Source organism: Columba livia, chromosome 25 (assembly GCF_036013475.1).
Source record: "Columba livia isolate bColLiv1 breed racing homer chromosome 25, bColLiv1.pat.W.v2, whole genome shotgun sequence".
Classification (NCBI taxonomy): Eukaryota; Metazoa; Chordata; class Aves; order Columbiformes; family Columbidae; genus Columba; species Columba livia.
Genome location: NC_088626.1, coordinates 1,293,842 through 1,576,692, shown reverse-complemented (window position 1 = coordinate 1,576,692; position 282,851 = coordinate 1,293,842). Strand labels below are relative to the sequence as shown.

The 282,851-nt window shown below is 49.9% G+C and overlaps 8 protein-coding genes, 2 long non-coding RNA genes and 1 other non-coding gene across 25 annotated transcripts in view; 5 read left to right on the top strand and 6 right to left on the bottom strand.

Annotated features, from left to right (window-relative positions):
• The window catches only part of GFRA2 (GDNF family receptor alpha 2), a 23,203-nt gene extending 16,248 nt beyond the window's left edge, over positions 1-6,955 (top strand). The window contains exons 5-9 of the mRNA XM_013369881.3: positions 4,926-5,035; positions 5,111-5,251; positions 5,394-5,569; positions 5,647-5,700; positions 5,889-6,955. Coding sequence (XP_013225335.3) covers positions 4,926-5,035; positions 5,111-5,251; positions 5,394-5,569; positions 5,647-5,700; positions 5,889-6,020 — 613 coding nt within the window. The 3' untranslated portion in view covers positions 6,021-6,955. The remainder of the gene's footprint in view (positions 1-4,925; positions 5,036-5,110; positions 5,252-5,393; positions 5,570-5,646; positions 5,701-5,888) is intronic.
• Positions 6,956-46,849: 39,894 nt separating this feature from the next.
• On the bottom strand, positions 46,850-173,102 carry LOC110365000 (uncharacterized). Of its 8 annotated transcripts, none has more exons than XR_010468002.1 (4): positions 172,597-173,102; positions 169,162-169,345; positions 167,279-168,049; positions 46,850-51,090 (listed from the first exon to the last, which is right to left on the bottom strand). It is a non-coding gene; the product is annotated as an uncharacterized LOC110365000 (long non-coding RNA). The 8 variants fall into 8 exon arrangements; XR_010468004.1 differs by having other exon boundaries at positions 46,853-50,660; XR_010468003.1 differs by lacking the exon at positions 46,850-51,090 and adding an exon at positions 123,414-124,491.
• LZTS1 (leucine zipper tumor suppressor 1) lies at positions 171,708-187,476 on the top strand. 4 transcript variants are annotated; one of them, XM_065040893.1, is made up of 5 exons: positions 171,714-171,852; positions 175,914-176,094; positions 182,197-182,666; positions 183,118-183,939; positions 184,895-187,476. In XM_065040893.1, exons 3-5 carry the CDS (start codon positions 182,316-182,318, stop codon positions 185,558-185,560), a joined length of 1,839 nt encoding a protein of 612 aa, XP_064896965.1. In that variant the 5' UTR covers positions 171,714-171,852; positions 175,914-176,094; positions 182,197-182,315; the 3' UTR covers positions 185,561-187,476. The 4 variants fall into 4 exon arrangements, with proteins under 4 accessions (XP_064896963.1, XP_064896965.1, XP_064896966.1 ...); XM_065040891.1 differs by lacking the exon at positions 175,914-176,094 and having other exon boundaries at positions 171,708-171,852; XM_065040894.1 differs by lacking the exons at positions 171,714-171,852; positions 175,914-176,094 and adding an exon at positions 173,244-173,435.
• A 2,990-nt stretch (positions 187,477-190,466) lies between these two features.
• ATP6V1B2 (ATPase H+ transporting V1 subunit B2) lies at positions 190,467-199,537 on the bottom strand. Its single transcript, XM_065040890.1, has 14 exons — positions 199,379-199,537; positions 196,416-196,471; positions 195,850-195,948; positions 195,491-195,584; positions 195,314-195,391; positions 194,781-194,920; positions 194,549-194,650; positions 194,047-194,144; positions 193,671-193,794; positions 193,084-193,234; positions 192,800-192,882; positions 192,603-192,707; positions 192,280-192,409; positions 190,467-192,155 (listed from the first exon to the last, which is right to left on the bottom strand). Exons 1-14 carry the CDS (start codon positions 199,476-199,478, stop codon positions 192,013-192,015), a joined length of 1,503 nt encoding a protein of 500 aa, XP_064896962.1. The 5' UTR covers positions 199,479-199,537; the 3' UTR covers positions 190,467-192,012.
• Positions 199,538-201,178: 1,641 nt separating this feature from the next.
• On the top strand, positions 201,179-209,802 carry SLC18A1 (solute carrier family 18 member A1). 2 transcript variants are annotated; one of them, XM_005510874.3, is made up of 16 exons: positions 201,179-201,741; positions 202,970-203,161; positions 203,390-203,723; positions 204,344-204,402; positions 204,622-204,705; positions 204,932-205,024; positions 205,159-205,248; positions 206,149-206,192; positions 206,345-206,405; positions 206,520-206,615; positions 208,200-208,278; positions 208,386-208,437; positions 208,613-208,676; positions 208,760-208,879; positions 209,071-209,204; positions 209,482-209,802. In XM_005510874.3, the coding sequence occupies exons 2-16, from the start codon at positions 203,038-203,040 to the stop codon at positions 209,593-209,595; spliced, it is 1,548 nt and encodes a 515-aa protein (XP_005510931.2). In that variant the 5' UTR covers positions 201,179-201,741; positions 202,970-203,037; the 3' UTR covers positions 209,596-209,802. The 2 variants fall into 2 exon arrangements, with proteins under 2 accessions (XP_005510931.2, XP_064896967.1); XM_065040895.1 differs by lacking the exon at positions 204,344-204,402 and having other exon boundaries at positions 208,200-208,437.
• Positions 207,762-211,356, bottom strand: LOC110364994 (uncharacterized). Its single transcript, XR_010468006.1, has 2 exons — positions 210,915-211,356; positions 207,762-209,187 (listed from the first exon to the last, which is right to left on the bottom strand). It is a non-coding gene; the product is annotated as an uncharacterized LOC110364994 (long non-coding RNA).
• Positions 211,357-211,495: 139 nt separating this feature from the next.
• On the top strand, positions 211,496-214,380 carry MAK16 (MAK16 homolog). The gene is made up of 10 exons (XM_013369866.3): positions 211,496-211,601; positions 211,937-211,986; positions 212,161-212,270; positions 212,391-212,455; positions 212,579-212,730; positions 212,907-212,961; positions 213,052-213,126; positions 213,270-213,383; positions 213,603-213,659; positions 213,748-214,380. The coding sequence occupies exons 1-10, from the start codon at positions 211,587-211,589 to the stop codon at positions 213,934-213,936; spliced, it is 882 nt and encodes a 293-aa protein (XP_013225320.2). The 5' UTR covers positions 211,496-211,586; the 3' UTR covers positions 213,937-214,380.
• TTI2 (TELO2 interacting protein 2) lies at positions 214,345-217,738 on the bottom strand. The gene is made up of 7 exons (XM_005510835.4): positions 216,930-217,738; positions 216,474-216,660; positions 215,875-215,967; positions 215,377-215,561; positions 215,148-215,291; positions 214,741-214,903; positions 214,345-214,489 (listed from the first exon to the last, which is right to left on the bottom strand). The coding sequence occupies exons 1-7, from the start codon at positions 217,556-217,558 to the stop codon at positions 214,409-214,411; spliced, it is 1,482 nt and encodes a 493-aa protein (XP_005510892.2). The 5' UTR covers positions 217,559-217,738; the 3' UTR covers positions 214,345-214,408.
• A 263-nt stretch (positions 217,739-218,001) lies between these two features.
• On the top strand, positions 218,002-218,097 carry LOC110365026 (small nucleolar RNA U13). The gene has a single exon (XR_002424208.2). It is a non-coding gene; the product is annotated as a small nucleolar RNA U13 (small nucleolar RNA).
• A 307-nt stretch (positions 218,098-218,404) lies between these two features.
• RNF122 (ring finger protein 122) lies at positions 218,405-225,065 on the bottom strand. 4 transcript variants are annotated; one of them, XM_065040899.1, is made up of 7 exons: positions 221,577-222,763; positions 221,189-221,259; positions 220,767-220,923; positions 219,881-219,926; positions 219,644-219,685; positions 218,986-219,068; positions 218,405-218,903 (listed from the first exon to the last, which is right to left on the bottom strand). In XM_065040899.1, exons 3-7 carry the CDS (start codon positions 220,874-220,876, stop codon positions 218,789-218,791), a joined length of 396 nt encoding a protein of 131 aa, XP_064896971.1. In that variant the 5' UTR covers positions 220,877-220,923; positions 221,189-221,259; positions 221,577-222,763; the 3' UTR covers positions 218,405-218,788. The 4 variants fall into 4 exon arrangements, with proteins under 4 accessions (XP_064896971.1, XP_064896968.1, XP_064896970.1 ...); XM_065040896.1 differs by lacking the exons at positions 221,189-221,259; positions 221,577-222,763 and adding an exon at positions 224,961-225,065; XM_065040898.1 differs by lacking the exons at positions 221,189-221,259; positions 221,577-222,763 and adding an exon at positions 224,961-225,065 and having other exon boundaries at positions 218,986-219,065.
• Positions 225,066-225,450: 385 nt separating this feature from the next.
• Positions 225,451-229,804, bottom strand: DUSP26 (dual specificity phosphatase 26). Its single transcript, XM_005510836.4, is given in 5 exon segments — positions 225,451-226,255; positions 226,489-226,697; positions 227,186-227,458; positions 229,319-229,343; positions 229,346-229,804. Coding segments are annotated over 5 exon segments (789 nt in total). The 5' UTR covers positions 229,428-229,804; the 3' UTR covers positions 225,451-226,055.
• Between the last annotated feature and the right edge of the window lie 53,047 nt (positions 229,805-282,851).

Genomic DNA, 282,851 nt, shown 5'->3' with positions numbered 1-282,851 from the left:
TGGCTGCACCAGGGCTGAGCAACTGGGGGAAGCCTCCAAATCCGACCATAAATTAGCAAATCTGTAAAGGTTTTGGCCTGGGGGTGGATTGGGGTGGCCCAGGGGACATCACCCCCCATATGTCTCCCCGGGGGACCCTCGCACCAAGGCGGCTGGAAGGGACGTCTGGTCTTGTCGTCCGCCTTGCTCAGGGCGAACGGCGCTCTTAACACAGTAATAAGTCAATTCGCGCTGAATAATTAAATAGAGAGCCTTCATAAGTATTGACTTAATGTGACAGCAAGTCTATACTGACTCAGGGTTTGCTTATGTAAACACAATCTCCTGTTCGGCTTAGTTAGCAGTTCAATGAAATAGAACAGTCCTTCAATTAAAATCAAATGATGCGTGCGTTTAATTCTTCCCTTCTCTTAGCGGGTAATGATAGGGTTTGAGCATAGGGAAGAAAAAGTCTTTCAACTGCTTTTATCTGTGATGAATCAAAATGCGATGTCCTCAACATGCATATGGGTAACTCAACTTTTTAATTAACAGCTCCTAACTTAGCAGTTGGTCTGGTTTCTGTTTGTCCTCAGTTGGTTTTTCCTTGGTGCTGGCTTAGCTTTGCTTTGTCCACTTGGGGGATTTCTGCTTTGCTTCTCGGTGGTTCGTTCTCTATTTGCCTCTTTCCTGCTGCTCCATCTCCCTGGGCACGGGGCACCTTTGGGACCGGAGTCCACCCCACATAGACACGCTACAGCAGAGAGGCGATTTTTCTCTAAAAATCATGAATAAAACCCTCCTGGCTCATAGCAGAATGGTGACTCCATTCTCCAGAGGTGGCAGATAAAACAAATATTCCCATTGAACTCTTTTTTCCCCTTGTGAACTATTTGCTAGCTTGCGTAGAAGGTCATCCAGAAAAGTGGAGTTTTGCTCTGCTTTCCCTCATTCCTTCAGCTGGTCCCCATCCCCAGGGCTCTTTGAATCACCTGGATCTTGATGTCTGAGGCTCGTTTTTTGCTTTATTCTGTTTAAATCCCAGCATCTGCCGGCTTGGGCAGCATCCATCCCCAGCAGGACGAGCAGGCAGAGCGAGGATGCCCAGCGGGCCCGTGGGCTTTTCGTGTCTTGCTGAGTTTCTACATGTTGTCACAGCTTCTCGAGCATCCCCAGCTCTGCGGGGGGGGGCAGAGATGCGTTTCCGAGCTGCCGCTCGTGTCTATTAAAGCCATTTTTCCTTGGTCCCTGTAAATTGCCTGTGAAAAAAACACGTCTCGAGTAATCTCCATCTCGGACGTTTTCTGCATGAAATATTCAAGAGCCTGATACCGTTCGCTTTGATGGTTGGTGAGTTATTACCGGCGCTGGGCTTTGGACTTCTCATAGGCATGTGGTGATGGGAACAATTAGCACCCAATTAGGCACCTTGCATCTGTTCTGGGGTTTGTGTTTTCTTTTTTTCTGCTTAAAAACTTGCAACCAACAAGCGGAAAAAATAAAACAACCATCAAGAATCCTTTGCTGTGTAGGTAAGTTCTAATGGCAGATTGAGGGTGTCTTGGCAAGTGCTCCTGAATTTCTCTGTGATAACAAGGGTGGGGGATGAGTTGGCAGCCGGGAGCGATGGGATGGTCCCCACAGCGATGCACAACGTCCCCTAAATGGGGGATATATGTATATATGCCCGCAGGGACGTGTCTGGGGGTGGGCAGGGCGACAGGGGAATATTAAAGCGCCCGGAGCTCTGGAGCTGCCTCCTCTTGGCACCGTCCTGCTCTTTTCACCCAGAAATCAAACATATTTTTCAGATGCATCAAAGAGAAGCAGCTTGTAGCCCCCTGGCTTTGAAATCCAGCACTTGGAGCTGGTTCGGGATATGATATATGTGTGTATATATAATTAATTTTTCTTAATACTTTTTCTTTCAACTTGCGCCCTGCAGCTCCCCACACCACCCTTCTCCCTCCCCATCCCAACCCAGTGCCAGCCCAGTTCTTCCCAGTCCAGCCCTGGCATTTGCTGGCAGAGACTGGCCAGCCCCACCTGCTGCCCGGAGCTGCCAGCCAGCGATTTGGCACCAATTCCTCCTGTTTCTGCTCAGATGGACTTGGCTCCCTCTCCTTTTTATTTCTCCTTCTTTTTTTTTTTTTCCGCTCGGGCACTTAAAAGCAGAAATCTGAGAAGTGATGGGCCGGCTCCAGTGAGGTTTATTCCTGGCAGTTAGAGTCTGATCCAGCGACTGCAAACTCATTGTATACAGCGGAAAGAGTGACATCTGGCTTGGATATTCTGGAAAGATTACCAGCTGGCTTGTCATGTATTATGAAAAGAATAACATTTGCCTTAGAGGATGCTACAAGCCAGGAGCAGGGCCCCGGGGAGCAGCGTGACAAATTTGCATGGCGCTCGGTGATGAACTTGCCACAGTTCTTTAAGAGAATTGACGTGCCTTCGCCTCTAATTTGGGGAGAGGGGAAATGCTGTCGGAAACTTTATTTATCTCCCGCGGAGGGGAGGAGGAGGGAGTCTAAACACCTTCCTGTGATGGGGATTGTGTGAAAGGAGTGGAGCTGGAGCTTTTCTGCTCTGCAGCATCCACCCCAATCTCTTCCTTCTGCTCCATCTTGCAAATGGGGAGCAAAACCCCTTGGCCCCAAGGTTTTGGCTGCAGGGAGGGCTGAGCTCTGCAAATGTCCCCCCGGCAAAGCTTTTGTGCCCAGTTTTAGTGAGGGAAACTGTGCTGAGAGCTGAGCATCAGCCCTGGAATGGCTGCGGGATGGGAGCCCAACCTCGCTCTCTGCACCATTTTCACGGGGAGTTTTTCTTTCCCCATGTGCTAAATCGCATGGGAGGAAAATAAATGTAGGTTTGGTGAAAATAACCTGTTCCTGGGATGGAGTTGTGTTTCCAGCAGGAAGGAGAGGGGAAAAGTTTGCTCCTTGGATCAGATGTGCCATAGGAAAACTGTGGAATCCAAACCCCTTTTATTATTTTCCCTAAAACTGGTGCTTTAGCTCAAGCTTGTCCTCTTTCCACGTCACGGAGCAGCTGCCCCACGCATCCCCTGGTTACATCTCTCCCCGAGGTGGTGCCGGTCGTGTTATTGCTGTTTATCAGCATCCGACGTGCCCGGGAGTCCTGTCTTCTTGTTGGGAGTGCTTGAATAACCCAGACGAAGAGGCCGACCTTGCCCTGGAAATTCACAGCCCGTCGGGAGCCTGTAAGTGGGTCAGGCAGCTGCTGCAAGTGGGAAAATCAAACAGTTCACACCGCCGGCAGGTGAAAACCCAGCGCGACCTGCATCCCCGGCCACGAGAAGCAGCAAAAAGAAGGTACTGAGTGGCTCTTGCCAAAGCACCTGCTCAGCTGGGGTCCCCAAAGGGCCAGGGGGTCCCCAGAAGATGCTCTGCGGTTCCACAGAAGCTGTTTGCATTGGTGGCTGTCAAACTCCATGACCTGGAAAAAAACCCAGTCACGGGTGGCTGGAAACAGCCGAAGTCTGCAGGAAAGCAGCACATTCCCGCATGGAGCATCCCGTGCTCTGGTCCAGCTGTGATTTAGTCCCATTTGGGTCCTTTTGCCAGGATGGAACCGGTGAAACTGGAGCTCAGCAGCAGCATCTCTGCTCCTCCCTGGGGTTTCAGTGGTACCTGCATCCCTCTATTCCCTCAGTGCACTCGAGATCTGGGACAATGCTGGGTGGATGTAAAGTATCACTGCGGATCCCTTCTGCTTTATTCAATCACTGCTTCATTTGTTCTTCCATTTAATTTGATAAAAAACCTTCTGAAAACAAATCATTCCTATTAAAAAAAAAAAGAAGATAACACAATTTCTACCCTTTATTTTCATCCGTTCTTATGGCTCTAGGCAGGTACCGTTGGATGATTCAGTCACTGGTTGGACAAAGATGACATTTAATTAAGAAGGAAGGAAAAGGAAGCTAAAGAAATAATGTATGCTTTCTTCTTTCTATATGAAATGTGGAAAAAAAAGGAGCCGGGGAGATTTTCTGTTGTGAAATGCAAGGTCTCATCTACAGTGTCAGCAACTTGGCGGCTTCGCAGCGATTCCTCCCTGTGATTGAGATCCAGCCTGGGCCACAATTCAGCCCCGTGTCTGTTCTTTTAATGACTGAGTCAATCTGGAAAACCGCTGCCCATCCATCTGTCCACCTGGTCCATCTGTCCATCCTCTTCTACATCCTTCTCATTTCTTTATCCTTCCACCTCGGTGATTCGATTCATCTGCAGAGCATCGTCTGCAGAGCGTGGGTTTGTGTCAGCACAGCCAAATTATCCGTACACCTGGAAATAACTGCGCTGCCATGGCTCCTCGTGCTTTGTGCATTACGCCGAGTGGTGAGAGGAGATGAGATGGGGTAACCAAGCCAGTAATGGAGTTTGATGGTATCCCTTCTTTATTCCTCCTGGTCCTGCTTGCTTCTTTTTCCCTTCTTGGCCACGAAAGAAAGGAAAATGTAAACCCCAACCTCAGGCATTTTAATTGCACTCTAAACTTTAACATTTCAGAGGGAAGATAAAAACAAGCAGTGAAATTTTACGGTCGTGTAATGATGCCGGGGAGCGGCGCGGCCAAATGAGGTTGTGAAGTTTATGGTGTGCCAGGGAGGTGAGGAATGGGAAAGGATGGAGGCAGGAGGTGGAGAATGGGAAAGGATGGAGGCACAAGGTGTGGAACATGAAAGGATGGAGGCAGGAGGTGGAAAAGGGGAAAGGATGGAGGCAGGAGGTGGAAAATGGGAACGGATGGAGGCACAGGGGTCCCATACTTGGAAGCTCATCCCCAACAGGGTGGCAAGCCCCTAGACTTCTTCTAGCTCATGTATCCTCTTTCATCTCCTTTATTTTTAAGTCACTCTTGCTGCCTTTGAGCAGCAGAGGTGCAATCCCATCCCTCTCCCTCTTGCTCTGTGCACCCAGGTCCCGACTGGCCGATTTCCATGCCAACTGCCAAACCTCCTTCCAGTCCCCGACCAGCTGCCCTGGGGGCAACTACCAGGCGTGCCTGGGCTCCTACGCGGGGCTCATCGGTGAGTGATGGGAGAATGGGATGGGGAAGGGTCTCTCCCACCATGGCCTCTCATCCTTTTCCTTGCCGGGTGCAGGTTTCGACATGACGCCCAACTACGTCGACGCCAGCCCCACCAGCATCACCATCTCGCCCTGGTGCTCCTGCAAAGGCAGCGGGAACATGGAGGAGGAGTGCGAGAAGTTCCTCCGAGACTTCACGGAAAACCCTTGTCTTCGTAAGGTTCTTCTCCATCCCCTTTCTCACCCTGTCCCATCACCGCTGGGGTGCAGCACCCCCTAAACATCTCCTACCTCCATAAACATCTCCTACCCCCATAATCACCTCCTAGCCCCATAAACATCTTTCCCCCCCGCCAGGAAATGCCATCCAAGCCTTTGGGAACGGCACCGACGTGAACCTCTCCCCCAAGAACCCCTCGTCCCCCATCACCCTCCCACCGAAGACGGAGAAGAGCCCTGCCCTGCCGGATGACATCAATGACAGCAACACCATGTACGACACGAGTGTCATCACCACCTGCACCTCCATCCAGGTAGGGGAGCCCAGACCCTGGGGTGTGACCCTGGGTGCGCTTCCCTGCCCTGAACCTTCCTCCCTTCTGCTCTCCAGGAGCACGGACCGAAGCTAAACAAGTCCAAAGAGCAGAGCCTGTGTTACTCAGAGGTATGTTTGGGGCGGGGAGGGGGGTCCCGGGAGCTGTTTCGCACTGCAAATGGTTTGGGAGGGATGTATCAGCCAAACACCATCCTGGGGGCCACTGGTGATCACTGACCAGAGAGCAAAAATAGGAGTTTTCCAAGGTTTTCCCCCAAAAGCACCCAGATGAAACTCCGCTCTCCCCTTGCCCGCAGACCCAGCTGACCACGGACATCATGCCGGACCAGAAGACCTTTGTGGACCAGAAGGCAGGTGGCAACCGACACTGGGCGGGACAAATCCTGCCCCTCGTGCCTGTGCTGCTGCTGCTGCTGCTGGGCTCCTAGAGGGCCAGGGACACTCGCACGAGCTCCATCCCCACAGGGGAGTGAAGGACCATCTTGTGCCGGAGACTGGAATCGCTCCCAAAAACCCGGGATGCCGAGCCCGGGCGCACCAGGAGGCAGGAGAGCCCTCACCGCGCTGCGAAACTTTGGTGGTTTTCTTCCTGTTTTCATTTTTCCTTTGGTTTTTTCTGCTCTTTTACGGTATGTTGGGTTTCTTTTCGGAAGCAGGAGCCCATGGCTCATGGCCAAATCCCCCGTCATGTGCCCTGCAATGAGGGATCTAGAGATGCCAGCGGCACGGGGAGGGAAAACGAGCACCAAGCAGAACTTTGCAGAGGTGGTTTGGAGGTGACACCCCAGGCGTGCTGGGGACAGCGAGGTTTCCACATCGGAGCATCCCAGAGGACGGACGTGCAGTCGGGAGCCTCTTCTGCATCCTCCGAGCTCTTGACATTGTTATTGACCTCCCTTTTCTTTTATTTTTAATTTTTCCTGTGGCTGAGGAGAGTTTTGAATTGGAAGAGAAAGCAACTGCTGTTCATACGTTGTGAGGCTGTCCTGATGTTTTTGATCTGTCACTTGGAGGGGGAGATTTTTCTTTCCATTTTTATAATCAGTCAGATTTGGGTTGGGATGGGATCTGACCCATCGGTGGTTGGAAACCACTCTATGTTCCTCTCTATTTTCTTTTATATATACATATATAGTGTATGTATATACCACCCACCTATACCTACATATATGTATGTATATACACAACCATATACATCTACAGTGTGGCTTTTTAAATTTCCTTTTCTCCTTTATTTTTAAAAATAATGCTCCAATGGCAACAACAACTTACAAATGTATTCTTGTAAAGTTTATTTTTTTTAATAATGTCTATAATGGATTAAAAGAGAAAATAAACTGAGAACAACCAAGCAAGGAACAAAGAGGCACCAAAAGCAAAGGATCCACCCGAACCCAGGGGGGACGGGGGCTGTTGAGCTGCAGAAATCAGGGATTTGGGTCAGTCAAAATACTTTGCAATGCTGCAAACAATTCCCCGGCTGTTTTGCTCCGGGAGACAAGCAAACATTTCAAAGGAGCTGACATATTCCTGGGTGGCAGGCTTTTTGTTATGTGCAATAACTTTGGGTTTGAAAATACCATCCCCTCCCCTTCATGTCTCTTTTTTCCCCCCCCAGCAACCTGACAGCGCTTAAAACCAAACTGAAACATTGAGATTTGGGTCACACAAAACGTCAAGTTTCTTGAGTCAGATGAAAACAATTTGGTTTTTGGTTTTTTTGGGGGTTTTTTTTTCACTTTACTGCTCATGTCAGGGAGTGGAAACGTCAACCCTCATCCAGCTCTGCCCGTGGAAAATGGGATGTCGGGGCATCTCGGGGAGCTGGGGATGCCGAAATGGGAGCTGAAGGACGGGCTGGGCTGTGTGCAGGGAGCCGGGCACTGGTCCATGGGGAGGGATGAATGGATGGAGAGTTATTCCCTTTTGCAGCACGGAAAAAGAAAAACACGTTTGATGTGGAAGTTGGCGCGGGGAAAATAAACATGTCACGTCTCTCGCGGGAGTCGCGTTGCAAACCCGGGCTGCTCTTTGCTGTATTCCCTCCTCTCCCAGCCAGGAAAATGACGGCTTTGAAGTAGGGGAGCCAGATGGGCTGAGCGGTTTGTGAAGCATCCATGCATAGAGGGTGGTGTTCGAGGGGCTCTCCAGCCAAGTTTGTGGTCCCTTGTGTGTGGGGTGAGCCCAAATCCCACGTGCTCCAGTTGTCCTGGTGCTGGCTTGATTTTCTTTTTCCCTGAGAAGACTAGAAACACTTTTCTGACAGGAGTGTGAACTCCTTTGCTAGGAAAGATTGGGGAGAAACGTCTCCATCCTGTAGCTGATGCTGCATCTGCTGCTTGCTGGGTACCCGCATCCCATCCTGCATCCCATCCTGCCTCCCACCCTGCAGCTCCTCAGATCTCCCAGCTGAGGAGGCATCAGCAGAAAGCAAAGAACTTTGAGTAAGCTGGAGTTAAGGGTTGTCCCCTCACCCTGGGATGTTTTAGTGGTGCTGTGCTGTCCCCAAGCACCCGTGGCCGTGCCAGTTGCAGCAGTGATGGGGAGATGCTGGGAGCACCCTGCATCCCGGTTGTACACCCCAGGCACCCTGGGTCCTGGGTGCCGAGATTGCGCTGGAGCTGCTGAATATTCACATACTGGGGATAAAGGCATCAGCCACACTGGTCAGCGTGGCACCTTCTTATTGGTGCCTTGTACCTCCAGCTACTGGAAGCAAAGCTCTTCACGGTGGACGTGCTGCTCCCTGGGCTCGGGACAGTGAGTCCAAGATGCACAATCCTGGTGAGTTATCTTCCCAAAGCCTTCTCTCCAAAGACAAAGCCGTTCCTGGAAGGAGGGCGAGGGGATGAGACGCTATATCCTCATGAAGGCGGCAGGAGGCTGTGAGAAATGGTTCTGGAGGATGCAGAGCTAACGCAGCATGCCAAATCACTGCCCGTCCTGCTGGCAGGAGCTGCACCACGTGTACGAGGATTTCATCTGCGTCATGGTGTTTTGGGCACGGTCCTTTTCGAGGAGCAGCACAAACAGAGTCATGGAGTCTCCAGGCACACTCAACTGGAACCAAACCTCATCTCGTCTGGATTTGGAGACCCCAGGTGCCAGAGGGATGTTTGGAAGCCTCGAGGGCTGCATTGCAAGCAGCAGCACGGACAATCCTGCTCCGATGCTGCAAGTCTCAGCTGTGCAAGGCGTTGCAGCAATGATGGCTCCTGTGTGCTGGATGCAGGTGCACGAGCAGCAGGGATGCTCTGGTGGATTTTGGCCAGTTGGAGCTGCAGAGTGACCAGAGGAACAGAAAGCAGCCCCCAAAACCTGCCTGTGGGCATGGCCCCTAGAAGCTCTATGGGCCCGGTGGCTTCCAGATGTCCCCGCTGTTTCCTCTGCTAACCCGGATACACAAGCAAGATGTTGCAAGGAAGTGTCTGCCACAGTCCCCAAATCCTGAGGAATACGCTAAACCTGAGGAATACGCTGCTGTGCACCAACCCCTTCCCTGCTCAGTGCCACGGTGCCCCTTGCCCGTGCCTATCCACTTCTCTCCCTGCACTTTGACCCACTTACAGAAGGAAAACAAGAAAACCAAACCATATATATATATATATATATATATATATATATATATATATATAAAGGGCAGTTCATTTTTCTGGTTTGGGGTTCAGCCACTTGTGGTACAACCCATTGGATTTTGGCCCATGTCTCATTGCAGGGGCAGCTGCAGCGGCACAGAAAGGCTCTTCCAATATGAGAGGTGATTAAAAACAGATGAGATGGCACCCTTGTCCTCTATAATCAATCTGATGTTCTCCTTTAGCCTTTAATAAGCACCCGAGCCAGTGTGGTAGGGCAGTTGTCACCTTCTTCTTAATCCTCCGTTAAATAAGTTTTCACCTTGGGGCACTCCTGACACCTCCAGGTTTCCCATGAGCAGACACTTTTGCCTCATTAACTTTTCCGAGCTGCTTCACTTCACAAGAAATACCTTTTTTTTCCCCTTCTTTCCCCACCATTGTGCTGTGTTTAATTTTAAAGGCACAAAAATAACCTCTTGGCAGCCACGTGGGGATGAGCGGAGCTACGGGTCGAGGACGGGGATGTGCACGGGATGCTCGAGTTTAAAACCCTCTTGATCTTCCAGCCCAAGTTCACTTGATGCTGTTCCAGCAGGGAGAGAAAAAGAAAGAGGGAGACGTAGGAAACCGGTTCCTTTTGTTAAACAGGAACAATTCCAGTGAGGCACCAAACATGTCCAATCACCCACCGTTGTTATCTGGGCGATATCAGAAGAAGAGCCTTGGTGAGGTCTCTGACAGGGAGAGGAAAGCAGAATTGATTCATTTTCCTCTGTTCAATATTGTAAGTGAAGCTCTGGAGACCATCACAGGTCCAGGGGCCTTGGGTGACCCCGTGAAGTTTAAAGATTTGGGGGAGCGGGATGGCACGCAGCAGGAAAACCGGGACCCTCAGCTTCAGTCAGGGGATCGGCTGGGGAGGAGCTTTGGGGTGATACGGGGGGATCCATCCCATGAGCTGCCAGGGCTGGGGACACCAGGGACACAAAAGGGGGGTTGGAATTGCCCAGAGCAGCTGCAGCCACCGTCCCCAAGGAGAAGAGGGACCTGGGGGTGGCCAAGATGTCCATACCCATGTAAAAATGTGATTCTCTCATCAGTGTGAGTGAGCTCTACCACGTCCCCTATGCAAAAAACCCCAAATTTATCTCAGTGACAGCCCCTAATCTGCCCAGGCAATTAAGGAGGTGGGTAATGAGCCCGGGGTGATGGTGTGGGGCTTTGCCCTGAGTTGTGTCAGCTGCAGCGTTTCTCTGTGGGGAACTGGGCTGCAGGATCGGCCACGTTTCTCTCAATTACCGCCCAAATGGCCTCGTTCCAGCAACAATTAGCAGCCTCCAAGGGACTCCTGTGGCCTGTGTTACACTTCCCTAATATAATTACTGCAGTAAGTGAACAAGGAATTAAATGAAGGAGAAAGGCAGAGGGAGACACCGGTTGTGAGCTGCTGCCAGGGGTCACTGCCCTGTCTCTCTGGAGGGAGACGATGCTCCCGGGGCGCTCAAAGCTTTTCTTTTGGGATGCTACTGCTTTGGGAAAGGGACGTCAGCAGGGGTGTTGAGGAAAGTCCCAGCTCCAGCAGGAAAAGGTGCAGGTAAGGAGCCAGGTAGGTCCCTGCAGCATCGCCCTGATGTCATATAGATGCAGAACAAGTTTGTCTGGAGACTGTGCATGGAGATGATTCCTAAATGCGTTATGGTCAGAAACAAAACCCAGACACCCCCATCATAGCCAAAATGAGGGGAGTGCTGCCTTCCCTTGGGCTGTGGCTTTGCACGAGCAGAGTGGAGCCCCTCACATCTCGCTGGCATCATTGCTCGCGTTTGCTTTCCTGCTTTGAACAAACACATCCTGTATTTACTGGGGGTCTCCATGCCTGGCACAGCGTGTGGGACATGGCAAGTCTCTGCGTGGGGTTGCTCTTTGTTTTTGCTGTCAAAGGGGTGGGCAAAGCTGGAGAAAGGCAACTTTATGTTTTGCTCTGGGTGAAACTGGGTGCTTGCAGCAGCAGCTTTGGGTCCCTCCCAAAGGACCAGGGGATGAGGGTTGTGCTTGAGCATCCTCTGTGCGGGGATGGGGCTGAAACGCTTCCTTCATGAGGATCAGAATAAATGTCCTCCACAGAAACTGCCCGTGGGGAGGGAAGGTGTTGAGGAGGCTGCTCGTGTCCTCCTGCCTGGGGAAAATGCTCGGAAACTCTGGGCTGATGAAGCTGAAGCACAGCCCAACGAGCAAACCCTTGCTCTGGCTTGTGGAAACTTGAGCGGGGTCTGTGCCGGGCTGGCAGCAGCTCTGGTTTCCTTTTTCCTGGCATGGAAAAGCTCCCGTTTAGAGCAGAGATCCCTGTGCTGGCCCCTCGCATGGGCTTGCTCCAGCGCTAAAACCAAGGCCAGGTTCGGGGTGATCTCAGCAGGGCTCATCCAAGCCTGGCTTTAGAAGCGCCCAGCTGGGCTTTCCTGGTGCTCCCGTCCCCTCGCTGCTCAGGCAGCCGGTAACTCCCCTCCAACCCAAAACTAACCCCTGATGCTTTCTCCAACATATTCTGAGCACATTAATTACAGGAAAGAAAAATGCCTGTGCTCCCAGTTACTGCGTAGTAGTGAAAAATGATAGTGTGTAAAACATGTCTGCTAGATAATTAACTTCATAGATAATTTCTTCTTCATTTTGACTCAATTACTTCCTTGATACGAGAAAGTGCTGAAAACACTTTTTTTTTTGGTGTTGCATAAAACAATAATTGAAGAAAATCACTAAAGCTTTTCCAGAAAGAGCCTCCCCGTCCTTCGATAAAGGAGCCAGGGAATAAATAGCATTTAATTCTTGCTCTAGAGCTACAGGGTACAACTTGGCGCTTGCATTCCTGTGGTGGGGAGGGGGTAAAAAAGGCGCTCTGTGTTTTTTAGCAAGCCTGGGTACAAACGTCATGGCTGCTGCCCAGAGGCAGATTGCTCCGGATAGTAGCACAAGAAATAAATGCTGCAAAATGCTGGGCTGGTTGTGACTTTGGAGGAGAAATGAAGGGTTTGCATCTGTAAAGTGAAGAGTTTGCATCTGTAAAGTGAAGAGTTTGCATCTGGGAGCATCCATGCGCAAGGGTTGTGCCAGCACCCAACGCCCTTTGCAATGTCCCCTCTGCCTCTCCTGCCCGGCACCCCTGCAAAAAGCAGCGTCAAAGTCACTGCAAACCATCTAATTACAACAGATTAATCCATCCGGGTTTCCTCCTCTGTTTACTGGATGGAAGTCTCCGTTTCACAGCTGTGCCTCGCACCCGACCAGCTCGCAGGCAATTTAAATATAGAAAGCAATTTAACCTAGTTGGAGACCAAAGCATCTCGCTTAATGTTGTGCATAAATTTCCAAGCTCTTTGCTCCCGGCCATCAAAGGAGCAGCCAAATGCTCTGTGCCCCCTGACACCCAGGGACGCTTGGGGACAAGGGACATGAAGCTTATGCCCACTAATGATTTCACCTTCGGCATCGTGCCTTGCTGTGCTATTTTCTACCTTTTCCTCCCTGGGGCACTCACCTTTGCTCCATTGCTTGCTGCCATAAATCGAGCTCAGCACTGGTATGAGGACTGTTTTCTGCACACGGGCTTTTTCAGCAGCGCAAAAGTCCCCGTCCTCCTCGCAGGAAATGCCAACCGGTGGAAAAATAGAAGAAAAAAGTGTTTTCAGAGGCATTTTTTAAAAATAGCTTCTGTTTGTTCTAAAAATATGAGTGTGCAAAAGTAAGGTAGCATCAAACTTAAGGGAAAAAAGAAACACAGTGTAGAAAATTGCGTTCAATAGCTTTCTATGAAGAGCATCGTTCACTGGAGCAGTTTATGGGAGGGTCTTGGGGTCCCAGCTCCTGGGCAAGTCCAAGTCCTACAAAAGCAGGTAATGGGGTAAAAATAGGGGTGGAGGAGGGATATTTTTGCAGCCCCTTGAGATCTAAGAGGAAACATCTCTAATGCTTCATCTGCTTCTCTTGCAAGATCAGGAGCATTGCGGGACAGACCAAACCTTCCACAGGACAAGAAGAGATTTAAACCCCAGTAAAACTGCCCTTCTGGTGACTATTGAAAGAACAAACCCCTCGTCTTCTAGTAGGAAAAATTACAACAACCAAAGCTCTTTTGTTTAACATTTGGCCTTGGGAGGAAACGCATGGGCATGAAAAGACGCTCCTGGGCTTTAGGTGGGGTTATATACAGCAAATTATGGAATGCATTTGTCATAATTACTTCAGAGTGGTCGGTGGGACAACCAGCAGGCTTGTTGGGTGAAGGAATTCATTTGGTTTAGCTGGTATATATTAAAGGGCTGTAAAATCTGGAAGTTTTGGAAGCTTTCGCATTGCTGTTGAGGCCAAAGCCGGGTCAGGCACGTGCCGAGCGGGGCTGGTCCTGAATTATTCCTCACCGCCGGCTCGAGTGCTGCATCTTTGCATACGTTAATTAGACTCAGTGGGTAAAATAAAACCCAGCGCAGGCTCTTCTAATTCCCTGTCTGTATATTCATTATGGAAGCGGCAGCAACAGGGATGTCAAGGAGGATTAAGGAGAAAGCTGGGAAGTCACAGGTGGCTGCGGCGTGAATTGCAAACCCTCTTTGCTTGCGTGGGGAGGTGGGGATGAACCTTGCCAGAGCAAAAACTGGCTGTCCCTAAAGGCATCGTCTGTATTCCTGGTCGCCAAGAAGGGGAAACCCCCAGGCTGGCAGTGAACTGGTTAAGGTTACACTTACATCAGAGCAACATTTGGTTGCAGGCCTGTTTTTCTCAAGTGTTGATAAATGGGGCTGGGTGCTCTGACCCCAGAAATCCCCGTTCCCAGCGTTTGCTGCATAAAGGCAGCATTTTTGCAGAGCATCAGCCCCTGGCTCATTGTGCAGGCGAGGGGGCCGGTCCCCTGAGGGGACACCGCAGGAACAAGGGCTGCGCTGTTTCCATCGGGCTCTGCCATCTCGGGATCCTTTCGATGACCTTGCATGGTCATTTTTTGGAGAAAATCAAGTGCATGGGGAAGGGGGAGGTGTGGGTACAAACCTCAGCATTTCCCATTTGGACCTGCTGTGGATCCCAAACCCTCCCCGTGCACAGATGATGCTGGGGTCACCACGGAGGTACCCGGTGGGTACCCAGGGAGATGTCAGTGCATGCACGATGCTCACCCCACCGAACCCAGCCACTGGCTGAGTATTTTAGGAAGCAAACCTGCAGCTCACCCCGGCAGGACGGGTGTCTGGAAGTCATCACACCAGCTCAAGGACAAGCCCGAGCCCAGCTGCACCGCGGAGGTGTCCCGGCGAGCTGCTCGGCCGCGGGTATTTAATTAGCTGCTGAACATGACGCTTGTTTTAATTCCGTGCATTCGGAGACGCGTGTTGCTGCCCACACACACCAGTTGCCATAACAACTTTAATTTGTTTTGTCGCCTCCGCTCTGATGGATTTGGGGATTTTTGTTTGTTTGTTAATCTCCCTTCCTTCCCTCCTTTCTCTCCCATTCCTTCCTTCGTTCCTTCTTCCTTAATTGCGCTCATTCTCCCTTTGTTTCGTGGCATTAATAAGTGGCAGAAAGTCATTGCGTGGGTCCTCGACCCCCAGCCGAGCATCCGCAGGCTCCGAGCTGGCAGGACGCGGCAGCTGCGATTGATCCCAAGTGATCCCTGTGCAGTAGCAGGGCTGAAGCTGTTCCCTTCCAAATTATCATCCTGCTGCTGAAACGTGAAGGAACACGCGGCGTCCCCTTCGCCAACCATCCCATCCTGCGGATGCAAACTGAATAAACCTGGAAGGCAAAGCTGTGGTGTTGCGACCGCAGGGGGGTGGTTTGGATTGTTTTGGGGTGACCTTTCTGCCGAGGGGCTGAGCTGGGAGTGCATGGCCGGGGTGCAGGGAGCGCGCTTTGTGCACAGACACCCACATCCCGGGAGGTTTCCGCTCCCTGAAGGATTAATTTGCACGGGAGTAGGTTTGCAGCGGAACTGACATTAATAACAGGCTGAGTTAGAGCCCGGCTGCAAAGTGGGATGTTAATGGCTCTGTGCAGAGATGGAAGGGGGCTGTGAGTGAAAACGATCTCTGGGTTATTGGTTTTCACTGAACCCTGGAATTAGAAGGAGTTTGTGAGGAGGCAGCTCGGCCACCCAGCCCCGGGGCAGGATCCAGCCCTGTGACCCTGGGGTGGGATGCTCCCTGTGTTTTGATCTCTGGATGCCCCATCACTTGGAAAATCCCAGCAGTGGTCCTGAGCAGTTTGTTGGCTCGTCTCACTGAGCTTTACGTGTGAGATGGAAAGGGTGACTGTGGACAGATAATACTTGGGGGGCTTGAAATGGGTGTTTGTTGGCCTTTGGGCAGCCCCATGAGCGAAGGGGCTGCAGCTAATCAGGACGCAGGGGATGGGGACGCAGGGGATGGGGACGCAGGGGATGGGGACGCAGGGGATGGGGATGTAGGGGATGGGGATGTAGGGGATGGAGATGCAGTGGTAACACTCTCAGTAGCTGCGGTTTTATGGCTTCCCATAAACAGTCCCCTCCATCTCTCTCTCCATTTTTAATTACCTAGAAAATAACCTCCATTCAATTTACAGCTCATTTGAAGCTGTGAGCAAGGGCCCATAAATATTTAATGTGTTTAGAAGTAGCACCAACTGTCCAGAGCTTTTTTTGTTGTTGTTTTTTTTCCCAGGAGCTGCCTTTGTTTTAGCATATTTATTCCCCCACATCTTGACTCTTTTCTGCTCCTTCCACCCATGAAATCTGATAGTAGAAGACAGCTAACCTGCTGACCAAGGGTTCAACCCCCACATTTGCTTAGGCCTGATGGACCAAAAGTGGCATTTAGGGCAGCTTTTCCTTTAATGAGGGCAATTAAAAGGAGCATCTTCCTGAGCATCACTGATGATTATTCTTCCTGGGAGAAGCTGCCTCGGCACAAGCTCCCAGTTTGGGTTACTGGGTTTTACTGGTACAAGGTGATTCCAGCAGCAGGAGCCACGTGCTGCTTCGCTTTTCCTCTCCAAAGTAAAACTTCTCCCACTTTCCAAAGTCCCGACAGTCGCCCCGAATCCCAGATATTACACAAGCGGCTTCTACTCCCAGATTTTTGTGGGTTTGCCCAGAACATATTTTGGTTGCGTGTATTAATCGCTACAACACATATTTTATTGTAACATAACAGATATATTTACTGTACAAGGAGTGACAGCATTTATTAATTATGCACAAGCGGGCCTAGAAAACGGATTTGTTTGCTTTGATGTCTAATGCGGCAGACTTTTTTTTCCCTGCTTGTTAAACTTAATCAAAAGCAATCAAAATACGCTCCCATAAATTATAGCAAATTAATTTCAAACAAAAGGGAAAAATATTAGGTAGCACAAATGGAAATAAAATTAAAGAAGAATAAGTGAGATAGGAGTCTAATTGAAATACTGTGTTTGGTTAGTGCTTTTTCTTTTTCCTGGATGGGTTGATCAGCAAAATGCAGAAATGGGGTCTGAGGGGCTCAGGGCTTTGGTTTTCCCCTGAGAAGCTGTGTTGGCACAGCCAAATAATAACAGGGATTGTGATGCTCAGCACGGGCTGGGTGTTTTATTGCACTTTGGTGACAGGGGGAGTGACACGGTCCCTGTCCCCACAGCATCCCCGTGGGTCATCTGCATCCACACCTGCATCCCCACGAGCATCCTCTCCCCAAACCGTGGTCCCCGCGCCACCTGCATCCCCGCGAGCATCCTCTCCCCAAACCGTGGTCCCCGCGCCACCTGCATCCCTGCAAGCATCCTCTCCCCAAACTGTGGTCCACGCGCCACCCACTCCTCCTGGGCACAGACCCAGCCACCTCTTCTTGTCCTGCCGAGAATGTTTAGTACACCCTTAATTAAAAGGCGAGCGGCTCATCTATTTCTGTCAGCGGGCGGTTGGTGCTAAAGGACGTTCCCCCACGTCCGGGCACCTTCTTGCGTGTGTGTTCCCAGCGCGGGCACTGGGCTCTATTTACATAACGCTATTGACATTAGGAGGGTGAAATTATGTATGCTGCTTTAATTCACTGTTAAATTAAATTATGAATGTTTGGAACGCAGTAATTTCTTTTGTTCTAGGAACAGATTGTTTTATATATCTGCCTATATTACCAAGTTATTAATTTAATGATTTCATAATAGCGGTTCATTCCTTTGGGTAATATAAAGCAAAAAGTGTGCTTGGTGCACGGCTTAGGCTGATGTGCTTGTCCCTACACAGATTGCAGGGGCTTAGGAATAAAGATGTTTGGTTTGGTGGAGTGTTTAGGAGGTCGCAGAGCAGGATGAGGACATCCCTGTCCCCATCCCCATCCCCCTCGGCCCCTCCTGACCCTGTGGCACTGTCACCGGACACCTGCAGACCAACATGATACTGGGATCACCCCAAGTCTGGCTGCATTTCTGCTTTGCTGAAACTTTCACCAACTCTGCTCAGCTGCCTCTTTTCCTCACTAGGAAGTCTGAGCAGCTCTGCAGACGTCAGAGCTGCCACCGGGTCCATCAGAGCGTCCCTGCCAGAGCTGGCACCGAGCCCGGTGACATTTCACTGCGGTGCATTTAAGGCTTGAGCTCCCGGAGCCAAGTGACTTCATAGGCTCTTGTATATATATATTTATATATATTTATCCTTTTATCCTCCCTGGCACCGCTCGCTGTTGGTGTGGGGAAGATCTGGGAAAATTTGTCCACCTACGTGCTCAGAAATCAAGGAACAACGGTAGAAGCGGTGCCTGCGATTTGTTCTTTAGAAGCGGGGCTGTGATACGAGACGTGATGTGGCGCTGAGGAGGGACGAGTGGGCTGCCCGGTGACGCACGTGGATTTTAACATCACCGAAAAGATGGAGCAGAGTCATCGTTTAAAGCCCATCCTGGTTTGCTGTGGCAAGAGGGAGGGCAGGAGAGTCGGGGTGTCTGGATCCCCATCCCCATTTCCCACCTCTAACACCCCTTTGCTTTCCAAAACACACAGGACCTTCCCCACTCCCCAAACTCCCCGTGGGCTGGTGTTGCTCCCTGGGCAACCTGTTCACTGTGTAAATGGCAAAACAACCAGTAAATCAATGACCTGGAGATGAAGCGGAGAGAATTGCTGAGCCCTGAACAATCCCTGCCCGGCCCCACCAAGACTCCCAAGTCATTTCCATTCTAATCCATGCTGCTTGACTTCTAATAAGGTAATGGCTCCTACAGCACTTCCTTGTCCTTCAGCTGGACAACTCATGGCTTCTGCTCCAGCTGCTTTGTGCTCCTGAAAAGCCTGAGCAGGGGGAAGACTTTGCATTATTGCACTTTGAAATTAGTGCACTTTGGCATTAGTGCATTTCCATACCATTGCAGGATTGCACTGGTGCAGGATTGCCCTCCCCATGGCACCTGGAAGCAGTTTGGGTCATTAGCAGGTGCTAACGATGCTCAGGGTGGAGCCCCGCTAAAGCACCATGTGTGTTACAAGCAAATCCCTCCGTACAGCAGGAAAATCCCCCCAGAGATGTCCCTTGTCACCCACCAGCATCACTCTGCAGATGAGGGAGTGCTGCCAGGGCTGCAACCTGTCCGTGAGTACAGCGAGATAGACGTGTCGAACTTTTAGAGGTGGGTTTATGTTCGAGATGCCGGTGTCTCCATTTGGATTGTGTCTCTTTGTTCTGGAGATGGCACAAATAACCATTCTGTGAGCGGGATGCTCCAGGCTGGCAGGACATGGACCCACCTTTGCATCCCGAACGAAGGGTGAATGTTTCAGCCAGGTTTTGGGGCCCTGGGTGAGCGCTGAAGGGGCAGGTTGTGTTGTGTTTGCATCTGAGCCTTGAAAGGACCGTGAGATAATCCGGGAATAATCTCTCCTTTCTGTATCTTGCACCTTCCTATTTCACCCTGTTACAACAAGCAGAGGTGGGTGCTGGGCTGACCCCTACTTGGAGAGGGTCCTGGGCTGTTGAAAAACTGTTAAAAACTGCAGAATTCATCATTTTTTGCTGGCTTCTGCTCCAATGGTTAATCAGCCCTGCTGTTAAAACGCGCCTTATTTTTCCAGTGGGAAGCTGAAGCCAGACACGATCTACTCCTGCCTCTTGTTATGTCTTTCTTCACTAGATTAAAGATACTTTAGTAGCCTGTATTTTCTCCCAGGAAGGTACTTACTCACGGCAATCAAGTCACCTCCGTTGTCCTTTTGATAAACTAAGCAGCCTGGGCTCTTTCAGCTCCTTCCTCTGCAGAGGTTTTGCCAGTGGTTGTGAGACCCGTCTGTGCATCCTTCCTGTGCCCCTCTGGGCTTTGTTCCCCGGTGGTTTAGCAGAGAAATACCCACCCGTGGGGCAGCCCGGGGTGCTGGGGTGATGCAAACCCAGCTGGGAGCGGAGGGGGTTTGGTGGGGACGACTCTGATATCCAGGGCATCAATCCCTGCCTGTCCCCAGCATCTCTGTCCCCTCCAGCTCCTCTGAAAACCCACGCGATTGCCTTTAATGATATTAGAAACATTAGCGGAAACGAAGTGATGTCAGGGAGTGATGGTGAAATGAGTTGATGTTGCTTGCAAAGAGTTTTTATATATCTCTTTTGCTGCCACTTGCATAGTCTGTCTCGTATCATCTCTCCTGGCTCCGTGATATTTTTCTACCCTCTAAATGTGACACCCAAGGGATGGCTGAAGCTTTTCTGTCTCCATTCCAGACAGGGGGGAGAAAATCCCACTTTCACACTAATCAGGAGCTTGGGAAACACCTACACGGGCACTGGAAAATGGGGAGAAGAGACTGAGGGTGGGAAGGGACACCCCAAAATAGAGGGGGTCTGCATTAGGGAGCAGCCCCTGCATCCCTCCATCTCCCGTAGGGGTTTCACGTTTGCACATACAGTGGTCAATGCATTAAAATATGGATGTACATCAGCAACATCAGTTACTGCCTGCGCTGAGACCGAGCTCTGGGCGACTGCGGTTCAGAGGAGAAACACTGCAAAATTGCTAAAATCCAGGAACAACCCGTTAATTGGCGTCTGGCCTCGATTGCAGCACTTGCCGTACAAATGCACAGCGAAGAAACATCCGAAATCAAAGCTCTCGTGTTCTAATTCTCCTCACCGCGGCTCACGCCATGCAAAATACGCTGGATACGGAGCTGGATAAATGAGGCAGCTCAGACATTAGAATATTTGCAAAGTGGTGCTCTCCAGCAACAGACACTTGAAATAATCTGTTTAGGCATGGAGTGAATTTGCTGCTACCAAAGGGCCGTCATCGGTGTCAAAGGCACTTAGTGTCGGGCGGGCGGAGTACCTACTCCTCGTTAGCTTCCCCGACGCCCAACAGTAAACACATTTTGCTGTTTTGCCATCTTAAGAAGAGGGAAAAAAACCCTTTCTGACAGCTTGGTTAACCTTTCCCCCATCCCCTTCTCACTTGTAAGCGCTGAAGTTCTCAGCTAAGGGCAGCTGTGAAGAGCAGAAAGGGAGGAAGAAGCGGTGAAAATAAATGTGTTGGATATCTATTTTTTCACGCTGTCTAAAAATATGGAGAGTCTCACACGTTCTGGCTTCTGCCTCATAATTAAAAGGCTGGTTTCATGCTGCTGTGAAGGGGAACCCTAATTAGAAGGTGTCAAAGGAAGGAGGGGAGCTGAGGGCTGAGCCACCCTGAGCTCGCATTTGCACTCTGCTTTTATGGGGGGGGAAGCTAATTCCTTTTAAATAATGAAAGCTTTAGTTTAGTTTTCAGTCATGGAAATGCAGAAGGAAATGTCTGTGTTGAAGAAAGAAAAAAAAAAATAGCAAAATACTTAAGACTAAATAGCTGTTGAAGGAGTTTTGTCTCATTTGATGTCTCCTTGTTGGAGAAATTGACCGGCGTGTGTCACTGCAAGGGGACGGGGTGGGTGATGCTAGATGGGTTCAGCTCACCAAGGGGCCCAGTGATTGAACCATTTTGGTTTTTATGCCAAAACGGTGGATTTTCAACATATTTGCGTGGCTTGTGAATAGATGTGGGGGTTGCTGCTGGTGAGCGGTGGGGCTGGCGCAGCCGGGACAACGCAGGCTGGGTGGCCTGAGAGCAACTTCTCATCGCAGGGAAAAGATGTTACAACGTGGAGAAACGTGGCATTTTTTCCCATCTTATAGTCACAGAGCAACGATACCGGGATGGAGATGATTCAGCTGATACCAGCTCTCTTGCATGGTCTGGGGTGAGCAAGTTTCCCTCTTCCCACCTCTGCTTCAAAGCTCATTTTTTGGGAAATTTAGCAGGAAAAACCATGCTCCAAATGGGTCTTTTTGTGCCTTTCCCTGCCGCTGGCACAGGGTCCTTGTCCCCTCTCTACCAGGACTCAGTGACAATGACGCATTCGCTTCTTTATGCAGCACCGGTGCGGAGGAAAAGACCCAAAACAGAGCCGAGGCTCATCAGCTAATTGCATCTTAATAGCAAATAATTACGTGAGTCAAAGCGATTTACTAAATTAAGTCATTCTGTAGGGGCTGGGGGTTGTTATTTTATTTCTTTCCCCTTAAATACAAACTGTAATGATGCCTCTTGCATGGTGTGCAATGGGGTGCCGGTACCGGCTCCTGCTGGGACCCACTGCTGGGAAATTTGGGCGAAACTCAGCGTTTGCACCCAGAAGGCGGGAGCTCAGGCCTTTCTGGAAGGGAATTTGTTACCCTTTTCTATTCCCCCGTTCTCCAGTGAGTCATCCAGCTCTTTTGTGGGAGCTACAAAACCCCCAGCGCTTGAGAAACGCAAAGCCTTAAAACAGGGCTCTTTTGGCGAACACCGGGCTGCAAATCTGGACCTGGATTTTTTCAATTAAGCTTTTTTTTTTTTTAAAAAAAGAAGACGAATTAATTGATATTTACTTAGCGTGTGAAAATAGCTGCGGCGCGTTGGAGGGCCGCTCGCCGCGCCGTTGGAACAGGGGCTGGGGAAGGGAGGCGTGAGTCAGTGGTAAATGAATTAAAAGCAGCAGCTCCTGCTCAAGGCCAATTATGTTCTTTCCTGAAGAAATGGGAGGGAAGCACATGAACTGAACTGGAAACCTGCCCTGCTCTCTCTTTTGGGGGATATCGCCTCTTTCCCCATACAAGAGTGCGGTGGTGTTGAGGATCTGATTGCAGGGAAGAAGCAGCATCGCCTGGTTGCTATATTGGAAGAAACGATGGTGTAAGGGAAGCCTGGGCTGGAATTAGGATCAGCTTTACCAGCTCTGATTGCCCGGCAGTATATGAAAGCCATATTTCTCAAGTTACTGGGGTTACAGCTTACACAATTAAACCCCTTTTTTTGGTGCCCCGCTGCCCTCCATCCTCCTTCTCAGCTTGCGTTTATCTCCTCTCATTTGTCATCTTTATTAGTTCTTAATCTCCCATCGGCGCTGCGGAGTTAAGAGCGGGATTAGGGGGAAGTTTAATTGGATGGCACTCCACGGCCCTCCCAACATCAGATTCAATAAAAGTTTATGAAAAGATAAAAATCGCACTGGGTTTTATAGCTCTGGACATAACAAAAGGGACTGGAGAGGGGAACAAGGTAACTTTTCCCACCTCCTGTTTTTTTGCCTTTTTATTCCCTCCCAAGCCCACGCGAGCCGTGTTTCAGCTTGATTAAACGAGGGAGGCAGGATTTGCGAGCAGCAGCGTTATCCCTTTTGCTGCGGGTAAGCAGTAAGTGGCCTGCGCTGCTCGCCCTCTCGCTGCCATTTCCCCTGACAGGAAGATGAATTGGGCTTCGGCAGGCGAGAAAATAACATTTATTTCACATTGAAAAGATGCTGAAATGTTAGAGCAGCTGACCGGGGAGGTCAGGGATGGGAGACGGAGGATGCGCCGATGGGGTGGGGAGTCAGCGGCGCTGATTTGGGCAAGAGCTCATTGTGTGCAGCCACTGTGGGTTGTTCCAGTTTAGCTGCGGCACTTGTTGAGCTCTTCAGGGGCAAGAAATCTGGTGCCAGCGCAGAGATTTTGGGAGGAATTTGGTTGTTAAGGGGGGCTATAGACCCTCCTCCATCCCGCATCCTCCATCCCGCATCCTCCATCCCGCATCCTCCATCCCGCATCCTCCATCCCGCATCCTCCATCCCGCATCCTCCATCCCGCATCCTCCATCCCGCCTGTGCTCCTCCCAGCACGCAGAAGGGACCCCGCTGGCCTTCTCCACCAGCTTTTCATCCAAAAGATAAGAGAAATGATTAAAGGCTTTCAGGGGAAGGCCAGGACACAGGGGGAAGATGAATGGGAGCTGATTGAGCCTGCCTGGTACATGAGTCCAACCCCCTTGTCCTTCCAGCACCGAACCCCAAATCTTCTGCCGGGGGCTCTCGTCTGGCTGAGCCTTGCAGGAAAATCACTGCACATTAAACTTAGGGGAAAATCTGCCTTTTTCTTCTTGGTTTAGCTTCTCTCATGGTGGAAGCTGTTACTGGTAGAAAAAGAAAGAAAAAAACAAGCGAATCTTTATTATAGCTTTCCATTAGGGTCGTAATTGTTTCCATTCCTGTTAAAAATAATCCTGGTTGGGGTTTTTTTTCCCTGAAACACCCTGTTCTGCTCGTATTTTTTTCTCTGTTGCGTTCTCATCCCAACTTTTTCTTCTTTTTCTAAAGCAACATATGGGGGGGAAGAAAAGTGGGGGAAAGTGTTAAGAAAGGAGGTGGAACAAAAGAAGGGCACAAAAATAGAGAAATGAGGGTTGGCTGGCAGGGATGGGGTGAGATGAGAGCTTGCGGCTCTCGCACGGGGGTGTGGAGTGTGACCTGTGTCCTGCTGCGTGGGATGTAAAACACCCGAAATGGGGGAAAACCTCATTAGGGCTGCACTCTGGTCCCTGAGCATCCCTGTAGGGCGGGGGGTCAGGCGGCCGCTTTGCTCCAGGATGGGGGAATTCATACATTTCCCATGTCTGAGCATCTCCCACCCTCCCCTAACTTGCGTTTTTGTGCCTGGAAATCCCACCCTGGGAATCCTCTTCCCTGCAAACTCCGCTGCTGCGTTTGGGAAGCATCGACCAGCAAACCGCAGGCAATTACGGGCAGAGAGGAAAATCCTCTCCCTGAATCAAAGAGGACGTTTATTCAGTGCCAGCTCCTCTGGGGACAGCAGGGGAAATAAAGGGACATTGTGAAGTCCTTTCAGGCCCGAAGTTCTGACTTTGTAAGAAGAGTTTTACAAAGCCCCACAGGCTGGTTGTGGCAGCCTGGCTCTTCCAGAGGCCAAATATTCCACTGACACAGATAGGGGCTGTGGTGTGTGGTCTTATAGAAAGATCAATCTTTAACGGTGCTGAGATTTTAAAATGCATATTTACATATAGAATTTCTCCGTGCCTCAGTTTCCCCCTCTATGAAGCAGGGCTGACTGGGCTTCCTCTTTCTCTGCCCCAAAGAATCAGATGTTGGAGCAGGATTCCTTGGGCTGGGGACTCTCCAAAATGCCCCTTGTCCCAGGGAAGGTGTTTCAGCATCCCCGGCTGGGGCCGCCCCCCATTTTCCCCCTCCCTGCTGCTTTATCTGGGTGCCCTGTGAATCTTTCGCACCCCAGATTTGATTGCAGGTGCTTTTTTAGCTGGAAAAGCTGCTTGAAGAGGAAGGTGGAGCTGGGGGTGCTCAATCACTGGAGACGTATCTGCTTTCCGCCCTCTGCTCCCGCAGCTTAACGGCACTGTAATGGGCTATTTCTAGGGAGAATGAAGTTGGGTGACCCTGTAAGCAGGCTAAGCACTGACTCAAAAGGAAATATCCAGATTTTATTGTTTCATTTGTTTTTCTTTCCCTTGCCTTGTGGTGCTTGATGCAAACATCAGCGGAGCGGAAGCGTTGTCAGGCTGGATCAGCCCGGCAGCCTGTCGAGCATCGTCTCCCTGCCTCAGAAAGCCACCAGGCTCAGCTCTTTTAAAGAAAGCTGCAGAAAATCAGTGCGAGAGCAAAGGCTGGTTGAACACAGGGCTCTTTCATTTGCCGCTCTGCACAGGCGAGCTGGTTTCTGGCAGGAGGAGAAGGTGCCGAGATGGCAAAGCAACCGGGTCCTGCTGAAATCAGCAGAGCTGCATTAATGCAAAGCCAGCGTGAGGGAGATGAAAATCAGGTTTTTCTGTGTATAAAAGTGACCGAACATCATCAAGAGATGAATTAATTGCTGGTGAATGGCTAATGAAGCGTAATGAGTCAGCAGCGCTGCTCCGTGCCGGCGGTTTGATCTCCGGGAGATGGGGAAGGAGCTGTTTGAAATGTCTTCAGTGGGTTTGTTTTTGAAGCTGTTCCAGTTGCCGTCGTCCCACGCTGTTGGGGACAAGGGACGATTGCAAATGAGGCTTCCGAAGGTGTCCCTGGTGCTGGGGGGTGCGGGGTGCTCCCTGGGGCTCTGACCCTACGTGATGCTCTGGATGGTCCATCCCCCAAAGAGCTTGGGGACATCGCATGTGGGTCAGAGCACCATGGGGCATTGTGTCTATGGGCATGGGGGGTGCAGCACACGTCAGGTCCTTTGAGAATCACAAAATCACAGAATGGTTTGGATCGTAAGGGACTCTTTTGGGCCATTTAGTGTCACCCCTGCCATGAACAGGGACATCTCCACCAGCTCAGATTGCTCAGAGCCCCGTCCAGCCTGGCCTGGGATGTCTCCAGGGATGGTTCATCTACCACCTCTCTGGGAACCTGGACCAGGCTCTCACCACCCTCTTTGTGAAAAATCCGTCCTCGTGTCAGTCTTGAGGACTGATGGCAGCTTCTCAAACATGCAACGGGAGCCCATCCCTGGTGTTGTGTGACCGTATGTGGTCCTGTGCGTGTTTAGTCCCATGTTAAAGGTTACCGCCCCACCACCTTCCTAAAATTGTCTGGTAAAACCCTTTCCAGCAGCGACCTTGTCTCCAAGTGGTGCCTCAGCCTCACCCGCAGCTTGGGAGAGAACCAGAAAGTAAAACATTAAGGAAAAAAAAAAAACAAGAAAACCAAGAGGCAGCAGAGAGAAGGGGGGGAGACTCTTTTCATCTGTATAATAGCCTGTTTCTGACAAGGAGTCTCTCTTCTCTTCCTGTGGAAAGCTTTTAAGAGCCCCAAGAAGGACAGGCAATTACAGGAGGGTTCGTCTACCTGATGGGGTGTTGTTATAAATAACTCATGGGCGTCCTGGGTGTTTTGGAGCGTGGGGCTGATTGCCATTTGGGGGGAGATGTGGGGGGCTCGGTCCCCTCGGCAGCCCTGCCTGCAGGTCCCGCTCTCGCCCCGGTGCTAATGGTGCATTAACTCCAGAGGTGGAGGGCTCTGCAATTAGTGCGTGACATTAAAGCTGATCATCAGGTGTGCGGTGTGAGGGGAAGTTAATGCTCATCAACAATAATCACTGAGAGCTCGAAAGAGCAAACACGGGAGTGAGGAGAAGCGCGCTAATGAATTTGGTTTGTTGCTAAAAGAGTCGGACCTGCATCCTTCCCGGGGGCACCCCTGGGTGCCGGTCCCCTTCCCCACAGGGAACTGGAGGAGGATGGGAGGTTGTTTTATGACATAAAACACTTGGAGGCCAGAAGAACCTCCTTTGGTCCCTGGCCTTGCAGAGGTTTCCTCTGCCACCTGGGAATGGTGACTGCAAGTGACATAAATCCAGTGGGCATCTTCACAGGGCATAAACTCATTTAAATTGGGATGCTAAACCCGTTTGTGTTTTCATTCCAAAGTGGGAGCTGCTGCATTTATTTCCAGTTGCAGGGATTTTGGGGGTGGCAATTGCTCCTGGGAGGAGCCACAGGATGGGGGGCAGCTCATCTCCTCCCTCAAAGCCTTAAAAACCCTTATAAAGCACCTGGGGCACCTGTCCCCAGGCCCTTGTGATGGGAATAAACTGGGAGTGCCAGGGGCAACCAAGCCAGAGGAGACTTGCTCTACATTAATTCGACTTTGCTGTTAATAAACCTATGGGCTAAACAGCGACGCAGCTCTAGAGAGGGGAGCAGAGGTAGGGAGAGCACCCCGTGTCTCTGGCAAGGTTATTTTTGGCTCTTCTTAATGCGCTTGAAAGCCAGCATAATAGTGCAAAAAGCTTCAGCCATAGGATAACTTAATTAAACTTTACTTAAGAGAGTTAAATATTCATTATTTGGCTTCAATTACTGCCTTTGCTGAGTCCTCCCCACACTTCAGTTTTCACTGGGGCTAATTAGTCTAATGGCTGCTACTTGTTATGACCCGTTTCTGTGGGGAAAAAAAATAGAATAAAACAAAAAGAGTGATACGCTATTGCTTGGTATTATCCAGGGCTGCTCTGCTGAGGGCAGGGGGTTGTGGTGTCAATTTATAGTGCAAATTGCTGGTGTGTTGGCTCCCAGGTCCCCATCCCACTGCAAGAGCATCCTTCATCCTCTGCTTCGTCTCCCACCACCCCCGTGGGTTAACGATGTGAATCTGATGGGTGTTTTTTGGCTGATTGACATCAGGTTATCAGCCTCATTGTTGGGTTTCCCCATCTCACTGCTGGCTGGCTGGGGTGTGGGTCAAAAGAAGTGCTTTTGGATGGTGTTAATGTTTTGCCTGCTGGCACAGGGCTCACACTGGCCACATCCCTCCCGGGGGTGCTGTGTGGTATTAATCCAACACTGGCACTAAGCCCTTGGACTTGGCCAAGGATGCTCACTGATTAGCACCAGGCTGCTTTTGATTTGAGCAAGAGTTATGCTTGGGACAGGTTGGAGAGATGAGCAGGACCAGGAGGCTGCAGCATCCATCCCCACACACGAGCGGATTGGGGCGTGAGGGGAGCGATGCCGAATGGCACCAACACCTGGGGGCAAAGCCAGCAGTGACTTGAAAGGCAGCTGTAAACGGCGAGATGTGCTTCTGGTGGTACAGCTTGTATTTCCCTTCGCTGCAGGACAGGGAAAGGCAGAAGATGTTCCCTGGAGGGTGCATGGGCTAAATGCTGTCCTTGCGCTGCCTTTGAAGCCTGGGCTGTGGGACAGCACTTTGATGGTCCCTTTCTGTGGATACCTGCTCCACTTTCTGGGTTTTTTTAGCTGAAGACAAGGCAATGACTGGGAAAAAGTGGAAACCCCCTGAGTTTACAGAAGGGGAAGATTTGGGGGTGTCTGGAGGGAGTGCGGTGTTGAAAAGCCATTGCTGGGTGACACATCTCTGGCTCGGGGTGTCTCTGTACCCGTAAAGCAGAGAAGCCGAGATGCAGCGAGCGATCCAGGCTTGCAGGAGTTAAGTGAGAGGAGAAGCATTTGCCGGGCCCTTTTTGTGAAGTTTTCCTCCTGCAAGTGGGTCAGAGCAGCTCTGCGGAGCTGGGACCTGAGCATCAATTTTAATATCCCACCGTGCGCCGGCTGCGACTTCATCTGCTTTGAGCTGCCGCGCTGATTTATTTAAAGGTTTCTCCCCAAAGAGCCGAGCAGACGGAGCTGCAGGCGGAGCGGTTCAGACACCGTCCCTGCCTGGGGACAATGTGGCAGCAGCTTCTTGACACAACCAACAGTCGCTGGGTGTCCCAGGAGAGACGTGAGAGCTGCCAGCTCATGGAAATCCCCCTCTCTCCTTGCCCGTCCATCACCCTCTCTGGGTTCACAGCTCCATCGCTGGCCTTGAGCCACCAGCTCAGATTGGAAAGAAGAACGTTGGGTTTGGATTATATTCCGCCCCCCCACCTCCTACGCACAGGAATTCATTGTGGTTTTACGCATCACTTGGAAATGTTGCTATTTAAACGTGTTTTCGCTTGAATCCTAATTCTGGAAAAAGGAGCCTTTCAATACCGAGTTGATTTAATTGTTATTTTTTGGTTCCTCAGCTCTGTATTCCATTAAAGCTGCCATTACTTTCACTTCTCCGGGCTGGAAACATGTGTCAAAATTCCCCATGAGTCCCTGATATTTCTACTGGGGGAAAATCTGAGCAAGGAAACCTGTTTGATGCCCTGGATAAGACTTTGCTGTGCAAAAACCACCTGTCTAATGCACCGCACCAAGAAAACGAGGAATATCCCCTTTAAACTCATGTGCAAGCTGTTTGACAGTGAATTTCTTCCACCACCAGCACGTCAGCAAATCTCCATCCACCTCTTGTGATCGATTTCTTTTTACCCTTTGCTGGCTCTGTGTTCAGAGGGGCTGATGGACGCAGGTATCTCGGTGCCAGCAGAAAACACAATTATTCCTTGTGTCAACCACTTCCTTGGGCTGCCAAGGCCCATGGAAACCTTGGCTGTAGAAATGAGCTTGATTCTGTAAAATAGCATCAGGACAGCTTTCGGGAAAACACCAGCAGGGTGTAAACACACCCATAAATAAGCTGGGGAAACAGGATAGGTCAAAGGGAAACGGGGTGCAACAGCAGCTTTTGGGCCCAAGAGAACATAATGCATTTTATCCATGTGTTAGAGAGCGAGTTCCAGGAAAAGAATCGAATCCATCTGGCAGCTCCCAGCCAAGGCTGGATGTGGGGCTGGGAAAGCATCCGCCTGGAGGTGGGGGAGCATGTCCAATCTGGCTGAAACATGTTAATTTTATGTTCACCCTGATTATTTCCATGCGCCGAAGACTATTTTTCCCACAAAGAGGAGGCGGCAGCTCTCTCCTCTCTGTTTATCAGGCAGGGTCAGAGCTCCATTGCCCCGCACAGCCCTTCGCCCTCCTCACTGATGGACATCAGCTCTGCAGACACGCACACAGGAATAACTGCATTTCCCTGGGGGCTGGATAACAAAGTCCTGCCGGGCTGTGCAATTCCGGGTCTGGAAAGGACTCGGGGAAGCCTCAGCAGGGTGGTTTTCTGGCTCTGAGCCCCAGCAGCTTGTAAGTAAGGTGCAAAGCTCCAGCGCAGCTGCATCCCTCGCATGGGGCCCCTTGCAGCACGATTTGGTGACAGATTCAGCCAAATTAAGCAGCTCAGCATCTCCCTAAACCCCCTGAGCTCCCGCAGAGTCTTTCCCAGGCTCCAGAGCACTGTGTATGTCACTCCCCTCCTGCTTTTCATCACCCTTCCTGATGCCCCGAAATCCAAGGATGCTGTTTGTTGGCGCTGGTGTTGCCATTGATGCTGAAGCCCCCTGAAATCCCAGCGCTGCCCCCACAGGCTCTGCTCTCCCCTCCCCATCGCCAGCCTTGCTCCTTTGGGATCTTTTCCCCATTTAACAGCATCGATCGCTGGCAGGGCTGAGCTGTGGGGCCCAAAGGGACCAGGTGACGAGTGCGGGACAGGGGCCAGCGCAGCCCCCAACAAGCCCACCCACCTCTTAGCTAAAACTCTTGACCTGACAATCCTGGCTGCTCCAAACTGTTTGTTTTCCATTGTTACTCTTGCTTCTTAAATACTTATTGTTTCTGTTGCACTTTGTTTTCCAAACACTTCCTAATCGCTCGCTAATCCTTGGCGGTGTTTGCTGGCAGTCCGTGGAGCTGGACCACGGAGGGGACGTTTCCTGGGTACATCCCTGCACTGTCACCAGCTGTCCCCAACCCAGGCTCCCGCAGCCCCTCCTGCATCTGTCACAGCTCTGACCAAGCCACCGTTCAATCTGCCATCCCCTCCATTTCTCCGCTTTTCTGGTAACTGAGCACATAACACCCATACTTTGCTGTGCCATCGCTTGCAAATAAGCCTGAAAAACGGGCAGCGAGCCTGGAGGCAGATGCTTTCTTGGAGCGCAATGCTTGTGTTTTGTTCGTCTGCTGGCTCTGCAGCCCCTCCAGCCGACACACCGCTCCCCTGGGCAAGGAGAGCTGGCTCGTCCCTCTGATCTCACCCCAAAACGTGGGCTTTTGTAGCTCTTCCACCAGCGCAGCCGCTGCCCCAAAGTGTTGCGGGCAGGGAGGGAGGAGGTTGCTTTGGTACGAGCGCATGTGCGAAGAGAAAGAAACTTCAGACAAAACAAATAAAGAAGAAAAATTTTGTGAGAAGGTTCTCATTTAAAGGTGACAGCGCTAACAATGAGCTTAGTGAGATTCGAGCTTTGGAATTAGATTTCCGCAGGTGCATCAGCCCCTGTGTTGTAGGGATGTCTGAGCGCCGGAGGGATCGCGGTGTCACCCGTGTTGGTGACGCTGCACCGGGGGCTCACGCGGTGATTTGACCCTGTGTCGTCCTCCTTCGCTGCTGCTCTTTGCAAACCTGCTGCTCACTTCTCTGGGTTTTGTTCAGCTACCGTGTAGCCTCAAGTACAAGGAGCAGGAGGCTGGGATGTCTTTATTTATCAGCAGGGTTATTCAGGGTTAAAACAAATTTGAGTTTGCAGGTGAAGTGAGAGCCTTGAGCATTGGAGCAAGGGTTTACTGTTGTTTGCACTGTTATTGCTGCAGATTTACAAACATGTTGAGGAGCCGGAGCTGGTGAGATGGATGCTGTGCTAAGGCGGTGGGGAACGGTGGGTGCGATGGGGGGAACTGGCGCCGGAGCTTCAGGCTGGGCTGAGAAAACCATGATAGGGTTTTTTTCAGCTGAAAACACACAGGCAAGAAACAACTGTAGAGTTTCACTGATATCGTTTTGTAGGTCCAGAGCTATTTTGAAAGTGGGAGCAAAATCCCGCAGACCACAACAGGGATGAGGACAAACTTGGGTTTAGCTGATCAGATTGAAGCCCTGCTCTGCCCCGTGCCCATCCTTTTCTTTCTCCACCAGTTTTCCCATTGTTTTTGCAGTTTTCCCGTTATTTTTTGTGTTATCCCTGGGTAGTGTGGGAGGCAGCAGCCCAGGGGTCGCAGCGTGTGGGGGGGCTGGCAGGAGATGAAGCGCTGGGGCGGCAGCCTGACGGTCTCTAAATGATGCTGGTGGGCAGTCAATGCAATCAATAGAGTGTCACTCCTGGAAATCACCCTCTCACAAGGCAATTTTCTCCACCAAAGGTCCTTGTTAATAGGGCCAGCTGTCTCTGACCTTTCGAGGGGAGAAAAATGATGCAGGATTCAAAAGCTGCTATTACAACCATCACCTTTTCCCCTCCACCCTCCTCCTCCTCCTGCTTTTCTCGTCCATCCCCTCACCGGTCCTGGCCATTGCACAGCAGAAACGACGGGATCTGCTCATGCACAAGCCCATGAGGTCCCAGCATCGCCTTTGCCCAGCTCATTATCCGACCGCTGACGAACCAGCCGGAGCTGAATGTCTCTCCTCTCGCTCTCCAAAAGCCGTTCCCCTTCCTCCCAGCCTGCGGAGGAAGCCAATGCTAAATTGCTGACTCCTCCGACATGAATATTGTTCAATTATTCACAGATGTGTTTTGGCCCGAGTCTGACAAAAGCCTCTGCTTCAGCAGATTCCTGTCTGCTCACCAAAGGCTGCCGTGCTCATGCAAAATCCGCCGTCATTAGCGCAGCCTCCCAGCCACTCCACTTGCTGCTTTTATCCATGCTATCGTTTCCTCTTATGATTTAATTAATGCAAGAGGAAACTACATCTCCTGCAGCTCCAGAAAGCCCAAGCGTTGTCCCTCTCCTGGGGACATTTATGCTGTGACAACAGCCGGGACTGCCAAGTCCGGCTTTAGAAATGTAAGACTATGGTGCAAATAAAAACTGAGGAGTTTGTGGTGTGCAGGAAGCCTTCGGCAGTACAGGGATGCTGAGACATGGTCCTGCCCTCCTCCCAGGATATTTTGGGTACCACTTCAGGCTGGGTACCCAGCCCCAAGCTGGAATACAGGATGCTAAAAGCTATATTCTATCTCGCCAGCTGTATTTTGGCTTCCTCTTCCCCGGCGCACGATCTCCATGTCACATCCCCTTGGGCAGAGCTTTCCTGACAGTTTATCACCCCGTTATCCTCGTCTCGCTTGTCAAGGGTTTTACACCGAAAGCTTTAAATCGCTCAGGTTCACCTCGGGTCCTGGCAGAGCCCTTGCGATAAGCACTTGAACAACCCTATCTTTAATTAAACTGCCTGGACTCCCTTCTCCATCAGCTCCTCTCGGTGATAAGTTTGCAGACACAGCAATGTCAGTGTTTTACCTCGCGCTCCGGGGGCTTTTTTTGGGTGGGAGATGCCTTTTCCCTACATGTATCTCAAATCTCCTGCCCAGGGATGAGCTGCCTGGCTGCTGCTTGGGCTGCAATGGCTGTGGAAGGCTGCAGGAGCTCCAAAATGTGCTCATTTTTGAGAATTGCAGCATGAGGTTGCAGAAAGTCATCCCATGTGCTCGCGAGGAGTCTGAGGTTTCTCAAAGACTCAGCTTCTGGCTCGTGTGAAGATAGGAGCACCTCCGTTTTCTGGCTGTTTGATGCTCGTACGGAAAGATAATTGGAAGGTTCAAAAGGCAAAGGGTACATAGCGCTAATGAAAATCTCTTTCAAACCTGGTTTCTGGCCAGCAGGATAAGACACAGGAGCTTTCCATCCCGCTGAGGACGCTGCCCTCCTTATCCTGTGCGGATTTCTGGGCAGTGACATGGGGATGGCGGGGACAGGAAGCCTGTGATCAGGAGCAGGGCTCATTGCAACGAGGCGGTGGGGACGGAGTACATGTTCATTTATACCTTTTTACAGACAAATAACTCGACCATTTTATAAGCCGGGATGCCTGGTGGGTTCAAAGTCAACCTTGCCAAAACAGGAGGGGAATGTTAATGGAGTGGAGCTGCTGAGGGAGAGGAAGGATGCTTCCTCCCTTCCGTGGAGATGCCAGCAGTACTACCTTGGTTATCATAACAGATTCTTATTTAAAACTTTCCTTTTTTTTTTTTTTTACTAAAGGGAATATTCTTTGCCTTTGTAGCGTTTTTCAATGAGCCAAGAGGGTTTTTTTCTCCATATATTGTAATTGATTTATTTTGTAATGCAATATTGCCTAACATTCACGGACTCATTTGACTAAATTATTCATCAGCAAATTTTTAAATAATGCAGCGACTTTACTCTTTTGCAAATTCTACTCTTGTTTCTTGCTTCTTGAGCCAGAGCTGGAAACTGATGTGCACTAGCGGGGTCTTCATTGCGCCCTGCGCTGAGTTAAGCCGTTGAGAACTAATGACTGCAAGGCTGAAGACTAATTACAAAACAGCCATGATCCAGAGCCCAGATTCGTTCTCTGTTCCAATATCTATTGATGTGAATGGAGGAGCCGCTATTGACCTGGGTGGATGCTGGATCAAGCTTTGGAGGTAGCTGAGCAGTGAGGGGAAGGATGATGGGATCTGATGAGGCAGTGATGACCCATAGAAGAGGGAAAAGATTGTACAGGGCTGTGCATGAATTGTTGAGTCCTTGACAGTCATCGTTGCTCCCAATTACCTTCAATTATCCTGTGAGGAGTGGCAGGAGAAGGGGGATTTCCAGGCAGAAACGTGGAGACCCGTTTCTTTCCATGTCGTCAAATCTGCATCGCATCTGAGATCCCAGTGGCAGGGATAGCTGAGCGATGAGCATTTTGCCTTTGAATCGGGGAGCCAGATCTCATTCGCTTTTATTTTAAATTGCATTTCAAGCACATATTCCCCACACTTCCCCAATAAGAAGAGTATAAAGGGCTGGGGATGCGGGCAGGGCTGGGGATGCGGGCAGGGCTGAGGATGCGGGCAGGGCTGCCACCTCATCTGCATTCCTCTTGCTGTTTCCAAGTCCCGGGATGTGATGCTGATGAAAGACAGTTAATTCAATTTCGGCAGAGAAATTGATTAATGGACTGGATTAAAACAAATCCCCGCTGTCCCGCTGCCTCTGCCCAGCATACCAATTCCCCCTTATCTCCCCTTCCTGTGCCGGCCAGGGGAAAGGGGGCAAAGCCGAAGGGCAGTTCGAGAGATGCAACAGCAGACAAGTGGGGGAATCACATCCATGTGTAATTAGTCCAATAGCTTTAAAGAATGTCCTCTCCAAATGAGTTTACCCAGCGGCTGCTCTCTCCTCCATTCCTTCTGGCTCAGATGCTCTGCCCTGTGTACAGAAAGCCTGAGTACAAGCAATGATGCTTCAGCAGCAAGTGGGGCTGGGAGGGAGTGTGCATGGTACCACTCGCATACCGATGCTCTGGGCTCCTTGCACCACCCTTCATTCCTTCCCAAAACACCCCCAGCTTTTTGTGCCTGCCCCTCTCACCCCCAACTCCTTCTGAGGGGTTTCCATCCCCCATTATATTAATTACATCCATCCCCTGTGGTATTAATACATCCATCCATCCATCCCTTGCCTGATGCCGGTGTGGTGGTCCAGCCTTGAGCAGGTAGTGCCAGAGCATCTGACCAGGCTGGGGACAAGTAGCCCCTCAAGGAGGCCTTGGAGATGTGCTAAATATTTAGTATAGTCTCATCAGCCTCGGGAAAGAGACGTGGATGGGAAGGCAAAAAGAAGCAGGAGCTTTTGGAGACTTCCCCTAGTCATGGAGAAGAGAGGATTTGGGGGATTTTTATGATTAGTTATATGCCTGAGGACTCGAAACTTGCAGCCCGGCAATACCCGCAGCCTCCCTTACAGTCCTTGAGTTCAAAGGCAATTTGTCTGCATAAAATTGGAGCAACCATTAAATAAGGACCTTTGATACTATGGTGAGTGGCGAAGCACAAAAATGAGCTGCGGCTCGGTCAGACTTTCCTGAGCGAGGAACCTGAATAATGCGGAGCGGAGATTAATCCCATGTTGTGGTTTATTGTGCTTTGGATAGCAAACACCGGCGTGCAAGCGCGGCCCCGAGGGCTCAGGGGCCTCATTCGCCATCGCTCTGCAGTCATTTATACCCATGCAAAGTGAATATAAAGTGCCACTATTCTGGCTCTGCTGGTGCTTGACATCCGCTTAGCTCTGCTGCTGCATGGGGATGGGGATGGGGATGGAGATGGGGATGGGGATGGGGATGGGGAGGACCAGACCTCCACCTACTCCGCTCACTCAAGGCAGCTTTTCCAGAACGTTTTTATTCCATTTATGGGAAGTTTGCAGGAGTCACTTGGTGTTTTCTTCCCTTTTTCCGCACTTGCAGCTGCATGGGTCGTGGCTGGTAAATGCACTTTGTCTTCAGAGCGATGCAAAAGCTCAAGTTTAAGGTCAGACACTAAGTCTGGAGCTGACAGATAGTCTTAAAAAGTGGTGCAGAAATGGTGCTGCAAGGATAGAGTCCCAAGTGACCTCGTCCCCCCTCCCCGGGGTGAGAACAAGAGCTGCTCGGGTGCGTCTTGTCCTTGTCCCTGTCTGGCGATGCTGGAAATTGCCATTTCACCATCAGCTTTTCCCTTGTGAATCAAACCAAACAGCTGAAATCTGGAAACTTTCCTATGATGATGATTTTTGTACTTATTTTATTTTTCTTTTTAAATAAGCACAATCTGATCAAGAAACTGTTGAAAATGTTTCCGCAACACTGAATCATTTTGTTTCAATTCTATCAAAACCAAACGTGGCCCTGAAGGAAAAACAGTTTCATTTGGGGATGTAAAAATGTTGGGATCCAGGGTCATAACAGAGGATGGAGATGCAGATCTGAGCTCTGTGTCTGTCCCCATCCAATCCTAAACCCACACGACCATTAGTACATGAGGCAGGGTATAAACCATCTGTCCTTTCTGCCGTTCCTTGGGACACTGTCCCCAGCTGTCATTGGCTTTTCTGCCACTCTTCATGTTATTTTCAAGCCATTTAGCACATTTTTTGTCCTTGGGTTGCCCAAGCAAGCTCTGCGCCAGGCAGTGATGGGCTGTCAGGGAACCTGTGCCGTCATTTTGATCGGGGATGGGGAAGGTGGTGGGATTTGACTGGGAACGAGATGGAGGTGATAGCGGCTAAAGTGCTTTTTATTGAAGCTTTCAGAAAACCTCAATGTCGTGGGTCCTGTCAAAAAGAGATAGAGCAGGAAAATAACGGGGGTGAAGGTGAGCGGGTCCGTGCGCGGGGGCTGCAGGGATGGGGAAGGAGTTGTGTGCTTGGGCTGCCGCTGGAAAAGGTGAAAAGGCAAAAGAAAGGAAAAAGCAAGTCCAACAAGCAGGTAATTAACCACCGCGGAGATTCATGTCACCGCCAGCTAAATGTAGACGCGCTTTTGTCATGTCCCTGAGGGTCACCTGGGGATTAGATGGGGAGTTACCAACCGATTTGTGGATCAGTTGCCATTGAGGGGGAAGCTGCTAAACCTCTCCAGGTTGAACACAGGACCAGAGGGACCAAGATGAACACAATCGCAGAGTCACGCTGCAAATATTGCAATAAAATGGAGCACGGCTGTGCCTGGGTGCCTGTTTTTGTGTGTGTGCGTTGCACCCCTGTCCCCATCGTTCCCATTGTGGTGCCCTGGGTGCCTGTTTTCATGGGTGTGTGTTGCACCCCTGTCCCCATCATTCCCGTTGCGGTGCCCTGGGTGCCTGTTTTCATGTGTGTGTTGCATCCCTGTCCCCATCGTTCCCATTGCAGTGTCCTGACTGCAATGGACATGCAAGCAGGAAAAACAAACCTGCCATTAAACAAAGAAATAACAACCCAAAATGCACCCAACTGCATTTAGGGAATCTTATCCATCGAGCTGCTTTCTGGATAGACCCATCCATCAGGCAGCCCTCCCCATGCACACCGATCCATCAGAAAGAGTTGAAGTGAAACATTTTTATTGATCTTGACTCTTTTTTCAATTCTCTGTGTTTGTCGCCAGACATTTCCATTCCGGGCAGGCTCCGTGGGCTCTTCCCCAGGGTGCAGGCACCTGCATTTCGGGCACTCAAGCATCCTCACGGGTTGCCTATTCTAGGGGTAATTTTGATGCCCCTGCTTCAGTAAGCACTATATCCATGGCTAGCAAGGCTGTCTCAAAATGCTTCTCTGAATGCTTGAGAAAGAGGCTGGAAAAAGGCACCCAAACCCTGCGCCTCTTGCAGGGTTCATGCTCAACCCCGTGCCACCAAGGATTTGGGGGTGAAGGAGCAAATAAAGATGTGTGCACCGGTGGGTGCTGTGCCTACAGAGCCGGCGTGTCTGCTCTTACCTTGGTGCTATGATTTAAGGAATAATACTAATCATTTTCCAGGACTTGTCCACAGCAAGTGTGTGCTGAATGTACCAGAGCAAGGGGGTGATGACTGGCAGCGGTGGAAGTGTGCACAGCTGCAAAGAAGGTGCTGGAAATGCAGCGCTGCCTTCCCTCTGGCTTTTCTGTAGTGCAAACTGATCCCGTGTTTCTGCCATAAAATCCGTAGTGGTTCTGCCAAGGCTTTGGAGGGGATTGCTAAAAACTGAGGAGCAATACAGATGTGCTCTTAGCTTATGTGCTGCCTGAAGAGCCAATTCTGGAGAGGTTGGCTTTGGGTTGGGATTTTATGGGACCGAAGGGGATTCAAGCAGGGGGGACACTGAGGACAATCACAGTCCCAACCCCAAAGAAATCAGGGGAAATCTTGGTGTTGATTTTCCCTGTGACCACCCAAAATCTCGTCACCCACACTCGGAGAATCCGTCCTCCCCTCAAGAGCACTGAGCTCGCTCTCTGAGCATTTTCCAGAGAAATCAGAGGTTGTTTATTATGTTCAGTCTCACAGCCCATTGCTGGAGGGGCCTTTGGTTCCCCTCAGGCACTTTGATGCTTATAGAAGTCGTTGCTTTTCCTCCTCCATGCAGAAACCCTGCGGAACTTGCTGGTGCCATGAGCAAGACCCCCAGTGCCAGCAGTTCCTGCCCGAGCATCCCAGGGACTGCTGTTTCTCAGCCCCTTGCTTGATGGGGAAGAAGTTCCCCAAAGGCTCCGCCACAGCCCAGGCAGTTGCACAGTCACAGATAATCTGCTCAGAGCCCCAAAATCAGGGAATTTAGCTCCCCGTTTGCCAAGCAGGACCTGCTTGGGGACAAGCCGAGCACCAGCGCAGCCCATTAGCACTCAGCTGCGTTCTGCCGCTCGTTCTGCTCTCCTTCCCTTCCCCGCAACAAATTAAATCTCTTTTATTAGTTCCTTCTTTTTGTACACAGCTCTTTGCACAATTAGTGAATAATTTTCAAGAGCACAAACTAATTGCCTTGCTCCATCCTCACCCTGCAAAGCTTTTTGCTTTCATTTCGCTTTCACTTAATTTTTATTAGGATCAAGAGAGAAGAGAAACTCATTCAAGCTGCCACTAACAACAACAACAAATCAAGAGCCTGGTGCTCTGGAGCTGGAACCTGTGACGGCTGCCAAAGACCCACAGGTGCCTTTCCCGTTGCAAACCAGTCCATGCTACTGGTGTCCCAGTGCCGTGCAATGCTGCACTGCACCTGCTAGCAGCTCATCTCCTTGTGCTAAGATACAAAATCCTCCCTTTCCGTTAGTTCTCAAGGACTTTGCTTTGCTTTGCTTGGTTGATTTTGCTGCAAATCAGTGGTTTTGGCTGCTTAGCTCCTAACCCACCCATCTGGACTCCATCCACGGGTCACACTCAGCTCTGGGATAGGAACCCCTGTGGCAATGAAGTCCCCAGCACTCCCTCCCGCCTTTTGCACACCCACACACACACTGGCTGTATGTATGAGCAAGATATTTGCTTATTAACCACCGTCCAAGTTGCTGTGATTTCAGCACAGGTTTGAAACGAAGGGTCAGTGCTGCCCGTTCCCTCTGATAGATTCCCGAAGCTCTGGGGACTCAATCAATTGAAGGTGACATAAATCACACTAATTAAAGTACCCTGAAAGCACATTCCGCAGCCTGGGGGGCAGCTGGGTGTGCGGATGGTCCCTGGGCAATCCAAGCGCTGAGCTCCAGCTCCTGGAGAGTCCTCATTGCAGACTTTGGGATAACTGATTTCGTGGCCCCTTTTCTTTCTGGATGTCAGAGCCCTCAGAGCAACGTCAGCCGGGTCAGCGGCAGCGAGGATGGGGTTTAATTAGCTGCTCTTTTCTCCGCGGAGTGATGGCTGGAGCATACAAGTGTTTCTAGGACCTGTCCCGGTTGGCTGAGCATCTGTTTGTTCGGGATCCTGCCTCTTGCTCCTTAAACACCAGGAGTCCGGGTGCTAACAAAGCATTTTGCAGGGGTCTAATGGAGATCAAACAGACAAATTAATGGCTGAGCAGGAATTCTGTTTGCCAAGGTGCTGCGGAGGGGCAGCACTGCTTTGCTGGAGCTGCTGGCAGTGGTGGTACCACCCGCATCCCTTTGAAAGCCGCAGCATCCCTGGTCCCCCCGCTCATGAATATTCACACGGCGGCTGCTGCGCTTTATCCCGTGCTGTGCAATTATCATTTTAAAGGCTCTCAAATGCTTATCAGACTGGAGCATGATTTAAAGAAGCGGTTGAGCTGGTGCCTGCAAGGGCTTTAGCAGCACAGGGGCTCTGCTGCGGAGGTGGGCAGGCAGGAGCATCCCCTTGCTTGCGCTTTCGCTGTCCTTGTGTGTGTAAAGCCTCTGGGATGGTTTTTGGGGATGGTGGCGGGGGGATTATCCTGCTCTCCTCCTCCCCAGAAGGCGGTCAGGCCTCGTCGCTTACCCCGTGTAATGAGCTTTGCAAATCCATGGGCAAAAGGCTGGGACAAATCCGAGGCTACTCAAGGATTTGCCCACTGAGGATGGAGCTGAGCGCAGCTCTGAGCCTGCACCGCCCCAGAGCAACACACCTCGGGGACACCTCCTGGAGCTGCTCTTCCCTCTCTGCCACAATCATTCATTTTCTGTGAAATATCCAGTTTTTACCACTTTGCATGCGGTTTCCTATGTGCGCACAAGGGTTTTTTTTTTATCCCTGTTAAAATTAATTTAAGCCGGAGAGCGAGCAGAGAGATGCTGAGCAGAGGGAGCTGTCGCAGGAGAAACATGTGTTTCCATCAGATATCTTGCGATGCTGCATGTGCTAAATCCAGCCAGCATCGCCTTTAAGCTGCTTCTCCACCGGCCCTGCCTTGTGCCTGGGGTGTCTGAAAGCTTTTGCAAGACAAAAAATAAATAACAGAGCATCGTTTGTTTAATTGTTAATAGCCCCCAGATAAAAGATAGTTGCCGTTCACATGCAGAGGGACTCTGGCAGCTCTGGGGAGAGCATGTGGCATCCCAGCTTGGATGGCTTTTCAGAAGTGCTGAGCATCCAGAGGCAGGGCTGGGGAAGGAACGGGAAATGAGAACATGATTTCGCAAAAGCTACTGATGTTTCGGGATGGTTTTGCATTGGGCCCTTTCCAGTGCTGACTGGGAATATCTCCTCGCCCGCTGCCGCCCCCGCTTTGCGCTGCATATGCTGCTCGACATATGCCGAGGGTTTTCACTGAAAACCTGCAAATCAAAAGCTGCACGAAGGTGTTTTCAGGCTTGGGTAACCAGAGCCAAGTCAGTATTCCGGCTTTTCTGTTTTCCCTGGACGCAGGTATTTCCCCCAGAAACCTGTGGAAATGTTATTCAGCTAGAAATCTCCATGCAGAAACCCAAATTAAACAGGATCGAGTCCATGATTGGGCCACCTTGGGAAGGTCCTGGCCCCCTGGGAGCAGGGATGGAGGGAGCAGTTTGGCAGGGCAGATTTGGGTCTGTTGATTTCAGTAATTAGAAAGGATGTTTGTAAATGGATTCTCTGCCAGCTTGAACTTGCTTTCTTCCTCCTTCCCTTGCATCAGGCCCATCGCAGGTTATCTCCAGCCGTATCAGGAGGGGATTTGTTCCTGCCAAGAGAGCTGGATGTTACAAGTGTCCTTTGAATGTGCAATCACAGCAGGCGACTCCCCTTTCCCTCCCTTCCCGAGCGTCTGACTAGGGAATCTTGTCGATGATTAAGCTCGGTGTCTCATAAATTATGTTTCACCAAATTGCTACATTAATAAGGGGCCGTGTGTTCTTGGAGGATCATTAATTATAGATACATTTTTATTTCCCCTGTAAAAATTGCCCATGTTCCTCGCCGGGCTGATGAAGCAGCAGCATCAGGTGCCGAGCGGTGGGAGAGGGATGAGGAGCTGAGCTGAGCAGCGAGGGGACCCTTATCTATCCCAGCTCAAAGTCTCTTTCTGGGGGGGTGTCTCTGGTCCCTGCTGAGCTTTGCACCCACCTGTGTGATGATCTGTGGATTCTTTACCTGTCTCAGCTCTCTGTGCATGTCGGATGTCAGCACCGTGCTCTTCTCCAACCCCATCTTTCATTGCATGAAGGCAAAATATAATCCCCATAGGGACTGTAGCTGCTTTGCAGAGGGTTTTCAAGCATCTGGGGGATCTGTAGGGACCCCCCAGAGGGATTTGCCTCCAGACACCCACAAGAACCAACATCCCGAATGGGTGCCCTGGTCCTGCATCCCTCACCCCGCAGCAGCTCTTTGCACTTCAAAGCCTCCCTCTCCCCGGGATGCCAGGCTCTAAATTCTTCAGTTCCTATTAATAAGATGCCTCCGATAGCAAAACTGCCCTGCAGGGTTATATTATCCTTATTGATTTAGAATTAACAATCGCTTAGCCGGGCTGAAGGTTTAGGCTGTGCTCCCCGCGCTTTGGAGAGCATCCAAGGAGCATCAGGAATCAATGGTGAGGATTCTCACCAGCACAGGGGGCTGTGTTGGGTGGGATGCATGGCACGGGGTGGGGAAGATGTTTCCCTGTGCCCCTGGTGGGGTGTCCCCAGCCACAGGGACACCTCTGTCCCCAGCAGCACGGCTGCGCCCGCACCCGGAGCCAGGGATTTCCCCAGACACATTTGCCACGAGATGATAAATTCACTGTTTGCAGATTTATTACAAGAACTCGAAGGGGCGGAAAAGTGGATTGTAGGGTGGTGGGGTTTTTTTGTGTGTGAAAGCTGTTGAACTTCTATGTCGCGCTGTAGCGGTAAATGAAGCCCGCCCGGCAGTTTAAATAGTCCCTGATTAAGTAATTTCCCCTTTCAGCTGCTCTGAAGAGAGTCTGAGCGTGTCCATCTGGCAGCTTGTGCCCGTTACATACAAGAAACCCTTTAAATAGAGAAAATCAGGCCCTTCCCCTGGCCTTGGGCCACAAGTGCAAGGAGACCGCTGGGTCTTTTGGTGACCAAAGATGACAGGGGGACAGAGGGACAGCATCTTGTCTCCCGGACCCTAAGGAACAGGTCTGCTCTTTAGGATTTTTCCCTGCTGTGCTCCGATCACTCGTCAGCACAGACACACACACGCGAATCCACCTTCTTCCCCTCTTCTCATCAAAGATTCAGCAGCGAAGAGACAACGATATTTGCAGTGAGCTCACAGAGGCTCATCGTCTTTGCAGAATATACTACAGTACACTTACTAGTACATTAGGAAGCGCTATAAATATTTAAAGTTAAACTATCATTGCCCAAATAAATGAGCGAGCTCCGGCAGCTCTCAGTTTGCACACTCTTCCTCCTTTTCTTAATTCAACCAGCGTTTGGGGCTCCCCAAAAAGGAGAAATCAGTGGGGTGCTGCTTTGATTGAAGCTTTTGGGGCGCTGGGCTCTTTCTCTCCCTATGGGCACAACCAGAGCGGGATGCGCTCAGAGATGCTGAGCTCCAGGATGCTCTGGGATGCGGGGAAGTTCTGGTGAGCACCTTTGGCTGGAGGAAACAACAAAAAGTTGCTGGAAAAGTGGGGTTTGCAGAGCTCCTGTGGTTCCCCTGCCCTTTTCCGGGACCCTTCGCTGTCGCTTTGGTTTCCCCTTTTGAAAGATGTCAGCAAAGGTGTCAGCTTATGAATTATTAAATGTGCTACAGCACATTCAATCCAGCACTTGAAGGTATTAAACTCATATTTTCTGCCCGTATTGCAACTCTCCTAAGCAAAGCAGTCACCCCTGACCGACGGATTGTAGCAGCGAACGCACCCGTGTCCTCAGGGAGATGAAGGGTCTGAAAGGGGGTTTGATAGTGAAAGAAAATCTATTCTGAGATAGAGCTAAATATTTGTATGGGAAAAACCTGGAGATGGTAGAGATGATAGAAAATTGGCGAGGCTTAGTAAAGCCTTATGCACAGCTCAGCTATACATCAGCAGCAAAATAAATATATTGATAATTCCCCTTTGGAAAAGTGTCTATAAATTGCAGCTGCTTGGTGCTGCTAATAAGGCGGTGGGTGATGCGACCAGCACGTTAAACCCGGCTCCTGAGGCAGAGACTTCCAAGTCTTGGTTTTTAGTCGTAGCTGAGAGAAAGCAAAACCCGAACCCAGGAGCTTTGTCAGCAGAGCAAGGGAGGGGGATTTGGGGTCCCTGGTGACCCCCCAATGGGCTCTGGCAGGGGGATAGGGTTATTCCCACCACATCTGCACCCTGGAGATAACTGGGGCAGGACTTCAGCTGGGGCTTTGCTGCCTTGCTGGGTGTCTTTGGCCAAGCAACCACAAACCCTTTGCTCTGGTTTTCCCCTCTAAATCTTTTCCCTGCCTATTTAGATGAGTTGCAATGATAACCATCATCATACAGCCCCAACGTGACACGACTGGGACCGTGGGGCCCATCGCAGGGTAGTTATTGTGAAGGGAAATAATCCAGCTGACCTCAGTGGATGCTGAAAATCCGATAGCTAACCCTCAGGCAACACAGGGAACTGCAAAATTTTACTCGTGTTATTTAAAAAATAAGAAGATAAATAAAAAGCTCATTACCTGTCTTTCCTTGCACTGATTTAAACCACCATTTGAAGTTACAACTCCAACCCGCCAGGTTATCCTATTGAAGTCCATGCCGCGGGACCTGTGCAGCATCAATGTCCTCCCCAAAAACTCCTGCTTCATGAAAACTTGATTTTCCACCCAAATTCCAGCAGCAGAGCAGCTCCTCCTGGTTTCCGCGGGTGCTGGCTTGGCCCCGGAGTGCTTAGCGCTCTTACGGTACCACTGAGCCTGTTTAATATCCAGTGATTTCTTGCTCCAAACAACACTTAATGTCAATTATTGCATGCGGCGCAGGCAGTTTTTCAATTAACTGCCCTATATAATTTTATGTTTCCAGTCTACTTGTATGTGGTTTGTGCATAAACCTTGCAAAATGATGGCCCGGGGAAGACAGGAGCCGTGAATTTATCTTTAAGAGGACATGGCTGGGAGCCACAAGAACCTGGGGTTTGTTTTCTGCCCTCGCCCAGGGGCTCTCGCGGGTTTTACCCGAGGCTGTTGGGCTTAAAGCAGTCACATCTGGGTCCCTGCATCTGCTCTTGGAGCCAGCCCTGCAGCCCCTTTCGGGGGTAAAAAGGGCGGGTTTTGTCCCATTCCTGTACCAAAGGCTGTGATACCATGGAGGTGCCTGGAGAAGTTGGGCAGGTGGCTCATTTTGGGTAGGAATTGATGCCGTTAACTTTATGCACTCTCTCTTGTGATGCGAACTGAACCCAGCTTATGACTGTTTGCCATTAACTTGGATAAAGATGCGCGCTGGCTCATATATGTATATTTACTCTAATAAAATCCAAAGTGCTCTTTTTGGCTTAAAAAAAGAAAGGTTCCCAGCAAAGGCGGGAGTAAGACCTGTGCTCGGCCTGTCGACTTGATGAATGTGCTGCGGTCCCAGCCAGACCACTGAGCTTCCCCTCGTGCTCAAACTAATCCCCGTGTCCATCAATCATCGGGGGAAAAGGCTCGGACCCTCATTTATTACAGCTCCGATACGTACGCACAGTGAAGGCGGCTTTTCCTTATGGCAGAGGTGGAAGGGGAAAGGGAGGAAGAAATCCTTTTCCATCCCAGTCCCTTTTGGTCTTGGGAAGCAGATTTCCTCTGGGATGCAGGGTTGGGGCTGCTCTGCCCCCCACATTTACTCCCCTTCCCTGCAGCAACAGAGGGTGTAAAGGAAATAACCAAAACAACTGTACCAAAGAGGAGCCTACATCTGTGACCTGCGGTACTTAAGGCTCTGTAAATATGTTCTTAATCATCAACTGGTATTTGTTTAATGTACAATAATTCTGCTGCTAAGCTCTAGTGAAATGCACAGTTAATTAAAAATGTCTTTGAATTTGGTTCTCTAGGGAGAATATTTTATACTGAGGGTTTTTTTTTCTCCCCCCTACACCCTCTCTTTTCTCTACCCATCCCTGCTGTTAATTTTATCTTTTCTCTGCAATCCTGATGCTGTTTGTGGCCGGCTGCCTGTGTTCTGGTTTATTCCCCTTGGCAGGTGGGCACTGGCAGGGGTTTGGCTTTCATGTCACTTGGCTATTGGGATCTGAGCATTTCCCCTGGAGCTTTTCCTCTCTGCTCCCCCAGGACCAGCACCGGAGGGCCAGGGCTGGACGAAAGGTGATGCTGATGTTTGGGATGCAAACACTGCAGTGATGGAGCCCAAGGGAGGCAGGGACAGATGGGGACAGCAGGACACAGCTGCTCTTGGCCACCAAAGGCTGCCCTGGAAGGGATGCAGCATCCAGCCCCTTCCCTGCAGCCCTGCGTCTCCCTCGCTGTGTTCGGGATGCTGATGAACTGTCCATAATGAGGACAGCTTGCTGCGGCCATCCCTACCCCCGGCACAAAGGTGAGGCCATTAAAAGTTACTATCAGATGGCGGCTGGAGGCCGGTAAGCCAGCTGTAATTACTGGGATGTGGGGATATTAAGGGCCAGTGTAATTATAATTGCAAGGTAATGGGGGAGAATGTGCTTTAGCAGGTTTTGTGCTAATATTATGTTCTACATCCCTGTGTTAATCAGCGTGGTCTCCGCTGCCTTGTCACAGGCTCTTCCCAGCCCCATCTCACCCTGGTCTGTGTCACCCTGGTCCTGTGTCACCCCGGTCCCATCACTGCCCCATCCCACAGCCCTTCTTGCCACATCCATCCCACCCCTGCAGCCATTTGGGATGGAGAAGGTGGCCTCAGCGCCAGCAGCCGCAGTGGGCTGTTTGTGCTTGGCGAAGACTGGCTGCAGCAGGGGGAAAAAATAGCAAATAAAAAGCATCTGATTGATTTTTTTAATTTTTATTTCATTTTTTTCACAACTAATGGAAGCGGAGCACTTGGGAACAGGAGACATTTGTGGCCAGTCTCTGGTCTGTGCTGGGGCTCGCTAAGGGACCATGGGGACTGCGGTCGCCGAGCTGGAGGACAGAATGACACTTGGGACCTGGGCAGTCTCTGCTGGGAGAACTGGGAGAGCAGCTTTTGCAAGCTGAGTGACACCAGGCGCTTTTTCTGGGGCTTCAGACGGAGGGTGCTGGTGTTCCCCAAAATCCGATGGCACATGGATGGCACGAAGGGGAAGGCTGGGAGGGGGATGGCGGGGGCTGAGGAGGGGGAGAAGTCAAGATAAACCCCCTGAGCTGCTGTCTCCGCTCCCACCACCCCTGGATGAGCCGGGATTAACGACTCCTCAGCCTTTGCAGCCAAAGCAGCTCGTCTGAGCCTGGAGATAAGGTGCGGAGGCAGCGAGGGGAAGAGGAAACCTCTCTCTGGGCAGCCAAGACCTGCCAAGAGCCCCGCTGCGATGCAGAAGGCAGGCCAAGCGTCCTCACAACCCCTGAGCTGCTTTTGTGTCTCCTTGGGTCGGGCAGATCGGGGGTTTGTTGTTTCCTAATGATTTGTTCTGCATTTGTTTCCCCTTCTCAGCTGCCGGAACGACGGATGCTGCGGGGAACAGAGTGGGAGGGATGATTAGAAGCCATTTGAAGAGTAATGAGGTTTGATCCAGGACCCTTTGGGATCCCAAGTCTGCTCCCAGCACGTTTTATTGAAGGTGGTGGAACGGTGCATGTCAAAACATGGGAAGTTTCAGCGGGCGTGTGATGGTTTGGGCAGGGAGCACAGGCAGCTCTGCAAGGGGCACAGGGACATGGGTGCAGGGGGTGGCAGGGGCTGCCCTGTCCCAAAATGATGGAAATGGTGAGATTTGGGGAAAATAGAGGCCTTTAAACCTTATGGGGCTGGTTCTTGCTTTATCAAGCGCATTGTTGTGCCCGGCTGGGTTGGCATCCCCTGCTCTTCCCGCCAACACCGAGGAGCTGGTGCGCAGTGAAATGTTCCCATTTCAGGGCTCTTTGGCTGTATTTTACCCCATATGTCATCAGACAGGCTGCCTATATGGTGTGTTTAGCTATTGTCTCTTCTGGAAGGTTTCCACATCCTTATTTATTAGGCTTCTCCAGCCCAGAACAACCCCCTTTGGAAGATCAGTAGCATAATCATCGCTGGGCCATGAAATAAGACCCAAGGAAGGATGGCTGAGCATAATTTACCTACCACACAGCTGAACCTGCTGAGAAATCAACCTCGGTCCTGCGGGAACGCGGCAGCGTCCTCCCGATTGCTCTCTCCATCACGCAGCCGTCCCCGCCGGCAGCCAGCGCCGCTATATTCAGTGCAGCCTCTTCATCCCGCACTGAGCGTGATTCTTCGTGATGGTCCCTAATGTCTTGTACACTGGCTGTCGGGTGGGGTTTTATTCCCTCTTTATTCTCCCCATCTCCTCTTGTTTGTATCAGGTGTCGTTTGCTGCGTCCCAGTGGTTTTCCCCCCGGGAATTCCATCACTCCTGAGCACCGAGCGCTGGCGCTGGGATGGAGAAGGGGCCGCATCTCCCATGTCAAGAAAGCCAAGCACCCCCCCAAACAGAAATTTAATGTTTGGCCCAAGGTCCGTAATAACTGGGTTTAGCATCACAATTAAGGCTCGGTTCCCATGGGCCATGCGGGACTTTCTGCACTGCAAACGGTCTGGGGGAAAATCTGCCTTTTCCTCCTCTTTCCCTGCACTCAAGGGAGAAGAAAAGAAACAGCAAAAATTGTTCAGGCTTTTATTTTTTTTTCTTATTTCCCACTTTTCTTTTTTATCCAAACACTTTCAAAGTTAATTTCAAAAAGCTGAGAACACTTGATAGTTTTAATTAATCCACTGCCTAGGGAAATACAATTTGTGTAGCCAGAGCCTCTCGCTTTCGCCTGGATAGCGATCTCACTCTGGTGCTGCTGATGGCTGCAGCGCGACAGCGATTGTGGCGGTAACTCCGGTGATTTCATTTTATTCCATCATCAAAGCCCCATGTTTCAGGTTTATTTTGGCCTGGCCAGCCAGCCCAGGCTGCACTGCAGCGGGGGGGGGGACACAGGATTCAATGGGGATCAGATGGAAACTGTGCGGAAACAGCTTGTTCACCCAAACTTCAAATCAACTGACAAAAAAGTCTTGAATTATTTCATTTCTTTCCCCCAGTAATTGGTCGGGTCTAATTTGAGACATGGAAAAAAACACCACAATGCATTTAATATACAGTATTAATGCAATACAATATTTGGATTATCTTTATTCCTGGTGTGATTTGCCCAGTTACATCTCTCTACTGATGGGTGGAGAAGATGCTCATAGGCCACCCGGGGGCCCTTGGCTTTTTCCAGCGTCCCTGTCAGCAGGTGAGCAGCTCAGGCCCATTGCTCCCCGTAATCGAGCACAAACACTGCGTTTTGTAGCCACTTAGCTGGGGCTGGCATTTGGAAGTGACATTTAAAGGTCACCGCCAATCTTCCCGCATGGATAACGTGGGGTTGGCGAGAGCGTTTGTGTGATGCCGGGATGGGACCGGAGTGCGAGCGGCATCTGCGGAGATGCTGAGCTGGCTCCTGCATCCCCATCCCTTTCCCTCCTCCTGTTCCGTGCTGTGCATTTAATGACTTTTTCATTTCCCAGCGAGGAAAGTGTTGGTTTTGGGAGATTTATGGTTGGTTCTCCCCGGGGGAGAGGGCTCGGCACTGCCATGCAATGAGCTTGTGCGCGACACGCTCAGAAAGGGCTGGGAAAGGTGATTCCCAATGCTGAAGGCAGGAAAAGTACATTTTTAGTGACCGCCCTGACATTTGCATCATCATCATCATCATCATCATCATCATCATCATCAATCACCATTATTATTATTATTATTATTATTATTATTATTATTATTATTATTATTATTATTATTATTATTATTATTATTGGTACTATTTTGCTTGTATTCAGAGCAGCGCATTTTTCACTAGCCTAACCCACTTCCCAGCAGCTCCTTAAGTGGGGACATAATACACATTTTAAAGCATCGAAAAATCACACTCCACATTTTCAGCTCCCCAAAATAAAAATAAAATATAAAAATCAATACAAATTAAGTAAGAAAGAAGAGACATTCTGTTTCCATTCTTTAAACCAGGTTTCCAGGCAATTATACTCCTATCTATCTCCCACATAAAATTAATAAGAATTCTGCTTGAACATTCAATAGGCTTTGGTTTTTGCATAGCATCTTCCAGGCAAAAGGAGGACTGAATGCTTAATTAGCTGCTAGAGCCTCTCCTGCTTATACAATGTGTAGATTGCGGTGGCTATAGGTGATGAACGGGCTGTACCATGGGCAATATATTGCTTTGCAAGGAGGGAGGGGCTCTCAGGAGCACAGGGGGCTGGGTTTTAATTAATAAGGCCGGGTCGGAGGAGCGGGGAGAGAGGAGAGCCGGGGCTCAGCCCATTGATTATCGGTCACCAGTTCAGGAAGGGAATCGCTCCCGTATCGATTGGCATTACAAGCAGCTGCATCCACAGATGGGTCTGTGCCATGTTATTTTAAACATTGCATGAGCCTTTTGCTCTGCTTTTTTCCCCTTCTTTTTGCCCCGGAGGCGTTTCTTTCTTCCCCACATCTTCCCAGCTTCATGTGCTGCCCATCCGTGTTCTCACCGGCTCTTCTGCCTCCTCCAGAAATACACTAAGATAAAATAAAATAAATAGAAAAATTGGATGCCAGAGAGGCAGGAGCCTCAGAAGTAGCAGAGCAATAGATAAATGGATGTGTCCATATGGAGAAAGACAAATAGATGGGCAGATAAGGAGAGCGGGCAGCAAACGTCGCGCGTGTCTGAAATCAAATTAAGAAATTCCTCACATATGTTTCGTTCCATCCAAACCTCAGTTATGCAGACTGTGTTTCCTGCCTCGCTGCCATAAATAAAGCACAGTTTGCACAAAAGGACAACAATAATATTATACTAATATTATTGCAGCCCATAAATAAACACAGTGAGAGATGCCACCGATAATCAGGAGGTCATTTCCAATTCAGCTTCTCATTGTTTCAGGCAGTGGTGCAAAGTCGGTGCGACGGTGTCGGGCTCCGCATTGGGAACAGCAGCATTTCTCTGTCATTGGAGAAGAGCAGTGTTATCAGTACGGATCTAATTAACTCTCTGCTTCTGGCCACGGCTGAAGCTGAAGTAAATCAACATAATCCCATTGACACCAGTCGAAACGCGATGATCTACAGCCGCTAAGTATCTGTCCATCCATCCTTGGCCTCGCAGTTCGTGCGTATTCACATGGCGGTAGCAAAATGTTTGTAAATATATCTATATCTGCATGTGCATATGTGTTTGTTTCTGTTCAGCTCTATTTATACACACATATACATGCATATATAATTTTCTCTCTTTAAAATATTAAAATAAATTACATCTTTTCACAGAATACAGACATTAATTCTGTTTCCAGGAGATTTGTCAAATCAGTGGTCTGTGTTTGCATAACAAGCTCTTTGGTTATGCTGTGCTGCATATAAATTACCACGTTGTCAGGCTCCAGATCAAAATCATTGGGTTTTTAAGCAGAATCTTGCACATTGATTAAGATGTGCTTTATGTTGCGTGCATCCATTACACCTAAAGCAGCTTCAGAAAAAAAGGCTGGATGTGGCCAAAGAGACTACAAGAACCCCCAAAATCCCTATTGGATCCCATACAGATCATGGGGCAGGATGGTGCTGGGGATGCTCCAGCCCTGGACCACTCGGGGGGCAATAGGGGGGTCAGCGTCTCCTTCCCGTGATGCAGAAGCCGCAGCCGCGCGTGCGGTTCTCCCTGTGTTATCACACACGTGCACACACGCGCGTGCACACAATAAGGTCTATTAAACATCCAAACCCCAGACTCCATCTCCTCCTCTTAAAAGCTCCACTTATCTACCGCGGCAGTAAACAGCTTGGGGTTTATAAAGTGTAATCGGGAAGCGCAGTCTCCCCGCCGACACAGGCAATAGGCATCTGTTCGTTTGTTTTAATGAGATAAAACCCTCTGCAGAAGTCAGGGTGATGGGCTCCAAAGCTCCCGCCCGCCTCTGACTTCATTCCTGTTTGCCAGGACACGCCGGGACGGGCCGTGCCGCTTGCTCTCTCATTTATCTGCTTTTGCCCCGATGTGTGGACACAAATTGTATCAAGCACCTGGTTGGGACCCAAAATCAAAAGCGCTAAGACTCTCCATTGCTTTGGGTGATCATGGTTTTGATGGTCAGTGCACCGGTTGATTTTATTTCTGGAAAAAATGATTTCTTTTTAAAAAAATGGGAAAAAAAGGCATAAAATAATAGATTAGAGTAGCCTGTAGGATGGAGATGCTGGTTTCTGTTCAGCTCATGTGAGCTCCATCGCACCTCCCGATCCCACACAGCGCTCGACCACGATCAAGAGAACAAAACACCTACCAGGATGCCCAGGTGGCTCCGATGGAAAAAAGGATAAACCCCCTTTCCCATTGAAAAAACGAAATGCTGCTTCTTGCCAGGACTCGTCTTGCTGCAGCTTTCAGGTTTCCCAGCGGCTGCCAAGAAAAGGGTCATTTCTCGCTGTATTTTTAGCCTGCTGGCGGCTGCCCATGCGCAGCAAGGTGAGACTTGCCAGCTCCCCCCATGCAAGACTCGGGAGGAGCAGCAGATGGGACCCGCTCCTGGTTGCTGACAGGGATGTGAATAGAAGCTGAAATTAAAGTTCTGGAGGCCTGGGCGCTTTTTTTTCCTGTGTGCACCAGTAGTATTTTGCCTTAGTTTGCACAGAGGCACTAGGGAGCCGGCTACAGTTTAATTGTATTTCTTTAATTTCACCAGCCAGAAGCCTTGAGGCAGAACCGCGTGAAAGGAAATGATAATTCGGGAGAATTCCTCTTTTTGTTTACCTATTTGAAGTGCATTTCCTTGATGCTTTTCCCATTCAAGGCAGAGAAAGAAACCCACAGGAGAATGCGGCAAAATGAGTTTTAAAGTCTCCTACCGCGCTTGCACAGAGAAGAGCCCGGGACTTGCTGGTGTCCTGGGGTGTCTCGTGCCATATATCTATTCTTTTATTGGGGAAGAGGGAGCTCTGGGCATCTCTGAGGTCAAATACTGAACCCAAATCAATTGGAAAACACAGCGTGGACCAGCAGCTAACCCCACATCCCTGCAAATAACGCAGGGCCACCAAGCACGGCAAGCGGGAGAGACCCTCAGGGCTGATACTTCTTCAAGGAACATCTCCCAATCCATAAATAGTTCTACTAAAATGCAGGACAAAACATTATGTATAAAAGATTGAATAGAAGACGTATTACGCTATTGCATAGCAATCCTGTCTTCAGGAATTTATGGCTTCGATATATCCCCTGTTAAAAGAGGTTCTGCTTGCTGATGGAGGAGTTCAATTCATCTTGTATCTGTTGTGAACTATCAATATTATGCTTTGCCCATTTAAAGGGGAATTGGGATCAAGTCTTTTGGCTATTTATAATAAAAAAAATTAAATAACTGAAAAATCCTCGTGGCACCATTGATATCGTGTTTGCTACGGGTTAACCCACTGGGATCCTTCACTTTTCCACCCCACTTCGGGGATGCGTTGAGTCTCGGGTCTGTGTTAAGCTGCCTGGCAGGAAGGGACCGAACGGTGACAAGTGATGGTGCCTGATTTTCTGGCAGCAAAGCTCCCCTGGCAGCTGCTCCTGCATGCACACACATGCCTGCACCTCCTCTAGAGCCAGGCTTGCTTAAATCCAGCCCCTCTCCCCTTATTTTACGACATCTGTGCCTTTATGCTCTATAAAACCTCCCCGGTGCGGCTTTGCGCTGTGCAGGACTCGGGATGTAAAAGTTTGGGAGTGAAATCAATCCGTCAGCACCGGGTTTATGGGCAGCCCTACCAAACATTTCACATTTTAATCACGGCCAAAATCCTATTTGCTACCCTCTCAAAAAAGGTTAAAAGTGAATGCAAAACCTCTTTCCAGGCTTTTTCTTGCTTTCTGCCTTGTGGAGCGGGGAGGATGAAGCCACGGGATGGGCACCAACGGGAAGGGCAGAAGGACAGTGTTGGGCAGAGAGGGGATTTGGGAGAAAGAAGGTTATAAAACACTCACCAAAGTTCCGCTTGGTGCTTCAGGTCTAGAATTAATAGGTGCAACTTATAATCCTCTCTTGGAGAGAGACGGGGGGGAGGGAAGGCAAGAGAAAAATAATGGTCAAATCCCCATGCCTGCCTGTCGGAGAGTCCTCCAGGTCTATGGAGTTCAATGCATAGGAAATGAGGTGGAGACTCAGCACGTTTTACAGGGAACACGGGTCAAAAGTGACCTTGAGCGGCTCAGCCGCGGGTGCTGAGCTGACCAGTTCCCCCCCGGTACAGCCCAACTGTGGGGGGAGAGGGACGGGGGTTTAAATCCATCCTTTCCGCACAGGGAGGGAAATAAATGCTGCTGCTGCACCTTGGCTGGGTGTCCAGTGCTGTGGATGGGGCTGATTTTGGGTGGCATCATGGAAAGCCATCGCATCCCTCCAGGAGCCACCTGTCTTTGGGACAAGAGCGTTCCAAAGAGCATCCCGGTGGGGACCACTTGTGTGCCCCCCACTCTGCCCCACAACATCGGGGCTGAGCTTTCACCCAGTTTTGGAAACCAAACCTTCAAAGGGCTCCTTAACACCAGAGAGGATGCTGCCACGGCCCCAGCTCGCCCAGGTTCTGTTAACACCTGCCCTGCACCAGTGAGATCAAAACAGGGGCAGGGAGGGAAGCGGGGGGGTGCTCTTGCCCTGGATAATTTAGATTTTATGCTACAGTGTGGGGGGAGGATGCTGCTTCCCATCGTGCTGCCTGCAGACAACCCCAGCATGGGACAGCGAGCGCCCCGCTTTGCCCAAAGCCATCGTCCCCTGCCCCGTGTCACCTTGGCCGGACTCAGGATCAGCATCACACACACACGAGGGGAATAATAAGGTCACTTGGTCCCTGTCCATCCATCCTGTATCCCGACTGTCCCATCTTCACCCCTTAGCTGGTCCCTCTCTGACCCAAACGTGGGTCTGGCATCTCTCTGGTGGTTAAAGGAGCAGCTGGTACACTTGGGAGTTCACAATTAAAGCAAATGGGTTTTGTTCCACAAATCTATCTATTCAGAAGCAATTATGCCCCAGTACCTGTGCTGAACTCCCTTGTTCCTTATTGCAATGACATTTGCATCAAAATGGGCTGAAAACCCATTTTTTGGGGGGGTAAGAGATTCCCACCTGTTCCTGCTGCTCGTTCCCAACCCACAGGGATCGTCTGCTCTGGGTGCGGCTGCACTGGGAGGTCATGGGGAGGGGACAAGCCCTGTGTCCCCCCACCTTGCTCCCCCATGTCCCTCAGCCTCTCCCATCCCCATCTCCGCTCCGGCCGACTCCTCATCACCCAAATACACTCTGAAAATAAATAGATATGTTTAAAAAGCCACACAACCCCCTGAGCTCGTCCTTTTCTATTCATTCAGTAATCATATTTGATTTAATTTTGTGCTTTCCCCTCATTCTTTTGGCTGTGCTTTCTCCTCAGCAATAATGACAGCAATGTGCTGCTATTACTCCTGTCTCTGGAACCGATTCTTCTCCTCTCCTTCCCTTGTCATTTCCAGCCCTGATTTTATTTTTCCCCTCCCTTTCACACAATGACTTCTGCATTTCAGCTTACTCACCTGGAAACTGCTACATTTCCTGCTTCATTCTGATTAGATTGTGTCTCACAGCCATGTACTGCTGAGCCATTTTTAAATAAGACGTTCGCTTAGCACAATCACCTAATTATTTGGAGTTCAGTGCCATTGTATTTTTACATACGCTCTTACAATCGATTTTTTTGGGGGCAGGAAAGAAGCGCAATTGTTCCCCCACAATCTGACATATTTTATACATGTTGGGTTTTGTGTGCACGTTACATTTTTAGAAAAATCAATTGCTGGCCGTGGATGTATTTGCTGTATTTGAGACAGAACGCGAGCGGCGGGGCTGGAGCCGGAAGGACATCGGGGGACCTTGTGAAGGGCTGACACAGAGAAGACGTCTGTTCCTGTGCCGTGACCGAGCAGCCGGTCCCACGTGGGGCTGGGGGTGTCACTGCCCCACACATGCCCGCTGCCCTCTTGCCCGGCTTCTGATGTGCGAGGTGACGCACGACGCCGAGGGTGGGAAAAGTGCTGCTGCTCTTCAAGAGAAAATCAAATACAATGAAGTGGGATGGAATGGAATGGAATAAAGTGAAATGAAAGGAAATAATGAAAGGGGAGAGGGAGAGGGAGAGGGAAAGGGGATAGGGAAGGGGAAAGGGAAAGGGAAAGGGAAAGGGAAAGGGAAAGGGAAAGGGAAAGGGAAAGGGAAAGGGAAAGGGAAAGGGAAAGGGAAAGGGAAGGGGAAAGGGGATAGGGAAGGGGAAGAGGAAGGGGAAGAGGAAGGAGAAGAGGAAGGGGAAGGGAAAAAGGAGAAGAAGGAGAAGAAGGAGAAGAAGGAGGAGGAGGAGGAGGAGAAGGAGAAGGAGAAGGAGAAGGAGAAGGGAAAGGGAAAGGGAAAGGGAAAGGGAAAGGGAAAGGGAAAGGGAAAGGGAAAGGGAAAGGGAAAGGGAAAGGGAAAGGGAAGGAGAAAGAGAAAGGAAAGGGGAAAGGGAAAGGGAAAGGGAAAGGAGGAAAAGGGAAAGGGAAAGGAGGAAAAGGGAAAGGAAAGGGAAAGGAAAGGGAAAGGGCTAAAGCCCCTGAAAAGGGATCAGGAAAGGGAAGGAAAAGCGAAAGGGAAAGGGCTAAAGCCCCTGAAAAGGGATCTGGCCACCCCAGCACAGGGCTTTGCCATTGGGAACAAGGCTGGAAACTGGTGTTGCAGCTGTTGCATGGTGGGAACTGGCAGTGACAGGGCTGTTCCTGTCCCAGCATCGCTCCTACCCCTTTCTTTTGCCTTTAGAGCCAAACCCTTGGCAAGGAGGGACCTGCAGCCCCCGCGCTTGCAAAAAGAGGAGGAGGGTCCAGCGCTAATGAATTATTTGCAGACGCACATAGATACACACACAGATTTTAACCACCAAACCACCCCAAATCCCCTCTGCTGTGCCTGCCGGTCTGACGGCTCCGCAGCCATCTGGCTCTCCTGGGGGAAGGCTCCGTTTATTCCCTATTTAAAGGATTTGTAAATTGGTTGCAAACAAGCAAAGCGAAGGCAGCGGAGCCGCACGCCAGCCCATCTGGCAGAGCCCCACGCTCCTGCCGTCCCCTGCCTGCGACAGGGGCATAAACACCCCCGTAAAACCCCTGCACCCATAATTGATTACTTAATTACACATGCCAGCAGCTACAGAGGATGGGGCTGCAGCTCTGGGGACATTCCTGGTTCTGCTGGGACATTTCTTATTTCCCCAGGCTCCTCCTCTGGCTCTGCAAGAAGCCCTGAACAACCTGAGTCTCGCTTGTCTCACTCCCTGCCTCAGTTTCCCTCCTGCTGAAATGAAATGAACACTCGCAAAGTTTCTACCGACTGATGGAGATAAGACACGAGGAGCCAGAGAAGCAGACAGGGCTTGTCTCCCACCAGGGCTTGGTTTTCCAGCCGCTTTATTTCCTTTCTAGCTCAAGACTGACAAGGACAAAGCTTAATCTAGGACAGGAATGCTTGAAATCCCTGTGCGCTAATTTATAGGGCAAATTTTTGCCACATTGGTACAAGCCGCCTTTGGCTGGGATTGCACCGGAGGTGCTTTAGATTGAGAGGAATCAGGGCCAGTGTCTCGCTGCCCTCAGTGTCAAAAATGTGCTGGTTTCCAGCCTGAATCTCCCCTCTTTTGGTTTAAAAGCATCACCCCTTGGCTCTGCGCGGTGGGATGCTTGAGATGCAGACATTGTTCGCTGCCCCCTCCTGCCCCGCGTGGGTGAAAGCCGTATTGATTAGACTGCGTTATGATTTCTGAGTAATTCTTGGCAGCCGACGCCAAAGGCTTTGTTAATAGTCAAGAGGCAGATAATGTGTGAAGTCTCTTGACTGGAGATGGCAGCCAGAAGATGGGAGCTGCCAGAACCTGTCCCACCGCAGCCATCGGGGCTCCGAGGGGCTGCTGCTGGGCTTTGCCAGGAGAAACAGGGAAAAACCCGCCCTCCGGTCTCAGAAATTAAAGGGTTTGGGGTCTGCAAGGTGCTCAGCATCCCAGCATCAGTGCCAGGATGCATCTCCCCACCTTGAACTTGAGCTTAATCTTCTCTCTGATTAGGAAGTTGCTAATTTAAACCATTCAAACCAGGCACACAAAGGAGAAGAAAAAAAAGAGATTTAAGGCCTCTGGACCTGGAATTCCATGGTAGAGCTCTGGGTATAGGCTGCTCCATCTCCCTTCCCTTGTATCTGGTGCCGGTACACCAGAAAAGTGGGATAAGGGTGGATGAGAAGCACTTTTATGGGCTTCAGTGGTTGAGTCTGGTCTCAGCCTCTCTGGCACCCCTGGGACATCCCTGGCATCACTGTGGGAGCGATAAAGGGAGGAGAAAGTGCTGCGATGGGTTGGGTGAAGTGTCTCTTTCCAAGCCTGGGGCTCTCAGGAGTCCCCCAGTTTTGTGACAGTGTCACAAAACCTTCAGGACTTTGCAAAAGCCAAATGCCGATGTGCACTTCTGCAGCCTCTCGAAGGGGGAGAAAAGGGCAGACTGCACCTCTAGACCTATTTCCTGTTAATCTGCTGTTAAAATACCAACCAGAGGACAAAAATAGAGGGGTCCATTCTTCATCTGGACAGCGGGGGACATAAATCGCCCTACTGTTTGGGCTGCAATGAGGTCTTTGTCTGAGGCTGATGCTGACCCCTGCTCCTGGAGGGGGATGCTGAGGAGGGAGCGGAGCAAGAGCCGCAGCCACCATCCCCATCTCACCCCCCAAAAAGCCACCTCCATGTAAGGGGAGGGAAAACAAGGCTCAGACCTTGCTCGATTTGTTCACGCTTCTTGCAAATCTCCTTTTACTTTCCCCCTCCTGTTAATGACATGCCTCTCCAGTCGGTCCTAATTTCCGTAAATGCATTTATTTTCTACATGCAAAGAGGATTTTGCGGCTGAAGGACTTCCCAAGTGACTGGCTGCGCTCCCTGCTCTGTCACATGTGAATCTGGGTGGGGGAGAACACCCACCCTCCTTCCCATATCACCCAGGTGCCCCTGGAGGGTCCTGGTCCCCATGGCTGGGGATCCCATGCAGGGACACGTCCCATGCAGGGACACAGGCTGGAGAGATTCCCCGGGCACTTCATCAGCTGGCAAAGAGATGCCACCTGAGCCGGCACAGAGCTGCAAATCAGGTTTGCCTCTTGCAGTATACACATACGGAATGAGGTTTATTTATGAGGGGGAAAGAGCCTGTAAAGAAGAGTTATGATGTCCAAGAGGAGCTGATTTATAGCACGGCAAACTTGGGGCTGTAGCTCAGTGTGGGGAATGACAGCCCCTGACAGGTGGCCATGAATAAATCCTAAAGTTCTCCTGCCTTTGGTAGCCGGTGGCCAAATACTTTGGCAGGTTAGGGAAACCTCCACCTGCCACAGTTTTTAATAGTCAAGAGGTAGGGAGGAGAGAAGGAAAGAGCCACCATATTTTGCTGCGAACCCTTGGGTGTTTTTCTTTGTTGTCTTATTTTTTCAAACATTTCTCTTGCAGCCGGTGAATCTTGAGCATGGCCAAGAGCAGCCCTCATGACAATATGGTTTTCATTACAATGACGCATTAAATCACACAGAAACTCCCGTCTGGGGAGCCCCAGAGAGGAATGGGACACCCCTAAGTCTCAGGAGATGGGTACATGGGGATGAGGATGCTCCTGGCTCTGGTTGTGCCACTTTGAGTGCTCATAAACTAGGGACACACCAGCCGTGCTTGTAGCTGAACACGCTGTCAACCTTCTCGAGAACCCGCCTGCCGACAAGAAGTTTAATTGCCGGCATTGTAAAGCCGAGGCCGGGCACCAATGTCGGGTGCTGATGTTTTTCAGCTCATAGTATCAACAGATTTATTTGCTTGTAAACCCTCGCGTAGTGCAGACAAGGGTGTTTGTGGGGACATAAAGCAGAATCACAATGACTCGATGCATCCTGGTTCCCGTCCCACTCAGGTCCACGTGCTGCTAACAGCACGGCCATACCCACCGCTCCTCCAAACATCACCAAAACCCTGAATTATTGTTGGTTCACCCCAACCCCGAGATGCAGAACATGCACCGGCCCCACCGGCAAACCTCTCTGCACAGCAAAGGCAAGCGACTAATTAACTCCTGTCCACGGCTGTAATTGCACAGCTTGCCGGCTTCATTCACCACATCGCTTTGGATGTGATTAATTTTTTGCTGATGAAAGGTGAGGCCACGCGTGGCCCTGCTCGCTACAGAACCCCCACCCCGCTCCGCAAGTCACCGCCTGCCAGGGAGCTGCATTTGTTAGAGGTGAAAGTACAGTTTAATTTCTAAAACCACCCAGCCGTGGATGCAGCCTATGAATTAGGCTGATAATGAAATATCCGCGCTGAATATTTGATGAAGAGGAGAGCTGCCGATCAGCGCCCGGCAGCGGCTTTCGCTTGAGCTTCATCTAATTGTTCCCAAATATCTGAAGAACCGTTTTGCAAAGTTTGCGGAGGGGAAGATCCTTGATTCTTTGCAAACACAGTGCTCTTTAGTTCCGATTAACGTTATGATCCTTGCAGCCGAAAGAGCCCATTCATTTTGGTGAGCAAACAAGAGAGGGGAGCAAAAGGGACTCTGGGCTCATAGCCTGCAAATAGTGTTTTCCATTTGCTGGGGCTTTCCAGCTTAGAACGGCATTCAAAAGAAGGGGGGGAAAGAAGCATTTTGCTTCTCAATTTATTGCATGGCATCCTGCAGCAAACAGCAAAATGAAATAGATCCTTGTTATCTCCCCCCCACCAAAAGAGACAAGCTGTATGGGAAGAACAGATAATTTCCATCTGCTTTTTTTTATATACTCCATAAAATGCATTGTTGCAGGCATATAAAATATATGCGGCCTGTATAAATATGTTTAAAGACATAATTTTTAATATGATCCGCTGGAATTACTTGGAATAGCCTGGGAAGCTCTGCAGCAGCATCGCCTGGGGCTGTTCAGCCCTGGCCCCATCACAAACACAGGCTGAGCCCCAGCCTGCCCGGATCCTGCCGCTCCATTTTTCCCCTTCCACCTCTCATTTTTCCCCTTTTCAGGGCCGGAGCTGGCTCATTCCCATGCAGCTCCAGGTTCACACCAACTCAACAGCTCGGCAAACAAGCGAGCGAAAACTGTTTTATCTATTGATCTGCCTGCTCTGCCAGTGAGCCGGCAGTGGCCACGCAGCCACTCCATCACCACCGCTGCATCACCACCATACCATCACCACTGCTCCATCACCATACCATCGCCACTGTTCCATCATCACCACCGCTGCATCGCCACCACCGCTGCATCACCATACCATCGCCACCACCACTGCATTGCCACTGCTGCATCGCCACTGCTGCATCACCACTGCTGCATCACCACCGCTCCATCACCACAGCAGCTGCTCTGCTGCTCCAGTTCCCCCACCTGTCTTTTTGTTTTGGCAAATAAAGGAGCTGCGCCCCCCGTGCATCCCTGGTTCCTCACACCCTCCATCCCCAAGAAGATGCCCCTGCAGCATCCTCCCCTCCATCCCTCTGCTGCCCTCCTGGGAGGCACCATCTACCCCTTCACATCCCCCCAGTGACCCCAATAAACCATTTTCCCTGGGAGATTTCCAGGGAGATTTTGGGGGGCTGTTCTAAATTACAATATGCGAATAAGAAAGTGGAAGGAAAAGACTTTTTTTCGAGCCAAAGTCGAATAGAGAAAATATTGCGCTATGCGAAAGAGATAAGGAGAAGAGCTGTTTATTCCCTCGGTGGCACGAGGCCTGCCTTTGAAGCAGATAAATCTTTGCTGGTAATACAGTACTTAAACCAGAACTGACACCTTTTTATATCAATTGCTGGGAATTGCCTTTGTGAGGCTCTGATAGAAAGGCTGCCGTGGCCGTAGCTTGCATACCAATTGCTCTCCAACCTGTTGGTTAACCCAGCTGCTCTACCCTGTGCAGTGTCCCGGTATCCTCGGCCGCTCACTCTGTGCTTTGGAGCTGAAATGCTCCTGGAAATCTGGGGGTTGGTCCCTTATTCTGCCCCAAAACCCCCACTGCATTTTAGAGAATTGTTGCACCTCTTTGGGTGCTGATTTTCCATCTGTAATTCCATTTCATTCCCTCTTTGCACTGGTGCAAACATCTGGGCGACGGCAATGGAGAAGCAATAGAACATGCATTAATTAATATAGGTATATATTGCATCTCTGCCAGATGTAATATATATATATATATATATATATACACACATATTGCATCAGCCTAACCCTGCTGCACCCACCTCCAGTCATCCCCAGCCCTGCTGTGGCCAAGTGGGCCCTGCTGGGGACATTGTCACATTGTCACGTTGTCCCCACTTACTGCTGAATGCAATTTCAGAAAGGATGAAGAATCCATATGGAATTCGAAGGCCAAAATTCACCCTGAGATGCGGAGGCTCAGAGCTGAACCATCACAAGCACGAGGCTGATGTGCAATGCAAAGGCTTTTCCATCAAGGAAATGTTATTAATAATAATAATAATGCCGGCGGGTCCCATCACCTTTGCTGCGTTTAAGCCGGTGTAGCTGCATCCTGCTCACTGGAGCATGTCCTAATTTACACCCCGAAGGAGCAGCATTGATACCAGTACATTTTCTTGGCTACCCTGCCCATGTGCAGCTTGCTTATTCATCTGCTATCGCAGTGTAAAATTAACATAAAGCATCATACAGCAGAGACATGTTTAATTTAGGTGATTATACCGACTCTTATACAACACAATTTTAAGTGCTACAAGCTCCTGAGAGAACAACAAAAAAAATCCCCTCCAAAAATCATAAAATGGCTGAGAAATCCTGTACCAAACCACAATCCACAGCATAATAAATAGTGTAGTTAAAAGCGCTTAATGCCACTAAATACCTGATTTCATTCTGATCAGGGACGCAGTTTAGTTCGAGCAGAAGAGATGATTTGGAACTTCGCAAGACTATTACTGCCGACTGGCTGAGCTCCTGTTTTTTCTTTTGGAAATATATGAATTTTGGAAGAGCTGGGGAACATACAGATCAGATAATTATTTTTAGTTATTTTCGAAAGCTCAGATGACCACGTTGAGGGACGAGTCTCGCACAGGACAGCCTGGAAAGCACCGAGGACCTGAGCAACACCCCGAGGTGTTTGACCATGCAAAGGGCAGGAAATGTTCAGGACCCATGTCCATATTGTGCTGTGACAGTAATTAGACACCAATTAAGCTTTTATTTGTGTTAAGCGTTATTATTTGTGCTTGCAGGCTGCTTACTCTAATTATGATGATGTCTTAGGTGTTATCCTTATAACTCTTATCTGACAGTGCTCACCCAAAGGAAGGATGATAATCAGAGATTTGTAAAACCTTCTGCACCAAATATTTTTTGCTCTCCTGTACACACGAGCTCAAGACTGAGAGTGGAGAGCATGCTAAGAGCACGGGGGAAGGAAAGCCATTTTCAGTATGCAAGAACTCTGTGCACATTATTGATTTTCCAGCCCAGAACTGAACCCGCGCCGTTGCACATTCCCGACCAGCCCATGCAGCATCCCCCGCCCGGCACAAACCTCAGCCAAAGCACAGGGAGAAACCAACCTCTTAATGCTCTCCATGATTAACTGGTAATTAGCTGAGGGAGGTCAGAGCCTGAACCACTTCTGATGAGCCTGATGGTTCATGTGCTTGTAAAACCTTCACGGGGTACAAGTGCGGGGCGGATGAATTGACTTATCCCCCGGCAGGTTTCCCAAGCAAAAGCAACATCAGACCGATCAGATTTGATTATTCCAGCTAATATTTTTCCCACTCTCTGTTAATAATGATGATTAGAGTTAATTGCTGCTGATTCAAATTAGATTTATAAGTGGGTGCATGGTGGCAAGCTGGACGGGGTCACCCATGCCGAGTGCAGCCCTTGACGGCACAAGGACCCGCTGAACCATCCCCACCTTGGGTTGTGGATCAACAGCCACTTTTGGAGCTCTTCTGTCCCTTTTCTGAGTGACCTTGGGCAAATCCTTCCCCCCACAGCACCATTTTCTCTGCCCAGCTCTTTTAGCAGCCAAACAGGCACGAGCTCTGCTTAGGGATGCCTGACAGTGGGTGCTGGTCCTGCCTTCACACCGCTGGAAGATGCTGTCACAAATGAAACAGCAGTGAAAACCCAGCTGGAAGGACATGCAAAATGCAAAAAGGTGCCAAATAGCTGAAAACGTGTGATGGCAAATCCTTGCTTGGTGGCTACAAGGTGCAATATCTGAACTGAGAGGAGATTTTGGAGCGGGAGCCTGAGTTTCCTACCCTGTGCTGTGGGGTTGCGCTCCACACACAGCAGTTGGTTTCATCCTGAATTTTCCTAATTTCCATCACTGCCTTTGTTTCCTACCTGTGACAGGGACATCACGGCATTAGGTGCTGCAGATGGCCACAGGCAAGATCCCCCTCCAGCCACGGAGTGACAGGTAAAGCAGAAATTGAATAGAGTGGCATAAATACTAAAGAGCCTGTGACCATGATGCTGCCAAGGTGAGGATGCTCTTCCTGCGGCACCCAGCCAGATTCTCGCACAGATTTAAAGGGTAGAGGCACCACAGCGCTGTTTGCAGGGACAAAGGACATACGCTGCTAAATAAAGTTGCTCTTACCCCCGTGCAAAAGGAGGGAGAGGTGGGTACCCAGGGAGAGGCAAGGAAAGGAAGAGAGATCGAACAGGTAGTAAATTTTCAGAATTGCCCCCAAAAAGCATATCTACTAAGTAAATCCGATAGAGTGGGCTGTCTGTCTACATATAATGTACTCCTTATTAATAATGTAGCCATGATAGAGCCTTTTATTGATCTTCAATATATAAATCTAACCTCCCTATGAATAAAAAATGTAATAAGATCTTGGAAATAGTCTAAATAATAGCACATGAACCCTAAACGACAGGGATAAATTGCAGCGCTGGGGAAATTGCTAATGGATGGCAGGCTGTGCTGTTTGCCAGGATCCTGCCAGTGACAGCCAAGAGTTGGGTGACGATGTTGCCGTGAAACAACTCGGCTGTCCCCAAGCACCAGTGACACTGGGGTGGGGACATGGCTTCGAGGCTCGTCCCTGCTCTTGGAAAGCCAGTGAGAGGCTTGAAAAGACCTTTAAAATAAGGATTTTTTCATGAAGCCCCTCCCCTGCTCTTTTCTGCTCCATCTTTTGTAGGACAGTCCCTTTAGGTGCTTTTTAGAGATGCTCAGGGGTCAGTGAGCACAAACTCTCTGCTTGCTCTGGTTCATCATCCCTCCCTCTATTTTAACACCTAATAGAAAATCCAGCCCAAGCCACCACGTCTCCTGGTTTTATGTTAAAACCATAAAGGGGCTGAAGCCGTATATTGGTCTGCGTGTGCTCAAAACTTTGTCTGTTTGGGAAAAATAATCCTTTTCTGTTTCTCAGCCTTGTAGCGTGAAACTCCTTGAACAGAAATGTCATTTCTCCGCCTCTTTGTGCTGAACACCTGGAGGGTTTCACCCCGGTTGCCCTTTGCAGCTGCAGAATTGGGATAACGGGTTTTGTCACGTCTGTAAAGAGCACAGAGGGATCTGGTAATTCGCCTGTCTCCGGAGAATATACAGCGTGATTACTATTCACATGTCACGGAGAAACTTTTTCACAGCTCTCCCTTTTACTTCATGAAATAACCCTTTTAGTGTTTAACTTTGCTCAGAAAGAATTATATCCCCAGAAACAACTGGCTGTGCAACTTTCTTAATAGCAGCTGTCAGCATGGTCAGGCATCCTTTGCAGCGGAGACGAGACACGCAATAATAACAACATCAATAACATCTCCCCCTGACAGAGCGCTTGCTTTGCCAGCGCATTTCAAAATATTTTAAAAGCCGATGCCATTTGCAGGATGCAAAGAGCCGATGCTCGTCGGAAGGAGCCACAGGCTTTGCCCTTGGGACCCCGTGTCACAGGGTGTCCCCACTGTCACCCCGAGAACCCCCAGCTGGGATGCAGAAGGGACCACATGAATCCTGACCAGGGGTGTTGACACTAACAGATTATTGCTGTTAATACGAGGACAATTACGTTGGATAAAACGAGGAGCGCAGCTCATTAACCGGCTGGCAGGGTTGCAGCACTCGCTGGGGACCCCAGTGCGTTAATTTATTAATTATTACCAGTGTGTTACCATATAACTTGTCTGTTCGCGTTAACCGTGGGGCAGCCCAGGCTGCAAGGGGCACATGGTGGTTTTCCCCCTTTCCCAATACAATCCAGTGCATTTCGCCACACTGGGGACCTGCAGCAGGGGTGACAAGTGACACGACACAGCCCCAGCCATCCCTGAGCAGGGAGGGGACTGGAAATGGGCTTCAAAGAGCCCAGGGATGTGGGAGAGGATGAGAAATTGGGAGGGCAAGAGTGTTTTGGGAGGCGAGGTGAGCATTGGGAGACACCAATCTCCCTCTCCCATCTCACCCAAATCATTCATGGAGAAGAGCAACGCACACAGGGGAAGCGAGAGAATATTTGTCACCTCTTTGCACAGTGATTCTTGCCTGCGCCCTGGTGATTACTGGGGTTATAAAGCGACTCGCTTGGCCACTATTAAACCTGTTCGTTAACAGAGTTGTCGTGGTAGGCAACTTTGGGATGTGGTCATGTCAAACCCCATTGATCAAGCTGTCTGCTTCAGACAGAACCACCCCAGAAACTGCAGGAAAATACAGTGTTTTTTGTGTATCACAGGTGCAGATGTACCCGCTGCACTGGCTACGGTGGGTCAGAGCGTGCTGGGGGCTGAAGGACCAGCAAGAGCAGTGGGACAGGACCCCAGTTCAGATCCAGAGGTGGGTTCCACCCTCTCAGCACCTCTGCTACAGTTTTGCAGGGGCTATAGGATGAGTTTTCCCCGGCAGCCATCGACATAAAGCCGCATTCAGCAGCTGCCGCGCTGCATCCCAGCAGGATCTGGCCACACTTCGACACAGGATGACGGATCCTGTCGTACAACGTCTGCTGTGAAGTGTGTTGGGATCCTTTGGGATGAAGTACAGAACATAAATGTGACGGATGATTATGGCCAACGCATTTGGGTCTGTTCACCATAGGACTATCGCGTGTGTGCAATTGCCAAGCGAGCAACGTGCCTCTCCAGCTACGGGGGAGGTTTATTGGCTGAGAAACCCTCTGGATGGTGATATTGCTCCAAAGCTACAACGGCTGCTCTCTGAAACACGCAGCGTTACCTGCTTGGCGCTAAAAACACCTGAAGTAGGTGTTGTTGCCGTGCAGATGGCCCTGGCCAGGGTGGCCTCGCTGGAGCATCTCCAGCAGTTGCTATAGCAGCGCGGGTGAAAGACGGAGATGCCTTGAGTGTGGTAAAATGAAGGACAGGATGAGGCGGGGGGGGATCTTTGCAAAACAGAGAGCTGCCAGCTCAAATAAATAGCGAAAACAAGCAGGAGCCTGTGTTGGAGGAAAGCGCGGAGCTGGTGGAAGGTGAAGAGGGAGCGAGGAGGAGGGGAGATGCTGTGATCCCCACGGGATCCAAGTGGGAGGCTGCAGAGACGGCACAGAGCTGATTTTGGAGGGTCCTGGCCTCCCAACAGCAGAAATGCATGCTGGAAAAGCCAAAAAAAACCCCTCCGCATCTTAGAATAGAGTAATTCTACAGCCAAAACCCAAGGCTCTCCTTCCAAAATTCTGGCCGCTACCTGCTGATGCACCTTTGAGAGCACCTGAGATGTCCCCACCCCGCGGCAGGAGCTTTGCCAACCTGTGGGCACCATCCAGCCCTGAGCCCCGAACCCCATAAAACAGCCCCCCCGGGCGGACAGCAGCCTGGGGCTGGTTCCCCCCCCCAATCAATAGCGTTTGTTCAGCACGAGCAGTGACAGCTCATTTCATGGGACAGGTTGGATTCACAATTGCTCGCTCAAGAGGAAACCTGATATGAAACAATAGGCTGGGTTGTTTTTTTGGGGAGAGCAAAACAGTATGTTCTAATTCCAGCCTGTGCCTTGCTCACTGCATCTTTTTTCCTTCCTCTCTTCTTTCCTTCCTCATCTTTGTTCCCATTTTCCAGCCCGACCACAGCACCTGGGTCCCTCTGTTTCAGGTATGATCTGTGTGCTTTGGTTTTCCTCTCGCTAAAGTGGCCAATATGATGCCCAAAGCACAGAGCAGCGGGGGAATTCCATTTACAGAGAGGTTCAAGGTCCTTGGATAAAAGGCAGCGAATTGCTGAGGGAAATAGCCTGTAAGACTTGGAGAAAAACCTTTCCATGCACGGGGGAAAAACAAGAAGAGATATTGAGCTTCTATGGAAGCCTTTCTGTGGCTCAGAAACTAAAACCTGAGCCTACAGTTTTGCAGTCTGTGTGTCCTGCTCTGGTTTGCAATGATGCTCCGGCATGGGGAGCATCCTGCCCTTGGAAAACTAGGGAGGTTTCCCTCTGCAAGGGAGAGGAGCAGCAGCGAGGGAAAGTGATTGCAATTACCGGGCAGATAGCAACAAATATATATGTTAAACACATGGAAATAAGAACAAACAGTAGGGAGGAGAAGGCAAATATTGAGCAGGGTCCAGCGCCGAGACTAAACAAACAGTGGGAAACGAGAAGCTGGCTGCAATGAGATGAGCAGCGGGAATGTGAAAAATGCTGGGAATTAAACCAAAAAGCGTATCTAGGCAGTGCCGCGTGTGCCTGAGCCCATCGCCCTGTGTCTGGGCTGCAAGCACCCATGGGTGAGGAATGACATGGGGACAAGGCACAGAGAACATCCCCGCTGCCCCTTTGGGTGCCTAATTCCCCACCTATCCCCAGCTCCAGGCTTGCAAAGACTTCACCGCACGCTTAAGCCGGTGAATAAGCCCCGTCTAACGTACCCAGTAAAGCCATTGGGTTCCTCATAGGTGTCAGTGGTTGCGGGATCAGAGCTTAACGCCGCTGAGCGTTGGGATCCAGCTTGCTTGAAAGAGTCTGAACAATACGTCATTGCAACCCTGAAACTCAAGAGAGTTCATTCCCCAATTCAAATCAGATATGTTATTTGAATGAAGCAGGCAATTTATTTTCAATTCCTTTTCTAGATCTCCCTCTCTCTCTTTTCTTTCTTAAATCCGCTGACAAAGTAGCATTTATTTCCAGGGGAGTTAACAAGGGGGAAGCCGGGTGGGCTGTGCAGGTGCTAACCATGCAACACCTACATTGCCATTAAATTTACCCAGCCGGTTCTGCCACAGGGGAATTACACCCTTAGCAAAAAAAAAGGGGGAAAAAAGCTATTGCTGTGCAGTGGCTGGTGGGGAATCATCATCTGAATGTCGTAGTTTTCAGTAAAACCTGTTAAAGTGACCCAATCAGCTGGATTTCTGTCTGATTTTTTAATACAAATGAGATCCCTGGTCCTCAAGATTAATGCACCTACTTAATTTCACATGCTGCAAATAGCCCTGGTGAACCCCGGTGCAGAAGCGTAAATACTCAACGATATCCTTGCCAGATCAGAGCCTGAAGTAGGCGACAGAAAGTGAAAGCATTATCTTCCCTTATATAACAGATTCAAACATCAATGGGCTATTTCACCAGCCTCCCAGGAAATATTGAGTCCTGGGTGTCAGAGATGGTCACACCAGATTGAAACAAGGCATTGGAGGGGGAAAAAAAGGCTCCAAGAGCCCTCAAAAAGGTTCTTTAGCCCAGTTTGTCCCCCCTGTGTTGAGTCACTGCTCCCACCCCTTGCTGCAATTAGAAAATCCATCTCAATACCCAGCCCCAGCCTTTTCTTGCCACGATTTCAGGCTATGATGTCTTATCCTACCTACGGGGGATATGGAAAATAAGCAATTAAGAAACGCGAACGTCGAAGTTGCGACTATTTTTAGTTTGAAATTTAACTAAAAGAAAGGATTTGAAGACAGCAGTTTGTTTTGCCACAGTTTCATCTAACTTCTTATCCAACTGTAACTTCTTTTTCTTTTCCTCAACTACTTTTTGAGAGATAATTTAAAAGATGTTAGGGAATAGAAGAGGTGTAAGCGTTTATTTACCGGTGAATGAAACTATAGGATAAATATTTAGAGACATGAAGAAAACGAGACTGATAAGGCACCAGCTTCCAGCAGCAGCCACAAAAGATGCACACAATGAAAACATCTTCACAATAGCAGAATATGGGAAAAAGGTAAAACAATTAGTACAGCAGCCATAAAAGAAGACCAGTTTCTTTAGCGAAGTTAACATTATGAGCTATTGTTCCCCACAGTTTATTTCCCTGGAGACTGTTTAGTCGCCAGACTAAACTTCCCCTAGGAACAACCACTCCATCTTTTTGGGGGCTAATGTGGGGATAAACTGGGGTATTGGGGTTAGATTTTGGACTGAGAAAGGCTCTGCAGAGACTTAGCACTGATTCCTGCTCCGACACTGGCTTCTCAAGGGACTTTGTCATGTTACTTATCTTCATTGCGCAAATGAAGGATCCGCGAGCACCCCTGCCCTCCCACACAGCCGCTCCTGTTTATTTATCACCCGCTATAGGAAGGAGGTGCCGCTTCTTATTTCTGGCAGCATCTAACACAATAGAGTGTTGATCCAACTTAGTCCCCTAGATGCTACTAGCACGTAAATAATGGTAAAAATAACCTACACGGAGAGAATCAATAGACTTAGAGCCCGGGGAACCCATTTCAACCCTGAATAAATTCCAGACAGGGTTGCTTTACCAATTGATTGTCCCCATCAAGCAATGCATCCATCACCGGCAGTGATCTGTGATGGAGTTAAGCTCCGAATATTCGTTCCTCCGCTGGGGAGGCTCAGGAGATCCTGGGTGCAGCTGAGCCATTGCAAATACAAAAAGAGCAAGGGCAAGATGCTCTGTGACATCCACGGGATCTACATGGGGAGTGGCTGGATGCTCAGAGATGGCTCGGGGATGCTGTGCTGCAAGAGCGAGAGGCTCAGGGATGCTGCTGGAAGAACTCCAGGCTCAGCTGAGCCAAGAACCTCCTGTCCCAGGAGCATCTTGAGCCCAAATAGATGCAAAAATACGATGGAGACCTCATGTGGTTGAGGATCAGCCTCTCCAACTGATAAACCCCCCTAAAGTTAGGAAAGGAGCAGAGCTGGCTTTGCAGCAACCCAGCAGGAATGATAAAACCACAGCTCGCCCTAAGCTGGGCGTGCAAATGATCCTGATGTCTCCAGCTCCCTATTTTTCATTTCCTTTGAAACCACTGAGTGTGCACAAAATACATAGCAATGCAATCCAACTCAGCGACTCAGGTCATTGCATCGCGCATCCGTGGCCACCCTTTCAATTTTTTTGTTTCAAGCATATTGGGTACAAATTGCCGGGGTACAGTCAGCTGCTTAGACTCAGGGAAATTTTACAGCAGGGCGAAGCAGCGCGAGCAGGAAGCAAGGGGAGCTGAAATAGAAAAACTGCTGAAAAGCCTCCTGTACTTGTCAGGAGTATTAACTTAGGATGATGTAGGGGAAACAACTAAGTGGTTTTTGTGTCAGCTACACTGAATCAAACTTGTTCAAATATATGCAGGCATGTGTGCAGTGAAGAATAGAACCTATCTCCGGAATGGAAAGCAGGCTCTTAGTTGGAAGAGGGTGTTTTTTTTATGTTTTGCAAATATGGAGAAAGCTGGGTATAAATCAGATGAGGTGTGATGGGGGAGTGCCGTGCAGGGGCTGCTGAGCCACCCTGAGCTGCAGGGTGGGGATGCGGGCAGGATGCTCGGCCTCAGCATCAGCTCCATCTCATCCTGCGCCGCTCAACCCCCTTTCCCGGGCACCCAACACACAGCTTTGCAGTTCTACCAGCTGCTGCAGACATTAATTCATTAATATCTGTGGCACCCCGTGTCCTGGGGGTGATAAAGACGTAAGAAGCATCGATTACAATTATCACCTTCTTGTTATCCTATTATGACTGAGTGCACTGCCTGGAAGAGGTGAGGTGGGGCACACGCACCTCTCTGGGGGTAGGAAAGAGATTTTAGCCTAAAAACTGGCCAAGGCAAGAACTTCTTTCCCTGGCAGGTGGATCACGCACATGCCCAAGGCCACTGCTCAGCCCAAACGCAGCTCGGAAGGTTTAGGGACAGAAAGACAGAGTGATAAATCAGTGCAACCCACATCAGCGCTGAGTGCAGCAGCTTGGGTTCCCTTTCTGGTTGTCTTGCCATGAAATCCTCTGAACACCCTATTTTAAAAACAAACACACGTGTGTTTTGCAAACTAATAAACTGGGAAAATTTGATTCCGGACCAGTGCTCTCCTCTTCCTCACCAAGTGGTTTTGGGTTTTTCTTTTTTAACTTATTGTTGCAGGGAAATAAGCCTGGTGTCAGGGAAATGTGCAAGCACATCTTAATTCCAAGCACTTCTTTAAGTGCTCGGCTGAATCAGGGTCATAAAAACATCCTCTGCACTTGAAATACTTGCAGGAGCCGAAGCATCCACGGTCTGGCAGCGGAAAGAGATCTCGGAAACAGGACACTCCGTTACCATAAACCCCCCCGGGGACAAGTATCACCCACCCCCAGCCACCTTACAAACACCGGCTGCAGGATTTTACACGGGCTTTTGCTGGAGCAACACGTCTTTCTGTTGCTCAACACGTCTCCCAGGGGACGGGGGATAATGGGAAGCAGCTCCGAACGGCCGCGCTTTAACAATAATAGCAGAAAGTTAGGACGAAACATAACCTCGAGGGTTTGCTGAAGAAACAGATGGCTTAATGCTTGTTTGAAGAGCTTTTTGAGTAAAAATAATACTAGTAATAGCATTTAGTCATTAGCGGCGCTGTGCAACGCGAGGCTGTAACAGCACAAGTGGATTAAGGCGCATTTCTGAGCCGAGGCAGACGGGAAGATGGGTCAGTCCCAGCAGCAAAGCTTCCAGAAAACCAGCACCGAAGCAACACGAACTCCCACACACGAATCTGAAAACCCCCTGTAACAAGTGGGGTTGCTTCAGGGGTCGCATCGTGCATCACATCTTCCCCATCCCAAACTATCCGAGTCCACTGGGATGCTGGGTGACACCTGAAAACCCCACCCAGCCTGCAGACCCACACGCCCCATGCTGCGAGGAGAAATTCCATCTGTTTTCCACCTTCTGTCCATCTCATCCCCCAATAAAGCCATGAGACACCCATGGGACCCCCCACCACAGCTGGGCAGACCCCACAACACCAACCCCACATCCTTCCTGCTACCTAATGAAATGCAGCAATAGCATTAATGTCACCGTTGCCCCAGAAATGCATTTCAAGGAATCTTTTGGCAACACGTTTTGCTCCAGATCGCTCTCCTCACAGGGAATAACCTTTCCGAGAGGGGCTGGAGGAGCAGCTCCTTGGCACGCTGCAATCTGCAGGCTTGGCGGCACGATGGGGAAAGGAGAGAGAAAGTGCAAATTGTTTTCTATATTTTTTAATAACGTCTCGCCATCTGACACGCCGCTTTTTGTAACAATTACATTTCTAACCCAGGCGCTTAATTGGATTTTGTTTAGCAACTTGTAGGATGGAGTCTTTTAATTTGGTGATGCTGCGAGCGGCACAGAAGCAAAGAGCCAGCGAGGATGCGGCTGGAGGACACAACGCTGAGCTGGACGCTCCCTGCACAAGCCAGGGGTCCGTAATCCTGATTCTTGGAGGATCAATGTGCAGCTTCATAGCCAAGGGGGGAAGTAAATATGTACTGCTCCCATTTTCTTTCAAGGCTTCCACCAGTAAACAGAAGAATCACAGAATCGACTGGGTTGGAAAAGACCTCAGAGATCATCCAGTCCAACCCTTGGTCCAACTTCAGTCCATTGACTAGATCATGGCACTAAGTGCCATGTCCAATCTCAGCTTAACAACCTCCAAGGCTGGTGAGTCCAGCACCTCCCTGGGCAGCCATTCCAATGCCTGACCACTCTCTCTGCAAAGAATTGCTTTCTAATCTCCAGCCTCAATTTCCCCTGGCAGAGTTGAATCCCATGTCCCCTTGTCCTGTTGCTGATGCCTGGGAGAAGAGCCCAATCCCCACCTGGCTAGAACTGCCCTTCAGGTAGTTCTAGAGAGTGCTGAGCTCACCTCTAAGCCTCCTCTTCTCCAGACTGAACAAGCCCAGCTCCCTCAGCCTCTCCCCATAGGGCTTGTGTTCAAGTCCCTTCACCAGTCAAGAATTGAGGGTTTTTTGCTTGGGTTTCTTTTCCACACACTCTCTGGGAGGAAGTTTTGTGCACATCTGAAGTTTGTCACCCCTGCAATTCCCTCCAATAGGTGAATGTGCAGAGATGACATTATCGCAGGGAAAATAGAACAAAAGGACAAAGCGGTTGGGGCGATGCTCTGAGCATCCCCCAGCGCCTGGTGCTCCTGTGCCCACCAGGGCTCAGCCTCCAAGGGGCTGCCAGCCAGAGCACCTTTCCCTGACATTAAAGTCATTTTGGATTAAAAAGAAAATAAAGAAATATATAAAAAATCCCCAGCAACAGCATTACATTTCCTTTTTTTTCTTTTCCTCCCCCCCTTTGGTAAGGCAGAAATTACAGCGAGATTGAAAGCAGAGATCCTAATACATTTTCCCTCAGGTGTTCTTAAGCTCTGAAAGGTGCATATGAGGACTTGTTTAACAGAGATAACTGTGACACCATGCCAAATAAATTCAGGCTATAAGAAGAGCTGCTGACACTTAGACAACTTTGAAAAACCTTCTAGTTAGAAACAATTCTGCCAATATGTCAGATATTCTCTGAATTCTTCCTTCCTTTTTATTACTGCAGAGAAAGCAAAGGTGCTGTCATGTAACCCACTGGTTTGGGTAAGTGAGCATGTGCCTTCCAGGGATAAATGGAGGGGAAAACAACCCAAATGTTCCAGTTTATAGATGGTTTCTCCCAGAAAAAAACAAAGGATGGAGGGGGGAAACAGCAGCAAAAGTGAGGGCAGGGCTCATTCTGCACCGAGCAGCTCAGCACAAAGCATCAAGTCCTCCTGCTCCGGGTTGACGGGGGGGATGCACAAAGAATCCCAGAATGTCAGGGGTTGGAAGGGACCTGGCAAGCTCATCCAGTGCAGCCCCCCCATGGAGCAGGAACACCCAGATGAGGTTACACAGGAAGGTGTCCAGGCGGGTTGGAATGTCTGCACAGAAGGAGACTCCACAGCCCCCCTGGGCAGCCTGGGCCAGGCTCTGCCACCCTCACCAGGAAGAAGTTCCTTCTCAAATTTAAGTGGAACCTCTTGTGTTCCAGTTTGAACCCATTACCTCTTGTCCTATCACTGGTTGTCACCGAGAAGAGCCTGGCTCCATCCTCCTGACACTCCCCTTTAGATATCTGGAAACATGAATGAGTCCCCCCTCAGTCTCCTCTTGTCCAGCTCCAGAGCCCCAGCTCCCTCAGCCTTTCCTCACACGGGAGATGCTCCACTCCCTTCAGCATCTTGGTGGCTGCGCTGGACTCTCTGCAGCAGTTCCCTGTCCTGCTGGAACTGAGGGGCCACAGCTGGACACAATATTCCAGGTGTGGTCTCCCCAGGGCAGAGCAGAGGGACAGGAGAACCTCTCTGACCTACTGACCACCCCCTTCTAACCCACCCCAGGTACCACAAGGGCCCAGTGCTGGCTCATGGTCACCCTGCTGTCCCCAGGACCCCCAGGTCCCTTTCCCCTACACTGCTCTCTAATAGGTCATTCCCCAACTTAGACTGGAACCTGGGGTTGTTCCTGCCCAGATGAAAGACTCCTCCTACCTGCTTTTGCCCCAACTTTGCTTTAATCCCAGGGCACAGCTCCCTTTGCACACCTTTCCCTCCTGTAGTTACACAGCAGAATTCACCACGTGGGCACCATGGAATAACACGCCGGGCTCCTCGTATTTCCAAACCCAACAGGAACAAATATGCAATTATATAGCTCAGCGATGCAGCACCGTGTTGGCAGCTGGGAGGAGATGGAGCCTCGGCAGAAAGTTTCCTGCATAATAACTCAGACCACGGGCTTGAGTTGTTCCAACCGAGGAGCCCTTCCCACCCAGCCGCTTCCAAACCACAGTTAATTAAGTGTCAGGCAGCATTAATTGCAACAACAGACCCACTCCATCGCCGTGTTCGTTGGGAATGGTGAATGACATCTGTCCGGTTGATGTGGATTGGGTTCATTCTCAAGCACTGGGGCAGCCCTACCAGGTTGGATCAACATTTAAAATGATTTAAGCCATCTTGCTGACTTAAGGAAGATCGCTTCAGTTTAAAACAACCCTGAGAGGGGTTAAGCCTTATCATTCGGTTTTGCAAAATCAGAACTAATATTGATTTAGCTTGAGAGCCTTTATTACTCCACAGGTACATAAGTGGGAGCAGCGGAGCTGAAAACGCTATGGAATTACTAGTTAAAGCCACAGCGAAGTTCATTTTCAGCCGTGCTTGGCTGTCCTAGGGTTGCCATCGCTTTGGGAGCAGCTTTGGGCTGGGAGAGCTCACAGTGCCCCCTGTCCCCAGCTCTGCTCCCCCAAAAATAACCTGACATGTCTCCTAAGCCCCAATCTCCCCATACCCTGTGCAAACCCAACAAGAGAATCGCAATTAATATCTGTGCATCACCTCCTCACTAGAGGGAGGTGGAGGATGCATAGCACCCACATGACTCACGCTGCTTTGCCTTTGCTTTCCTATTATCTAGTGGCCTGCAAAGGGAAAATCGTGCTCAATCATTGCAAGAAGACGAAAAGGAAACAAACCACAACAAACAACCCATTTTGCTTCACATTTCCAGCCTGCCTTAACGAAGCAAGCACCGTGCTGCTCATTTTGGTTTCTTCCCTGATTAATTGACTATAAGACAGTATTGCTGACCTCTTACTTAAGGGCTGGACGTGTAATTGCTGCACACAAGCACACCCGAGCGTGGATTATTGCAGAGGGTGCTCGAGCGTTAAGGCTCCTCTAAATAACCAGCCACCAAATGGAGCTCTGAAGGATATTTGGAAACAAGTGTTTGTTTTTCTTTAATGTTTTCCCCCAGTATTCACCCTGCACTGAGTGCTCCAGGCAAATGAAATCACTGTAGGAACAGTTTTCTTCTTCCCTCGTTGTGCCGGATGATTTGTTGTCAGATTAAATAGAGCATCCGTTTAATGGGAGCTACGTGGTCCATGGGAGGACCCATCCCAGACCCCGGGAGGACAAACTGGGGAGGCTAATAGGGCTTTAATGGCTCTGCTGTGGTCTTTAAATACATTTGCAATAGCCAAGGTGCAGCAGCATCTTCTCTGAGTACAAAAAAGAGGGGAAAAAAGGGGAATTTAAGGTAGAGGATCTGCATCCCAGGACATGGTGAAGAAGGAACGGCTGGAAACTCAAAGTCCTTCCTCCCAGCAAGGGGAAGGACATGAGGGTGCTGCTAATTAATCTGATGGGTTTGACCCAATGAAGGGCTGGAATTAGCAGCTGACTGCACACATTTGTCCCCAGCGAGGAGCCGGCTGAAGCCCCAGGGGTCAAGAACTATTTGTAGCAAACAATTTATTCATGAGTTTCGCTTATTTCTCCTGTGAACCATCAGAGAGATGTGGTGTTTTCCTGCCTGTCTTGGTATGTCTCACATGTATTCTGCATCATATACTTGCTTTAGGCTCCTGCCTGACTCTTTGCATGGGCAGCATCCCTGCCCGCCCCAGCTCCTACCGACATGGGTGGGTTTGTGGTTAAGATGCTCATCTGGGTCCAACATTTCTCTAAATCTTTTGGGTTTGGCTCAAGAAGTTCCAGTAAAAGGTCAATTCTCACTTTCTCCTTCAGATTTCAATGAAATTCATCAGAAATCTCCTAATCCTCTTTTAATCCATTTTCATCAGCCCTCGTTAGGGTCTTTATTTGTGCCCAATGTCTCTGTGCTGCTGCAGCCTCCAAATGACGATGCACAGTGTCTGCCCTCTCTTTCTTTTTTTGGTTGATGCTTATTTACAATCACATTTTCAGCGGAAATCAGCCCATTTATTCATTAACTTTAATACGTCCCCTTTGGTGCATCGCCGCTGTTCAGGATTTTATCATCACTTACTGGGCCTCTTTCCACATGTCAAAACTTTATTAAATATGTTTCTAACGGGGTGGAAACATATAAAAGCCACTGAATGCTTTTAAATTGTGGCAGTTTTGCATTTTGTTGATACCCTACCCAAGCGATGAGATATGACAGGCAGGCAGTGCTTTCAGAGGCAATTATATCACACTTCAGGAGGCGGCATGGGGAGCGATAATACGGAACGGGAAGGAGATAAAAGAAAACAACTTGCTCTCTCGTTCTCTCGCACACATCCACAAACCCACCACCATCCCACCGGGACCATGGCAGAGACGAGGGAAGACAGCAGAGCTATTGTTATGGATGGCACAAGACAGGGGAAATAGCAGAAAAGAAACAGCAAAAGGTAGTTTGAAGTAATTAACAGAGCCAGAATGAAAGCAGTTTACACCGGCCAAGGAAGCCAAGATGCTTTGGAAAGCGGGGAGTATCCGGGGAGTATCTCACCATCTCGCTCCTCCATGACTCAGCCACCACAGGAAATAAGAAACAGAGTTTTATCTATTTATCCACTTAGTGACCCAGGCGACATCGCAAACAAAACGCCTGTTTATCTACGCGAACATCCACACGCACTTTTATAACTACCAACCTTGCCGCCGCTTCTCTTTCCTCCCTTCCTCTGACACATTCATCATAGAAAACAGGAGAGAAAAGTATGTTTATCTACCCAAAGGGCATGTTTCCATTCGCTTTGTTTTTCCTCTAAGCTTAAAGAAAAACAACCCACACTACCAAAACAGCCTTTCTGGGATAAAACATCTTTACAGCCTCATGAGGAAACGAAGACCTCATGAAATTAAAAGTCTCCTTGGAACCAGGTGCTCCAGGCTGGATCCCAGGGCTGGGATGCTTGAGCTGGGCTCAGTAGAGCTGCCGTTCTCCCTCAGCAGGATTACCAAGGTATTATTGGAGCCCCAGGACCCAATACAAGACACCCGAGGGGATTTGGGAGCCCAGATGTGCTGGATTTCTGCAGGGAGCAGGAAAAACTCTCTGTGGTTATAGTAGATCCTCACCAGGGAGGGATGGGAGCTGCAAAGGGGATGGCAACTGCCACCAAGAGCTGTTGAAGTTGCTCTACAGCACTAATTAACATTCAGTAATGAATTATTACACAACAGCCTCATGGCTTCCCCTGATTTTGGAGTCAGAGATGGGTTTCATCCCAAAACCAAAGGCTTCTGCTGGGAGGGCATGTACAGAGCCCCAGCGCCTTCCTCTCCCCGCCTGGCACACCAGGCTTCTTATTAGGTTAATTAAAACCATAAAAGTGAATGCTGATTTGCAGAGAACATTTGGGAGCAGATGGCAACAAGTACCGAGCTCCATAAAAGCGAATTGGAAGTTGTGAAGTGTCTCAGGCTCATCTGTGCTGGGTCCCTTGTGTCCCAGCCCCCCAGTCCCACCAGTAACCCCACGTGTAGGTCCCATGGGACATCTATGGCTGGAAACTCTATGATTTTTAAAGCAAGTGAAACCTGGGACTCTCCTATTGAATCCTCCCCGTATGTGACAGTGCAGGGAAGTGATGGGAAAGGGAAGCATCTCAAATCTGGGCTCTCAGCAAAGAGGTTACAGCAAAGTTCATAAATCCCTCCAAGTTGGGCTGAAGCTGTAGCTGATTTCCATTCCACACAGGAACAACACAGCATTTGATTATTTCAGCTGTGCATTTGCTCTGAAGAGCCCCATTTGAAGCTCTGTGTTTTCCGATACAGCTGGCATTTTATAAAATACCCCACATGCAGGCAGCAAAGTTGCAGATGCCCAGCAGAGCTGGCACAGACAGCTGGTGCAAGGTGGCCCTTGGAAAATGCTCGAGGAAAGCAAAGTTCGGCTGGTTTCATGAAGGGTAAAACGTGCCCTGAAGCCCCATCTGCTTTAGCCCTGACCCCCTTTGCACCCCGTGTCTTGAGGGGGTACCCAGGGACCTCATCTCATCCCAGACTTGTGCACGGACACCCCCAGCACCAGGAAAACCACCGGCGAGGCAAAAGTATTGGATGACAGAAGGACAGCGGGAGAAATGAAGACAAACAGCTTGAGCTCCTTTGTTCCTGCTGTACATTCAAGAAAAGAGCAGGTAGCACTGGTAACGGGAGGAGAAAAATCAAAGCCAATAACACAAAAAGCTGTTAGAAGCTACCCAGTGAGCTGCACAGCCACTCATGTCCCTTCAAGAGCATCGCAGGTCCTGGGGACAAGGGGATGCTCCCGGCAAAGGGCTCGAGCCACCAAGGCTGGAGTTGCCCTCTTGGAGGACAAATGTCCCAGTCAGTGACACCCCAATGGGTCCAGCATGTCCCACGTCACAGGGAAAACTGGGCTCAGTTCAGCCCTGGGTGCAGCACCCATGGACAAGAGAATGTCCCCAAGGCACAGGGAGGGACCAGAGGTGTTTTGGAAGAAGACGGTGGCAATCGGAGCGAGATCACAAGCACAGAGAATGGGTTTATTATTATTAGCAGGGACTGCACTGCAACAGCAAATCCTCCCTCTCCAAACAGCACAACTGCAAGGAACGGCTCCATCCAAATGTTAATGTTTTTTTTTGTTGTTGTTTAATTTGTGAACTTATTTATCTGGGAGTCTAGAAAGGCTGCCTTGTGCTCGGGATGCTGAGCACAGCCAGTCTGTGCTACTATGATTAGATGGCTAAGACCCAACCTCAGCAGCTGCTAATCCTGACTATTAATTAGAAGATTTGGGGTAAGAATTCCAGCACAGAGGCTCAGTTAAGCTCGAGCAGTTTCTGCCTTTTCTTTCCCCGCCTCCTCTTCTCTCCCCACAGCCACCCTGTCATAATCCCTTGCAAAAGCTCCGCTGCCAGCGGGTTCTGACCCTGCCAAGCAAGGACAGCCGGGCACGGGCTCCGATTTTCATCCTTTGAAAGAAAAAAGCCAGGGGACTGCCATGGTGACACAGGGAATTCATCCCAGCCTGAAATGACAGCATCTTCTCCTCGGGCCAGTTCATTAATTTTTATATCACAGTGGCTTTGAGAGCCTTCAATTGAGGTCAGCGCCTGGTTTATTGGGTGCTGGATATGCATGTTGCAAACCGGAGTATTCAGGTCTCACTCGGACCATGTTGTGTAGCTGCCTAATCCAGACTGGGGGATTTCTCCTCTCTGCCAGGGAAAACAGGGGTCATAGCTGCCTCCTTGCCCCAGGTTGGGGACCGCTGGCTGGTTTGGGTCCCCAGCCTGTCCCCTCCGCTCTGACCTCCTTGGGAGCTGCTGGATGCTCCTGGGCATCTGCCAAGCTCCATTTTAACATGCAGAGAGAGGTGGCATCTTGAAAGCTGGGCAAACGCAGCCCAGCCACTGTCCTCCAATTATTTGTTTGCACTGAAACCTAATTTGCTTTAATTGTTTGCAGAGCTGCACTCTCTGCAAAGAGCCCTGGGGACAAGTCAGCTGAGCTCTGCCTTGCGCCCCGTGCTCAGGGGTGGCACCAGGTGTCCCGGAGCAGTGAGACAGACCAGAAAAGCTGATGCTCAGGTTATTTCTTTGCATTCCCACCTGTACAGGAGCTGCCGTCTGTTTTTCTTTTCCAAAAAGAGGGGCTGGGTGAAGCCTGTCCCATCACAGACCTGCAGCACAGCTGAGCAAAGGGTGGCGAGCTCTCCTTGGACTGCACCCAAGAAAGGGGTTCAAAGCCATTAACATCTCTGAGAATGAAATATTGATGGCCAGAAAGCTGTTAAAAGGAACAACAGAACTGGCAACCCCAACACCTGGTATCCTGCCCATTCTGAAAATAATAATAAATAGAAGGGGGAGGACTGATGAGAGAACACGAGCGAGATAAAGCGAGCGGCACACGGGGATGCGAGGGACCCGCGGGCTGAAAATGCACAGCCAGGCCTGTCTTTTTTCTCCTCCAGCTTTTGCATTTTATAAACCAAATTGATTTACAGAAGAAAGGAACACTTACTACATTCAAAGCGAGTCGCTTTCTCTTTCTAAAGGAGGCAACCGCTTTAATTGAATTTCTGAGGGTTTGCTTTTTCTGTTTTTAAACCTCCTTCTGTAAATCAGTCCATTACACCTGAATGAAAAGCAGGTGTGCATCCAAGTGATGCGGGATGGGATCTCCCACACTGCTGCTCCTGCTCCTTCCCCATCTCCTGGGCACCTCTTGCTCATTGCACAGATTTGAATGCTTTGGCTGATATTGGTCTCTCATAAAATTTCTCCCTCTTAATGGGTATTTTCCCCTATCCCTTTTGTTTTCTGCACTGATAAATGGCCCAGAGCAGCTCAGCGCTCTGGATGAAGGTACCAGCATCTCTTCTTTCCTTCACACTGTGGCTTTTCTCCCCCCAGCCCTCCACTGACACATTGACTGCGAGAAGTTTTGGAGCAGGAGACAATTCATTCCAAAACGAAACAAACATTTAACCTTGGGTCAAACGAAAGGCTGAGTCAATCCCCAATGATTTCCTTTTTTTTAAATCCTTCTCCCCAAATAAGAATAAATTACTTCCACAGAGCTGGCAAAACAAGAAATAGAACCACATGATTTGTCAATCTCTGCTGCTGAGAAGTGCCAATAGTATCGCTCGAGGAAGAGGAACCGGGGTGAAGGAGAAAGGAGGAATTTACTCTGTGCATCACTCACACCAACTACCAACAGCTTCCCGAACCACGGGAGCCAGAGCATCACTGCAGCATCACATCAGTGCTGTCTGCGTTGGCAAAAGTAGCCACAGTATGTAGTTTTTTGAGGGAGGAAGAACAAAATTCAGCTTGGGATAGAATGGACAGGGCTGGGCGAGGTTTGGAATAAGAAATGGGCTTTTTTCACCTGCCACAAAATTCACTCTATTTGCCACATCTTTGTACCTGAATTCAGCAGTGAAAGGTTCCTCAGGAAATTATTTGCATTATACTGGGATAGCTGGGGCTGCAAATACCCCCATCCACCCTCCCTTTCCTCTACATCGCCCCATCTGCCAAGAAGATGGACAGACAGACCCATCGGGGCTGGTTTACCTTTAGTTTTCACAGCTACATGAATGGAAGAGGCCTCACAGCAACATTTCTACCCAACCAGATGTGGAGCAGTGCAAAACCAGCTCCAATTTACTGCGTTGCATCGGTACCATCCCAATCTCCACACACACAGCATCACCATCCACGCGGTCAGACGCTTCTGGCTTTGAAGATATTGCCAGCAAAAAAGAAATAAACATACCAGAAGGGTGATTAACAGCCAAAATACAGTGTTTTTTATCCTCTATTTCCCTCTCAGCAAACACCTATGGGGATGCTGAAGCGCATCCCTCGCTCCCTGTCTTCACACATCAAATCTGTGCACACACACACACCAGCAGAAAGGAATCGGCTTCTCAGCCTTCCCCACACTATTTGTACAGTTATTGAAGCGCTGGGACTGCGGTCACGTCTGCCCCTTTGTTATACACCAGCAAAATTAAATTACACACACACACAGAGTTGTTATCCCCACACACGCACAGGCTGCAATTTGCATTCTGGTTGGGAACAGACTGTTTTCATATTCCTGCAAATATAGCAGCCTCTTGGTCTTAATAAATTCATAAGCATTGATTCCTGGGGGTAACAGCATGGATATTATACTAGAAAGCACGGTGTTTCTGACCAATGCAAACCATTTCTCTCCTCTCTCCCTTCCCCTCGTAACCTGTAAAACCCCGGTACACCACGTACCTGGACTCAGGTGGAGAGACCCCGTGTGCGAAACCAGCTGCAAATTGCACCAAAACCCTCAGAGCTGGCTTCAGAGACTACCAAAAACAATACAAAGAGCTGCTCTTTGGGGTCAGTTTCCCATCCTGCAGCACCCCAGTAACTCAGCCTGAGTCCTTATTTAAAGGGTTATTTAATAAGAGCTTGCACCTGCTCCAGGGCTGCTGTGGTGCAGCTGTGCCCATATAGCAGCACAGCCCCTCCCAGGCTGGGGGTGAAGGCAAAAAAACCCTCAAAAACCCCCCAAAGCCAAAAATAAAACCCAGTGTGGATTTGAACAAGCCAGGATGGTCCCTACACATTTGGATCACCGCTTTTCTTCTCCCACCTTTGCCCATAATAATCCCATTTGCAGCCTCGGTTTCTGCCTGACACTTGAAGGATGAGCTATTAAGGACTCTAAATTAATAACTGCTATAGAGTTTATTTGAGAAGATCATTAAAAAAAATCAGTAATGTCATCATGTCAAGCAAAGCTTCTAGTGTGTTTTTATTATTATTATTATTATTATGCATGTCTTCTATTTTTTTTCCCTTCCATCACTGATCTGAAGCTTTCAGAGGGATACATTTGCCCAGTTTTGCCATTGGAAAGGGCATCCCATGCACAGGGCAGACCTGCAGCAGGCTGGCAGCCTCAAAACAGACTCTTAAATCAGAGTAAAATGCCTCCTACCCCCCCAAAGCAAGGCAGAGACAGAAATAACCTGCAGAAGGAGCCAGGCAGTGCACAGATAGGTTGGCAGCTGCTGTGCATCAGGAAGGAGATACATATATATATATATATGTATGTATATGTGTATATATTCCACTGAGCAAAGGAGCTCTCTGAGCTGAAAAGAGAGCTGGGAAAAGATGCTGTTCCTCCCCGGGCTTTGCAGGGCTCCATGTGGATGATGAAGTGCTTTCTTCTTCTTTTTAAGTTCTTTTTAATGATCAGCTTATGTCCTGCTAAAAGCCAGCCCAGCCCAAAGGGGCTGTGGCAGCAGTCGGGCTGGTTGTGCACCAGTGCACCCAGTACCAGCACTGGGTACCAGTGAGCCCCTCCAACCCGCATCCTTCCCTTCTCCCTCCTCAGGAGGGTACCGGTGCCACCAGCCAGGTTTGGGGGTCCCATTTCTGTGCCTTCCTAGATAAACCCTCACCCCAGGGGTTCTGGGGCTGCTCAGGGATGGGGTGACCCCAAATCAACCCGCTGGGTCCTGGGGGAAAACCCCTCCCGACCAGGGAGCAGCTGCTGCTGGGAGATGCTGTTTCTCCCCAGCGACTGTAGAGGGAAGTAGATGACTAAAGAGACTTTTTGCCTATGGCTGAAGCGAGGTGGCCTCAATCCAGGACCAGATCTAATCAATACCATCCCTAGCAGACCTGCTTTTGGGGTGATGGGCTTGTGCACAACAGGGCAGAATCTGTACCAGCACCCTGCCCCTCAACACCCTTAATCCAGGCTCAAGTCCCCCCCAGATACCCTTTTTATGCCCTATAGCTTCTCTCCACTCATGGCAGAAGAACAGAGAAGCCTCTTCCTCAGCTGGGGGGGTGCTGGGGCCAACCCCCCATGCCACAATGGGTCCCCAGCTGCAGGAGGGACCTGGATCCGGGTGTTTGATGCTTTCCCCGGAGCGTTGAGCCAAGCAGCTCCCGCTGGCTTTGTGCCGAGCGTCAGCACAGGAGACGTGTCGCACCGGGGAGGTTTTTAATCTCCCTGCCACTCGCTACAGAGCACAACACATGAGCAGGTTTGGGGACTTGGAGAGTGACAATCCCCACAGTGGGAATTAGCAAAGGAAAAAAGAAAAAGGTTAAACACTGAGCCCTTTAAACTCTCTCGGCCTCATGTCCCGTGTGCTGGGGCCACGTGGGGGACACACCAGCGCTTCACTTGGCTTGCGGACATCGGGTGACAAACCTCCAGGGCAAGGGCAGGTTGTGGTCCCTGTTGCACAGGCAGGACCAGAGGAATAGGAAGGCAGGAGAACTGTCTCAAAAATGGCACTTTTAGAACCGAGGGACTTTTTTCTTGCCCAAAATGAGATGCAGTGGGAGCCACGTTGGGGCCACCAGCATTGAAAATGTGCCCTGGAACATCACTGGGAGGGGTTGAGGGGGGATTTTCCTTGGTTGTGAGCACAGACAGAGCCCAGACAGGCCCTCAGCATCATCTGGAAACAGCATCTTCCACATGCACAGGGCTCCCGGTGAGCGCCAATGGCAAGTGAAGCGAGCCAGCATCTGCCTGACAAACAGCACTTAGACCCAGCCCCAGGGACCTGCGGCAAAGCCAGGTGTCAAAGCCAGGTCTATGAAAGCCCAGGCTTTGTCCTGCAGCAGGAAAGAATATATATAAAAAATAAATTTTAAAAAGCAAAGAATGGCTTATTCAAGGATTTCTTGTGGTATTTCTCGTGTCTCTCACCTATTGCTCTATTCTCCGCTTGTCTCTCGCTCGCTGCTCTCACCTCTGTCCTTTCTAGGGAGGGTTTGGTTCTTGCTGCCTGCACAGCAAACACCTGCACAAACACTTCCTGTTAGTGCGCTGGCATTTGATACATTATCAGTGGAAGATACACAGAGGCAAGAAATATATTGTGCAAATTACTTGATAATGCACAGCAAAGCGGCACCATGACCTTAAAAAAAGCCTGTTAACAGGGAAAAAAGAAGAAAAGAGACAGAAGGACTTTGCCAGGAGCCTTGGTAGGCTAGCTGGAAAATGGAATAGTTTTTTCATTATTTCCAGCCTCCTTTAACTCTGCCCTCCAGGTCAATAATCTCAGTAACAACCTTTTCCTCCAAGAAAATGTTAGAGCTCGTGCTGGTCCCCATGGGAATTAAAGTTCAGGTGCCCCCGGGAGGCAGCTCATTGCTGAGCATGTGTCCAGCGGCCAAAATGACACCGAACCAGCCCAGGTGGGCAAGGGGGACCCTGGGGGGAACCCGGAGCCCCCGAGGATGTTCCCGGTGGCCCTGGGGACAGGCAGGACGAGGCATCCTCTCACAGGGGCATTTTCCCTTTGATTTCTGCCTTTGAGGTTTTTCCCCAGCTTTATTAACCCCTCCTGCTAAAGTTTCCCACCTCAGCCTGGTGATGGAGAACAAGTGTTCTCTGGTGGCCAAAAAAGAAAGGGATGGGTTTCCATGGCAACCGCCTTCCCAAATGAGGGTTGCTGTCACCTGTAGCACCTGCTCCCACCCAAACTGCTGCCAAGACCATCGCCCTGGACAGCGGGGTCCCACGGGAGGGCATGCTCGGCACGATTACCCCATCTCCAGCACTGGCGTGGTTTATTTGTGAAGTTTCTGCAAATAGAGACACTGCAAAGCCCGGGAACCTTCCTGGCAAAACAGCAGCCAGAAGTTATCATCGTCTGTTCAGGGCCTCCATCCATCTCAGCTGTCTGAGGGACAAGACCTCTTCTTAAAAGGAAAAGCATGTTTATAGCGAAGCACTTGGGCGTGTGATTGTGTCAGATCCTGTGCTCAAACGCCGGCTCTCCGGGGAGAGATCGGAGTGACGTGCGGAGGGACATTCGCCACGGCGGCTGTGACAGGCAGCCAGCAGCACCCGGCTGTGATCCACGGCAGAGAGGGACGTGCAGGATCAAAGCTTTGCCTTTGGGGTGACTCCATCACCTCCCGGCCATCTCCCAGCTCATCCCCACCATCCCCAGTGCTGCCAGTGCCAAAATTCAAAGCACATTGGCAGCTCCACTAACAATATCCCTGTGCAGGAGCATCCTCAAAGCTCCAGTCCCAAGCATCCCCAGCATCCCTAAGATGCCCAGGAACTGCTGTAACTCCCCTTTTTGACCTCTTTTGGACCTTTTTGGGTCACCTGTTGCCACCTTCCCGCTCGTCCTGCCTGGAGCACGGCTGGCACGGGGGATGCTCCCGCACACATTGCAGCAGTGGTGGGTGTCAGCTCGAATCAGTCTCCATGCACAAAGAGGAAAGTGCTTTTGCACGGGCTCCTGCAGATGGAAGGGGCTCAGCACAGCACAGCTGTGCGTAGGGTCTGGTACGTCCCTCTGCCACATCCCCTGGGATTTGGGGTATTTTATCCCCCTCCTGCTTCAACTCCTGGCCAGGGATGTCTCTCATGGCTGTATTGTGTCCCCAGGAGACACGATGCACATCGGCTGTGGCACCCTCAGACTGCAAGGCTGCTCTTTTGTCTCCGGAGGCAGACACGCCTTGGAGATGCCCTCCTTGTCATCCCCTGCGCCCGAGGCAAAGGGCATGTCTGCAATTATAACACCAATTGATTCTCTTTGGTGCCATCTTCCACGAGCCTTTAACTCAGAGTCACGGTATCGCTAATTGAGATTTTGGTGCACGGCTCGGCCCTTGCCGTTCGAATTGATGATGATTTTCTGGCTAATGCCCATTGCCGATTTGAATTTCACCCCACAGTTTGCATCGCACAGCCTCCCCTAAAGCCCACGCACAGTGTCAGTATTTAAAGAGATTCAGTGTAACACAACCTGACATTCGGGAGCTGAACTGGAATGTGAATAATGCCTTTCTGGTGCGCTGTGCCCCCCCTTTTCCTCCCCTCTTTCCTTTTATATATGTTGAGAACTGGGGTTTTTGTCACACCTTGGATCTGTAGATGAGAGAACACAACTTCCAGAAACTAGAAGCCTCATGGTGGGGGAAGAGAGGAGGATTGCTCTGATAATTTGCAGTGTGAAAGCCCAGCCCTTTCCCACACCAACGCAGCAGAGCTTTCCCAGCATCCCGGCTCTCCACGGGGCTTTTCACCTTGCAAACACGGACCTGACTGCTTCCCTGCACATCTCAGGCAATATCTGTTTGCAGCATGAGATCGGCACAAGGCGGGAGCAGAGCTGCTTGACAAAGGCGGCGCTGGGGTGTTATGGCAGAGCTGCGGGTGCCTGAGGGATGAATATTAAAACATCGCTGTGTCCAGAGGTGAGGGAAATAACAGCCTTGCCATAGAGCTGAAATAGCCTCAGAAACTCTCCGTTGGGTCAGGGCTGAGTGTCTGTTCAAGGGACCGTGGGCAGAGAATGCTGCAGGGCAGACTTAAAATGATGCAGTGAGTTTTGGGATGAAATATAAACTGTCCAGAGCTTCCTTGGCACGCAAAGCCTGTCTAGAGCAGGTCTGCAGGAGAGTTCGACGCCAGACCCAGTTCAGCCCTGCACAGAAACCCCTTTTCACCGCAGCAATAAGGTTTTTGTCTCTGCCAGCCCCCAGCCCGAGCCCCCTGAGCCCATGTGACACCGTCCTGTGTGCCCAGAGCATCCCCCATCCCCAGCCCAGCTCCCTGGATGCTCCAGGGTCCCCATGGTACACACAGAGAGCGAAGGGCCGAGGGTGACAGTGGCACAGCAGCCTTCTTCCCAGCTGCCTTGGCCTGACAGACTCACACTGATGACCCTCATCTGCTAATGCATTTTTAATCCTGTTGGAAAGAGGCTCTGACAAAGCGTCGCGCATCCTGCGCGCCCCGTGCCGATATGGATGGAGATCCTGATTGCTCATCGGCTGCGCCCGCGGAGGCCCAAACGCTGACAGAGGGCTCCTCCTCCTCCCCACAAATCAGCCCCAAATGGGATGTCAGAGGGAAATCTGCGGGGCAGGAGGGTAATTTTTATTGTCTTTGAACAGCTGTGTGCACAGGCGAGCTATCGGAATGCTGCTGCGGAGTGCCGGCTTGTTCGCCCCAGCAGGCGATGCAGCCCTGCTCCGCGGGACAGGGCACTGCGCCTGCTGCTCTGCTCTCTGCCTTCAGTGGGACCACTGCCAAATGGGGCTGGGAGAGGTTGGAGGGGTCACACACTGCATCCTCCTGCACCCTCCTGCATCCTTCTGCATTCTTCTCCATCCTCCTGTACCCTCCTGCATCCTTCTGCATCCTCCTGTATCCTCCTGCAACCTCTTGCAACCTCCTGCATCCTTCTCCATCCTCCTGTACCCTCCTGCATCCTTCTGCATCCTCCTGCAACCTCCTGCAAACTCTTGTAACCTCCTGCAACCTCTTGCATCCTCCTTTATCTTCCTGCAACTTCCTGCATCCTCCTGCAACATCCTGCAACCTCTTGCATCCTCCTGCATCATTGCGTCCTCTCAGCCTCCTCATCGCTAGACTCAGCCACTGCAAACATTCTCCTGGGTCTCCCGCAGGGACGTGATGCTCCAGCTGGGACCTGGGCACCGGGTCCCCTGCTCAGTCCCCCACACCTCAACCAGGGCACCTGGCACGTTTGCCCAGGAATTGCACCCGCTGGTTTCGGTGCCCAGCCTCAAAAACCTCAGCAAACTCCAATGACCCCTTCACCTGCTTGGAGCTGAGTTAATTAATCACGGCTTCAAAAATCTGGCCTGAGCACTCTGGGACCATATGGCCCCCGCTCAGAGCAGCTTGAGCTTCTGGGTGGATGGCAAGTGGTGGAGACCTCAGGGGTAATTAAAAGGAAAAGCTGGGTTGGTTCAAACTTGTCCCAGCCGCGGTGGCCTCTGCTGTGCTGGCATATTTCAGGCAGGTGACAGGGACCTTGCCGAGTGTCCTTGCTCGGAAGGAGCGTGATGGATCTGGCTTTTACAAGGAACAAAGAGGCCATGATCTGACATCGACGTGATGAATCGTCCTTTTTTCTCCCCCCAAATGATTACTTGAGAAAACTTTGCAGTCTGTAAATATTTACCGGGGAGACCGCAACTGTCACCTTTCCTTTATAAGCACAGAGATGGTTGTTTTAATAAAGCTTCGCTTAATTAAGAGCAGCACTGCTGGCTGGCACGCATGGGCGGTGCTTTACAGACACATTACTCCATGTTTGCTTTGCAAAATACACCTGAATTTCAGCCTCATCTATAGATGTTTCTGCACTATAAAGAATAGTTCTGGTGAAACCTCGTCATGGCAATTCAAGCTTGAGGGAGTCATGGAACTGGAAGAGAAAGGGATTTAGGGGCTGTTTCCTATTGGGACAGTCAGCGTGGGCGCTGGGTCCTCTCCTGCCCTCAGGTCCTGGGATGGGAAGGGATGACGAATCCATCCCGAGTGGCTTCGCACAGGGTTAATTTATCAGAAGCACAAAAATAATAACAGTGAAGCGATGTCAGCGCCAGGAGAGCGGCCGGAGAGGAGGAAGCAGCGCTGAGCCGAGCCTGCCGCGGGCTGGGTAATTCGGCTGGAAGTCAGCCAGCAAAGGAAGAAAACGTCTTATCTGCAGCTAAAAAATAATCAGAAATAAAAAACAAATGGAGATATATAGTAGGGGAGGTGAATTTATAAACAGGAGCTTATCAGAAAGCAAAGCAGATAATAAACAGCTCTTCAGATCTAGGTCTCCAGCTCACAGAGGACAGAAAAGAGAATGGGATTCCTCCGGAAATGGAAAGGGCTGATAAGAGCCCGCAGTGACTTAGCAAACATCATTTAAAATTATTTTTAAACAAAAAACACACAAAAAAAATACCCTCTTTTGTCTTCACATGAGAAAATTACCCGCAGCCCCTGAACAGATTTACCGGGCTTGAAATGGGGTGAACTGGGAGAAGGAAAAACCACCACTGCTGCCTCCCAGTAAAGCTGAGCCCAGACAGACTCATTGGAAATTCTCTTTCAAGGCAGCTTCAAAGCGGGAGGGCAGGCTGGCAGGGCTGCCTGCGCGGGCAGGGGGGCGGCAGACCCCAACCTTCCTGCATCCTGAACTGCATCCCGAACCGCATCCCGAACCGCATCCCGAACCGCATCCCAAACCTCATCCTGAAACGCATCCTGAACTGCATCCCGAACCGCATCCCGAACTGTATCCCAAACTGCATCCCAAACCTCATCCTGAACCACATCCTGAACTGTATCCCAAAATGCATCCTGAACTGCATCCCGAACCGCATCCCAAACCTCATCCCGAACCGCATCCCAAACCTCATCCTGAACCACATCCTGAACCACATCCTGAACTGTATCCCAAAATGCATCCTGAACTGCATCCCGAACCACATCCCAAACGCCATCCTGAACCGCATCCCGAACTGTATCCCAAACTATATCCTGAACCACATCCCAAACTGCATCCCAAACCTCATCCTGAACTACATTCACAGCCCCCCCAGTATCGCAGTTCAGGGCTGTCACCTGCAGAGCTTCAAGCCGATGGGTTTTGTTTAATCAGACAGGTTTTTTGCTCTCGCTCTTGTTACCTGCGTATTTATTTACAGTCAATTGTTCCCTCTTTTCGTTCCATTTATGTACCATCTTGTTTACGATGCTACTTAAATGCCTGGCGTAGAGGTAATTATGCCACTGGAAAAGCAAAGTAAAACAAAAGCACACGCATACGCGCACCAAAAGGGAAGAAAATGCTCAGAAAGCTCAACCCAGACAGCAGGCTAGTCCTGCCTGGCTCCGGTGTGATGGGCATCACCGCACCCTCAGCCATTTCGGACATGTGTTGTTGAGTTTTCCCTCCTTTTGGGGTGGGGTGAGAAGGGGCAAAGTGATGGAGAGACCGAATTAAAAGAGCAGACGCCACACCAGCACTCGCTGCCTTGGCTTTGCTGCCCGGGTCTAACAACTGAGTTATTGCCTTTCAGTTTGATTAATTCATTTATTCCCAATCAGCCTTTATTATTATTATTAGTAGTAGTAGTAACCTTATCAAGGGGAGGAGGAGCCCAGAGAAGCTCGTTTGCATCCCAGAGCCGGGAGGATCGAGCAGGGAGCCCAGGGAGGTTCACAGGGATGCTCCCAGCCCCTTTCCTCAAGAAAACAAGGGTAAAACCAGCAAGGAACCTGCCCGCAGCACTTGAAATGCCACAGAAACACGTTGCTTCATCATTTACTTATTTTTTTTTAGCGTTCCTATATTTTACAATAAATTACCTCAGTTTATGGCACTTTTTTCTCCCTTACATAATTGTTATAAATAATCTTCAAACAACATAAAAGGCATAAACATTGCCAGGGAAGGAAGAGTAAATGACAGAGATTTTGGAGCAGATGAAGGAGAACTTGCGCGTTGATAAGGCAGGGGGGCCGCCTGAGCTGGTTTGTTTGTTCTCTTTTTTTCCCCTAAATTATGCCTCATATTTCTTCAATAAATATCCAGCTGCAAATAAATATTTCCCTCCCTGGCCATTCAAGAAGCAGCATCTCAAAGCGCACCAATCCTGTCAATGGTAAAGTGCAACACGAAGCCTGGGGAGCAATTTGGGGGTCACAATGAGAAAGTGACAAGGAGCCCCAGGTGACATCGCATAGGAAAGGACCTGAGTTGTCCCCAAAGCCGCACGTGTCACCCACAACAGGGAAATCGGCTTCATCCTCCAGAGAGGATGATGGCGCTGATGGGGCATCTCCTGTGCCATACACCTTGGTGCCTTCCCACCTTGTGCTGGGATCCAGTGTCACCAAAAAGTCCCCTGAGCCCCCTCTGCAGTGACAGTAACCAGCAGAAAGGGAAGATGCTGCCCAAAAGGTGTCTGCAAGGAGCTGATGCTCCCGGGGTGGGTATCAGGGGAAACATTGTGGTGCTTCTGAGATAATTCCCCAAGAGAAGAGCGTAGAGGCGTCATGGTGTGAATTATTTAAAACAGAGCTTGTCAAACCACCACTGAGCTCGCCAGCTGCGTGCTGAACTCACTCCCTCCCGCACACGCCCTGCGGGCAGGTTTGAAGCTTTAGCTGCTCGGCTTGTTGTTTTATCCTTAGTTCTTTCTGGGGACAGCACAAGCAATGCTCTGAGCTGCCTCCCCGGTGGCAGGGATGCTTTTGCTGGCTGGGAATGAACCGCGACCCTTGTCACCCAAATGCATCCCCAGCTGCCGACGTTCCCTGGACAGGAACGGCCACCCTGGATGGCTTTCCCCCTAAAATATTCAGAGAGAAAGGTGTTGGTGCAGTGCTGGAGATGAAATACCCAATAAAACCCCCGAACGATGGGGCCACGCGATGCCCGTGATGCTCCCAAGGGTGGGATGCACCCAGCTGGGTGATGCCAAGAGAATTCCCGGCCACAACAACAGATCCCAAGATGTATGGATTTGTGGAGCAGCCGCCTCCATCAAGGAGCTGGGAAATTCACCCACCAATCGGGGAAGATGCAAACATCACCTCTACGGAGAACCAACCACTTCCCTCCCGACTTTTATGTATTCCTTGGGATTCGGAAATAAATATTTGATCTTTAAAGATCATTTTGTTGCTTGTTGCAGTCAACACCGCCAGGTTTTTAGTGTTTGTTTATGGTTTATACCATATGATTCAATAAACCCTGGCTGCGAAACGTGTGCATAATTAAGTTTAAAAAGCAGCCTCAACTCCACTCTGCTCCTTGTTTTTCAAACCAGGCTTTATGTAACAAATTTTGTTTATTGCTGACACCAATTTCATCCTTCCCTCCCCTTCACTCGTCGCATCAACGTTGCTGGTAATTACCTTAAAGATGCCGGGTTTTCAGCCAAGATTGTGCAGGTGCGGAGGGGAGGGGGCACTGGGGCCATTGCTCCATCGCCACGTGCAACCCCATCCCTACAAATTCATTAACTCGCACCAAATTTTGGGTTATATGAGGAAAAATGAGTGTAAGCTCCTGATCTGTCGGTCTCACCAAACATCGTCCCCATCCCTGCAACAGCCTCTCGTTACATTTGCCAGCAAATGGAGTCTCATCACTGGTAATTTTTTTCCTTTAATTAAAAAAGACTGTTTTATCAGAAGCGGAAATCAGTGCTGGAAAGGATCTGTTTCAATGAATTCTGCCCCCGTTACAAAAGAAAAAGAGCTGAAATCATCAGAAAGTCAAACTCTGATGCTTTCAAATTGAGACCTCCGGCTTTTTCTGCCGGGAATTACTTTCCATTTTGAAATGTTAATTGATAGTACGAAGTATTAAAAGGCAGACAGGAAACAAGAAATGTTTCCTGTTCCTTGCAGGGAGCTACTCGGTTGTCCAAAGCAGCTGCTTTCTGCTTTCCTACCTGCTGAAGAACTTCTGTGATTTCAGTTTTATGACCTTATTTGAGGCAGGAAAAGACAATATCAAAATTTGTAGCCGCTGCCGTCAAAGGCCGAACCAGCCCCGCTCGGCTCCGCTAACAACCCACCAGGCAGCACGGAAACGGTGCAGCTTTATAGGTGTTTTATACAAACACCTACGCTTCTATAGAAGCTTTATGGAAGCCTATGGAATTCAGAGCTTCATTCAATTAATTGCACCAACACACTTTCTCTTTGCTGCCACCTTTCCTGTCACCGCTCCTGTGGTTTTATCCCATCCACACCTCAGAAAGCATCACTATGGTCCCTTAGCTGCTGTGTTCCCCACCGGATACACATCTCCAGGGTAAATTGATGCTCTTAATGTTTCCAAACCAGCCCCAAAACGGTCTTTTTCTTATTTTCCCTTTTTCCCCTTTCCCCAGCACTTCCAGACTCACAGAGTGAAGCCAAGAGGGTTTCTGACCCTGGGTGCTTTTCCCTCTATGGGGTTCGGCTCTGGCTCCCGGCACACAACACTGATCATCCGAGTTACCAGTAACAACACTGAGCTCTTCCCTCACTCTTCACATCTCAAAAGTGTCATACAAGCCTTAATTAATTAACTGAGTTACAGTGAAGTGCCTTCTATTTTTTCCCCCGAGGCACAGAGGGAAGGGGACTCCATCCCTGCTCCTCTCCACTCCACCTCCTCTTATCGCTTTATGCATCTGAAAAGGTTTTTTCTCATGTGCTTATTTTCTCAGCCTGGGTACCACAGGATGCTGGGTGACCACAAGGGGATGCTGGGTGATGAGGAGAAGATGCTGCGTGACAAGATAGAGATGCTGGGTACCCAGGAGAAGATGCTAGGTGATCACAAGGAGATGCTGGGTGACAAGGAGAAGATGCTGGGTGACAAGGAGGAGATGCTGGGTACCCAGGAGAAGATGCTGGGTGATCACAAGGAGATGCTGGGTGACAAGGAGGAGATGCTGGGTGACGAGGAGATGCTGGGTACCCGGGAGAAGATGCTGGGTGACGAGGAGATGCTGGGTACCCAGGAGGAGATGCTGGATGACCACAAGGAGATGTTCGGTGACAAGGAGGAGATGCTGGGTGCATCTGAATGACCTTAGGCAAATCATCACATCTTTGCACACTTGGACACCTCTCTCCAGAGCATTTCTCCCTCTCACTGCCTCTCCCTGCATCCCCATCAATCCCGGTTAGACCCTTCAATATCTATCAAAAAACCCACCAAAAAACACTGGCTGTTGTGAGAGAGATGAACTTCTGGAGCCGTCTCTTGCTTTGGAAAGAGCTGCTTCACTCCTTGGGAGAGCTCCCGAGCAGCCCCCACATGGCCCGCACGCCGTCTGAGAAATATTAGCTCTGATTTGCTTTATCTGCTTCATTTCTCCCTCGGTAAACGGGTCAAAGTCCTGCAGGAATGTGATGGCCAGGCCAGAAATAGAGCACAGGTGCTCAGCGTCCGTGTCTAATGCTCCTGCCAGCAGAAAGTCCTTATCTAGTTAGTTATCGGATGCTATGAAGACATAGCACAGCTTTCATTTTTCCCTTCTCACCCTTTCCTCTCTCCTTTTTCCCCTCACAAACTCATATAGATGAATAAAGATAATAATTTAAAACCCCACTAGAAATCCAAATCTACAATAGTCTTACTTAAACAACCCTGTTGCACCGTTTCAGCAAAGCAAGGTAAATTCCGGTTAGATATTGAGCTATTTAGGAATGATCATGTACCATCGGTCTCCAAGCTCAGTGATGCTCCCCGCAGCTCATGGGGACCCCTTGGTTGTCCCCGGGACCCCCAGCTCCCCGTCCCCATCCCGGTGCTGCCTTTTGCCAGGTCACCACTTCAAGAAAATGAACAGTTTTTCAGCTTCTTGGGGAAAAATATCCTCATTAAGTGGTGTCGCATGGCTGGTGCCCTGCAAAACATTACAGACAAATGTCAGGGGCTGGGGGGGACATAGTCAGTCAAAGAAGATGAATTATTCAGCTCCCGAGCCACCGAGTGAACATTATCAGCTAATGATCTGTAATTATTAATAAATAATTTAAGCTTTAATAGCTAGGAAATGAAATGCTTAATTGCATCATAACATAATTAATGGAATTAGCTACTATGAATAAAATTAGGAGTTGTGGGTTTTTTTTTTAAAGTGAAAATCTTATTTCTCCACAATGCCGTTGATTAATTTTGTTCTAATTAAACACTGGAGAAGATGCAGGAGAGGAGGAGGAGAGGCTGGTGGGGGCTGCAGGACCCCAGGACAGACACCAGCTCTTTGTTATAATGTGGAAATTCAGGAGATGGACTTGATGAAACCTTTTAAGACCACAGTTTACACATTCAGTTTGCTAGAAGTAATACTTAAAAAATCTATTTCTGGGCTAAAAATACAAGTTCAGCCAAGTCTTCATCCTTTGGGAAGGATGGGGGAATAGGACACCCATTGACTTTGCAGGTGGGGGGCGGCTGGTTGGTTGCACCCCCTGCAGCAAGGTTGGCCCTGAAGCCACCATGATTGTCCCCATAGCCACCGCTATTGTCCCCACAGCCACCGCTCCGATGTTAACAAGTGTTAATAAAAGCAAGGCCGCCGTGCATGACCCGTTCGAAGGGCTTTTTATTAGGCAATCATATATTTTCATTAGTTATGGTGATGAAGCGCTTAGGCTTTATGGGGTGTTTTAGTGTTTCATTTCACCGTGTTTCCCCATTACCCTGCTCACATTTCAGGGTGACATGGACCATTCTCCCCTCCTACTCAGACAGAGCCTTTTCTGGCCGTAAACGGAGCCGGCTCCCATCTGCTGCTGGAGGGAAGCAGCCCATTAAAGCCTGGGAATTCAACTCCAAAACCTGTTCATAATTAATATACCTTATAATGTACCAAAAAATCCCCAAATGTTACTACAAGATAATTGTTTAAGTGATGTAGGGATGAGTTAAATGCCTTGCTGGGCATTTAACATCCTGCTGTACGTCTGGCTGGCACCAGCCCTGCTGCCATCACCCAAAAAGCAAACTACAGCTGATTTCCAAGCCCAGGCTCTGGGCAGATGCAGACGGGTGGGTTTAACCCCCCCAGAGCTGAAAATACTTATGCTATTGCTGATTTACACCAGCTGCAAGCTTCGTTTTCACTGCATAGATCTACTCACAGAGATCTCCCTGCAGGTCACAGTTTGCAAATAGGGATCAGCCCCTCTCTCAGGGCTGAAAGCAAATGATCTCTCTGGCTTTGAGCTGCTGGAAGAAAAGAAGAAGAAAGCAGCAAAAAAAACCCTCAGAAAATCTTGCAAGCAGCCAAACTGGGGGAAAATTGCAAGCTCTCGAAGAGTGACAGTTTGCAGAGCGTTGCCAAGCTTAATCGTCACCATTAAGCAATTATTGCACATGAAAACAGAAAGTGTCGGCAAACTCAGCCTGCTCTTGAATGAAATGGAAAAGAGTCAGACAGCATTAGATACTCGCTTCTTTCTAGCTGAGGGATCAAGCTATGTTCCCATCATAAAAGGCTTCCAGGCTCATAAATAACAAAGTGACTGACAACCGCAGCATTAACTCCAGCTCAGGTTTCCATGCCAGCTCCCCAGCTCTTCCCACCCCCTTATCCCCCCATCCCAGCCCCAACTGGGCATTTATTAAGGGATTCATTAATTCACGCGGTGGCCGGTGGGTGAAGGGGACCCCGGTGCCCCCCCAGCGCGGTGCTGCCATCACATCCCTCCCGGGGAGGAGGGAAAGGAAAACGCTCAGGGAATTATGAGTAAATAGATTTGACTCAGTCCGGAGCCTTTTTAGGTTGGTTTATTTTGCCTTTGCTTTCATGGTAAATTTTCGGTAACAAGGCAGCCAATGGTGACGGAGCACGGGGATTGAAAACGGTTTCAAAGGAGCCTTATCGTGCTGGGGACATATGCACATTGAGCCTTGGAGATAGGATGAGTGCAGGGCCCTTCTACAGGAGCCAGACAAATATATACAGTTCTTATTTGCTTTTTCCTGTAGGTTGCATCTTCTTTCTCTTTCTTTTTACATTTTTTGAGGGGGTGGGATGCCTGTCCAACCCTCAGCAGTGCTGCTTTGGGCTCGGTGGCTGCAGGAATTCTATACATCTCTGGCTTAAAGGGCCAATGTCCCTGTAAAAAGATACCAGCAAAACATAACATGTATTTTAAAGACAAATGTCCTCACCTACATTTCTTAAAATACCAAAAAAACTGAGAAAAATAGGGGGAAAGTGTTTTTAATACTCATCTTTCCCTTTTGGCGTGTGTGCTTTGCGTACAGCAATGTCTCTGGTTTAGGGGGATGGATAAACAGACGGATGGACAGATGGATGGATTGACGTGGTCTCGGCTCAAGGGGAGGGGGGTAACGAGGAGGTAAGATAGGAGGAGGGATGGAGAAAGTCCTTGCAGCAGCAGGAATTCCCATGGGGTGTTTTCCATTAAGATTTAAATACAGTTTCTCCCTTAGAATGCCGGAAATCCGGCAAAGATGATGATGGAGGCTTGGGGAGAGGGTGAGCTTGCCCGATCCGGGCTGTCTCCGAAAACCACTGTGGCATCCCTGCGGAAATGCCTGTGGAGGGTTTTTCATTCGGGTTTTGGAAGGTTGCTATTTGTTTTTGGAGAGCTTGCTTTCTCTTTTCATTTGGCTTGGCAGAATTTCAATACTTTTGCCTTTCACCTCAATAAAAGCAGCGTGTCAGGCAGCAGGTTTTTATGATGGAATGACCTTTTCCACATGCAGAAAAGCCGTACCTTTTCATGCATTTCGGGGGAGCGCGTAAAGCTGCTTTTGATGAAAAGCAAAGCCTCAAACTCCATGGGCGATATCACCATGAACCAGAAAATTAGAGTAGTGGTAGGTGGTTTTTTTAACTATGCAGAATGACATCAGGATGAGACTTTCATTAACACTGAGTTATTTGCACGTGCATGATGGGGCATAAGAAATTACATTTACCAACAGCAGAGCCCCCTCGGTGTCCCTTGGATGCTCAAACCCATCCTGGGACCACGTTGGGTCAATGCTTGGGGTATTTTGTGCTGCTGAATCCTCCACAATTTATGTGCCCAAATCCAGGAGAACCTGACATTGTGTTTGCCTTCTTTGTCCTTTCCCATCTCCAAGTCTCAATAGGGGCAGCCCGGAGATAAACAATTCCTACAGAAACCCCTTGAAAGCGGTGGAAACGCATGGTGTCCTTGCACCGCCGTCCCGTTCATTAGCACATTGTTGACATTCATTAATCGAGTGTAAAACTGTAATTAAAAATAATCTCCTTTTCTTCAAGCAGTGGCAGAAGAGGGAAAAAAAGAGGACACCGAACAAGAGGAAATAAAACTAATGTATGAATGTGCTAATTGCAGCTGTGGGAACATGACGGCAAAACAATTTGCTGGTTTGTTCTCTGTCTGCGGGGCTGAGGATGGAATTTCTGGCAGGGCTGAAACAGGAGAGGCTGGGGAAGAGCCACCACACCAAACTCTGCGGAAAATGCTGCAGACACCTTGTGAGTGGATGCATCCCCATAGAAATCCATCTACACCCCCCAAAACCTGCAGGTTGGGCTGACACCCGCTCGCTTGGGAGCGGCGCAGGAGCGGGGTTGCAGTTTGTGTTGGCTGATTTATCTCCTTCGGCAGAGATTTCATTTCAAGTTGGAGGATGTTCAATGTAAAGCCAGCCCTGTTACAGACTTAATTGGACCATATTTCAATCCCAGTTCATCTATTCAGCGTGGATACCTTACCCTAGGTCCATAAAGTTTTATTAAGTTATATATCAAGGAATATACATATAGGATAGGGAGATCCAGTCCTGCTCACACGTTTTTCGAGAGGGGGAAGGTTGCCATCGCCTGTGTGTCTGGGTCTGCTCACAGCCAGGTATTTGCGGCCCAGATGAGGATTTTGGAGAGTCTAAGGCTGGAGGAGGAGGGGACACAGACCAGAGGAGCCAGGGGACAGCGGGTGACACCAGGTGACACGGAGCAGGAGCTTTCCCAGCCCTCCACACGCTGCTCATCTTTCTCAGCTTTAGCTGCCTTCCCGCCCTGCCCCTCCTCTTCCTCAGCTGAGCTTATTTTGCAAAGACAAGCAATTACAAGCGTGTTATCCCCACTCAGCCGCGTGTCCTAACAGTGCCTGCTGATGTACTGGAGCAGGCAGCTTGATAATGGGACATATTTAAGCTGATTGGCACTGGAGATAAATGATTTGTCTGAATGGATGCACTTTTGTTAAACTTCTGAAAGCCAAACGGAAAAGTTACCTTTTTTTTATTTTACAAAAAAAAAAAAGCACCCTTTGAAAAGGATGCGCCTCCCCCGAGATTCTCATTTCAGATTAGGATATCAGGTGTACGGCAAGAGATCTCCGATTCCCTGGCTGTCAGGGCTGCTGTTTGATATTCAAACCCGTCATTTGATCGCTCCTGAATAGCTGCCTCGGTGTCCTTGAGGATAGCTCTATTAAACGCCAAATCTGTTCCCTTTCCCTCTGTCTCCGTGATGAGACAGAACAACTCTCCCGCAGGAGAGCTGGGTGTATTAACGCGACTCAATTGGGGGGGTTTTTTAAGCCCATCAAGGAGAGAGTGGGAGGAGAGGGAAAGGGACAGGGATGGGTGAGAGCGGTGGGGGATAAAACCCACTTGAGCTGGAGTGTCTGGTTGTGCTGCAAGAGAAACCAGAGAGAAAACCAGAGTGGAGATCAGACGGTGACAATATCTTTGTCGGAAGGAGAAGAAGAAATTAACTCAGTGCTTCAGAGAAGGAAATGAAAAGCAATGCTTTTTGGTTCAAAAACTCATCAAGAGACATGGGGTTGGGTGCAGTCAGTGTCCAGAGGAAATGAGAAGGCAGAAAATATGGGATGCTTGGGGAAGCTTGTGCAGAAAGAGATGGCTGAGCTGGTGTCGGGATGTAGCTGAGCCCATTCTGGGATATAGCTGATCCCATTCTGGGATATAGCTGACCTGTTTTGGGATATAACTGACCTGTTCTGGGATGTAACTGACCTGTTCTGGGATGTAACTAACTGACGTGTTCTGGGATGTAGCATCTCCTCTGCAAACCCCCTGCATCCTGGTCTCTGCAAGAGGATCCAACACGCGTGGTAACCTTGGGTTGTTGTCATCGCAGAGAGATCTTTCCACACATTAACGGCACTTGATTTAACGACATGTTCACATTAGATCTCGGTGTTGATTGCTGAAGTCACTTCAAGTTAATTACAGAGTTAATTACCAGCTAATAACTTTGTTGCTAATAGCTGTAACGGATTTTTGGCAAGAGTTGTCAGAAGGGGCTGATTGGAAGGTCTCTTGGGTAGGATCCTCGTTACAGAAATGGATATACTGAAGGCAAATGATTCCAATCTTTTTTCTTTGATGAACAGTAAATTATTCTAATATCCTTCACTATTGTATTTGCTTATTATCTGTGGGTAATTAGAAGTGAAGAGCTGCAAAACTGCCTTGGTTGTGGGTAGGAGACCAAAGCAACTGTGTCGTCTTGATTTTTGATGCTAATAGATTGCTTTCTCATCCCCCAGCGTTGCTTTCCTTCCCCTGGACATACAGCATCCCCAGCCCTTCTGCCACTAACACACCTGCACACGCGCCATCCCGGGGGCCCCGCTTCCTAATTTTGGGGACTCGCCGGCCGGGATTCATGGAAAAGAATTTTGTGAAGAATTGCAGTCGATTCCTCTGCCTCCTGTGGTCACGTTTCAGGAGCAATTCAGCAAGCTGGGACACTTCAACCCACGGAGGTTTCTATCCCTGTGTGCCAGCAACCAGCATCCCACATAACTTCTCCAGCATCCTTGCTTGCCCATCACATCCCTGCTCTTTGGAAGGCGAGAGGCCAACTGGTTAACAACTGAGCTAACTGGTTACCAGCTGTATCTGTGCACCGAGCAGCCAAGAGCCCTGCTTGGTGTGGATGAAAATTCGCAGGCAGCACTGGCAGCTGGGGGAAGGAAACCTCGGGGACCAGCGGAGATTATCAGAAAACAAATGAACAGAACAGCGTGTCGTCCCTCAGCAAGACACAACCACCAAAATCAAAGGCACAAGCAGGGCTTTGGTGACGAATTGTAATGCAGGGACGACGGGAAGCGTGTGTTCCCATCAGCTGCAGCCTGAGCGGGGACAAAACCGCTGCCCCAGGTGAGCTGTGCTGATTTGGAGCCCTGCAAATCCTTTTGGCTCGCTCGCTTGCTCCCCTCAACAGCACACACGAGGTTTTCAAACACCTTGTGCGTCGCTGCACCTGACAGCACCAGGGCATTCATATCCTCGCAGCTCCCAGACCGAAACACAAACGTGCTGGAAACATTCAAGCAAGGGCTTTATCACCTCCAAGCAGCAGATTGATGGGAGATTCCCAGGGACCAGAGACAAGCTCCTGCCTGGCAAGCAGCAGTGTTCTCCAGCCGCCCCCCCTCCTGCTGAGCAGCAGATAAAGCAGCAGCAGCTCCTCTGGCTGGGGAAGAGGGCAGAGATTGTTGGTAAGAAAACACGGTGCAAGTTCAGCAATGAGACATCGCTCGCATAAGCGTCTCGGAGAAGCTGGTGTTGCAGTTAAATCACTCTTGCAGTGCTGCAGAGTCTTGGGTTTGTTTCCTGCTTCTGCGGTGAGATGCAGGTTAATGTGCTACAAAACCCTCTGCCCTCAGCTCCCACCTGGAGGTACCAGCATCTTCCTCACTGATTTGCAAGCCGTACCTCAGCTCCTGCTGCACTCCCAGCCCTGGGGATACCACTGCCCCCGGCTCCTCTTCCACACCTACATCTCCCACCGCAGGAATATTTTGCAATAAGCACCAGCTTGGGAAAGCTGCTCCAAAACCCACCTTATCAGCAAGATGCACACGCCAGCATCTCGGGGGAAGACCAGGGATGTGAAGCAGGCAGAGGAAAAAATACTCAATCTTTGCGTTGCTGCAACGTTTGGAGTGATGGGGAGTGATGGCTGGATTTGGTTTCCTTCCCTTGAGCAAAACATAGGGCTGGGGATGGGATGGGATGGGATGGGATGGGATGGGATGGGATGGGATGGGATGGGGACAAGAGCTGTCCCCGGTGCATGAGGTTTCAGCCTGGCAGCTCAGCCCCTCTGCAACCTGAGCTGCACATCCAGAGCTCACCGAGCAGCTCTTTACCTGCGCTGAAGTACAAGCACCGCTTCACCGCTTCCCTCAAACCCTTTTAATTCATCACAGGAGCTGACAAGCCCAGGAGGGAGCCTTTCTGTGCCTGATCGGCCCCGTTTGCCAGGCTGCAGGAGAGGGATCCTGACAGGAGGCAGGTAAACCTGCCAGAAACAGGAGCGTGGGGCGAAGTGCAAGCCTCCAAATGCTAAAAAGCAAATGTTTGCTTAAGGAGACGGGTTGGGTTCTTGCTGAGACCTTGCTCCTGCTCTTGTGGATGCTCCTCCAGCTCCCCCATGCTCACTCCCCCCAGCACCAACACCCCATCGGATGCTCAGCATGGTCCCCAAATGTAAGGACCCCTAAACAGCACCGTGCAAAGCGCTGAGCATCTCCCTGTCCCCCGGCCCTCTTTGACAAAGCGTTCCGCTTCTCATTTACCCTCAACATGCAGCTTATTTGTGTTGGGCTTCGATTTCTCCAGAGCCAGAGCTGAACAGAATAGATAACACGAGGTTTTGGATCAGCCCCTGACCCCGGCCACATGAGTAATTCCACGGGTTGCTGTTATCTGAATGTATAGTAAAATAATGATCTGTAAATCAATACACTCCATACTACTATACACCACAAACACAATATGAATTCATTACGATTCATAAATGCCGCGAAGACTCATCCAGAACGTGTTCCAGGTTTTTGTAGGCATTCAGCCCCCGCCATGCACTCCAAATATTGAGCTTTCCTGGAAATCAGGCGCAGTGGCAGGTCCTGACACCTGAAAACGCTTCTTTTCAGGCTGCTGCAGCATTTTAGCTCGACTCGCTGAATAGATGCAGCTGTAATCACCCCGCAGTGAATGATGCTGAAAATTGCAGTTCCCAGAATGCAGAGGGGAGAGTGGAGCTGGTGGCAGGTGACAGTGTTTGAATGTCATTGAAAGTTCACTTTCATTATTTTAATTGTCAGTGTAAAAATCTCCCCATTCAGGCCTGATTATGCTCGAAGAGAAATCAGAACTCCGATCCCAATCAATCAGACCTGGCAGCGTTGTTTCCCTGACACAGGCGGCAGTGCCTGAGCTGTGATTAAACCGCGGGATTAACGAGCCCTGAAAACCCACCAGGAGCCTTTGGAGCACGTGGGATTAACACGGGATAATGTACACATGGCCAAAGTCATCACCCTTAGATTTGGGGTTTCCTGATGCTGCTTTGTGGTGACCCTGGGAGGTAGGATGGTGAATGGAGGTTGTTTTGCCGCTGCTGCCTCAGTTTCCCTCTTCATCACATAGAAAAGAAGCAGGACGGAGTATTGTAGGGGCACATAAGGGGCTCAGGCATCTCCACCATCACGGGCATCCCCACCATCATGGGCGCCCCCCTGGGTTTGGGGAAATGCTTGGGCAAAAGGGGTTTATTCATTGAGCTCCCAGGCGCAGCGAGATCCCAGCCCATTAATGCAAACAATTAAGGGAAAAGGCAAAGATGCTTCTTAAGCTGCCTGAGAAGTGTAACATTCTTCCAGACAAACCAATTTGCAAAAAGATAGAGCCAGTGGGATCAGGCAATAACTTAATAAGCATCTCGGAAAAAAACAATGCATTTAAGAACATGTTTTTTTTCCCCCCTAATGGAGAAATATGAACTCTGTGGGGAAATAAATGTAATAAACTAAGTCCAATCTCCACAAACATTTGTTTTCTTATCTCTAAAATCAATATACATGTTGCAATTATGTCCTCCAATGAATCCCCCAAACTTCTGATTCTCCCAAGGCTTCTTGCTCAATTGAAGTTCATTACATCTCCCCTTCTTCATCTAGATACATTTGAGGGGGGCTGCATTTCCAAGCCCAAGTTGTGTTTTTTTCTTGAAATGTTTAATTTCTCTTTTCCTTACATAGTAGAGGGAGGGGAGTGCTTCCCTCAGCACTAATCTAATCAAATTAAGTGTAATTTAATTGCCGTGCAAGCTGATATTTGTTAGGAATCCCAGCGACAAATAAATCAGAATAAAATCAAGACGAATGCTCTGCCTGTTGTGGCTTTTCATTGCTTTTCAGGGAAAATAGCCCAGTTTGGGTTTCAGCAGGTTGGCCGAGCTTCACTCAGCTCTACCGTGACCAGGGCTTGATTTCAGGCTCCCAAATGCCTCATCCTTTGCTGGAAAGGGAAAGAGATGGGGAAATATGTTTTCCCGTTGCCCCACATTGAGCCAGTTTGCTCACCCATCCCCGAGAGCCGGGAGTGACCCACGGAGAGAACAACGGCCCCATCCGCTATTCACAAGGAACGCAAATAAATGTGGGTAATTATCACCCAGGGGTAGCCAATTATTTACTTTTCTTCAATTTTTAATGAAGGAAAAACGTTGTGTGTTTATTCCAGCTTCAAAGGAACAGAAAAATAACTCGTCAGCTTATTCGAAACGTCCCTTTGCAAGCAGATTGGCGAGGGCATGGGCAGCTCTGGTGGGCTGCAGCATGGGACTCGGTCTCTCTGAAAGCCTGGAAACCAAAAGATAATGTTGGCGAGTAGTTTTCCCTCTGTGTTGGAAAGCAAAGCATCTAAAGAGCACTTGACTGATGCCTTGTGAGTCCATATCTGCTGTGTTTGACCTGTGCAGACAGAGGAATCTCTTCCTCCCATTGCTCCGTCACCAACAACCCCCGACAGCCCCTTGAAGAATCACCATCCCGAGCAAATATTGTGCGTCTGGTTTCAAACTCCCAGAGAGTTTCGTCTCCTCGAAGGAGGCTCTGACAGCCGCCCCCGGGGAAGGTCAGGGAGTAAATCTGCAGCTCCGCACGCGACTCGCAGGAGTTGGGCTCCTTCTGCCCTTCCTCACCATAAAATAACAGGAAAAGAGAGACAGAATCACAGAATCGACCGGGTTGGAAAAGCCCTCAGAGATCATCCAGTCCAACCATTGGTCCAACTCCAGTCCATTTACTAGATCATGGCACTAAGTGCCATGTCCAATCTCAGTTTAACAACCTCCAGGGCAGTGAGTCCAGCACCTCCCTGGGCAGCCATTCCAATGCCTGACCACTCTCTCTGCAAAGAATTGCTTTCTGATATCCAGCCTCAATTTCCCCTGGCAGAGTTGAAGCCCATGGCCCCTTGTCCTATTGCTGACTGCCTGGGAGAAGAGACCAATCCCCACCTGGCTAGAACTGCCCTTCAGGGAGTTATAGAGAGTGCTGAGCTCACCTCTAAGCCTCCTCTTCTCCAGACTAAACAAGCCCAGCTCCCTCAACCTCTCCCCACAGGTCTTGTGCTCAAGTCCCTTCACCAGTCAAGAACTGCCTGGGAGTGGATTCTCTTTGTCCCCCGAAGTGCAGTGATGGTGTGAGCATCCTCTGGGGCACTTGTCATATGCTGGGCACAGAGATTTTACCTCTTACGATAAAATCCTTCGGTTTTATGCTGTGTATTCGTTCAAGATTTTTTCTCTTATACTTTATGTTTTCATTTTCTATGTTAAGACTTCCCAGTGCTCACTTCACCCAGAGACATCTCGGAAATGCTGCTCTTCACTCCCGCTTATTAGAGCACAGATGAAGGGGCCTCAGCACACAGGCCAAGCAGGGGCTGGTGTGTATTTGCAGTGCTCAAAGATCAAAAGCATCCCAGGTGCCTCCTCAATATGGTTTGATCCTCAATTAGAGGTATCAGGCACAGTTACTGGCTTAGGAGCAGGACAGAGTATCTATCATCGGGGTGATCGAAGCCGGGTTGCGATGGATGCTGGTGCAATAGTGCGATTTTCCTCCCTGGCAATCGGAGGAGAAAAGCAGCTGGGTCCTCCTGGGGCATAAAATATTGCTGAACCCCAGTTCATGGAGCCACATAAACCCACAGCCTCCCCCAGCACCACGGCATGGGGCTTTTTCTGACCCCTGTGTTCAGGGAAAGGGGTGGTGGACAAGACAAACTGCATTAAAATGAACACGCAGCAGCCTGCCAGGCATGTGGACAGCGATGATTATCTTATTTAACCAGAGCCCCTCCAGCTCTGGGCAGCCAATGTGCCGTACAGCCAGCTAATGGCTCATTTGTAGCATTCAGTTGGTTCAGAGAGTTCATAATGTCCCCGTGTCACTGCAGCTTAGCTTAAGAATATGGATCTTCAACTTAAGGAGACGCAGCCGTACATCAAAGTGTTTCACAGCCTTGGGTCAGCATCCTTCTGTTGGGGCAGGTCTGGGAAGGGAGCCAAAGGAAACCACTCCTCTCATTACGGGACTTCTTGGAGAAATGTGTAGGAAAGTGTTCAAATCAGGCAGGCGTTTGGCTGCGGACGGCGCATTTCTCACCTGCAGAGTGTCATGCAGGGAGCAGGAGATGGGAATGGAAAGGTTCGGAGCTCTGGGCTTTTTCCATCACAACGTCCGGACCCATGAGATCCAGCGGTGACATCCACGGGCTGAGCGGGGATGCTGGACGCTGATGGGGACAGACAGGGCGGCGGGGAAGGCACAAACCGGTGGAAGAACCACGCAAAACAGAGGACAAAGGTTTAGAGGAGCTGTGACAGACCCAGAGACAGTGAAAAAGGGCATCTGGCTGAACCCCACACCGAGATCCAGCTGGGTGCTGGGGACCAGAGAGCCCAGGCTCTCAAAGATCATTTTCCACCAGATTCCCAAGTCCCCAAGTTAACTCTTGTCCAGGAAATTCCTATTTCTTTCACAATTCTGCACACTGAAAAGAAATAGAATTAAAATACAGAACTACCCCGAGATACTTTGCTTTGGGCAGCTGACAAAAACATGTCTTTTATTCAATATGTAGGGAACAAGCTCCTGCCCCACCACAGCCGAGCGTCTCATCAGACATCTCCGAATCACAGCCCGACAGGACGGAGCTGCAGGCGAGGTGTGACATGCAACTGGTCCCCACAATCGCACGCGACCGCATTGCGAAGCTCTTTGTAGAAGTGACGGGATCCGCTGCTAAGAGCAGCACAGGCTGGTGCCACTTCACCCACTGCTGCACAGCCAGGGGCTGGAACACACACAGGACAGAGGAGCTGTCCAAACGACAGGGAAAACAAGGAAAAAAAGCACTATTATGAAAACTAGAAAACGTTTCGTACTCGTATTGTGGTTTTATGAGTCTCTCGCTTGCCATCTCCTCCAGGGATTGCTCTATTTTTTCCTGTAATTAGCAGCAAACTGCGATCGCCTTGCTGCAACAAGCCAAGTGTCTCCTTCAGATGCCCGCACAGGATTTCCCCCCCGTCTTTTCTTCGTGTTTTATTTCTCACTAAACAATTAAATCCCAACAGGACCAAACCCGCACCAGGCGAGAAAGCAGCGGTTTGGGGTGGATGCTCACCTAGAATGGGGAACACCCAGGGACCCCCCATCACCCACAGGCTCAATTTGGGAAATAACAACCTGTGCCCAACTCCTACGAGCAGAAGCAGCTTTAGCCATTTACAGCACTGCACAAAGTGACTTCTTCCATTTGCCAGCTGCACTTTGCTTCTTATTTATGGCTTAAAAATTAACATTAAACTTAGGTTGAGTAACCAGCAGCAGCGCAGGCAGCAGGTAGTGATGCTGCTGCCCCTCGTGCTCCTCCAGCCCGTCCTGCAGCGCAATGTTGGCTGCGATAGAGAAATGCAACGTTCAATGGAGAGCTGGTAAATAAAACATGAAGCAGAAAGTAAATCCTTTCTGGCACCTGGTTACTTCTCTTCCGACTGCAATATGCGAGGCTGCTAATTGCTTGATTTACTGTAGCAGTCACTCTGCTGACAGCAATAAATAATGTTAATTAATATAAGGTAACCCACTGACAGAGAGGCTGGTAATTACCAGGAAACCAGAGAGATGGGCCTTTTGTGGGACTGTTAGAGGAGGGAAGAGCACAATTTCCTTTCCTGTACTTGGTTATCTATCATTCTTTATTTGTTTGCCTTGAGCACTATGTGGAAAGATCTCGGGTACAATTTCTGTTTGTTTTCTTTTCTTTCTCTTTTCCCTTCCCCAAGGATACCATACGTTAACCAGAGAAGAGTTTCCTTGATTATATACACACAGAAACAACAGGTTTTCTCCTGAGCATGCGCAGTGAAGAAAATGCGACACCATATGTCGAACACGAACATCCTGGTGGGTCCAAAAAGAACTGACGCAAGCAGGGAATGGCTATTACAACATCACAATGTTCCGCTTCACCCCACCAAGAGCTGCGTGCGTCCTCAACAACATCCAGCAGATTTAAGCATCTACATAAATACTTTTGCTGACCCTTGGAGTGAGAAATTGAGGCTCATCTCTGTCTGGAGCTGCTTCTCTCACAAAGATGCAGAAGAAACAACTGTGTTGCTGCATGGCAGGGAAACAAAATGCCATGATCTGATATAAAAAGCCACCAGCCTTTCTGCCCCGACCAGCTTTCTTCTATCCCTGGTTCATTTCTCACGTTGGCCAAGACATAAATCATTGCAAAATCTGTCCATCGGGTTAAAAACAAGCAAGAGATTGCAAGTGCAGGGAAACGAGACAGAACAAGCAGAACATCCCTGAGCAAAACTCAGCATGGAGTTCCCTGCAGAAACCCCCATGGGGAAGATGCTTAGAGGGGGGTTAATTATTTAGGATGAAGAAATTCCCTGCTTTCCATAAGGTCCGGAGCTCACAGCAGGGAGAGCAACTCAGTTCGCTTCATTTTGCAGGTTTTTGGGGTTTAACAGCAGGTTTTCAGCCCTAAGAAAAGTTGCTGTGAAAACGTCCTGGATGGGATGAAGATTTGAATCTTCAACACAACTTGCAAGTCAAGGAAACTCGTTTGGGTGATTTGCACACGGGCTTTTTCCATGAAAGTGACTTTAACACTCGTGTCCTGGAGGAGAGGAGAACGGCTTTAATACTTTTAAAGAATGTGAAGGAGATGGGATTGCTGGCTTCAAAATGCACTGTTTGGAGGGGTTCTTTAAAACAAGAAGAAGGAAAGAAACTGAACGTAGGTGCCGTGAGAAACTGTGGACTTAATGAATCTCAGGTATTATAATGATAAAAGCAGAGAGCATTTGTTTTTCTATCCTAATTTCCTAGTTAACAGACAAAAGTCACCTTTTCCTCTAAATGGGGGAACATCACCTTGCACATGGTGGGTGTTTTCTGGGGTTGGTGTAAACCTGGAGTACAAACCCTGGAGTTCTGCTGATTTACACCATCAAACACACTGACCTGGACACATTTGCAGAGATTTCTCACAGCAATTTTTCAGAACTTCCTGCACATCTCCCCTGCATCTCCCATCATCTCAGAAATATGTTCCAACATATGTCATCGTGACTCCACAAAAGCCATTTGGAATCATTTGCCTGCTATATAAAGACACGGCATTTGTTGAAAGTTCTCCCTGGACTGTTGGGAAGGGAGAGGTGGGCTGTGATCTTTCAATATCGGATTGCAAACTGGTTGCAGCACGTGCACCAACCTCCTTCGCTGCTGGAACGATGCTAGTTAGTGGATGATTTATTCTGCTAAATGCTTTCCAGCTCGCTCTTTCTTTGAGGATGGCATAGCGGGGGGTTTGGGGTCGCAGGGTTTGGTGGGGAGCAGCATACGGGGAGTTGGTGGGGAGTTAGGGCTCTTTCCAGCCCTAACTGGGAACACGAGGCAGAAGCCGATGCTTTATTCTTGTTTGCCTTCTTCCCCCATCTGGAACCCACAAAGTGGGTGTTTTTGTCAGGATGGAGCCCCACACGGCGATACAGTTGATATAAGAGCAATATTAAACCCACCCAAACCCCTATTTACATGTCATCACAGAGCTAGGAACTCATCTGAAATTCCCAGGGCTTCAGGGAGAAATTTCAGCTGCTTTAAGTGTTAAGAGCTCATCAGAGGCATCGACTTTTCTATGCAGAAAGCTCTGTTTTCTGCTCTCTTTGTTCAATAATAACAGACAAAGATGTGTTCCTTCACTCCTGAGCCTGTTCCCTGATCCCTTGCACAAGGCGAGACGGGCGCTGCGGAGACGTGCACGTCGTTATTATCCTGCGTTTTTCTCTCTTTAATCATCTTTATACCTCTCTGACGTTCGGCAATGAGTCCTCTGGCACCCGCTGCTGTTCTGCCTCCCACTCCTGGCTTTGCTGTCACCCGGCGAGTGACAGCACAGGGGGTCTGACCCCCACATCCAGCAATTCCTCATCATCTCAATTTTCCCATCCCTTTCCTACATGGAGCTGGGAGGGACAATGAGCTGAGCTGCCTGAAGTTGGGACAGGTCAGATTGAACTTCAGCAGAATTGCTTCGGATTTCACAGATCTGTCATTTTTAAGGTGCTGTTTCCCACGCCTAACGTGACATCTTGCCTAATGAGGGCCATATAGATTCACCTATTCATTCTCATTTCAAGTACAACTGCCCGTGGATGAAATCAGGCTGTGTTTTTAAAAAAACAAGCATCTGACCTTTGGTAATTGATCCCATGATTAATTACCAGGCCTGATAAAAGCGTGGATTTGATTTCAATTAGAGCTTATTTGACTTCAGCCTCCAGATGCCAAGACTGGACACCGCTTCCTTTGCTGGCCTTTAAAATCCACCCAAGCGGGTTCGTATGCGCTGAACAGAGACCCTCACCTACCAGGGGCCTTCAGGTTATTTTCCTCCAAGTCATTATTATTAGTATAAAGATGCGGTTTAATTTTACAGGACTCTCAGAGCGCTACTCTTGGGTTTGGTCGCTGCAACCAGGAGTGCAAACCTCCCCAGCCAGAGCCAAGGGGCCCTCAAGAGACACAAAGAGTGGTTGGAACAACTGATTTCAGGGGGATTAAATCCAGCGTAGTCTGGAGCTGCAGATATTCCTTGTCAGGGATGTGTAGGGCTGGAGCAAAGATGATTGTTGCATTGGAAAATCCGATGTCTTGGTTGTTAATGACAGAATTTCCATCAATCACAGCCTGGGGATACTGGTGTTATAGCTGCATGACGCCCAAGTTCTCAGTTTGAAGGCTGCCATGATTTATTGTCCGGGCACGTGGCTCCTCATTCGGGGATTCAAAGCATTTCCCATAAAATGAATAAAGCATCGGGGGGATTAGGAGCAAGACTGGTGCAAATGGACAGTCAGAGCATCATTCCCAGCTGGGAAACCAGTGTGACCAGCAAGAGGAGAAGAATTCGCTCTTCTCACCCTGTTCCTGCAGAAAGGTTTTGGAAAGGCCAGATCTCACCTTCAATTTGCTGGCAGGATCAGGTTCCCTCCTAATCGGAGACGCCGTGTTTTTCATGTAAACGCTCTTTAATGGATGTTTAGCACAACGCTGACAGCCATATGACAGATAGGATTCTCACGGGGGCTTTTTGCAATCACACTATTAGCTCACTCCTTTGGATGACAGGGATCTTGATCTTTCAGTCTTTCAAGTGCTGTGTGTTTTGGGTTGGGCGGGTGTGTTTGTTTCCTAACCAGTGCTGTCCTTGACAAACACAGAGAATTGCCAGGGAAAGCAAACACTAGTCTGCAAGGAAAACATTGAGATCTCCCAAACACATCAGCTGCGAGAGTTCAATCCCTTACTGAATCCTAAAAGGAAATAAGAGGAGTTCGGGGCAAGAAGGAGGAGGAGGAAGGAGAAAACCTCACCCAAACAGCAATTAATGAATTCAACACAATCCAAACCAGCCACCAGCTGCAATCAAGGGAAACAGATGTAGATGTATCAAAGTACTGATGTTAGCTAATGGGAGGAAGAAGGATCTCTCCATCATTTATATTTTCTAACATGCTGAGACTTAGGACAAGCTATTAAGGAGCTGACATTTGCAAGTGTATTTAAGCCCTGCTTAGATTAAAGGTTTCTATTCTAACGCTCATCTCCTCCCTACCACACTCTCCAATATTTGCCCCGTCTTCAGTGGATTTATTTCTGCAGAGTTATTCAATATCTCCATCCACAGCTGTACATCTCCCCTTTTTTCTTCTCTCCTATTTACCATGAAGCTAATGGTGAATAAATTAACAGCAAAATGAATACATTCCTTCTATAAATAATTGATGGACATCTCAGTTACATACTGATCCCACACAGGTTTCTGGGTGTGTGGGCACGAAACACTCAGAACTCAAGGAACGAGAACAGAGAAGGGAAATGTGTGCTGCGCATCGCAGAAATTCAGAGCTAATACAGGCAAATACTCCTGCCTGCCCCATTCAAGAAGCAAGATTCAGGTGTTATTGCCCTGGCCTTGGTGTCTCCAAGCCCCCAGCGCTGTCCCCAGCCCCTCGTGCCGCTGTCCCCAGCTCGGCACGGCCACATTTCCACAGAGCAGCTGACGCTAATTAAACTTTGCAGTTAAGAGATAACGCAAGAGATGCGCTTTTCCCTCTGAGCTTTTCACATCGCAGCTGGAGGCATTAGATAAGGTGGAAATTGGCCTATTTTCCAGCCAAAAGTAGCTTTGCTGTGAGAACACAAGGAAATTTAAGATTTTCTGTCCCTACTTTGAAATAAAAACTCAACAGTTTGCGCCGCGACACCCCCGCACTCCAAAAAACTCCCGAATGCAGCATCTTTCTGAGACCAACAGGACATTTTTTATGGTGGCAACGACAGAAAAATGCCTGGAGATGATCCCGTATCCTTTTCCCAAGATGTTGTCCAGCACCATTGCTCCCCAAACTGCATCCTGTGCCGTGGATGAGGGAAATCATTGCCAGGGGATGCTGCTGGGGTTTGGAGCTTTAGGGGGGAAAATACAGCAGATGAGCATCAGCACAGACCATGAGAGCATCCAGAGCAGTGAAAACCAGCATAAATCATCAGGGGTTTTGGAAACAGTGGAAATCCTGCTGGTTTGTGACTAACCAAGGGCCTAAGTAATTGCAGTTCCATATGCGCATACATATATAAATATATACATAGAAGCATAGAACCATTTTGGTTGGAAGATTGAATCTGTTAACCTAACACCACGTCCCTAATAGATATGTATCTACAAAGTAATATATATAATGTAATTGAGATCTGTGTATGTATATAGACACACACACAAAGGTATTCTCTTCCTATAGACGCACGCTTGCAATGCCCTCCCTCCAGACCTCAATTAAGAAAAGCCTTTATCCCCTGTCGTTGAGTTTCTCAGACAGATGTTGCAAAGAGGTGGGGAACAAATCAAAACCCTCCTTTTCACATCTGGATGAGCCGCACGTTCAGGCACCGCTGCCCAAGCGCCGCAGCCCTCGCTAATGGAGACAGACACACGGCAGTGATGCCCTGGTCTCTGTTTGCTTGGAAAGATGCTTTCACAAGAGAGACAAAAGAAATTAAAGAAGTCAAACGACCTCAATCCAGGATATTGCTTCCTTCCTCTTGACATTTATGAACTACGTATTTCGCATCTCTGGTGCCGTGTTCCATAAAGTAACATCTGTCATAGCCGGCAGCCCTTGGAAAGCGCTCGCGCTGGGGTTTACTTTGCAGATTGGGAGAGCGGGGTCGGGGGGAGAGGGCAAGAGGAGGGGGAGAGGGTTGGCACAGCCCTGTGCAAGCTCCTTGATGGATCTGCCCTGGTTTCCCCAAAAACCCACACATCCCCATTTCACGCCCAGCCCTCTCCGCTCATCCAGGTCCGTAAAGAGAATAAAGCACAAGCCTCCCTACAGCGCTCTCTTTTCAATGTCTTCTCATCCCAATCCCATTGCATTTTTCTCTCCTTACCCATTCCTCCACTTTTTCTTTGTACTTTCTCACTGTTTTACGCTGTTCCCCCCGTCCCTGCATCCCCAGCTCTCGACACCTCGAGTCACCATGACAACCTCTTCCCTGGTGGTGCCAATACAGGGAGCGAAATTTCTTTGCCACTGGAGGCTCTTGTTCTCCTCTGGCATAAATTTCCTTGTTCCCACACATGGTGTGAGTTTTGGGGTTGTCCCATGCAGGGACAGGAGCTGTATCTGATGATTTTTGTGGGTCCCAATTCAGGACATTCTAAGATTCTATTCAGATACATCTTCCCATCTCAGCATCCTCCCCTTCTTCTCACCCCATCACCACAGCTTTGGGATATCTCGTGATCCCGCATGGACCATTAGCACTAGTCCCTAATTAAATTAAGTTTGTGGCAAGCCATCTGTGCACATATAACTTTTTCAAGCAACCAGATAATTTCTACGAAAAGTGGCACAGGGAGGAGGCTCAATCCACAGACAGACACTGCATCAGCTTTGCACTTGAACCTGGCATGGACACACAAGGACACAAACAACGGGGAAGAAAAACGTCAGTTCTGCCCCAAACTTGCATTCATTGGAAAGGAAAAATTAGCTACATAAAAGTACCTGCGAGCATTGAGAAAGACAAGTCACTGGAGCCAAGAGCACTAATCACCAGGGGACCAACCAAACCAAACCAAACCAAACCAAACCAAACCAAACCAAACCAAACCAAACCAAACCAGCAGAAGCTGCAGGCCAAAGGACAGAGTGTTCCAGCTCCTGGGGGCTCGGGGAGGTTGGAATCCCAGCGAGCTCTGTGCTTGCAGCTGAATTTCAGTTGGATGCTCAACACTCAAAAATCAAGATCCAGCTTCCAGATGTCAGATTTCAAAGACAAACGGGCCTGGGCTTTGAACCTGGAAATGGATTTGCATTCCAAGCATCCCCAGGGTTTGAAATTTGGGGGCATTTGGACCTGAATTTTGGACTTATGCTGTGCTCTATTTGAAAGCCACCATATCAATCAGTTATTAGATTAAATTATAATAACGGGCTGAGGCAAGTTACTGCAATTGTGTCATGATGAGGGGAGCGAGTGAGGAAAACCAAGAACTTTGTGATAAATACAGACAGATGGCACAAGGTACGGATGTGCCAATGTGCCGGGCGTGTATTTAATTAGGTCTGCGAGTGAGGACACCCATCTCTTGCATTCCCTCTCTTCATCAACCTATTGACTGGCATTCCTGCTATTCAGATATTCTCTCTACTTTCCCCATGGTAAATCCATCCATAGAGTCGGCTGCACATCTTTGCACACTCTGCTCAAGGTACAAACTCTGGGTACCGGCTGCACGTTTACTAATGAGGCTGTTCTGTTGCAGACATGGGGGAAAAAAAGGCATAAAAGCTAAAAAAAGAAGGGAGGATAAATAATGGAGAAATAGGAGAAATAATGGGAAAATAGCAGAGAGCTTCTTGGAAACGGATCTATCTCCATGGAAGAATGAACAGGCATCGCTGTGCTGGAGCTTCTTGGTGACACCAGGGCTGGAAACATCCCAAGAGGGACATGGGGCATGAACCTCTGCCCAGCCTGACAAGGTCAAGAGCTGTGGAATTCAGAATTGCTCTTCCTTCTGTCTGTGCTGCAGACCCGGGAGTTACAGGGGGAACGTGGGGGTCCCGCTGCACCCCGATGCCCTTCGCCTTCATCCCGCGGGAAACCTGGGGATGGCATCTCCTCCGAGCCTTAATCAACGGCTGTTGACAAAGTTCTCAGAAATCCTAAGGGGAAGGGAGCCCGCGCTATCGCAGCAAGGAATCTTCTTCCTGGCTTTTATTCGCATTAGCTGCTGCTCGTGTTAAATTCATACAGCGCTTTGTAGGAGACTAAAACGCTTTCTCTGTGCCGTTGCTCCCCTTCGCAGCCCAAATCAAGTTGCTGAAAGGCTGCTGATGTCTTTAAAAAATCAAAAAAAAAAACCCCAAACCCTTGAAAGAAGCATTCTGTGCCAAGATAATTCTGCTTATATAACACATTATCTGTCTTTCTTTTCTCCTGGATTTTATTACTAAGAGATATTTGCATGAAAACAGGATCTTTGTTGCTTAGGAAATTCATCTGCTACCGCTCCTGTCCCCATTCTGCTGCGGCCGAGTGACAGCTATTGTGCTCGGCTCCCAGCCCCGGCTATTTATACACTCCCTGCATGTGCGGCCGCCTCCTCGAGAAGAAATATCCCTGCTTTTAAAGGGGAAAAAACATTCAACAAAAGCTGCTTCTTGGTCTGTCTTCGACATTGCAAAAAGGGAGCAAACGGCTTTGGCTTTATCTTAGCTACATAAACTACTTTGGAGAGTTGGGGCTCTTTTGGGGGTGTTTTTTGGAGCACAAATAAGCAGGTTGGTGGGTGTGCAGAAGGGATTGGGGGCAGCAGAATCATGTGTATATCCCACCGTATCGGGCACTACTCCATCCCCAACACAACGCAGGTTTTCCAGGGGTTCACCCCCAAAGTTAAAGCTGGAAATGCAGCGAGCGGGAGAGGATGGTGGAGGCAGCGGAAAGCTGGGAAGATGCCTTGTGGTGGAAGAATTGGGGAGCTCAGGCTATCTGGCTGATCCCAAAGACGAACACAGCACTAGGGGCACAACACAAGGGCTGGGATGCTCAGGAGGCCGCCAAGGACCTAAAGACACCTTTAGAAATTTCAAATATCTATGATTTTTCTCCTCAAAGTGCAATTGCTTCCCGCGAGAAATATCGGTGTTCACTTTAACATGGAAACGTGGAGGGAGAAAAAACACAGAAAACTTTCAAATGTAGCAACCTGAACATGTTTCAAGCCTGAAATGCTGTTGCAAATATTAGTACGGGTGATGGGAGCACAACACGTGGATGGGAGGGGGATGTCCAAAACCAGGGAACCCACCCCGGCCGTACAGATGTATAAATCATACAGGTCAGATAGAGGGGATCCTTCCAGCTCCAAGCGTTTCAGCAGAGATAAAAGAGCTCTGCAAGCCCAGGGATGTCAGTAATGCCACCTTTGATTAAAAATTTACTGGTGTGAGAGCTCCCCTCTGTCTTCCTCGGGCTCCTGCATCCCCGTGCAGGCAGGGATGCTCCCAGCCCCGCTCCTGCCGCTCCTTTTCTGGGTTTATTTTGCACAGGTTTGAGCCATATATTTTAATTCTTGGTGGTGTGATCAGAGCCCGGCTCCTCTCCTCCTCACCGGCTTGGCGAGGCGGGGAAGCCTCGTCAGGAAAACTAATTGTGGTTTGCACTGCTTATCGAGTCAAAGGGGTCAGTGAGTCGGGGCTTACCCATTCACATCCCACCTCAGCTCTTCTACAAACGTAAAAAGAAACTAATTAGTTTCTTTAATGGATCAGAACTGCACAAAAAAACGGTGGGAGGGGAGGAGGCCGTGTACAGATCAGCAGGTTTGAGAACTTTAATTGCTTTTTTATTCATTTAGGCTTTAAGGACGTGATGACACGCTCCGCTATAATACTGCAGCCCTGATGGGATGAAGCCTGTTCCTGGCTTACCAAAACTTTGCATTCACAAGACAAGAGTTATTTATTTCTCTATCTCCCCTTTGGAAAGCCGAGGAGCACACGTCTCTGCCGGAGAAGGTCCTGAGCAGGGGAGGGCAAAGGGCTCCAACATGGGGTTCCTGGGGACCCAACAGAGCCCACATCAACCCCCTTCCCTCTGCAAAGCCTCCAAAACCCATCCCCTCCGCCAGCCCCGGGGGGGCTGGTGAGACCGAGGAAGGAGCCAGTGAGGCTGAGGAAGGAGCTGGTGAGGCCGAGGAAGAAGCGGAGCCCCCCCCACCCACTGTTTCTTTCCTAAGCGCCCCTGGGCTTTTTTCGCCCCTTTTTTTTTTTTTTTCCTTTCTTTTTGCCTTTTTTTTTTTGTTGTTTTTAACAAGTCCACTCATCTCTGCTGGGAAAAACTTCCTTTCAATTCTCCTCTCGTTAGCTGCTCCTTAATATTTCATATTCCTGCCTGGGATCCAGGGCTTAGCAGCGCTTCGCAAAAGCTGCTCTAGCTACCCTCCCGCAGACCCCGGATTAGGAGACAGACATCATTAGAGTAAACCTGGGATCAAACTACAGAAATCTCACATCTGGGGGAGATTTCTTAGCTTTTTCTGCTTAGGAAGGCCGTGAAAAGCCAGGCCTTACAGAAACCACCAGAACCCTGCCCCTGGTCCCAGCTCTCCATGCCACGGGGATTGGCGTTGGGACCAGGTTGAGGATGCTCTTGGTGTCAGATGGTCCTGGCTGCATCCAACACAGAAACAAAACAGCTCTGGGACCCTGAGGGATGTGGAGCGAGGGAAAGAGGCGGGAAGAGCAGGAACCAGCCACCCCCCTGATCTCTCCCCCCAAAAAAGCTTGGTGAATTTGGTCTTAAAGATGCAAGACTTATTACAACCATTATAAACTGTGATTTGCATTTTCTTTTCCTCCCGCTTTAGGAGAAGTGGATCATATTTCTAGCTTTTAATGGGAATCACAAGGGCTAGAAGCTTACTGTTATTTTTTAAGATGATGATGATGATTATTTAATGAAAGCTGAGATTCTCATGCCATAACACGACTCCAGGCATCAGGGCTTTACAGAAACCATTGGCGAGGCCAGGAGGGCAGATGCCACAGCATCACATAGCCATGGGCAGCATTCCAACCCTGGTACCCACCTGGGTACCCCCTGCAGCCCCTGCCCAGCAGCCGGGGGGGCTTTGCCCCACAGAAACTTGTTACCCAGCACTTCGTGCCTCCCTCCAACCCTCCCGTCCATCACCTTTATGCCTTTCGGGATGTTACACTAATTGTGACGGATGCTCTTTGCGCTTACGCAGGGAGGGAGATGATGAAGCCTTAATGTAAGGTAATACGTCTATTAAAGATTTTAAATAAGCTGTGCTGCTGGTGATTCCTCACTTCAAGGGCAGCTCAGCTTATGGTGAGGGGAGCAGCAGATGAGGGTGGGATGGAGAAGGATGAAGGCTCATTGCACTCAGCCCCTCAATAGAAATACAGAAACATATAGAAACATATTTGCGGCAAGTCCCCAAATTCCTCTCTTAAAGATGCTCATCCCAGCTGCCCGCTGCCTCAGCTTACCCTGCTGTGAAAAAAAAGCGCTCCCAGTCCTCACAATATTATTTCTGCTTCCTGTAGGTGCCACATGCCACAGAAAAGCTAATTACAGCTAATTTTGCAAGGTGGGGGCTGGGAAGAGCTCCAGAGCCCATCACCCACAGGTTGTGCCTGTGTCGGGGCAGAGAGAAAATTGTTCTCTTTGCAGTGGATAAATCCAGATATTATTAAAGGGAGATATACATGAATGCATAACATTCTATTTCTACTGTCACTTCTCCAGCTGTGGCTATGTTCCTTTAATGTACATTGCAAAGTTTGCTCCAAAATAAGCCAGTTTAAAGAGTTTTATTTCGGAATTAAAAAGAAGACCTAAAATGTCACTATTTCTCCCTCTTCTTCCAAAAGCTTTTATGACAATGCTTTGAATTAAAAAGAAAAAATCCCTCCAGGCTTCTAATTGTGCAAGTAAATCTCATAGAAACATACGACTTCTTATTTCTAAATGCTATTAAATTTAAAAGCTAATATTACAGCGAGCAGACTCGACAACTTATACAGTAGTTTGGAAGCCCCGAGCTATCCCTTTGCATTACCGTGGCCAGTACCCCCAATACTTTCACCAAAGGATTTTGCCTTGGACAGAAGATGCAATTAGGGACCTGCTGGGTAAGGGATGCTCATCCCCTGCATCCTCCCTCCATCCCCCTTTGGCTTGTCTGGGGGGTGTTTTCCACCCTTTTTTGGACAGACTGAGCCCTGGGGACCCCAGCCCGTCATACCAGGCACCCTGTCCCAGTTCGGCTCCTGCAAGTCAAGCTCTGTAAGAAGAGCTTTAAATTCTCTAGAAACAGGACTCTGCCAGGCACCAAACCCTCAGCCCAACACAGATCTGCTCCCTGGCTGGCACAGAGGGGAAAGGCTTCATGACATGATATGCTAGGAAGTAGAATACTCTTTTTGAAGCGTGTTTTCACCTGGGAGCATCGCAGCACTTGGTTCTGCAGGACTCACACAGCCCTGGGCAGCCACACAGGATTCACACATGTGATGCAGTATATAGGGTTTTTTCAGGCCCTTGCACAAGCTCAGCTTCCCTTGTTTCCCTTCAACAAAAACCCATCTATAGGTATTATTACTTTCATACTTTGCTTTGAGATCCGTACCACGGTCCCCAGTGAGCTGTGACACTGCGAAAGGACCGTCCTGGGCTGTGCCTGAGCATCCTCTGCCCTGCAGCCCCGACATGGATCTCCCTCTCCCTCCCATTCAAGCTGGCAGACACATGGAAGCGGCTGCAATTAGTGTCTCTTCAGGGTTCAGGGCCCCTTTTAATTGCATCAGAGTGGCTACATCGTGGGCAACCCGAGGCTGCTGCTATTTGCCCTCTGCTACGGCCATGGGAAGAGGGTTGAAACGAGCATTAGCGAAGACCACGGGGCTGGAAATCCATCTACCTCCTCCCAGGCATTATGAATCTGTCCTAATTAGCACCCGTGACATTCATCAACACGTTGCCTTCTGAGGCAGAAGGGAACATCAGCACCCACAGGCTGAGCATCTCCAGTTCACGGAGCCTTCAATCTCATCTGCTGGCCTGGAATTGAGCTTAATAGGGTGCGTTTGGCTCAAGCGACCTTTGCAAGGAGCTCGATGTGGAGAAAACCTCCTGTTCCCGAGGGGCTGGAGCTGATTCATCACCCTGCCCGCAATAAACCCCGTCAATGGACCCAACTGCTCACGTGAATGTGGCAGCTGTGTTTGCCAGCCAGTGCTGCTGAAAGCTTTATATCTCATCACCGGTGCCCTTTATATGGTAAACTCCTGGTCTTGATGCCTCTGTTAGGGATAGGGAGAAGGAAAATAAAGCTCTGGACAGACAGAGGCAGCTGGAGGCAGCTGTGGGGTCGGCGGGACCTGGCTGGGCGGGAGAGCATCCGTATCAGGATTGCAATGCGCTTCCCTTCACCTTGAGCAAGTTGGGAACAAAACCAAGCAATGAGCTTTTCTTCTACTAACAACAAATATACATATATATATATATATATATATATACATACAAAATAATAAAAATCAAACAGATTTAAAAAAAAACAGTAAAAAGACATTCACAAGTTCACCCAACATGTAAAGTAAGTGCAGCTGCAGAAAAAGAGATGCAGAGAGCAATCAAGTAGGAGGAAAGGACCAGTGTTAAAGGGAGGGAGAGGGGCTGTCAGGGTGGCAGATCTATGGATATACACTGATATATACTGGATATATACTGCATATACACGCCATGGCCCCAGCGACGTTGAACCCTACGGTGGCCCCAGGGTCCCACTGGGGACAGGGGCAGCAGAGCAGCTGCCACCACCCCTGTGCCCTGAGGGTGACACACGCAGAACTCGTTTCTACGCACTCTCCTCAAATCAACTTTTTATTTCCTATGCAAACAGAATAGAGACGACATAATGACTTCCTGGAACATTCACATTTTAATAAAAATTATAGAGGGGAAGAGATATGATGTGGCACCTGAAATTGAAACCCAGCTATTTCTTCCATCTTTATCATCCAAAAGAAATGTAATATTTTGACATTTAGGGAGAGCTGCAGCATTGTGATTTTTTAAAATGCATTTTATCTTTCCCTGTATGATATTAAGCAAGCTCTTCTCTATTTTCTAATTTCATTAACTAGCACTGAGAACAAACCCCTTTATTTCCCCCTGAAACCACCCACTCAAAGCTGTTTATGTTGGTTTTGTTGGGTTTTTTTCCCCCCCATTCTACAGAGATCTCCATGTAAGATATTTTTTAAGCATGATTGCTCGAATTAAAATTACAGAGGAGACAAATGCACAGGGAGCCAAGTGCTGGAACGGAGCTGCAGGGAGCAAGAAGGACCCTGCGAGCACAGGGGTGGGAGCCACGGGGGGGTTGACACCTTCCCAGGGCACTAAGGCAGCAAGAAATAGAGATTTTCTTATAAAAACCCATAATTCTAAGTGGAAAAGGCTTTGATGAAAGGGAAAACCACACGGCTGCGTGCTGGGAATGGCTGGGCAAAGCGAGAGGAGGGTGATGGGTGTGGAGGAACCTGCTGCTCGTGCCAGCCCTGGTAGGAAATCTCTTCAACGCACCCTGATGTGTAAGAATTTCTGTGGTGTACAGCAAGATATAGCTCTGGGTTGTTTGTGTTTAAGGGAAAAGTTGCAGCTCTGGGCAATGACGGGTTTTATTTCTAAATGTAGATATACTGGGGCTGTCGAGGCTGCTGGTCCTGCAGGAGCCCTTGGAAGGCTCAGATGTACGGATCGCTGCCTGGAACTTTAATTAGGGGGGGGAAAGCTGAAGCTTTCAGAGACACACGTTCATCCAGGGGATCTTCAACTCCAGAGCTGAATGGGTGCTCATAAAACCCAGCGTAAAACAAACTCCATTGTCGGTGCTCTGGGTTTCCGCCGCAATTCGTCTGCGTGATCCTTTCGCACCAGCCGTCCCTGCGGGGCTCGCAGCGTCCGCTCCTCCTGGCGGCCAAACCTGCTGGGAGGGCCTTTGTTTTTACATCAAATCACTCTTTTCAAGCACTTTACAAGAGAAATATAAAGCAGAGAGGTTCACAGGTACCCAAAGGCGTAGCAGGAATTCCTGTGGCCAGGGAGAAGACGCTGATTGAGTTGGACCAAAGGGAGTTATTGGGGATGTTTGATGCTTCACATCACACACCAGCATAGGGACTGTGCTCTCCTGTCCCATCTGGGCTGTGTCCTTGCGGTCCTTCCAACCTGCCAAAGCTGAGCTTGATCTCAAAAATTGCCTGAACTGAGGAATCGAAGCTCCTCAGGGATTGGACCACATCCAGTTCACCCTTTCCAGGGGCAGGGACCCAGTGACACCCAGCAGAACACCCCGGTGTCCCCAGGGCACTCCACAGACACACTGACCCCCAAAAAAGGGGCAGCGGCTGCAAATCCACCCGCAGCTCCTCATTGTGGCTGCTCAGTCGGGATTGAGTAAAAGGTATTTGCAACCAAAGGCAGGAGGAGGCAGAAAACCCGCCCCGAGTCCCTGGATCTGCATTCTACCCACTACGTTCACAGCTCTGCAGCAGAAAAAAGAAGACATTGGGGAATTAGAAGGACTAGTGATCTTGGAGGAGGAACGAGAATGATTAATGCTGTAGAAGGACAGGGGTATGATATGGCGAAGTAATAAAAGAAATACAGATGAAATAAAATCCTCCCTTGAAGTCTCATTCATCCAGATCTAACAAGGTGGAACCTTGTCACCTAACTCAGGGTTTCCTTGGCCGGAAAAGCAGATAGATAAATAGGCAGAGAAAGTGTCTGCTCTGTCTCCCTCCCTTCACGCCTTTCCCTGGGTCCCACAAAGGCTGATCACACAGGGTTTGGGACTCTGTGCCACGTTATTCTCCGGCTCCACATTGGAACAGGGGAGAGTGGTGATGTTTTGCAGCAAATGGATGCTCTGAAGGGTGGGCTGATGGAAACCCGGGTGCCCATTCCCTGGGAAATGCTGGTGTTTATACTCCCATCCCCATTCACAACAAATCTGGGCTTTCCGGGGCAACATTTGGAAACCTCACTTTGCTTCTGGGCTTGTTGTCGCAAAGCAAGAAAAGACTCCTTTGCGATGATGTACAAATATTAAACACAAGCAGCCAATCCATTATCAAATCTGTATTTCTCTATGAGATAGGAATTGAAAGAGAACAAATTGCAGCAATAAAGTTGAAACAAAACATTTTTGGTTTTCTATTACTGCTTGCCCCAGGCTTCGAGGCTTTGAATCTCACCAGTTGGGATGGATGGATTGGCTCCTGCCTTCCATGGGAGCTGGAAACCAGCTCCCCCACCTCCGCGGGACAGCGGCTGGTGGACATGGGGGTGTCCCAGGAGGGGACATGGGCATTGGGGTTCATGCTCGGAGCCAAGGGAACGAGCTTTTCCCCCCAGGGTGAGGACCGAAGAAATGCCCGAGCCCTGAGATCCCCATCGATCGCTCGCTCTGCCTTCCAACGCTCCACACGGCCACGCCAACATGCAGCTTTAAATCAATAAGACAAGACTCTTCTATTAAAGCAAACATAAAAACCTATATTTTTGACAGAGGGGGGTGGTTTTTACGGCCGGGGAAGCCGGGGAACAGCAGAACCTGTGCGTGTCCCGTTGGATGCTCTTGCTCTGCATCCCCAGCCCGCGATGCTGAACCCCACAACGTATCCTGCTCAGTGCCAACCCCAATTCTCACCCCTTTGGGCCACAGCTGACCAGAGCCATTCCAGCAGAAAGCTCCACAGTACTCCCAAAATATCCCAGACTTTAACTTGTATTTTCAGCATTGATGGGGGGCACAGCAGCTCAGTGCATGCGGTGGCTCCTCTTGGAAAGGGATGGCTATTTGGAAGGCCAGGACACGTTGCTGTGGTCATTCAATAGCATGTGCACAAGTCCACTTGTGTAGACAGGATAAGGGGGAGTTTTGCTGCCAGTTAACTCCTGACACAGTATTTCTAGGCCCTGTGCCTCAGTTTCCCCAGGGGGTTGCATGGCAGAGGCTGTGGTGGGGTTTGCATCCACTCACACAAATCTTGGACTAGTGTGTTTATTGATACCAACGTTTTGCCACTTCGCTCATGGCAACAAACCCATTTTCCCCAATCCGCAAAGCTCAGACGGACTGTGCTGGCTGCACCCTCTGCGAGGGGAGCACGGGCAGGACTGGGGCCAGGCCGTCCCCATGGGCTCTGTCCGCTAATGGCGGTGATTGGGTGATTTATTGCCACTATTTGCGTGGCCACGGAAGACAAATGGAGTTAATAAAGCCACCCATCCCCGCTAGAGACATTCGTTGTAAAGCTGGCACAATTCTTTCCATCCCTGCCCTGGATTCAGCCTGGACCAAAAGCACCCAGGAAGCACGTGGAGCATCTCACCCCAAACCTCCTCACTGCATCCCATGGGAGATGGACACAAGGCATAGATTTATCCCCGAGAGGCAGCCCTGACAACCAGAAAACCCTGGAGCAAAGGCACAGAGAAGCGCATCACCTTCTTTTGCTGCTTCTCAGGGAGCATCTTCTTGCTTCCTGAGGCTTTAACCAAATTTTTGGGAAGGTGGAAGGAAATCCAGCATCGTTCTGCCCGGGCTGGAGCTGCTCAGGGTACCCGAGGCCATTGCTGCAGCTTTCCTGGGATGGAGAGAGCAGCCACATACCTCACAATAGCCTCCGATAGGGATCTTAATAATTCTATTCCTGTTAATCCTCACAAATTAGTAAATACAGCTTCATCCTATTTGGAGATATTTCACTACCTAGGGGTTTCTAATAAGCTAATAGCAAGACAGAGCCAAAGGAGCTCAGCTAACCATGCTTCCCAATAGCAGCATCAGGTGGTGTCTAATAAACCCCCCTGGCCCAAAGGGAGCCCCCGATCAATCCATATCAGGCAATTCCCTGTGTTACTTTCCATTTACCTCCCTGATAATCCCTCCCCCAGCAGTTAATCAGTGCTTCGCATTCAAAGCCACTTAAGTTCCATTGGATTTTCCTAATGTTGTTGGCGTGTTAATATTTAATAGCCCTTGCGCTGCACCGTCTTGGAGCCAACAGATTTTGCTCAACAAGAGCTTTTATTTCGAAGCAAAGCTGACGAGTCCCCATGGGGTAAATCCTGGGGAAAATAGGAATACGGACCCAACTGGGAGCTGAGTGCTCCCCGACCTTCCTGCCGCCCACCACAGTGCTCACTCAGCTTTAACCAAACACCTGGATGTTCCCCAAATGCCAGCACAGCAACTCAACTCCAGCACCCCCACCTTCCCCTGGTGAAATAGTTGTAGAAAAGCAAGAATTGGGTGAATTTGGGGTATGTCCCTTTGACTCCCACCTCTCAGCATCATCTATGCCTCCCCCTGCCAGGTGTCCCCAGTCCTGCAGAAACAGGAGAGGCATTTATGGCAGGAAATCCATTATCCAGCTCTAACGATGACTCTTATTAAATATGAATTGTGAGATAATGAACATTTTAATTTTATGTATGCCCTTCTTTCTGTTTCTCCCCCCGCTGCTTCTTTTTAAATAAATATTTAAGCATCTTTCAAACTGTGTCAGAAGTGCGGAGACGAGCAGGTTGATTTAATCTCCCGTTCTCCGCTCTTTGCCAAACAGGAAATCTCTCATCTGCCTCTTTCACAACTCTCTGCGAAGGAAGGAGGGAGGATTACAGCAGGCAAGGAGCCCATCCATCGCTTCCCTTCTTCCTCATTTTCTTCTGGAAGCCCTTCAAGGAATACTATGAAGATGTGATTTGTGTTTTATAATCTACTATTCTGGTGAGCTCTTTGGGATCTGAACCCAATGGAGATGCCCTCAGTCCCCTTTGCAAAAGCACAAACCCAGCTAAGGGTGTCTACAGGATGGGGCAAAGCTCAGTGCTCAGCATCATGCTGGGGAGATCACTGTCCATGAAAGGATGGACTGGATAGAATAGAACAGCAGCGGAAAATCTAAATTATAACTATGCGACTTGAAAAGAGCTGCTGGAAAGCCCTGAGTCAGCAAAGCCCTTGAGCGGCCACCTGGAGCCAATTGGGCTGTTCAGCTGCCGAAAGCTCCTCAGCATCAGCGCAGGATGGAGCAGCTCACCTAAGGACACGAAGGCAATCTTCCACATGATTTCCTTGGCTTCAGGGAACCTTCCAGGGAATTGTTACCCGTTTTCCTACCAATTCAGCAAAAAATATATATATTCAGGTTTTTAATTTTACACTTTGTGCTCAAAACCTCCACCGAAGCCAGGAAAGGGTCAGCAGGTAGGGAGAGGTTGGACATGGGCCATTCTGCTCTGCTTTAGAGCTTCCCGCAGCCCCCAAAATGCAAACGCATTTTACGTTGCATCTAGTTCCAATTAATAGCAGAGAAATGCTGAGTTTTCCTGGCTCAAGCCTCTGAGCTGCAGCAGCTTTGATTGCATTCGGTTGTGTGGCCGGATCTTTACATGATTTCGGTTTCTTCTCTTATTTAAGATAAATATTACTCCATTTAATAAAAGTTATTTCTGCCTTTCAGTTTATGCTGATGAGCTCCCATTCGGTTCCTGTGGGTGCTTTCACCAAAATGAAAATTACAATATCAAAATAAAAATCAGCTAACATGGTTGAATGAATGGCCTGGAGAGCATCAAAGAAAATGTACCAAGAGTGAATAATAAACCATCGTAATTCCTCAATCCTATCTGTCCATCCATCTAACTATCTGTTAGACAGGAGGAATCTCAATTAGCTGGTAAAAGTATAGTCGTGATTATTTTATAGGCATTGCAGGGCTCCTTCTGCTCCCAAAAGCTCTCATGACACCTCTCCATCCCAAGGATGGGGAAGCAAACCTGGAGGATTAGAAGATTTCCCAAGAAATAAGATATGTGCCTGGGAATCCCACTGGGGCCATTCCCATTTATCAACTGGGCCCATTCCCATTTATCAACTGGGACCTCTTAGAAAGAAATTCCCAAGTGACCCATTAACTCTAGTGTACGTAATTACCCTCTGAACAACCAACCGGCCTGACCTCCCCGCTCCAGGACTCAACGTTCACAACAATCCCGATTAGCTGTAATTAAGAAGGATTATAATGAACCCACTGCATGCATTTTTACACGCACATATTACAATCCACACTTTTTTAGGTACAGTCCCTACGGACGCGTTTTCACGCACAAGGAAGCGGCATGAAAAGAAAAGGCTTCTTTTTGTCATGATTTATGTCAAGGTTTTCCATCAGGGTTTTCTGTTTTGTGATTATAGACGTCGACTCGAATTCTAACTGGAGACAGAAAGAGAAATTAAGGGAAAAAAAGAAAGAATAACTAAAATAGCATCGGCTGTAAACCCCAGTGAGCAGGCTCACCCGGATCGCTGCCGAATGAATCCAGCCTGTGCTGCCATTACCCGCCTTTTATTTACCTAACGCTTTGACAATGCATATTTATGCAAATTGGAGCCCGGCTGCTTTTTTGCTGTTCATTAATTAGCATCTCATTCTGGACGTGTAAACCAGGCTTGGAGAATTTGTTTAATTTGATCAACAGTTTGATTCCTCTCTCCTCCACTTTCCAGCCGCCCCCTCCCCCCGGCTTTTTTGGGTCTTTAATGAGGTTTTTGGATTGAGTGTAAACTGGGTTGTACAACATGGACCTCGTGGGACTCTCGTGCTGGAAAGAGGGATGCTGAGAGATGGGAAAAATAATACGTGAGTTTTAGGAAGAGGTGAGCAGCCCAAACCCACCTAAATCTGCTTTTCCCTTCCAGTTTCTTATTGCAGAGATGGAAACACATAAAATACCAGTGAGCAAATGAACAAGCAGCCTCACTGATGTTATATATCCAAAAAAGATGCTTCTTAACTGCCCAATCAGCACTAGGTGACAATAGCATGGGGGCATAGGCTTTAATGAGCTTTGGCCAAGAAAGTGGCAGTTCTACCTTGGGCTCCCAGTTCCATTTCTCTTCTCTCGACTCTTTTATCCATCCTCTGCTTCCCTCAAAGGGTTTTCTCTTGTTTTCCTCCTCGATTTACACATTTGTTTACAAATACATAACGCCTGGGGGGGGGGGGGCAGGGAACCCACCACCCGCAGAACAACAGCCCCTATTTCTAACCGCTGGCCTCCTCCAGTGTTTCCTCTGCAATTTCTGCACACACACAGCCACCCAAAATGGGCCTAAACACTGCAATTTTCCAGCCATTTTCATCCAAATTGTCGGCAATTTCCCCATGGCCCCAGCACCAAATTGCAAGCGAATTCTCGGTAATACACAGGCATCCGTGGGCAGGGAGGGAGGGGAGGGCGAGCGGGATGCGACGGCAGCAGCTGGACACAAGCCCTTCAGAAATGGGCTGGTAAATCGTTCCCGGCCACATCTCGGGCGTCGAGTCACCGGGGTGAAAAGACAAGCGTGCTTTTTGTGAAGCGTTTCAGATATGACACCGCAAATCTTCCCGGACAGCTGGGAAAGGGGGGTTTCGGTGGGACATTCATGGCTCCAGAGTGCCAAAATAGACACAGATCCCCATATAAATCAAGGCGCTTGCTCAGCTCATTCTATAGCTGAAATTTTGTGTTAGTACAGCTCACCCGGCTACTACTGTGATACCCCGGAATGTGCATCGGGGGACCTGTCACAGACCTGCAAGAATGATGCTCCATCCCACCATTGGTTTTGGATACTGATAGGGGAAAATTCAAGGTGTGATCCCGCAGGAAAATAGGGGCGTTTGCTTTCCCAGAGCCCTGCTCATGCCCCACTTTGGGACACCTGCAAAGACCTGGAGCAGAACATCTCTGCTCCACGCCAAGCTGGAGATGCAATCCATGGATGACCCCATGTCCCTGTGCCACTATCATCCCATCCTTGCTCTGCCTTGATATTGCCATGGGAAGCCAGGATCTGGTTCATGCAGCACCCCAGGATTTATCACCCAAACTCCCCGTCCTTCTGCCTGTTCCTCCTCACATGTATTTTATATTCTCTGCACCACCCAGTGAGATAAGCCTGGTAGATATTTATATGTTTATCACAGATGGCCTTGGTTTCAGCAGCCAACCACGCTGCAGTCAGAAGGAATGTATTAATAATTATATAGCACAACGTGACAATTACTGCCAGAGCAGTCTGAAGAAAGTCTTTTGTCTCTCCTCTTCTGATCAGGCAGCTCTTCCACCAGCAACCGGGAAAGTCAACAAGTCAAGTACGGTGGTTAATCCCTGAGCCGATAACATTTATTAAAATTGCTAATGAATCTAATAATTAAACACAAAAATATAAGTTACCTCAGGTATTAAATCTAATTATTGGGCCAGTGAAAATCAATTTTTGTGCATATGCATAATAATGCATGGGAAAAGTTAATTAGAAATGTCCAGATCAATATTTGAATAATTCTTAACTAGTGGAACCCCTGTCTGAAGAGCGGGTCTAGACGCTGTGAATAAGTCATATTTCAGAAGTGAATGCCTTCTCCTAATGGAGTTTATCCCAGTCAATTCATAATACACCAGTAAATCTGCAAAATAAATGACAAACCTGTTTGCCTGAACATTGCCCTCAGGGAAATCATTAATATCCTTTGTCAGTGGCCTCCGAGGTCGGAGCCGAAGCTCTGCCCCGGCTGGCACGCAGGGAAGGCGCTGGGAGGTGATGGGAGCAACAGGGATGGAGCATATAGGGCTCTGACCCCCCACACCACACACAGTGTTTCAGCTGAATCCCACCTTTGGAACCCCCACCTGCACTTCCCCAGCCCCCCCTGGGCTCCTGCAGCCCCCAAGGCTCATCCCCACCTCTGGCAAAATCCACCAGCAGTAAAGCAGGAGTTGTCTTGGAAATGTGACCTTGATTACAGTCCAAGGGCTGTGCTGGTGTAAATCAGTGAAGCGGTGCTGATTGATGCGATCTCAGATCCCCGTCCAAACAACAGCATTAAATTCGGCAGCGCTGACTCCCATAGAGCTCTCCCAGCCCCAGAAGAAAACCTCTGCTATCTTTTTAAAGGTGGCTCATCTGCTTTACAAAGAGCAGCAAGGATCTGGAGCCTCATCCCAATGCTCAGGGGGTGGTAGAGCCAGGAGGACCTGGCAGCACTGGGGGGATTTCATTACCCCCATCAAAGCATCCCTGGTGGAAATGCAGCACCCATCCCTGCATCCCTGATGGAAACGCAGCATCCCATCCCTGCATCCCTGATGGAAACGCAGCATCCCATCCCTGCATCCCTGATGGAAACGCAGCATCCCATCCCTGATGGAAACGCAGCATCCCATCCCTGATGGAAACGCAGCATCCCATCCCTGCATCCCTGATGGAAACGCAGCATCCATCCCTGCATCCCTGGTGGAAACGCAGCATCCATCCCTGCATCCCTGGTGGAAACGCAGCATCCATCCCTGCATCCCCTCCCCTGGCCCATCTTGCCAGCATAGAGGTGGTTAAAGAGGGGAAAGAGGAAGAAGGAAAAAAAAAAGGACAAATGTTTAGTTTCGCCTGGAGATGATGCTGCACAGCTTGTTTTAACACAGCGCTAACAGGAGTCTCCACCTTTTCCCTCACCCTGGCACGCTCTCCCCTTGATTATTCATCTCGGCTGAAGGGAGATAAAACAGATGTAATATGGCGCAGAACTCCAACACACATCTTAAATCATCTTGTCTCGCCGTGGCTCCTTGGCACGCACACGAGCGATGCTCGTTGAGAACCTGGCTGAGCCGTTTCGGTGCACATGAGTGATTTGATTGCTGGGTTTCTCCAGCGCGCCGCTGGCACGGGCAGGACGGCGAAGGGAAAGTCATTCAGTCATGGGTGAAATCATTACGGGTAAAGCTCTGCTCTGAATTACACCGGGGTAAATCCGCTGAAGGGTAACTCAATTGAGATCAATGGCTCAAATTTTTGCTTTCCTTTACTCCAAAGAAAGGCCTGCGTCATATTTTTTTTGAAGTCACAAGTAATACTGCTGATTTTCACAGCTGACAGGCAAACCTGATCTACCCTGTCTCTAATCTTTTGCATGATGTATTTTGTAAAACCAGCACTTCAGTGAGACTCCCTGTGAAACTCGCTTTTGTCATCTCCCCTCACCAGTATTTAAACCACACCGTAGCCCAAAAAATCGGTGTCCAGCCCCAAAACTCCACACCATAGCAATATTGCATAGATGAATAAGATGGGCAAAGGCGCAGAAGGGAAAATAAGAAACGGGGATGAAGTGAGATGCTGGAGGAGCTGTGGTCCAGGGGATCCCAAGGCAAAGGACACAGCGATGGGTCCAAAGCACAAGAGCAGCTCAGAGCCTGGGCTGGTGCAGTGTCACATCGGGTTATGGTTCATCTCCTTGAGCACTTTCCCCTTTAACTGACACTTTTTGGCCACTTTACAGTGATGGAAACCTGGTGATGCTCAGTAAGAAAGAGCTGAGATGCTGTTAGTTATATAAAGCCCACGGAGAAGGGTGGTGGTTCCCTGGAGCCCTCCAGGACCACTAAATAGCAAGATCAGTTTGGAGTGTTAAACAACCCAGGAACAGCCCCCAGAAAATGGGTGTAATCCAGGACCACTTCTGCTGAAGTGGTTTTTACGTGCTAATCAAAGGCAGAGGCACAGCTGCTATGGCTCCATGTAATTACAGACACAGGAACAGGTAATTCTGGAGAACATTGGAAACGCGAAGGATTTTCCTGCTGTCGAGTGGGCATTGGGAGCCCATGGGTAAAAGCCGTTCTTGGAAAGGGCTCCGGCATGAGATGGGAGGCGGGCCAGCCTGGTCCTGACTCAGCAGCTCTAGTTGCTCATTTTGGTGATGCTTCAGTGATAAACGATTTATAAAGGCAAAATCACCGCTTCACAGACACGCCGAGCATGTTGGAGGCGTGATGACCAGTGTCACAGACACGATAGGACAGAAGCTGTAATGCCTCGGTCTACGGTGGCAAAGGAAAAAAAAAAAGCCCTAGAGACAGTAAAGCAGCAATTTATTGAGCTGTTGAATTCTCTAGCAATTAATTATCCATTTATTAAATCGTCTATTTGTCAGTTATTTACCCTCTATGTGTTATTTATAAATCTGCTCTTAATAAAGAGCAGCTGGGTGTAGACAGGATTGCCCCACGGTGGAGAGGATCCCGAGCACGTCGCTGCCAGCGACCGCTTGTGTCTTACAGATCTTTTCCATCTTTTTCTAAGACTTGTTTCCTTGTCTCTGTTTGTTTCTGTCTCTCTTTCACTCTCCTGGGATAACACCATCTTTCAATCTACTCTGACACATTCGTTTCCTGAGGGCAATTTAAATGGAGAATGATTCCATGATTGCTCTCTTTTCCTCCTCCTCTCTTATTCTGCAGGGTTTGTTGGGGGTTTTTTTTTGTTGGTTTTTTTTTTTGAAGGATCATAAAATAACATGTTTAGAAATAATTGCATGATAGGGACGTTTTCTCGCCATGTGAGCATTGCTCATTTCCTCGCCAGACGCTGTATTGTCAGCACATTTTTGGGGAAGGTTCCCCCCGATGGCAGGAACAGGTTGGGCAGCACTTGGGCAGCACTTGGGCTGCTGAGAGATGAGTGGGGAAGCAGTTACTGCTCCGTATCCAAAGGGAAGGTCCCACAGCTCAGCCAGGGCAGGGATGGAGATTTGGGGTCAGACCGGAGCCCAAGCGAAGCTCCAAGATCCCAAACCCAAAGGATTTCCCAGCAGGAGGTGTCTGCGGGTGCCCAGACCCAAAACGCACCCATATTCAAGGGGATTAGTGGAGGGGGCAGAGACACCGACCTCTCCCGGGCTGGCAGCCCCTGCTCACTTCACCACAACATCCATTCTACTCAAGAGCTCCAGAGTGTTTCTATTTAGTTGTAAATTTATATGTATTAGATTATATACTGCAAGTGCAAATAAATTCCATGTATTACCCAAAAGCCATTTGATTTAGTCCTCAACAACGAGCAGGTGCACTTTAAAGCAATACATACTGGGAGAAATCAGAATTATGAACAAGTCTGTGGTTTGCCTGTTTCCTTTTTGTTTTTAACCTTTTACAGTCCACCCAAATCCCACCATCTCCTAATAAATATCCCCTGAGACAGCCATTATGTAACTCGTTACGGCATCCACCGCGCACGAATTACGTGGATAAGGCTCACGTAACTATGAAGATATTTATGGCGGGCCGTACTCTTCCTTAGGAAAATATTGATTTGTTCACAACAGAATGACTGTATAGCTACTAAATCAGAACAGTCTGACCCAGTGTTAACAGAAAGGGTTTCTTTCTTACATTTCTGTATCTGTTTTATTTGTAAAGTGCAGAGGGGCGAGTAGAAGAGCACGTGCATGAAGAAGCGCCAAGTATCCCGAATTTCCAGGCTGATCCCACACATGGATGGCAATGCTGTTATCCCAGATTTATACAACTATAACAGAGGGAGGAATCTGCCCCCTCTGGGATTTTTCAGAGGTGGGGAGAGACAAGTGATCATGACACCACCTCAGGACTCTTAAACTGCTAAAATAAGGTTTGCAGTTCATTATTATGGCTTATTATTATTGGCTTATTGGCTATTATTATGGCTTATTATATGGCTCATTATTATTATTATTAAGGCTACTCATAAAAGTGCAGACAACCATTTTTTCTTTTCTTTTAAAGAAATACAACTTTCTGCTTTTATTGATTGCTTGCTTTTCATTTTATATCCTTTCCCCTTGCCTGAATGAGAAAAACGGGTCCCCGCTACAGGCTCTAAGCTTTATACTCCCTCACTATCTTCTCTCTTATCTAACACCAAGGCTGCGAATGAGAGAGTGCACTGGGGGTGGGTGATGCCATAAAACCCGAGATAAGGGCAGGGACCAGCCGGGGGACAGGAGGCACCTGCCTCCTCCCTCCCCTTCAAAGCCAGACTTGCCATCAAACCCTTGGTGCTGCGAATTTCTTCCCTTAAAATTTGATAACAAAGGCCATTTTTTCCTTTGGAGATTGGGCTGTAACACTACGGGGTGGATGAAGGAAACATCATCAGTTAGCTCAGTCCTGGTATTTGTCTGTCGCTGCTTGGATATTGGAGATAACGACACCCTCATGTCCCTGCACGGGCTCTGTACACCCACCGCCTCCCCGACTTCCAGCCTATCAAGCTAATTAAAATCCTTCATCTCAGCACGCGTGCTACTTAAGAAATGTCAAAGGCGGCAGGCCCAGCCCCTAAGAAAGGAGGAAGGCAATTAAAAAGGGGAAAGAGCAGTCAGGCTAAATAGCAACAAAATGCAGGAGTTCAAACCACGCGGGAGTTTTTCAATGGCACTGAAATCCGGAGCCAATTGCAGGTGACAGGGAGAGGGGGAGTCAAAAGAAGAAACCGCCAAAGGCATGAAAATAATTAGTGACAAATACGCCCGGGAAGGAGAAAAATAATATTGGGGGTATCTACTGGCCTGCCAGAGAATAAAGGGAGTAGTGAGAACAGATTTTCCATGAGGACAGAAAAAGATATGGGGATGCTTGGCTTCAAGGGGAGAGGAGGAAGAGGGAGACAGGGACTAACAGTGGCGTGTGCTGAGGCAAGATCACAGCTCAGAAAAGGGAGAAATAAAAGAGTAGGACAAATTCTGCAGAGCCCTGTGCTTGTCCCCACCACCCAGCGCTGTCACCTTTGAGGTGGGAAACTCGTTGCCGGAGGGAAGCGTGGGAGAGCGGAGTTCACAGAGGGATAGGTGTGCGTATGCATGTGCACACACCTGCATGATCTAACCAGCTACTGCGTTTGGGTAAAATGTGGTTCCTTTATTCTTGTAAGGGCTTTGATATATAAAGCAGCTCCTGACATCAGCTGGAGCAGCAGCTGTCCCCAGGGCACACGTCTCTGTATCTGCCTTTGGGGCTTCTCCTTTGGGGCTCCTCACACCTTCTCCTGACCTGACCCTCCCCTGCAAAACCCCACCAGGGCAATACAGAACCAGGGGCAGCAGCCGAGGCCCCGATGTGTCCCCATTCCCAAAAGCAGCTGCTGGCTGTGCTGGAGCTGTGCAGTTTAGCATTGCCATCTAGCGATGTCCCCGCCAACCCGCCCGCTTCTCCATCCCCCGCTTTACTTGTGATTAATTACAGTGAATCCTCAGAAATCCTGTGCATCGTCTCAAACCCACCCTCTGCATTGTTCCTGTCCCGTCCTCCGCAGCCCAGGAAAGGAGGGGTTAGCTGGATGGGGGAGAGATCAGGGTTTGCTGGACTGGGGACAGATCCAGCAGCGCCTGCACTATGTCCCCTCTCTGGCAGCACAGTCCTGGGTGCTCCAGGGAAATGTCCCTCGTCACGGCCATAAAAGTTTGAAGCGATCCCTCAGATGGTTTTTGTTCTCTCTGTCTCTACAGTCTTCACAAATTGTTCTCTGCACAAATATCTCCCTGCTCCACCTCCTTTCACTTCAGAGGATGGCAAAGGTCAAGCTTTGCCCCCGTCTGAGCAGCCGGCAGCGATGGATCCGCACAGTGTAGCTGCCCCCACCGCACGGAGCCAACAGATACCCTTGGTTTGCACAAAAAAAGCCAGAATTGAGTTAAACTCCAGGCAGCGAGACACAAACTTCCTTCCCAAGGGCACCGAGGGCTCGTTTCAAAGGATGCCTTCAGTCGGGAAGCATGTGGCACTTAAATCACAAAGCCCTTATGCACAAGGATCAGAGCCTGTTACAGATAAAGAGCTGAGGTTCGGAGCAAGGGGACCCACTTGTCCAAGGGCACCAAAGATGAGGACACGTCTTGCAACCCCGGTATAAAACCACTCGCACCCCCAAACACCCATCGCAGATGCCCCAGCACAGGCAGCATCACACCGGGATGCGGGGCTGAGATGTCACCTCCTCAAATCCCAGCGCAGGGGCCCAAGCTTGAAGGTTTTTAAATCCCCCTCATTCAAAATTCTGCATAGAAAAGAGCATTTCTTCACAACGATGGTAAAAGCCAAGCGCAGCCTGGCCGGGCACTGGGCACCCAAGGAAAACACTTGTGATGGGCAATAAAGGCTTTAAGCAAACAGCAAGCACGTTGCAGGAGAGCTCTGATTGCCACTCAGCTCTAAATGATTCATGTCCCTCCCTGCCTGTTCCAGGAAGAAGCAATTACTAATATTTTCTTCTAACCATTGAGATGGTTGCCATTTTTGTTGTCCAGGCACGGGAAGGGGGAGAGGAGCAGGTGGCCTTTGCACATCAGAGATGAGCCCTGGGGGCACCAGACCCCCCAGCCAGGTTTGGATCAGGGCAAGAGGTGTTAGACCCCGAAATCTTCAGCAGAGCCAGACTAATGAGGCTGTAACACAATAGCAGCGTTCAGAATCGAAGTTTTCCAAACATGCACTTAATTTGGAATTAATGGGATGATATTTCCCCCACCCTGCGTTAATTGAAAGGAAAAAAAATGATTATTAAACACAGATTCTCTGAGCTTTGACAACTAGGTAGTAAATATCCACCCAGCACATGGCTGCTAATTCCCAATAAATATGTTTCTTTCAATAACCAGCTGGTTTTAATTTAACAAACAAATAGCTGTCTGGTAAAATCTGAATTAATTGAGCATTTGGAGACCTTAATGGAAAATAACAGTTGTGTCTCAGCCCCCACCCCTGGCCTGTCCAACCTCCCCATCCCACCAAAGGGAGGATTTGAAGCCAAAAATTGTGTGGGTGTCCCTGAGCCCATCGAGCATTGCATGGCCAGGAGCAACACGGCACTTTTTGCTCCCAAAAACACCTCTTGCCCTCATTTCTGGCTGCTCCATACATTGGGCAATAATATTAACACCCTTTCATCTCTCCTTCGTAACAGCAACCACCACGAAGTCTTTTTCCTTCTGGATTTCTTCAAGCAAGTTGCCAACAGCTGAGATACAGCACCCGAGCTGCCCAGAGGGTTATTTACAGAGGAACAGAACACGGAGAAGTGGATGGAGGAGAGAGAAATTCAAGCAAGGGAGGGCAGGGACCACCAGTTTGCTTCCAGCCTTCAGAAATGCAGCAATAAAGCAGCCCCGTCAATTGAGCGGCTCTTTAGCAAACGGGAGAAAAGTGGCCCAAATTTCCCCCGGCGGGAAGCTCGGCGCTCCGGCCTCCATCCCGCAATCACAGCCACCCAATCAAGGCTTCACTTCCCATTAACGACCCCGCCGCGTCTCTGGGTTATTGTTTGGAATTTGAGTCATTGCAACAAATTACAGTGCTCGGTGCCTTTCGCGGTATCCATCAATGCCTGTTGTTGCTCAGGCGCTTCCCTACAGGGTTTATATTTGGAGAAATAAAAAAGATGAATGGCACATCCATCCGAGCCCGGGGATGCTCTGCAGACCTGCGTAGAAACGACACCCCGAAAACCGGAGCGAGGGGCACCTCTGGCTGCAACACATCCAGCAAACCTCCCCTGTCCCTGAGCACTGGGAGAACAAACAGCGCAGCCGGGGTGATTTATATCCCGCTCCTTCAGTCAAGGATCTCTAAGCCCTCTCCAAGTGATTCTTCGGCTTGCCCACAGTTTTTCAAATGTGTTTTTTCTGACACAACCAGAACAACAGTTGTATCAAGCCCCTGTAATGCTCTTTTCACGCTCCCTGTGCATCACATCCCTGGAGATGCAGCTGGAAGCCCAAGCTCCAGCACATCGGCGGCTCTCGCGGGTTCAAGTTCAAGTCTAGAGCTGTTGTGTGATGCTTTAGAGAGTGGGCTGAAGCAGGACGAAGCAGGTTTGGCCTTGGAAGATATTCACAGCCCATAGCAGCAGCAACACGAAGCTGCAGGGCTTGGCTCGAGGGGACAGCAGTAATTCCCTATAATCCCTATAATCCCGTAGCTGATGCTTTGGCTTCATCTTTGAAGCTGGAGCAGCGCTGAAAGGGAGGGAGGAATCGGGAGGCAGCGGCTGAGCGTGGCCATCGCCTCCCACCCTGCTCCGGCAGCATCGGGGATTAACCGAGCACAAAACCCCATCGCCAGACACCATGCAAAACTGTTTCATCAGAAAATTGCCTCTTGACCAGCGCAAGACTTCCCAGCTGCCATGGAGATCCCCGGCTTTGTGGCAGGGTTAAATATCTCTTTATTAAATCCCGGCGTCGGGGATACGGTGCCAGCCTGTTTGCTTATTGCGGAGAACGAGACGCGACCCTGAAAGGTCCAGAAGCTGCGACACGGAGCTGGGAATGAATTACAGACACTTGAAAGCAGAGCAATGATGAGATGGAAGGTCAGCCTGCCTCCTTCACAGCCTTACACCACTTTTGGCCACTTTTTCCCCAAATGGGAAGGGTCAGAGCCAAGTGATGTCCTCAGGTTGATGTACCCAAACAGCTGTGAATTCACCGGGGATGCTGCCTGCTCCCCAGCCCAATGCAAATAGGACCAATTTCCTCATTTAAAAATAAAAAGTCTTGTAACAACTTTGCTATAAGATCCTAAGAAAAAGGAGGAAAGATTGATGCTGATGTCTCGGGAGGGAAAAATAATCATAACCCCATTTCCTTTCCATTTTCTAGAGATGAACTGATGAACACCTGATGATGTCACCAACACCAAGCACCATCCAGCTCTCCCAGGTACATGCTGGAACTGCTCCCGCCTGACAGATTGAGCTGTTTGGCCACAATAATTCCTGTAGTCATGGCACAGCAAATTCTGAAAACCTGATATCTGGGAGAGGACCCCGGACTTTAATTATATCTTATTTCACAGCTGCACTCAATTCCTGCTACAGCTTAATAAACAGGATGCATGAGCCGTGAATGTATTTTGTTAGTTTTCCTTGGGAAAATTGAGTTTTTACTACCATTTTGGCAGAAATGCTTATCATGACAATTACAACAAATTGGTGAGAAATTGAAAACATCTGCAACAAAAAAACCCCAACCGTGGGACAGAAGGATGTCAGTCAGTCTGAGCAAATCCAAAATGTATTTGCAGAGGTAGATGCCCTGGGTGGGTTTTTTCCTCCCCATAACAAACATTGGAAAAAGCTGGTTCAGAATCTGATCATTTGAGGCGAGTTTGACTTAAATGTATGTAAATCAGAGCTTGTTTCCCATTTGGGTGTATTGACAGTCACACAACCAGGTAATTACTTAGAATAGGAAGGGGAAAAAAAACCCTAAAGAAGGTAAAGATGCGTCAGTATTAGAAATACTGGACTAAGACAAAAATGTTAATTTAATTCCTACCTATTTGACTTTGGACAAAAAACCCACCAAAAATTCAAATCCACTCCAAGTTAGACACTGACTTATTTTTCTGTAAAACAGATGAGTTTTCCTCCCTCTTGCCTGGAAGACTCAAGGTTCCTCGTATGTCCATACAGCACATAAGCACTATTAGTCCTTCCCAGGAATTAGGCTAAGCTTACAACAAAAAGGATAAAAGTAATTGCTTGGCCCCTCTTGAAGCCCTCGCTCTGCACCAGCGCGGTGGTTACATAAATTGTATTTCCACCAGTTTTTCATCAAAACCACGGTATTTAAAAAAACCCACTCAATTCTGCATCAATACACTGATTTCTTGCAGCACTTTTGGGCTCCCCGCAGCACCCCGCATCCTGCCCCCCCAGCCGCCGCACAGCTCATTAGCGGAGCTTATTGCAATGAATTCCCTGTAAGCGGGATTCAAACAAACTTCAGACACGAAGGCTCCGAGTGATCAAAACAAATCAGCCAAGATATGAAAGAAGAAAGGTTGAAGCAGAGGTGTGGTGCTACAGCAGTGATTTTCATACTTTTATTCTGGTTTTTTATCCCTTCCTCTCCATCATTCCTTATGAGATGATTAAGTTCAGTCAGAAGCAACATTGTGATTTTGATGGCCGGGAGATCTGAGGTGCTGAGCTGTCAGGAGATGCTCCGCGTTTAGCATCTGTAATAACTCAGACAGCGTGACGTGAAGCTGCTTTGCACACATCAGCCCCCAAAAAACCCGCACCAGGCGCTTGTCAGACAAGAAAGACGCGTCTGCCGGTGTTGAGACCAGGCGGGCAAAGGCAGATGAGTGAGGGTGAACCGTTCCCAGAGCAAAGATACACGGGAAGAAGCTGAAACGTGAATTTGCATCTATTAAGATGGTACCGTGACACCAGGATTTCCTGGGGAAAGAGGCAGAGACTGAGGAAACTCAGCTGAGCCACTGACTCAGAGCATCGGCAGGAACACGAAGCAGCAAGCAGAGCTGATCCTGATGCACGAGGAGCAGAGACTCACAGCCCTTGGCACAGGAGGTCACGTACCTGCAGCAAACATGAGCCTGAGTTTTCGGAGTTTGTGCGTGAGCAGAAATTCCGTGTGAATTATCATACAACAATGCACGCCCAGCCTGCAGAGCTGGGAGCAGAGCAGCAATCGCCTCCGGGAGATTTGCTTTATAGGAAAGAGGCCAACATGTTGGAGTTACAGGTAATGAATTGCCCTTTTTCGGATATGAATGTAATGCTGAAAAGAAGTCCAGATATTCCATATCACTTTTTTCTGGCAGTCAAACCTTTCACCAGCAGCTTAAATCCCAAGAAAAAACTCAACACCTTTCTACCAAGAAAAGGAAAATAAAGAATTACCACCACTGCTGCTTTAATTGTTTCCTTGAACAAACCAACATACACCCACAGAAACGCTTCACACAAGGAGCTCTGCTGGGCTAGAAAAACAGATTAACATGCCCGTCCCCATGTATGTTTGAAGCACAGCCCATGTGTGATGCTCAAATCCTTCCTTCCCTCCCCATGGTTCAGAGCCCTGACGGGTCTCTGATCCAGGCGATGACACGGAGCAGCTTTATGGACCCATCCACCCCAGGTGCAATCGGCTTTATTGCTAGAATTGTCCTCGGTGCTTTAATAAAAGCGGCGTCTGGTCGCTTAATGGTGCGGGAGTGGAGCGAGCGTTGACCACGGGCTGCACAGCCAATGTGGGACAACTGACACGGCGCCGCTCGCACCTGTAATTTAGCTTAATTGGTGATGGCCTTCATTGTTCCGCTATGAAAATTAAAGCTCATTAATGTGGCCGTAAAAAAGAAAAGGGGAGGGAGGAAAAAAAGAAATGAAAGAAAGGAAAATGAAGAGACTTTGAGCAGAGGCTGGCTTAGTGCTTTCGGGGCAGATTGGCACCTCGGCACGCCGCTCCAATAAGCGCTGGGCTAATTTCACGGCGGAAGAGAGGGAGTGATGGATGGAGGTGGTTATGAGCGCCGTGACAGCAATAAAGAAGATGATACATGCCAAAGCTCGCAGAGCTGCACCTGCACGGCTCCGTCCTCCACCGCTCTCCCTCTTCCAGCCATGGGAGACGAGGAAATCCCCATGCCCACAGCACGTGTCACCCCACGGGCTTTACATCCTCTGGGGAGCAAATTAGGCAATCTGCACCTAAAGGTCTTAATCCTGCCCCTGTTAAAACCTTGGGATATTAACCTGTTATAAAGCATAAGCGTCGCTGGGTTATTTAATAAACCGTCCCCACTGAGCTCATCCTGGAGGAGATGCCGTATCCCAGGATGCTGGGGGATGCAGGGACTGACCGGCAATGCAGTCCCAGCAGATCAGAGCAAGGTTTTACCGTGGTTTTCCACACATTTGGGACAGGGGCACTGGCACAGCTGGGTGAGGGCTCAGGGGTCAGCAGTGCAAAGGATGTGTGACTGCAGACACAGGTTTCGGCAGAAAAACAGCGCTTAGCACCTCCCTTTGGGCCCAAATGCACTGATCCCGCTCCCTCCTCTCCCCGAGACGTGCGATACTCTCAGTCTCTGATCAGGACTAAGAATAAAACAAGTTGAATGTCAAACCACTCTGCACCAAAAAACAATACTAAACGCTAATAACACTTTGCAGCCTCACTTCCTTGGCACCGGTTCATCGTTGGTGGCTTTTGAAGAAGACTCAGTCATTTCATCTCTCCATCCAATCTGGCACTAAAAATAAACTGCTATTTTCCTACAGGTTCTCAGGTACAAAGCAGCAAGAGTGCTTTGTAATTTTTTTGAAAGAAAGCAGTTATTTTCCTTTTAATCCCCTAAACAGCATTTTTCCCTTTTGCAATGTGCCAAATCTCTGAGATTTTTTTATTTTTTTTTTTTTAATTTGCGAAAAGAAATTAATGCTCGGAACAAAACGCTGCCCCAGAACAAAGCAACGAGGGTCTGTTTGTCCCCAGCAAAGGAACCGAGCTGACAGACAGACAGCCTTCCACCGCGGGTAGGGACCAGATTCACGCTTCTTTGCCTTTGATGCCTCAAATTAAAATGTGTCGGAAGACGGTAATTAAAAAAAATCCTGAGAACCACTTGGCTTTTTGCATTCATTTGATACCTCAGCCATCGCGCCTCAGGATTTAACCCTTCGAAGGGTTTCTCCCCAGCAATAGATGTTGCCTGCAAATACTCACAACTGAAGGGTGATGGTGAGATTCACACTGCGGGGCTGAGATTTCCCCGCAGGACAATCAGGTTTGTGCTCCAGCTCAGGACCAGCAGGAAAAGGGACCTTGCCCTGCAGGGACACCCAAATCCTTGCAGATTCTTATCAAAAGGAGCAAGAGACTGAAGGTTGGGTGTATTCCTCCCCTTCTCCACCCCAAGCACCCCCCAGTCTTCATGCCTAAAAACCCATCTTAGTCCCATTTTTCACCCAGGGTATAATATATACACAGCCGTTCTCTTTGCCAGGGGAGTCAGGGAGGCTGCAGATTCTTCAGGCCCTATTTATGGCTCTGAAAATGATTCACTAAGAGACTTCACGGAGAGTCCTTCCCCCCGTTGTGAGTCAAACCCTGGTGGTGCTCACAAGCGCATTTGCCGTCATCCCGAGCGCTCTCGTCCTGCGCCCAAGCGGGTGGAAATAGGCAGAGAACTTGGTTCTCCTCTTCAGCGCTGCCCCCTCTCCCCTGCTATAAAATGTGACTCATACTGGCAATTCTCCCAGTGGAAGGTTATAAGGCTAAATTAATGTGTGCAGAGCGCTTCGAGATGCTGAAAATTGTTTTATGAATGCAGGGTATTAATAATATTAGTGTAGTTACCATAGAAGAGGAAGGTGATTTAGTGCTATTTGTGTCTGAGAATTGCCACGCACAAAAATGATGCCATTACCATAATGAAGAGGAAGGGAATAAAAAAAATAAATCCAAGATTGATTTGTAGCAAAAGGTGGCGAGGTGTCCTCACAAAGTATCTCCTGATGGGGACACCAGAGCAGGGCCAGGAGACCCCAGCAGCAACCACAGCCCATGGGGCCGAGTGCTGTGCAGGCACTAGGGAGAGAGAAGCTGCTGCAAAGAGCTGAGCAAAGGCAGGGGAAGGGTGACCAGCTGCTCTCCGGCTGGTCCCCAAAACTATTGAGCTGGGATAAACACAGGTGTGATCATTCCTGGCTCCAGGCATCACCTCTGCTCCTCATCACTGAATAGTTTGGGTTTGAGGGACCTTCCCAGCTTCCCAGTGCCCCCCCTGCCATGAGCAGGGACATCTTCACCAACTCAGGTTGCTCAGAGCCCCATCCAGCCTGGCCTGGGATGTCGCCAGGGATGGTTCATCTACCACATTTCTGGGTACCTGGACCAGGGTCTCACCACCCTCATTGTGTAAAATCTCTGCTAGAGGTTTCAGAAACCGCCTGGTAAACAGGTATGGATACAGAAAGCCACCTATTTTGGTCAATCCCCAGCAAGAATTTCAGCAAGAAATCAAAACACAGAGACTGTGGGTCTGACAGGTCCCCTCACCCTGGGGGATACACAGCAGGAGGGATCTGGAAACTGCACCAGCAAGGACCCCAAAACATCCCAGCTCTCATTGAAACGCCTTCAGCTTGCAGGAACAGCTCCTAAAGGCTAATCCTAAAATTAAAATCAACCCACGCTGCAAAAATCGGAACAGCGCTCTTTTTTTAGTGACCACAGCAGCTTGCTGCAAGTTGCAGCGAAGCACCGGGCTGAATCAGCTGGGGAAGTTTGCTCATCAATAACTGAGAGCAAGAAGAAAATCAAGCCATAAGATGTGTCTCCTGTTAGGTAGATGCTTCAGCCCATGGCCTGGGGACTGTACAGTGGCAAGAGGAAACGTGAGCACAAATCATATCACAGGGGAGCAGCGAGCCATTATTTATCAAAGCAGAGCGAACAAATACGTTTCCATCCATTAATAGCTCCATGATCAATTACTGATAAGAACAAACCGCTTCGTCCCTCTTGATCACTGCAAACTCAGCGCTAATTTGGTCTATGGCATATTTCAGCTAATGAAGCCAACCAAATATGAATCAATCCACACAGGGAAATAACAATGCCTAAACTTCCAGTGCAGAAGAAGAAAGCCTCCTCCTCTCAATACACTAAATTGATCATCTGTCAGATTCGGGGAGGTCCGTTGGAGTTAAGGGGATGTGGCAGCATCTCCCGATTCCTAATAGTAGCGGAGAAACAGCCTTTTGCTTAATTATCTCCCGTGGGAAGACAGAAGAAAACGCTGCTGTAGTAAACACTTAAGAGCTACGCGCATTAATTTATGCTGGCTGCTGCCTTTGTATTTTGGAACAAGTCAGACTTTCTTCTTTTTTTTTCTAATTGCTCGACGCAATGTCCCATCAATCCTGTCAACACAAATAACGCCACTGAACAACGGATGCCCACACACCACCCAAATGGCAGGAGCGCTAATTAGAGACCACAAACACACGCAAAGGTGCTGGGGGAGAGCGACTGGCAAGAGGTGACTTCTCCTGCACCCAATTCCAGCTCCTCGTGCCAGGAAGGAGATGGGGCTGGTGCCAAACCGTGGCTGTCACCAAAGCACAGCTGTCACCACAGCGCCTGGTGCCGATCAGGCATTTGGCATCACGTCCCCCAGACCCTCCCCAGCTTCCCCACAGACCCATTTTTAGACCGACGAGGGGACTGGATGTCCTGCCAGCAGGACAGATGTTGGCACAAGGCTCTGCCACCCCTGCCCAGCGCAGCGGGGACCCGATGGGGACATCCAGAAGTGTCCCCAGCTGCAGTGAGACGTCACAGCTCATAGCTGAGCTCCGAGCAGTGGAAACCAGCCTGATCGCAGCCACAAACCACACTGGGAGGCTCATTACACCAAAAAACACCCCCACAACCACCAAAAACACCCAACAGGCAGGAAAAAAAGGATTTAAACAAAAGTAGAATATCTTCATAAAGCCCAACAAGGTCTCTGGGTATGTTTCAGTTCTGTGCTGCTTTAGAGCACCTCCAGTTGAAAGTGGATAATTCATTCACTTGCTGTCTTGTCTGCATGGTTGGATTATTCCTCATTATTTTGGCTGTTTTGCTGCAGTTAATTTTTGGCAGTGGGAGCGTACAGGTTTATTGCTTTTTGAAAAAGGTAGATGGAAGCATTCTCCTTGGAAGCAGCACCGATAATTGATTTGTCATTATTAGTGAGATAATTTACCTATACACAAGAGCAGGGCCCTGCTGAATATAGGACCAGCTGATTCCAGCCTGGGATTGATGCTGATAAACACCATGAGAGTGGGCTCAGGGAGCTCTGCAGCACTCAGCACCACTCAGTGGAATGCTGGATGGAGAAAGGTACAAGGCTCGGACCAAAAGGGCGCTGTGTCATAAGTGCTGATGTGAAAACATCATCTTAAAAATACGTCTGGAGCAAGAGCATCCCCCAGGTCACTGCTGGACGGCACCTTCCTTGCAACCGAGCATCTCTGCACTGTTTCAGAACGCTCCTCCCAAAGCGCTAAATCCCAAACCAGAGCAACACAAACTGCTCGGGTTTTGCACCGTTTTGCTGGACGTTGGTTTTGCAGGATCGTGTAGGTGGCCAGCAGCTGTATCCACAGGCTCCGCAGGGCAGCGCCGGGCCAGCGATACCCTCATTTATCACACCCATCCAAAAGCATCCCACGCTGAGGGTCTCTGCTCCATCTGAGCTGAACTTCCATCTGCCGACATCTTCCAAAACCCCACCAAGGCTGACAAGACAAACTCCAAATGCTGGTAGAAGGTGACTGGGGTGCAGCACACAGGGCTCATTAGAAATAGCAGCGGCATCCGCGCTCCCTACCTGTGCATCACGCTGTCACCCGCAGAGGAGCCCCCGGACCCGCACACGCACCTAACAAAGATGTTGTTTAGCAGCTTGTCAGCAGCTGTAAATTGGCCAAGGAGCGGAACCGTTTGCATTCTCCACAGGGCTTGAACTGAGAATTAAACAGCGGCAGCAACTGCTGTGCCTGCCTGATGGAGCAAATCAATTCTCTCCCTCTCTCCTTTTCCCCAGCCTGGGTTCATCAGCCACGTAGGGCAACATTAGCCAGACGGTCCTTGAGGGCCGGCAGGAAAAGGCAGCAAGAGATCAGGGCAATTAACCTGAAAGGCCCCTGGAGAACGGAGAAAGGAGGAGATTGGGGTAAAACTCAGGATCCGAGCCCTCCATCTGTCCACATACTGCTTTAATTGATCTGGGAGTCAATCAAAGCAGCAGCAGCTTTTACTCAGCTAATCTGAACTGTGTGCAAAGCAAGCAAATACAAGGCGAAAGGGCAGAACGGGATCCTCCAGCATCTCTGCCCGTCACAGATGAAAGGTCTGACACAGATAAATCAATCAGCAGGAAGGGGAGGCAGGGCAGGACCGCGAGCTTCCCACACCAATCACTGCCGGATTATGTGCTGTTTGAGACGAGCTGTATAAACCTGGAGACACCTCTGCACCTGAACTGATTAGCCCAGCGCTACCCTCGGTGATTAAACACCTCCATAAGTGACCCAGCAGGTCTGGGGCTGCCATGCGGGGACAGATTCACCGGGCTACATGCTTTACCCACCTCCTGCTGCAGCCCTACCCCTTCACCTGCTCCCTGGCCAGCTCCGACAGCGATTTCCTGGCCCAAAAAGTAATTAGGAGGAATAGTTTGTAAAGGCGAGCCATCAATAACCCACCTTAACGCGGCGACGCGTGGGAACCAGGCAGTCCATCAGAAGGCAGTGACGGATTGCCCGGCCAGCAGACCACAGGGAGAGGAGTCCTCCGGCACATTAATCATCCCCAATCCCAGGATAACCCTGGAGACCTTGCCAAACATCAGCAACACTTGCCTTCATCCCTGCCACTTGCTGCTTCTCTTTCCCTGGCTTTTTTCTCATCCTTAATTCCCGCTGTCCTCACATCCTCCACCCTCCCTAAGTGTCGCCAGTCCCTTTGATGAACTGGAGCAGCAGATACAGGTGTGAAGAGCCAGGGATGCTGCCCACAGCCCTGTGATTTCCACATTTCCACTTAGTTTTGCTGCCTGCCGACACTCCTCTGCTCAGAGCTGCTGTGCCCCACTCCAGAGCCCGCAGTCTCACCGTGTACAGAAGCATAATTAGTTTAGTGCAGTTGCCTTTCGCACAGCAACATCTGTTTTGCATGGGCGAGGGAAAAGGAGGGAAGTAGTAAACATCATCTTTATTTTAGAAGGAAGGAAAACATTAAAAGCCTCTGTACTGCCCTTTCCAGAGCCCTCTGGCTTTCTGATTTCTCTTCAGAAGACAATTCTTTTATTGCAACCAGCTCTGGGGAGCTGTTTTGTGCTTGTGAGTGGTGCACATGCAGAGAAATTACGCTTCTCCTGAAGACCTCTTATGTGCATAGAGATGCTCTGTCAATGCCCAGCCCGGATGATTAACCCCAGGCTTTGGCTCTCCCATTCAGTCTGAGTCTGTCTGCAGAGCCGTCTGCTTTTCCTCTGCTCCAGGGAACAGAGAGGGAGAGATGGAGATGTTTCCCCACTCGTTTTCTTCTCCTCTGTATGGAAAGGTCAGCTCCAGCCCTGCCAGGAGCCTGCTGAACCCAGCTGCTGGCAGGAGATGGGCTTGGAGGAATGAGGCTGCATCCGTCTTGCACAAAAGAAGCAGTTTTGCCACCTTGCTCCCTCACTGGGCACAGATAAAAAGCAGCTGGATAATGACCTGCCAATAATGTTTCCCAATTTAAGGGTCTTTCAATGCATCCCCAGGCACCAGCTGGAGCCAGAAGGGGGGAAAAAAGCTTCAGAATATCCTTGTCTACAAGCAGTGTTTGTGCCTGCACGTCTCTGGATCCAAGGGGATGCTTTTTAGGGACATGGACAGATGTTCAGGCAGGAAACAGCTGTCTGTACATGTTACCTCTGCCCAGATGTTTGTCAGCCCCCTATGGCAAAGGGCCAGCCCTGGTGCACCCCACATCATCACCATGGGGAATCTCCTTACACAGGACTCAGCCTCCAGTCTGCGAGCTCCCAATCAGAAAAGAACTTTATAGTAACTGTGGATTATTACGAGATGAAAGGTTATGTAAAGGAACTGCAACTGCCATGGCTGTGCCCCCTGTGTATAACGATCACTCCGGTAACCAGAGCAGTACACAGAGCTTCATAGAACAGTTTGGGTTGGAAGGGACCTTAAAGATCATGAGTCCAAGCTGAGGTTTCCAGCCTCCTGGGAAACATCAGGTTTAGAGCTTGTACTGGGGCTAATCCCTTCCCAGAGGAAACATGTGCCTCGCTGAAAATAAACATCCCCTGTAGCAGCAGCAATAAGCCTGTATTCTGCAGTGTGATTCCTATCAGCTTTATTCTTATCCCTCAGGTTTACCACGTAACCTTCACACGTGCCTCCTCCTCAGAGATGGTGCTGCAGCCCCTGCCCTCTCTGCTTCACTTTGCAGTGGGGACATCAGGTTTTGGGGAGGCTGCAAACTCCAAGTGATGGGCTGGACCAGTTACCAGGTGGTGGCTCATGCCCTGGTAGAAGTTCAGAGCAATGTTGAGTTCCCTGTCTCAGATGTTCTTCTGCTCGGGACTGTGCTCCCAACACGGGCACTGGGAACATCTTGTTTTACCATTACGGGTTGACAAAGATTAGACAGTATTAGAGGGGATAACTTGGCAGAGCAAGTCTTTGAAGCCAGGATTAGTACCAATGGGTTATCTCCTCGCAGTTCTTAGCACTGGGATGAGAGGAACAATTAGATCATTAGCGATCCTCTCTAATTGTGCCATGATGAAAGGAGTAATCAATGCCTGATGCTTCCTGTGCAGGAGCCGTGGGGGACAGGCTGCTCTGGGCTCAGATCTTCGCCTCCCTGGAGCACAGATCAGCTTTGTAGTGTTTATTCTGCAGACTTGGGCATGCAGAGGCACAAGCTGGTGCCATTCCCCTCCCTGTCTTTTCCTTCAGCCTAGAAGAGGTAAAGCAACTCATCTCCATCCCAGGAGGAATATCCACAGCAAAGAATTGGAGGAAGAAACTGTTTCTTTTGTTGTTGCTACAACATTTGGTACCAATCTTCTCTCTTTCAGCTGCTCCAGAGATTGATTTTCGCATCATCTGTCTCTCACTCAGGTTTCTGGCCCGATACTGTCACAGCACAGACTACAGAAAGGTTACGGCAGCGCCGGCGTGTGCTCGATAGGAAACACCATTAGGGACCGGGATCTGTGACAGCTGCTGCCAGCCACCCAGAGCATCGCTAAAAGCCAAGTTGCAGCAAGATTAAAGTTCTAACAGGACTTGGAGCAATACAGGCTCCCACTTGAATGGCTGTTTGTCTGAACTGCCGGTCTGTGCTGTCTGTGCTGTTCTGGGAGGGATGGAAGCAGGCTGGAAATGCAGCAAGGTGCCTCATGCATCACCCAGCTCCTCTTGCTCTTTGCTTTCCTCCCTGCTTTGGAAAGCAAGGGCTGAATGGGCAGAATCAAAGTCTAAGCAAGGGCAAGTTCATTGAGTAGTTAAAGATGATATCTAACAGGAGAATGGGGGAACATGTGCAAACCCTGCTGTTATTGCAGCTCAGCTCTCAGGACCACGCAGGTGATGCTCCTCAGCGAGGCAGGAGCAGCGGTACCCGGTCACAGCTTTCAACAAAAACATCCCCCAAAGAAATCACCAACAGGCAAAACACACGACAGTCCCACGTCCAAACCAGCACTCTGAGCACGTCCAAAATCCAAGCTGAGATTCGCTGAGCAGGTACAACCCTAGTTTGTAAAGCCTTGCCAAATCCCACAGTCCTCCAGCAAGGCACCCCTGGATTGAGGGAAAGACGGGAGGCAGAGTCCTAAAGGCTGGCTGGAGAGGGGATTTTTGCCACTTAAGCCCATCCGGGTCCACACGGCTCCGAGTGAGTTGGCAGATTTCCACTTCAGCAGCTTCACGAGGATTTGCAGCGGGAGAGAGCCCTCATCCTTTTGCACAACTGACTCCTGCCATCTAGTGCTGCTCAGCATCCCCAGCCCCCCCAAACCCCGGCTGTGCAGCCCCCGGTGGGGCCCAAGGTCAAGTGCAACAACTCGCTGGGGGCCCAGGAAACCAGCTCTTTCCAACAGGTCGTGACACAGGCCAGGGCTTTGGGGCAAGAATTCTAAGCAGCGCTCGCGAAGGTCAGACGGGAGAGCAGAGGTCGGGGAGGAGGGTCTCAGTGGTGCTGTGCAGGGGGATGGAGAACAAGGGGTCTTCTCTCAGTGCTCAGCACAGCTCGAAGGCAAAGGTGGCATCGAGCCCAAACTAGCCCATGTCACCTCCCGGCGAGCATGTTTGCTGCAGGGGCTGCACACACGCTGAGAAAAGCCACATGCTCAAATGCCCTGAGAATTAAGAGCCCTTACATGGGGCTGCGGTTATAAATCCGAGAGGGAAAAGTGTAACCCCCCCGGCCTGCTCTGCATTCCCACCCGGTACCGCTGCTCTGTGCCTTTGTGAGCTCTCAAGTCCTTTCCACATCACCCAGCAAATCCGTTTATCATTCAGCTGCAAAAGCATCACCCAGACCAAGAGGTTTACACTGGGGAGCTGTGCTTGCAGTGCTGGGGGGGTCTCACACCCCCTGCACCCCACTAACCCCCACTGTGACACCCCCATCCCAGCATCGCTCCCGTCCCCAACACCCTGGCAGAGCCTTTCGCTCTGATAAGCGGAAATATTAGGCAAATTTGTTATTGACTGCTTCATATTAGGCTACTTTTTTGGGTACTTTCGTGGCAACACGACTAATAAAAATGCACTTTATCTTTCTGGATTTATGGGTTCGTAAAGCTGCTTTCGTGTACCTCGGGGAATCAGAGGATTAGAGTAGTATTAAACATCTCCAGTGAAAATGCCACTCAGGTGAAAAGGGGGAGGGAATTCAAGGGCAAGGAGTGAGCAGAAGCAAACTTGGCAAAAAATATGGTTTTAATATATTATCTAAAGAATAAAAGCCTCATAAAAAAAATTATCGCCAGGTAGGAGGAATTCATAACACCACTGCTTGCAAATTCTGCCTGGGAACTTCCTTCGTAGATGAGAATCATTAAGCAAAATAGCAACACGCAGCCTACCTGGGTGGAGAGGGAAGGAAGGATGAGATGGCGGGGGACAGAGCCATTATTCCTCCCTACACAAAGAAATTAACGCATATTAGAAGCAGGAGACACTTCCAGACAGGGCAGGAACTATTTCCCACCCTGGAGGCGGGTGATTGGGGATACAGGTTCACATCGCTCCGGTGGGGCTGGACAAGGACGGGGGAGCAGAGAGAAGGGACAACCTTGCACAGCAATGGCAAATACCACCTGGTATTACCTACAGCTGCGGTTTATTTGAAGTGTGCAGTCTTACCCTTCGAGATAATTTTACTATTGGAAATTATCGTCTCATCACAAATATTTAAGACTTTTAGCCAAAAAAAGTCAAAATGAAACAAAACCTTTGAGGCAGCTAATTTTGATCCAAAGTCACCTTTTCAATAAGCAATCACTCTTACTGGCAAGTCATCAATGCTGAGCTATCTTAACAAAGCCTTCGATTCCAGCCCAACTCCTTTTCCACTCTGGATAAAGCATTTCAAGCCTTGTCACTGCAGCTGGCGATCGAATCATCAACCCAAGCGTTAGTCAGAATTTGTAGCCATGAGAGCAGAACCCACAGCGCTCGCTGCAAACTGCTTTAGGATCCATCGCTGCCAGAGTGAAACTTCTAAGTTCTGCTTTTCAATGAGTTTTAGCAAAAGGAATAACTCAGTTTGTTTTTCATACACTCACACCCATCACTCCCAGGCATGGAATCTCTCTGGTGACACAGACAACGCAAGTTGTCCCCCCACCCCAAAGACATTCTGATGCTGCATTTTCTCCTTCCTGGTGGACAACAGGATGACCATGAGCCAGCACTGGGCCCTTGTGGCCAGGAAGGCCAATGGTACCTGGGGTGTATTACAAGGGGGGAGGTTAGTAGATCGAGAGAGGTTCTCCTGCCCCTCTGCTCTGCCCTGGTGAGACCCCATCTGGAATATTGTGTCCAGTTGTGGCCCCTCAGTTCCAGCAGGACAGGGAACTGCTGCAGAGAGTCCAGGGCAACAAAGATGCTGAAGGGAGTGGAGCATCTCCCGGGTGAGAAAAGGCTGAGGGAGCTGGGACTCTTTAGTTTGGAGAAGAGGAGACTAAGAGGGGACCTTATTAATGTCTATAAGTATATAAAAGGTGAGTGCCATGAGGATGGAGCCAGGGTCTTCTCCGTGGCAAACAAGGGGTAATGGGATCAAGCTGGAACACAAGAGGTTCCACTTAAATTTGAGAAGAAACTTCTTCTCAGTGAGGGTGACAGAGCACTGGAACAGGCTGCCCAGGGGGGTTGTGGAGTCTCCTTCCCTGGAGACATTCAAAACCCGCCTGGACATGTTCCTGTGTGACCTCATCTGGGTGTTCCTGCTCTGGCAGAGGGATTGCACTGGATGACCTTCTGAGGTCCCTTCCAATCCCAAACATACTGTGATACTGTGATACATCTTGATGCTGCATTTTCTCCTCCCTTTCCTTTGGCAAAGAGCCTTTGGAGAAGTTTGCCCACAAGAAACGCACACTTGATTTACAAACACCCTGCTCTGGAGACATCTGAAGAGAGGGGTATATATCGCTGTAATTAATCCTCCGAGGGCACTAATGGCATCAGCAGCGCTGCTGGCGTAACTCACTTGCTACTAAACAGCTTGTGTTATCTAAGGAAAAACACAACAACTTGTTTCCCACTCAATAAACATCCCTGGTGATCAGCGCTGCTACACCGACTGTAAATCTGCCTCCCCGCGCACACACGGATGGGCGCAATGGAGTGTTCCCCAAAACAACCCTCCCCTTGAGCCAAACTTGGCATTTTTCTCCAGCTTTCCACCCAGGGAAGCACGAGTTTTGCTGCAAACTCCTTAGGTCAGGATCTACCCCCATGAGTCAGTCTTAATTGTAGGCTGCTTATCCCCAGCATACCGATAATTATCCACAAAAAAATCACAGTTCCACAGCACAGCAGCTGAAGCAGTTCGGATCTGTACATCAACACTTTTTTTCCCCAAAATTCATAGCTAACCAAAAACAAGCTCCATTTTCTTCAAGCATCCCTGGAGTTTGACTCACTGAGGCTGCAAACACAACTACAACTTTGGTGCTGGGATATTTTCCCAACCAGTCAGTGCATCAGCAGTGATTTGAGCTGAGCTCCAGGTTTCTCCAACGCCTTCCTCCTTCAAACAGCTGCGCGCACAGCTGGATGCTCGCAGAGCTTTCCAGCAGGGGCAAGCTAAGGCTCAGCAGGCTCTTTACAAAGCTCAGCCTGGTGCCTGCCTTCAGTTCTACCCGAGAAAGGCACCGTCCCCGCACCACAAAAGCCATCCCCATGAGCGGTGGGACACAGCGGGATCCCGGCCCCGTGTGCTGTGATCTCCCTGGGAGCCCACACTGGAGAAAACTCCCTCCCTTCCGCCTCTTTTTTGAGACAGATCAAAAACAAAAGAGCATATTATACTTAAAACCCGTGATATAATAATAACAAGCTCTGTGATGATGAAAAGAGAAAACAGTAATATGAAATACCAGGTGAAAAACATCCTTTCTTGGCTGGGTTTATATTACTTATGTTTATGACAGCACTATCACACCAGCCGCAATAAGATGAACAATAGGATAGATCAGTAAATAATATCTTCCTCCAGCAAAAAGAGAGAGAGCAAGTCCCAGAGGTGTTTAAGCAGTTTGCCAAGCCCAAAAAGTGACAAAATCTAATACAGGCTTTGTGAGAAGAGGTTCCCAGAGCCCCCCCCAGCACACACAGGCACAGCTCTGCATTTCAGAGTGCAAGAAATACAGGTTCAAGTAGTGGATTGCAACAGCTATTTACCTTACTGCTGTCAAGTATTATTACTATTATTATGTTTTGGCTTGTTTTCATTCATCCACTCCCTAACTATTAAGTCCTTGCCTGGGTTTACCTCTAAGAACCAGGTGGTGCAAAGCAAGGGCTCTTCCTCCATTGCTTCCAGGAGGGGCTACCTCTTTAAATACCTTTATTAAAGCTGATCCTAAGCTCTTTAGGTCAGAAAATGTGTCGCCTTGTATTACGTACAGCCTTGCCCAAATGGATTCGTATGCAAGTGAAGGAGGCAGACAAATGTCAAATGCAGCCAGGAAATTTGGGATATGCAGATGATTTTCATCAACTATAGGCAATCAGACATGTTGCCGCTCACACCACGACTCTGCTCAACTTCCAAAACAGTTTTCTTCAGTCTCATTTTCTTTCCGCAATTACCTTTTCTTTCTAACAATCAGATACTCGCAAACAATCATCCGGAGGACTTGGGGAAGAGTTACATTAAATGCAGGATTGTAATATAAAAAATCTTGTTAAAATAATACTACGTTACCTTTTTGATACGTACAAAATCAGAGAGAAAATTTTGAATTCAGCAACGCACTCATTCCAGGATTATAGAGAATGAAATTTTGCTCTCTGGATTACCAGGGTATCACCAGCCAGGAACCCTTAGCCTGTTCGTCCTATTTTATAACCCAATTACCTCAGTAATAACTTTTCTCTGGACACACACATTTAACTGTTTCGGAAGCCTTAAAATCACACACAGTTACAATTCCATTAGGTAAAGACACAATTCTGCTGCAGGATTTTGGTGATGACATGTGTTTTAAGTACAAATCTGAAGCGTTTTCTCACCAGGTGGAATTTCCCTTCATTGCCAGGTGGGGGGGGGGTTTACTGATTGTTATTTGAACCTATCTGAAACAGCAAGCTGAATCACTCAGTGCTGGAAAATGTTTATTCTCATCAATGCACCTTTTGTTTCGGTGACATGAGTTGCTGTCACCAAGCAGAGACCCAAGCCCCAGCTGCCTTCACGGTAGCCCCATTCCAACCTGTGTTTCTCCTTTAGGAGATGCTTTTCCTGCCATCATCTCCTATTTTTTTCCGTTCCTAAGCAGGCCAGTGAATGCTTCCACTATTGACTTTTAATCATGGGTCTTGAAAGCTTTATGTGAGTGTTAAACCTCTGTCGGTGCTAATAAAACCACGGAGCTGGAAATACTTGCCATTGGGAGGGCGACTACGAAGAGGGCGAGCTGGGGAGACCCAAAGGACACGGCTCCGAAGGGAAGATAAAGGCAACGGGAACTTTGGGAGCGGGTTTTCTGTGGCTGGCAGGAAATCCACCTGCAGTTCTCAGGTGAGACAGGAGGATTCGCACCTCTGGGAGCATCCCCTGCCCACTTCAGTGGGGGCTGCGCTGGCTTCTCCTGGATTTAAAGTGCTGCTGGAGCCTCCTGGAGATGCCCGGACAGCTCTGTCTCCTTCAATGTCACATAATACCCCCCTTCCTCCACTTCGGAAGAGAGGGGGAGAGGGTAGGTTGCAGATTTTGCCCAAACCTGGGTGATTTCTCCCCTACAGGGCCCCTCCGTGCACAGCTGCAGCAGCAGCTGCTACAGAGCTCCCGCAGAACCACAAGAGTTTCATTTACCATGTGCCATTCTTCAACTAAACACTCATCTGAATGTCGATGGGGATTGGAAAGGAGAGGGGTAAGAGCACCTGGGCTGCAATGGCTCGACATTAATATGAAAAACGTCTTACTGATAACTTTTTCTCATTATTTCCATGTTATTGTAATTTCATGCAAACTTCTCCTTTCCAACACCGCTCCTCACTGCCGCTACACTTGTTCGGAGCTGGATCTGCCCCCCAGCAATGCTAATAATGGCTTCCGGATCATTTTTATTCGTTTTGTGTTTCACTCACAGTATTTCATGTGACTTATGTATCCCCCGAAGCTCATATTTCTATTTGAATTGCAGGGCAAGTAGTGGGTTTTAACATTCTGACTGCACACACATTCTCCTTTCCCTCAAAATGAAAGATCATTTGAACTTTGAATCGCATTAGCATGACATTTTTCTACTAAATTACCCTGGCTGCACTCAGTCTGAAAAGAAACAAACCCCTTTTAACTTTGTGTAGGTTATGCAGATGTCTAAACACCAGAAGAAACACGCGGAGCGGGGAGAAGAGAGGAGGGGAGAGGTCGCAGCGCTGCTTGGCATTGGCACAAAGTCCCTCTGGGAGTCCTGCAGACCTAAGCCAGGGCTTATCTGAACTCTTTCCAGGCCAGGCTGGGTTTAGAGACTTGCTTTGCAATGCCCACCTCATGGGTTGCATCTCTTTGGTGGTAAAAAACATCCCAGCTCACAGTTTTCCCCACTTTGGGAGGCTTTTGTGCTGCAGGATGCCAGATCCTGCTCAGACCCAGGGGGTTGTTGGTTGGTTGGTTGTTTTTCAAGACAACCATGTGCTATCAACAGGTGACAAATGTTTTAGACCTGAAGGAACATTTCAACTGCCTGTGTCATCAACTGGTTTATCCCCCCCATTCATCCAACCTTATCAGCAGTCGGATCCAAGTGACTCACTCGCTTGACCACCACATTTTATTTTAGGAGACGCTGTTCCACACCCAAACCAGCTCCTCTCAGGATGAATCTCCTGGCTCTGTAAGACCTCTGCCTCTCACATTTACAGGCAATGCATTTCCATCTGAAGAGGAATTTAAAAACTATTAGTCAGGGAACACAGCAGATAGTAACTGTAGCAATGCATCAATCACAGCATGGTAATTACACACCGCCGGGTTGCCTGTAAAAGCTGGTCTACCTGGCAGAAAATGGCAGTAATCAGCCTATTGGCAGCAGACAATACAGCATCATTTGTAATTCTTACGGCTGCATGTTCTTCATTTCACAGGGGCTGGATGCTAATCAATGAGTTGCCATGGTTACCCGACATCCCTGGCCATCAATATACACAATGAGATGCAAGGAAATTAGAGGGGCTTTCAGTCATCACCACCGAGGAGTTGGGGACCCTGCCAGCTTTAACCTGTGCTCGCAGGTTGGAAGCTCTGAGCTTGGGCAGATGGTTTGAACTCTGCTCCTGGTTTCTCCTGATGACCAACATGATGGAGAAACCAACTTTATGTTCTGAACGCCATGGCCACCTCCCAGCCCTGCAGCGCATCTCCACAGAAAGACAAGGGGCAACTCCAACGGGGAGCATGAACGGTTTCCAGCACCCAAAGCAGCAGTGAGGACATGGCACACAGGCTGAGGCTGGAGAACGGAGGAACAGGCAGTCAGAGCCACTGCCCAGGGTGACCACCAGCCCCAGGGCGACCACCAGCCCCAGGGCGACCACCAGCCCCAGGGCTCGGCCAAGCTCAGAATGTCAAACCTGCCCCAGTGGCAAAGGTGTTCCAGCCCAGTCAGGCCTATGTTCCCAGGAATAGCAAGGTTTTTTGTTAATAACCTAATTACTTTAATATGCATCGGTATTAAAAAAAGAAAGTGACATTTCATGTCTGTGAAATTTAAGTCTAGTTATTAATCAGTTTCCTAGATTGTTCTTATTCAGGTGATTAAATTACCTGTTGCATGCTGGAATCTCCTGGGAAACCATGAGAACCTTTCCTCTCTTTGGGGGAATTTGGGAAGTCACAGCTCTGGGGACACAGTATAAGGGACATGCCAAAGGCTGCTGGGCACACAGTGGCAGAACCACAGTGACCTGCTCTGGGGCAGCAGCTCGGTCCTTTTTAATTGAAGGGCCATCTAAGCTTTTTCAAGAAAGCCTCTCAATAGCAGCCAGCCTTTTCTCCAGCCATCCAAGGATTATCGTCTGCAGCATTGCCTTTGTGTTTCCTTTATAGCCACATAAAAGGTAGGCTGAACCTTGAGTGCTCATTCTGTTTGTCTCCATTCCCTCTTTGTTTGAATGCACAGGCACATCCACAACCATTTAAACAGATGAACATCCACAGGGATTTCACAGACCAACCACGTCAGGTTTCAGGGATGAAGTGAGATGGAGCAGGACAGAAAGGAGGACGCAGGGTTTAGGACCAGCAGTTCCTGGCCCAGCACTGGGAAAATGCAAAGCCCAATGTCCAAAGCAGATTGCGGGAGTAAAGATGAAGTATTTTTAATGACACTCTGGTTTTAGGATTGATGCTCCCCCTTTCAGCCAATGTGCAGGAGAAGATCCAAGGAGCTTCTCGCTGCCAACAGGCAGGAGAAAACCAACCTGCAAAGCACAGCACAGGGTGTTGCTGCTTTCCAACCATCCAGTCCAAACTATTCACATGCAAAATGCATGAGCTCCAGCTATTAGCGGCGCAGTCCTCAGGTGGCTCTCAGCAGGCCCCTTGGCACGGAGCGAGCTTTGCTGCTGTGCAACAACACACACTGTAAACACATTTTAGCATGCATGAGGAGCAGGACCAAAACCCAGTCTCCTCATCACCCAGCCCATTCCTCCATTCCTTGCACAGGATCATTTTGCCCTACTCCTCAGGGTTCGAGATGTTTTCCCCTAAAGAAAACCCCTATGGGTCTGTCCTGCCGTGTCCCAGCACCTTTTTCCAGGGGTGACCCCCCAACACTTTTAGAAAACACCCGGTCCTTTGCCCATTTGGAAAGGAAACAACTTCTTCCTCGCTGTTTTTATTTTGTTAGTTTTGTTTTATTCTTGTTATTCTTTTAATGTGATTTTTGGCGCTTTTTTTAAAGGAAAATGAGAATTTGGCATTAGGGGCCCTTGCAAACAGCAGCAGCAGCCTCTTGTGGGCAAGGAGAGTCCTACAGCTTCCAGCACCCAACCCTGGGGCCGCCGGTGCTGTGCAAAGCGGCTCCTTGCTCAGCTGGGTAAGGCAATGCAGCAGGATCAGGCCCTCAGCTCTCCCCTCTGAGACATAAAACACTTATCCACAGGTAGGACGCTAACACTCTGTGCTCACTTTGGGCATCTTGTCTCAATAAATAAACGCTTTACGACCAAACTCATCACCACACCACACCCCCCCCCCCCGACTACCTTATGCCTCTGCTCAACACACAAATTAACAGAATTAAGCAGGAATTACATATAAAGGACATTACATTAGAAAGGCTCCACCTGAAAAATCACCTCGCGACTAAACAATTAAATGAGCTTTATTTGCCTACTGCACTGTCTAGGTTGAGTGCTGACTTCAAGTCACACTTTGCATAGATAAGCCCGGCCTTATCTTGCCTGCAATCCTGGTTTTGCTCCCACTCAGGCTGGCACAGCCGCCATTGTATCTCGCAGCACACAACAAGGACTGATACCACTCGGTTTGCTCCAGGCTAGCCTGGGATTTACTTACAAGACTGTCTTTAACCTGCCTCTGCTTAAAAACACAGTATAATAGGAGATAGCCCGCAAGTACTTTAAGGACTAAGACAAGAGGGAAAATAATGTGCCTGGGACCATCCAAACCCAAGAACTGTGCCAAAGCCGGCAGCATAATCCTCTCAGCCCACAGCAAGCACCAGGTTGCTAAATCCTGCTCCCTCCCCAGCCAAATCCCGCATGTCCCCACCTCTGCAAACCCACATAATCATCTTTTCAGCTCCCTAACGCAGCTTTTTCAGTAAAAGGACGCAGCCTCTTGCTCCAAACCTCACAGCCCTGGTGTTTCTCACAAACGCATATCCCGAGCAGAGAGAACAACAGACCCTTTTTCCAAAGCATTTTATAGTGCAAATTCTCCCCCAGGCTCCAGGCCAGACTGCAGACCAGCACCTGCGACAACAGTTCCACATCCCCCTTGTTCCAGAGAGGAGCCAGCGTTGCATCTCTGTTCCCGCCTTATTTTTACCACCGGGCTGTTAATTCCCAACCAGACAACAACACCCACATGCTCAGGTGGGTCTGTGCCTGGGGAGAACCCTGTCCTGCCACAGAAGCAGCAATTGCAAAGCACATCATCCTACCTAAACCTGCTTTATCCCGCCCGGGCACACGCAAACCCACCTCGGTCAGCAGGTCCAGCCGCTGCTCTTCAGCTCCCAGCTTCTCCACCTTAAACCAAACCATGTGTGCTCCCCAGGAGCCCTTTTATGGGCTTCATCCCCTCTCCCCACAGACACCGCCCCCAGGCACCTCCCTCCGGGCCCCCCCAGGTGCCAGGAATTCCCTAATTGCCCTGGCTCCCCATTAACACTTTCAGTTCTGCTGTGGGGTACCTGCACTTTCATGGGTCTCCTTTTGTGAGCATCCTCCTCCCAAAAAACAGCTCTTACACACCTGAGCCTCCTGCCCTGGGTTAAGAGACCCATTGCTTCTGGGGTGTGCTTTTTGGGGAAAAAATGGCATTTCCTTACAAGCTCTTGGGCCTGGAGACTGGTGTCTGGGCACGGTTATCTCCAAAAGATGTGCAAAGCCAGGAGGGTTGTGCTGGGGCTGAGCTGAGACTGTGGAGCTGCTGGGGGGTCACTGGGAAAAGTGCCACCCCCAGCCAGGCTTGGCTTAAACCAGCCGGACCCTGGTTTAAACTCTTCTGGAGGAGAAGCGGAGAAAATAGCTGCTTTGGGTTTTGCCCTGATTTAGTGAGGCCAGTTTAAATCTGTGTTTATGCAGACCCTGCTACAATAAATCCCTGGATTACTGCTTGCATTTAGAAGTTATTTAAGTTGATTTAAGGGATCCAAATTTGCAACAGTGTAGGTATTTCACACCAGGGCAAAGTAAATAAACAAAATGTGGAGATGAGCTCTCAGACCCAGCCAAAACTGCTTTCCCATGCACCGACTCCCGCTTCTCCCCAGATAAAGCAGGGATGCTCTCACACCGCACTGCGCTGCGTCCCCCAAACTGTCCCCGTGGGGCCTTTTAACCCAGTTTAAACATCCTGTATTTGAGGTGGGATAAAAGCTCGTTAGGAAAGCTCTCCTTTCAGCTCAGTGGCGGATGCTCCCTGTTCCACTGGGCTGGTTGCTGTCTAATTGCAGTAGATACACAATGAATATTTCATCCTGCACACAGAGCTGGGGTTAAGTGATGCCCAAAAAGTGCTGCAAGCCTCAGGAGGAGGGGTCCAGCCATGGGTGAAGGTGGGGGGGGGTTGCATGCTCCAAATTAATGGATCAACAGCTCCCTGGAATGACGACTCGTCTCTGCTGAGGTCTGGAGACTCCTGAACTGTGATTGTACCGGAGCACAGACAAGGGCTGAGTCATGATTTGAAAAATAAAACAACACAAACACTTCCCTAAAAATACTTCCTGGCAGCCTTTGGCGGCCCCCTGCCCTGCACAAACATGTCGTGATTGCCTCCAGCGTGGGGTGAAACAGCCCACGCGCTCCCATCCTGACCCAAAACTCAGCCCAGGCTGCAGCAGAGCATCATTTTTGGGAAGGGGTCCCAACAGCAGCCACGTTCAGCACAGCCCCTCTCCCCATGCCAGCACAGATCACACGTCCCAGCCCAGCTGACTCCCCTAAGACAGACCCCCCCAACCTGCCGAGTGTCCCCAGACCTGCTCATCATCCCACCAAGGGACCAAGGTCACCATCGAGCCTTTAGCAGTGTCTCCCGCTGCTCTAATTGCATCTCTGCAAGGTGGAGAGCTGCTGTAACCACAGCCCTGGCAGGCTCCGAAAGCACATCAAGAGCCGTATGTGATCATTATGCAAAGGACTCGCTCCTTTACAGGGTTTGGATTACAGTTTATAATAGACGAAGCTAGATTGCAAAGCGCATTTGGTTTTTATGGGTGCCATAAACATGAGCGGCAGCGTGGCTGGGAAAGAGCGGCCGGGCATCGCGTCCCCATCGGGACACGGAGCAAACAACGGCAGGTGAACCCAAAACCAGGGACCTTGTCCAAGCCCCTTTGCCTTTGCTGCTGCATGGAGATGCTTCTCTGCCTGTTTTGGGGGGTATTCTCCATTCCATGGCTCAGACATGCCCAGGAGACCAGGGAACCCCTCAGTTACAGAGGAGGGTGCTGGTGGTGGCAGCCCAGTCTGCACGTTGCAAATCTCTTTTATTGTGCTAATCGCCGATGCTTCCACTGGTGAAAATCAAATTACTCTGTGCAGAGATAAGGCCAAGGCCCCACACCAGGGAGGAAGGGGCGGATGGGGGGAAGGAGCCATCGGGCAGCTTTTTATCACAGGGATGCAGAAGAGAAAAGGATGGGAACTATAAAGAGACCAGTTAAGGATTTAAGTAATTTTTGCAGCCTGTGGAGCTGGGCACTGCTGTCCGGGAAACAAAGAGCAGTGGAAGGGCACAATCAGTTTTTTCCAAGGGCATCATGAGTTTTTCCCTTGCCTTTGCTCACGCTTTTTCACCCCCATTTCCTCCAAGAGAAACACTGTTCCCATCCACCCAAACTGAACCTCCTTCATTTCTCCTTCCTCCCCAAGCCAGGGCACTTTTGGGGTCCAGGGTGCAGCCTGGGGGGTTTTTGGGGTCCAGGATGCAGGCTGGACACTGGCAGAACACGGAAAAGCCTCTGACAGCATCCTGCTCCTTTCTGCTGTCCCAAGTCACACACCCATCCAGCTCTCTATACCTGATGTGGCACAGTATCACCCCAAAAGGTCCCCAAACCCCACCAGCCCCCATCTCGTGCCAGTCACTCTGCACATCGCCGGAGCTGCCTGCGCTTCAGCCCTGCAAGGATTGCATAAATATTTAAGCAAAATGCTTTCAGCGTGCTACATGTATGCTGTGTTCTACTTACACCGAGCACCAAAACTGAAATATATAGGGGTGACTTGGTGTGGGTACCACATTCACTGATGCCCTCTGCAGCCCGTCTGTCCCCATCTGGGTTTGTCATCATCACTTCACCCCAGTCACCTTGAGGGGGGGAATTTTGAATTTAAACAGCCCCTTGAAAAAGCAGCCACATATGTCAGGTCCCGGAGAAATGAGCCGGCTGCTGACATGAGCTGCTCAACCATTCCCTGCGGGAGGAGAGTCATCTTCAGCAAAAGGGGTTTGAATACACAACACGGGGGTTTCACATGCGACTGCTCGACAGCTCTGACCCCCCGTCAAAGCTGTCCCTTTCCTTGTGCCCCCCATGTCCGCCCCGGCACAGCCCCAGGGCCCACAGGACCCCAAACACCCAAGGGGAGAAGAGGAGAAGCATCGTGCCCACGGCGAAGGGCGATGCGTCATCCTGCTCCCTTCAAAACCCTTCTCACGGCAGCTTTTCCCAGCGACAGCCCTGACAACAGGAGCATCTTGGCCTGATCAGAGGGAAACTTTGCTCTGGAAGGGAAGGGAAGAGCCCCCAAAGCTTTGCTCTGAAGGGTGATGTAACCACATTTCCCTCCTCAAAGAAACAGGATGAATTATTTAGACCTGTAGCGCAGCAGCTCTGCTGAATTATTTAGGGGGATTTGGATTTGTAGGCCAATGAAGCAGAAGCAAACTGAGCTGAGCAGCACATTGAATAGTCCCGAGGGAAAGCCAGGCCCTTTTTCCTTCTCTTTTTCCCCTGGTAAGCGGTGGAGAAGCAGCCTGGCAACGTTCGGGTGAGTCCTGGGAGCGAGGCAGGCAGACGAGTCAGAGAAACTGCTTTTTCCAGCAGCATATTTTTGCTGCTCAACTGGTTGGTGGTGCGTGCGCAGGGCTGGGAGATAAGCATTGCATAAGCAGTGAGTAATGCTGGGGAGGAGGAGGAGGAAAAGGCTGCGAGAGGGAAAACCTCTGCTCCTCTCTATCCGGTGAGAAACCCAGCCCCAGCTCCAGGGTCGGGACAGCGCAGGGCTTGGGGATTGCGGCTTTGCAGCTGATTTCTCTTTGCCCCCCGATGCAACGTCCAGCTCCTTCCTGCAGTTTGGGATTTATTACCTGCTTGCTCTCCCACCTCCACCCACGGAGATCCCACCATCAGCTGCCTCCGCAAATCATAACCTGGGTTTGGAGCACACAATGCTCTAAAAGATAATATATCTGAGGGTCTGTGTATATCTGCCTTTTGTCTTCAATGCCCCGAGGAGCCAAATTTTCCAGCTTCTCTTTCTGGCCCTGAGGACTAGAAACTGTGTTTACTCTCAGGCTCCTGTGATGAAATGACACCAGGTTGAGGCTTTAGAAGAATTCGCAGTTGCATGAGACCTGGACTAGAAAAGCGAGACTTTGCAGTGTGACCGGGGTGGCCAGCTAACAGATACCCAGATTAGCATCGCAGATCAATACCGAGAACTGGGCAGCAACTTATCGCTGTTTTGCAACTCCACCGGTCAGAGGAAGCTGCTTTGTTTGACTGCAAAAGCAAACTTTGCTCGGAGGCTCCGGGGACATAGTCTGGGCTTGTCTCTATTCTACCATCGAGCAAAGTTGAGGCTGAAGAGCGACCAAGGAGCCGAGATGTGTTCTGATCGTTAATTTTAATGGGAAAGGAACAGATGAATCCCAGAAGTGGAAGAGGAAATTCCAGTTTGCCTTTATAAGCTCGGATGTGATACAATTTTCTCATGACCTTTGGGGTTTTTTTGCTACTAAACTGGCTGGGATTGGGACTGGGGCTGCCGGCTGCCTCTCAGGGCTCCAGGAAAGGGAGCTCAGAGCAAAGTCGGGTCTAAGAAGGCTTAAACTCACCAAATGAAAGTCTGCTGCTAGGCTGGGAAAGCCACGTGGAGTCTATTTTTCATTCCGGCTTTGACTGGCTTCATTTTACCTAAAATTACAGAGCGTGCAAGGAGAAAGAGCAGAGAGCTGACAAGCCTGGTGCGGCTGCCACGTCGCTTCGCTTAAACCCCACGGGGAAGAGTATGGCCGGAGGGGATTAACTGGCTGGGTTCTCCCCTCCACCCCAACCAAAACAAGAAATATCCCCAGCCCGGGCTGGAAATCGCTTTGTGCAGCACAATAAGGACAATATCGCGTCAGGGATATCAGCTGGTGGCTGAGCTGCTTAACATGCGTCACCCCCCGCACGACAGCCTGGCAAAGGCTGAAAGCAAAGCCCGCGGGACACGGGAGCAGCCACCACCAGCACCGGCCCGGATCCTCCCTGCCCGCACACATGAGCTCCTGTCTCGCTATCTTGCATGTGCTGCTTTATTCTACAAGATATCCCGGGAGAGCACGTGTCCCTGCGGCTCCTCTGCAACGATGCCAAGCAGGTTCACAGCTTGGTTGTCACTTGCCACTCACCTGCCCCGTCAAAATGATCAAACATTTGTTGTTCTGCTCTGCGTTTCATCTCCCAGTCCCAGGGCATGGCCAAGCATGAAAATTCATGTGCAAAAATAAAGGTGTTATTTATTGCACCAACATCTTAATCCTGTTCCATCAGAGCCCTCCAAACCTCTGGGTTCATTTCCTTCTCCCAGTCTTCCCTCGTTCTTCCAATATTGCTTCATAGCTCTGCAGGGAAAAAAAAAAGTCATTAAATACACCTACTTCTTGGTTTTATCACTGATCTTATTATCTTGTAATATCCTTACAGAGCAGAAAATTAGTATGAACTTAGTTTAAGTTATATCCAATTTCAAAGGATTTGTAAATAATTTGTTATTTTTAAAAAGGAGGAAAAAATCCTGTCTTTGTCATTCCTGCTTATCCTAAAATACAAGGAAGGAGGGACTCTATTCAAGCTATCCATGCAAATCCACTTAAGGCTGTATCCAGGATGACTATGCTGAGTGATTAAGACTAGTAGCAAGTGGAAGGGCTGAGGGACTGACTCAGCGGGACCTGCCGGCCCTGGCGCTGCCGCGGCAGCCGGAGGTGCCAGACTCCGGCACCAACAGCTCCCCAAGGAAACGAGTCGCTGGGATTGCATCACCCGTTTGCAGCGAGGGTGCAAAAAGTGGACTCTAAAAAAGCTTTATTTCAGTTGGATTTTGCTGGAGGAAATTTTAGTCTCTCCATTAATGAAGGCGGGAGACTGGGGCGTGTTTGCAGGGAGATCTTTCACCAGGGCTCAGCTCCCAGCAGCAGGGAAATCCAAGCTCCGCGTTGCACTGGTGCGACAGCATCCCCATGGGGTGATGGGCAGGGGCTGAGCATTCAGCCCCTGCTCCCCCGTACCCCAAATCTGGACAAGGGCCCTTTCCTCGCGCTCTGCAGGGCTCCCTCACCCTGGGAAAGCTTCCAGGTGACTCGGGAGGTGAAGCAACACCACGTAGTCAGACTCGTTTGCGGGGGCGAGGACGCGGCAGCCGGGACGAGTGCTGACACGATGGGGATGGCTGAGCCATGGAGGACGAGTTTCAGCCCAGGAGGAGCCACTCCAGCACGAGCCCAATGGGGTGACAATGAGGGCTGGGGGACATGGGCCCCCTAGCCAGGGGACAGGCAAGGGACACAGAGAAACTGTGGCCCCCCTGTACCCCCGTGATGATTGAACTCTGGAGCTGCATCGCTGCAAAATCTACCCAAGTCAGGACGATTCCTGAAAAGCTGCAGATACAACCCCTGGCCCATCTGGTACAAATAACTTCTTGGCTTTGCCGCCGTGTTTTGTTATGACTTACTATAGAAACACGAAGCTCCGCTCGGCTGAAAATGAATCATGATTTTTTTGTGTGCCTTGTCCCCTTGAGTGAAATCCTGCTAAACCATTCCTCCGTGCTCACACCAATACACTTTCCTCTTCTTCCTCCTCTTCTTCTTCTTCTTTTTGCTCTTGCTCCTCTTCCTCTCTTCAATTTTTAGGTCCTAAAATAGCAAATTCCAGCTGAATGCTTTCAAGGCAACGAGGCACCCGCAGGATTGTGGGAGCGTTGCTCAAATCAGCAGAGAAACCAACTAAGCTGCCAGGAAACAATATTAAAAAAAGCAGGGGGGTGGATCTCGTCTGCCGAGTGGCAGCTCCATAAATCAAAGCCCTGCGGTTTGTGCAGAGCTAAAACCTCTCTTCTCCCGTGCTCCACCCCGGTGTAACTATTTTTGCTCGGTGTCAAACGCCCTGATAGTGGGAGCTCAGGGCTGGGATTCGGGCGCACACTGGTGGAAGGCAGACCAGCAGCAGACCTTGCTGCTCTGGTTTGTACCTCCTGCCCGTTCACACGGCGCCGGAGCGAAGCAAAACGAAGCCCAGAGCTGAGCCCCAGCCACTCGCCTCGAGCGGTGCCAAAGGCTGGCAACTGTGGCGTGACCATCTGCGGGACACGAGCCTGGCCCCACAGGGACCTGCTGCACGCACAGCCCCAGTTTGAGACTCATTCAGTCCCTGTGCCCCAGGAACTGCACTCCTCTCGTTCCTGGGGGTCCTGCTGGGCCCATCTGCCTCTCTGGGTCTGGGTGTGTGTGCAGGGATGTGTACACTAATGCTGTACCCAGGATGGTTTCCCACGCCAGCTTTGGGAAGGGAACGGCTGCATCTCTCCGGCCGCACACCCAGGCACCCGCCGTGATGTGCCAGCTCATGCTGGGGCTCCCATCCTTCCCAGCCCAGCTCCATCTCAGCACCGAGAGGGGCAGGAGCTGACGTGGGGCTCAGAGGAGCCGCTGGCTGCTCCCCAGCATGGTGCAGGTGTGTGCCGGAGCGGGGGGAGCATCCCTCGCTGCATACCTGACCGGGACACGGCCACGCAGCACCGCGCGGGGCAAGTCCAGATGTGCTGCCAGCCAGCCAGTGAATTCCTGAGCGCTGCGTCAGCTCTGCACGGCAAACAGGCTCGCTCAGCACATAGGAAACCTGCCTCCGTGTAGGAAGAGATTAACGACGAGGTGAGGAAGAAGGAGGCAAACAGATTTCCCCAGGGGCAGATATACAGGGAGGGAAGGGATGTGGGAACACAACTGCACTTCCAACCTGGTTCCAGCTTCCCGGGGAGCAGCGGGATGCACCGAATGCTGCTCGGTGCTTGGGAATTCACAGCGCATGTGAGAACCCGCTCAGCATGCCCCGATATTGGAAAAATCACATCTGCACAAGCAGGATGGGCCTTACGTGTGGACAAGCACAGCCTGCTTGGGCTACAGAAATTGACACCAGCCTGTATCACTTTGGGAAGGTGATTTAGCTGGGATGCTTAAGGTTTTTACTTTAGACCATCCCTCCCCACAGTTCAACACTAAAGACGAGGCCACGAGGGGTCAGGAGGCTGGCCCCCCCCACATTTGCACCACGGCACAGCAATTCCCAGCCCCACAGGTGGCCCTCAGCCCAGCCTGACCCCAGCCTGCTGCTCGTGGGACGTTTTTGGTTGTGCACAAACTCCTGCCTGGCTAGTCAGTGCTGGAGCCAGGATGGGAACAGTCACCCCTGCACATGCCGCTGTGGCTCAGCTCCCTCTTGTCCTGCTCTTATTTGTCTTTCTGCCCGATAAACATCTGCACACTGCAGGGGGGGGCTTGTTTGCAGAGCCAAAGCCACTGAACTGAGCATCAGCCTGAGCAAGGCGAGGCTCTGCTGACACCCGGGACCTCGGCTGGCTCTGTGCTCCGTGTAGCTGGAGTAAGGCTGCAGGTACCGTGCCTCAGTTTCCCCATTCGCACCCAGGATGGCTCTGGCCACGGCCCCACCGATTCGGTTCCCTGTGGTCAGAGACCTGGAGAACGTGTCCCTCTTTCTGCCGCGAGGACTTGTCGTGGCATGAGCGAGACACACCTCGGCCCAGCCCGCTGCTCATCCCAAACGGGGGATATTGGAGACTCCGCTTCAAGTCCCTGCTCCAAATCAGGCAAAACAGGCTCTTCAGCCCAGACCTTTCCCGGCCGGGCGAGCTCCCTGGCTGCTTTCCCCGGGCTCTCGGCTCTTCCCCAAGAGCTTTTCCAAGGCGCCAGACAATCCCAGGGCCGGGCAGGAACGGGCGCACCGACAGTCCAAATGGGCCGCTTTTACCCCAAGCACCTCTCACCTCTTCCTCCGCTTTAGCATCTGCTCTGGCCCCAGAGCGAGAAAAGGACAAGCCCCCGACCCCTTTCTCCAACACACCGGCACCCCGCGCTGCCGGGCCGGGGCTGCGGCCGCTTCCCCGCGGGGGCGGAGGATGGGACGAGCAGGGACGGGACGAGGAAGGACGGGACGAGGGGGGCCGGGACACCCCGTGGGCTGGGACACAAAGGCCGGGGGCTGCGGCGGGGCGGGCCGATGCGCGGGCGCGGGGCTCCAGGCTCCTCCTCCGCCGCCGCCGCGCCGGGGATGCTGCTGCCGGGCGCGCACCGGGAGCCCCGCGGAGCGCTCCGCAGCCGCGCAGAGCAGCCAGCGGCCACCCCAGGTGGGCGAAACCCCGCGGAGAGGACGCGAGGGAGGGGGTGGCGGGGAGCGCTGCGGGCCCCCCCGGGTGTCGCTGGGCCGCGGGGACAGGGGACGCGGTGGGGGGGGCTGAGCTGCGCGGCCGGGACTCCCCCTGCTTGGCGCGGAGAAGGGGCTGCGAGCGGAGAGCGTCGTTTCGGGGTTCAGCGAGCGGGCAGCGTGGCCCCCCCGCCACCCCCAGCACCACACAGCAGCTTTCTCGGCCCGACCCCGCGGTGACAAGGCGAGGGGCTCGGGCACAAAGGGTCGGAGTTGCCCGGGAGAGCGGGTTAAATCGACTGCGCTTCCCCCCCCACGCACCGGCAGCACATCCCTCTGCGAGCTCTGCCAGGTCGGAGCCGCCTTCGGCTCCCACAGGGCTCAGCTCTGTCTTTTCCACTTCCTTCTGAAGTCTGGAAAACTTCTTTTCAAGGCAACGAGAAAATTCTGCACGTTCAGCACCTTGGTGCAGGCTGCTGCTGGTTCCACTGTCCCCACACTCTCTGGCAAGAGAGAGAAAGGAGCAGATGCCTTTGGTTTGCTGTCATCAGTGTTGTGCCATCCGCGGAAAAGGGGCTGCCTTGCCCTTGGTAGAAATTATTTGCCCGTAGTGCCTGTGTGCATGGGGTAGGACGGGCAGCAAGCGGGTGGGCAGTGTGGGTGGAAGAGGAATCGCAAGCGCGGAGGCTTGCGCGGACATCGGGTACCTCTGCGTGCAAGTACTCACCGCATCTGGCTGCGGTGTCGTTGCGTGTGAGCGCGCAGGCAGGTAGCGCTGGAAGCGGTTTAGCCTTTCCTTGGGCAGGCAGGTCTGAGCGGCGATGCTTTGCTTTCCTCGGGGTGTGCATGCGCGGTGCAGGCTGCGGGGTTTGGGACGCGTTGTGCACACAGGTAGATGCGTGGCGGGCAGGTCAGGGCTGACCGGAGGATGCACAGCTCTCAGGGGTGCCCGCTCAGTTCCTGGAAAGCCAGGGATTAGCCTCTGTCTTTAAAAGCAGTGCTGGAGCGTTGCTGTGGCAGAAGTCAGCTCCGCGATACCCCAGCTGAGCAATGCTGGGGGGATTCATTCCCCCTCCCGTGTTAACAAGAGAGCTGAGACCTGTGAACTCCTTGCATGTGTGACCTGTGTGCTCACCGCAGAGTGGCCGGCACCCAACCCATTATCCCGAGCAGGCTTGTGTTCCCGCAGCAGCTACCGAGGTTGTCCAAATCGAGCTTGTTTTCCTCCCTAGGGGCTGCAGCAGTGGAACACGAGCAGGAAAACAGTCCTCCTGAGTCTCCACTATCTGTCCTCCCGGTACCATCGCTCCAGACACTGATTAACCTCCCTTTGAAATCATTGCTGGGGCAGAGCCTGCTCGGCTGCTCCTCGCCTGGCCCCAGCCTCCCCCACCAGCCTGCAGCCACGCACCGTCACACACCGTGTCCCCGAGCCCCTCCGTGCCACGACCTGCCCCGCTCACACCTACGCCTGCAGCCAGGCTTTTCCGAGGGGCCGCAGAGCCGTTGTGCACTATCACCCGTGCAATTAATCACCAGGGCCATTAATCAGCGGGACAAAGAATTGTAAGTGCAAAATCGTCAGTGCAATCAGCGGTGGGGGCAATTAATGGCAGCTGCAAAAGTGCACTCAGGAACACAATCGCACGCTCCGGGGGATGCTCTCAGGCTCCCGCCAGCCGCAGCCCTGCGGCACACACACGCTCCAGGGGCTGCAGCCCCCTCACCCTCCGAGCCCCCAGCTGTGCCGCTGTCCCTCCTGCTCCCCAGGTGACCCTCCTCCTCTTGGCACCGCAGGCTGCTAAATTGGTCTGAAGTCGTTCTTTTCCACCCACCCCTTAGTCACTCTTCCCTGGCAGGCAGCGCTGCGAAGCGGTGGGAGGCGAATGAATGCGAAACTCGGGCAGGAAAATGAGATTTCAAGAAAAGCCGAGCCACCGGAGCAGGCGCACGGACTTCCAGGGCAGGGTTGCTGTGCTGAGGGTATGGGGAGCAGATCCCCAGGCACCGGAGAAAGGGGGAGAGCTCAGCCCTTGCAGATGGCAGCAACAGGGATGCTGCCCCAGGGAGCTGCTGCTGCTCTCCCATCCTGTCCCTCCCATGGTATCCTTAGCCCTAAATCACTCTTTTTCCCCTCTTTGAAAGCCTCTGTTTTGCTGGAGGCAGGTACAGTCATGCTCAGCACACGCTCAGGTGAAGCATCTTTGGCATGCGGAGAGATGGGCAGCCGTCGAGCAGCCGCTCTCTGTGCAACAGGGAGCAAAACCCGACTGAGGGCTGTGTCGTGTACCTGCTTTCCTTGAGACCACTGATAAAAGCCCTCCCCATCTCCAACAGCGTTCCACAGGACACCAGCACCCACAGACATCCCAGCAGAGCTCGTGGTGCAAGGTGCTGCGTGGACAAGTGTGAAAAGATAGTATCACTGCAGCCTTTATGGGAAATGGATGCTATAAATGTTCCCCAGAGCAGCACAGATGGGCAGAGAAAGGACTGTGGCCCTGTACTGCTCAACATTAGAGTCCCCCAGGCTTTTCTTGGGCAGTGCTGCCCTGCACCCCAGGCACGAGACCTTAATCCTCAGCACTTAGGAAAAGCTTAGCACTGATGGGAAGCCTGGAAACCTTTTTATTCCCTAGTCTCCTTAACCACTGACTTGCATGTGGTTTAGAAATATTTCTTTCTCTTGGGAGGTCTTAAAAGTCCCATGTCCCAACCCCCTAATTTCTTTGCTGTTATATGTGTACTGGCTGCCCTTGGGTTTGCTGTCATGGGTTTTTTCCCAGCTCTGTAGGTATAAGCTGCAGAACGTCCTTCTGTGGGCATGGAGGGTGAGGAGGAGCAGCGGGAGGAAGGATGTGGGGGGAGATGTGGGGTGTGTGGCCCCCGGGCCGGGGAGAGCAGCAGTGAAGGTGAAGGCGTGCGGTCGGGAGCGGGCAGGACCTCAATGGCCGGTTGCCATTAGGGATTAGTTAAAAATAGCAGGGAATGTACAAAGATTTGGCACGTGGGTCACAAAGTCTTTCCTACACGGATTGTTTGCTGCCGCTGGGTTTTTGCACTTGCTGACATGAAGAAAAGCACCCCCTTGGGCAGGAAGGCTCGACAGATTGTTTCCGAGAAGCCCTGAATGTGCATACATGTGGTCACTGCCTGGGTTTGGAGAGTAAAAGCGGAGGGAAGGAGGACACCCCGTTGCACGAGCAGCTGGGATTACTGAGGAGCTATGGGAGCAAATACCGACCCTGCATCACTTTGTATTCGGCTCCTCTCAACAGCAGCACTGCAGCTCAGACCTTCCTCCTCCTCCTCGCACACTGAAGTCTTCCTCCTGAGCTCACAGGAGATCTCCATCCACCTCCTTTGCAGCGTCAGGCCTCTGTGAAAGTGAGCTCCTTCCACCAGAGGGTAGCAATGCATGTGCACGCTCTCCTCCTTAGAATAAAGGGATTTTTAATTGTGTATTAAAGAGCCTTACCTCCTGAGCCTCTTTTGGAACACCAAGAGAGAAAAAGCCTCCAAAAGGTTCCTCTTGTCATCATGCAATGACACAGAGTTATTTGCCAGCCAGGGCATTTCCTAAGAGAAGTTTATCAAGGTTTTCCAGATGCAGAAGGGGTGAATTTGGCCACTTGCCATATTGCCCAAGCACGGATAACCGTGGCAGAGGTTCTAGAGCAGAATGCATGTTGGAAGGAACACTTAGGTGTTCAATTTTAGCAAGACATCAGTGCTAAGAGCAGCAAAGGCCAGAAGTGTCTCAACAGACACGCTCCTCTGAAATGCGAGTGCCTGTGCTGATTCTTTTAAACAATTAAAAGACATGTCTGTAAGCCAGTTATGGATGATCTCCTTTAAAGGTTAATTGAATGTTCCTTGCAGTTTTGATGTACATTTCTCTTTTGAGAGAACTGCTCCATTTGGCAGCCGGGCATTAAAGGGGTGGTTCTCACAATGGGCCAAGTTAGAAAAGAAGAGGAGGAGGAAAATAGGAAGCAAGCACTGAATTTGTCTCTTTTTCCTTCTGTGGCTGCTGCGTTGAAGTTGTTTGAGCAGAGCAGGGATGGGGCCACGGAACACTCTGGAAAGCACGAGAGGGAGCTGAAGGATGAGAAGACAGCAGCAGCACAGCAGATGCTTTTTGCAGCAAGGACTGAGATTTGCTCTTCATCAACATGCAGAAGTTGCCTTTGCTCAGCTCCCACTTGGCTGAGCATCATGCAAGGTACAAAAATACCTATAGTTTAGCCAAATCTCAGCATGACCGGTGTCACAAACAAGGCAGGACGGCACAGAAATGCTGCACAGCTCAGTTTTGGGGCTCAGGTGCTGTGAAGCCAAGCACAGATTTGACATGGAGAAGTTTCCTTGGCTGGAAGGTCTCCTGGCTGCTTTGCAACCACTTCAGAGAGGAGGAGAGACCATAAAAAGGGAGAAGATTGCAAACAGAGCCCTGTCTCCATGGCAGCCTGCAGCTCCACTTCTAAATTTTCCCTGTACATGGAGAGGATGCTTCTCCCCTGGATGCTCTTAGGGGAGTTTTGCAGCAGAAAGAGCCTTAGTCCGGGTATGTCCTGGTGGTTGGTGCTTGGGAAAGAAACCCTTGGTGCTACCATCATGTCATAACCTGGGGAAAAAGGCTCACTGTCCTTCATTATTGTTTTACCCATAATTAGGGGGACATGTGCGAAGCCGGTGGAATCAGAAAGCTGGGAGGAAAAGTATTTAGGGCTCATTTCAAGTTACATGAAGTTCTTGGCTATTTTTAGCTAGACAGAAAAACCCTTTCCATCAATCAGACCCCAGAGAACACGCGTGGGAGACGCGTAGGACACCAAACCTCAGCGGTCAGGCTGCGGCTCCGCCGATGAGCACCAGGCACAGACCTCGCCGCATGGGAGCCGTGCAGGCAGGGACTGAAGAACAGCATCTCTGCAGCTTCCCAACCACGCTCAGAGCCACCTGCAAGATGTACAGAGACACTGAGCTGCCTCGGGCAAGCCAGCCCTTTGTAACCAGCTTTTTTGGATGTCCCCCCCCATGCTCACACCCTGGCAGATTGTGTTTTACAGGGTCGGAAATAGACGCGCGAGAAGGGGCCTCGCGGATCGCAAGTGAAAGCCGCGCTCAGCTGTCACCCACCCCGGCACCAGCTGCCAGCCCCAGACGGTTCCCAAAATAACCAGCCCGTGGTGGGGACGTGAGGGCCCCTCGCCCTCCGCTGAGGGAAGGAGATGTCGCTTTGCACCCGCCAGCCTCGCAGGAACGGTCTGCCATGGATGGTACCGTCCTCCCCGGGAAGAGCATCGTCTCCCCAACAGCATCCTGGGGCTGCACGAACCCCTGCCCAAAACTTGCCCCAGTCTGGAGGTGGTGGCCGTTCCACGGCGCTGGCATCGCCGCTCAGGTGTCCCTGCAACCGCCCTGGTGAGTCCACAAACCTGGGAAAGACAAAAGCAGGGACCGAGCATCTCTGAGTTTCCAATTAGCAAGGCTTTAATTGCAGTATTAGTTACTCATTAGCAGGAAAAGCCAGATGCTCTTTGGAATTAAGTAAGCTGAAAAGATCTTTCTCCCCACCCCAGGAATATTTAGCTATGTCTCACACAAGCATTTCCTTTGTACCGGGAGCATGAGTGATAGGACTGGTGTGGGCGCTGTGAATCACCCGTGAGCTCCCAAGCCCGTGTAATGAGGGGCTGCCGGTGGGAGAGGGACAGAGCCATGAGGAGAGGTCTGGGTGTCACTGGGTGACACAGGTGGGGTGTTTTCGAGGGAAGGTTGGGAGCTGGAGCGTCCTGGAGTGGCATTTAACCTAAAACAGAGTGAGAAAGCATTTAGATTCTGGTCTAAGCCAAGCTGGGGATGTCATGGATAGGACTGAGAGGTACCTGCTGAAATCTATGGCACCAGGAGCATAAAGAAGAGCTATAGACCAAGTCAAGGTGGTGATAACACAGAGGGTCCCAGAGCAGTGCCGGGATATTCCCACAGTGCCCTGCGGTTGCTGTGCAGGGGCGATGCATCATCTACGGCCAGTTCCTCTTGGGGACATCCCTCGCTGGGTCAGAGTGGGGACAGGGACAGCAGGAGGGTGGCTGGGACTGTTCCAAGCCCAGCTCCTGATAATGATTTGCTTGTCTATGGAGCTATTTAATATAAACTGCAGCTGTGTGGGGGAGAGCCGAGTGTTTCGGCACCAGCAATCCCTCGTCGCTCTGCGCACAGAAAACACGGGCTGGCCAGGGACATCGGCATCCCAGCACAGCCGCCTTTTAATGACACTGTCCCATCTCTAAAGCTTGCTCTGCCAATATGATTCATTGTTAATTTGAGAAATTCCTCTGATTCTAGTGCTGGCTTCCCCAAGCACAGCTCAAGCCAGTCGCCCACATCATCACATGGACCATTTTGCCTTTTGCTCCCATTAAAGCCACTTGTTGACTCATCCTCGGTCAGGATCAGAGTCTCGATTGCTCGGTGGATGGAACAGAGGTGTATGTAGCTCCTTCAAGCTCTTTCCAAACCTGATGCTGAGTTTAGCATTGATTTTTGGCTTTTCCAGCAAGCGTGAGCAGCCTCAACTCGAGCTGCGCTCCAGCAGGAACTGCGTACAAAGAACTCAGCACTGGCAATAGTCTTCAAAAAGGCTGCAGGTTCCCTTTTTGTTGTTATTTTCCCCCACTATTGACCAATTGCACCTTCACCTCCAGGGCCTGCAGTGGGATCACCGGTCCTGGCATCAGAGCCCAGCTGCCAGGGACACCGGCTGCTCCGCCGTGCTGGCACCAAGCCACCCGCAACCCTGCCAGAGCTGCTGCCGGCTCCTCTAACAAGCCCCAGCCAGCGGGTGTGAATTCTCTCAGTGTTCATCGAAATAACATTAAGTGTGATGGACTCCTGGGCTATTAGAGTGGATGCAACGTGTAATTGAGGCTGGTTATTCTTCATCTGGAGTGTCCCCCTTCACTAATGGCAAATCAGGGCAGAACACATGGTGCGCCGTTTTGTGAAGCCGGGACTCAATTCACTCCCGGCCTCGCGATCAAAATGATCCCAATGAATGTCAATGAATGAGCAGCGGACAATGAGTTGGAGTGAATGAAAGCCTTGTCGTGGGGCCCTTTGCAGGCACCCAGCCACAATCGAGCACCGAGGACGGCGTCTGCCTGGGCGGTGCTCCAATTCAGCGCTCCAATTCAGCCCCATTAGCGTTGATTAGGGTGAAGATGATGGGGCGGGGGCAAGGTCTGCTCTCTCCAAGCCCTATTGCTGCCATCGCTGTGCAGAGCTAAATGAGCAGGTTTGGGAGAGCCTGGCTCCAGCTGCGGGCTGAGCTCCCATGTCTGACGCTCAGGGAGCCAGGGATGGGTCCGTCTCAAACCCAAACCCACTTGGTAGGGTTGCTGCACTCCCAAGCTTTGGATTAAACCCTTTCCTTGATTAAAACATAGGTGCTGCAGGTAGCACATGCGTGGCTTTTCACTGTGGAATTGCCCATTCCTGGTGTCTCAAAGACCTGAATCACTGCTGGAAACAAGGGCACATCACCTGGCACGGATCAAGGGAAGGAGGCTGCTCCTGGATCCAGGCTCTTGGCAGCTGCTGCTGCTGCTTCTGTATTATCTCTGCATCTCCCAACAAAAACCCAAATGTGTGGGTGCATCTGCACAGAAAAGATGAATAATAATTCAAGAGGGGAAAAAGGAGTAGGCGAGAGAGCACGGGGAGAAGGAAGCTTTCGCATACCGGGGGGAGAAGAACAGGATCAGCAGGGAGACAGTAACACGGCGATGCCTGGAAGGAAATGAAGGTTCTTGCTGAGCTGACCTGTCTGCGGAATGCAGAGAAAAAGCAACTGCCTGTGAAAATATTCAGGGAGAAAAGGAAAATGCTCTGAAGAAACTGTTATGAGGAGATAAGATGAAATTCCTGCAGCCCATTGAGAAAGGAGGTGATGGGTAGAGTCGCTCTCCCACGTGCGATTGCAGGGTAGGCACGACTGCAAGGAGTGTGGGATGCCATTCATTTTTTCCCCTCTATTTCTACAAAAATAAGAGTGGGTGCATCCACGTGTGCAGCCCCTGATCCCGCGGGTTTGGCTCAGGCTGTGCGGGTGTTTTTGGGGGGCTCCATCCCACGGGTGAGCATCGCCAGCCCCCTGCACCTCCTGGCTCACCGCTGCACCTCTATGGGTTTGTTGAACAGCCCCATGGAGGGTCAGGGAGCGCAGACACTGCCCCTCGAAACAGCATCGACCCGGGGGTCCAACTGACACGGGGCTCGTGCCGTCACCTCCTCCCCACCGCTGTGCCAACAAAAGAGCTTTGAAGGGCTCGGTACAGAGGCAACAGAGTGAGAGGGACCGGCTTGTGTCTTTTCTGGCTTTCTGTCCTCATTAATTGGTGAGGGATTAATTTCAGAGGGATCACGTTGAGCACCGAGAGCCTGGCAAGGCTGGGGGCTGCAGGGACAGAGAGGGGCTGGCACGGTGGCATCGTTGTCACCCCGTAAAATATACACGTGCATATCAATATCTATATACATACATAGATGTGGGCTCAGCAAACCCACCTGGCTCCCTGCAGAGTCACACGGTCACTAGATCGGACACAGGGAAAGACACAAGAATGTGCACAGATGCTGAGCAAGGAACGGGGACAAGTCTGGTCCCCAATTTTTGGAGGTGCCCCAGAGCCTGTGGCCTCAGCTCCCCCGTGCGCTCCCAGCTGAGCTGGCTTTGGAGCCTTTCTCTGCTGGCACTGGGCATGAATGCCAACTCCCCCACGGCTCATTTTTAAATCGAAAGAGGGAATAAGAAGCAAAAGACATGCCCAACCCTCTGAGGCATGTGTAGGAGGGCTGGGATTGATTGAAACGCCTCCTGCCAAGAGGCTGGAAAGTCCCAGTTCACCCCCCAGCACTTCTGCCTTCTGCAAAAAAACCCAAGGGTGCATCTACCCAAGGAGCCGCTCTGTGGTTTAAGGCATCAACCCCCCCACACCTCTGCCATATGTGTCTGTAAATCCACCGGCTGCTTTCCCCTGGTCGCTCGCACATGTTGAGCGCTGGCACTGGCAGCTTTGCTGCTGTGGCTTTGCCTGTTCCCTTTTGCTGGCACATCCGCGGCTGCGCGGTGGGAACACAGGCTGGCGGAGCAGCCTCCTGTGCCAATTACCCCCTTCCCCGCAGCGATTCCTCCCCCCCAGCGCACGTTGTGCCTCTTACCCTGCAAAAATGAATGAAGCCGAAGTCATCGATCACTTTTAGCACATCAGCATCCAGGCTGCAGTTCAGACCTCGGTTCTGATTTACTTAATCGCTCAAAAATGGATTTAGGGATTAAAGCAGATATTCTGTCTTTCTAGGACTTTTCTTTGACACTTAATCAATCTGGGTCCTCAGGGCAGAGAGGAAAAGAAAACAAGTAAAGCTGAGGGATGAGCACAGGTTGGTGTTACCCTGTGTCCTGCACCTCCTGTAATGAAGGGAAAACACAAGAGCAACTCTGGGCCTTGAGGATGGGGCAGGGATGATACCCTCCATCCCTCAGTCCTCTCCCACTGTCAAGTGATGTTTCACCAGGGTTTAGCTCATTTTGGTTACACACTAACTTCTGCCTATGGGCAGCTCTTCCCCCTTCTCCCCATCTCACTTGTTAATTATCTAGATGGAAGGCTCATCTCCATTATAGCCATGACACTGGGAGCCAAGTGACGCAAAGGCCAGCAAAGGCCACCAAGAGCCGGTATTTTGGTTTACATTTTTTTCCCCGCATAGCAAAGAGAATTAATGCACAGCCTCGCATACCTCTGAACCATAATCACAACACTTAGCACACACATAACGCCTCTCATCTTCTTAAGTGCTGCACAGGCACTAAGCGTAATTAAGCCTCACAGCATCCCTTTGCAGGTAGGTTAAGAGGAGCACCGAAAATGGGAGAGAAATCAGGGAGCGACACGTAGATGCGGGAGAGGTTGTGACCATCTCGTGGTGCTGAGCATGGCTGTCAGGATCCATCCAGCACAGCACAAGAGGGAGGCTCATTGAAATTCACACCTAGTAGGCACCCAAAGATCACCACAAATCGCTTTTCCTCCTCATTTCTAGAGTCCAGCATGTCATAACTCTCTGTGCACACAGAGGCTCGCAGACCCCCTTTGCACAAACCCCCGCACGAGACGACGCAGCTCGTACCCAAATGTAAGGATGCGTTTATCATCAGGAGCCGCCCCGCTCCTGCCGATGCCCAGATGATGCTCAGCCCGCGGGCGCAGCGTCGCACCCCGCTCCCATTTCTCACCCTTCTCTTTCCTTTCCCCAGGCTCGCAGCTCCCGGGTGCAGCGAGGGCTTTGCTATGATTGCAGCAGCCGCCGGCTCTTCCCGCCTCCCGGACCCCTCGCCGCGCTCCCCCCGCCGCATGTCCCCATCCCAGGAGCAGCATGGGCAGCGTCAGTAGCCTCATCTCCGGCCACAGCTTCCACAGCAAGCACTGCCGAGCCTCCCAGTACAAGCTCCGCAAGTCGTCCCACCTGAAGAAGCTCAACAGGTACTCAGACGGGCTGCTGCGCTTCGGCTTCTCCCAGGACTCCAGCCACAAGTCCGGCTCCAAAAGCAGCAAGAATGAGGATTTCTTTTACATCAAGGTCAGCCAGAAAGCGCATGGCTCCCACCGAGCGGACTATACCTCGCTGGCCGGCGGGGAGCTGGGCAGCCAAGCTGGGACGAGCGGCATGGACTTCGGGTCGCCCACTCCGCAGAAGCTGATGCCCTTTCCCAGTCAGCTGGAAGTGGTTAGTAGGGGACACGGTGGGCCCAGAGGTGGGAGGTGGCCCCAGTGCCATTAGGCTTTTGGTGCAGGGCTGCATCATTCTCAAAGAGTGTACAGGTCCCAACGCAGGGTGAGAATCATAGAATCATAGATGGTTTGGGTTGAAGGGACCTTCCAAGTTCATCCAGTGCCACCTCTGCCAAGAGCAGGGACAGCGTCACCAGCTCAGGTTGCTCAGAGCCCCGTCCAGCCTGGTCTGGGATGTCTCCAGGGATGGTTCATCCACCACCTCTCTGGGCAACCTGGGCCAGGCTCTCACCACCCTCACTGTGAAAAATTTCAGCATCCTCCTGAGCCTTCAGCCCTTGGTGGAGATCTGAGCCATGGGGGTCTTATCTTTGGGGGTACAAGGGATGGAGTGGAACAGAGGCCTCCGTGTCAGTCTGTGCTGACATCTCTGCTCTTCTCCCCAGGGTGCGGAGAAGCCAGTCGTGCGACCCACCGCCTTCAAGCCGGTGCTGCCGCGCTCTGGCGCCATCCTCCACTCCTCCCCGGAGAACGGGGGGCACCTCTCCCAGCAGCTGCACCCCTCGGACAAAGCCAAGGAGCAGGAGCTGAAGCCGGTGTTGTGCTCAGGGGGTCTGTCTGACTCCGGCAGGAACTCCATGTCCAGCCTCCCCACCCACAGCACCAGCAGCAGTTACCAGCTCGAGCCCCTCGTCACCCCCATGGGACCCATCAGCCGCTTCGGGGGCTCAGCCCACAACATCTTGCAATGCGCCATCATCCAGGACAGCAACATGATGAGCCTCAAGGCCATGTCCTTCTCCGACGGGGGCAACAAGATCCTCAACCCTGGCAAAGCCCCGCACCACCACGTCGCCGAGAAGACCACTTGCATCCGTTCGCCCATCTCCACGGATGAGTCCACCATCCAGGAGCTGGAGCAGAAGCTGCTGGAGAGGGAGGGAGAGCTGCAGGAGCTTCAGTCGAGCTTCGAGGAGAAGGAAATCAGCTCCTGCCAGGCGTATGAAGAGAAGCAGCGGCGCTGCAAGGAAGAGCTGGAGGGGCTCAAGCAGAAATGCAACAGCAAGCTCAAGCAAACCTCGCAGAAAACCCAGCGAACGCAGCAGGTCCTTCACCTTCAAGTGTTCCAGCTGCAACAGGAGAAGAAGCAGCTCCGGGAGGAGCTGGAGAACCTCATCAAAGAGCAAAACCTGCTGGAAACCAAGCTGAGGTCCTATGAGAAGGAGAAGACCAGCTTTGCTCCGGCGCTGGAGGAGACCCAATGGGAGGTAAGTGGCACGGGAGCAGCCTGCAGCATCTCTGCTGAAGGCAAAGCGTGTGCATGGAGCCGACAGCCCCAGCAATAAACCACACGGCTCCTTTCCATCTCTGTACCTGTGCCCAGCAGCACCAGGGAGGGCTGAGCAGAGCAGATGGTGCACACACCCAGCCCAGACTGCAGGAGACAGATATTAAAGAGAAGAGCCCCAGCCTGTCATGTGGAGGCTCTGTGAGGTATAATGAGTGACTCGCTGCCCCTCTTAACCCCTCAGCACTTCACAGTATATAAGGAGGCAACTACTGCATTAAAAAAAACCCTAGTCATTCAAATAACTTCGCCTTCCCAACCTCCAGCACAGGGTTTTTCAGGCTGCCTGCCCCAAAGGAGCAGTAAAGCCGCCTTCCCACGGGGAAAGAAGAACTTCTGGGACTTGCCGTGGCCATTTATTAGAGAGCAGTAAAACCTGATTGGGCATCGCTGAACAAAGATGGTTAAACTGCTGAAAATTCAGCAGCGAGCCTGCTCACCCTCCTGAATAACACCCACCAAAAGCATTTCACTGCGGCTGTGCAGGAGGCGCACAGCGATCGCCCGGTGTGCTGCAGAACGGGGGTTCGCCTCCCCGCCCTGGCATGCACGGATTTCTCATATTGCTTTCAGCGTCTCTATTTTATTTGCTCCACAACCCCTCAGGGCACATTTTGTGCCCTTCGCAGGCTGTCTGCCAGCCCTACTGAAATCCCACCTGCAGGGTCCCATCATGAGCATGAACCCCCCCAGCTGCCTCCAGGAGCAGCTGTGCAAGTCACGGCCCCAAGCCAGACAACATTCAAGAAGTGATGGGACATCCTCAGACACATGGTGTGAATTTCGGGGTTGTTCTATGCAGGGACAGGAGTTGGAGTCGGTGATCCTTGTGGGTCCCTTCCAACTCAGGACATCCTGTGATTTTATGATTCTAGGTGTGCCAGAAGTCGGGGGAGATCTCCCTCCTGAAGCAGCAGCTGAAGGAATCCCAGACGGAGCTCAACACCAAGACCACCGAGATCCTCAGCCTGAAGGCTCAGCTGAAGGAGGTGAGGATGAAGATGGAAGGGCTGGAGATGAAGACCCAAGACCTGGAGGGCTCCCTGCGCACCAAAGCCATGGAGCTGGAGGTGTGCGAGAACGAGCTCCAGCGCAAGAAGAATGAGTCGGAGCTGCTGAGGGAGAAGGTGAACCTGCTGGAGCAGGAGATCGTGGACCTGCGCACGGAGCTGGCGGTGCTCAGGGAGCAGCTGAGCGAAGCGCGGGAGGCGGGCAGGCCCTGCGCCGGGGGGGACGATGCCCAAGCGCTGCAGGGAGAGCTGGAGAGGCTGCGGGCAGAGCTGAAGGCTGAGCGGGACAACAACGAGCAGATGACCTCGGGCTTCCAGCACGAGCGGCAGACGTGGAAGGAGGAGAAGGAGAAGGTGATTCACTACCAGAAGCAGCTGCAGCAGAGCTACCTGCACATGTACAAGAGGAACCAGAACCTGGAGAAGATGCTCCAGCAGCTCGCCGCGGGGGAAGATGGCAAGGAGCCCATCGAGCTGGATATACCCGGTGCTGACGTCCCCTACGAGGACATCATCGCCACCGAGATCTGAGCCGGGTCTGCCTTCTCCTCCCTGCAGCTCGAGGGAAGCACTGCCCCACGCCTTGTACAGTTCAGATGAGCCATGTATTTATTCGCAGAGCTGGCGGCCTGTCCGGCTCACCAGCCCTTGTCCCTTGCCCGTGTCGCACCGCGGCCGTGCCGTCCGCCGCCCGTCGTGTTACAGAGGTGAACAAGCCACTCGTGCCAATGGTGACGTGCCAGCAGCCCCCCCTCGCCCTGCTGCCGCCTCGGCAGCCTCCCCTCTGCCCCCTTGTAGGACCGAGAAGCCGGGGATGGGGGTAGTCAGGGAACAGGACTTCAGCAAATAGTCTCCTGTTGGGTGACGAGGTGATGCAGAACTCCCAGGGGACGCTCTGCTCCGGGCGCAGAGGGATCCCGTGATGGCACAGCGACACCACAGCCCTTCCCACCGTCCTCAAGAGGAACCACAGCACATTTCCAGCCTGGAGGAAGCCCCACGCTGCTCTCACACCTTCTCAACCTTCCTCCGGTTGGTGCCATCTCCAGGGCACCAAGGAGCCACCTCCTGCCACCAGCACAGGCTGCACATCCACTTCTGCCATCCCTCAGCTGCTGGAGCACCTCAGGAAGGAGCCTGCCTGCACACACGCACACCCTGCACCCCATTACAGCCAACACCCCCCAAAAATCACCCTTCACTAAGGAGCACAGCCCAGGCTGCACCCGGCGCATCCCTCCTCCCAGACACAGCCACATCCAGCCCAGCTCGGACACACGAGAACTCCACGTCCCTGTTCTCCAGCCGCCAGACAGGCAACTGGATTTAAGCATTAACAGGAATTTCCAATGCACGGTCAGCCCGAGGAACGGAGCGGGAGATGGGTTGTGTTTGCCCCACGCGCTCTCGCTTGCTGTGACCGTCCCTCCCGGGAACCCCGGCTGCCTCATCTCCTCCCGTCCCCATCCGTCCTTGGGATCCCGTCAACAGGAGCTGGTTAAAACCAAACCTCAAACCAACCACTTTCATGTTGTTTCCCATCTCAGCTCTTAACATTTCCTCCTGCCGCCAGCAAGCAGATAACAAGGCCCTACCTACAGTGACTCCCCTGTCCCCCGGCATCCAGCTCACCGCGGGGAGGTGTCCTGCCGGGACCGCTCTGTGCCATTGCAATGGTATTTTTAATGTAATGTATATGTTTACCCAGCCCAGGAAGCCCCATCCCAGGGTTGTGTGGGGATCTCACACCGTCCCATGCCACAAATTCAGCCAAGGGCTCAGAGCTGTGCACAAGCAGCACAATCCACACCCCTCACCCCATTCGAGGCAGCCTGGAAAGGTGACACACGGAAACCAGTCTGTGCCTTCTGCACCTGCCCCCAGCCATCCTGGCATCCCAGTCTGGCCCAGCACAAAGCAAACCTTATCCGGGAGCCACTGGAAGAAACCCAACCTGCAGCCCCAGCCCCAGGGCTGTGGGTAGGGGCCGTGCCAGGTCCCGCAGCCTTAGCCCGGACCCCTGGGAGGACGTTTGGGAGAGAAGCCCAAGGGATGAAGGACAACACCTGGCTCACGAGGCCAGGAGGGATTTTCTGCATCATCCAAGCCATAGCCCTGCGCCCCACGTCAATCAGGGCTTTCCAGTGCCAACCACGGTGCGAGGGGAGCAGAGCCCTTCCCGCCCCCCCCAGCCCTGTCCCCGCTCCCGCCGGCCTCGGTGACACCGTCCCCGGTCCCCGTGTCCCCCCAGCCCGCGCTGTGTGATGTGATCGCCGGAGGCATCGCCGTGCTGCCTTTGCACAACGCCGTGTGTGACCGTCCGCATCACAGCCTGTACAGATAATTATTTTTCTGCAGGTTTTTTTTTTTGGATGTTATTTCTGGTGACTGATGTAAACTACTGGTAATTTTATGTTTTTATTTATAAATAAATTTTTAAAAACTTCCTTGGCCTATCCAAGCGCCTGGTTTGGCCGCGTCGGGAGGGTTTTCATTGCCGGCAGCAGCAATGCAGGACAATGCTTCACACCCCCCCAAGCCACAAACCACTTATCGCGCACACCAGGGTCCCCCCGGGACATCCTTCCACCTGGCCCTGGTTGCTCCCAGTGCCGCGAGCGCTTCGCTGCGTGGGCGAGCGGTGTTATCTGCGCTGTGCAGCTGGGATAACACCCCGCGCATGGAAAAGCGGCAACATGGGAGCATCAGAACGGAGCAGATAATCCCCCTGATCCCGCACCCCGCGGGTTTCGCCCCCCAGCTCTGCGGGTGAGACTGATTTTCATCCCAACCCGGTGTCCCCAGCGCGGGCAGGTCTGTCTCTGCAGCCAGTAGAGAAAACAATTACAGAGCAGAGAGACAGCAAAAAACCTCAATGAAAGACAAGGCCGTGTTTTGACTATCTAAGCTGTTTTCCTCCAAAACAAACCGACTCGGAGCCTGTTTGCACTGCACGGATCTGGTGGTTTCGCAAGTCTCAACAGCACAGGGGGAGATAAAGAAGGAGGTTGGGAGACAGAAAATAAGGGGAAAACGCTCAAATTGCAGAAAATACTGTTTGCCCTGACTCATCCAGCACGGTGCCCCGTGTGGGGGACAACGCAATGCACAGGCTGTTCTGTGCCCCCCAAAAGGGCACCCCACACCAATGCTTTCCAGGGAGAGCTTGACTTTGCTCCTGCTGCCCCAGGCACAAGGGAAGTTTATTTTTAGAGCCTTTGAAAACTGCTGAGGAGGAAGGGGATGGAAAACCACACACAAGGGCTCTTCTGAGCAGCATCTTGTGTTACAAATCCCCTCGGACCATCACCTGCCCCAGTGTGGGTGCTGCCAGTCGGCAGAGCCCTCCCCAGTCTGCGTACCTGGGCTGAAGGGGAGTCAAGGAGAAGCCCCCAAGGTGGCTTTTATCCCGGGGACTTCCCTGTCCCGCAGAGGTTGCAGCAGCAGAGGAATCCAGACAGGTCCAGCATCCCCAGGGCGAGTACACACCACAGGGACGGCTTCTCAGCAATGCCCAGGACACTGAAAAACCAAACCCCCAGCCCTGGGCTGCTTCTCCCATTAAACCAGCTAAGGGTCCCACCCCTTTTCCACCAACACCCCTAATGATGAGGAAAAGCTGTGTCCTCCCCCAGGTGGGGCTCAGAGCATCCCCCACCCCAGGCAGCAGCAGCAACGGGGCAGTGGGACCACCCCGGTGCACACCAGCGGCACAGTCCGGCCTTAGGATGCTGTGGGATTGCAAGGACAAGCCATGGCAGCCCCATCCCTGCTGTTCCCGGGCTGAGGAAACATCTGAGCATGAGGGACACGTTGGCCCAGGTGATGGGGGCAAAGCAAGAGCACCTGCACCCCCCCCACCCTGTCACTGGGGTCCCCTGCTTGGTGTCAGCTCCAGTCCAGCTGCCCGAGTGCCAACCGGCCTCAAGCAGAAGGACTTGGAATTAGTTGTTGAACTAATCAGCGCATGCAGATAAGCTTCAAGACGGAGAAAAGCTGATTTGCATCTTTTAACACCCCGGTGCCACTGCACCAGTTTCTGGCTATGGGAGGTGGGGGGGGCAAAGTCAGACCTAAAATCTCAGCAGAGACCAAACCAGGGCTGCCTTTGAAAGAGCAATTAAATCGAGCCACCCCTTGCTCGCAGGGTGATAGAGGGTCGGAGGCAAAAGCTGCTTTTGATGTGCAAATAACCTGCAGCAGCTCTCCCCACCAGCCTGCTCCCCTGCCTTGCATCTGCCAGTCCCAACCGAAAACCCAAGGGGCAGGGTGGGGGGAAGCGTGTCCGATATTTGTTCTCCTCCCCTCCGAAATGAGCCGACAGCTGGCGTGTGCTTTGCGGGGGGACCCGACTGGCTGACATCAGTTGGCAAAGGGGATAAGACCCCCAGGCATCCTCATTAGTCATTACCAGGCAAAAAAAAGAAGAAAAAGCAAACAGTGTAAATGCAGGAAGGCAGCAGCTGGGAGGGCAGCACGTCCCATTGAGCACGGTACCTGCTGTTTCCACGCCGTGTCGTATCAAGCTGTTTGTTTAGCGTCCGACTAAGTGCCGTGTCGGGAGCTGCCTGATGACACAGATGCCTCACGGAACCAGCAGCCCGAGAGGTTTAAGCAGCACATAAACCCGAATTAACACCCCCAAATAAGAGCTGAAGGCCCTCAGCGGGCTGGGCCTTTTTATAAGCACGACCTTTTTCCTTGACTTTGCAAACCAGCGCCAGCCTGACCCGTTCCTCACCAGCACCGTTCAAAAACTCGGCACATTTGCAGTGAGCAGCATCCAAGCAAGCTCGGCAGCGCCCGGGGACGCGCTGCTGCTTGCAGGGGAACTGAGAGTTTCTGAAGCAGTTCTGCCTAAACAACTGCAGAAATCCCTTCAGCCTTTGTCCCCAAACCCCATCACCTGCTGAGGGGTTCCAGGAATTCACCGGACTTTGGAATTTCTCCTGTTACTTGTGTTTTCAAACCTGCGTTACTGAGCTGTTATCTGTCCACGGGGTTGTTTTCTTGCTGTAACTGAGGGGGTAAATGGGCAAAAAAAGTTAAAAGCACTCAGCCCAGCTTTTTTTAAGCCATCAGGTGTGTTTTTAGCTTATTAGATCCCCCTTTTCTTCCCCAACATTAAATGAACACTTTTTCAAGCTCTGTAGGACAATCAAAGCCATTATTAACACTGAGGCTACAGGATTTGTAACTTAGTGCCTCTCCTGGTGAAAAACATATTGCAGGAACCAGCTTGCACATTTAAATGAGGGTTTTTTGTTCTTCTGTTGGGTTTTTTGGTGCGTTGGTTTTGTTTGTTTGTTTTTTAAAGCCCCCCCCATCAGTGCCGGGTGCTTTTTAATTCACATAAACAGGATCCCCAGTGACAAGGGACAGCTCTGTTGCTGCTGAAGACCTGAAGTGGGCAACCACAGAATCACAAGAGCTTTCATTTTGTTCAACACTTTCCATATTTAATTTATTTAGATATTCTCTACATTAAAGTACTCTCATGCCAACACTCCCAACCCTACACCTCAAGAAAAATAGACTTGACACAGCTTTAGGGTGGAATGCACTGGAATAAAGTTGCTATTGCGTCCAACTTACAGAGAACACAGAACAAACTATAGAAAGAACTGCACAGAGAAGACGTCAGGGCAAGCTGGAATTAGCACACGATCGTTCGAGTCATCTTAGCACCTTCCTAGACAAGCACTGAAGGCGTTTTGAGAGGTGCAACATGCTTTGGTTAGCCAGACCAAAGCTTAGACTACGTTAAGCCTGGAAAAGAAGCGAGCAAGCCTGCCAGCACTGGGCTCGGAGCCGCGTCTGAACCAGGCTGAAAAAACACAAGCCCAAGGCTGAAGTGACGAGCCAAGTGTGCAGCGTCGGGAATGTCGAGCTCCCCTGGCTGGTCAAATCCGCACCTGGAGTGCAAACAGCACAGCCCCAAAGGCGGCTGGGGACCCAGCGCCACCCGGGGACCCAGCGCCGCCCGGGGACCCAGCGCCGCCCGGGGACCCAGCGCCGCCCGGCCCTGCTTTGGAACAGAATTCAAAATATCCGTTCACACATTGTTGCTTTCTCCCCTTGCATCCTTCGGCACAGGACACTTTCAGAGCTGGTCTCGCACCAGTACAACTGCGCCAGGTATCGGAGGTGTTTTCACATCTATAATCCCCTCCAGTAGCAGCACAAAGCCTTGAAGGACCTGCAGCTCTGCCCATGGGGACACGGCTGATCTCGGAATGCTTTACCTGCTGGTTTGTGTCTCTGGAACTTTCAAAATTCAAAGGAAAAAGGACAAGTAGGAAACTTATTCTGCAAACTTGAATTTGAAACCTTTAACTCAGTAATTAAGCCTTATCATGTTACCTTCAGGTAGCAACTGGCTTGTTGAAAAGCCCCTGGCCTGCCTGCTGGTGCCCTCAGATCACACACACCTTTAAGAATCTTAAGCCACAGTTCAAAAGTCAGCAAGACTGGCATTTTTCAGAACACTACGTTGTCATGCACAGGGTTTTCCACATATTGGCCTGATCTTCGGGCACAGGAGCAGGAGAGCAGCGTTGCCATCTGTTCGACCAGCAGCACAGCGACTGCGTGCAATCAGATCGAGCAGATGCTTGGGACAAAAGAAGTCACATTTGCTCTTTCATGTTTTCTGAACCATGTGCTCCTGCTTCGAAAGTAAAGATTTGCCGTTTCTGGTAACCTTGGACATTCCCGCAACACGCCTACAAAAGGTCCAGTTCAAAAACCAGACTTTGGGGTAGCTATTGCACATTCGTAAGAGCTGGCCTAAGTATTTTCCTGAAGATCCAGGCTTTGGAAGAAGGGATATTTTAAAAACTGGTATCAGTGTACATGGGAACACTGGCACAAATGTCACCTACTCTTGGTTTTAATTGTAAGGGCAATGAGTAAACACCAACACATGAAGGAAGAAAACAAACAGCATTTCACAGAGCGAGGAGGCAGAGCTGAAGCTGTGGCTAGTGTTTCGCAGTCGAATCTCGAGGATAGAATTCAGCCAGTGTTGTCTGAGGAATTCTCTTCAACATCTCCTTGGGGAAGATTCGCAAGAGCTGCCAGCCAATGTCCAAGGTCTCGTAAACAGTGCGGTTTTCGTAAGGACCTGCAGAAAGCAAGCACAGACTGCAACACGGAGCAGGAAAGCGTCTCGCTACCCAGCAGAGCTGAGAACAGGATGTTCTATAGGTGTTAACACATGCTGTGATGTGCCTGCAACAGCCACTTACCCTGAGCAATGAAGTTCTTCTCAAACTTCTGCAGAAACTCCAGGTAAAGAAGATCATCTGAGGTAAGAGCCTCCTCACCAACCACCGCCTTCATCGCCTGGACATCCTTCCCGATGGCATAGCAGGCGTACTGGAGGGGACGGAAACAAGTGCTTTTACCTCCAGCATCCACGTAACCATTTCTGTTCAAACCTAAAGTGTCTCACCAGACACTCAGCTGATGTTTTAAAGCAGCCTCCGGAGCGTTCTGGATTGCAGTGTTTGGCACACACATTACTGGCTGTTTAGCGCAAGGTGTATTTGAAATGACTGTTTTTACATACCAGTTGGTTGGATACATCTGCGTGATCCTTCCTGGTCATGCCCTCTCCGATAGCCGACTTCATCAGTCGAGACAAGGAGGGCAAGACATTAATAGGTGGGTAAATCTGGAGGAGAAATACATCCAAGAATTTCAACGTTAGTACTTCAAAAAGAACAGAGTCATCTTAAAATTTGTTCTAACCGGTGTAGTACACACCTGTCTGTTATGCAGCTGCCTATCCACGTAGATTTGTCCCTCAGTGATGTATCCAGTCAAGTCAGGGATAGGATGAGTAATATCTGCAGGGAAAAAAATGGTTTGACGGTTTTCAGCCCTTTTATATCCATTCTAGCACTGACACAGTGGCTTTTCGCAGATAAATGACTCCTAAAGTAAAATGCCATCAGTTAGTACCCCCAGATATCACCGAGCAGGTTGCAGGTTGCTCTAAAAGGGTCCTTTAAAGTGCCATTTGTTAAAAACAATTGAAAATAACTCACCATCATTGGGCATGGTAAGAATAGGAATCTGAGTAATGGAACCGTTCCTGCCTTCCACACGGCCAGCACGCTCGTATATAGTGGCCAAGTCCGTGTACATGTAGCCTGGGAAGCCCCGGCGACCAGGTACCTCCTCTCGAGCTGCTGAGACCTGAGGAGAGCCAGAAAAAACATTTCCAGGGAGTCGAATCACTCGTACAGACCCACTGTCTCCCCTAAATAAGCTACACCAGCAACCTACAGTATCTCTCTTCCTGCAGGCGACACCAAAACACAGCCACACAAACGCCTGTTAAAAGAAATGTCACCACAACCATGTGGGACAGGACAAGATGCCAAGGCAAATCCAAAACTATATCCAACTACTGAATGCTGCCAGTCACAGAAGTTGAGCTATCACAGAAGCAAGAGCTTTTAGCCAGCTGAACATTATCCTAGACAACCAACGAGTAACTAAAAACCTCGCTGGCTACTTAAGAACACAGTAATGAATATTAATTACAAACAGCTTGAGCAGAAGTCGACATTCTCACTTTATACCCTGAGCCCTTTCTGCTGACACCCAGCACGAGTGGGCAAGCACGTACCTCTCGCAGCGCTTCGGCGTAGGAGCTCATGTCTGTCAGGATGACCAGCACGTGCTTCTCGCACTGATACGCCAGGAACTCGGCTGTCGTGAGGGCCAGACGAGGCGTGATAATGCGTTCAATGCTGAAACACAACAGCATAGAATTGTTTACGACAAGGGCTTGAAGGCTGCAAGGTGACAGTCTGAAGTCACAAATACTTTAACCCCCCCTGAAAACCTGCTACGTCCACCAGCTGGAGTTCCAGCATCTCATATTCAACCCTGCTGCAAAATGGCAGCCTAAGTGACACCTGGCAGGACACCAGTGAGGCTCCAGCTTCCAGTTCACTTGTCCTTCTCAGCCTTTTCCCAACCACCACAGTGTAACCACTTACGTTGGATCATTGGCCAAATTGAGGAACAGACACACGTTGTCCATGGACCCATTTTCCTCAAAGTCTGATTTGAAGAACCGGGCAGTTTCCATGTTCACCTAAATCACAACATCAAGGCATCAGTTCCAGACCAGATCTTAGCATACTACATTTTGCATCATATGAAGGTCTAAACACCTCACTAATCACCCATAAGCAAACCTCTCTGTATTATAGACACCCCTACATTCCCAGAATGAGTTAATTCTACAAATTCCAGGCTAGATATTCTCAGTTCAAGATAATTTATCCAGATCAGACACACTTTTTAAAAGTATTTCTGGTTATTTGGGAGTTTCAGCTACTCAGCCAGCCCATTTAGCACTGTGCAGTTATAAATATGAGACTTATACTTAAGACAGACGTAAGTACAGCATACTTTCAAACAAATAATGTTCAGCTACTTGCAGCATTTGGTTATTTATTACTCAAGCATCATTTTCCTTTCATAATATTGACTTACACCCATAGCAGCAAACACGATGGCAAAGTTTTCTTCACTGTAGTCCATCACATCTTTGGATTTCTTCACCAAGCCAGCTTGGCGACATATCTGAGCTGCAATCTGGGGGAAAAAGCAGTTTCGATCTGTATATCTGATGCTATTACACAGAGCAGAATTTAACGGAGTTTACTTTTTAACCCCAGGGAAACACAAGCCGCTAAGTGTTTAGAGAGTTGCTTTGAGTACTCACTTCATTGTGGGGCAAGCCAGCAGCTGAGAATATGGGGATTTTCTGCCCCCTGGCAATACTGTTCATACCATCGATAGCAGAAATGCCAGTCTGAATCATTTCTTCTGGATAGATACGGCACTGGGGATTGATCGGCTGGCCTGTTATGTTTTTAAGAGAACACTGTTTATTCCATGGACGTGTCTGAAGCTTGATCAAACTACCGCTGGCCTCGAGCACTGACCGTGGCTCACCTCACAAGGTGCAAACCCCACTGCCAGACCTACAAATCTTCAGCCATGCCTGGTCAAACCTGAGCCCTTTGTAGATCCCAAAGAGCAGCTTCCAAGCACTGCTGAAAAGTTATTTTCTGCTACCCCATCATCCTGCACTTGTGTAAATCTGAGTTTGATGCCACACACATGCTTAAAAATAAGATTAACCTCCCCCTAGCAGTTATATGCTACGTTCAAAACCTAAACTATAGCAACATTGAGAAATCAGAAACACCAGATTTGTCCTGAATTCCATGCCAGAAATGGATTAAAACTTACCCGATATATCAAGGAAATCCTCAGCCAAAACAATGGGGCCTCTGTCTATGGGTTTTCCTGATCCATTAAATACTCTGCCTACAGGAAACAGCAATTAAATCAAAATGTAAGTTACTGTGAAATATGTTGGCACGTGGTAAGTCCATTCATTCTTCAAAGCAAGATGCAAGAACTTACCGAGCATGTCCTCAGAGACAGGGGTTCGAAGAATATCCCCAGTAAACTCACAAGAGGTTTTCTTAGCATCAATACCTGAAGTTCCTTCAAATACCTGTAGAGATAACAGAAGAACAAAAAAAAAAAACAGAGGAGAAAGGAGTAAGTATTGTGCTTCACAAAGTAACACACTACAACACTGTCTGTCAGCTTGAGAACTTGATCAGCCACGGGGCAGAAAAGCAAGGCAGAATAAGGAGGTGATTTTTGATTTATTTATGGTATGAAAAGAACGTATCACAGGACGGATTTGGCTCAGACAAATGTTGTTTAATAAAATACTTCTCTGTTGCAAGAGACACTCCCGTGCCTAAGTGTACCTGAACCACAGCCTTGGAGCCACTGACTTCCAGAACCTGCCCGCTTCTTTTTGTGCCATCAGGGAGAGTCAGGTGGACGATCTCCGCGTACCTGGGAAACTGGAGGAGGAAAAAGGTGGAAAGCCTTAAAATCCAGAAGAACAGCCACGAAATTGTGTCTGACAATAAAAGAAAAAGCTGCCTTTTGCCTGTACACAGCACCAGTAACTTGCTTTCAAGAGTAATTTGCCAGCAATCTGCAAAGCAGCCCAAACTGTAGTTCCCTTTGTGAGCAAGAAAAACCTCAAGAGCAAAGCAAACATGTACATCTCTACATTTCCATTTACACAACATCGGGGGGATTTTGGCAAAACTGAAACAATGCTGCTTTTCCTCAACAACCTCAACCACTCTCCCTTTCTTCAGGACATTGACAACCCTCCTTCACTTCACAGCATCATTTATCTCAGCAGTCAGACACTATCTTGTATTAAAGCTGTGCCCCCATGAATTTCCCAAGTCTGGATTTAGCTTTTCCTGTACCCCCTTCCTCAAAAATGTCATTGATTAAGAATCTGAATTTTTACCTTCACTTGATCCAAGATAACCAGGGGACCATTCACACCTGATACGGTTTTATAAGCTGAAAGAGAGCAAGGCACAGGTCAGGTCCTCCCTCAGCCCATCACAAATATCCTGTGTAAAGTTCTCCAAGTTTAATTCCTACCACCAGGCTCGGGGTTGTGGATTCCGGACCCAGCTCTGTACCACTTGTGTGTTTATTACAAGCTCTACAAGAAGGATTTGGCACTGAATTGGGTGGCACTTTTTGCCACTACTTGCAATGCACCTGAGGTAACACTAAGATACAGGATTTGCTGTTTTGTCCGTCACAGAAATGCATTGATGCAAGCCTGTGTGCAGGGATGATTTCAATGCCACAGAAACACCAGGACAATGTAGAGATGACATTAAGCTAAGGAAATTACACAGCTGCAAGATCTTTAAGAAGCAGGCATAAACATCCGTAATTGGTGATACAGAAGTAATAACGGGTGCCACTGCAATTTATACCCAACTAATGGTGAGCAGACCTTAATATCAACACTCAGCTTCAAGTCTTTCTTTTTTTAACCACATAAGCTCCATGACACCGAAGCAGCCCACACAAAAGCCGGGACTTAGCAAAGCAGCACATCTTGTGCCCAAAAGCCGACCAATAGAGCTTCTACAGTCAAGTTGTGTTTTCTGGCAGGCTGCTGAACGGAAACCTTCTTAAACCTTTCCTGCCTCCTGAGAACAGGAGAACGGACTCTACTGCAAAAGCCTGAATTCCAGCTTAACCAAACTCCTCCTACTCTTGGATTATTCTGGCTTAATTTAAGACACCTGATAGACGGCTCATGTCTTAACCATCCGCTGCCCAAGTCTTAGCGCTACCTACAACTTCTCAGCTACTGTGTGCCCAGAATTCATTTTTCTATCAGCCCAGCAGAAAAGTGGTAAAAATGGTGCACCAGTATCCCAGTTAAACCCAGAGTCACTTGATCCACGGAGCAAAGCAACACTGAGCCAAAGCTTTATCAGAGTCACAAGCAGAAGTGACTGTTCATCACTTGTCCCCAGGAGGGAAAAATGAGCGAGTGGAACCATCTGCAGGACAGGTGAGACACCAGCGCCCATTCCAGACACCAGCGCCCATTCCAGACACCAGCGCCCATTCATGGTCACCCTACAAAGCGAAGAAACGGGCAGGAAAGAACCAAATTTCCACCGGCACCAGGTCACGGGGAATCCCCCGGCTCAGCCTGCCCGGGTTTGTGCCATTTGTGTGTTGTCCCGACTGTCAACAATGTAGTGTTTACACTTCAACAAACCGTTTGAACTGTTGCAATGTAATCTCTTAAAACGACAACAATCAAAACCGCTTTAGATAAGGTTTGAGGGTCACTGGGTGTGTGGTGCTCAGTTCTGCTCTTGCCAAAATCCTGCTGAACACCCCAAGACACAACAGGGAACTGCTGGAGAGGGTCCAGCGTAGGGCAACGAAGATGATTAGGGGAGTGGAGCATCTCCCTTATGAAGAAAGGCTGAGGGAGCTGGGGCTCTTTAGCTTGGAGAAGAGGAGACTAAGGGGGGACCTCACTAATGTTTATAAATATCTAAAGGGTGAGTGTCACAAGGACGGAGCCAGGCTCTTCTCGGTGGCCAACAACGATAGGACAAGGGGTAATGGGATCAAGCTGGAACACAAGAGGTTCCACTTAAATTTGAGAAGAAACTTGTTTGGGGTGAGGGTGGCAGAGCCTGGCCCAGGCTGCCCAGGGGGTTGTGGAGTCTCCTTCTGTGCAGACATTCCAACCCGCCTGGACACCTTCCTGTGTAACCTCATCTGGGTGTTCCTGCTCCATGGGGGATTGCACTGGATGAGCTTTCCAGGGCCCTTCCAATCCCAAACATACTGTGATACAACACGTCCCTAAATTAAACAGAAGCACAGGCTGGCCCGCTCCTTTCACACAGGGGGGTTACACAGACCTTATGCTACGAGGACTCCGCTTGGGCCGCGAGTGCTCACAGCCCCGCTGTCCACGAGCAGCGGAAAACATGATCTCCAGCAAAGCGTTTCATCCCATGACTGTCTCATGAGCGCTCCTTCCTCAATCAGCACGAGAGGGTGTCACGCCTCGCTTTTCCACAACAAAATATTCCCTTGGCGTCAACCACCATCAGTTCCCCTCAAAATCAGCTGGTCGCTGACTCAAAACTCCTGTTTCCAGTGAGATCGGCCAGTTTCATGACAAACCTAAAGCAACTGATGTATTACTTTTAGTACATATCCAATGTCAGTTTGGGTGAAAGCCAAACGCATATTAACACACAAGGTGAGGACGAAATCACCGCGGCTCCAGCCTCGCCAGGAGCCTCCGCTCCACACCAAGAGGCGGGAACGGTGACGATGGATTCGGCTTTCAAACCAAAGTGACATTTTCGGAGACGCCACCGGCTGCACCGCGTCGGTGCTTGTCTGCTCAGCTGCACACGCAGAGTCACTCGTGTAATTACAACCTAGAGCAAAAAAAAGGCCAGAAAAAAACACACCTTCCAACAACTTCGGCTTTCCCTCTGCTATACTGCAAGAAAGGGTTTTTTTGCAAAGCTGTTGCATTTCTCCTTTTTCACCACATTTCCCAACTTCATTTCGAAGGAACGGAATCCACGTCACCCCCCCCACCTCGCAGTTTACAGTAATTTTCAGTTCGTTTTTCACGAAGGACACCCCACGGCCTGTGTCACCCAGTGGGAACAGCCTCCCGGTTGTGACCGATTTGTTTAGAGAGGACACAGGCCTGAAAAGCCCCACTGCAGCCCCGGGGGCGATTAACAGCCTCGGGGGCAATTAACAGCCCCCCCCGCGCACGCCCGGCCTGTGCCCGAGGCGGCCCCCGACCCGCCTCAAGAGCGGCTGCCGGGCCCGGCCCGAGCCTGCGGCCCACCCGGCCTCGCCCCCGCCCTCCGCCGCTCCCCCCGCCGCGGTGGGCGCACTCACTGAGGCGCGGCTGGGACAGGTAGTCGCGGGTGAGCGCCGCCGCCTGCACCCGGGGCCCGCCGGGCCCGGCGCCGTTCACCAGCCCCCGCACCGCCGCCATCTTCTCCGCCCGCACCGGCGCCGGCCCCGCCGCGCATGCGCTCAAATAGCGGAGCGGCCGCGGGGCCCCGCCCCCGGGGGGAGAAGCGGGAAATGGAACTGGCCAGGGTGCTGGGGCGGGGCGGGCGGGGTGGAGGGGAACGGAAACGGGAAAGGGAAAAGGAGAAAAGGAAAAGGAGAAAAGAAGGAAAAAAGGAAAAAGGAAAAGAAGGAAAAACGGAAAAAAGGAAAAAGGAAAAAAAAAGGAAAAAGATAAAAGAAGCAAAAACGGAAAAGAAGAAAATGAAGAAGATGAAGGAAAAGAAGAAAAAGAAAGAAAAAAAGGAATAAAAAGGAAAAAAAGGAGGGAAAAAAGGAAAAAAGGAAAAAGGTAAAATAAGGAAAAGAAAGAAGGAAAAGGAGAAAAGGAAAAAAGGGGGGAAAGAAGAAAATAAAAAGGAAAAGAAAAAACAGATAAAAAGGGAAAAGAGGCAATGGGGGAAGACGGAAAAGGAGGAAAAGAAGAAAAAGAAGGAAAAAGGGAAAAAAGGAAAAGAAGAGAAAAAAGGAAAAGAGGGAAAAGAAGAAAAAATAAAATGAAGGAAAAGAAGAAAAAGAAGGAAAAGGGGGGAAAATGAAAAAAAGAAAAAGAAGGAAAAAGAAGGAAAAAAGTTAAAAAAGGAAAAAAGGTAAAAGAAGGAAAAGAAGGAAAAGAAAGAAGGAAAAGGAGAAAAGGAAAAAAGGGGGAAAGGAAGAAAAGAAAATGGAAAAGAAAAAACAGATAAAAAGGGAAAAGAGGCAATGGGGAAAAGAGGGAAAAGGAGGAAAAGAAGAAAAAGAAGGAAAAGGGGAAAAAGGAAAAGAAGAAAAAGAAGGAAAAAAGGAAAAAGGTAAAAGAAGGAAAAGAAGGAAAAGGAGAAAAGGAACAAAGGAAAAATGAAGAAAAGAAAAAGGAAGAGGAAAAAAACAGATAAAAAAGGGAAAAGAGGCAATGAGGATAAAAGGAAAACGGGGAAGAAGGAAGAGAAGAAGAAGAACAACACTATTAGTAACAATAACTGTCTCCACATGCCTCTCCTCACCTGCAGGAGAACGTGAGTCGTTCTCAGGCTGAGCGGGGCGATGCCGCGGGCCCTCGGCAGGTGGTGGTGCTGCACTGCTCAGCCCCTGCCTGCCCTGCGCAGCCTTGCACAGTCATTGCCAGGCCCTGCCACTCCATTCTTCGCTCATGAAACACATTGAGAGGCTTCAATTTCTGCTCTAACGCACATCCAGGGAGCTCGGCGGTGGGATGTGCTCATCTCACGCTATTGGCGATGGTTTTTGGCCATGCAGAAGCCAGATAAATGGCCTCAACAGCAGATTTACGCACCAACAGAGAAACAGTGAATACATTTAGGATTTATTTTCTTTCTCTGCGGTAAATCTGTGTGTCCTGAATGAGTGATGTTATCATTTTGCTTTAAAAAAGAAATCACAGAGCAAAGTGTCGAAAGTTTAAGAAAACAGAAATGATGGAAGAAAAGAGAGCACGTTTTCTGTGGCATTTGCAGTATCCATGCAAAGATAGAGTTTTACATTCAGCTTTGCTTTTGAACCAGCCCTGTTAATCCAAGAAATCTCTCTGTATCCCTGGAGATAGGACAGAGGGTGTAACTGCACAGGGCAGGTTCAGGACGGGCACCCTGGTGCCAGCATCTTCCTGTGCGAGCAGGGGCACAACATTGGGTCTGGAGGGAACACAACCCTGTGAGGTCTGGGATTCACCAAAGATCCCCGAGGTGCTGTAGGGCTGGTAAAAACCACCGGGTTCTACCCCAGGATGTGGAACATGGAGCTACAGTCGGAACGAGGGCAGCCGCGCCGAGGACATGCAGCACTAGGCAGCAAGAGAACAGCCATCAGTCCAAGAACCTAGAATATTTTATAGCTATTTTGTACTGTATATTTTGTATTTTATATTTAATTTTTGTACTTTATATTTGATATTTCTTTTATAAATGCATTTCCCTGAATGACGCCAGCCTTGCCCCCCAGTGCTCAGCCCCAGGTGGGAGTTAAAAGAGAGATAAACAGCTGCGCAACCCTGCAGAACAGCCCTCCTGCCTCCCGTCCCGCTGACGCAGGGGGAGCTGCGGGGCTGAGCAACACTTGTTTGAGGTTCCAATTAAATCTCCAGGGAACAGGGACACTCATCTGCTCTCCAGATAAAAGGGACCCATAAATCCGGAGCGCAGCAGCTCCCGCCGCAGCAGCCGCCTCCTCGCAGCGCCATGGGCTCCGGGGTAAGACTTCGTTTTCCTCTGCTCCACGCAACAGGTTGGCATGGACATGGGGACAGGGTTTGCGGCTGGAGATATAAGGGCTATATTAATCCACATGTCTTTATTGTCTATGCTTCCTAATTTTTGCATATATATATATATATATCTGTGTCTATCTTCTTTTGCATTAATTCTATTATTTGGTCTTTGCTGCTACTTGGGGGCACAGTGAGAAACCATCCCTGTTTCCGCACTAAGTGACCTGTGTGGCATTCGTATTCAATGACAGGGGGTTTGGACAGTTTGCCTTTTGTTGTTGTTAGAAACTGATAAATAGCATTGGCTGGGATTTCAGGAAACCACAGGAGTGTTAGAAAGAGCAGCAGCTCAGACTCAGCTCCATCCATTTTGCCCCTTTACCCTCCAAAGTGCCTGTGAGCTCTAAGGAAGTAAACCGCTAATTGTTTGGTTCGTTTAGGGCAAACTTCTGACTGATATTTTCAGTGCGACTGAACAAGCAATCTCCTCTCAGCCCTTCGAAGCCCTGATCTTAATCACCTATATTGGGCTTTAAGTCCTGTATCTCACCGTGACATTTCAATTAGGTCAAATGAAAAGACATGTAAGGTAAATGAATTTCCTTTGAGACCTAATTTAATCTCCAAAGAACAAACATGGAATAAAACATGTAGAGATTACCGCAGATAAGCTACTGGCTTGATCTGTGCTTTGAGTCTTTGGAAGGAGACTTAAATGATGCCTTGGAGCAGGTACAAGGTGTCCCAGGAGAATGGAAATGGATTAGACCGCTCCATCTGCGATTTTAAATGCAGGCTGGATAAACCCACGGTCTCACAGCAAATGATAGGAAGAGAGGAACCAGCCTCAGGTTGCGCCAGGGGAGGTTGAGGTTGGAAATTTGGGATAATTTCTTCCCAAAGGGCTGTGGGGCATTGGAACAGGCTGCCCAGGGCAGTGCTGGAGTCACCATCCCTGGAGGGTTGGACAGACAGACATGAGGTTCCCAGGACGTAGGGCAGTGCCAGGGGTGGAGAACATTTGGACTCGACCTTGAGGGGCTTTTCCAACCAAAAAACCCAAAGCAAATCAAACTCACCCAAGCCGGTGGTGTCAGCTCCTAGAGGAGCACACCCAGCTCTTGGAGGACACCAACACAAAGTGACCTCAGGAGCTGCTTTCTCCAGGGAGAAGCTGTGGGAGGCTGTAACCCGGAGTGGTTTCTTTAAAGGCTCCAGGAGACCTTCAGCCCTGAGGATCAGGACGCAGCAGGACGCAGCTGAGCTCCAGGTCCTCGCCATGTCCCCGGGTGCCCATGGCACACCCTGGCAGTGTCTGGCGGCGGGACGGGCGTCGCGGAGGCTGGTGCTGGTGGTGGTGTTCGTGGCGCTGCTGCTGGACAACATGCTGCTGACAGTCGTGGGTACAGTGTGCAGCTCTCATTGGCTTTTTCGGGTGGACCTCAGGGTTTCAGCTCCTCGGTTGGTGTCCGGTCAATGCTGGCAGGATCCACACACAGGGAGAGCCATGGGGAGGGAGCCGGGAGTTTAAGGACACCAACATCTGGCCAGTATCATTCAGTTCAGCTGCGGGTTGAGCCAGAAAATGGAGTAAAATCACTAATTAATCCCTTCCCTTCCTTTTCTTCCAGTACCGATTGTCCCCACCTTCCTTTACACAACAGAATACGAAGGAGCCAACAGCTCCGTTGTCCCAGCCCAGACTGAGCTGGCTCCTCCAGCCTCGAAGTTTCCTCCTTTCTCCTCCGTGTTCTCCTATGCTGACAACACCACGCTGTCCATCGTGGGCTCCAGCAGCCCCACGGAGCTGGAACGCGGGACAGGGAGCGCCCCCCCCCGGCCCAGCGGCTGCCCGGAGGGCCAGGAGTTCCTCGCCAACGAAAACATCCGCGTGGGGCTGTTGTTCGCCTCCAAGGCTCTGGTACAGCTGGTGGTCAACCCGGCCGTGGGTGTCCTGACCAACAGGTGGGTCAGAGACCCGGGGTTGTCCCGGGGGGCAGCTCTAGGGCCAGGCGGCTCCAGCCTGCTAATGAAATACCAGCAGCCGAGCACTGAAGGTCTGTGCTGCACATGTGCAGCCCCTGTGGTCACGGAATCACAGGAACACGGGGGTCAGATAGCAAGGGGGAGGATATATGCACTGAAAGAAGCATTAATTTTACCTTTTCTAAAAGCCTGTAAGTTTACAGTACAACATAAGCATCACTAATGTTCTCCTCGGGTGCAGACAGATGCTGTTTAATATCAATAACCAACAAATAAACAAAGAAAGATTTCTACCTTGCTATGGATATGTCGTTGAGATTTTCTGCCCCGAGGTTGTCTTTGTCTCTAGCAGACGGGTGAGGGGAGCTCGACTTCTCTCTGCCTGCTCGGGGTGGGCAGATGAGTTGGTAAAACAGCAGTCGTGTCCTTGGGTGAGCTTTACAGGATCATCCGGGAGCACCGAGACACCGGGTGCCCCCCAGGCTGCACTCACGGGCACATCCCATGTCCAGGACGTGCTCGCCAGCCCGCAGGGACACCAGCTCTGCAGCTGGGCGAGGAATCCTCCCTGAGACGGTGCCTCTTGTCTCCCGTTCCAGGATAGGATACCACATCCCCATGTTCATCGGGTTCATCATCATGTTCATCTCCACAGTCAGTGAGTATCGTCCTTCGCTCTGGAGGAAACACTTTGGGCCGTGCCTGCACCACCGTCCCTGTGCAGGACAGAGGAGTGAGAGCAGAGCGACCGCTCTCAGAAATCGGTGACAAGAAAGGACGAGTGGCACCCAGCACCCTCCAGCACCCAAACTGGTGCAAGCAGATTCGCTGTGACCTCCTGCGGGGTTTTGACACCGTCTCTCTCTTTCCCCCGCAGTGTTTGCATTCGCCGGCTCCTATACCTTGCTGTTCATCGCCCGAGCCCTCCAAGGCATCGGCTCCTCCTTCTCATCCGTCGCAGGTAAATATTTTAGCTACACCTCAGGCTCTGCATTAGTTGCCCTTGTCTGGCCTCAGTTATGAATAACCAGCCACAGGGATGCACCGAGCGCCAAACTTCTCCTCCTCGCTGCACCAGCAAGGTGGGTGCAGCTGGTGCACCTCAGTGAGCACATAAACCTCCCAAAGCAGATAAACCCCAACCCGTGGTCCCAGCCGCCCCACACCTCTGCTTCTCCTGCCCCCAGGCTTGGGCATGCTGGCCAGCGTCTACACCGACGACCTGGAGAGGGGCAACGCCATGGGGATCGCGCTGGGAGGCTTGGCCTTGGGTGTGCTGAGTAAGGAATCCTCCTTCCCCACGGGGTTTGCACCCACAGCATCTCCAGAGCTCCGCTGGCCGTCACCTCCTGAGCGAGGTGACACGGTCACGGGGCGACATGGCCACGTGGTGACACAGCCCTTTCCCTTGCAGTCGGGGCTCCCTTTGGGAGCGTGATGTACGAATTCGTGGGGAAATCATCTCCCTTCTTGGTCCTGGCGTTCCTGGCTCTCTTGGATGGAGGTGAGAAGCCAAATGCTTTAATCTAACCCTCCCCACTCAAAAAGACACAGGAAAAGATTTAAATGTAGATGTTTCAGCGAGAATCTCTCAGGGCTTGTGTGATGGAAAAGGCAGATTAATACAACACGGGTAACATCATCAGCATTGGTTATTCTGTTATTGCTAAATCATATGTTTCCTACCACCAGCTGACTGACAGCAACACAGTAAGAATTAGTCCCTCATTACTTAATAACCCCCTAGATTGATTTAATGGCTTGAATAGCATATTCAGTAAAGCTCTTTGAACTGTGAATTCTGTGTAAAAGGCACACTTGTCTGCTGCCTCTTCGCTGTGCCACAAAGGAATTAGGCTTTGCCAGCGTAAATGGTGCTCCTGCTCCTTGTGCCGCTGCTGTGTTACCGCTGCAGGCCACGAGAGGAAGGTCCAGATAGCAGAAATGTGCGCTTTTACTGGGAAGTATTAAGCTAATTAAATTATAGTCACAGTACCATCTTTGCCTAGATGTACTGTGAGACATCTTTCATGAAGCATGTAAGAGCTTTTAGAAAATGAAACACAGGTCCCACGCACATGAAGCTTCCTTTTTTCATCCTATTCTTTCCCACATCTCATTCCTGTCGTGCTCCAGCTGGCAGCCTAACGGGGAGCGTTTGTTATTCGGTTGAAAAGCCCTTCTAACAGCCCCCTTCAGGGAGTTTTGCTGCTCTGTCCCGCAGGAGCAGCACTGGGACCCCCCTGCCCCCTGCTCCCTTGAACCATGCCCCCAAACGCAGTCACAGCGTCCCCGGGGGCTCTGCCCATGGAAGGGGTTGAGCTGAAGGAAAAGCCAGAGGGAAATGCATCTTGAAGCAATGTCATCTCCAGAAATAAGCTAAAATTCAGTGTTTTCTTCCCAGCTTTGCAGCTCTGCATTCTGCAGCCCTCCAAGATCTCCCCCGAGGTGAGCGCGCGTGTTTGTACAGATGTGTGTGCACAGATGTGTGCAGATGTGGCTGAAGTGGGAGTTCTCCAGGGCCAACGGCTGAGCTGGGGACGGGTGCGAGTGCACAGGGGGATCTCAGCCGATGTTTCCCCCGCTTTGCCACCCCACAGAGCACCAGAGGGACATCGCTGGTCACCCTCCTGCGAGATCCCTTCATCCTGGTGGCTGCAGGTACGGCCGGGCGGCAGCACACACCTCTGGATACAGAGATTCACTTGCCCCTGCTTGAAACAGCAGCAGAAAGCGGCTAAACTGGAGTGTTTCCCCTGTTCTCTCTCCCAACAGGAGCCCTCTGCTTCTCCAACATGGGGGTGGCCATGCTGGAGCCCACCTTGCCCATCTGGATGATGCAAACCATGTGCTCCCCGAAGTGGCAGCTTGGTAGGTGTCGCGATTTGCGTCCTTCGCTCCCAAACGCTCGATACAGTTCTGCTACAACCGGTCCTGCTTTGGCACCGCAATGTGGGTTGAATAATCTCTTGTATCCTTCTAAAAAAGAAGAAAACATATATCCTCACCCGCATAGAGTGAGTGATCCCAGGCTGCGTGTTGCTCCAATTTCAGCTGGAAATGTCCTCAGTGGCAGCCTGACAATGTGCTTCTCTCTATTATTGAAAAGATTGTATAGAATCAGGCTCCCCACAAGAGCAATAATGGAGGAAGAAAGGCTGTTTCGCGCACGGGAAGCCTGTCGAATCCCATCTTCTGCAGGGCAGATAATGGGCTCGTGCTAGGCTGGAATCCTGGCAGCCAGATGGGTTTTGCAGAGGCAGCTCTGAGTAAAACGAGGCCATTTAGAGAGTCCCAGGCAGGACGGGATGGTACGTGCCAATTACCAGCTGCCTAGAAAATGTGAGCTGGAGATAACATTGTGTTCGCTACCAAAATAAAAGCTAATTGTTATAAAACCCAATTGGCTGAGGAATGACCCGGGGGGTGCCGCAGGCTGCACTTAGATCCCCAATTGAATTGCAGGCTGGGAGCAGGAGGGCTGATTGCTCCTAATCCAGTTACCCTCCCGGGTAAGAGCCTGCGATGGGCGAGGGGAAAGCAGCGTCCCAGAGCTACTGGCAGTGGGGAGAAGGGACGACCACCAATGTCACAGACTGAGAAACACCCTCAGGGCTGCTCTGGGCACCACTAAACCTTTGAGGCGACTTAGCAGGACCCGGAGGTCAGTTGACACCTAAGAAAATCCCAAGATCATTCACCAGGTTTTCAGGTTCCTGAGGTTTGAGAGCAGTTTGGGTTTGGACACAGTTCAACCTGCCAGACGTCTCACAAGCTGCTACAAACTCAAGGGGCTTCTTCATGCTTCGCTTTGCTCACTCCCATAGTTCTGGAAAAAGAAGTACAGAGGAGCTCGGACTAAACCTGCAGGATTAACAGTGCTCTGTAGCTGCTACAGAGAGAAGAGAAAATGAAACATAAATCAGTGTATTTCAATAAGGAAGTTGTCCTAGTGAAATGGAGCTGATCAGTTTTATTTATAGTCGGCGGGAGAGTATATTAAAAACAAACAACTGGTGATCAGCAAACAGTGCAAATATTTAATTTGGACTACATAATGATCCCTAAGCTTTTTACTTCAGTAGTTATTTTATTCCTATTTAGTAAGTGAAAAGCAGACGGCAAGGGGAGAAAGGTGGAAGAAGAAGAAACTACAACAGGAGAGCAGGATGAGGTTGTTAAAGCAGTGGGGACAAAAAAGTTCTGCATTGAGCTTCTGGTTGTCTCCTAGGGCTTGTGGGTCAATCACTGCACCTCTCTGTGCCTCAGTTTCCCCCCTCCAAAAGCAATTTCTGTGCCTCCCTATGTCTTCAGAGAGGGACCCCCACCCTTCTACAGGGCACGGACAGGCCTGGCTCATGATATTCCCCAAATGGGGGCAGTTAGTGAACATTTTTGCAAATCCCCTGTATTTTCCTAGGGATGACAGGCTTTTTTGTGCTCTCTCTCCCTCAGGGATGGCATTCCTCCCGGCCAGCATATCCTACCTCATCGGCACCAACCTCTTCGGGCTTCTGGCCACCAGAATGGGCCGGTAAGTGGAAGGCAGAGATTTCAGGTCACCCCAGCCCTGCGCTTTCCACATGAATCACACCTGGGGCTGAGAACAGCCACCCTCTGCTACCTGTGGGCTCCTTGCAGGTGGTTGTGCTCCCTCATCGGCATGGGCGTGGTGGGAATCAGTCTCCTGTGTGTAAGTAGCACAAGACAATTTTGAGACCTTTCTGTAGAGGTCAGGACGGAGACGGGGTTTTGTGCCCAGCGGTCAAATGGTCAGTGGTTGGACACGTGTTGGTTTCATGGGTTGATGTTCCACCTTCATGCAGTTCTTCCGCCCTCACTCACATCCCCTCTCTCTCCTCTCAAAGGTTCCTCTGGCCACAAATATTTACGGGCTGATCATCCCCAACGCCGGGCTGGGCTTTGCCATAGGTAAGGAGTCGGTGTCTGGGCTGTGCGACACGGTTCCCACGCAGCCCCGCGGTGAGCCAGCGCATCCCTCTGGCTTTGGGCAGGGATGGTGGACTCCTCCATGATGCCCACCATGGGTCACCTGGTGGACCTGCGCCACTCCTCCATCTACGGCAACGTCTACGCCATCGCTGACGTCGCCTTCTGCATGGGCTTCGCCATCGGTACGAGGAACTTACTCACGGGGTGACGTACACAGCGTGTATCTCGGTTTACTACTCCCTCTCCTCCACCCACTATCTGCTGGAAGCAGCCAGCGCTGAGTCTGCAACTCACCCACCGTGGATTTACAGACCCCCCCAAAGCGGGACATTTGCTCTGTCGTCTCAGCTCTTTTTAACCTTTAAATCACCAGGTCCGTCCACAGGCGGCGCGATCGTACGAGCTGTTGGGTTCCCCTGGCTGATGATCATCATCGGCGTTATCAATATTGCTTACGCTCCTCTCTGCTGGTACCTGCGCAACCCTCCCGCTAAGGAGGAGAAGATGGTGAGTTGAAATATATTTTATTACCTTTAAGTATTGGGGGTTGATAATCCAGAGATTGAGGGGGAGATTAGAACAAATTATCCAAGGATTACATGTTCCCTTTTGGGCTCTGCTCTGCCCTCAGAAAAGGGACAAAAAACTCAGACAATAAACCCAGAAAAGTCTGGAGCTACAGCAGTTGTTGGCTGCTTTGGCTTTCTGTAAAAGCGGTAATGCTCCCGTTAACTATGCAGATTAATCACCGTTTTTACCGACACGTGATTTCCTCTTTCCCCAGGCCATCCTAGGCCAGGGCTGCCCCATGCAAACCAACAGCTACGCTGCTCAGAAAACCCTGCGCCACTTCCCGCTCACAGATGACAGCGACGTGGAAGCAGAAAATGTGGAATAGCACCCACGAGTATGCAGGCCCTGGTGTGAAGCTTCATTACATTGACAGGATGTGGATGTTTTCATGCCCAAAAACCCCAAGATTTCAGGTTCTACCAAAGCTCGTGGTGCCAACAGAGCCCCCTTCGTCTGTGCCACCACCACCGTCCCACTAATGTGTTCCACGCTCCCCTAAAAACAGTTCAAATAAATGTTTGGTACAGCTTTATGTGTTGTAATGTTTATCTGCTAATTACGGCTGATTGTGTGTCCCTTCCAACATCCATTAAATTAATTTCCTTGAAGAAATTCAGGCAGAAGTAAAGCTAAGAGCGGTTTTAGACCTTAAGCACAGACTAGACCAACAATGCTGGTCAGATCCCTCGTGATGCTCCGTGACTAAGAGCGTTTGTACAAATCCCTGCGCCTCACCAAGCCGGGGGAAGCGGCTGCATTGGTGATCCTGACCCCTGCACTGAGATAAATGAAGTGATTTAATTGCCCTTTCGCAATTTCCTGGCCACGCGTTCAGAGCGAGAGCAGCCGCACTGTTAACAATAATTATTGAGCATCACAGCCTGCAGAAGTACAGTAGAGTTAAGTAAAGGAGAGTGAAGTAATGGAAGTATCAAATTAATCATGGAAGTATCGGTGAAAATTCCTGTGATCTCATCTTTCCCTCTGAAACCTCAAACTTAACAACTTCTCCAGTTCCACTGTTGGCAGTTTATAATATAAACTCATTTCTGTCTTGACTGAGCAGCCAGAAAGCCCAGATGATTCACCGCTCCAGAGCCGCACGATGCAGATGCGTTTGCCAGCGGGGAAACGGGGGGATAATCACAGTTCGTCATGATTCGGTACCTTATGACTCATTACCGACGGTCATAAACGGCTGTTGCCAGACAGCCCCACACCACCGCGGGCCCATTGCCCTGCGCTCCACACACACAAGATTAAATTATATTTCTTAGGCTGGCTGGAAGTGACTAATGCTAAGCCCGTTCTCAAAACCTGGTTATTTTTATCCCCCACCTGTTTCCTCACTTTGCCAAGAATAAAAGGAAAATGTCTTTACTTTCTGCCATGGAAGGAAAAGCAGCGAGCTGTTCTATTTGGGGATTTATTCTCAACCCCACAGCGCATCTCCCTGTTTAATTGCAGCCCGCCCTGCGTGCCCAGGGGCTGGTTGCTCAGAAACCCACCCCTGTGAGCACCGGATCGGGGGTCCCAGCAGTGACCCCCCCAAAGCACCTCACCCAGCATCACTTCACTGTGAATCTGCAAATCTGCCTCTTTCCTCCAGTACCAGCAGCTCGGGCTTCCTAATTAATAAATTACCTGCAGCGCCGGTGATGCTGATGGAGTTTCTCTGCTCAGAGTGAAGAGTTAGACAGTAATTTTTGCATCAAATGGCACACCCTGCTGAATAAAACACATTTTTTGAGCGCATGAACGGTGATATAAACAGCTCTGCAGCTTGGGGGCACAGAAGAAACCAGGGGGCTCTTGGCAGCTGTGGTGAAAAGTGTCTTCCCCCCTTGGGGAAAGAACCTGCAGAGAAACATTCCTCTCACAACTTGAAATTAAACACCGTGCGTCTGCATGTTAATTAATGGCATTAATACCCTTCTGTCTCCGTCACCGCTGCCACCTCCCATCGCCGCAAGCACAAGAGAAGGACGGAGAAGATCGGGGAAGTTCGGAAACGTTCGGGAAAGATCGGAGCCCCCTCAGCCGCCCCCGCTGCCTCACGCCAGGGACAGGCCTCGCCCAGCGCCGGGACGGGGCCGCCCGGGGACAACGCACTCGGCACGGCTCCCAGAGCGGCGCGCACCGGCAACGAGCTACGACACCCTGTGGGATTAACGTTCCACAGGTTTATTCACCCGCCCAGAGCCCCCCCGAGCGCCGCCATGACACCGCGGCGGAGCCCCTTCCCTTCCGGTGCCGCAGCTCTCGCGAGAGCGCGCCGGGCCCCGCCCCTTCCGGCGATGGGAGCGCGGCAGCACGATGCATTCGGACGACGTGAGTCGGTTCCGCCCGTTGATTCGGTTCCACCGGTTAATTCGGTTCCGCCCGTTGATTCGGTTCCGTCCGCCCCCCGTGCCCGCTCCGCTGTTGGGTCGGTTGCGTCCGGCCGGCGCGCGCCCCCCAACACGTGGCGGGGAGTCCCCGTGTCCCCAGCCCTGGGAGCGGGGACACAGACCCGGGGGTGTGAACGGGGCTGTGACAGCAGCTGGGATGTCCCTGCGTGCGGAGAGGGGACCCCAGTCTTTGTGGGGGTGTCCTCCCCAAAGAGCCTCACCGGGGGCTGCGGGAGGTGGGGTGGCAGTGTGTCACCCGCTCTTTGTCACCCGCAGGTGATCTGGGACACGCTGGGGAACAGGCAGTTCTGCTCCTACAAGATAACGTGAGTTTTTGGGGGGCCGAGCGCTCCCGGGTTGGGGGTGCAAGGCGCTTCGGCAGTGACAGGCACGGGAGGGACAAACGTGCGTGTCCCCGGTCCTTGTGTCACCACGGCCACACGTGAGGGGCACAGTGGGGTGTCCCCCCATTTCTGCTTTATCTCACCTCTCCTTTCCAGGACAAAAACGCAGAATTTCTGCCGCAATGAGTACAACCTGACGGGGCTGTGCAACCGCTCCTCCTGCCCGCTGGCCAACAGCCAGTATGCGACCGTCAGGGAGGAGAAAGGTGAGATGTCCCCTGGGTGGGGAGGGGACAAAGACCCCCTGCCCGAGGGCACCCTGAGCACCCCGTGCTGTCACAGACACACTCAGCCCCCTCCTGGGATCACATTCCCCTTTTCTTTAGGTCGGTGTTACCTGTACATGAAGACGATAGAGCGGGCGGCTTTTCCCCGTCGACTCTGGGAGCGGGTGAGTTAATGAGATCGCTAACGAGGTGCAGTCTGATGTAACGCACCAAGACTGCCCCCAAGCACAGATGTGGCCCCACTTCATCACTGCTCCGTAGTTCAAATCTTGTCCCTCTAAATCCAGGTCTTGCTAAGCAAGAACTATGAGAAGGCGCTGGAGGAGATCGATGAGAACCTCATCTACTGGCCGCGGTTCATCCGGCACAAGTGCAAGCAGCGCTTCACCAAGATCACACAGTACCTCATCCGCATCCGCAAGCTGACACTCAAGCGACAGTAAGTGACGTGACATTGGTATAGGCAGAGCTTGTAAACAAACCTGGCTTAAATGGACTGAACCACAGCGTAGTCTGCATGTATAAATGCACTTAAACTAATGTAACTGCTGCTTGTTGCCCTGAAATTTGCTCTTCTGCTACGTGAGAGGCTGATGGACTCACTGTTCTCTGTAGGAGGAAGCTTGTTCCTCTGCGTAGAAAGATTGAAAGGCGAGAGAAGAGGAGAGAGGTAACGGCAGCTTTTTGTGAATCTCCCTTCTATTCCCTCTGTTGCACGTGTCTTTCAAACAACTGACACGGCTCCTCTCTGCTCCATCAGGAGAAAGCCCTGATTGCTGCTCAGCTGGATAACGCCATCGAGAAGGAACTACTGGAAAGGCTGAAACAGGACACGGTGAGGATCGCTGCTGGAAAAGTGCTTCCCCAAAACACAGAACCCCTAGGGCAGGGGCTGAGCCACAGGTTCAGCCTGGTTTGGTAGCACCTCGGCTGCCTTCCTCCTGCGACTGACAGAAAAATCCACATTTTCCTTTTCAGTACGGAGACATTTACAACTTCCCCATCCACGCCTTTGACAAAGCTCTGCAGCAGCAAGAGGCAGAAAGCGAGAGCGAGTCCGATGCAGAGAAAGAAGAAGAAGAAGATGAGGAGGTAACGCTTTCAGCCACGGCACCACAGTTAATCCCTCCCTGACCGGGTGGGGGGCACTGTAGTGTGAATGGTGGGGTGAGAAGATGAAATTCGGAGGAGTGACCTCAGAAGAGTGTGTATGTACAAGTGGTGGCTTTGATGGCTCTTCCACTGTGAGTCGTGACGCTGTGTTGTGCTCAGCCTGCATGTACTGACTGCTGCTGGCTTGATTTCTTACAGGACATGGATAAAAGAGAGTTTGTGGAAGCAGAGGACAGTGACCTCAGCGACTTTGAGGTAGGTAAAGCACCAGATTTAAACTGTCAGCCTGAAACAGGAGGTTTAGTTCTACAGCTTGCTTTGATGTCACTCTGGTCTTTCTCAGGACATGGATAAGTTGGAGACAAGTAGTGAAGAGGAGCAGGAAGAGGAAGAAGAAGTAGAGAAGAAAGCCTCTCGCTCCAAAGCGAAGGGCAAAACTCCCCTGAAAGGACCAGCCAGAAGAAAACGTCCCTACATTGAAATAGAATATGAAAAAGAAACAGAGCCAGCCACCAAAACAAAAGCAGCCTGACTCCTTCCTGAACTCACATTTTGTGCTGAGTGACGGGACTGCAGACCTGTCACGAGAAACTCCTTCCAGCTTCCGCCACTCTGCGCAGGACCCTCAGTAACTGCGCCATTTTCCATACTCTAGACTAATGATTTTCCTTATGAAAAGAAGGATTTCTGTCCTGACCCCAGGCAACTGCAGCAGGTTTGCACGAGTCCTGCATGAAGCGCAGTTTGAAGGGAGAAGACTTCAGAGCTCTAAAACCAGACCAGGCTCAGCTCGGGCTGTGTGTGGGGAGGAACCCAGACTGGGGGCACTGCTGCTGGTTCCGAAGCTGGAGCAGCCCACCTGTGGCCAGGGGAACACACAACTCTATGGTGTTTGGGCGAGTTACGGGGCTAAAAGGGGTGGGATGAGAAAGACAGTAACTTCAAATAAATAAAAAAATATTTTACTGTACAAAAAGCAAGGTGAGCGTTGGATCAGCCAGGCCTCACGCGTTCTCTTGCACTTGTCTCAGGCATTCCCGGACACGGTTCTCCTCGCAGCTGCCGTACACACCTTCCAGCAGGACCTGAAACAACAAAGGCATCAGTATCCACCTCAGGTTTGTGTTGCTAGCAACCCGCCCCAGTTGTCTGTTGGAAGAGAATAATACAAACCATATATATACACACACATATGTTGATATTTATCTAGTCACCTATCAAGTCAAACAGTGATGCTGGGGTGGTGGAAACTGATGCTTTCTAAACCGCTCAGGCTTGAGGAAGCCCATGGGCTCTGGGATGCCCCATGTTGCCCGTTCTGAGGGTCCCAGCTCACCTTCACCTGCCCTTCGGAGCAGTGATCCAGCAGGATGAGGCACTGGGTGGCTCCCTGGAGCAAAGCGGCTTTCACCGGCTCTGGCGTGGAACCTCGGTCGGTGTGTACATCCCACATCATCCTCAGCAGGGCTTTGAGGAGCACAGGGAGCCGGCACGGCATTCTGCAGGGGGAAACAGCAACACAAACCCTCTAGAGCTGGGGGAAAGCACAGCCTCGCTCAGCAGCTCCCACGTACTTCAGGCAGGACCTGCTGTTTGCGTGGAGCAGGACTGTAGCTGCCCTAAGACAAGCAACCCATGAGGCTGCAGAAGCCGCCGCGTTCCTTATGCCCATCAGAGGGAGTGTACAGGCCCCGAATGCACAGGAAACATGTTCTATAGCGTCTTTCACCCCTGGAGCGGTACCTGGGCCAAGCATGCTCTATGGTGCTCCGCAGTGTCTCCAGTATTCCCAGTCGCGCCTCTTCCTCAGGCCCATCACAGACTTCCAGATAGCCCAGGATAACGCGCTCCAGCCTCTTCAGGTGCCGCGCAATCAGGATCCCAAGCCTGCCAAGGTGAGAGACACGCTGAGCGGGGAGATCCAGACCAAGGGCACAGCAGATCCCTGTGGGGCTGTGATCGCCGCTCTCACCTCTGCACAAAGGCCGGCAGGGCCTTGGCGTACACCCGCCGCAGCGCCAGGCGATGCTCGGCCTCCATGTGCGTCAGAACCAGCTGCAGCACCTCGTCGCAGGCGGCCGTGGGCCTGGGCAGCTTCTGCTGCCGCCGCGCTCGCTCCAGGATGGGCAGCAGGTCCAGCAAGCACAGCAGCACGGCCTGGTTCGGTGTGAGATGGGAAATCTGGGTGATCCTGCTGGTGTTCTCTCCAAAACACCAGTGAGCTCCAACCCTGCTGACCACCCACAGCTTTTACTACCTGTTACCAGCCCTCTTCAGCCAGGCTGCCACCCGGGAAGGGCACGAGGCAAAAGATCTTCCCTCCACTTTGAGATTTCACTGAATTACTTTGTCTCTTTGCCACAGGCAGTGGTAGTAACAGCCTGACTGGATTGTCTGCGAGGAAACAGGTTCTGCCGCTGCCTCATGGGGCTGAGTAACAACGTGAGGAAGATTACAACGAAGTTCCTACCTGGATGAGAGGGGCCTCTCGCGAATAGAGGTGGTTGTACAGCGCGTGGTACACGACCTGAGCCCTGTTGAACTGGCACAGATCAGCAGCTGGCTACAGCAACAGAGAACAGAACATTATTCCTGGGCATGGCATTCAACACCCACCTAACTTAATAAAAGACAACAGCCTTCAGAAACCCAGGTCTTATTAAACAAAAATCCAAACCACACCAACCCTCGCAAATACTCCACATTAGGAATTTTGCTGACAAGACAGTGGGAGCAGGTGTTACAATAACTGCAGGTTAAACTCCACCATGCACAGGAGCAGCCGCTCTCACTCCCCTCGCCAGTTGCATTTTTGCAGTTCCACAGGTATTACTTTAATATCCTGCTCTGCAAACTGGCTGATACATGAATAAGCTGAGTTCTAAAGATGGCAAAGCAATTCTGTGCTTCGTGTTAACAGCTGGAAGAACTACACACACAGGGACAGGGTGGAAGATGGAGCAGAATCGCCAGGTTAACAGCAGAACCAGGCTTACAAGTTGGGAATCCCAACAGGTTTGATCCTTCAAACACCGCGCAGGAGGGGATCCAATTCCTCAGATCCCTTACCACATTGAGAATGATATGATGCAGGCAGCGCACACCCAGGATCTTATTCTCCTCCCGATAGTCGTCCGAGAGGAGCAGCGAGGGCGGGAGGACCCGCTCCAGGTAACGGCCCAGCCAGGGCCGGGTGACGTGAGGCAGCGTCCAGGAGAACACGAACTTTGTGGCTGGGTTACGCTTCCACGTGTCTCTGGAAACACAAACAGAAGCTCAGCGAAGGCTGGAATTCATGAATGCTGATTTCCTCCACATCAGGGCCTCTCAGCGAACACTAAGCTCTGATTAATTACCCCCTGCTTCCATTACTGGGTATCTGTGAAGCTTTTGGCCGCATATTTATCATCTAGTGTCTTGTAACATCTGAGCTCACACAGTTTCCCAGAAGTTTTCAGTATTTCCTACACAGAGATGAGCTCAACACACCACCCTCTGCACCGCCGCCCTCCCCTTCCTACTCACTTGGTCAACTCCTGTTTCAAGATCCCCATCACAGCTGCAAACCTCCCCTCCTCATCTTCATCCTTCCCCCGCAGGAATTCAGCCACCGACCCACAGTCTGCAGCCCGAACCAGCGACGCCAGCAGCTCCTGCGCCACCGACTGGGACCTCGCATTTGTCCAGGGCCTCTCCACAATGTGTGTCGCGGCAAAGACGTAGATGGGCCCCATCACGCGGCCAAGGATCGGACACACCACGGGGACACCCAGAGACTCCTGAGCCTTGGCCGCTTCCAGCTTCTCAAGGAGACGCAGAAACACTGAGCCAACGTCTGCTGCTCTCTCTGCCGTCGCGGCGTACGCGCTCTCCTCCCCGGGGAGATCCGCCGCGTCTTGCTCCTGCTTTGGGGGTGCGGCGTGGCCACTCAGCGTAGCCACCAGCTCGCCCAGCACCGCGGGGCTCCGGCCCCCGAACAGCCACTGCCCGTCCGCAGCCTCGATGAGCACACCCAGGTCTCTGAGCACGCCGGCCCCGCCGGGGCCCTGGGAGAGGAGCAGCCCGAGCTGCAGCAGCACCTGCTCGGCCGGGGGAGGCTGCTCATCCCGCGGCCCCTCCAGCCTCAGGGCCCGCACCAGCCCGCTGAGCTCCATGGCCCGGCCCTCGCCGCCCTAAAACCCCTTTAAACACACCGACACACGCAGTTTTAAACACCCGGCCCGCAGGGAGCGGCGCCCTGAGGGAAACAACCCCCGGAGCGACCCCAAAACTCCCCACAGCTGAGCGCGGCCATCATCTCCAACAGGCGCCGCAAACCGCGCCGCTGCCGCAAAATCACGTGCTTGCCGTAAAGGCGGCGGGGAGAGGGTGTGGCGATGTATGAATAAATTAGCATGTGTAATTAATCACCGATAGGCGGGGAAGAGCGAATAATTCGGCTCGGAGAGCGGCGTGAGGGAGGATGTAAGCGCGGGAGCGCTTGGTGCAGAGGGGTCTGAACCGGCGGGCGCGGGAGAAGCGGCGGGAGGGTCTACCTCGCCCTGACACAGAGGTGAGGGGCGCGGAGATGCCTTCAGGCGCGGCGAATAATCCTATGATCCTTCCGGTTCATAGCAAATGATGAATGGGAGCGGCACGCGAGTGCGTGACGTGTGCGCCCTGCGTTACGACGTGGCACATTACCCTTCTGAGCGCCGGGGGGTCGCTGACGTCAGTGTGACGTCACTTATGGTTATGGTCGCAAATAACAGCATAAGGAATCACGGCGTCTGGGTGTCCTGTGGGTGAGTCCGGCCCAGCGGGATCGCGGGTGGATCCAGCACCGGACGGGCAGTTTTGGGTCCATTTCAGGCACTTTGAGCACTTTTCTGCACTTACACATGTCCGTGGCCCATTGTGCGCCCCTCGGGGCCTTTGGGGGTCCCGACCTCCCCCTGGCTCCCCACATCACCCCCCTGAAACGCTGCCGCCCCCGGTGACCACTCACAGCTCAGACAGGCTGAGAAATTGTCCGTTTAATCGTTATTTTGCAGAAAACTGTGTGTGTGTCCCCCTGCGGGGGGCTGAGAGTCCGGGGGGGATAACGTACAAAAATACTCTGTGTGGCAAAGGGGGAGGAGGGAGCGGGGGGGACACGCAGCCCCCGCCGTGTCCAGCTGTCCCCAGGCTCCCGTGGGGTCCCCACGGAGCGACGTACAAAACCCAACCAAACCCCCAAAAACAAAGCGACAACCCGCGAGTTAAAAATCCCAACCCGCAGATCCCGAATCCTTAGAGACGACGCGTCTGATCCCCCGGGACGTGGGGCCGGGTGACGCGGTGCGTGGGCAGCCCCGGAGCCGCGGTCCCGCCGCCGTCCCCGTGGGCTCTGGCCGGCCAGGAGCTCACACCAGCTCGTCCAGGAGGGTCCCGATGCCCGCGCGGGGCTGCGCCGGCCCTGCCATGGGCTTGTTGCACATGGGGCAGACACAGCGAACCTCCAGCCACTTCACCAGGCACCTGTGGGGTGGAAAAACGGGGAGATGCGCACCCCCGCTGGGGAAATTCCCCCTCCCCGGCCCCTCGGCCTGGCCGTACTCACTTTCTGTGGAAGGCGTGCTGGCACGGCAGCACCCCCAGCTCCTCCTTCACCTTGAAATCTTCCAGGCAGACAGCACAGGTCTGCTGTGGGGGGCGAGACGGGGGTGAAGGCGAGTGCGAACACCCACTGCGATGCCCACGCGTGGCCCCGCTCCCGCCAGAAATCCCACCGCTCTGGTGCCTCTTCCCAAGTATTTCCAGCTGGGAGTTCAGCCCAGTTCCCAAACTGCCCTTGGGGAGGGGGTTTCTCTCCCCATTCCCAGCCATGTGGTGCTGGCACGTCCCCATCCCGGCCTCGCTTTGCCTGTGAGCCACCTGTGACCCCACGGAGCAGAGAGGACGTGTCCCAGAGCATCGGCCCCATCAGCCCCATCTCCATCCCAACCCGGTACCAGTCAGATGGGACATGTCCCAGAGCATCGTCCCCATCAGCCCCATCTCCATCCCAACCCGGTACCAGTCAGATGGGACATGTCCCAGAGCATCGTCCCCATCAGCCCCATCTCCATCCCAACCCGGTACCAGTCAGGTGGGACATGTCCCAGAGCATCGGCCCCATCAGCCCCATCTCCATCCCAACCTGGTACCAGTCAGATGGGACATGTCCCAGAGCATCATCCCCATCATCCCCATCTCCATCCCAACCTGGTACCACTCACCCCATGCACATTCAGCCTCCGGGCATCACCCTTCAGAACCACCTGAGGGAGAAATAGAGGTGAAAGATTAACACGGGAGGGATTTTGCCATGAGTTGAGCCCAGCTGGACAGAGGCAGGTCATGCCACTTTTGAATACACCCCAGTAGGACAAGCAGCATCGGTCCCCACTGTGTCCCAACCCACCTGCGGCCCCAAATTGCTGCAGTTACATGTGGGAAACAACCCCTGACTTTACCTCCTTGTACCCGAACCTCTCGCTCTGAGCCTGGTGCCGCAGTTTGCTGGAGAGGGGGAGAAAAAGGCACTGTCAGTTTTACAGCATCCTCAAGGGTCAGGTCTGAACAGGGCGGCCAAGAATATTTGGGAGGCACCTGAAAGCCGGGGAGCACGCCCTTCCCGGCCAGGATCTGGGGACAAGCGGCTCTGAGGCTGCGTTTGTGCCCTGGGCAGAGCACAGCCAGCAGGAATGGGGGAGCGATAAGAGCCGGCAGCCCCGATTGTTTGCCTTAGGAAGTTGTTCATGGTGCAGGAAACGCAGTTATTTCCAGCACTCGCCCGCCGGCAGCTCCCAGCCCCACTGTGACCTTGGCCAGGGCGAGGGCGCCGGGGAAAACCGCCTGGCAAAGATACCCAGCAAGACACGGGGAGAGGGGACCGCAGGCAGCCCTCGTTTGTCCTCCAGCCGAGACACCGAGATGAGCATCTGCAGCCCCAAAAACGGCTGAGATGCATGGAGATGCAGCATCCCGAACCACCCGGGCCCTGCAGAAACACCCACTGCTGCCTTGGCTTTGGGATTAAAAATAGTTGTCCCTGCACAGGGAGTGTAAATGTAAAGACACATCCTCTCCCGGGCAGCACCGCTCCTTCCCCGCCCGACACAATGCGTCCCCCCGCCCGCTCCCCTGCAGAACAGGAGCCCCTTCCTGCGTTTCCTGCCCTGCTGTGGCCGCGGGGACCGTGGGGACTGTGGGGACCACGACTGCGCTGGCCCCAGCTTGACGGGGGGAAAATCCTCCTGGCGAGCGGCTCCCGCATCATGGGACAAAACAAGGGGGTGCTGGGGAGGGCAGGGGGTACCCCAGGGTTGCTGCCCCACCGCCGCAGCCCCCCCAGCTCACCTGATGAAGTAGCAGCAGAAGATGAGGCTGAGCACAAAGACGAAGATGCCGGTGCCGAAAATGACCATGTAGATGTTCAGTGGCAGATCCTGGAACGTGATGGGAGGCATCGTGCAGGGTTTACTGGTATAAATCAGTCCCAGACTGCAGGAGCACCCTTTGGGGGGGAAAGTCAGTGTTTAGGTGGAAGGAGGGGACAAAGAAGTGAAGAAGTTCGGTGAGAGCAGGGAGAGCCTGGGCTGACTCCGTCCCCTCCGGAGTTTGCAAAGTGGGCAGGAACCAACGCCAAGACATGGGCTGGTGGCCCGTGAGCTGGAGATCTCCCCGGGAAGAGCAGCAGCCCCTCCGAGCAGCACGGAGAGCAGATGCTGCTGCATTCCCACAGTCACGAAACCCTTCGCCAGCAGCGCAAGCAAACGTACCCCAGGCAGAATCCAGGCGTCTGGGAGAAAAGGAGGCCCCGTGCTTTCATCTCCAGAGAAACACATGGAGGCTGGAAGGGGATTTAGGGAAGGACAGAGCGAAAAAAGAGCTTGAAAAACAAGAACAGTTGGTGACTGTCATTGCTCCCTGGGAGCCAGAAATGGCAAGTGGCTGGTTCGTCCTCGGCGCTGGGAGACGCGCTGGGGCTGTGCGGGAGCACGTTCAGCACCACAGTGACCACATCCCCTTCCCCAGCAAAACCGTGGGTGCAGGACACGTCAGCCTGGGCCACTGTGTCCCGCTGCGAGGCCGACACTGCAGGGGGAGCGCGGAGAGGGCGTCACATAGAGACGGTGACAGTGCGGCCACCCCAGGGTCCCCACTAACCAAGGGAACAGGCAGGGAAACAGCAGCCCCGCTGCAGCTGCTTCTGCTGGGAGCTGATGCAAAGTCAGGCTCTGGCACTAAATAAGCGCCGCTTTTTATGTCTTGAAATCGCGCTGACCCCACAAGAGCTGCAGCTTTGATTTCTCATCAGATCTTGCTCAGACGGGACTTTAAAGGAGAGCAGCCCCCGAGCCCCATCTGTGCTCTGCGGAGCATCTCCCCCCGCCCCGTCCCTTGGTCTCATCAAAAAGCTCCTATGGAAACACTTCTGGCTTTAATTACAGCCCACTGAAATCCTCCGCCTGTTTCTCATGAGAGGACGAAATTTGCGGGCGGCAAAACTGCACCAGCACAGGGTCCCAGGTTGGGTCCGTCTGGTTTTGTCCCCGCTGTGGTGGGGACAGAACGAGCAGCGGGGGCTGCAGAGGGACCCGGGACATCTGCGGATCAAGGGGAGCCCGAGCAGGACGGGCAGGCAGCAGCCCTGGGGTGACATCCTGCTCGGGGACACCCCATTCCCAGTTATTCCCAGTCTCACCACAGCGCTGGGGCCGTGAGCTGTGCCCACGGGGAAAGCACAGCCCAGTTTTGGTGCCATAAACCTGCATTTGCAACGCGCTGGGTGCAGGAGGCCGAGCAAGCCTTGCAAACGGGCAAAAGCAACAATACGTTGTCGGGGAGCTCAGAGCTCTCCCAAGTTTAAACCGCAGTTTGTGGCTGTGCAGATGGAACAGGCAGCAGACAGGAGTCTGGACCGTAGGAAATGGGGTTTTCCTGCTCCAGAGGGCAGAGCCGCGGCCCATCTTTGCCTCCGGGAATCGCCAGAGACAATTCAGCAGCCACTTCTGCAGAGTGAGAAGGGGAGGATTTGTTTGTCGGGTCCTGCTCTCCCAGCCTTCTGCTCTGGAGACCACCAGGTGCACGAAAAGACAATAGGAAAGGTTGTTTTCTTTTTCCACTTCCGTGCTGGAAAGGATTGATAAATGCTAAAAAAAATATATAATAGTCTATCAGCTCTTAAAAAAAACACTGAGCAACCAAGTGAGGTAATGCTGGTGGGACACGGGCTGCAGAGCAGCTGTTGATGGATGGAGGAGCCTCGTCTGAGGCCAAACAGAGAGTCCTGGGTTGTGGAACAATAATGGGTCACGAATGAAACAATAACGTTTCCTACGTGTATTTCAGATGGAGAGCTATTCCAAGAATCTGCTGAAAAGCACCAGCCGTTCCCGTCCCTGCCAGGAGAGCCGCTGCGCCCCATCGCGTGGGGCAGAAATCCTACTCCCCAGCCCCACAAGCTGCTCGCTGAGCACTGCTCCACGTTAGACGCCCGAATTCCTTGTGTCTACGAGCCACACGGATGCCGAGAGGGACCAGAAACAGGGAAAACACTGAGGGTGCTGTGACTCCAGCCCCATAGTGAAGGAAGCAGAGGCGCCGCTGTGACGTGTCCCTGCCAGCTGCACACAGCTGGCACAGCTAAGTTTAGCCTCACCAGCTCAGCAAGGCTCATTCACGTGAAACAGGCTCTCAAGAACCCACGGGCTCCAGGCTGCGGTGCCGAAATGAAGACCTGGCGGGCACCAACCCCAAACAACCCATTTCAATGGGTTAAGTCTGACGGTTTTGCACCCGAAACCAGAATCATTGAAGGCAAAGTGCTAGAACAATTATTTAGTTGAAAGATGCGAGAAGAGGTGTCACTAGACATCTGTGAAAGCACCTACAGAGACGCACTGACTTTGCGGACCCATCTCTCTACAAGAAGGATGCTCAGAAAGGCTGTTCATCTTGCTAGCAAAGTGGTTTTTTCCATGCAAGCTGCAAACCCTCCCCTTTGTAAGCCCATCCTGCGCAGGCACATGGATTTTGCTGAGCAGAGCTTCTCCCTCACCCCAATTCTTGTTCAATAAAACAAATGGAAAACTCAGCAGGTCATTAAATAAAACCATTCTTTCTACTCCCACACAAAAGCTGTGGGCTTTGCATCAGAAAATTGAATGCAGCCTCCATATAATTTTTGCTGTGATGCTGGAACAGGCTTCCTGCAAAAGTTGCCCCTAAGCCAAACCGTTCTCCATGGGGGGTAAGCAGGTCCCCCCCAAATAAAGTCACTTGGGGACTGCAAAGTCCCCTGAACCACAGCTCAGCAACAGGAGGAGAGATTGTCATGTCCAAGAGGAGCTGAAATGCCCCGGCAGCACAGCATATGCTGCCTGTTACTGTATTTTGAATACACCTATTTAAGTTGAAAATGTGATTTCTTTAGTGGCACTCAGACTTATTTACACCAATGGCCCCAGTCCTGCAAAGGTCCTTAGGGGCGCACGGATAAGCAATTTTGCTGGACTCTGCTGATGTAAATATCTGCCAGCTCAGGGCTTAAAGCCAAAACGCACAAGTCAGAAGCCCACGGCTGGTCTCCTGCACCCACGTCCTGCCCTTTGAACGCGGGTGGGCTCTGTTCCCGCTGTTTCCAATGCCCGTGCGTTCGCAAGCTGCCGAAAGCTGTGGCCGCTCAGAGCCTCGAAAAGCAAAGTCTCTCTTATTCGGGATGTTTCTTTAACTCAGACATGTTTGCATTTTCTGCTGTGGAGCACTGACTTGCATTCTGTTTAATGGAAGCCCATGCACACACCACATGTCCAGGGCTGTTTGCAGGACCGGGGGCTTCTCGTCCCCCAAGCTGCACAAGAACACACGAACTATGTGTTACAGGAGAGGAAGCCACTGCTTGCATTATATTTAGCTTCAAAGGCTGTAACCCTTTCATAAATCAAAATAACCCAGCCTTTGTTGCTCAGGCCAGGCTTTGATGGTGGAATTCCCAGCACAGCTTCTCAACTACTTAATCATAAAAATAAACCACTTCTCATTTAAACCAAAACCCCCCTCACATGTGCAAACTCAGCTCCACGTTCCTGACGATTTCTTACAGCGAACACGAGAGCGAGGAGCCAGGGCCTCGTCTGGGGGCTGTTAAAAATCAGTTTATTCCACTTCTGCGGACACATGAAAGATATGAAAGAGGTCTGGGTTGTTTTGTTGGATTTTGTTTTCATTGCGGCCAGCAGATGAAGCGAAAGCATGGCAAACCCGTTTAGTAATTGGCTTTATTCCTGGGAGATGAGCGGGACTCGCTGCTCCGGGAGACAAACTCCTTCCCCAGCCGGATCGGGACACCCTGGGACCCCAGAGCGGGGCTGGGGCGGGAGGAGACGGACGGACGGACGGATGGACCGAGCAGGGAGCGGCAGCGGAGGGGCTGGGGGCGGCGGGGGGCTGCCCGCTCCCCCCAAACACACACCCTCTCCCCGGGAAGGAGGGAGGGGAGCGGCTCCCCACGGCCCCCCCACCCCAGCCCCCCAGTCCCCCCGCTCTCACCGTGGCACCACTGGAACGGGGGCATCCGGCAGCCGCTCCGCCGTGCGCCGTGCGGGGCCATGGCCGGGAGGGGCTGGCCCGGGAGCGGCCCCCCCCCTCCCCCAAACCCCGCCCCGAACCCCCCGAACCGCCCCCGGAGCCGCCCCAGCGCCGAGCGGCCCGGGGGGAGCTCGGGGTCCGACACAGCGCGGCTGCTCCCGGCGTGGGCGTTTGTATCTGCCCGGACCCCTAAAACACGCACGGGCAAGGGGTTCTGCTCAAACACGGCCCCATCGTCCGGCAGAAGTCACTGAATCACAGAATAGTTTGGGTTGAATGGACCTTCCCAGCTCCCCAGTTCCACCCCTGCCATGAGCAGGGACATCTTCACCAGCTCAGGTTGCTCAGAGCCCCGTCCAGCCTGGTCTGGGATGTCTCCAGGGATGGTTCATCTACCACCTCTCTGTCTCAGTATTTTACTACCCCCATTGTAAATAAAAAAGCACACAAGGGACAGCCAAGCTTTTTTCTTAGCACTCTATTTTTACAGGTTAACACTAGGCATGGAGGACACCCAAACACTATGACAAAAAAGGCCTGTTTGCCTGAGCCCACACACCAGACCAAATTATATCACGGACCAGATTATATCACATCGCTACACAGACCAAGAACAAATGGGAAACAAGACAAGGAACACACAGAGCTTCAGTCTCCTGGGAGGGAGGAATGGGACTGGCTTGGCAAATGCATCCACCACCTGGGGGAATGAAGCCTTAAAGGCTTCCTGGAGCCAACAGGGAGATATTAACCCGAAACGTGGGGCCGAGTCCCTCCGGAGGCATCTTGGAGCGAGCAGGCTGGGAAGGAGACGGTGCAGGAGGCTGACCGAGGTTGCAGGATTGCAGGCTGAGGGTTTATGCTTTACCACTATAGCTCGCATGTCTGGGGACCCCCCTTTAGCCGAGCAGGACACCCAGGGCCAGTTACATGTGAACCACAAGCTGCCAAGCGTCTGCACGGTGCAGAGAGCCCCGTCTCTGCCACTCAGCGGGCACCGCGGTCCAGTGAGCGCTGCACACACCCGGCTCCCCCCGCACAACCGCTCATCATCCTTCACGCACTCCTCTTCATCCTCAGGGCGTTGTCCAGGGCGACCAGCTGGCGCAAGAAGCCCCGGTTGGGGATGATGCCGCGGTGGTCCTTGACCGTCTTTATGGCTTCTACAAGGGGCATGTGGTGGCGGATCATGAGGTAGGCGAGGACCAAGGTGGCCGACCTGCTCACCCCGACAGCACAGTGCACAAGGATCCTTCCTGGGGGTGAAACAGAGGGGCTGGCTCACAGCAGACCAGATAACCCTATTACAAAAATACCGAGGACCCAACTGTTTGTCATGGTGCATCCTGGAGCTGTGGCTCAGGCGTGCAGAAATAGAACTATCTGTGTTTTTTAGGACGCTTAGCAACAGGATGTCAATCCAGCTTCCCCCAGGCAATTTCTCCCCACCCTGCTCCCCACATCTCTCCCAGAAATCATCCCCACCGACCTTCGTTCAGCGCTTGGTGGATGAAATCAGCTGCAGGGTAGAAGTAGGGGCTCATGTCGAAGGACGGCGAGTCGTGGGCCTCGATGCCCAGGTAGCGGATGCCCGTGCCCTCGTAGTACTCGGCGCCCCCCCTCCACTTGCTGTGCGAGGCGTTGAGGACGTGGGTGATGCGCAGGTGAGCCAGCTCCCGCCGGTTGGCCGCTATATCTCTATCCAGAGCAAGAAACAGCACAGGGATGCGTAAGTTTAGCTAAAAAATACGTTTCCAAGGACAGCGTAAGGGCTGTCCTGGGCAAATATTTACACCTGAGAAGCATTTGGGGTTGGTTGTTTGTTTGTTTTTCAATGCGAATCAGTTTAACAATTTAAATTCTCATCTGGTCTCAAAATTATTAGAGAATAATAAGAGCAAATTAACTCAGAGTACCGTACTTCATCCCATTTTTTCCAAAGTTCTGCAGAACAACATTAATTGCAATGCAGCACTAAAACTCAGAATTTAAGCCGCATTCGAGTACAATATCATTTCAAGTTTTCTTTTATCAGAATATTTCCCCAAAAGGTGCTCCAACGTGTAAGGATGCATCCTAAGGGGGAGCAAGGTGGTATTTTGGAGAAGGAAACCAGACTCTTAGGATTTTCCCATTTCACAAACACACCCCGAGCCCCCCGGTTCATGTCCCCTTCCGATACATACTGATCTCCCAGGTAGAGTCCTGGCCAGACCTCATCAGCGTGATTACAGGCGGTCTTGCCCGTGTACAGCAGCCTCTCGAGCTCGAAGACGCTGAGGATGGGGTGCTTGCTGCGCTCGTCCCGCGAGCCGCGGCTCGGCGACCTGGTGCCGTTCCTGGAGAACCTGGACAGGAAAGCCATCGGGGCTGCCGAGACCCACAAGGCATACCTGTGGGGTCGTGAAGGCCGGAGGGTGGCCTGGAGGTCCCTTCTGCTGCTGCTGCCACCCACGGTCCTGTCATGGAAGCAGTGGAGATGCCGTTAGAAGAACTGGGGACCTCTCGCTCCATCTCTTTGTAGAAATTCCGACCTAAAGCGGCCAGTTCGCACCTTCCTGCTGAGGGGGCTGTGTGGATCCAGCTACCCAGCGGTTCCCAGAGTGAGACAGAGCATCCCCTACGCTCTTTCGAGCCGCCTTTCATCGCTTCTGCTGCCAGGGCTGCTGAGGGCAGGCAGAGGCAGCCAGATTGCTGAGCCTCCATGGGCTGAGGTTCTGCTCCAGCCCCATGACTTTGGGTTGAGGCCACGTTGGCAAGAGATGTTCTACACGGGACCACCTTCCTTCTGAGCTGGCTCTGGGGCTCTGCCCGCCAGCGGGACGACGCCAGCTCGAGAACTGATGCTGCCAACCTGCCATCAGAAGCAATGAAAGGCGGCCAGGTCTGGGCAAACCACCAGGACTGGGGAGGAAAAGCCCCCAAACAGGTGGAGGATTCCATATGGCAGCACGCAGAGTCTGGCCAGGACCCAGACTCCTACAGACCAGGCTCAAAAGCCTGTGGAGAGGGGTAGGTGGGATTAACCCCTTCTAGTCCAGCAGTCGTGGCACTGCATTTCAACATCTTAGACTGGTTTGGGGTGGGAAGAGTTAATTTCAAGGGACAAGAAAGCTCATTTTACACAGAAGATCCTCTGGGACGCAGCTCTGCTCTCAGACCTTTGGATCATGCTGATACCTGTCACACATCTGCAAGAAACCTCCCTGGAGACCCTTACCCAGGTGGAGCAGAACAGTCCTGCAGCCAGATCTCCTCAGAGCTGCCTTTTTCTGCCTTTATTTGCTGTTGTTTTTTGCTCATTTGCTGCTGCCCCACTGACAGACCCTCCTGGACATGAGAACACAATTCTCTTTCCCACCATCCCTGGGGGGTGTCCAAAGAGCATCCCCCAGCGCAGCCCCCCCAGCTCAGCACTGGGACCAGTTGTCTCTGGGACCCGGGGGACAGGCGGCGGTGACCTTGTGCTGGGTGACAGCACGTCTGTCTGCTCTGACATTCTGCCTCAGGCACCGGCCAGCAGCCAAGTGCAGAAGGAAGGAGCCTCCAGCCATTTCTTGGCAATGTGCAGAGGAGAAAACATTGCAAGGGTGCCGGGGAGCTCGGAGGGAGTCCAGAGAGACTCATGGATGTCTCCTTCCCCATTCCTTGTCCCAGGGTGACAGTTCAGACCCTGCCTGGCATTTTGGGTGCTGCACAGGGGGGGTCAGCCCTGCCCCGCTGGTCCCCGGCACCGGGAACGGGCCAGATCTCAGCCCGACATCGCCCCTGCCCTGCTGGACTTTGGGCTCCTTCATGCTGGGACTTCAGACTTGGCAAAGCCCACCTGGAAAAGGCGGCTGGCGTGGCCCCTGCGCCTTGCGTGACCTTGGCTGCCGCGCAGCCACAAGCCACCGGCGTGGGGAAGCGGCAGAGGGCTGGAAAAACAACCGAATCACCGGTGTAAGGCTGTAGCCGGGCAAACAGCAGCCCCTCCGATTGCTACAGCTGGCTGGGGGAATAGCAGCCCCCACCTATCCTGGGACGCAGCTCAGGCCCAAAGGTGCCTTCCAGCACCCCACCCCCAGCACCCCCCCAAAACGCTGGAGGGGAAGAGAAACTGCCCCACGTTCCAGACCCCCGAGCAGACCCCAAAGCACCCCTAGCACCCAAACCCCCCCAGGCATCGGCTGCACCCCCGGTTTGGGCAGGAAACCCAGGGGCTCGCACCCCAGCGCCGGGAGGGAGGGGAGAGGCAGCCGAGCCTGCACGCTCAGAGCATCGCAGAGACAGACAGACGGACACGCAGGAGGAAGGAGACGCCCACCCTGCTACTCTACCTTTGCGAGGGCTGAGATTTGCCGGCTGGGAGCGGGTGTTGTAGTCAGATCCAGTCGGCCATGTCTCCCCGCTGCCGCCGCCGCTGGAGAAAGGCTGATGTATGAACATCTATTTTAAGCCATGACATGTCCAGAGGCAGGTTTGTTTATATCATGCTGTGCATGGATGGGGAAGGGAGGAAGGAGGGAGAGGGACACGGCTGCGGGGCTGGCATGCAGGCATGCACAGACACACGCGCAAGTGCCCATTACTACGCAGACAAAAACAACAGCAACAATAACGTATGGAAATTCTCCTGCCAGCTCTTCTCTCACTCCTCCTCCAGCAAACCAGAAGCCACAGGCGCACAGAGAAGGAGAGAAGAAAAAGCCCATAAAGTGGTGCTGATGGCACGATCGCCCATATCATCAATTTGTAGCCGTCTCAAGAGGATGCTCCTTCTTTCCTTTTTCATAGGTGACCTTGTCGTCCCCCCTTGCCAGGGTCTCTTTGGCAGAGCCAAGGCTTTGTGACATTTTCTTAACCTGCTAAGAAAATAAACTGGGGGTGAGATGACAAATTATTTACAAATTCATGTTAAAGTCAGGGAATACTTTATTTTCCAGAAAGAAAAAGAGAAGGGGTGTGGGGGGGTGAAACTCAAAGGAGTGAAGCTTTTTGTTTTGACATTTTCTAAATGACACCATTCATTTCAGAAGTGCCGCAACATTTTAGTTCAACATTTTCCAGGCACAATATCCCCCCCGTTTGAAGTGCTGCCTTTCCATGTAAAAGTTTGACTCCAATCAGAAAGTAGGAGTGTGGTGGGAAAAACAACCCGGGGAAGAATTGAAACACGCTGTTCCAGGCCAAATGACACATCCAGATTTATGGCATTCCCTCCCCCATTCCTATTTGACTAAAACCCCAGAAAAATTCCTCTTTCATTTTCAGCTTGTGGTTATCCCAGGATGCCACCCCACAGCAGCACACACAGTTCAGTCCATTGGACGTCTAGTTTAACCCCCACCACACATAACTCCATCCCCCCAAACACTCCTTATCAAACAGCTCTGCTGTGCATTGAGGGATGGCGTTCCCAGCAGCCTGTAAAATGTACCTCTAACCAGAAGAACCTGCAACCCCCATCACAAAAGGTTAAATCTGAATTTAGACAACCGACATGAAATAAAATTAGGTGGATAAGTGTTTTGGCAGAGCGCTGCCTGCGGGGAGCTTGCTGGCCATTTAAACAGAGGAGTAGTGGTTGTTATGGTTTTATTCCAATGATAATGCTGGAACTGCTTTGTGGAGCAGCCAGAAGACCCCAACAAAAGCAGCATCTGCTTCTTCGATAGTGAAATCTCAGGTACTTCGGAATGCCTGGGCAGCTGCATCACGGAGAAGTGTCAGCAATCTATCTTCTTACAAGGGAAGCTTCTTAGACACAAACCAGAGCTCTTTGCTCACTGCCTCTCCTTGTTTTCCATAACCGTCCATGCTGTAGCACAGACCGAGTCCCTCCTTGCTCCACGGGAGGATTTATTGGTTCTGGTTTTTGCTTTGGGAGCTCCTGGCCTTGCAGAGGCCACTGGGCGGATCTGCAGGCTCGGTGGTGGGGGGGGCACAAACACCCTCGGGGCTTTGCTGTGATTTTCACACATATCTCATTCAGTTTCCCCACCTCCCTCTCATCACCCCCAGCTCAGGGGCCTCTCTGTCATCTGTTTTGTCCCGAAAAGCAATAAACTGCTCTGAGAACTAATCACCAAGGCACAGGGAGAGAAATTAAAACACAAACCCCCAAACTCTTTCTCCTCCTGGCATTTAGTCTCGCAAAATTGTTTCCTCTTGAGGAGCATCCAGCTGCATGACAGGACACCGAGGTGTCCTGCAACCTCCCTTCCCTGTTAGACTTATCGCTCCATGATGCCCAAGCCCACTGAGAAGGATCATCTGGTCCTTGGCAGATAAAGATTCTATGGGAACACCTATGGAGACACAGAGAGGAGGGTCTGGCTTCCCCCAGCCATGGGCAGAGAGACCCCCCAGGGCTGGGTGCTTCCAGGAGGGCACTGGCAGAGGTTTTACACATCCCCTGGCTGGCAGAGCTGCCTGCTCTGGGGTTCGGGGTGTTACAGCAGGGCTGGCATGCTGGTACGGGCAGCAGTGAGAGCCCCGTATCTCAGCTACTGTCAAAAACTGCTGTGCACAGCAGGCCTGCGGCGGCGGGGATGCAGCAGCTGTTTTCAGCTCAATTAGGGATGAAATCGGCTCCCAGCAGAACGAGCAGGGCACCCGCTGCTCGCAGCCCTCCCCTTCTCCCAGGCTGAGCCTGGAGCAGCAACCAGGGCTGGGGCTGCAAAACCCACGAGTGAGCCAAGAGCAAGGGCTGCTTGGGCAAGTTCGCAGATCCAGCCACTGGAGGCTGCTCTGGTTATACATAAATCACCGCTCTGTGTCTTGTCAGGCGTGGAAAACTCAACAGAAGGAAATAAAGGGCAGGGGTTAGAGAGTTTCAGAGCTGCTATTTCCTGCCTTTATACTCCCCATGCATGCAAATTCACCGTGGTCTTCACAGCTCTGCTTTAAAGATCAGAGATCAATCACTTCACGCGCTAAATGCTGCTTGTCCAAAAGCCACCTGGAAGGCACAGGAGCCAGACGTTATTATACTCAATCATAAACAGAAAGAATACACGTATTTCATCCAGCATGTGCTATTTGATAGACCCACTGCAGAGGAGGGTGGCGGAGGGAGGGAGTGCAGAGGGCACACATTGCTGCAGCGCAACAAGGTGAAATTAAGCCTACTGGAAGTTAACAGTCAGGGTAAGGAGGTGGCACTGCTGAAAAGGCTCGTGCAGGATGGCAGAGCAGCATTACAGCCACGTACTGAAAGGGATTCGAACGAATGTGATTTACTTGGCGCTGAAACTGCCCAGGGAGGAATTGCATGTGCATCTGAGGGGGCGATATTAAAGATTAATATTATTAATAAATCCACCATGCACGCCATGGCTCAGGCTCTTCTCTAACTGCACCGTGGATGAAGCATTGTAGAGTGGGCTCCACCGCAGCCTGCCTCGAAATACATCACAGAAAATTCAGCTGAAAGGGCTGAGGCCATTTTGCCAGTCAGTCCAGGGTCGGATCAACTCTCCATCAAAGCAATGAAGTAATAAAGAGTAATCTTCACTGTCTACTTGCCTACCTTTAGGTCAGGGACAAAGATCGCTTTTGGGGCTCCATTCATGCTGTGGCAGCCTGGAAGGAAATTGCAAAGCTCCAGGTGGGCACCCAGCCAGGGCTCTCCCAAATCCAACCTGGGGACAGTCATTGGGTGCTGTGAAATCCCCCCCCAGCCCCCAAACGCATCTCTACCTCCCTGGAAGAGCTGCGATCGAAGGCAATAAAACCTTGGAAGCGAGGACATGCGAGTAACACAACCCCTCTGTGCCCATTCCAGTAGCGTCAGCCAGAAAGTTAAAGCCCCGACGCTTGGCCGTATTGATTCGCTGCTGGAGGGGGCCACTCGAGTCCTGGCAACACTGAGATATTTTCCACTAAAAGAAAGAAAAAGGAGAGAAAAAAACAGAAGAGGTGGAAATAATAGGCACCAGGCTCATTGTCCAACAGCTGTAAAACCTGCAGAGCCTCAATTTGCGAGGAAACGGCCCCTGTCCAGGGGGAGGGAGCCAGCTGCTGGCTCCGCTGCACACTTGCAGTGTGTGTGATTACTTAGCGGGGAGACTCGGAATTGCTCGTGGATGCATTTTGCCTGTCATCCACTGTCTTGTTAATGCCAGAAGCAGCCTGGGATGGATTAGAGTTGCTACAGCGCAAGGAGGAAAACAAAGAAAAGGAAAAAAATCACAGAAGAAAAAACAGACGAAAAAACAATAAGTTGCTGGTGAAATTTGCTGTGAAATCCTGATGCTTTCTGTCCAACTGCTCGCTTCAGCTTGTCACGTCTTGTTAGCAGAGCAGGCTGGGGCACGGTCCAAACCTTCGTGAGGCTGGTGAGAGGTTTGCTCTTGACCTGATGCTCAGTTTTATTTCCATGCTCGGAAAGATGTCAAATGGAAGAGAACCACCCGCCCCCCGGAAGGGAGCACAGCTGAGACACTCATGGTCGGCTAGCGAGGAGTCCGAGCTACTCACACTTTTAAAGGCTAAGATGAAGGTCACATCTATCTTCCATGGCAAAGTGATCTCCGAAACAGAGCAAAGCAGCCCTGGAAAGCAGAGCCTCGAGGGCAGGGGGCTGGGAGGGCACCGTAGCTCCATTCGGATGGTTCTGCTCTGTAATCAGCACCACACCTGCACGGCTCAAACCCGTGTGTGCAAAGCCCAGAGCCGAGCGCTGGTCAGTCCGCACCACACCTGACTCCAGAAGCTCAGATTTTACTCTGGCAAATCCAAAATCCTTAGAGAAATCTGCTTTGGAGAAAAAATAATGAATTATATCTGCATCGGAGTGGAAATTGGGGCCGAGTCCCCAGCAAATTCACACTGGGTTCAGGGAGGCTGGGGCTTGTCTGTGATTATTTCCCTTCTTGAGCGTTCTTGGCCCAAGAACTCATCGTTATGAACACGGACACGCAGCGGTGTCTGTCTGAGGCCTGTGGCTGCTGTTAACACAATGCATTTCTATTCACCGTGTCTATGGCACTGAGAACCCCAGCAGCCCTGCTATAATTTCTAAAGCAGCCAGAACAGCTTAGGAGCTCAAATATAAAGTCAGTGAGAGTTGGGTGCCTAATTCCTTTCAATCTTCTTTCTAATTCCTAGCCTGAGGGTTTGGAGGAAGTGGCTGGTTTGATTTGATGAAGAAAAAAGCTGCTCCATTAGCAGCTCTGATGTTGGAGAGGTTTCTTTCAGGCTGTGATGAATCCCAGCACCCTCCATCAGGCCACACTTGCTGCTAGATCCTATTTTCCCTTCAGTGACATTATGTCTTAAACAGGCTTTCACTGTAATAACATTTGCAGTAATGAAATCACCCGGCTGTACGGTCTTCTTTTAACAGCAAAAAATATCTGAGCTGGCTACAAAGGGAGATTTAAATGTCACAGAGGATGTGCTGGATGTGTCCATCAGAAGATAAGGTTTCTCTTTGTGGGTGACTGCTGGGCTTTGGGAGCACAAAGGCTCACGGGGGCTCCGTGAATGGGGAACGGGACAAGGGAGCGACGGCGAGTGCAGGAACAGCTAATACAGAAGGCTTTGAAAATGCCGTGCTGGCTATAGGGCTCCTGAAGATGTAACAAAGACAAGGTGCTAAATTTGCAAGGGAAATGGCTCAAAATCAGCTCCTCTCTTTCCTTCCGAGTTCAGGGTTTGCTCCTTTTGAAATTCCGGCTGTTTGATTTCATTGTATAGGAATTATTTCTTGCTTATCCCCAGGAAAGCTCTCACTTGGTGGATTTATTCCAGTATAAAGCTAAAAATTCCCAGTTCCATCAAAGCCAGTTGGAAAACTTTCAACATCTCAAAGAGAGGATCTCACCCGTTCACTGAGCTGTGCCTGGGGGTTGTTGTTGTGGTGGTTTGTTGTTGTTTTGGTTTAATTTGTTTTCTTTTTTTTGAGAAACAGCTCTCCCAATGTCTTGAAGTGCTGCATTAGACACCATTACATTTTGCTGCTGGCTCTCAATGGTAACATGACTTGTACCTCCAGCTTGGCTTCCCATCTGCTACCAGCAGAGACAGCGATGTTACAGTCAATGCAGAACGAGCTCGTGTTCCAAGGAGGGGATGGTAATAATGAAATAAGGAAAACGTATTAGAGCTGATGATTTAGCCTGAGAAAGGGCAGATTGTATCATACAATATGCCCTATAACACAGCTATGAAAGAATAAGCTTTCCTCTGCAAGAGTATTTGGTGCAATGGGAAGAGGGACCAATTTCCACCTCTATTTCTTGCACAAATGCTAATTTTAGAAGAAGCAGTAAAGGTCATGAAGGACAAAAGACTGGGAGGTGGTAAAAAACAAAACTTCTCCTCCCTCCCCAAAGAGCTGACAGTCTGAGCTGCTTTGCCTAATAGAAACAGGCAGCAAAGAACATTTTGGCTTTAATAATTCTAATTATTCCACAGTATTGCAAAATAAATTAGAAATCCGAATGAAATTGGTGTCCCATGGCACGAGGAAATGTACAGTCACAGAATGAGGGTATCTACATCTATCCTGAGCTCTGTCTTGCAGAGACAAGACAGAAAATAATGGAAAATATGCTTAGGAACAGGAGAGAAAATTAAAGCACATACGTCTGCACAGTGACTGCTGCAAAGTCACGCAGGGGGCTGGAGCAAAGGCAGCCCCGAACCGCAGCCTCCTGCACACCCCGTGCCTTGGCTTTCCCTCTCCTCATTTTCCTGTAAGCAAAGGGGATCTTTCCCTGTTTCCCCCTTTCTCCCAAGGGATATGCAGTGGGGATTTCTGGCCTGGAAGTTTCAGGGAGCTGGGAAATGCCAAGGGGTCAATCACTTAATGGGCTGTGAAATCCATGAGGATTTGGTGCAGCCCCAGGGGTGTCTGTGGGGCTCCCTGGGTGATGCTGCCCCATGGGAAGGCCCTGGATGCAAGCGGGGAAGAAACTCACTCTTATTTATAACAAGCGAACAGAAAATCCCTTATCACAAGGCTCAGCTTTAACCATGGGCACAGCATTCAAAGACCCACAAGTCTTCAACAGTTGTTGACGAAGCAGGTGAGCAGGAAGACAATTCATATGGCCACACATGAGAGCTGAGGGCCAAAACCAGACTTTCTTATAGAAGCAGCTATTTATCAGTATCCTCATTCATCATGCTGAAGGATGAAAGGCCAAATAAACGACCCTGCTACTGGCCACTATTATATTTCAGTGCTGCACAGGGGAAGGCAAATACCTTGAAAGAAGAACTAGGCTGAGCCTGGGAGCCTTGCAGAAAGGCTGAGACTAACAGGCTGTGACAACAAGTGCAGAATTGTCCAGGTGAGACCCTCCTGGTGCTGATTTACACTGTCCAGAGGTAAAAGGTGGAATGAGCATCTTCCTCCAAGTGCACAACAGGTCTTTCCCCAACACCAGCGCTAACCCGGCCTCAACAGGCTGTTATCTCCCCACACAGACCTGGAGCATGAGCAAAAGCCATTCCTTTCTGCTTTTCTCAGTGGAATAACAATGCAGAATTAGTGGCATCTGTCTGACCGTGGCCATCCCTGCCCTGCCAAGAGGCACTTTTACCTACCGCCGTCCAGCCCCCGTCTCATGCCAATCCTGGAGCCATGGCAGAAATCCAAATACCAGCCATCCCTGCAGGATCTGCTTTTATCTTCCCCATGCACCTGGCAGGAGTTTGTGGAAATATTCTCACAGCTGAGGCTGGTGGTGATTTAGCCAGGGAGGACGAGCCACCTGCAGCAGGTGTTCAAACGAATGCCCATGGGAAAGAAGGAAAACAGCAAGTGCTGCCATCCCCATCTCTGAAATACAGAGAGCACCACACAGAGAAACTAAAGGAAAAATCCACAAAGATCATTCGCGAGGTCCTAAGTCTTGCCAGATGATGTGCAAAGGGAAACTATCTGACTCCTGAGCCCCTGCCTGAAGTACTCCTGCTCTGTTAAATTGCCTTTCCTGAATATGCAGAAATAGCTGCCCGGAGCAGTGTTGATTGCTCTGTGTGAGATGGTCCCTGTGTGCTTTGGGCAGGACCAGTCGAGCGTTGCACAGTCCATCTATCTTCACATTTCTTGCTTTCGGTGATTTACAGTGTCACACGGAAGCTGGAGGAAGAGCAGGGAATTAAAGCAGATTCCCCAGTGCGTCTCCCTTTGAATCCTCCTCATCTCACCCACGGGCTGTGCAAACTCCCGGGATCGAGCTCTGTCTGTGTGGCAGGAAGAGATTGACCGATCTGCACCATTCATGTAAGAACTTTGCCTTGGTTTGGGGAGAAAATAAGCTGTCCCAAGCCAAGCGCTTACCCACCGTGACATCCTTGTCGGTTACTGGGACATCTGATCTACATGGAGCTCCCAGCATTTCAGCAGCATCCTCTGCTCCCTCTAACACAAGGTGTGAGACCTGCAGCTCTGCATCTTGCAGTCCCTTTCTTGGCTTTACTGCCGTCATACGCTGACAGATACTTTATGAGCCTGGGGAGCCAACTCCTTCTGTTCACTTCAAATTCACTTTGCTAAGCAAACGGAGGCAAGGGAGAGCAGAGCTGGTGCGTCTCTCTGGCAAGGCTGGGCTCTTTTGGGCTGAATCTTTTGTTCTTTTCCCTCACTGCTTCTGCTGGCTTTGGTGATCTTTCTTCATAAGTTTCCCAAAAGTGACAAGGGCAATTTATTACGTGCGCACAAGGCCTTGGGAATCTCCTGGAGACATATCATTCCTGCTATTATCCTCCTCACATGAGGCGCCGTTGTTCTTGTCAAGCTCACTCGCTTCCTCCCTTGCAAAGAGAAGAAAGGATGCTGGGGATTTTTCATTAATCATTTTTACGCCGAGAGCTGCAGCTCCCGTCTGCATTCTGATCGCTTCTGATCTCTGCCACCATTTTTCATGGTAGCACTTATGAGGATTGTTTTATGCTGCTGGTTCGAGATGCGTTAATGACCAACCATTCCGTGTCCAGAGCAAAGCCTTAAATTTAATGTACACTCCAGTGGGGAAAATCTATTACAGCTATACATCTTCTTTCTTGCTATTTTTCCTCAAGTAAGGTGCCAGTGGTGAAGAGTGGGGGAGTGAGGGGAAAGGTTGGCAGAAGGAGTTTGGTTTATGGTGAAAACAGGCAGACCTGCACTAGAGCTTGGAGCTGGTGTGGTTGAAAATTGGAAGATTTCAAGGGAAATTGGAAGATTTCAAGGAACGGCCAGGTGGGAAGGGAGCTTATTGCCAAAACATAATGATTTCAACTGATGGGAGCTCAGCGTGCCCGAATTTCTGGTCCGCGATGAAAAGCTGCTCCTGACAGTGCACATGGGTCTCTGAGGCTTTTCTGGTGGGGTGGGACAGCACCAAGGGCACCTCTGTCACAGCCACCGCCCCTTCACGCAGGTCTCCGATGTCACCAAGCTCACACAAGGCTGAATTAGCCTGGTCCTGCTCAGGCTCTGCTTCCTTCACCTCCTGGGCATTACCACTTCCTAACACCTGCGCTTACGATTCCAATAGGTGATTATTAATAATGACAAAACCACCTAATTTCTCCTGTCACCTGAGCTCCAAGTCCTTTAGAAAGTCAGTGGGACCAAGCAGCGTTCCCCCATTTCCTCTCCAGAGGACGGCGAAAATGTGCAACGTCTAAAAATAACCCTAGAGCTGGACCTTGCCTGAGTGCCCGGCTCTGGCTGGACTCGTCCCAGCTGCTCTCTCCTCCGTGTGCTGATTTTGTGCTGGCTCTGCCGCAGCAGAACGGCGGAGCCAGATCCCGGCATCTGGGTCAGTGCCCCTTCCTTAATGTGCGAGCCCTGGCACCGCTGTCCATGCAGAACTAATCTCAAATGTAATCTTGTCTTTTTACACAAGGGTCAGGAACCGGCTCCCACTCTGTGTGTGCGTGACTGAATACACACTGCATTGTAATTCAGACCCTTTGACTCCTCATTTTAATACAAAAAGCATAAAACATAGGAGCGAGAGATTGGAAAAGACTTCCTGGGCCACCAAGTTCAGCTCTTCAAGATAAAAATCTCATTCATATTCTAGCAAATTTTCTCTTAAAACTGTTAGGCTTCCTCTGCCACAGCCCTTAGGCCAGGATCACTCTTTCCAATGTGTAGGAATCTCTGTTTTCCAGCATGTTTACTCTCCGTGAGGTTGCTCTTATACCAACAGCACCCTTTAGCTTCAATAGCAACTTCAATACTAACATTAACAATAATAATAGTTAATTATGAACCTAAAGGGGCTGTTGCTAGACCAAAAAAAACCCTGGTGTGTATTCAAGCTGCAAGATAGTAATAAATAACGGTGTGTTCATCGCAATAAAACAGCGTGTCCCAGGTGGAGTCCAGGAGGAACAGAGGTGGCGAGGAAGGCTCCGAGCTCCATGTGGGTGCAGTTGGGAAGGGGACAATGCAAGGAGTAAAGAAAAGAAACCCGTTCCCTTGTGTGGAGCAATTTGCAGGCAGCTGCTCGGTGCCTGGGACCCGGGGAGAAAGACATTCTTGCTGCCTTTTAGGCTGGACCTACATCAAACTCGTTAATGTCAACAGGAGGGAAATTGAACTGAGCTTTGTTGTAACCTTAATGAATCCTTTGCCGGTTACAGTAAATTTATTCTTTTGATTTCCCTTTCTCACCCCATCTTGTTTCATGTGGGCCTTTTTTTCTTCCCCCCCCTTTTATTTAATGTTCCTTTTCTGGCAGCTTCTTCTTTTTATTTCTGTCCAATTTAAAACACAGTTAAAAAGCTGTGGTTGATTCCAATTAAATATCCCCTTTGGGATTACAAAAACACACATACTCACAGACCCCCTCTTTGATTGTTTCCACAGCAACGTATTTAAATGTCTCATTCACGGTGTCCAAGTGAAGAGCTGAAGGATTTGGAGAAGCTCTTTCTTTTCCTGCTCCCTCACCTCCCTCGTCCCCCAAATTACTCATGCTAGAGCTGTAACTGGTGCGATGCACATATTGCACTCGCCAGGCTTTGGCTAGAATGCAGAATATAGCTGGAATACATGTACATACCCCTAGAATTCCAGAGAAGGATGAGGATTAAGCCAATAATATATGTCTTGCAATAATGCAGGGCTATGGTAATTACTTAAGAACTGTGGGAATTATAGGGAGGTATTGTGTCAGCAACAAGACAGGACCAATTCTGCCATTCACTAAAATATCATCCTTACAAAGCAAATCTGCCAAAATCATAGGGCTGCTTTGGTTAAGAAAGAAGGGGAAAAGGGCTGATTTTGGGTGATGCAGTTGACAGGGAACAATGGTAAACTACAGGTGAGGAAACTAATTCTTTGAGGTGTCTTTCCCCACCGCATGTGTAGGATGCAGTTCCCACTTAATGTCAGAAGTTCACTCCTTTTCTGCCCACAAAGTCTGCACAGAACACAAAACCGCGGTGACTTTTCTGCCTGAAACGTTTCCGGTGTCCTGTCCCATATTTCCATAGGAAGTTCTTGCGTTTTCCTTTCCCCGCTGGCTCGGTGGCAGCTGCCACACGTGAGGTTGCGTGTCCGTGTGTGTAACGAGGTGAGTCTGTGTCGGTCCCTGCATCTGTTGGCACTTAGATATGCAAAAGGACACGGGGACGACGAGGGAGGTAACGCTGTGTCTCGCGGGCGGCCACGTGTGTTCCCAGCCGTGCACATGTCACAGCTCCACGCACACACGTGTAGAGCCGGATCTGTAGTTTGCCCGCAGACCTGGGCAGGATCAATCTATAAACCCACTTTAAAACCAGCCGCAAGTGGGATGGGAGGGAACCACAGCACCGCTGTGCCCTTGACATTTCCCCTTCCTTCTCCGCCGAAGGAGCTGACTGCAGCGTGAACAGCTTGCTTTGCAGTTGTTAAATATTAGTTCTGCTTTAACAAAGGTGGTATTTTATCATTAAGTGTTCCGTCTCCAAGGAGGGAAAAAGCCCCAAAGCAAAAGTGCACAAGTCACATCATCATTGCGGTAATGAGCGGGGGGCTCCTACAAGGCGCTGATTTTACCTGCTGTTCTTTCCCCATTCTGTTGCTTTGTGTTCGCTCACTTCTTCGCTGCAAGAAACGCGGTTTCTGGCTGAGCTTCCCACACCCACACAATTGGCCAAATTTAAGATACGAAAATTTATAATGCGGAGAGGCAGATTTATGTGTGGCCAATGTGATTCCTGCTTGCTTGGGAGTGTTTCACGCGGAAGTCGCAGCCCCTGTCTGGCACTTATAAACTGCTTTTCTTTTGGAAACTAACAGTGGATGTAAACATGTAGTTTTCTTTTCAGAGAGAAAATGTCTCACCCCTCCAGGTTTGGTTGTGCAGACTGGCACCCTCTGCAGCTCCAGGCTTGTGTTTCTGAACCGGTGAGGTTACAAACCCCCGTGGGCTCTGGGGCCGTCTCCAAAGAGCAGGGAAGGGAATAATGACGGTAGCGGACATGTGGTCTGCTTGTTGAAAGAGCTCAATATCCAACACGAGCTCCTGAGTGAGCTGGCCTCGTACTTTTGCTCTTTAATGGAAGCAAAATAGCTCTGAAACTCATTCCATCCTGGGTTCCTCCCAAATCCCGCTGAAGTCAAAGCATCTGAGCCCAGAGCTCCCCAGTTAACACTGAGTTAACGCCGAGTCCACCCGCGGTTCCCATTTTGCCTTGTTCTTCTTGTCCTGGAAGCTTTCAGGCAAGAACAACGTCCCGACCGATCCAGAAAGACTCCTTAGAGATTAGGGCTATGCAAACCTCCGATTAATTTTTTGGGGGGTGTATTAATGTTGCTTTGTTTGGCTATTTTATTGTGGGTTTCAGCTCTGATTTTTTCTTACCATTTTAGCAGCTGAATCATGGCAAAAACATCACGGTTCCTATTTTTCTTAGGAGAGGGGGGATGGCAAAGGCTTGAAAACATGAAGCAAGAGCAACTTGAAGAAGCAGAAATCTGAAGATGAAGATGCCACATGGATTGCGGCATCGTTTAACTTGTGACTTCTTAAAGAAAGTTCAAAATAGGGTGATACTCCTATTTTCCCAATGCTTGGTAGAGACCATAGAGACTCGTGAAATAGCTCACATTTTTAAATATTTTATTACTATGACTAAACCCCATGTGATTCAAGCACACATTGCTCCGTGTTCTAGCACAAGGACTGAATAATAAATGACCATGTTGGAAACTACTTGGCCACAAAACAGAACAAACCAACTTTGGTGTGTGTTATCTGGCTATGGGAAGTGAGAGGCTGGTGGGAGAGAGAAGGGGAACTGGTTCAGCACAGATTGACCCAGGAACTCTGCAAAGAGAGACAATTCATGCAACTTTCCCCTTCGCCTCTTTTATTCCGTTGCTGGGCTGTCATTTCAGCAGCGTCTTTAACAAACAAAAACTCTCTGTGGAGTAGATGGTAATTATAGGAATTTATCACAATTGCCAATCAAGGTGTGCTGGAAAGACTCATCTTTCATGTTTAAATTAGCTTTCACGGCACGCAGACCACAAGTTGTCTTTAGGAAATCAATTGCAGGAAAATTACAGCTTTGGTGGTGTTAGGCGACCTCACCAGCCATCTTGTGGCTTCATTCCCGTCTGCAGAGACTGGAGTGGCCTCATACGGCTGTTTTGTGGCCTCAAAGGTGGCTACAGCCCTTGGCACAAAGCCTGGAGTAATTCTCTATGCTCCTGAATGCAGTGAGGGTATAAAGCGAGAAGACCCTGGCCACATTTACACCTTGCTCTGGTTTGCTGCTCCAAACCATGCTGGCACGAATTCTGCCTGACACAGCTCCCGTTTGAAATGGGGACAACACTGACACACCTCAAGGCAAAATTCAGCTGTGTGCACAGATGCAAATGCTTCCTCCTAGATGATTAATGCACATTTCTAAGGGTTTTATTCTCTGCTGATAACGCTGCCATGAGGAGGATCCTCAGCTGATATATATCAGCTTGAGGTCTGACTCTAGGAGACTGAAGGTAAACGATCCAAACCAATAAAGGATCGATAATTTAATTCTGCTGATAAGAGGCTATATTCCTGTCTCATCCAGAGTTATTCTGCCACCCACATAGTCCTATTCTGAGGTTTTGGCCAAGTACATGTGTCAGGGACTATATGAACCACGGACTGATACACTTGAGAAATTAAATTAGATCATAAAACTGCCCAGGGATTGCTGACTCCTTCCCTTGACCCAGCTGTGCATTTGGAAGCAATTTATTGCTTGAGTTTTACATCTGAACATGTTCCTTTGTCAGAAGAGGAGCCCTGGCTTGTGCAGACGTGCGGCGAGACCGGGACCACCTGGAGAATAAACCAACAGGGCCCCATCAAGCTGTTCCCTGATTCCGTCTCACGTTTCCATCTCAGAACAATATCTGTTGCAATCAACAGGAATCTTCCCACTGGCTTTACTGGCTTTCCATAAGATCCGCTGTACTTAAAGGATTAAGAGTCTCTCAGTGCCATTGATTGCGATGGCTGTTAGGCGCATAAACAAATGTCAAATTGTACACTTCGGTGGGTTGTAGATTGGCATAGCCTGTGAACTTTCAGCAGGGCTATTCCTGTTGCACGTCACAATCGTTATCGTTACCTGTGAGGTTGATCAGCTCCGGGACGGCTCATTCTGGTCCAGCACCCCAGCTGGGTGATGCTCATCCCCGCACGGCTCCTTCCTCTCCTCCTCCTCCTCCTGTTGCCGCACCGCTCCCGCACAACGCTTGTGCTGCCGTGTTTACTGATTGACTCTTGTCTGATTCTGACACCTATCCTGGAAAGGGAGTGGTTAATTAATAGGGCTCATTATTATACAGGAGCTACATAAGCGAATACCCTTCCCAGCATCTTTGAGTTTTCATCAGACAGATGCCTGGCAGCCACACTGTGTCAACTATTGTGTTAACAGAAGTAAATGCACTTAACAATTTACCTTTTCCTGGCCCAATACGGAGCCTGTCATTTGTGGGGGAGTGGTGGAGCTGCGAACACATTGGGCATTATGGAAAAATAGCTTGGGCTCCAGCCCCGCTGACAGGAGTTGCTCGAGGGAAAAAGAGAAAAAAAGGAAAGCGGTTGAAATGTAATGGCTTAAGGATCAGGGAGGACATGGGGTGAAAAATAAAATGGAGTTTACAGAGTAATCACTCCTATGCCCGCTTGTCTCTTCCAGAGGATGAGCCACATCAGCTTTCATAAACTGTCACAACTGATGGAGTGATTTAAAATTGCCGTGGAGCAGTACAAAGGGAATCTAAAGAGCTGTGAGTAATTACAGCTGTGGGTGGCTGCGGGCGGTGCAGGCGGTGACGCGCAGATGAGCCGGGCGCTGCGCCGCTGCGGGCGCCGGGGCCGCCGGCGAGGGCTCCTGCGCTCCCACCCGCAGGGGCGGCCGCACAGCCGCAGCCCTGGAGCCGGCCTCGGCGGGGACTGCGTGCAGCACGCACGGAAAGCACGGTCCTCTCGTTTACTCCCACGCAAACTGGGAGCCCCTCCGCCCAGCCGGTGCATTTGTGCTTGTGTGTAAACCTGGCATCAATTTTGCGCAGATGTGGGGATGTCACGGGTAAAAATGAGATGTTGGAGGTCTCTGGTTCCTGGCCATACACCCAAAACACTAAATGAGGTGCTGAGAGGTAAACCGCCAAGTAAGTCAAGACAGCAGTGATGGGTGCGCATTGCTCACTATTTAGGGGTGTAATATCAAGTAGTAACGTTGTCTTCTAGAGATGATTTATGCAAGAATTGCAACCACTTCCCCCTGTTGACTGTAGGGGCAGCTCCATTAACGGTCTCTGTCTCAAACCTTCATAATCTGTATGTCATTCCCCATTAAATCCCAGTGCATCTTGAAGCCTTGATGAGACACTGAATTCCAGCACAGCTCCATTCACTGCTACTCTGATGCTCATGGACACTCACCAGCCCTGTTCGCAGGGTGTCAAACCTGAACCGTTCTCCTCTGCAATCCCACAGCCTCTTTGCTCCCTCTGTTTTCAAGCCCTGAACTCATGCCTCACACATTTTTCACTATGTATGTATGAGGCCTTGTACTCCAGGTCTTCTTCTCAGCCGGGACCCGTAAACACTGTCTTATTATAAATCCTACTGCAATTCTTGATGGTTTCTTCAAAGCCATATAAGCACAGAGCATCCACAGGTCAGGAGCACAAAATTAGGAGCTCTGTTGGGTGGTTTCTTGCTCAGTTAATGAGGTAGAAAGCAAACAAGTACTTTAAAAGGGGTTTGATAGTCAAAGGAGGTTCACAGCAGCAAACATCTGGAGGAACACAGTGACCTTTGATTATCTGCAGCATTTCCTTGAGCTCACTTTGGTCCACACACCAAGCCCTGAGTCCCACCTCCTCCCAAAGGCTGCACTCCTGCAACCTGGAGCCTGCTACCTCCTCCTAACCAAATCAGCAGACCTGTAATGTCCGTTTGATAAACCATTGCCAGTTCAGCAGCGTGGAGGTGGCGACAGACACACAATACATCACTGGAGACGAAGAGGACTCTGCATTTCAAAGTGGGGAGGGGAGCATCCAAGGGATGTGAAATTAAAAAGCCAGGACAGAAGAGGCTATCATTTAAATTCACCAGTTTCAATTTTGCGAGGCACTTCTTAGCTGCTGCTAAATATGCTGAGAGGGGCTGAGAGATAAATGGGTCAAGCTTAGCCTTTGTCAGCACTCTTGCATCTCTAAATCTCCAGGATCTTTCCACTGCTGTAATTGTTTACTGGGTGCTCAGACTTTGGGAGGCACTTCCTGCATAAAAAATAGAACGTCTCTTCTCCTTCCTCCAGACCGTCTCTTTCTTTGCTCGATAGTCACTGAGGAAGAAAGTTTTCCCTGCAGATGTGTTACGTTTCCTCACCCTAAAATACCTACAAATGAATTGAAAGAGAGGGGTAAGGAGAGGATGCTCTCTGGAGGCTGCGGGTACCTGCGGGCTGTGGCCGTGCAGGTGCTGTGACAACCCCAAAACCCTCCCGGCTCCATCGGGATGGGGACAACTGCTGCTCTTTGGTCCACAAAGCCCTTTGCTCGCTCCTGAGCAAAACACAAAACCACAGCAGAGGAAACACGGGTGTCATTGTAATATAAAGCAGCAAGGGCTCTGTCCAACCGGGAATAAACTGTGGTAGAAGTGCAGGGGCTGTGAAAAACAGATCTAGTGAAGATTGCTGGGGTGGGGACAAATCTTGACATTATGGGCAAATAAACAGCATCAGATTTGAGATCAGTGTCCCCTGGAGCCAGTGGGTTGGGTGAGAGGATTTACCCCTTGCTGGGCACCCAGACTCTCAGACCGGGGCAATGTAGGGGAAAACTTAACCCTTGAATCTTTGATTTAGCACAGGGTAAACCAGCAAACCAAAGCACACTCCTTCTTCTCACTACTGCTGTTATTCAGGCGTGATTCCTCCATCCTTCAAGTACTAAAAAGGTCTCCGGGTCTAGAAGAGCTCCAATAAAAGTAGTTCCACTCCCCCAAGCATCTGCTTCATGTCCTGGCTTCCTCGGCTTGCTTTAAATGACTATCTCCCGCACTTTGTTAATTACGTGATTACAGCATCCATTGACAATGAGAAAATTAAAACTCCATGCCGCCTTTCAGACAACACTTTATTACTCTGCAAAAGAGGCTGAATGCAATTTGGCAGAGCACTGTGCGGCACAACCGGAATCGTTCTCGTCCACAGGCTTCCTCCTCCTCTCCCACTGTTTCCCCAGAGACAGCGGTGTTTGCAGAGGCTTAATAAAGCAGGAAAGAGAGCAGGTGTGAAAGGAAACATCAATTACCATTAGCCCTGACAATCCTGCATGATCCCACCCATGGAGAAGGAGCAATGGCAGTCGATTCTCTATTTCTTTCTATGCAGATGAAGTGCTTTGCTCTTCTTGTAAGGGTTATGGCTTCGGGATGGAGGGAAGGCTGGAGTTACCGTTAGCAATATCAGTGCTACAGTTATCTGGGCTGAGTTCTGGCTTCACAGACGATCCCTCTCCCGAAGAACAGCTGCTGGTTCTGGGTTCCCCAGGATCCCCTCGAGCAGGGCAGCGGTGACGCCGGATCCTTGGTGATCTGGCCACAATGCAGAGCCTGTTTTTCCAAGCCTGGCCTAACTGGGGCCACCCCTGTCCCCAGCACCATTCCTCATTAGCAGCCTTTTCTCCTGACTCGCGACTTTTGCTTGCAGCAGATTTCACAGGTCCTCCAGCAGCTAATAGGAGGTATTTATTTCCATTCCTTTGCTGCTTCAGTTTTAAGTATAGCAATAATTCAATGTATCGCATTTTGGGGGAATGAAAGATTACACTTATTTTCAGCTCATTTTTTTCTGTTTTATTTCTCTCTCCCTTTTTTATTGAGTTCTGAACATTAATAATCAGCCCTCATTAATTCAGTTAATTCTTCAAATCCTCATATCCTTCATGCCCAGCACTGTAAAACCAAAGAGGGGAATGATGAAAGCTGAAGAGAGTTATTAAAAATCAATTTTTTTTATTATTATTTGGTAACCCTGGGGTGTTAATATTCTCATCTCACATCTTCATGGTGTTATTCCTCCCAGAGGAACGGGAAGCTTTGTGCATTTGCGAGACACAGGAGGGCGTCCCCCAGGTTTCTGGGAAGCCTTTAGTTTGAGGTGTTACGGTCACACATAAGTCATGATGCTGCGGGACCTTCTCCTGGGGGGCTGCTGGGGTCTCTGGGGCACAGCAAGGGGAAAAAGAGCTTTGCAGCCCAGAAAACGCTTGTGCTTTGCTGCCCGTCCTCCCTGCGGGTGTTTGCACGGGTTTTGGGGATCCCGGCGGGAGGCTGCGGATGACACGGGCGCTGGGGAGCAGCCCGGGCTCTGCCGGTGTTCGGAGATGAGCGCTGATGGAAAATGCAGAGCATTAAACAGGGCGGTGATTACTCCGCGGAGGAGGCTGGTGAGCAGATCTGTCCCAATGCAAGGGTGTGAAAGGGGGGTCAAAAAGCTGTGTTTGCTTCAAGCTTAAGGAGCAAGAGAGGGATGTTTTCCAGCTTTTTTAACAATTCATTCCTGTCTTGTTTGTGATCTGCCTTCACTCCCTCAGTGTGCCTTTCCTTTTGGCAGCATTTTTAATTCACAGATACATTTGCACGCCCTCTGGTTCCCTGTCCTAATGACTTATCCTTCCCGTTTCCCTCATTTGGGCGAGTCCAAGTGTCCCACCAAATCCTGCACATTAAAGCACAGTCCAAAGTGTGAGAAAAGGGAGGAAAACCAGCAAAGAGCAGAGACCCCCAGTTCATTTTGTAGAGCACAACAAGGGAGAGGACAGAGAGGGGTTAGGAGAGGGAGCAAAAAGGGGATGTGAAGTGCTGCCCCGGAATTCGGGCTCTCCAGCTGGTGATGTGCACGGTTGCAGAGACGTGCTGCCAGAGCCATCTCATACTTGTTATTTCCATCGCGTCTGAGACGGGGCACCATGGCAACCACTGCATTTTCATTCCCTCGTCTTCAGGATGACGCTCCTTCAGATCCCGAGTCCCTTCTCTGCTGAAAGGGTGACAATCCCTTTACCAGAGCTAGAGAAACGTCCTTTTGTCAACACCTTCCTTCCCCTACCACATTGTTGAGAATAGATCTGGAAAAACACCCTCTTGGGTCCCATCTCTGTGGGACAGAAGACTTGATGGGTACTGGGTGGCCGTGACCTTCAGCCTGTTCCTTCCAGCGCATCTTTGATGCTCCCCGTGTCAGCTTTCACCTCCTGGAGCGACTCTCCAGGGGGTTTCTATTGTGTATGCTGGCCAGGTTCCTGCAGGATTCGCTTTTAAATCTCCTTTTCAAACAGATAATTAAAACATAATGGTGTTTACATTACAAGATGGAGCTGAGGGAAAAATAATAATAGTAATAATAATCATAATAAACACTACTTTGCTACCGAGGGGAGTTTGTCAAATGGCTCTTGGAGAGGCTTGGCGCACTTTAATGAGTTTAAAGAAGGGGATTTACACTGAGCAAACTCACTCAATCGTTCACAGGCGACTGGTGAGGTGAAGAAGCACTCGGAGCGTGCAAGCGGAGCAGCCGGCACCGAGGCTGCAGCAGGACGAAACACAAAAATAGAGAAGGAAGAGTGTTATAATCCCATCACTTTTATGGCAGCGGGTATGCAGAATGGAATTGCAGCTCTGCAGAGTCCAGAAGCCATTCTAAATTAATGGCTTGGCTTTTCCAGCCCATTCAAACGAGCTCATTTCATGCAAGATAAATTACAGGACCCTGCCACCCTCACTCACCAAAGAAAGCTTTTTCTAATTCCCGATGTGTGTGTGAGGGAATGGACGGCTGGGTTTTCTGACAGATACCCCGTGGCACCACAACCTGCTCGGGAGGCTGCAATGTTCCACCCCCCCAGCACCAGCTGGAACAGGCAGTAGTTGTCTAAGCAAAAAGACAAAAAGGACCAAAAGTGAGCTCTGGGTACAGCCACCTAAAACCACCCCGGGAGGAATAACAGGGATTTGCTGGATAAAGGTCTTCTAAATATTGCGTGGCTGCCTTGTGGGACAAAACGAGAAGCTTCATTTGGTAATGGAGTCTGGTAGAGGCGGCTTGAGGACTGGTCTGATCTTAATCCCCTTGCAAAAGAAGTACAGACAGCTCTAACCTAACAAAGCTGAGAAATCCAGTAGCCGTATCCCTGAGATTTCTCTTCTGCCCATTTTCTAGTGGTGTTAAAATTGGTTCAATCAACCTAAACAGCCCATTATTAGAGTTAAGAGCTGGATTTCCTGCTTTTCTTTGTTCGGAAAGGCTTGAGGCAATAGCAAAAACCCAGTGGGCTTTGAGCACACTCTGTTCCCCTTCTGCCAACACCAGCTCTGTTGCTCCTGTGCTGGGTTTTATCACCCATTTGGGCCACTTAATTACATTCTCTTTTCTTTTGGAAACAGCTGACATGTAATTATTTTCATGATTAACAATCTTGTGCAGCTAATTGTAATTATACCTTATAAGCACAGTTGTGATCATCGGTTACTCATCTTTGCTTCATTTGGATGTTTTTCTTTCTCTGGGTTTCTGGAAGCTGTCCTGACTGAATACACATGCACAACAAGCGAGCTCAACTTTCCAAACTTCTCTAGTTTTTCTCCGGAGGGATTAATTTGAGGCCATAATAATGAATAAAGGCCAGATCATTGGTTGGTGTAAATCAGTGCAGCTTCACTTGTGTCAACACAGCAACGGTGATTTACAGCAGTTAAGATGTCAGATATTTTAGTAAGAAACTGGTGTCATCGAAGAAAATGTATCTGCCTTAGAGCCACTTTGTGATATAGTTTCCATGTATTGAGCAATGCATATTTTTCCTTTTTATCTCTCTATCCCCTTATATATTTTGGAGAACCAAGAAAAATCAAACCATCCTGTATACTCTCTACGTTGTATATTATGCAGCATTTTGAAAGGCATTTCATCCTACACCTTGAAAATCCACAGGGGACTGATTCTCCTCTTGCTCATGCCAATTTTTATGTGGTGTAGCTGTCAATTTGAATCGAGCAGCTCCTGGTTTACACCCTAGTGAGTGCAAACAGCATCAGACACCGGATGAATACATCAGTTTTACAGGTAGGGTACTAGAATAAATTCTAATCCAAGCCACATACAAGCAGCTCAATAGTCAAAGCCACATACTTACCACTTGCAGAACAACATGATTTTCAGCTCAAAACCTAGTCAGGGTTTTGCTAGGCTTGCTCTCAACCAGGGCCAGGTGATAACAGATTTATTAATTGTAGGAGCTTAGGTCTGAGACCCACTAGACCTGAACTGTGCTGGGTGCTGTGGAAATACAAACAGGCACAATGAAAAGCCTAGTGGAAAAGCATCAGTGCGGTTTCCTTGCTCCAGCCTTCTCTGCCCCTTTGGGCAAGAGCTTTAATTCTGTGCGCTGGGCTGCAGGCTGGGCCTGCTTTAAAAACCATCCCTCATCACCCAGGAACTGGATGAATGAATAAAGAGGTGAACTCCCAACCTGGAGATTACTGCTGCATTAATAAAGCAACTGTGAACGAATTGTCTCAGCTGCCTGAGCCGACCAGGATTATTAAACCAGGTCCCTGATTTAATTAGAGTGCTTAAAAACTCATGCTAAAAACAAAACTGCAGCTCTCAGCTAGAACACGAGCTCCGTGAGGGAAGGGTCACTGCAAAGGTCGGCTCTTCCCACAGTATATTCATGATTATTGAATCAGACGCTGCGGTGGAGCGGGAGGGAGAGCTGTTGTCCCCCGCTGCAGCTCCCAGCACTGCCCGGGGCCAGCAGACAATACAGCCTATTCCTGCCTGCCCAGCAACTCGTGTGAACCAGCCTGAAAGAACAGTGCACTTAAAAAAGACACACAGAAATGCACACACACCAGAACTGCCAACCTTGTCGCAATGCAAACCCAGCGACCCAGGACGGAATGGCAAGGGCTTAAATCTGGCCACCAAGCAAGGTGGCCTGGGACACGGGGACACGCTGCAGCAGCCGCGTGGTTTGTGCAGAATCGCTGTGCGGTGTGTCCTTGCGTCAGCAGGAGTTTGTGACACCCCGAACCCTCAATGTACTTCCTCACCCGTGCCAATTCAATTAGATGCCCCGGCCTGACTAGCAGAAAATGGACCTGAAGTAACGCCTTGTGACTGACTAAGCATCACACGCTATTTATTCTTTAACTCTTAGTGTGGGTTTGAACTGTGACTGCAGGAAAAAGCCACCGCTGCCCGTGACTGGAGCTGTGAGCTGATAGGAAGCCTTTTTCCTTTTGAAGAAAATCAATTTTCAGACTTCAAAGGCTCCACACCTCAGCCGCCTCTTCCTGGCCCAACACTGCTGCATGTTTTTCCTCCACTGACTAAAACTATCGCATGACTGGAAGTTACTGCAGCATCTGAAAATGGCCAGAAATGATCATTCTGCCCTTTCACCAGCCTGGCCAGCAGGGTACCCCAACTGCATCCCCTGTAACACAGTGAGCTGAGATCAGAGCACAAACTCCTGCCAACAATGGCGAGCACTGAAGACAAAGTGAAGGCGAATTAAGCTTCACAAAAGAAGAGTTAAATGATTCTATTGCTACCTGAGTAGTTTCCAAATGGACCAAAGTTTTGAGAATTATTTTGATTGATAACTGCAGATTACCTATAAGATAAATAGAGAGATTAGACAACACTCAGATAAGGCTGTAGGAAATTTTCAGCCTCAGCTCATTGTTAGGTTTTGCAGTTTTAATTAAGTGCAGCCTCCTGAACTGAACTATAACACACAGTGCAAGCCTGTGCATACCGGATCACCCCAAGTTTCCTGACACGCACACGTTTCCAGTGCTGGCAGCGCTCTCCAAACAGGCATCTTGCACTATGGAGCCAGGGATCGCCAGGCTCGTGAGTTCAGGGGTTCACTGCAGTACCACACAGAGAAGAAAAGCTAATTTAAAGCAGGCTGATAACAGCACAGCCTGGGTGGGCTCACACAACGCGCACAGCGGTAGAACATGGCCTGTTAGTGCTCTCATTAATAGCAAAGTCTTGCTTTGTCGTGCTCCAGCCTGAGCAACTGGGGCTGTGCTGGGATGCCGGGATGCTGTGCTGGGATGCTGGGATGCTGGGATGCTGTGCTGGGATGCCGGGATGCTGTACTAGGATGCTGTGCTGGGATGCTGGGATGTTGTACTGGGATGCTGTACTAGGATGCTGTGCTGGGATGCTGTGCTGGGATGCTGGGATGCCGGGATGTTGGGATGCTGTGCTAGAATGCTGGGATGCTGTACTAGGATGCTGTGCTGGGATGCTCTGCTGGGATGTTGGGATGCTGTCCTGGGATGCTGTGCTGGCATGCTGGGATGCTGTGCTGGGATGCTGGGGTGCTGTGCTGCGTCCTGGGGCCAGCGGTCCCTGCCAGAGCAGGGGGGCTGCCCAGGGCCAGCAATTTTTACCTTCTTCTCCGCAATGTGAGCAGTTTCTGTCTCTGACAGCTGTGTTCCAATACCCATCTCAGCAGCACAGCAAGCTCATTTCACAAACTGACTCTAATAACCACACACAAAATGGCCCGTTCATTGAGGCCAAGGGTTCCATTTACTCCTGAAATGTTACTTGGAAGAGGAAAGGGTATATTTAATTAAGCATCATGTTATGCTAGGCATGAAGGATTAAGCAGCAGGGCAATTGCAGGAGACTTGGCACTGCGGTGCCAAAAACAGGATGGGTGGCTGTTGGAGGTAGATGGGATTCTGGCTCCCAGAAAAGGCAGCATTTTCTGCAAGGTGTTTCCTCTGGTATCTCTTATGCTCTTTGCTCTTGGGAGTCATGAGAGTGTTTCCCCATTTGCCTCTGACTTCGTATATGACATGCTAAATATACGCAGTCATGTCCCTCCATGTGTCCCCACCTCCATCTGCATAATGAAGAAAATGGGAAATGCTCTGAGTTCTAGGAATAAAATATCTTCTTCACTTTCTAACCGTTCAGCCACTGGAGCTCAGATAATGAAGTAGAACTCTTTTGCTTGTTACAAAATGGGAATTCACCATTTTAAATACTTCTGATACCCAGTGAGCTGAGAGGAAACTCAGGCCTGATGCACGTCAGTGCAGGACCCACTGCAATCCACAGCTGGATCAGGCCACTCTGGGCTGTGGCTCTGCCAGCCTCTAGCTGCCCTCAGCACAGGACGTGTTAAAGTGACGCAGTGCAGTGTGTGTACACACCGTGATACAACAGCCAAAGCTTGGGATCTTCCTGCTTGACAGCAATGAAAAATGGAAACAGGTGGGGGTGCTTGCCTTATCATCTCAGGGTTGTCTGCCCAGAAGTTCTCGTTCACAAAGAGATGATTATTTAACTGATACGGTCAGCTCCTCCTCACTCCAACCTGCCTCTGCTCCTAAGCTGGGGCTGCCTTTAAATTGCTCACAAGAAGAATTTGTCTCGCGACTATGAGAGTAGCCTATGGAGACACGCTTTGAACCCAGACATTTTAGAGAGTAAGGTGATGGATATATTCCCCTATATAGCAGTATTTCCTTGTATCTATTCAACTTCTAAGGTTGATGGTCAGGCAGAGGACATAACTGCAGTTAAGACAGAATGAAATACAAGAACTTCACAGGAAAAGCTCTAGGGAACAAGGGGGAGCAGGGATGGAGGGTTGAGATATATAGTTATAGCTGACATAATGAAGAAAGAAATGCAACTTGGAGCTGACAGGGAGGGAACAAATAGGAAGAGCTCCCACAACAGAAGAGAATTGCAGATTTGGTTATTGCAGTCGTATTTGCCCATTTACTAGCAGCGAAGGTACAAACCTCTGCCTTTCAGCGCAAATGAAGATGGACAGGGATGTGTGCTGGCAGGCAGGCTCACGCAGAGGGCATTCCTGCACTCTAATGTACTCCCAGGAGCCCTGAGCTTGCGCTTAATCAGAAGAAAATACACCAATCCACATACCCTGTTGTAGCTGCAGGTCACCCTGACAGAGCCAGCAGCTGCTGCTCCGGGACTGGGTTGATGGGATATTATACCTGCCACTCTTCATTTGCTGGGACGGCCAGAGTTTTGCATTAGCACGGTAATTCATGATGCTGTACTTAGGAGAAGACAGGGGAGGTACAATGTGTGGTTGTAATGCATCTTTTGCTATGCATTAAGGGGATTCATCTTATCATCACCGTTCAGCAAAGTTTTTAACCGTGCCCTTAACTTTAAATAGCAAATAAAAATAGAGCCATCAACAGGAATCCTTTGTGTATTTATTCACACGGTCGCAGATCTTTTTTTATGGAACATCGTTTAAAGCACAGTCATACCAATAAAATGCCTAAAAACTACCTAGAGACCAAGCAATGATGCATCTGCATTTCCTACCTGCCTGTGTTACTGATTCCCTGAGCATGAACGTGAGGTGTACAGGTGAGGACCAGCAGAGTGGGACCATCCATACAGAGCACGTGCACCTTGAGAGCTGACGCTCCTGCTCCTGCTCTCCCCCTCCCCAGGCGCTCTCTGCACCAGAGATGCTTCTTTGATCACTCTAAAATCAGAAGCATCTCCCAAAAATTCAGGTTGTATTAAGAGTCTTATCCTTAATCCCTCAACTTGAGTGTATTGATAAGAAAATACCAATTAAGATTCATATTCCCATGCGGGACCTGCAGTCAGAGACTAAGGAGATTATGCGATCATTCTAATTTCACACCCAGGCATGTTAAATAGTTATAACTTTATCTCATTCAAGCAGCAATGGCCCATGAGCTCCAGGGTCCTCTTGGCCTATTTGCTGCTACCGCTGCAGATGTCCCCTGACCTTCAATCGAAACAACCTGGCTGGCCTCTCTGCACCTTCAAAAGGAAGATTTCTGCAAGAGAAACAGCGCTAGCATGCATTAGCAGTCTGACTGTACCACTATCAAAGCGCTCCACCTGAGTCCTCAAGACAGATCCAAGCATGGATGACAATATTAATGAACAGCTGCCAGCACCAGGAACTACATCCCTGCTGCCTGATTGCATGAGACAAGAATCAAGGTGGTGCTTGCTAAGGCAGCGGGAGACAAAGACGGGTTTTCATGCACCAGGGTCTATCGGGCACACCCAAAATCAAGCAGGATCAATAGGATGTGTTTGCAAGAGAAGGGTTTGCAGCTGTAGGATTTTCTCAAGTTTGCTACCAAGTTATGTAAAGTGAAATGACAAACGTGGCTCAAGGGCAGTTTTATTACCAGCCATCCTTAACAGTCTGGGAAAACAGGGCTTGAACTAGGAAATCCTGCAAGGCCTGAGCATTTTCCCTTGCAAAATCAAAGTAAATCTGGTGGGGATTTGGAAATTCAAATGGACTCGCTCAGCAACCGTTGATATTGGCTGGGCAGAGGATGAGGTGAGCCTTGCACTTTTGACCAGTTTAGTGCATCTGTATTAAGCACCTAAAAGCTGGATATAAAGGTAACCGATGCAACAACACTCGCTTGTTCCTGTTCCTCTGACATCTTCCATCCCTCTTCATATTTTTAATGTACCCATTAGCCTCTGGGCTCGCAAAGACCCAAAGAGACGCCCCTGTTCGCTGTGGTGCTCCCGCCGCAGCCGTTGGTGCTCAGAACGGCTGCAGAGCTGCGGAACCCGGATCCAGCCGCACTTGGCACTAACGCAAGATGAACAGCAGTCATAAAAAATAACAGCTCCAGGCTCTACAGATGGGCAAAAACCGGCTCCAGCTTTGGTTATTGCAAGGCATTATTTTTACAGGAGCAAAAAAGCAGACGAGCAAGCAGACACAGTCGCTGGCTGCAGAACCTTGCAGCCCGGGTGGTTTAAACCCAAGCTTAAGAAGGGAACGAACTAACCTTTTCTATTTATTTTCTGAAAACTCTAATTATCTTTCCATTCTTCTTCCATCCTTTCAGTGCCAAGGGAAAGAAATCGGGACAGGACCCCTGGGCTTTCTAGATCTTGCAATATTTATCACCTGAAGCATCGTTCCCAACAGGAACGCTCAGCACCGAACCTTTTGTGCGCAGATGAAACCAGCCAGGGAGACTGGGACAGGCACTGGGACCAGCATTCCGCACACAGCCCTGGAGGGAACAAGACCATGCAGAGCTGATTCACTTACCAAATGTCAGAGTTGGTGTTGTTGGGGAGGATTTTTGAGTGAGGACCCAGAAGGGTGAGAAAGCAGCAGGAGAAAGATGGAAGAAAAGAAGATGAAACAAAAGAAAAACATGGAGGAAAAACAATGAGGGAAAGATTTATAGAAAGTAGCGCAGGGGGATTAGAATTCAGGCCAGCGTTGTCTGCAGCCTTCCAAACCATATGATATAGCTAAGGAAAAGGCAGACAGCACATCTGAGCGAAAATTACAGGTGGCTGAATTAATTAGCTCCAAATCCCAACACCCCCAAACATCAGGCGCTGGGATTAAGGACTCAAAGCTAGTTTGCTGCTGAATCCCAAACCTCAGATATTATTTGGATTCAAATTGGAAGTGTTGCAGATGGGTTCGTTTAGGGAAGCAGAGAGCTGTCTTTTCCCATTCTCCCTTCAGCTGAAGCAAAAAGACACCTTTCTCTTTCCTTCATCATACGATATTAATACTAAAATCACTGCAGCCTTCCCTACCCCATCTGCATTTGGTTCCCATTGATCTTAAGCTTCCAGTTCTCTTCAAATACCCTGCAGCTGAAGACGGGCAGGCAGAGGTCCACTGAACAGCAATGGGAGATTTGCCTCTTTCCATCCTCTGGGCTTGTCAGACATTACACAAAACTAACTTACTGTCCTTAAATGCTGAAAAATAGCATCTGATTTCACCCTGAAACACTGAAAAATTGCCAGCTTCTCCTGATTTTGAGGCAAAGGCCCCAAAAGCTTACCAATAACCACACATAGCCAGACTCAGAGAGGTCAAGATAGTCAATAGGCATCAGAACTGCTTTCATTTCCTAGTGCCGTGTGACAAGTCGTTTGATCCGTCTGTGATTCAGTTCTTCCTCTAAAATGGGAATAATCCTCGTTTCGCTGGTGGCAGCACTGGTAGAATAAAGCATTCATGCTGGTGAGATGTTCAGACATTATCCCCATTGATGTGGAGGGGGAATCTGTATAGGTTGAAAAGTTCATGAATCTCGCAAAGAACGTAACCTGTGTCTCCTGCTAAGTCAGGTGAGCATCATGTCATTGCCAGGACCACCGAGTGCAGGTCTAATTATCTGCTGGCAAAGGAGGTTCAGAAGCAGAACTGGCAGCGCACCCGCTTCGTCTGGATGGTGCCAAACAAGCTGGTAAGTTCATCCCAGCCCGCAAGCGGCATCCAGGAGCGGTACACAGGGAGACAATTAGTGTTCGTGTGCCATTCCTACTGGATGTGATCAGAGCCTGGAAGATATTTGTGTTTGTTACAGCATTGGTAAGCAGTCAGGACTGTAAACACGGTCCTTGCCGTGATGCTTACGCAAAACAAAAAAGGATTTGATGGACAAAAAGCTTGAATAAGAAGCAAAAAAGAAACAGCAGTTTTGGAACAGTGTAATCATGTCTCAGTGAAACACTGAGTACGGCAATTAATTATTGATCATGGATCACTCTCTTTGTCTTTCTCTTGTCTCCCAGGGCTCTGCAAATCTGCCAAGCACCATGCCAGAGAAAATCAGGGATTTGTGTCCACCTGGGGAGCCAGATACCTGTCTCCAATGGACCCAGCTACCTGTCTCCAATGGACCCAGCTACCTGTCTCCAATGGACCCGGTACCACCTGAATGCCACAGTTTCTCACCAGGGCAAGCTTTATATATCATCAGGCACACTTTGCAATCTGCAGGTGGCTCAGCAGGTTGCAGCAGATTTTTCCTGCTTTTCTGTGATGCCTTGACCACACATCCATCCCGGAGAGCGAGCAACGGGCAGAGCGTGTTTGGAAGCAAAGAGCTGGTGTTTCTGCGGTTCCTGCACCACAGCGATGCCGTCTGCTGGGTTACCAGCTTGTTCTCCCAAATCCCTGAGCATCCACTCTGGTTACTGCGTCCTCTCACCAATAACCACAAGAAGATAAGTACAAGACAGTCCTGCACGCAGCTGCATAATGTGTCTTTAGGTTGTGTAGACAGGCATGAAAATCCTGGGTGAGGTTGGGACAAGAGTTTTTCATTCCAAGCTATTTCCAAGAAATAGGTACACACCAAAAAGCTAAGCGCACACTATTTATTTTCTAGAAGCGACACAGTTTGCTTTGAAACAGAAAACCAAACCAAACAAACAAAAAACCCCAACAGACTTTTCTTCTGCCTTGTTCAAAAAGCTGTTGAGCAAAGAGACCATCCTTCCCCAGCCCTGGAAGGTGACGGGTGAGCTTATAGATGTAACTTATTGCACCAGCAGTACTGACAACAGTGCAATATTTGCTGTCAAGTTAAATGAGGGTGGAAATTCTCCTGTATGTCAATATGCATTAGCAGTGACGAGGGCAGCAGTAGCCTTTAGCATGAGCTGACCTGAAATAACTCCACAGGAGAAAAAGCCAGACACTAGAGGATGGGAACAAGCCGGATTTCCTACTGCAACCTCCTGAGTCCGTGTAAACGGCTGGAAACTGGTACCGCTGCTGCTGAAAGCGGCACCTGGGGCAAGGACATGCCAGTGTCCTCAGTACAACTCATGCTGTACGTGTCTTGTTCCATGAATATAAGGCCACTGCAGTCTCACCCCAATATTAGTCACCTTTGTGTTAGGTTCCTGATAAATACATTAGTGTGGCATGAAGCTACAGTGATCTCCTACTTGTACAGGGACATCATCCTTACTTTCTTGGTGCATGGGGATGTAGCAGGTTATATCACAAAAGTACAGTAGTGTTCTAAGGAATTAGCTGCTTCCACCAATATATTTTAGCTAATGATTCCTGCTTTACCTACATCTGTGTCCGCCGGTGCAGATGCTGCTCCCGAATTAGCTGTTATCTGCAAATCCCTGAGAGAAAAAAATGTGGAAAAAGTCCCCAGCTGGAACAGTTTCCATCAAGGGGAAGCAGCTCAATTAGCTCCACATATCCCTTACTCACATGGTGCTGAGAGCAGTGAAACCCAGGAGCAAGTCCCTTTGTCAGTCCATGTCCATTTGTCTGTCTGGCTCTCATCTGTCGCCATGCCCTTCTCTAAGGGGACAGCAGGTGGCAGGGTGGATGATGGATGGGCAGAGGACAAGCTGAAATAGGGTCTACTCATCATCCATTTGTGCACCACGGCAAGAGAGATGGTCACAAAGAGCTTTCAACGTAGCCAAAGGCTGGGTCAGAAAGCCGCATGGCATCGGCGCCACATCCCCAGCACGGGCCCTTTCTGAGAGAGGGTCACTAGTCTGTAGCATGGGAGAGGGCAGGGGCGCAACTGGCTCATCCAGACCACATCACAGGCTCGGAGACCTTGGATGCACAGCCAAATGAGCTTCTCATGGAGAGAATGGCCTCCCTTAGGGGAGAGTAAGTCTGGCTGAAGGGAATGCTGCCAGTCGGCTGTTTTCTGGCAGTGAGAGCTGGATATTTCTGTTATTTACAGCTGCAGCTGCAGACTCTGGACCTAACCCTTGTCCTAGGCTACCTTGCAAGCATATATTAAAAAGTAAACAGCCCTGAGGCACAGCCAGGTTAACGGAAGGCTATACGGGCAGCAAACATGTGGGTCAAGGTGTCCGAACGCGTGCTTCAGCAGCTTATAGTGCTACAAAATACGCAGCCTTGTCACTGAAAGAGCAGGAAAAAGAATGTGGGTCTTGTGTGAAACTTTGCTGACAGCAGCAGAAGAAAAGCAAGCAGCCAGAGGTGGTGATTAGAAAGGAATAAGTTCTGAGCAAAGAGCACGCACCAAACCATTTTGTTAGTTATTAGTGATTCAAAAATTGCCCCTACCTCTGCAGCTTCCTCCACTTTTTCATGTGATCAAAGACCTCGTTCCATCCCGACATGCTCCTATTCTTTCCCTCCAGTATACAGGGGAGCAAATCCAATCTGTGAAGCCTTTGTCATTCTCTCTCTCTTTCCCACTTCCACTCTTTTTTGTAAAGGTTTGCGGTGTACCGACCACAATGATAAAATGCATCCTGTTTACAGGGAAAGAAAAAACCTACCTCAGCACTTTTTCCATGGGAGGAAAAGGAAGGGGGGGGAGAGAGTCCATTTTAAAGCATTTTAGATTGTGACTTCTGCAAATTAGAAAATGCACGCTTCTTCCCCAGATAGAATATAGGCAATTACACTGTGAAAGAAAGTGCTATTTCTGTCCCTTTCGCCTCACAGTCTTACTAATGCTTTTAAGATACATAGAGATCTGTTTGTTTGTGTGAGAAAGATGGCCACCTTCAGCAGTTTGCACCCTTTGAAAGCCTTGAAGACTGAAGTTCTTTTATCCACAAATACCTGCAAACTTTCCTCCATCGTGTTCTTCAGGCTCAAAACCACCATGGTTATATATACTATGAATAAGCACTGCTGGTTATTCATGGTATGTGGGTGCTGGGACAGTGCAGTACCTGAGATGGGTGCAGAGCTCCTGGACCACGGGGGGCAAAAGCATCACTGCAGTGGGACCCTCGGTGTCAAAACCAAACTGCCCTCAGACCTGAGCCAGCTCTGTCACACAGGGTGGTATTTACATATACATATATATATATACACATATATGACTCAGATCTTAACAATTTAACTGTACAGGAAAACACACCACAAAATGATTGTTAATAACATTGCCGCTCTAATTCAGTTTGTTCTATCAGGATTGAGAGAAGACATATGTAAGGCAACAGCAAATAAATATATAGGAATGAAAGGATGGCCAGACATACGGCTACAAAGACAAGTATAGACAGACCAGATCTATCCGGCATATGCCTGTGTACACCCTCTCCGTGCAATTGCACTTCATCCAAAGGTGAGCACGTGCACCTCCCAAATGGAAACCGAGCAAAGCACATGGACACCTGGGGAGGGCGGAGTGTTGGGATCATCTCCTGGCTCTATGAGCAGCTTTGGGGGAGCAGATAATTGTCCTTGATGGGGTAAAGAGGTAAGAAAAGTCCTTCCAGCTCTCTCCAAACTTCCATAGGCTTGTTCTCCCCACTGCCTTAGCCCCACCTTATGCAAAGAGTCTTTTTGTTGTACGTAGCCCTTCCTGCTGTTACGGACTCGGCTTTTTCCAGTTGCCCTTTCTTCTGCATTAGCAGAGTATTGCATTATGTTTGGTTCTCCCTTAGCTAACCCTTTACCACTCCATATGTGATTGGAGGAGCTATCTACCAGCAGCATATGTGTTTAATCAACTTTAATACTTCCACAGACTATAAGTAAGAGAAATGTTCTGAACAGGGAATAATTATCATTTTAATTACATTAGAGAAGATAGTTAGACTGCTGGTGGCTAAAAGTAGATCTGTGGCTCAGTGCAGGACTAGGCGGGGTATTAGCAGCCAGGTGGATCTGCTCTGGCTGTAAGGCGGTCGAAATACAGTTGAAATACAGACTGAGGGAGCACATCTCTGAAAAAACTCCTATACACACAGGTCTGGCTCTGGTGGAGAAGAAACGGCTGAAATCGTGTTGCTGCATCCCTGCCCCATCGCAGCTCAGCACTAAACAGCCAGTCCTGCAGATTCAGATGCATATTCTCCTCCTACAGATTAATAAATGTACAGAAAGCTTTAGAAATTGGGAATTTGCATCTGAGTGACTTAATAACAAAGAGAAAACTTCTCCTGTGCAGTGGGCACGGTACCGTCTAGATAGCAATCTGTCTAAGACGTGATAAAGATGGGGAAACTGAGACACGGAGGCAGCACACAGCTCAACTGAAGCGGTTGTGTGGCAAAGGCATAGCTCAGGTCTGATTAAATATATGGAATATCTTTGAAGTTCAAGCTTGGATTTCTTTGTTTGCTCCAGGGTATAGGCAAGACACATCTCCCCTTTTTCCTCTAAATCTACAAGGGTTAGAAACATTCCTTTTCATAAAACAAAAAAAAAACATAATGCTCAGATTCACATGTAATCCCATCTCTGCAACAAATGCAGCCTTAAGAACAAACAGTAAATATTGAGAGACTTGTACTGATAGAATCACAAAAACCAGCAACATTATAAATCCCTTTGGAGATTCTGAATATCTCCTGCCTGTCCTTAAGAGCCTGCCATCCAAGACGCGTTTGCTCAGTGCTTTTTGCACCGCTGTCTGCTCTCTGTGGTGGGAGATCGGTTGCTCTAAGTCTTACAGGCCTGTTTCCAAACTAGAAACCTAAAGTGATTTTAAACTAAGAATGCAAAATGACAGACCTTGCCCCAAATGCTTACATCAACTGAATCCACTTTTATAAACATTATCTTATTTCTAAGCAAGGCACAAGCATATGTTTGGAACCATGCAGGAAATAAGATTTATTAAGGTTAAACTCTCTGATACATTTAATTTTGACTTCGAGTTGATTGGAACCCACATTACCCAGAAGCTGGTCTCAATCACACTCTAATTTTCTGAGGCAGGTATGTCTGTGCCATCGAGGAACTGGTTAATGAATGCTGGGCTGGAACAATACAGGCACCGAAAGATAATATGCCTCATTTTAGCCTGTTCCACACACTCCTCTTGACTGGCACACATTGTAATAACTCAGAATGAACTGACTCCTACATATTTCTGCAAAAGAGACAAGGAATTACTCTCCTGGTTTTCAATTCCTTTCCTTTAAAAATTACCAAATTGATTGCACTGTAAATTTCCATTCTGAGGAACATCTCTGGCTGCATCAACCCCAGCGCTGCGGTGCCGGACAAAGACTGAAGGGTGGGAATCCACAGCCATCACAGAGCTCTTTGCATTGGACTGAAGGGTGGGAATCCACAGCCCATCTCAGAGCTCTTTGCATTGGACTGAAGGATGGGAATCCACAGCCATCTCAGAGCTCTTTGCAATGGACTGAAGGGTGGGAATCCACAGCCCATCCCGTCTTGGTTTAGTCAGCAAGCAGCAGCTAAACTCCTTTAGAGACTGTTTGCATACTTGTTTCTCCAGGAGTGGTACCAAAGCCAATTCACTGTAGCTAATGTGGTGCTGTCAGTTGTTGTAATTTTCCATGGAGGTAAAAGCAGCAGCTTGGAGCAGAGCTGGGAAGAACAGCAGCTTTGTGTGGAAGAGCTCAAATATTCTATAGAGTTTTCTTCCTTATTTTCTCATTTTATATTCTGTTTCTATCAGCAGGCTCAGAGAACGACTGGCAGCAAAATACTAAAATATACTGTGGAAAAACACCTAGTTGCAAAGGCAAAGTACAATCTTGGGTAATAAATGTGGTGGTTAATGCATCTCCCTGTTCTGTCCTAGTTTTCCTATACAACTCTAAGATAGCAAAGTTGATCCTAATTAACTAATGATGTGAATTTAGAATGATTTAGTTAAAGCACGTTTAGCCTCACAGGGATGCACACATTCGTAGCTGAAGCAACTTTAAGCATCTAGAGAGAATGGGTATTGTCAAGAGCAATCAAGTCACCGTGACTTAATGACTTATTTCACAGCAGACAAGAGCTGCCTGCGTTATGCCCTCGGCCCGTCCCAGCGCTGGAGAAAAGCCTCCGTTTGGCTGGGATTTGGGTTTCCAGCTGGGGTGGGGAAGAGTTTGTGCAGTTTCCGCAATGCAGCTGCCAGGTGGCGGCTCAGAAAGCTGGGGAACTACATCTCGCCTCTAGTTCTGACATTGTCCACACCACAATTTAAGGTCATGTAATTAATCTACTCGGAAAGTGAATTTGGATTAGTTTTTCTATGTCTAGCTGTACAAACAAGCGGGTTTATGAGCTGCAAGCCCTGGCTATGGATTTTAAGCACAAATATGAAAAACGGCTCCCTTTAATTTCAGTCAGCAACTACAGGTGCTTCCTTAATACAAATGATAATCAATAGGAGTCACGCAGATAGGCTGTTAGAAAAGCTGTGCTCTTGTTAAGTTTTTATATTAATTTTACATCCCCAAATTGATTCAGATAATCATCTGAGAGTTTAGGTGTTTATCTGAGCCGTCAAGCCTCTGATTCGGAGGTAACATTGTTCAAGGTATTTAGCACACACACAAACAGCAGCAAAATTCAGGGACGCTTTGTACTCAAATACCAGCGTATCCTGGGCAAGATTTACCTCATGGGGCAACAAATCCAAGGGCAATGTCTCACTTAGCTCCAAAGCCACTGTTCTTCAATTCTTAAGGCTTTTCTAAACCAGAGCGTTTTATTGCAGGATCTTAAGCAAGAAATAATAAATCATGAGCTTGAGTTTACATTTCTGCTCTCTAGTTTCCTGATTCCTTAGTGAGGTCAGTGGAACTACAGAGACACACGCCAGATGGGTGTCTAACCCTCAAGCGTCAAAAATCATTGCTTCTTTTAAAAGAACAACGGATATATACTGGAGCATTAAAAAGTCTTCTCTGTAGATATGATGTACTTAGCTCATCACAAACATGCTACAGATAAATACCTAATATCCAGCATTCTGGCCATCAGACTGCTTTCCCTGGTCACAGATTGACTTTAGCACTGTGCAGATTCAGCAGAGGGCAGAGATCAGTTGTTTCAGCCAAATGAAACATGCTTCTCCTTAACGGCCTCTGAGTTTGTCCCATCCTTCTTACTTTGTCCCTCGGCTACAAGATGATCACAAATGCTTTTGGATTGGACCTTCAGATTTGCTTTTGGATGCACAAAAAATAATGATTCCTGAAAACAATTTCCCCATGATTAAAGATCCGCTGCTGCTAAAAATATTTAAAGCAGGAATCATCCCGAATAATAGACTTGGCAACATGCACCAGAGTTGACAGAAATTGCTGGCACAGTGCAGAAAACAAACAGCAAAAGACAAAATAGCATCAGACACTGTGAAGCAATGTATTATTTTTTCCCTTTTCGCACTGTGCCATCCTGCCAAGGTGGTTTGTGCGTCTTTGTGCGGTTCCAGCTAATCGCACAAACTCTTCAATAAGATATTATTTGAAATCTCCCTGGGATGGCACCTACACTTGTGTGCCCCTCCTTCTGCTCCCGTTATGAACCACCCTCTTGGTTTTAAATGAAAAACTACATTCAGTAGCCAACTATCAGGGGTGTTCCGTTTTGCAGCTTTTATTCCACTTCATTTGCTTTCTTTTTTCCCCTAAATGAATGTCATGGAAGCAGCAACATCTCCGTGCTCCTCCCTCCCAATGAAGGAGCTCTCTCAAGATACATCTGCTTGTTAGCGCATGTGGCCACCCATTACTGTCACCGTGCTGCCCTTTATTGATAATTCAGCCACTAATTGGGTGTGATGTGAAAGTACCTCTAATGAAGGGCCTCGGAGGGGTCTGACAACACAAGGATGAGACCACAGTGGAGATCAGACAAGTTCTTGTGGAATCAGCGCTGTGCTCTGATCCTGGTGTCAGAACCTGTGGGAAGCAGAAGATGAACCAGCACAAACCTGGGCTTTGCCCTTTCCAGCCCGGGGAGCTGATCTCCTTTCGTGGCTGTGGATGGGCACATCCTCACTGTTTCTACCGTTGCCTGTGAGATGGGGAAGGGCATGGAAAGCAGGAGATGGAACATGTCAAATCCCACATCACTGATTGCATTCCTTTGAAAATTATATGCAGGTGAACTATAAGGAAAAACATGGATACTTCAAATGACACATGCATTCAGTAATACAACTTAAGAGGCTTTTCAATTAAAGGGTCTGAAGAGCCTGGCTAGAAACTGCTACAAGGTGCATGACTGCAGCATGCTTGGCAGGATCGGAGAAAAGCCCTTTGGGGAGCTGAGAAACAGCAATGAAATCAATGGCATCAAAGCGAGTATAGGAAAAGGGAATGACAGGACGTAAGAAAAGTGAGGAAATGACCTTGCCGAAAGCTCAGTAGACTGAAGAATAATAGTGCTGAGGGACTGCACTCCCAGGAATATCAAGCCTGAACGTAAAGGAACCAATTCAGAGGGCTGGATGTGAACTTGAAACGCAAAGAGGTGGTTTGCAGGTTGCTAATCCCTGCAGGTTCTGCGAACTTTAAGTGCAGAGGATCACGTTTGGGGTCGTATTTACACTCACACACAAATACCTACAAAAGCAGAGGATTTGGCTAAGTCTGGCTTAAAGCCGGCTGGAGCCCAGGGGAGCTTTTTGAGTGGCATCCACAGTTGGGTGTGGGGCTGACGACCGTCTTGGACAGACACAGCGCAAGCTGTTCTCTGGTTCTGGAAAGCCATAAGGTAGGAACGTAAAACCGATGCAGATAGCCCGTCAAGCCATATCAGGTGCTCCTCAGCACGCTTGTGTGTCCAATTAGGAGTGAAAACTCTGCAGCCAGAGTGTATGGATATCTGGTAGGGTTTTTTCCAGGGTCAGAGGATAATGACCTCCAAAGTTTAAAGTCCTTCAGCACAGCGGTACAGCAACCCTGCCAAATCCTGCTGTCAGTTTGAAGGCTTGTTAGCAACACTCCTCCGGTTTATCTCCCTGTGATTAGCGAGTTTCCAGTCTCTCAGACCATGTGAAAGAGCAAGGGCTAACAAGCTTCAGACTTCACCTTCCACATAGAAAAGCAACAGCATTTTTACTTCATTTACTTGGTTGTTTGGGGCTTTTTGTTTTGTTTGTTATGGGGAAATGTTGTTCTGGTCACAAATCTCCCTTTTCTGAATGCACTGGCAATAATAAGTGTATCCAATTACCTCCACTGGATATTTTTTCTTAACTTTGCTAGTATTTGTACAAACACCCCCACACGCGCACACACTCAGAGGTACATAGGGATCGGATTCTTAAGCAAGCATAATAAGTATCGCGCGCACACAGTAAGACATCAGCGTATCAATGTGAACATGCAACCACCTACACCAGCAGCATGAAATGCGGGAACGTACGTTCATACAACCACTTGTTCCTGCAGATATCTGAGTGCCCATGGACAGGAACATGCATGCACGCTCGTGTATTTGCACAGCCACGTGTGCCCATCTAATGCGGTCTCATGCATGCGCTATAAGCAGAAGCGAAAGGTTCAAAACCTCATTTCCAGAAGAAAAAATACCCGGCTTGCCATTCACCGAGTTAATATTTCTAATTAAAATGCTTCTGGTCAAATATGTATCATTAACATGAGTTATTGCCAGATGCAAAAATAAGGATTAAAGGTGGGAAAATCCAGTCTGGCCTGACTCTGGGTGCTGGGATTGCCTGTGAAGTCTGAGTTTGTCCCTGCATTCTGTGCTTACTGTCTGACTACCAGCACCAAGACATCATGTATACAATAGCTATGGACCTGCCATTGCTTCTACCCTGTGATAGGCTACTTCAGCACTGCAGCAGTTCCTCCCCCTCCCCAGTTTTACTATTCATATTAAATCTTCATCAATGCAGCAGATAAGTCAGCTACACAGAAAAACAGAGGGAAGCAGCTGCGGCTCCAAGTGCATTTTCTAGCAAGACCCAAAGGTGGTGCTGATGCATTTATTGTTATGAGCAGAATACTTTGGCAAACACACTTTATTATTAAAGAAAACGCTAAATCAAGTTGCCTGTAGATTAAAACTGTGTGTTGTTTAACTTCAGGAGCCACATTTAAGTCTGAGACCTGCACGCGTGCCTTCGCCGTGAACATGGCTGGTACATCTATATTCCCACTGCTGAGCTGGGTTGGCACTGGTGTGTCAATGGAATGGAAGCACTGGAAGGACAGGTCCCCCAGGCCTCCCTCAGTAGCCACCAGTCACAGAAGAACCTAAAGCTGCGTTGATTCACAAAACCCCTTTTACACACTTCTGCGGCATCAGCTTCAAGCATTGGAGACCATGGCTTGAGACGGTCTGCAAGGGTTGAGAGCGCATCTTGGCAAGGAACGGAATAAAGCAGCACTGCGCAGCCCAAAGAGCCTGGAGAAGACGGGGACAGTGAGAGGCTGCAGTTAAAACAACAGGCGGACAGCTCGGGTGTGATGCTACAGTCACTGAATGCATGGAATCCAACCCAAACCTCTGTAAGAAAGCGCCCGATTTCCAAACTGAACGGTCACCTAACCCCCTGTGACATCCACAGCTCCCGAGCAGGCTGGACTGAAGATCCCGTCACCCGCAGTGCGCTCAGAGAACAGCGCGCCAGGAAAACGCTCAGGCTTCAAATACCAACTGAGGTCAGGAATGTCAATATCATCACGCCAAGCGGTTTTAGGGAGCGCAGCTCTCATTCAGCTAATGTTAATGGATGATTTCTCTGCAGTATTTAAAGTGAGGGGTAAAGGTTAAGCTCCTCTCCATCCTACCCTGTAAGGAAGATTGCTCTTCTTCCTAAACAGGGTGAAAAGAGGGGTGATCAGACATTATAGACGTCAAAGCTGCGAAGACAGTAAAAAAAAAATGACTAAATAGAACCTAAGAAACATGAAAAGAAAATTCCCATACTATATCTCCTCCACAAGAAAATGCTATTATAATTTTTAAATCATCTACTTGTGCTGTGACGCCCACAAGAAATGAGCTGACTAAGCCGTCTCTACTCATCTATTTCATGAATTTAAAGAATGAATTGCTTGCGTTTCCTTCTTTCACAAAGACAAGGACACCAAAGCTCGAGTATGGAAGTGCAAGATGACAAAAGGGGACTAGAGAACAGAAGATGGAGAAGAATAGGGGATTTTCTGTATTTCCTGTATTAAAATAGATATAACAATTCATAAGTAACAAAGCAAAGGTGCATATGCAGACTACTAGCCTTGCTCCAAGAAGAATCCACCAAGATTCTCTGGATTTCAAATTGCCAATGAAAATTCCAGGATCTGCTCATAGCTGGCCAATAGTTCCCAATTGCAGACTTTGGGGTACATGTTACCCCAAATTTTAGGGAAATACCTGCAACAGAAAGGCTTTCCAGGCAAAGGTATTTATCTTTTAAGAGCTGAAGCTGGGTTTCAGCTTCACTTAGTGAAATTTATGGATGTTTTTACTGAAATGGTCACAAATAACCATGATAGTTTTTTGTCTTTATAATGATGACTAACACATTCAAAGGCACGGATGATATAAGCTGGAAACAGAGATAAGTGACATCTATTTCAGGTTTGGTTTTTAATCGCAGATGTAGAAAAGAAATACAAAACGGCGGGTAAGTTCTCGTTAATCAGCAGACAGGCCACCCTAATTATTTATTTGTAATGCCATGCGAACAGATACCAAAATGGAAACGCAGAACGTTCCAGCAGGAAAGCTGTTCTTCTCTTTTAGTATCCATAGCGCTGCCAATACACACGTCTGAAGAGTGAAAATGGCACACCGTTGTGTATTAGCCCCCTCCAACCTCGGCATATAAATACTTTATGATTCCTTTGGTTCCGTCTTTACCTTCTCATCTTTTGATTGAAGTAAAAGCTGATCATCAGTAAAACATCCCTTAACAGCTTCATAAGGCAGAAGCGCCTGGAAACGCATCTCTGTTCTCAGCATCCTCCTTAATGAATGTGGAAAGCTCTCTTCAGCGCTCTAAGTGTATGAGATTGATAAAGATTCTATTTACTTTTTTCCCCTTATAAGAACTTAATGAGACAAAATTGGTAGCTCCTAATCAGGCATTGGCCTTTTCATCTCTCCGGATTTTATTTACAAAAGCTTATTAGAGCAAAGCACACTAAGCGATATGCAGCAATAACTGGAGTATTGCTTAACGATCCCTAGCAGGCAGCACAAAGCACAGAAAATTAAATGGAAAAGGTGATTAAAGAAATGTTACCTCATGTAAACAGGACCCTTCCCCCCACTGCTAAGACTGTGTCTCAGCGTTCCCCTCTCTAAAATGGGAATGATAATATCCAGCTCTTTCAAACTTGGTGAGAACTTGGGCGATGGTCTAAAATCTAATTAAGAAGAGGAAGTGCAAGGGAAGGGCCAAAGAACGGATTCTACAGAGAGAAAATCCATCACGGGCTTCCAAGAGGAGCTCCCGCTTTGTCACACACACCGCCAGTTCTGCTTACAAATAGAGCAATATAGTCGCTCCTTCTCCCTCTGTAATTTGCTGCTTGAGTTTCATCCTGATAAATAGAAACACCGTGCTCGCATAGGGAAGGAGAAGTTACTGTATCATAGGAAGCAATCACACCCTACACAAAACAAGCACTCTTGGTAATTAAACTCCTTCCAGCCCCTTTCTCTGTTCCTTTTCAGCATCGCGCTGACGGGCTGTTTATCTTTGGCACAGCAGAAGCAAAGGAAGCAGCAAAATGCTCTTGTAGCAATTCAGTCACAGGAGGAGAGGGAGAGGCGGAAAGGCTGAAGACAAACACGCTCGGTCTTTGGTGCCAGCATTGTTGCTTGAAAATGAATACTCCAACAGGGATCAGATCTCCAGGTAATTGTCTAACTGGCTATTTAGATAGAGACCTGTCAGCTCACTTGTTTGTGATATTAAGTGCTTTGTGTCCTATCCAGGTGTTTCTCCAGTGCTCTAGTTATGCTCCAGCTGTGCAGAAACTTCCGTCTTGCTCTGCTGTTCTCATCTAAAACAGGAGTTTCTGCTTTGGAGGAGCAGACTCTTCAGCTGATTGACTAAAAGTGATCTAAAAAGAGTAAACAATTTTTTTAATACAAAGAATAAGGAGGAAGAACTAGCCAGCTCCTTCCTAGAGCAGATTGAGAAGTTTGCCTTGTAATTAATACACTGGCATAAGGCCAGCACATTGGGAGGCAATTTGCAGCTCTACCAGACACTCCTAATGGGATCTGGTGTGTGTCAAAGTTCAGTGTCATCCCACCGAGCAACAGGGACCCCAGCTCCTTGGTCTGTATTCTGTTTCTATCAAACCCGCCCAGCCAGGGACCGGCTGATATACGTCTGTACCAGCCCGACCTCAGCCGAGGTTGCTGCTGCTGCCCTCATACAAATGAGCACTCGGACGAGCCCAAGAAAAGACTGTCTGGATCAGAACTCCACGGGAGTATTGCAGATTCTCCTTCAGCCTCACCTCTGCAAATAACACACAGCAAATAGTCACAGCAAACCCGGATGCAAAGCAGAAGCAAAGGCACCCACGCTCCCCTGGTGAGGTTAATCCGCAGCCTAACGACCCTGCACTGCAGCTTGGGCCCTCCTGACCCTCCCTCAACACACGGGGTTGCCGAAAATACGGGTCTGCAGCTCTGTGCCCATTCCCCATCAACAGACACACTGTTTGAGTGCTCTCAATTTGCCTCAGTCATTATCTTTTGTGTGTGCCGAGGTTTAATGTGCAATAAATGTAAATGGGTGATGTATATTCTGCATTTTATTAGCCCTCATTTCTCCTTGGCATCATACACAGTTGTTATGCCTCCCAATAGCTGCTTTCTGGTCTACCAGAAAGCACCCAAAATGGAGATTTGTTGCTGTTGTTACTGGCTATTGTCTTCTGAAAAATCAAGAGTAGTAATTTGTAATTATTGATGAAATTATGAACCAGCTTCACCTATTGTTTTTAGCCAGATTTCAGCAGCTTTGACTCGAGACTTGTCCAACAGATCAAAAACTGCACTGAAGAAGCTACAGGCCTTCCCGTGTGTCCTGCGTTTTGGCCGAATAGGTCAGAACACCCTTAGGTACGTTGTATTCCCTGGCATAGCCCATAAGCCATTAGAAATGAGCATTTCCATGTAGCTGTGCTCATAGTTTCTACCTTAATTAAGAGATATCCTCCATCTACACATTAATAACAGAATGTTCTGTTCCTGCCTAAGTTCCCCATCAGTGCTTGAAATCATTCCTTTCATCTTCTAAATATTAAGGGATGAAGGGGTAACGTACAGAAACAGAGCTTGCTTTGAAGCCACTCAGACTAAAGACCTGTAATTCAGGTAATGGTGATGGCCACAGCCGAGCTCTTCAACAGGTAATTTATGCCGCTCTCTGCAGGGAGGTCTGCGCATCCCCCCTCCTCTCCTGCTGTATTTTCCCATATGCAAAACCTCTCCCCTGTGTTTATTTCCATCGAGCTGGCATTCAGAGCGGATCGAGGGAGCACAATGCAAGGAGCTGCTCTAAGGACAAGCAGTGAGCTGGCTCGCTCTGCAGCATCTGACCCTCGGCGAACACACACACCCAGTGACATGAGACGTCTCTCAGGTTAAACATCAAATCTACGCAAACCCCGTTTTGTTAGAATTATTGCTCGAGTGTTTTTGACCAGCAGCCCTAGAGAAGCACACCCTCGGGGTGCACAGAGGGTGCCCGCATTTGTGTTTTCTGCAGATAGCCTGGATCTCGGTTTGATAAAGTGGGAATGAACAGAGTAAGGCCAGATGGACGCATTCTGCTGGCACTTTTATCAGGTCACATTATGACATCGTAAGAATCTGGCAACCAGGGAAAAATGGCATCTGCCTTCAGACTGAAGCGATGCCTCAGCATAGAGGTCAGGAGAGAGTTCAGAAAGAAGAGCAGAGAAATGGGTCACCTGGGACTGAGATGGGGTCTCAAAATCCCCAGAGTGCTAATAGAGCTCTGGCTGCATCCACCTCACGGAGAAGAGCCAGAAGCGTCTCTGGTTGGCAGACAGTAGCTGTCAGGTCACTGCAGAACACCTTTTAATGCTTCGCACAGGTGAGCTGCGGTTCTGCTAAACAGGCCTGAGCTCTGCACACAGATGCCGGGCACTTTTCCAGGCTGAGACGGTGCTGAAGCTGCACCATGCTGCAAAAACCTCGGGAGTGACGAGGCAGCTGGTGTGCTGTGATTGCTGCTTATCACACTGATCACAGCACTCGCACTGACTCTGCTCCTCACATCTGTCTCAGAATCCAGCTGTTGCTCCTTGTGTTGTACTTGGAACATCATCTCTGGGGAGAGCACATGAGCCCAGAAACAGCCTCAGTCACAGCCTGTCCTGATCAGTGGTCACCGTGACAAAGACCAACAGTTCATCCTTCTAGATACCAAATGGAGGATTTCATGGCTAGATTAACAGTGCTGATAGCAATTAGTCATTTCAGATTTCAGGTTTTTCGTGAGAGCTACCAGTATGATTATTCCCATTACTAGAGCTAATAGCATTATAAGACATTTTTACTATTTCAGTATCAATCTGTCTGGTTATTCCTGTCCACCCATTTGCAGATTCCTGCTGGTCTGTCCACGGGAAACCTGCCACTGACCTATTGCTAGGAATTATTGTAAATTAATGTAAGTGCTTAGGATCTACATTTAAATGCAACACTGGGGGGCAGGTAGATTCTCCCCTTAGATTTGCAGCGAACTCTCGAGCATCTGCGAGCAGGGTGCAGTGACAGTAGGCAGCCCTGGTTTCCATGGGTAGCATTGCCACATTCTCTCCCCATCACCATGGATTCAGCTGGCATTAATAAACCTCTCCCTGCACGAAAGGAGCTGCCAAACACACGACTTCCAGCCATGCGCCTGGCTGCACCCCCGAGTGATTCACCGCTCTGGAAAATGGCTGCAGGGCAGAAAGAAAAGGGCCCTGGCTCCTCTGAGCTCCTGGCCAAACACGCACACGAAAGCAAGGACATAAATATCAGCCTTGGCAAAGCCACAGATAGCTCAGCTCATCCTCCTGTAACAATGGGACACGGACAGTCTCCGACTGCCAACATTTGCTAAGGGAGAAAGACTCAGTGTGTATGGCATTCAGACTAATTTATAATTTATATCCTCAGGACACCCCAGTGAAAGAAACCCCTCACTGAGACATTATAGAAACCAGATGGAGGATCGTTTGACAGTGGCCTGCATCACCCAATCACAAGGTACCGCTGTGGGGGGAGCAGCCACCAGCCTCGCTCCAAACCGAGCCCCACAGACCCCAAACCCAGACTTCAGAAGCTTAAGAAATCATTTTAATGCAAAAGAAAAGTTAAAGCAACTTTTTTTCCTCAATGTTTTCACATGCCTGGAGGAGACAATACACCAAGAAACCACAGGATTCTTTCCACATGGAAACATCTACTTGCTTAGGATACTTTATACTGGCACAAAGTCATCAAAAGCACTTCATAAAAATAGCTGGCAAACCTACTAGGGGCAAGTTTACTGGGAAAACAAAGTCTTTTTGAACACTGTTCCTCCCCCCATTTTAACTTGTTGCAATCTGTTTTCTCCAGTTTCTTTAGAAATGCAAAGTTTCTTTCCACTGAGTTGACTGTCCCTTTTCCGTTTCTTAAAATAAAATATGAAAGGTGAAAAAGGTTTTTTTTATTTGCAGAAAAGATTCCTACAGGAAAAATAGAACACTAGTTATCCCCTTTATTTCGCACATAACCACTGTAACTTTCTGACCTCCTCCCACGAACAGACTTGCTGGGCCATGGCAATTTCTCCCTGGGAACACCCAGAAAAGCAGCAGCAATATCTGAGCTGAGGATGCCAGCTCTCCAAACTTTGGCCTCACCACTCAATCACAGCTTTCCCTTCCTGACACCCGCGAGCAGCTGTTGCAGCTGCTCGGCCACGCAGAGCAATCATTTACCCATCACACAGCCCAGATGTTCCCACTTCTCTTGGCACCTTCCAACTTTTATTTCCTCCTGCAAGCTTTTTGACACTTATTCCTCCCCTAAGGCTGCAACAGGGACCTGTGGTCATAATGAAGTGACCATGGTGTCACAGGGCAGGTGTGCCCCGGCCACCAGCACATTCTGTGCCTGGCTCCACACTCCACCCGTTCCCTTTAATAAGAGACAAACACACCTGCTGCCTTCCCTGCCTTCTTATTCTTTTATCTGCTGGTCCTTCAGTAGCCAAGTGAATCTCACACCCAGTGACAGGCTGGAAATTGGGAACACACCAGTTAAATCTGAGTGTGATACAGACAGCTGAGCTTTCCCCATTAGAGAAGACCTGCACAAAGCCTTACGCTCTATTGGAATTTTCATCCTTCCTCTCAATTTTGAGGACCTTAAGAGCAATGTAAGCTACTCCTTCCTTTTGGCCCTAATTCAACAATATATATTTGCAGGTACTTGCCAGTAAATGCAGCTTCAAATTCTCATGTATGCAGTTGACTAGAACACCAGCTTAAAGTTAAGCACTTGATTTTTGGCACACGAGGGTCTGAGGAGGTGTTTGCATTTTCTTTCACAAGGAAAGAGGATGAGAGGTCGGGTCTCAAATGCAGCCTCTGCTGGGATTTTGTGTGGCCACCTTGCAAAATTTATTTAACTATCAACATTTCAGTCATTGTCAATGTGCTCAGGTCATTCATTTAGTCATAGCAAAAATTGGCTCAAGTATCAAAGGTATTCTTGATACAGAGAGGTCAGGTTTCTCACTTGACTCACAATTATACCAGAACCATTACACTGGAAATAGTTATTATCGAAATAAAACTGATTTTAAGGTTCTTTGTAAATTACTTATTTTATGGATCTTGCAATAAAACTACCAAATAGTTTAATCATATACTAAAAAGGCTAGAACAAGCTAATAAAAAGGAAGCATATTGTGAAGGAGGGGAAAAACAACGCCAGCAACCTGCAGTTTAAAAACCAGAGCAATAAAAAGACTCGAGCATCGCACTTATGGGGCAGGTTCGCCGTGGGTACAAATTACTCCTCTTGAAGATCCTGGTTCTGAGTTGAACCAGTGGCAAACTCACCTGCAGGGAGAACGTGTTGCACCCTCAGATGCAAGTGAACAAAGCAGAACTGAATACAAGCGATTAAAAAAGACAGACTAACACTTCTCATGCTTCTGTACAGATCAGGAGCTCAGGGTGGCAGAAGAAACTGGCTTGGGATGCAGAGTCAATTGGCCTTGTCATCCTCAAGGTTATGTTTTTGTACAAAAGCTTATCCGGCATCATCTTCACGATTTTTTGTTCAGCGTATCAATCACTTCTCCCTCCTGTGGTGCCTTATGCTGCCGCCTGGCCCTGGCGCTGCTGCGGTTGGTGTAATTGTGCGTGCAGACAGGATTTCAACTCCATTCCCCTTGGGGACATGGGTCCCTCAGTCTCCTCACAGGTCCCCAAAATACAATGTCATTTGCAGATTCTTTCTCACAAGTGTTCAGGTCTGGAGTTAAATATACAAACAGCTCATACATATTAGCAGCAAATAAATTCATTTAGCACTTTATGCATTTCATCTTTGATCGTTATATTTCTGCTATAAAGATATTCAAATTAAATCAAAGCAAAAGAGATAAAAGCCAACTGACTTTAGTTGATCCAACCATCCAGGGAAAAAGTACATATTTTATTACTGCATCTGGGTTACTGATGAAGTGAAGCAGATCACTGAAACATTATAGAATGTTCTCCAGGAGTACACGGGTGTAATTCATCCCTCTGCAACAGTCCAATGCAATATATCACTTCGGTCTCAACTTAGACTTGTTCAGGTGATAAGGACAATACCTTAGGAAACTACTGACAGTGCACAAAATTACTGTCAAATGTGAAATACTGAATCAGTCATTTTCCGTTGAACTTTTATTGCTTCTACCAGCCTGAAATGCAGAAGCACATGGTCGCACCATCACATCAGGGTGGCTGCAATTCTGCACCACTTCTCGCAAAAAGAGGAGCTGGAGTCACTAAATATGTTCCACAACCACTGAACACCCAAGGTCAGGGCAGGATTGTTCCTGTCTCACATTTTCTTGCACATTAAACCACAAGAGTAGACAGACCCTTAAACAATATGTAGGGGAAAGGGACCTGGGGGTCCTGGGGACAGCAGGGTGACCATGAGCCAGCACTGGGCCCTTGTGGCCAGGAAGCCAATGGTACCTGGGGTGGGTTAGAAGGGGGTGGTCAGTAGGTCAGAGAGTTTCTCCTGCCCCTCTGCTCTGCCCTGGGGAGACCACACCTGGAATCTTGTGTCCAGTTGTGGCCCCTCAGTTCCAGCAGGACAGGGAACTGCTGCAGAGAGTCCAGCGCAGGGCAACAAAGATGCTGAAGGGAGTGGAGCATCTCCCGGGTGAGGAAAGGCTGAGGGAGCTGGGGCTCTGGAGCTGGACAAGAGGACACTGAGGGGGGACTCATTCATGTTTACAGATATCTAAAGGGTGAGTGTCAGGAGGACGGAGCCAGGCTCTTCTGGGTGACAACCAGCGATGGGACAAGGGTTAATGGGTGCAAACTGGAACACGAAAGTTTCCACTTAAATTTGAGAAGGAACTTCTTCTCAGTGAGGGTGGCAGAGCCTGGCCCAGGCTGCCCAGGGGGGTTGTGGAGTCTCCTTCTCTGCAGACATTCCAACCCGCCTGGACACCTTCCTGTGTAACCTCATCTGGGTGTTCCTGCTCCATGGGGGGATTGCACTGGATGAGCTTTCCAGGGCCCTTCCAACCCCTGACATTCTGGGATTCTGTGTTCTGATGGAAAGTCACCCAAAGCACAGGGTCTGGGATTCCAGTGTTCCCCTGTCACAGAGATCTGTGCTACGGATTCAGAGCCTTAATGTCCTTCTGTACTCACATCCTTTTATAACTCAATTATCTATTTTACAAAGTACTTACGAAGATTAACCACCAAGATGTGTGGGAACAGTACAAATAGAACAGAAACAATAAAACAACAGTAGAAAAGCTTTTTACAAACGCTGTGAATAGTTGCACTGTAAACCTGTCTCTTAATGACTATCAGCACAGGAGAAGAAAAAAAATGAGGCTAAATAATTGATATCCTATATCAAAACTAAAACCACAATGCATGTAAAAATCAAACGCAGCTCTCAATAAGCACCTTTCAAACAAATGGAAGGTCAGAAATGCAATGCTGCCATTACACAGTCGATTGTTTAAAATGACAAACATTTCAGAAAAATCATCCGGTATTCATTGAGAATTCATTAATCAACGTGAACTAGAAAAAAGCAGAGTGAGTGTCCTCTGGAAATCACTCATCCCCAAAGTCAAAAAGTCAAACTCCTTCCAATGGTACCAGGTAACAGCTCAAATCACCTGTGATTGTTCTTATAGTTAATTAAGCAAATTGATAAGAAAAGTAAAATATCCAATGTGGCACATTGCAATGACAAATTATTATTTTTTTTAATTATTGACTTTTCATTGACAAATTAACAAGCGATTCTCTTCCATAGCCCCACAACAACCGGCCAAAGCCACGAGCACACGTGGCAGCTCTTCCTGTCCCACGGGCCGGTGGAAGATGCTGCTACAAGGCCATTGCAGCTGCTATTAGAAGGACGCAGAGGCAGGCAAAAAAATTATATAGTCAGTCTTGCTAAATTAGTTTACCTAAAATTGTATGTGTGAGTGATTTTAATCAAAATCTAATTTCCCCTCTTTTTAGAGTAACTGAAATGAGATTTTTCTAATTTACTTTTCGCGGTTCAAGTTTCTCATAATTCTTCTATGGTCGTGACAGCGCCGCGAAAAGCGTCTGCTGCTACAAAGCATTCAAAAAATTAGATTTTCAAATTGATGTGCTAAATTAAAAATGTTTAATGTTTCTCATCAAAGGCACAGGAGTACGCACAGGGCCTTCAGGACAGTTAGAGGCACAAGACTTTTTCATCTGTTTCTTTAATGCACATCCCAAGGCAACTCTGCTGTGAAAATTAACAAGCTACAAGCAGAAAGTGCTGTAAAATAGTGTCTTCAGAGAAACTACCTTTTAATTTCTTCCCCTCCCCATTGCTGGTCTGACCTTAACGATGCCATAATAAAAATAGATGCCACGTTCTGCTTCTTACTAACTTTAGATGGAGTTTTACCCAATTCTTTCATAGCATCTGAGCTTCTGGGCAACTTTAATTCTCTGGGCTTGACTTGCTAATTCCCATGTTTTAGGAAATCACATTATTTCTGTAAATTGATTAAAATTAATATTACACTCAAAGCTGTGTTTCTGACCTCAGCGGCTGCTTGTGAAGTGGCTCAAAGCTGTGGGACTCCTGGAAGAGCCGCTGGTTTACGTGTCTTGTGGAAGTTTCCAAAGAAGGGTTTAAGTGTCACAGGAAAGTCCTTGCTAAGTGCAGATTCCTCAGCGTGGCTTCTCTTGCCTCCCCATATAAAAAGATGGGAATCATGGAGCAAATTTGCTGATTTCTGCTTGGAGAAGATCCTCGGTGAAATGACTCCGTATATACGGCCGTAACTTGCTCACATTGCTGGAAAGCATGTTTTCCTTTCCAGAGGGGCAAACCAAATGCCAGCGGCTCCTACTGGCCCTTTATTCAACCACAGCTTTTCTGCAATCGCAGCACTCATTGCAAATAACTAATGAAAAGCACATTCACTATATTTACATAAATGTAATTGCTTTGATTTAAATGCATTTTATTTCTGCTTAGGCCAGGCATGAACAAAGCCTGCTGGTGAAAGATTCGTCAGCTGCAACCAACACTGCAGAGCTGGGATGCATCACCAGTAAAACCCCATTCTCCAGCCCTCCCTTCTGCCAAATTACCAGGAATGCTACTTTTGCTTGGGAGAACACAACCAACAAGAGAAAGCCATGGCTAGCATTTATCATCTATTACTAGCTACAGCTATGAATAAAATACTAGACTAGTAGGTCAATAGTTTATCCAAGCATGCAAGTCCTATCTCAAAAGCAGCTCCTTAATTTAAGCTCTCTCTTTAAACTTTTGATTCCCGTTTCTGTGCAAAGCCAAGGCAGCTCAGCACAGCTTATCTGATTCAGAGAGAGGGAGGGAGAGAAAAACCCGTATCCACACGCTCTTTATGCCGTTCCCAATCTGCATACTGCAGATCCGCCTGCTGGTAATAATTCTAATCTGCTCATGTAAAGCCTTCTGAAACAGCGTTATCCTTCAGCAGGTCCAGATGAAATAAAACACGCCAGACATGTGCTTCATGGAGCAGCTGAACAGATTCCCGCTCATTGATCTGCAAACTGGCAAGTTTTGATGACACAGAACAAAGGTTGGATCCCAAGACATCCCATCCCACGGATCACTAACGTGTTTGGTGAGCGGCTGGAGGAGGTTGGATGTGTGGGGGGCACCTTCAGGGCTAATAGCATTAGAATAAGCATCAACAATGACATTCAAAACGGCACCTGAAGATAATTTGAAAGGTGTAGTAGCAGAAAATTAAACCCTGTAAAATACTGTGTGGCAAATTAAAAGACATAATTGATTGTATTAGCTCATTTTCAAAATTAAGTGTTGCTAATTGCCAGAGATAGTATTTATTTGGTACAGTCACTGTATCTAAGTAGCTGATCTGAGTTTACATTATTGACAGGCAACAGAGCCAAAGTTGCTAAATGTTTGTTCTTCCTTCTGTTTTGCCCAGGATTTGTTTCCAGGATCCACAGAACAGGCAGCTGACCTTTCTACTATCTGATCCCCATATGCAACAGAATGTATCTGTGTGTAGCGATGTCAAAAGCTTAAACATCTTCAGTCGTCTGCGGGATCACAAAAAAGGTGTCAGGGAATAGAATTAATCCGGTTCACAGGTCTGCGTTCTGACGGTCACAAACACACGAGCTGTTCCTGCGGTCCTGAACCTGCCTTTTCAAGCAGCCGTGGTTCAGTAACTGCTATCCAGGGACATTTTGTAAATAAAGCAGGGTCACACCATTTCATTCCTCTGGTATTTTCTGTCATACATTGGGAAGAAACTATTTCATTTTCAGTGCAAATTGCTTTGTATGAGCTTGATGCTTTGGTCAGGTGTCACCAAGTCTGAAAATACAAGACCAAGAGGAACGGTCTGAGCTTCACCTGGTGCAGGAGGTTTTGCTTACCCCAAAGATACGAAGAATTTCTCCATCTATTGTGCATTTGTTCCAGCATAGATAAGGGTTTCCAGCTGCTGTATTCACTCATTAATAATACCTTGGACTAGGCTCACTAAGTGTTCAGTACGGATTAAGGTTCCTCTGAAAGATTAGGAAAGAGAAGAGAATGCCTGCAAGACACAATGCAGCCAGCAGGACGTTATCTGCTCCATAGCATCTCCCTAGTGAACAAATATCTGCTGCTCTCCATGGCCAAACCAGGAGCTCCCAAAACTAGAGAAATCAATTGTTGACATGCGAGAAGAAGTATGGATTAAGTTTATAACTGTGTTTAGAGCACCAGGGGATGAATTAGCCTAATTGGTGTATTAGTCTCAGTTACACAGAGTAATCAGCACAGGCTGCCTCTGTTTTCATTAGAAATTTAATTAAGTTTATCAATGTTTGGCTTCTTTGGCCTTGTTTTCCACCATCTTCCCCCAGCTTTTCTTTAATCAATATTTTTAGTGGGGTGGGAGGGTAAATTTTTCCCACTGTACCCTGCGTTTTAATTTTTCATATTTTTCCTCTTCACACAAATCTGTTCTTTGGTCTTTCAAAGCGGATACTTTTGATGTTGGCCATACACATTAAGACGTCTTCATCTTTCCCACCCACCTGATTTTAAAGCAGTGGGTCCTTCCCACGCGCTGGGTTTTCAGGCACGTAGTTCTGAAACAAGCCAGGCAAGCTCTGTACAGACCTTAACATAGCACTGGATTTAAACTGAGGGTAATGGAGCTTCACTGATTTATAGAGCACACACAGATAAGCTTGTACACGCTCCCGTCCAGAAAGTGAAAAGTCTGCAGCCGTAGGGGAGTTGTTCCCAGATAAGGAAATGTCTGATCTGAGGACACTGGCTCTTCTTGCACCTTTCTTACCATCATGTACTGCCAGCAACAGCTCTCACATCAAACCTCAGCGTTAAGGACTGCGAACACACCACTAGCGGGCTGAGGCACAATTTTAATCTGTAGAGGCTGGTGGCTGAAAAAACAATGCCTCCAGTCAATTCTCGTCAAACACAATAAGCTGTGATATTCTCCTGTATAAAGTGGCAGAGGCTCCAATGCGTCGTGTTCCAACACAGTCTACGGGGACGTTGGCACTGCAGGACTTAACTCATCACTTAGTGAACCTCTTCTCGCTACCTCCACAACTTAAAATAGAAACCAAGTACTCGACGTAGCTTAGCGTTTGCCATTAGCGCGAGAGGCTGCAACGGCGGCTGCATGCCGTACTGCATCGCCTAAATTAATCCACTGAGGGACATCGAATCACTTCATCACGGTGCAAAGTTACTGCCTTGGAAAGGCACGCTTCCCCTTCATTAGATTTAATATATTTCTCATTATACAAATCTGCCAGTGCAACAATAAGTCTTGTTCATAAATCAGTTTGCCCTTTTGCTTTGCAGTCTCAGAGAACTTTCATCAAACAAGACATAAATGGGACCTGTAAGACAGGAGGTCAGAGCAGCCCTAACCAGATATTAATATCTATTAATTAAGCTTATTTTAATAGCACATTTTAATAGCTTCTGTAAAACAATTATGGGGCCTTCCTTACTTCCTCCTCTTCTTCATCTTGGTATTTTTA

Excerpts from the sequence above, each read along its gene's own strand:
- ATP6V1B2 (XM_065040890.1), bottom strand. The coding sequence starts at position 199,478 with ATGGCGGCGGTGCGGGGGCTGGTGAACGGCGCCGGGCCCGGCGGGCCC. Across the intron at positions 196,472-199,378 it reads CCTGTCCCAGCCGCGCCTCA|CTTATAAAACCGTATCAGGT; the intron begins GTGAGTGCGCCC and ends GCTCTCTTTCAG. Across the intron at positions 192,708-192,799 it reads GGCAGCTGCATAACAGACAG|ATTTACCCACCTATTAATGT; the intron begins GTGTGTACTACA and ends TTTCTCCTCCAG.
- SLC18A1 (XM_065040895.1), top strand. The coding sequence starts at position 203,038 with ATGTCCCCGGGTGCCCATGGCACACCCTGGCAGTGTCTGGCGGCGGGA. Across the intron at positions 205,025-205,158 it reads CTTGGCCTTGGGTGTGCTGA|TCGGGGCTCCCTTTGGGAGC; the intron begins GTAAGGAATCCT and ends TTTCCCTTGCAG. Across the intron at positions 205,249-206,148 it reads CCTGGCTCTCTTGGATGGAG|CTTTGCAGCTCTGCATTCTG; the intron begins GTGAGAAGCCAA and ends TTTTCTTCCCAG.
- TTI2 (XM_005510835.4), bottom strand. The coding sequence starts at position 217,558 with ATGGAGCTCAGCGGGCTGGTGCGGGCCCTGAGGCTGGAGGGGCCGCGG. Across the intron at positions 215,968-216,473 it reads ATCATATCATTCTCAATGTG|CCAGCTGCTGATCTGTGCCA; the intron begins GTAAGGGATCTG and ends CTGTTGCTGTAG. Across the intron at positions 214,904-215,147 it reads ATAGAGCATGCTTGGCCCAG|AATGCCGTGCCGGCTCCCTG; the intron begins GTACCGCTCCAG and ends TTCCCCCTGCAG.
- LZTS1 (XM_065040891.1), top strand. The coding sequence starts at position 182,316 with ATGGGCAGCGTCAGTAGCCTCATCTCCGGCCACAGCTTCCACAGCAAG. Across the intron at positions 182,667-183,117 it reads TTCCCAGTCAGCTGGAAGTG|GGTGCGGAGAAGCCAGTCGT; the intron begins GTTAGTAGGGGA and ends TCTTCTCCCCAG. Across the intron at positions 183,940-184,894 it reads TGGAGGAGACCCAATGGGAG|GTGTGCCAGAAGTCGGGGGA; the intron begins GTAAGTGGCACG and ends TTATGATTCTAG.
- MAK16 (XM_013369866.3), top strand. Across the intron at positions 212,962-213,051 it reads GGCGAGAGAAGAGGAGAGAG|GAGAAAGCCCTGATTGCTGC; the intron begins GTAACGGCAGCT and ends CTGCTCCATCAG. Across the intron at positions 213,127-213,269 it reads AAAGGCTGAAACAGGACACG|TACGGAGACATTTACAACTT; the intron begins GTGAGGATCGCT and ends TTTCCTTTTCAG.
- RNF122 (XM_065040896.1), bottom strand. The coding sequence starts at position 225,021 with ATGGCCCCGCACGGCGCACGGCGGAGCGGCTGCCGGATGCCCCCGTTC. Across the intron at positions 219,927-220,766 it reads TTCTGCTGCTACTTCATCAG|CAAACTGCGGCACCAGGCTC; the intron begins GTGAGCTGGGGG and ends CCCCCTCTCCAG. Across the intron at positions 219,686-219,880 it reads AGAGGTTCGGGTACAAGGAG|GTGGTTCTGAAGGGTGATGC; the intron begins GTAAAGTCAGGG and ends TTTCTCCCTCAG.